This window comes from Equus asinus, chromosome 5 (genome assembly GCF_041296235.1).
Source record: "Equus asinus isolate D_3611 breed Donkey chromosome 5, EquAss-T2T_v2, whole genome shotgun sequence".
NCBI classification, from domain to species: Eukaryota; Metazoa; Chordata; class Mammalia; order Perissodactyla; family Equidae; genus Equus; species Equus asinus.
Genome location: NC_091794.1, coordinates 9,700,128 through 9,988,485, shown reverse-complemented (window position 1 = coordinate 9,988,485; position 288,358 = coordinate 9,700,128). Strand labels below are relative to the sequence as shown.

General features: G+C 38.0%; 2 long non-coding RNA genes across 5 annotated transcripts; one reads left to right on the top strand and one right to left on the bottom strand.

The window, feature by feature from the left end:
• Positions 1-55,414: 55,414 nt before the first annotated feature.
• On the bottom strand, positions 55,415-155,803 carry LOC139045222 (uncharacterized). Its single transcript, XR_011503148.1, has 3 exons — positions 155,669-155,803; positions 60,426-60,504; positions 55,415-55,652 (listed from the first exon to the last, which is right to left on the bottom strand). It is a non-coding gene; the product is annotated as an uncharacterized lncRNA (long non-coding RNA).
• Positions 155,804-156,267: 464 nt separating this feature from the next.
• Positions 156,268-192,043, top strand: LOC139045223 (uncharacterized). Of its 4 annotated transcripts, none has more exons than XR_011503152.1 (5): positions 156,268-156,406; positions 164,349-164,587; positions 165,859-167,390; positions 168,956-169,096; positions 188,952-192,043. It is a non-coding gene; the product is annotated as an uncharacterized lncRNA (long non-coding RNA). The 4 variants fall into 4 exon arrangements; XR_011503150.1 differs by lacking the exon at positions 188,952-192,043 and having other exon boundaries at positions 165,859-166,108; positions 167,336-167,390; positions 168,956-173,573; XR_011503149.1 differs by lacking the exon at positions 188,952-192,043 and having other exon boundaries at positions 168,956-173,574.
• The last annotated feature ends 96,315 nt before the right edge of the window (positions 192,044-288,358 follow it).

Here is a 288,358-nt window from a genome sequence, read left to right as displayed (position 1 = left end):
CCCAACACCACTTATTGAAGAGATTTTCCTTTCTCCATTGTATGTTTTTGGCTCCTTTGTCAAAAATCAGGTGTCCATAGATGTGTGAGTTTATTTCTGGGCTCCTGATTCTGTTCCATTGATCTGTGTATCAGTTTTTGTGCCAGTACCGTGCTGTTTTGATAACTATAGCTTTATAGTATATTTTGAAATCAGGGAATGTGATATCTCCAGCATTGTTCCTTTTTCTCAGGATTCCTTTGGCTATTCAGGATCTTTTGTTTTTCCATATAAATTTTAGGATTCTTTGTTCTATTTCTATGAAAAATAATGTCGGAACTTTGATAAGGATTGCATTGAATCTGTAGATTGGTTTAGGAAGTATGAACATTTTAACTATGCTAATTCTTCCATTCCAAGAGCATGGAATATCCTTCCATTTCTTTGTGTCTTCTTCAATTCCTTTCAACAATATTTTATAGTTTCCAGTGTACAGGTCTTTCACCTCTTTGGTTAAGTTTATTTCTAGATATTTTATTCTTTTTGGTGCAATTGTAAATGGTATTGTATTCTTAAATTCTCTGCTACTTTGTTGTTAGTGTATAGAAATGCTGTTGATTTTTCAATGTTAATTTTGTATCCTGCAAGTTTACCATATTCATTTACTATTTCTGAAGGTTTTTTGGTGGATTCTTTAGAGTTTTCTTTATATAAAATAATGTTATCTGAAAATAGTGACAGTTTCACTTCTTTCTTTCCAATTTGGATCCATTTTATTTCTTTTTCTTGTCTGATTGCTCTGGCTAGGACTTCCAATACTATGTTAAATAAGAGTGATGAAAGTGGGCATCCTTGTCTGCTTCTTGTTCTTAGAGAGATAGCTTTCAGTTTTTCTCCATTAAGAATTATATTAGCTGTGGGTTTGTCATACATGACTTTTACTACTTTGAGGTACTTTCCTTCTATACCCATTTTATTCAGAGTTTTTATCGTAAATGGATACTATATCTTCTCAAATGTTTTCTCTGCATCTATTGAGAGGATAACGTGATTTTTATTGTTTATTTTGTTAATGTGGTGTATCACGTTGATAGATTTTCAGATGTTGAACCATCCCTGCATCACCAGAATAAATATCATTTGATGGTGGTGTATGATCTTTTTAATTTATTGTATTCTATTTGCTAGTATTTTGTTGAGGATTTTTGCATTGATGTTCATCAGTGATATTGGCCTGTAATTTTCTCTTTTTGTATTGTCCTAGTGTAATTTTGCTATCAGGATAATATTGGCTTTGAAGAATAAATCACGAAGCTTCCCCCCCTCTTCAATTTTTTGGAAGAGTTTGAGAAGGACAGGTATTAAGTCTTCTTTGAATGTTCGGTAGAATTCACCAGGGGAGAAGTCTGGACCTGGACTTTTATTTTTTGGGAAGCTTTTGATTATCATTTCCATCTCTTTCCTGGTGATTGGTCTATTCAAATTCTCTATTTCTTATTTATTTGGTTTTGGAGGGTTGTATGAGTCTAAGAATTTATCCATTTCTTCTAGATTATCTGTTTGTTGGTGTATAGCTTTTTCTGGTATTCTCTTATAATCTTTTCTATTTCTGAGATGTCGGTTTTAATTTCTCCTCTTTAATTTCTGATTTTACTTATTTAAGCCTTCTCTCTTTTGTCTTGGTGAGTCTAGCTAAAGGTTTGTCAATTTTGTGTATCTTTTAAAAGAACCAGCTCTTAGTTTCATTGATTTTTTTCTATCTTTTTTTAGTCTCTATTTCATTTATCTCTACTCTGATTTTCATTATTTCCTTCCTTCTACTGATTTTAGGCTTTATTTGTTCTTCTTTTTCCAGTTACTTTAGGTGCACTGTTGGATTGTTTATTTGGAATTTTTCCTGAATTGCTATGAACTTCCCATTTAGAACCACTTTTGTTGTATCCCATAAATTTTGGCATGTTGTATTTTTATTTTCATTTGTCCCCGGGTATTTTTTTTTTATTTCTCCATTGACCCAGTTGTTGTTCAGTAGCATTTTGTTTAACCTCTGCATATTTGTGGCTTTTCTGATTTTCTTCCTGTAGTTGATTTCTAGTTTCATACCATTGTGGTCAGAAAAGATACTTGGTTGTTTCAATCTTCTTAAATTTATTGAGATTTGTTTTGTGGCTTAATATATGGTCCATCCTAGAGAATATTCCATGTGCATCTGAAAAGAATGTGTATTTTGTGGTTTTTGGATGGAATGTTCTGTATATATCTACTAAGTCCATCTGGTCTAATGTGTCATTTAAGGCCAATGTTTCCTTATTGATTTTTGTTTGGATGATCTAACAGTAAGTGGACTGTTATAGTCCCCTAATATTATTCTGTTGCTATTTCTCCTCTTATGTTTGTTAATAAATTGCTTTATATATTTAGGTGCTACTATGTTGGCTGGATAGATATTTACAAGTGTTATATTCTCTTGTTGGTTTGCTCCCTTTCTCATTATGTAGTGCCCTCCTTTGTCTCTTGTTGTAGTTTTTGTTTTGTAGTCTATTTTGTCTGATGTATGTATTATTGCCTCAGCTTTATTTTCTTTGCTATTTTCATGGAGTATCATTTTCCATCCCTTCACTTTCAGTTTGTGAGTGTCTTTGGTTCTGAAGTGTATCTCTCGTATGCAGCATATATATGGGTCTTATTGTTTTAATCCAATCAGCCATCCTATGCCTTTTGATTAGAGAATTTAGTCCATTGACATTTAAAGTAGCTATTGACAAAAATGTACTTATTGTCATTTTGTTACTTTTTTCTGGGTGTTTTAGTAGTTCTTCTCTGCTCCTTTCTTCTTCTCTTGCTCTCCTCCCTTGTGGTTTGATGGCTTTCTTTAGTATTATGTCTTGGTTCCTTTCTCTTAATTTTTTGTGTATTTATTATAGGTTTCTGGTTTGTGGTTGCCACGAGGTTCATATATAATAAACTATGTATATAGCAATCTGTATTAAGTTGATGGTCTCTTTAATTTGACCTCTTTCAAAAAGTTCTACTCTTTTACACCCCTGCCATATTTTATGTTTTTGATATCATATCTAACTTCTCTCTTTGTGTGTGTGTATCCATTACCCTCTATGGAAATAAACAATTTTAGTACTTTTGTCTTTTGACCTTCATACTATCTTTATAGGTGGTTGATCTGCTACCTTTACCATATATTCACCTTTACCAGTGATTTTTTTCTGATAATTTTCTTGTTCCTATTTGTGGTCTGCTCTTTTCCATCTAAATAAGTCCATTTCCCATTTCTTGTAAGGCTGGTTTCTTAGAGATAAACTCTTAGTTTTTGCTTGTCTGGAAAACTCTTTATCTCTCCTTCCATTCTGAATGATAACCTTGCTAGGTAGAGTATTCTTGGCTGCAGGCTTTTTCCTTTCAACACTTTAAATATATGATGCTACTCCCTTCTAGCCTGTCAGGTTTCTGCTGAGAGGACAGCTGATAGATTTATGGGGTTTCCTTTGTGTGCAACTTGTTGCCTTTCTCTTGCGGCTTTTAGGATTCTCTCTTTATCTTTAATTCTTGACATTTTAGTTATAACGTGTCTTGGTGTGGGCCTCTTTGGGTTTATCTTGTTTGGTACTCTCTGTGCTTCCTGTACTTGGATATCTGTTTCTTGCCTTAGTTTAGGAAAGTTTTCAGCTCTTATTTCTTCAAATAGATTGTTTACCACTTTGTTGCTCTCTTCTCCTTCTAGGACATCTATAATACAAATGTTAGTGTGCTTGATGTTGTCCCAGAGGGCCTTTGGACTGCCCACATTTTTTAAAATTCTTTTTTCATCTGTTAAGCTTGAGTGATTTCCTCTTGTCTTTTGTCTAGCTTGCTGATCTGTTCTTCTGTATCATATACTCTGCTATTGAGTCCTCTAGTGAATTTTTCATTTCCAGCATTGTATTCTTTTCTTATTGGTTCTTTTTTATATTTTCTAGTTCTTTGTTGAACTTCTCACTGTGTTTATCCATTCTTCTCCTAAGATCCGTGAGCATCCTTATGACTATTACTTTGTACTCTTTGTCAGGTAGTTTGTTTATCTCTCTTTCATTCAGTTCTCTTTCTGGGGTTTTGTCTTGTTCCCTTTACTTAGAGCATATTCTTTTGTCTCATCATCTTGCTTCTTTCTCTGTGGTTATATCTATGTATTAGGTAAGTTAGCTACATCTCCCAATCTTGGAGATGTGGCCTTATGTAAGAGATGCCTTATGAGGCTCAGCAGTGTCCTTCCCTCTCATCACCAGTTCCTATGTTCCAAAAGTGTCCCTTGTGTGGGCTATGTGTGTCTTCTGTTGTGGCAGGGTTGCTCTTGCTGGAGGTGTCCATGGAATCTAGGCCATCCGCTGGGCTGGCTGGTCATAATGCTCACCTCTGTGTGACTGCTATGGTCTCTTCAGTCACTTTAGTGGGCATGGGGAGCCCCAGCACAGTTGACTGCAAGGTCTAATAGCATATTCCTGTTGCAGTTTATCTGTTAAGTGAGTAGGCTCCCAGTGTGGCTCGTTGTTAGGCTCATGGGCTTACAATTGCCATAGGCCTCCAGCCTGAAAAGTTGTTGTCAGCTCTCTCAGGGTTAAAGCTGAGTGGGGCTGGCCCCAGGCATGGGAGCACCCAGTTTTTTCAGGCTTTGGAAGGTGGGGCCAATCCCCTATGTGGCTATTTGAGAAGCAAAAATCTGCTGCAGCTGACAAGCCCCACCACTCACATGGCCACACTGCCCATCAACACAGTCCTGTCCCCTGTGCACACCCTGATCCACTTAAATTGACCCAAGTGCCCCCACTGCAGAGGCCTCGCACACTCCGCAAATGCAGTCCTGCTCCTTGTGCATGCCCTGCCCCACAGAGATGGACCCACTTGCCTGGCTGCAGATGTTCCAGCTACCCCACTTATGTGGGCCCACAAGTTGCCCAAGGGCTTGCTTCAGGGTTGGGGCCAGTCCCTATGGTGGACTGACTGCCATGGCTGAGCTAGATTAAATTGGTGCTATAGTGGTTGGGGCAAACCCCTGCACTAATAGGCCAAGGGAAGAAATCCAATTGTGTCTTCCAGTGTCTGTGTCAGCACAGCTGTAGTAGGTCATGATAATGGCTGTGCCAATGTCTCAGTCCCTGGGAGGTAGTCCCAGCCTGAGGAGGCCTCACCTCTCACCAAGATGTGCCCAGAGCCTATCCAAAGGACTGTGCACCTTTCTTTCTGGTAACTTTAAGTAGCTTTCTGAAATGAGCCCTTTAAGAGCAGGCTTTTCCCCTTATGTTCAAAAGTTTTTCTGGGGGTATTCCCTATTGTTTTTAATAGCCAGCAAAGCCAGATATTATGACAGTTGTTTCAGTTGTGCTGAGTCCAAAAGCTGCTTATTGTGGTAACGCTCCCCTGCTCAGATCCCCTACTCCTCTAAGGAAGGCTTCGTACCTTAGGATTGCTCCCCACCAGCTGTGAAGTGCGGTGGCTCACAAAGGTGGCTTTTTTCTCTCCAGAAAGGAATTTCTGCGTCTTCTACCTCGGTCAGTACTGTTCCTTGTTGTAGGGGTTCTTTTTCTCCAGTTTTCGGTTCTCTCAGGTGTAACTGTTCCAAGAGTAGTGGAAATTTGTTGTTTCCATGGGAGGAGGTGAGTTCAGGGTCCACCTAGGCCATGATCTTTACACCTTCTCCTGAGTGTGCTTAAGTTATGTAAATCTGCTTAGCGCTGCTGAAGTCCTGGAGCCATGTGATTGCTTATCCTTCTAACATAATATTTTAAAGGATACCTGAAACTTTTCTCATTCAATTATCTTAGGATGTAGACACTCTGGCAGGGTGGCAGTTTTATTGTTGCTGCTGTTGTTACCATTTTTAGTTAAAAAAAATTCTTTCCCCACCAGAAGAGGCTTTGCTACATAGTGGACTTGGAATGTTGAAAATAAATCCCAGAGCTGTGAGATTTGTCAGAAATTCCAAGTATGATATCAGTGAGAATAATAAGATGTTTTCACATACTGAGGTATATGGGAAAGCCATTCTGGCTTAAATCCGATTTGGCCTAAAACTTATTTTTCCCAGAGCAGCCTGGCTTATGGCCTGCCAAACATTCATTGTACATCTGCTTCAAACATTTTCCCAAAACAAAGAATGCTCTCTTTAAAGATAGAGATGAATGTCTCTCTTTCTCTGATGCCAATACCAGTACATCTTTGAAGATAAGCTTTTCTTTCTAGAGAACCAAATTCAAGTTGACCTGCTTTGTATGTGTTAAACTGCAGCAAAACATCTCCTTGTGACTTTGGGGGAAAAAATTGTATTCCTGGCATGCTTGATGTATGTTCTTTGTTCTGAAATGGTATATAACCACGCTGTAAACCATGCTTCTCTGCAGTGCTTTCTTCTCTGGGGAAGATAACACTTCCAGGCTAGTCCTCAGCATTGGCTCAATAAATATCACTGTATCTTTCTTATCTATAGATTGGATATTGTTTATGTGTATCAACATCCTATTTCCCTCTTATATCCCAGAAAGCATTATTGCCTAAGACTTCTATCCTAAGACCTGTTCTTCAAACTATGAGTCAGGGAAGAATAACGAGACATAAAAATTATTTAGTGGGTCACCATCACAAGTTTTTCCAGTAAATATAGAAGAATAAAATAGAATGCACTGCACAAAATAAGATAATTATTATATGATGAATTATTATATGATGAAATGATATGTATATCATTATATATGTAGTTGGTCACAATGTAAAGTGTGTTTTTATTATTGTAGTAAAAATAGTTTAGAAGATTGTTTACATTGTACCACCAGTTCTTAAATGCCAGGCTTTATTCTAAGTGGCTCTGTTAGCTCATTTAGGTCCATACCTGGTCGTATAATTTTTCCACTTTACATACTGAAGCACAGGGAAGTTGAGTGATTTTCCTGACTTTATAGAACTCTTCAAACCTAAGCAATTCTGCTCCACAGGCATCTTAGCTCAGGCTGCCATCGCAACTTATCATAGATTGGGTTGCTTAAACAATCCCTATTTATTTCTCAGCATTCTGGAGGCTGGCAGTCCAAGCCCAGGGAGCCAGCATGGTTGGGTTCTTGGTGAGGGCCCTATTCCTGGTCTAAGGAGGGCTGTCTTGCTGTGTCCTCACATGGCAGAAAGAGAGCTAGCTTGTTCTCTCTTCTCTTCTTATAAGGGCACTAATCCCATTCATGAAGGCACCACCCTCATGACCTAATCACCTCCCGAGGCTGCACCTCCTAACACCCTCACAGTGAGAGTGAGTTTTTGACATATGAATTGGCAAGGGGGTGGGCCGGCCACAAACATTCAGTCCATTGCAACAGGCTACTCTCATAACCTGTTATCTGTACTGTTCTCTGAGGACATTTAAACATTTAAAATATTAATCTAGGGGCTCGCTCCGTGGCTGAGTGCTTAAGTTTGCACTCTCCGCTGCAGCGGCCCAGGGTTCAGATCCTGGGCGCAGACATGGCACTGCTCATCAGGCCACGTTGAGGCGGCATCCCACATCCCACAACTAGAAGGACCTGCAACTAAGATATACAACTGTGTACAGGGGGTTTGGGGGAGATAAAGCAGAAAAAAAATAAAATGAAACATTAATCTAGGTGGCCATTGGCATATGGCAGGAAGGAAAATGTCTGTGGGAAAAATAAGCTTAGAGAATGAATCATATGGACATGGACAGGGTATTCCAGGCTCAGGTGGAACATGTATGGAGAAAGAGGTGATGGAAAAGGAAAAACAGGAGGGAGAAATTCCAGTGCAGAGGGAAAGACTTATGTAAAAAGACATAAATGTGGATCGCCTGCTTAATTTAGCTGTTAGGAGAGGTCAGTCCATCCTAGACCATCCTGTGCTATACTCTAGAATTTCCAAAACACCTTTGAGTGTGATCATCCTTGCTTCTAGCTGACTTGGAATTTAGATCCTGAAATTTAAACTTCCCTTCTTCCTTGAAACACTTCCATAATTGCCTAAATTTCAGGTTGGGAAATATTTCCAGAAAGTGACTCTACCCTTATCAGTCCATTTTCTCCTTCATCCTTTATTTATACCCTTTAAAACAATTGCTCTGCAAGTCACATATTTGCTGACCGTTATCATCCTCTCTCGGGCCAAACTAAGCAAATTTCAGTGTTTTCATTTGAGTTTATGAGTCATCCTGCTCCTGACATTTAATCATTCTTATTGCTGTCTGTGGTACACAGCACCCCGAGGACCACTGCCCTCACCACAGTGGTCCACGTGTGATTCAGAATCACACATTGTGCACAGCCCCTCCTGGCATGGAGCCCCGGCAAGGGCAAGACAGAGAGAGCGGCCAGCGGCTGCATGGTCCAGAGCAGGGCCACTCGACGCTCCCAGTCTCTGGGGACCTCTGGGAAGATGTATCACCTTTAAAAAGACTCCACCCTCTTCCTGCCTCCTTTGAGACAAAGAATCACCAGCTTCTATAATCAGAGTGATGACAAACAGATGGCTTTGCCTATGGAGTCTCTTGAAAATGTCGCATTTATTTGCCCTCTAGGACAAGAAGGATAACTCAACTTTTCTTCTGTAGATTTTTAGAGACTGAATTAATTATCCTATTAGTAAAAACAGGTCACATTCACATTCACTTAGAGACAAATTTAAAGCACACACACATGCACACCCCCCCAAATAAAAACACATTAAATTCCAGACACAGAGAGTGAGTCTGTATTAATTTCTTGTCATTCCTTTTCCTTAAATATGGAAAAAAGCTTTGCTGAAATTTTCTTTTATTTTTTTACAAAAATATTTCTATTCTTGTCTCTTTAAGAATGATATAATTGCATTTCATTGCGCTTTTAGAGATAGCTATGAAATAAATATCTCCTGACCTGAAAGGTGCAGCATTTCTGATCTCAGAGAATTTATGGAAGAAGCTGAAACTCTTTGGTTACCAAATATGATGGAAACAGACCACATCTCTTCCTAACAAAAAAGACTCCAGCAGCTGCGTTAGCAAAGCCACTGCCGCTGTGGTTTTCAAGTTGTTGCTTATTCCGAACACTAGAGGGCAGTGGTGACTCACTTAACTCTTCTCCCTTCCGGGTCTTTAAAAATGCAGTGTGGTGCCAGCAACTTTTCAACTTTCAATGGGCAGGAATGGAGTGGAAAATAACTGTTCAAAAGTCTGTGTTTTGAGAGAGAGAGGTTAAAAATATTCTCTGCAGAACCTACCAAGAGAAAGAGGCAAAGCGGCTAATCTCTGTCTCAAGCCTGTTAACCGTCCTGCTCCAGAAGTTGTCATGAGTTCAAACTCCATCACTTGTTGAGATGCACGCCAGAAATGAAGTTTGTAAAATAGGAGGTGGCTGGTTCCAACCCTGTGTTTGAACACACTGTTTTCTTTTGACTCATTTTTGTTGTTATCTGATGAAACAGGTTTGTGGCTATCAGAAAGGCAATCTGGGCTGTAAACACTGATTAAACGGAATATGTTCATTTGGACATAATGAGGGAAGACCAAAAGGATTAAAAAAAAAAAAAAAACAAGGGCGGTGAGAATATAAGACCTTCTCAAACGGAGTTGAAAATAAAACAGCAGACTCTCTTCTTATCTGTATGATCCGTGCTCCCAGTGCTTTGAGGCACTGGGGAAAAATAAGCAACAGCGGCAAAAACAACTGAAAAAAATTTAAAGAGACACCAATATTTGATGTGGAGCATTGAAGTGAAGGGAGCTACCAATTAAAGGCTTTGCTGATGAATCAATTAGGTGTGACCAGGATAATCAAAGCAACAACAAACATGGGTCAGTGTACAATCTGCTTGGTCCATAATTATTTTTCCATCACAGGTATGAAAAAATTCCTGTCATATTTCCCTGAAGCTTATAGTTAGAGACGTTAGGGAGGGAAGACTATTTGCCTTTCAGAATCTCTTCTTGCCCAAATATGTCAGTCCCTACCGGTACAAGGAGAGAAGAGAGAGAGGGAGGGGCGCCTGTTCTCCACGTTCTTGGGGAAGCGCCTAACAGTGGCCAGGCTCAGACATATTCCCACTCTAAGGGGACCCCCTGAAGAACTGGGGTCCCTGCAGCCCTGGAAGGTTGCCTGATCCCCACCCCTTTCTCTCATGTGTCGCTGCTAAGAACAAGTTATCTCAATGTGATTGTCTTCTTGGATGCAACACAGCGTGTGCTGTGGCAGGACAGAATGGTGAAGTTTATTGGGCAAAGTCACGCAAGGAAGGGTGTTTGTTCATCCAGGATAATAACCACCAACTCAGCTCCACTTCCAGTTTGTCTCCTCCCAGCTCAGGTGTCACCTTCATCCCCTGTAGTAAATGAGTTTCTCCTAATCCTCATAAGCTCCCTTTGACCCAAAGACTTATTTATTTTTGCTAACTGGTTTCTACTTTCCATCCCAATGACTACATTGTTTGCTGACTTCAGTCCTTGATGTCAGCTTGAGGAGATAGTGGTTGTTTACTGACAGTGATCTTTAAAACTGTTTAACCACCCAGAACTTCTCATATTTTGTGGGAGGATGGAGTAACTCACTCTACACTATGTTATTAGCTGGAGAATTTACCTTTCTTCTCATTGCAAACAATTTATCCTCTGAAGAGTAGCTTGATAAAGAATCCAATATATTAAAATGCACAGGGAATTACATCCGAAATATATCATTGCTGTGTTTGTAGAACCCTTTTCTCTTGGTGGGTTTAGGTTTTGAAATGTGCACGCACATACGTCTCATTAAAACCACGGAGATAATCTTTCTCAGAGTGCAAAGGTCAACGTAGGAATGGAGGGGGTGACAGCTGTTTTTTAAGTTATAGCATTTTACATTCCTTTTGTAAAGTGTTTATACATTTCTCTTATAAAATGAAAATCTTCAGAACTATTTTACAAGTCTCTGCATATTCTTGTACATTTTTATGCTCAAAGACACACACACACACACACATATATATAAACATTTATGACCAGACCCAATTTTTAATTTAATTTTTGGGTAAGAGCCAATAAATTTTGAGCCATTTTTGTTTGTTTGTTTCTAAAGTGACCGAGTTTGGTTTGTTATGATAAAAGGTCGAATGGTACATATAAACAGTAGACTTCTTAAAATTCTTTCTTCTTTAAACATCATCAACTCTATTTTAACGTATGTATGTGTGTATTATAACTGTTACATACATTTATATGAACACATATATTTTTAAAGTTTTATAATTTATAGTTTAAATTACTTTACTCCCTCTTAAAAACTTCTTCACTATTTTATTTCAAGGTAAAATTTTTTATTAGGCCAATTGTTTTTCTGGTAGTGACTAGTTTAGGAATTGGGGACACGTTGACTTTAAATTATTTTGTTCACTGTCAAAGACTTATAGGACACATTTAGGACACAACTTCTTTGATGAAGGCCGCTCAAGCTTCCACATCCTACATACCTCAGGGTCAAAAGGTGGTTCATACTCGCTGCCCCCAAGAGCTATTTCAAGATGATTACTCTCTTGTAAAAATCAAACTCTATTCTCTTTACACGTACACTATTGGTGCCATCACTTTCTACCCTATCTTTCTCAAGGTCGTCCATTAATATTCTGGAACCTGATTTACAGTGTACCTCTCTATTCCAAGTCCTGCCATGAGGTAACTGAAATTTTCACTTGACTTCCATTTCCTGAATGCCTTCTAGCCAGTGATTCCTTCACCCTCAGTTCTGTCCATCCGCTCCATTATGCCTTGGACCTTGCCTCACCTTGAAATGGCTGACTTACACATCCTGTTTTTGTGTATGACTTCTTATCTTTCCAGTCACTCTAGCAAATATCCGCACTCCATCTTTCCTTTCACCTCCTCCTGAAATGTGCAACATTTTCTCTGTCCACCTTCTATTTTGACTTCGTCACAAATCAGTTTTGGTTTCGCTAACCAACAGGTAGTTACTTTCCTCATTGCTCTTCTAAACTCCTTTGGTGTGTTGTCCTTTGGAAACCCATCTTCAGTTCCTTCTCTCTGCTCTTCCCTCTGCCTGGCTTCCAACCCTCCCACGATCCTTCTCTGACACATTCTTCGCTTAGAAAACACGTGCTCCACCTTCTATGGCTTAGATATTTCTTCTTCAGGGAAGCCTTCTCAGAAGCCCCTGTACTGTAGGACCCTATTAGCTTCCCCTCACACAGTCCTTCAAACATCTCTTATTTCCCCTTGACCACTAGGCATTTTGGTAACCACAGGTTCATTGCCTTATCTTTTCCAGGGTTGTCTCTAAGCACCCCAACTGGAGGAACTGCAAAATCCCAGCACCTGCCACTGTATATATCAGGTCTACAGTAGCTACTGAAGAAAAGTTTGTTGAATGAATGATATACGACTTTGGGCATCAATAAGATGATTTTAATGTCTCTCAGGAAAACTTAAATCCTCAGACTCCTTCATATCTCTACCTATTATCTTCACAAATACTATTGTCTTTCTGGTTTTAATAAAATCATACTTAATATTTGCTGAGTGCTTATTAAGTAACAGTCATGTGACAAGTGGTATATATACAATGTCACCTAAAAATCTTTTAAGATAGGCTATGTTTTTCCCCACCTTTGAGATGAAGGATCTGGATGATTAAGTGACCTAAGATCAAGGACTAACATGGAAAACTGAAGACAGGAACAAAATGATTCTGACTACAAGCCATGATTACATTAATAGGACCTCCAAAAGTATGTTTAAGCTTTGATGAAAATAATTTTTAAGAAATGGGGTCTTTTTCATCTCTAGTAAAGGTAGATTAACTGAAAATCTACACAATATTTGTATTCCAGCCCTGGTAACGTTTAAGATCTTGGACTCTTGTATTTTGTGCTGGCTTCCTCTTCCCATTCCACACACTCTTGTCAGCCTTATATCTAAATTGTACAGAATAAAAAGATTCTACCACATGTGAGTAACAATTTCCTAGCAGGCAAGGCCTAAGGATGACTCTGTGCTCATCAATCTCTTCTTCTTCCAGCCACAAAAAGCCTTTTTCATCTTCATTTGCAGTTGGTTGAATCCGCATGACTGGACTTTGGTCACTGGGATTTGGGTTCAAAGGAATGCCGCTTTCAGGATCAGTCTCTGAAATCTCTGTATTTTGTTATCTATTGCTGCATAAAAATTACTCCAAAACTTAGTCGTTAAAAAAAATAAACACATATTATCTCACATTCGTTGTGAGTGAGGAATCTGGAAGTGGCTTAGTTGGGTGATTCTTGCTCAAGAAGATGCAATCAAGATGTCAGCGGGACTGTAGTTTTCTGAAGGCTTGACAAAGGCTGGAGGATGCAGTTCCCAGACAGTGCACTTGCATGGCTGTTAGTAGGAATCTGCAGTTCCTCACTGGTGGTTGGTGGGAAGCCGTAGTTCATTATCACACAGCCCTCTCCATAAAGCTGCTTGAGTACCTTGCATAAAGCTGACTACATAATTTGTGGGGTTCATTGCAACATGAAAATGTGGAGCCTTTCACTAAAAAATTATTAATAATTGTAATATGGCAACCATTGAGCCCTAAGCCATGTGTGGGGCCCTTCTAAGTGTGGGGCTCATGAGAATGTACAGGTCACATCCCTGAAGCCAGCCTTGTCCTCACAACCTGGCATCTGGATTTTCCCAGAGAATGTGATCCAAGAAGGAGAGAGAGAAAGAAAGCAAGGAGGAAACTGAAAGCCTTTTATGACCTAGTTCCAGAAGTCACTCAGCATCTCTTCCCCCTCATTCAATTTGTTAAAAGCAAGTCACCAATTCTGGCCTGCACTCAAGGGAAGGAGAATTAGCCTCTATCTCTTGAGGCGAGGATTATGAAAGAGTTTGTGGACCTATTATAAAATTACTACATTGCCTCAAAACCCAACATTCTTTTTTTCTACCTTGTCAGCTGCACAGGTGGAGGAAATCCAACGGATGGCCCTGAGGAGTCCCTAGGGAGTGACAGAAACTTAGGATAGAAAAGCCTAGAGCCCTGACTCACAACGTGGAACAAAAGCTTCCCTGGAGAGCACCCCAGTTCCCCTTGAGCTGTGATTTGAGGTGGGAATAAATCTTTGTGTTAAGTCACTGAGGTTTTAGGGTGGTTACAATGTAACTACACTGACAAATCCACAGGCCTACTTCAGAACTTGTTAGCACAACCTCAAAAAAAAGCAATCCCAGGATGTATTCTATTGGAAAAAGGCTCCATGTCCAAGTAAGTTAGAAAAAAGCCAGATGCCACATGTCTCTCTTAAGATTCACAACTTGTCCTACCAGATAAGGCTCTGAGAACTCCCACAGCAAAAATCTGTTTAACTCAACATTTACCAAACGTATATGAGTACACAAACAGGTAAACAGGACTGACACTCACAATGATTCAGTTATACTGACTATTCAAAATACTGAAATACTTTCATTTGGTTGGTAAATAACTATTGCTCGGCCCTTCCAAAGAGCCTGCGCCCACTGGCCCTGCCCTAAGGTAACCTAAGTGGATACTTTTGGTGAGCTATTCTGGTACCCTCTAGACAATGAGCTAGCCAGAGAACCCACCGTGGCTCCCATGAGATGGCTTCCATCACCATAAGTCACCCTTTGTCTAGAACAGCCTCCAGCTCTGTCAGGGGAAACAGGCAAATGTTCACAGCCCTTCTGGCCACCTGAGATTGACTTCCCGCTACAAATTAATATTTCCCCAGAATGTCCTCATGTGGTCTCTTGTTGGGAAACTGCATCCTCCAAAATACTGCTTACCAGTGGTTATTTTTAATCCCACTTCTTCACAGAACCACCAGTATTTTAATCAACTTATTTTGTAAGGAAGACACATAAAAACAAAATCCTGACTTACTGCTTTGCCAATGTAGAGTTTAGGTGAAATAAACCTATTGTTGACTTTTATTGTTCAGACTGATTAAAATTGTCATATAGTGACATTATCTTTATTGTATGCAGGAATTTTTATCCTACAACACAGGATTCATGCAAATTTACATTTAATAATTTTGATTGTATAGCGCCCAGATCACATTGCTCTTCCTCTTTCATTCATTCATATCTTCACCAAGGATTCAATGACCACTTACCACATACAAAGAACTCTAGTAGGTGCCATGGATGATAAAGTATATCAGCCATAGATTTTGCTCTTAAGGTGAACTTGTTTGCCCATGATTGCCAAGATCACTTACGTGGATTACTAGGTTCTCTGAGACCTATAGAACCTGTGTAGCCCAAGCATACGTCTTCAAAGGGCCTTGGCTCTGCTGAAAATGTTTAACCCCTTCAATTTTCCTATTTATGAGGAATTAAATAACAGAAGACTTTGTAAACTATGTTTTTATATATATTATTGTGTCTTTATTTTGTCTATCTTCATACTTTCTCCAACAACAACAAAAATACATCTCTTTGAAAGTATTCATTAATTGAACAAATTATTTGCATATCATGATATGATAGCCATCGTCACTTATGTTATATGATAGGAACTGTTATTACTACAGTTATAAAGGTGTAACTGAACCTAACCTAGAGGATAATTCACCATTTTCAAATAATTATAATAGCATATAAAACTTTTCCAATAAATATATTATGAAGGCTTAAAGTGAAAGTGGCTGTAATTTATAGAGGCACAGCTAGCCCTAAGCAAAGTGTTAAAGAGACATGGCTTTCTTCCACCACGTAATACTAATTTTTAAAAGGAGACAAAAATGTGAGACGAGAGAGCAAGAGAAAGAGCACACTTTGTTTTAATATCAGGCAAAATAGACATAAGAATAGGAATTTACCGAGAATAAAGTGATATTACATACTTCTAAAGGGGTCAATTCATCTAGAAGACAAAGCAATCCTAAATGGGTATGCACATAATACCACAGCTTCACAGTATGTAAAGCAAAATATGTCTACTAGAAAACTCTAAAATATTTTTAAATTAAATGATACAATAATAAATAATGTATGAGTCAAAAAAGCAAGCACAATGGAAATTTAAAAATGTTTTAGGCTGAATAAAAATTAAAACACAACATTTAACAATGTGTAGAAGGAATTTAAAGTAGTGCAGCAATAAGTCCTCATGTTAGAAAAGATGTCAAATCAGTGATCGAAGTTTCCATCTTATGAAACCAGAAAAAGAAGAGCGAATTAAACACTGAGAAAGCAGAAGGAAAGGAATAATGGAGATAAAAGCAGAAATCAATAAGAGAAATAAGAAAAACAATGGAAAAAAATCAGTGAAACTAAAACTTGGTTCTTTGGAGAGACCAATAGCCAGGAAGACAGAAAAAAAAAAAAAAAAAGAGGTCAAAAGAGTTACCAATATCAGTAATGAGAAAAGGTTACATTGTAATAAGTTCTACAGACAGTAAAATAATAATAAAGGAGTATTCTGAACAAATTTATGACAAGAAATTCACTAACATAGTTAAGCTGCAATACTTCCTTGAGTGACAAAAATTACCAAAGTCCATCTAAGAAGAAATGACTTTATAAAGCTTTGGCTATTAAAGATATTGATTATGCAGTTAAAAGCCTTGTTGCTCCCTGACCCCCACTCCCACACACAAATCTGTGCCCACGTGGCTTCAGAAATGAATACTATCAAACATTTAAACAAGAAATAATACCAATTCAATACACACTCTCCCAGAAAATTGAAGAGGAGGGAGTACTCCCTAACTCATTTCACCAGGTCAGCAATACTCTAACATCAAAACCAGAGAACACATTACAAGGAAAGGAAACAGCAGACCAATATCTCTCATTAGCATGGATGCAAAAATCATTAATGAAATATTAGCGTATGAAATCCAGCAATCTATAAAAAGGATAACAAATTACAACCAAATGAAATTCATCCCAGGAATGCAAGGTCAGATGAATATTCAAAGATCAATCAAATGAGTTTATATTAACAGACAAAATAAATAGAAGTCAAAAACGCATTTGAAAAAATTCAACATCCATTCATGATAACACTCCCAGAATATTGAGAATAGAATGAAATTTCTGCAACATGATAAAGGCCAATTATGAAAAATCTATAGCTAACATCATTCTTGATAGTGAAGGACTGAAGTCCGCTCCATATCCCCCAAGTTTTGGAACAGGAAAGGAGGCTGGTCCCTTAACACCATTTATATTTAAAAAATGAAAATTAAAATAATATATATTTGAAAGAAAAAGCTGGTTCTATTTGTAGATGATGATTGTCCAGCAGCTGCTAGAACTAATAATTAAGTTTAACAAGGTTGTAAGATACAAAGTAAATATACGAAAATCAGTTTTATATCTCTATACTGGCGATAAAGAATTGGAGAAGAAATTTTAAAATATCATTTATAATATTATCAATAAACATGAAGTACTTAGAAGTGGATGTCACAAAATACATGCATGACTAAAAGCTACAAAATATTGCTGATAGAAATTATGGAAGAGCTAAATAAATACTCATACTGTTATTATGGGTTGGAAGAGTCTATATTGTTAAGATGACAATTTTCCCTAAATTGATTTGTAGATTTACTATATTCCAAATCAAATTCTTAGCAAAATGTGTGTGTGTGTGTGTGTGTTTTGCATAAATTGACAAGTTGTCTAAAATTTATATGGAATTACAAAGGACTTAGAACAGCCAAAACAATGCAAAGTAAAATAAAGTTAGCATATTCACACTACCGATTATAAAACTTAATACAAAGTGATAGTAATCAAGAAAATGTGGTCGTGGCACAGGGAGAGACATAGACCACTCTAACAGAATAGAACCCCGTAAATAGACACACATGTGTGGTCAATTGATGTTTTACAGCAGTACCAAAATAATTAAATAGAGATAGGGACACTTTTAATAAAAGATGTGGGGCATTCATATGCAAAAATAAAAACAAAAAGAAACCCAAACAACTGTAGAATTTTCATGCAGCAGTGTGAATCTCAAAAAGCTTCATGCTAAGTGATAGAAGACATACACAAAAATGTACATACTGCGTGATTCCATTTTTACAACATTTCAGAAAGGCAAAACTATAATGGAATCAGATCAGTGCTTGTCAGGAGCTATGAGTGAGGGCAGAAAATTTAATGTAAAGAAGCATAAGGACATTTTTAGCTATATAACTTCATATCTTGTTCCAACTAGATAAAGAAATACAAAAACAAACAAATAAACAATTCCATTTTTAATTATTTTCTCTGTTTCAGTGATTATGTTTCAGTAATAGGGGAAATATTGAGACAAGTTGTAACATTTTGAATGGAGTCCAGTCCTTACGATGTCGATCACTTTGCTCCTGTCTAGGACCTCCCTCTAGAACAAGGGTTCTTATCAATAGTTGTGAGATGGGCTGAAAATCATTGCTACTTCTTCTTACTTGACAAGTCTTGAGTTCTTATCATACGCTAGGTACTTTTTAAAGGCTGGAGATATAAGTGATCAAAACAGAAAGATCTGACTTCCCCTCAGAGCTCAGTTTCTACTGTGAAGAGAGAGACATGTTGTTACATCAATATAAACAAGATAAATACAATGTATGAGTCATTAGATAGTAATGTGTTAAGAATAAAATGAAGGAGGGGTGGCTAGGGTGTATGGAGCATTACATTTTTCAATAGGGTGTCAGGGAAGGCTCCACTGAGCAGGTGACATTTGAGTAAAGACCTGGATGAAGTGATGGGGACTTGGCTGTGTAAATATCCAGAAGAAGAAAATTCCAGGCAGAGAGCTTGCAAAACCTCTGAGGAAGGAGAGACGTGGGGTGGTAGAGGAAAAAGAACAGGACTGTTGTAACTGGTGCTGATAGCACACTTGGCGAGAGTGGTAACAGAGGACCAGAGCCCATGGAGTTGATTTTTACCCTGAACGCTGTAGGAAGCCTTGAGAGATTTTTGAACAAAGGAGTGTCGTGATTTCACTTCATGACTTTCATTTTAGAGGGTTCACTCTGCCTGCTGTGTTTACAAATAGGAAGGGAGCATGAGTGAAAGTGGGGAGATTGATGAGGAGGCCATTGCAATCGTCCTGGAAAGAATGATGACGGCTCCGACAGTAGAACTGGACGAGGTGATAAGTGGTTAGATTCCGGATATATTTTGATGGTATAGATGACAGGATTTGCAATCACATGTAGTATGTAAAGAGAATGCAATTTGAGAAAGGAAAGAAAAAGATTCCAGCAGCTTGGACCTGAGCAACTGGGAGACCAGAGGAGCATGTCTGGCAGGTGGTATGTGTAGGGTGCTACCTGGAAGATCAGAGGCTCCGTTTCAGACATCTTAAGTGTGAGGTGGCTATTCGATATCCAGGTGGAGGTAGTGGTCAGGTAACTAAATATTCAAATCTGCGGTTCAAGAAAGCGGGCTGGGCTAGAGATTGAAATTCGAGTCTTTGGCATCTAGAAAGTATTTAAAGTCACGGGCCTGAATGAGAATGAGATAAGAATGAGGGATTAAGCATGGATAGATAAGAGAAGCTGTCCAAGGATTGTGTGTTTGACATGCCAATAATAAGAGATGTGGGGAGATGACGAAAATGCACAAAGGGAACTGAGAAAGAGCAGCCAAAGAGACAAAGGAAAACCGGAGAGAATGAGGTGTTTTGGTTAAAGAACTAAAGTTTGCAGAGTCTACAGTTTTATAAACAAAAGTGGATCCAAAGTTATTCCTGTAATAATGTCGCTTCCACTATATTTGCATCCCGATATGCTTTTTCTTTTGAGTAGGAAAGAAAATGACAGAACCTCAGCTAGCAGGCCAGACAGCGTAAAAAAGTAGCCTGGCTTGTCCACACCACCGTCTAGACCAGGTGATCATTACTGGTAAATGGGTAACTAATACAGTGATTAAAACAAAACAAAAGAAACAAGCAACCAAACTACAATGTCAGTTTCTTGTTACTTTTCCCCTTATTCTACCCTATACCCTAATCTTTTTCAAATATTGGAGGGAACATCAAAATCTGGATATATCCATGCAAAAAGTCACACTCAAGAACAATCTGTTCCGTATGCTAAATTACGAGAAACACTGAGAATCTCAGATGCAAATTATTGGAGGTAACTCACTATCCACATCTGGTGGAGCTTTTGGTCGGAATTACATGTGTAACTTCTCATAACTTCTCAACATGTGTTCTTAGAATACGTAGTGTAATAGTAATATCAGTCATAAACTCCGTGCTTTATTAGGTTTTTCAAACAGCAAAGGTCAAAGGGTCTGTAGATTAGATTTTATGGCTCTGTAATGAAAACCCTGGCTCTGTGTATTTCATAGCAAGCGCTTTTCTATGGCGACTGGCTTATAACTAAAGCCAATGTTAATTCACATATTAATCCACCACTGATGGGTAACTGGTGATATGCCCCCTCAGCAGTAGCACTCAATTTGTTGGTGTAAACCACAGGAGTCAAAAGAACTATTCCTCCCAATTACATTTTAGCTTAGCGACTTGTATTTTTTCGCGATATATTACTGAACGTGTTACTTACCATAATTAACTTATGCTTATTCAAAACACAGATTAATCTAATATATATTTGCCATAATGTTATGGACCTTATTAGCCAGGGATATTAGAATAATTTAACATTAGGCTAGAAATCCTTATCATATGACGTATATCTAAATTTCCTACTTCTCTCATTGTTCTAGAACATAATGAAACCCTTGCTTTTAAAAATATGCAATGTGTTAATGAAATTACCTCCAAAGTCAAAATAATTAGTTTTGCCTGATGTTGCTTAGTTTCTTCACTTAACTTAGACCTTTATTAGAGCTATCTACATAATTATTTATTTTGTTATTTAAATATAATTTTCAAGAACTAGTTTATAGGGGCTGGCCCCGTGGCATAGTGGTTAAGTTCAACTTGCTCCACTTCAGCAGCCCGGGATCATGGGTTTGGATCCTGGGCAGGGACCTGCTCCACTCATCAGCCATGCTGGGGTGGCGACCCACATGCAAAATAGAGGAAGACTGGCACAGATGTTAGCTCAGAGCTAATCTTCCTCAAGCAAAAAAAGAGGAAGATTGGCAACAGATGTTAGCTCAGGGCTAATCTTTACTGGCAAAAAAAAGAAAAGAACAGTTTATAGATTTTAACAGTATTTGCCGCTGTCTGGGTTTTGTTATTGTCACTGCTGTTGCCGTTGTTCTACTGTGAGATCTCCATCTGGGTTGTCTTGCAGTGTGGTTATGCCTGATGGAATCAGACCCACGTGGCTTTGGAGCTGGTCAGCCTTCAGTTCAGCATCCACTCTGCCACTTCTGATTGTGTAAATTATTATGAGTTAGTCTCATTGTATAAAGGATGTGAAAATGTAGACAACCACACTGTTTTCACTAAAATAAATAAATACATGCATACATACATACTGTTTTTAAATAGCCTAACACGTTGGCTGCTTTAAGCCCTTCTTCTTGCCTTCATTACCTCCTGCCTGCCTTCTACATCATACATTATTTCTCTACCTTTAGTACATTGGTCTCCGCCCATCAGGATATTGGTCTATCTATCTGAATTGCTGTCTGTCCATCTGTTCTTGCTACTGTCCTTCCGTTCGTCTAAGCATCCATTAGTGTGCCTATTGATTCATGTGTCTTTCTGTATTCTCCTTTGTTCTTCCACTTCTTCTCCCTGTAGCTCTTCAGCTCTGTGCTCTTGTGCCTTAGTTTTGTCTTTTAGATGTTTTTCCTTGTCAAATGACAAGGGCTGCCAGCTGCAACTGGGACAACATGCATTCTTGCTTACCTGTGTATTCAAACTACCAAACTCCACCAATTATGACATAGTCACCTTTCCTCCTCTCTCCTATTTCCGTCAGCTGAAGTCCTATACCTACTGGTGGGCCAGAAACACTCACCACAGTGATGCTCTGCAATAACTAGACTTGCACTTGCCTTGGGACATGGAATTTATAATTATTAGTTTTAGGCCATCAGAATCTACTCTTGAGCCCCAAACTGGTTCACTTTCCTTGAATCACTCAACATAGGCAGAGAGCTGTGCATACCTCAACAAAATTGTATAATATATTGGGAAGAATATATAACATAATACAGAATATGTAAGATGGGCAATTATATGCAGTATCCACTACAGGCAGTTACTATAAAGGTGTCTTTTGTTCTTATCTGCATTTTTTATTGTTTGTTTCTAGATCTTCTTTTTAACAAAATTCATTTTTTCTAGTAAATTTCAGTGGTGTAAAATCTCTTCTCCACTTACTCATCCTTTTGATTTTATCTTGTTTAAACCACTAAACCACTTATAAATTTCCTTTGCATTTACTTCTTTTCATGATTTCCTCTTACACTACATTTAGACTCCCACAAGCAAGAATCATTTCTTTTATCTTTGCTTTTCAGTGTATTTAGTTTATAACAGGTACTCAATAGATATTTGTTAGATCAATGAATGAATGAAACAGACTACTCAATCGAAACAACTCGGCTATACCACAACCTAGCTTTTATCATAGTTATTTGTACATGGAAATAGATACAGGGAATTTAGTAGTCGATGATGGGAAAATAGTTGGGTGGAGTATGGACTACCGATAGGCTTTGAAAATTTTATTGTTTTTAATAGTGTAAAGAAAACCTTACAATAGTAAATGAAAAATTAGCATACCAAATTGTATACATTTAATATAAAATATGTAATTTATAAATAGAGAAAATATTAATTGTGGTTATGAAAAATGTTTTCTTCTTTAGATTTCTCTGTGCATGCTCAAGTTTCTATAGTGAACTTGTGTTTCAGGATGGTTTGAGCAATAAGACAGTCAATTGGGTTATTAAGGAATACAAAAACTTATACATAACAAAAAATCCTGAGATAGAGAGTTCTAGGTTGCTTAATTCAGTGGCTCAGTGACATCAATAAGGACTAGGTTCTTTCTATCTTTCCACCTTGCCATCTTTAGCTTAGCTCCTCCAATGGTTGCAGAAGGATGCCACAATTTCTTGACCATGAAAGACATGACAACCTCCAGCAGGAGAGTGCCTTTTCTTCCTCAACATCTCTTCGTAAGAGCACAGAAAGTCATACTGGGAGATCTCCACCAGCACTTCCTTCATACCTCATTGAATAAACCTGAGTCACATGCCCACTTCTAAACTGCTTATTGGAAACAGACGGAAGCACCATGCCTGGCTGGAGCTCCTGATTCCCCTAGAGGAGGGAGACTTCCGAACCAAATCAGTAGGATTAATTCTGTTCTACAAGGAGGAAGGCACGTGAGGCTCCTCAGGAGCTCACCAACAGTGTCTGCAACAGAATGGCAGCAACATCAATTGCTGAGGCGAATGACTCCTTTCTGTATTTTATTCCAGTGGCAACATAAATCACATAACGTAGCTTTTGGTTGATTTGTAAATATTTTTTTCATCATCTCTGAATATTACTTAGAACAACCTTGGATTTGTACTGGACCATTTTTTAATTCTAAAAGAAAATACTTGATTTGTCACCTCAAGTACATTTCTTTCCTTCATCTTGTTATTCACACTAACGTAAGTTTTTAATATTTTCTCTACTTTGAGTGATGTTTTAATCAACTCCTCTTTAATTGCTATGTGCTTTATATTTCTCAAGAGTAGAAAGGCTAGATATAACTATCATTGATTCTATTACGTAGGATTCAGAGTATATGAATTTCTTCAGAGGAAAATCACGCATGAATGAAATTAGCGAAGATTAGGACTACAGATAATCACCTATAAAATCAAATGGAATATATGCGTTTTTAAAGATTACACAATTGCTTCTACCTACTTAGCTATTCTATCCTCGTCTTGGAACAAAAACACCAGTAAGAAGTTATTTTCGATTTTCCTATACTGTTAAAAATTACCTCAGATAATTCTGATATACATCCAGGGCTAAGAACAAGAGCTTCCAAACATATTTCCCTTTTAATAGTGGAGTATTTGAAACTCTTACTCAAAGGAAAGAAGGAAGAAGGAAGCAGGAGAGAAGGGAGGGAGGGAGGGAAAGGGAGGAACATGGTAGTAGAGAAGGACTGATTGGCTCATAGTAATGCCAGGTCCTATGTACTAATTTAGGATTAGGATTAGGATTATTTTAGATAGAGTGGTGAGGGAATAGCAGGCAAGCAGGCAGGAAGGGTTTTCTGTTTATTTTCAGCCATGCCAGTGGCTGTCTACTCAATCTACTCCAGACACTGGCCCTAATTGAACCTTTCAGGTGAAATATTTTTGTCTTCCAAGACTCATGAAGCCATATACCGTTATTATCTTATTAAAGCAAAGTATTTTTGGGATCCACTCCATGGCCAAGTGGTTAAGTTTGCACACTCTGCCTCTGCAGCCCAGTGTTGGCATGTTCAGATCTCAGGCATGGACCTAGCACTGCTCGTCAAGCCATGCTGTGGTGGCATCCCACGTAAAATAGACGAAGATTGGCACAGATGTTAGCTCAGGGCCAATCTTCCTCAAGCAAAAAGAGGAAGATTGGCAACAGATGTTAGCTCAGGGCCAATCTTCTTCTTAAAAAAAAAAAAGCAGCAATGTATTTGCTTTTTCTTTTATGGAAATCATTTACAAGTAAATTCCAGTAGTCTATGTATCTTAACAACACAAAACCTACTGAAACAGATTAGAAAAAAATATATAATAAAGAAGAGGACCTAGAATTGATTGAGTATCTACTACACTTCAGACACTCTATACTTAACACTTTCTAGTTCATGGTCAGACACTATACTTAGCACTTACTAATTCGTTTAAATCTGTACAGAAATTATCTAACCAATAAGGAAGCTGATTTTAGTAGATCACTCAAACAAGCTCACATGTGTAAAGCACTTAGCATAAGGTCTACTGATAAAATTCTCAGTATTTCATTATTATTAATGTCTCTTTGCCCAGAGTCACACTACTAGTGTGAGATGAAGCCTTATTTCAAATCCAGGGCCATTAGATTGTAACCTTTTTTGATTTCCATATTCCTCGATGCAACTGTTTTCCAAAATGTGCACCTCATTAGTGATTATTTCCTCTCCTTTTAGCAGTCTACTCACCATGCAGACTTACAATGAGTACACACTGAGGTCAAAGTGAAATATCAGCATCACAGCTCCTCAGCGCGGGTGCAACAAGGCCTGAAACACTGCTGTCTGAGTCCCACTGTGCTGAGACCAGCAGTTTCTCCAGAGCAATGGGATTCGGTGTTCTCTAAGGCGTGTACTCTTTCTTCCTGCGCTTTTGAGTATCAGAGACTCCCTGTAAAGGCCAAGCGAATATGACACATCCAAAAGTAATATTTAACTTACTATATTATTTCTGCTACCGTATGTAGCCAAAATCTTAGAAAATCATTGGAGGTTTATATAAGCTAGTTTTGGATCATTGTTTTGTTGAAGTGACTTTAGTGGAAATGCCCAAGGAATCTGTCTCGCTAATTTTCTAGGGCCCATCACTGTTGCAATATGCTTTCTTCAGAAGGAAAACTTAATAGTAACCAGAAAGATAATAAAAACCCATCCTAGTTTTTCTGTTTGTCAAATCTCTAGGACACAAAGTTGCACCATCAATCAGTATCCATGGGGGCTGTGGTGAATGGAAGTCTATGGTATGAGAGTTTAAAAAGAGCAGGTAGTAGGATCCATGCTCTCAAAGAGAATGCAGTTTATTGGGAGGGCAAATATCCATCCAGTAAGCAAATGCCACAGACGCAGTCGTTGCTAATCATTGCTAACGTAATCATCAAAACTTTGGAAGTTTTGGACTTTGGGAATTGCAGTATCCCATGTGTCATATTGAGGAGGAGGGACCAGATTGTATGGTTTCCCTAAGAGGAGACCCACCAGTCTGCTTGGGAAGGGCAGTCATGAATAAACGGAGAACAAAGATAGAATGCGGATGTGTCTGAAATTTAATTCCTATGAAAGGCGTTTCAGCTGTGTGTGCTTTTCTCTTGGATTCGGGGGACAGTCAAATGAAATGATTTCTCTCCTTCTGTGTTGTACTTACCATCAGTCACCACTAACTCTTTGGTAAAATCTAATAGAGCTGTGCAGCCTTTAGAGGAGGTAACGTTGAGAGTAATGGGACAAGACAGTACAGGGAAATGTGGTTTGGCTCACATTCAGCTCTGTTATTGCCTCTGTAGCATGCAGCAACCTGTCTATGGGACCATCTAGAAGTACAGTCGTGCATCACATAACGATGGGGATGTATTCTGAGAAATACGTTGTTAGGTGATTTCAACACTGTGCAAACATCATAGTGCACCTGCACAAACCTGGATGGTAGAGCCTACTACACACCTAGGCTATATGGTACTAATCTTATGGGACCACCATCATATATGTGCTCCACTCTTTACCAAAACATCATTATGGGCTCACGGTGGTAGTAGTTTTAACTATTGTCCAGAACTAAAGTGATTTAAGGCCCAGTTGGCAACTGGGAGACAAAGAAGAAGGATATGACCTTGAGGTGGCCCAGGGGGGCAGCCTAACAACAGAAAAAGACCCATCCTACCCTTGCCCAACATATGCTTGGGTGGCATTCCTCAAAATATGGTCACTAGGCTTCCCATATTGTGACAACCTGAGGATACATTTTAATGAAGAATCCTGACCTTCAGCACAGATTTGTTGAATCAGAAACTCCGGTGATGGCACCAGGAATATGCACTTAAAATAACCCCCCCCGCCCCGAAATTGATTTTTCTGCACACTCAAGTTAGAGGAGAACCAAGTTAGGAGTCTGTCACCTTTAAAGGGGAGAGAGCGTTGTCCCTGGCACTGTTGCTTTAATATGTGTAGCCATGGGAATGTGCAGTGCTTGGCTGGGTCACATTTCCACCTGATTAACACAGTGACAATTTTGGTTTGGTTTCTAGCTGCATTTTTTAATTTTTCAGATTATTATCATGCTTCTTTGCTCCCAGACTTAAGTTTAACGAAAGCAGACCATCTTTAACTTTAGTACCTGAGTTCAATCTGTACATGACTCTGTTTTTTAGAAGCACGTATATAATTTTTTAAAATATCTCTGCTCCATGGTATCCCTTAATCACATCTTTTGCCTACAGTGACTATGGCTCCATCTTTAAAATTTTTCTCATACTCAAAAATATATGTGCACGTGTGTAGGATGGTGCCTTTTGGCCTTCTATGCGGTGCAACTGAGTTGTTTAGCGATGACATTGCTCTAGGAATAGTGGACTGGTTATAACCTAGGACCTTAATGATCCTGTCCTGCCATGTGATGTCAAATGGGACTTGGGAGTAATGCCACTCAGGAGCTGGAAGTGATGTCTGTGACAGCACAGGATCAGGTATGACAAAGTCTATGGAAACGCTGCTGTCATACTTGATCATCCCTTTCTGACCTCACAGGTTCATAGAATTTTAGAACTGTAATAGAACCTAAGTGCCCATGTAGCACACAGAAATATTGTCACCTGAATAATTAGGGCTAGAGTCCAACTATGTGGGTTATTGGTTTGATTTCAGGGTTTTTTTTTTAACCAATCAGTGCATCTGAGGACGATGAGCTTCATAAGGAGAAGAGTTGTTGCAGAATTTAGGTTCAATTGCCTAGGAGAATCCAGAGCTAACAATATGATTTCCGGGTACAGGATGATCTAAAACCTTAATCTTCTACAATATTTGTCAAAACAGAAAGCTGTGATAATCTTGCAAAGCAGTTAAAAACCTGCGTGTGTGTCTGAAGAACGCAGTGTTAGGGATTTTGTCATTCCTAAATCAGCTTTGATGGTGCATTAGCCTTTTCATCGAAAAGCTTACCAGAGTAGCAGGAAGAATCCGCCTCTCAGAGGTGTAACCTCGGAAAGAGTCACTGAGATTTATCTCATGTGATCCCGTTTTATTCCACTGGTGATGAGAAGTAGGTTCAGACAATAAATCATTAGTTCATTTGAACAAACCTTGAATATCTACCATGTGTAAAAGGTGATACCAAACATTATGGTGGATTCAGTGATCAAAAAAGACATGATCCTGCTGAAGAAACTGACCTCTCCACCATGAACAGAACTCTTGTTCTAGATGCTAAAAATTCACCTAACAAAAATGAAGATGTCAACACTCTACGCCCTTGGACAAGCTCATGCCCGTTTATAAACCCTCAATGTTCGTATCCCTTGGCCCCCTTGAACAGAGTATCCCTGCACTTTAAACTTTAAACAAAACATACATTTGGTTTCTTTGCAAATGTATATCATTAGTCTTTTTTCTTTTCCAAAAATATTTTTACATTTGGTTACTTTATTTTTTTAAATTTGTTTACTTTATGAGGTCCCCCTTTCCCTGTGGATCACAAAAAATGCAGTTCCTGTGGGGGCATGGGAGTGGAGGAATCTTCCATTATACTCAAGTATCAAAGAGAACGTATCAAATCGAGCTGAGGTCACCACCAGCGTCTGGCAAATTGTCACTCCTCTTCTTTCTGAAATGTCAGAAACCGTTCTTCTACTGCAATCCTTAATCCTTACACTAGAGGAGTTTGTAACGTAGTTTGGGAGAAACGCACATGCATATACCCTCAAGTATGCATATATACATGTGTATACGTGTATGTACATATATACACACAAATATGTATGTATGTGTGTGCACATATATTTATAACTCTGACCATGTTAACTCTGGTATGTTAAATTTAATAGAAGGATAATGTGCTATCGATATAAGAAAAAAGATCAATGTTTACTAATAAGAGTATGAATATTCTAGACTTCTAGTGTAATTTTTAGGGCACTAACACTAGTTTCACACTGTAAGAATTCGGTTCTGTTAATGATGTTGACAAGGATTGGGTCGGGCGAAGGCTGTGAATTGTCTCACTATTGGTTCTCTCTCTACTTCAGCGACCCTGTGCCTTCATATCACTTCATCATTTCACTTGTAAAATCTTTTCTTGCACACATATTTTATGTAAGTCACTGTGCTGGGTAGTAGGGGGAGAGACAAGAAACTGAAGATGACAACGTGAAGGGAAGGCTTCGAATGGGACACCCACAGGGCAGAGCGGGAACAAGAGGAGAGGCTCCTAGAGAGAATTGGCCGACCAGGAGGACATGTCATCAAGAGGGGTTCTTCACTGTCTTTGTGCCATGGACTTCTTTGGTAGTCTGGTGAACTGACGAATCTATAGGCCCCTTCATAGCAGAAGATATTTAGATCTATATAATAAAATATATGGGAATTTAAGGGAATCAAGAGGAATAAAATACAGCTGTCAAAATATTTTTAAAACACATTTCTGACGCTTTATTAAAACATTAAATAACAAGATCTAGCAGCAGATATAACAGCTACTCTAATTTTGAAGTGGTAATGTGCATAAATAATATTTCAAAATACATGTGGCCACTGTAATGTGATGTAAAAACACCTGTGATTTCTTGGGTGGGAAAGTTACAGGGACCACTGATGTGACAGTGGTTATTGCTGACATCTCTAATGGAAGAAATGCTAAATTTTAGATTTTGATGAAGATAGAGAAGAAACTTTTTGCTCATCCAAGCTGATAGACTTCCTGTATTCTCTCTATTCAGTGACGCTTTGTGGGACCATGGGCCCCAGGCTAAGAACCCTGCACCAAAGCTCAGTGTTAGTGCAGTGTAGGCAGAAAAAGGAGAAAATGTGGTCTGCACGAGACCTCAGATCTTTAGCAGAGTGACTCACTATTCCTGAACATTCTAAAGGGCCTCGACTCCTTACTCCCACCCTCTCTATATTTAAAGATCCTGTTTTCTTTCACGTAGAGACTTGCTCTGTGTTAGACTAGGAGCAATAATCTCTCTTAGCTACTTTACATATAAGAACTGATACAAATATTTTCATTCTAAATATTCCTGTTCATTCTTATTGAAATACTGCTTCTATTTGGATATTTCTCCTGTAGCAAGCCTGAGGGTTAGGAATTCTTATCAGATGAACTAGGCAAAATTTTAGGCACCTGCTCTGTGATGATTAGTAAGTTCATCTTTGGTTATTTCATTCTGTATTTTTGACTTTCTCTATTGTTTTTCTTTTTAAAAAATATTTAACTAATCCATGCTTGTTTAAAAAACATTATTCATATATAACATGAAAAATGAGGCATAGTATGAAATTAATTATACTACCAAATGGAAAATTCTTCTTCACGATGCCCCACATTGTCGAACAGCTAATATTTGTTAGCCTTTGCTTTGTATGTTCTTTCAGAATAGATGTATAGTTTGTTTTGTATAAAATATATGATCATAATATAGAAACAGTTTGAAAATCTAATGGACTTATTGCATTGTTCATTCATTGCATCCTAAATTAGACATGTTTTGACATTTGCTTTCTTTATTTTTATTTTTCACAGTAAAGCACTCTAAAATTGTTGAATTGGGAAGATTCTTACGTAATCGTTGGTAGGCATCCTTGAACATTTTCATCAAGACAAGACTGGCCTGAGGCTGGGAAAAGGACTTTTGAGGAATTATGTGGATTTAGAGATGTGGCACTCATTGGAGGGGAAAGGAGTGATAAAATAGTTTGGAAGACAAAAGGTTAAATTCAGGAAGATGAAACTAAGGTGGGAGGGGAAGCAGTTGCTTCTCGGCTTCAGTCACTGCCCTGAAATTTGGCACAGCAAAGCACCTGAGGAGAAAGGCGAGGAGGTTGTCAGCGGCTAGACAGGTCAGATTTTTATGCCTCATCAGCCACAATATATTATCTTCTGGGTGTCTTCCTGATTTTCTTTTCTTATTTTTTTGGTTGGTACTCGACGTGTTGCAGTTGTTCTGCACCAGTGAAAAAGGAGCTAGAAAACAAATAGACATGCACACACGCTCACCTTTCCCCTGCTCACATTTAGGACACCTCTGTCACCAACATCCTTCAGTGAGCTGTGAAGGTTAGTGGACCGCCCTAACTCATTACTACTCAACCTTTATTTCAAGTGAAATTGAAAGGTCATTTTAGGAAGCAAGAAAGGATCTTTTCAAGAATAGGTAGATGACAGGGGTAAGGTAGAAAGGAGTGTGAGAAATGTTTACTGAGTAATATTATGCTCCCATTCTTTTGGAATTTAAAGCACACCTTACTTAACAGGTGACACATAGCCCAACTGATCATCAGAAGCATTGAAACCATTGTCCGAAAGCTGCAAACACGGGCGATGCTTCTGTAGATCCCACCGGCAGCTCTAGGCCTGGCAGTCTTGGGAGACTTGTTTATCTTTCTTGTCACTAAGTGATTCCAACAAACAAATGTTCTTTGGAAGGTAGAGAATGACCATCGACTGTGGGTAGGTACAGTTGTCTGTTGTGGCTTTTTTTTAACTTGCTGTTGCATTGGTTTGATTTTGCCCCAAAATTATTTATATTGAAAAAAAGCTACATTTTAACTTAGCTAATTATCTACTCAGCAGTTTAATATGCAAATATAGCCTAGAGGGAAAAAAAGATGAACTTTAAAATATAGGGTGAAAATTATGAAATTGAGTAAGGAGGAAAATTAGGGAAAGTTCTAGCTTTATTTTAGCATCAGTGTCATACTCAGTAGTAACTGACCTTTGCGGACTGCCCAGTGTTGGGGGAATTGGAGAAGACAGCACTACTGCTTTGGTCTCATGTCTCTTTCTGTATTCTCGTGTTCCCCATCTTTGTCCGTCCACCTGCCCGGTAACTAACATCACACTGCAACTTTCTGGAATGAGGCTGTTCTTCGCCTTACCATCAATCCTGCCCACACTGTGCCTGCTCTGTTATTTTTTTTTTTTTTTAAAGAAATGTGAAGATAAAGCTCCTAAAGTACTATGATTTTTCTCTGTGATTTCTACACTTAAAGAGGCCAAAATGACTACGTCTGAGAAAGAATGATTAACTACTCTTGCTATGTGTTCTGAATCACGGGCTTGTGGGGAGGATGAGTGTGTGACCCCCTTACCAGTAGAGACTAGATCCTCCAAGTCTACCTCTGGGCACCATGAGCCACTCCTTCAAAATGCCCTTGCTTTTGGATTAGTAATATTTGATAAAAAACAAACATGATTTCCATAAGTATGGTAAATATGTCTTAAATGAGAGATTCTATGTCATTTGCTTCTCATGACCAGAAAGCAATGACTCTCCGGTGCTCTTAGACCCTGTCCAGGATCTAATATCTTGTGTCAATCATGGGATAACAGAGGAAAGAAACAATATGGTACTGCTCTGTCTTCTCTTCCTTTCTCTCTCCCTCTCCTTCTTTCTCTTCTAAGGACAAAGGTAATCACGTTGCTGGAAACAAAATGTTACATTAACGATGATTAGAAATAGAATAGAAATAATGGAATTTAGACTCCAGTGCCGGGCTGGATTATTTTCTGTGGTATGACCTTAAGCAACTTATCTCATCTCTCTTAACCTTATGGTCCTCATGTGTAAAATGGTGACATGAGATAATTCTGGTCTGATAACTTATGAGATTGTTGTGAGCTTCAAACAGACGGGTTTTTTAAGGGCTCAATAAACTGGAAATCACTAAATAAATATTGGTTTAAAATAGTCTCGGAGTTACATTAGTTACTTTTGTAAGAAAGAGATTTTTGAAATGAATGAATATTATCAATGACGTCAGATTCCTATAGTGTGTGAGAATCATGGTGGAATATTAGGCAGTTTTAGTAACTTTTTCAGAAAGAGGACGTGTTCCTTCTAAGTGCCTAAGTTACTCCCGAGGAATAATTCATATAGAGGGAGAACTCAAACTAACAAAGCTTGGTGTCCATAATATGGAGCACGCTAGAAGACACTGTACGTATCTTATTATAGGATTCAGGGTAAGAAAATTCTTAAACTCAGGCATGGTTTGAATCACACAGGCAGAATACTGAAATTTAGTTTCTGAGTCCTTTAAAAGTGTGTACATTTATTTACAAAATGTTTTTGAAATACAGACAGTTAAATATATCAAAAATCTAAGAGTGTGGGATGGAATGACAATGCAACAGATGCATTGAAGATATTCCTGAATGTGGGAGACATGTTAAAATGATGGCAAGGGAACTTAAGCTTGGCAGGAAAGAAAAGGAAAGTAATAATAATGGCAAGTAAGCCCTACTACTAACTCTTACTCTATACCCAGCACTGAGTGCTTAACATACGTCAACTCATTTAACCCTCTCGTAACCCTGTGAGGTAGGTGTTTTTTATTACTCCCTTATATGGATGAAGAAACTGAGGCATGAAGAGGTGAAGTAAGTTGTCCAGTGTCACACAGGCAGAAGGTGATGGAGCCGGCATTCAAACCCCAGTAGCTTGGCTCCGAAGCCATTTGCTCCGCTGCCCCATGATGGGAAGGTAGGATACTTGTTCCCACGTTCACCCCCGGCACTAGCTTTTGACAAGTCCACTTTAATCTTTGTCAGACTGATAGGCAATAAATGCATTTATTCATATTTCTATTATTACTAGGGATTCTGGATACCTTTCATATATTCATTACCCTTTTGTATTTTATCTTTTGTGTGCAACATAATCATATTTCTGCACAATTTTTTTTGTTTTTTTGTTTTTTTGGTGAGGAAGATTGACCCTTAGCTAACACCTGTTGCCAATCTTCCTTGTTTTGCTTGAGGAAGATTGTCCCTGAGCTAACATCTGTGCCAATCTTCCTGTCTTTTGTATGTAGGATGCTGACACAGCATGGCTTGATGAGTGGTGTGTATGTCCACGCTCAGGATTCGAACCTGCAAACCCCAGGCCATGGATGTGGAGCATGCAAACTTAAACACTATGCCATGAGGGCAGCCCTTCTACACAATTTTTTACTGGGGCATTTAACTATTTCTTTTTTATTTTTTGAACCTTATGCACAGGAAGGATAGGAGTCCTTTTCCATATATATTGCAAGTTTTCCCTATAGTTTATCTACATTTTATGACTTTTTTTCTAGAGAAAAGCTTTAAGTTTGTATGTAGCTACATGTATCAATCTTTGCCTTTATAGTTTTTGGCCTCGTGTCCTACCTAGACTGACTTTCCCCATCCCAATACTGTTTTTTAAAAAACCATTTATGTCACTTTAAAGTACTTTTGTGACTTTATTTTGTAATCATTTACATTTATGGTGCACCTGGAAGTTTTATGGGCATAAACAAAGAAGAAAATTTCATTTCCTATTTATATGTTCCCATACAACTAGCTTCTTGGCCTAATATCACTTACTAAATAATCCATCTTCTCTGCCACCAATTTAAATGTTGCTGTTATCATGGAATACAATCTCACATATATTTAGGTACTTTTTTCTAGACTCACTGTAATTCCCATTGATCTAGCAATTCTTATGCCAGAACTAAACAATTTTAATCATTACATCCAAACAATTATTTCCTCCATGAAATGCTGTCTCCACTTGACTTTGACGGCGTTATGAACTCCTGGTTCCTTCTCCCCTCTGGCTTGTGCTTCACTGTCTTTGGTGTATCACTTATTCTGCCTGCGCCTTAAATCCCGATGATCCTCAAAATTCAGTCTGTCACTTTCTTTTCAGTCTGCACATCCTCCATGGGCACTCTTGTCTGTCCCCAAAGCCTCAACACCATCAAAAACGCTCTGACAACTGTGAAATGCAAGTCTCCAGTTCGGAATTCTTTACTGAGCCTCAGCCATACTCGCCAAGTGTCCATCTATATCAATGCCTCACAGTCACCTTAAACTCAAAATGTCAAATATTCATTATCTTCTTCATGCTATTCACCTTGAACTTTCTCTTCCTCTTCTGGCATCGCCTATGCTATCTGCTGACCAGCAACACTATCTGCCCACTAGGCCAAGCTGACCTCTGCGATTAACCCTGATCATACCCTCTTCCTCACTTGCTTTCCAGTTACTTATTAAGCTTGTCATGCCAATGTCAACTCCTTCCTCTTTTTACCCCGTGATGGCATCCTGATCTTTAATGTCAAGCCCAGTTTGGGGCCGCCACCATCTTTCCCATAGACCATGTCAGCAGCCTGTCCCCTTTTCAGTAAATCTTCGGCATGGTTATCGAGTAGATCCTCCTGAAATGCAAATCTGATCCCTTCGCTTCGTCTGCATACACTCCTCACTGTCCCTCTCTGTGAAGATTGTCTAACGTTTCAGTGGCCTGTAGAAGCCCCTTCATGGTCTCGCCTTTGCATGCTTCATCTCTTGCCAATGCTCCCCTTCTACTAATATTCTGGAAATACTGAACTTCTTTGTGTTCTTCAAACACATCGTGTTGCTGCGTCTTTGTACCAGGTTTCCCTCTGCTTAGAACACCCCTGCTCTTCTTCTCTTGGCTAACTGCTGCTTTTTATCCATCCGACCTCAGCTGAGACCTCACCTACTCCAGGAAGCCTTCCTCCACCTCTCCAATGTGCATTTGGTACCAGCGGACGTCCTCCCATGACACCCTGTGCTGCTCTGTTTTAACATGTTGTTTTGAAAAAGCCAGGCTAAGTATTTTGCATCATGAACCAAATTGCAAACCACATGAAAGGAAGAATTTTGCCTAATGTATTCCCCACTGTAGCCCTAGCCCCCAGGAGAGGGCCTGGCATTCAGAGCGCTCTCTAAATAAGTATGGAAGAAAGAACAAGAGGGGGTGAAGGGAAGGAAGGGGGAGGGTAGAGGGAGGGAGGAAAGTAATCTATTATTCACACAGTGTCTTTCTCTCATGCACACATAATGAATACATGGGTGAACTTACACATTCACGTGCAAGTATCCTGCATAAATTCCATACACGAAATATTGCGAGGAAACGTTGCAGAATATTAGTGGTTCTTTGCAGGTAGTGGGACTACAGGCAGTTCTTATTTTCTTCTTTAAGTGTTTCTATATTATTTAATACAAAAAAAATCAGAAAATCTATAACTAGAAAAAGTTATTCAGATTAGATCCACAATTCTCTTGATTACAACTCGTAAAGTGCCTTAGCATCCTTGAATAAAAATATTTTGGTTTGTGTTGCATTCATTTCCTAGGGTTGTTGTAAAAAGAGTACCACAAACTGGGTGATGTAGAACAACAGAAATTTATTCTTTTACAGTTTCGAAGTCTAGAAATCCAAAATCAAGGTGTCAGCAGAGTGATGCTCCCTCTGACTGTGTGGAATCCTCTCTTGCATCTTCCTGGCTTCTGATGATGGCCGCCCATCCTTGGCATCCCTTAGCTTTTGCAGGTGCAACATGCAGTCTCTGCCTCCGTTGTCACATGGTGTCCTCCTCCCTGTGTGCCTCTCTTGCCTCTTCTTACGAGGACACCAGTGGTATCAGATTAAGGACCCATTCTACCCAAGAATGACCTTATCTTAATTTTACTAATTGCTAATTAATATGCAATGACTATGATTCCAAATAGGGTTAGATTCTGAGGTAATGGGGGTTAGGACTTCAACATATCTTTTGGGGGGACACAGTTCAAATCGTAACACTTATTAAGCGTGCTTTTTGTCTATTACCATATATACCATACTTTTTGTCTATTACCATATATGTAACAACAAATAATGAGATTACCCAGATTCTACTTTGAAATTCCTAACAAAACAAACTAACATATTATGACATATATGTAATTATCCATCAGTCTTTAAGATGTCAAGTAATGCATTCTTCTTATTACCATTTTTTTTTCTGTTCTGCTACTGAGGAAAGTGTATTTCTTCCTTTTTCTATTTATTACATGTGTATGCATTAGGGATTGAGTTTGGCTGCCAGTAGGAGATCTGACCACAGTAGCATAAATAAAAAAGGACATATTTTCTTCACATTATGAGAAATCCTGGGGTAGGCAGTTACTAGTATTGGTTCAGCATCTCAAGCACGTCAGGGCCAAGGATTTGTGATTTGGGGGGGCTTTGACTCAGCATCTGCTGCACAGCCATAATTTTATTCCAGGCAAGGAGAAAGAGACAGACATGGACAAAAAGAAAAAGCAGCTGAGCATGTCCCTCTATTTCAGACTCTTTTCCTCAAGCCTCACCAACAATTTCCTCAATAGTTCATTGGTCAAAATGGTGTCACCTGGCCACCACTTTCTTCAAGGAAAGTTGATAAATGAAGGAGTTTTAGCTGCGTACATTGATGACCTCAACATTGTCAGGATTCTGTTCCTAACGAAGACTAGTAAAGAGATTGGCAAGCAACTAGCTGTCTCAGTCATCATGTCCTTCCCTCCCTTAACAAACTGGTTAGTGGCGGACATGTGGTGAAGGGACTTAGAAGTGAAGGCATTCAACTAGTCTCTTTCCTTCCCGCCAACCCATCTAACACAGAAACCTAGAGCCACTCAGTTAATCCCAGTGGAGGAGGATCCTGTGATAGTTTGAGTGACAGAGTGATCTAATCAGTCAGGTTTATTTTTCCAAATATAGATTAAATACTTGACTGTAAGAGTGAGGCACTGAAACAAGAACATTAAGTGTAATCTACACAAATGGTTCTCAAACACTGATAAACGCTCTGGTCTTAGGTTCTGACAACGTTTTTATAGTCCATCGAAAAATACTAATAATAAAAATAATCTGGTGTATTTTTCATTAGTTTAAATTGATTCAACATAAAGAGCTGTCTTTCACTGTGAAATTGTGTCCTTCTTACAATTTCTTGTTATCATTAGTGCTGTCTCTCAAGTGGACCCTGTGGAGAGCAGAGTGGACCCCTAAGCGGCCATTTTGCCGCATCCTCCCACCTTCTGGCACTCTATCAGATGATGCTCCATTGCTAGTCACGGGGTTTTCATGCCAGTTTTTTTAGAAGTAGGCAACCAGTTCCTTCTTCCTCGTCTGTCTAGTCAGGAAGCTCTGCTGAAACCTGTGCCCCCTGGATGACCCTGCTGGTATTTGAAATGCCGGTGGCATTGCTTTGAGCATCACAGCAACATGCAGCTGCCATAGGATGACAACCAACAAATGGATGGGTATTAAATGTCCTTTCTTACATAAAATGTTGGCAATAATAAACGTCAACCTTTTTGTTTTGCTGTGTGTTGATGTTCTTACTCTGGAAAAAAAAGTTCTATGTTTGATCTCTTTTTTATTTTATATTGTAAATTTTCCATCTCGTGAAATCCAGAAATCTGAGAACCACAATCATTCAACTTGGTATATATTTGATGCATGTTTTGTATAAATGTCTGTAAGTATTTATATTACCCTTTGTCTTTAGACAAAAAAGGTTAAATACCTAACTTTGACTTTCTTGAATTCCATCTTTGTCTCGCCATCAGCTTGGATACCTTCTAACTAGTATGACATTTAGGAAATGGCCATGTGATGAAAATTAAAATACACAGAGTGGACTATTTTGGCTGTATATAAGAAGCACTATATGTACATTAGCATTTCTTCCTTATTGTCCTTCCTGGACGTGCATACAAGTTGTATTGTCCTCCACACAAAAGACCTGGTATTCACAGAGCTTGAGTGACTTGCCAAGACCTCATAGAGGGGAAAGGGAAAGTCAGGATTCAAACCACTTTCTGTCTCCTTCAACAGACCAGGCTTTGAATCTATTGAGGGAAAACATACTACCCCTTCAACACCTATGGGTAAAGCTATGCCCTATTCAATATAGCCCTGAGTTTGTTATCCAGCAAAACTCTTCCTATGCCTGTTGTGAGAATACTTTCCCCTGCAAGGTGGTCCTCTGAGAGGCCAATCTATCCCACATCATTTTTTCTAAATTGCTTGTTAATGAAGAACACAACAAAAATACTACTAATATTTAGTGTTGAGTTGTGGTTGCCTTCTTCTTAAGGAAAATATGAGAGTATTTTAATTCACTGAATTTTTTTAGGCCATAAACAGAAATTTAGATCCTCCAGAGCTCAAGCAGTCACAATAACTGGGAGAATCTGGATGACCCATGAGAAAAGGAACTGATCCTGGGTTCAGGGTGGGAACAGCCACAGGGAGGGCTGAGAATTTGGGCAGCTAGAGGGTTCATGACCTCCCTGAAGAAGGAAGTTGTTGCTAGCCCAAGCAGATTATTAAAATGGGGGAACATATTTCTGTGTTTTCCCAGAATCTTAGATTTTCAAGAGAAGCTCACAAGGCTAAATGTCACATGCAAGTTCCCCATTTTCAAAGGCTGGCTAATAGCTGAAATCTGAAATACCTTGCAGGTCCACACTGGATGGACCAAAAACAAGTCTGGAGGAGAGTCAGTCTAGGAGCTGATAGCTTGCGAGGTCTGACTCAGGTTTTCTTTCACATGCATCAATGCCATGTTGGACATGATTAACCCAGTAACGTCCTAAGCTATTGCTCCAAAGGAAAAGGACGGCTTTGAAAGGGTTAAATTTCAGTTTGATATAAAACAAGAAAAGATTCTTTTCCAAGAGAAGATTTTAAAACTAGTCTCATTGGGCAAGCATGCAGACAAAGCAAAGTTCCTTTAGTGAGACAAACTGAGTAGTGACATAATTTCACTGTTCTCAGACTTAAAAGAGTTAATAAACACGATAAAAACATCGGGTGGGCAAAAGGAGTAAAGGGGCACATACATATGGTGATGGCTAAAAACTAGATTATTGGTGGTGAGCACAATACGGTCTATGCAGAAACTGATAAATAATAATGTACACCTGAAATTATACAATGTTATAAACCATTATGACTTCAATAAAATAATTAAAAAACAAACAAACAAAAAATCACTTTAGAATTAGTAGGGCCCTGGGGCAGGGAAAAGACATTAAAGTCCCCTGGAATATGTGGGGGCCATAGGAAGTGCTACGCACAGATGATTCCCGTGTAACAAACACGGGCTATTTCTTTGGCAAATTGGTCGAGGCTCGTGAACAGTTTCCTATTGAGGAGTTAGAGGAAAGGGTACCAGAGCCCACGAACGCCTCTCACATCAAATACCTGGTTAGCACTTCCAAAGGGCCAGAAATTGTTCTAATGCTCTGAGGATATAAGGAAAGAGAAAGCCCCAACTCTCAGAGAGCTCACATTCTCCAATAAACAAGGAAATCACACAGTCCATCAATGATATTGCTTCAGATAGTGATAAAGACTCTATAGAAGACAGAGGAAGTCAGAGAGTGACAAGGCAGGGGCGTAGCGACGTGGTAGATGGGGCAGAGGAAAGCCTCTGATCTCAGATCTTACTGGAGAGAGTAACAGCTCCCAGAAGTGGTGCCAGGAAGCCGTTCAGCAGGAAGGAAAAGCAACGCAGAGGCTCTGAAGCGGGGCTGAGCTTCTGGGAATGCCAGCGGAGGGCGGCTCGCTACACAGGACAGTCACAGTGGCTTCCGACAGCACATTTGTCCTTATTTAAAGATGCTGTGAAATATAAACACCTACAGTACAGAGTCATGGTTGAATTGCTCAGAGTTCAGAAGCGGTTAGGTACCCTCCCTCTACACACACACACACACACCCCACCCACACTACACTCCTCAGTACTTGCACTTAAAACGCTATTAATTTCAGTGAATGCTTTTTTTATTTATATCTATTAAATCTCTACTCATTTAAAAAAGAATTGTATAGGGTGCAAAATTTCCTTCTCTTTTTTTTCTTTAATAAAAAGTCAGTTAGAGGAAAATCAGTTTATCCATAATAAAAATAGAGTGGCTAAAAAAGGAGAAATAAAGACATAAAGAATCAATCCACTGTGTTCCGTACTTCCTCTAATAAATTCTTCGTGACTTTCCTTTTAATGATGGTTAGCCTGGAACAGACCCTGAAAGAGGATCCAGCTACCGCAGATGCCTTTACAAGAAAACCTAGGGGGCTCAGTGGAGGCTGAGTTTGGTGGGGAAGGCAGGAAACATCTGTGAGCACGGGAGAACCGTGAAGCTGTGGTTGGGTGGCTCTGCCAACTTTCCGTGCCGTCTCATCCACCCCAGTCTGAGGAAGATTCTTTAACACGCACCCCACCATAGCGGTGGACGAGATGAGGGCCTCCCCTCCCTGGCCTGCAGCCAGCCCTAACAGCTCGGCCCCACCTACAGTGAGCCTATATCCAACTCTCCCTGTCCAATGTAGTTGGCTATCATGTATTACTGGCATTTTCTCTAAATCCTTTTGGAAACAGGGTCCCTGTCACCTTTGCCGTTGCTACATAGGAATATTTTTGGTTGTATTTCAGACGATGGGATATTATGTGAAATACACAATTTGATTTCCCTGGTCTCTTAGCCTCCTAGTTCTGGCTAATTTTCTCTCCTTTTTTGGCCACCTATTCTTAGAGTCCCAGTATCCCCACAGTTGTTTCCTCCTCCTCGAAAAAAAAAAGTGTCCCTAGGAAAAGACCTGATAAATTCATTTACACTAGGGAATTAGGTACTGTTCCCTTAAAATATGCCTCTCGCTCTCTTCTCATGAGATTTTGCATTTTAGCTAGTTCAGGAAAGCTTTCAGTGGAAGGGAAAAAAAAAACCCAGAGCCTAGGAGATTCCAATCTATAGCTCTCAGGTACTTGTGCATATAGGGAAAGTAAGATTCATAGATTCATTTGCGTCACACTGTTAGGCAAATGCAAATTCAACCTACATGTTACTAGAATTTAAATACTTCCAATCTGAGAAAAGCTTGGATGACTTGAGTTACGGGAAATGTTGATATGCATTCACCCAAAATACTTTTTCTGTTTCACTTTTCTGCTCCTACGTAGCGTTCCCTCGATCCTTCCATCCTCCTTCCGTCCCTTCCTTCCTTCCCTCCCTTCCTTTCTTCCTCCCTCTCTCCCTCTGTTCCTTCCTTCCTTCCTCTAGCATTTCTAGAGCACCAGCTGTGTTCTGGACACTGCACCAGCTGCTGAGAGTATAGATATGAATAAGGTCTTATCTTTCAGCAGCTGGCAGCCTGCAGGAGGATGCTGAACAGTAGCCAGATAAAGGGAAACTAATAGGAAGAGGATTGTAATAGAAATATGAAGATAAATGCTCCAAGGAGAAAGTAAATAACTCTGTTTGGGAGATGCGGCAATATTCTACAAAGAAGGTACTATTAGGTACAGCTCTTGAAGGATGACAAGAAATTACTGGTTAGAAAATAGAGAAATACCATTTCAGATAACAGGGAAAGTGTGTAAAGGACTATTAGCTTTAATAACAATGGTGATGTCTGGGGAAAAGCATGTGGCCCAAGTGATCAAAGGTAGGTAGAGTTCAACATCAGAATAGGAGACAAAGATGGAAAATTAAATTTAGGCCATGTTCTTAACCTTGTGAGCAACAACCCCTGTATACCTCCAATATGGACATAACTCATTTTCTGAGCCCTTCCTTCCCTCTTGAGACAGACTGCATGGACTCCTGGTTTCTGCCCATTTCCCTGGTTGGTCTTCCGCATGGTCTGTTGGACGTTTAAGTGTTGGAGTCCCCAAGGCTCAATCCTTGGCCCTTCTCCTCTTCCGTTCTCTGTACTCTGTGAGGAGAGGCTCCTTTACAAAGCATCCAAGAGCTCCCATGCAAGAGCCAAACTGCCGAGTTTCAATTCCCAACCTCTTTCCTTATTAGCTGAGTGAGCTTTCTCCTCCTCTTTCCTTACCGGTAAAATAAAGATGGTGATAGGACCTACCTCAGAACGTTGTTGCAGTCTTAAATAATTTAGGACTTGTGCAGGAAAAAGTCAGCAGAGCAGGCCCGACTGCTCATCCTTAGAAAGGTTTGCTGACAAGGTTGGCCCTGGGTAAGCATCTGGGAACTTGGATTTCAGGAATGTTCCTCCCCACCTCACTGATAAGACGGGCTCCCTGCACCTGCACTATATATGAAAACAGCATGGTTTATGCTGAACACCTGCTCTCCTTCTGGGAGTCTGGAATTTTGGTGTGTGCCAGGCAGAGGCTGCTTATATGCTCAGCCCCCAGCAAAAACTCTGGGCACTTAGTCTCCAAAACCTTCCTGGGTGGCAACATGTCCCAGGTGTTGCCACAACTCATGTGTAACTGTGAGCCCTCCAGGACCAGTTCAACTGAGGCCATCTTATGAACAGGATAACTCAGAAATTGTCTTTCAGAAAATTTGCAAAGTCAGGTAGCCAGAGCATGCACAGAAGAAGAAATTTTGACCTGAAATGACCGAGAAATGACAGATTCTCCTCCTCATTGAACTAAAGGACCAGGACATGACAGGGAATGAAAAGTCCAACTCTTAGCAGAAACTCGGGGTCCATCATTCAGGAAGATCTGGTGTTCTTTCCCCAGCTTACTATAAATGTTTGGAACCTTACCATAACTGTTTAGAACCTTATCATAAATGCTTGAAGCCCACCCATCAAAACCTGTCTGGCCAGTGTTTCTGTTTGGGAGCCTATTCTCCTTAACTTCTTAAAACCTTTTAAATCTGAAATCAGAGAGGTAGACATGAGGGCAAACGCCCCTTGTCTCCTTGCAGATCGATCTTATAGAATAAAGCTGCTTTCCTTTCCCCAACAGCTGATGCTGTAATTAATTAGCTTTTTTTGCACGCATCAGGCAAGAGAACCCCGATTTTGTGTGGTAATGATGGCTGCAGAAATGAAGCATGTCCCGTGTGATTCCACTGGGAGAAGACTGTGCCTGGTCTCCCTCGACTGCATCCCATGTGCCTTCTCCCTTTGCTGATTTATTTGTATCCTTTGGATGTAATAAATCATAGTTGTGATTATGACCATATACTGAGCCCTGTGAGTCCTCCCAGCAAATCATCGAACCTAGGGGTGGCCTTGGGAATGCCCCAACATAGCACGTAAAAAGCATTTAGGTGAGTGTAGACATATAATAAGCAGGTAATAAACACTAGCTATTTTTATTACATACCCTATTTCCTAGGGCGAGCTCCTCTTCACATTAAGTATCACATCTATGCTGACGGTTACCAAATATACGTCAGCGGTTAAACTCTTTCCTGACCTCCAGATTCATCTCAAATTTCTTGCACAGAATCTCCATTTGAGTTTCTAACGGACATTTCAGACTGAACATGCACCAGAGACTCAGGGTTTCTGCTCCCAAAATGTCTCTGTGCCAGTCTTCCCCAGGACAGTTAAAATCACCACTATTCACCCCATTTCTTGGAGTCCCCAGTGTTTTTCCACTTTTCCTCACCTACTACATCTAATCCATGAGTCAGCCTTGTTCAATTTACTTCCAAAAATATATCTCAAAATTTGTTCAAAAAGAGGCAGCAGGCCCAAAATGGAGTCATTTGCCCCCTAGGACAGCAAACCAAGACTTAATTGCAGTTTCAACCCCTCTCAGAAATGTGACCTTTAAAACAGTCATTCTGAAACTTCCTGATCAGCACTCATGAGGTTATCTGCATGATAAAACCCCTGCCATTCCCTTCCCCCATTAAGATGATCTGGCCTAAAATAACCTATCTTCTTTTGTAATGACTCCCTTGCCCCACCCTTCTTCCTATAGAATGCTTCCATTTTGTACCACCCCTGGGGAGCGGCCTTGTAAGTGCTAGACCGGATGCTGCCAGACTCATGAATCGCCTAATAAAGCCAAGTAGATTTTCAAATTTACGCTGTTGAATTTTGTTTTTTAACACTTCAAACACTGTTCATCAAATCATTGCTTTCTCTTCCGATTCATGGCAGGAAGACCCTAACTAGACCCTCTGCCTTAGTTCTTACCTCCTGCAGTCTACCCCCAGCAGAGAGGCCAGTATTGTCTCTCTAAATCAAAAGCAGAACATATACCTCCACTACTTAAAACTGTTCTATGCAGAATATGATCCAAACTTCATGCCATAACCTACACGGGTCTACACCACCTGATGCTGGCAGCCCTCCCTGCTCTTTAGTGTGCTCTCCTTGGCCTCCTGTCTCTTCTTCCAATACTCCAAGCTGGCTTCCGCAGAGCACCTCTGGACAGGAGCTCTCTGCTTGGAGTACTTGTACTTCAGATTTTCTCTCAGCTGCCCTCCTCTGTAAGTCAGGTCCCCCTCTCCAACCACTTCATAAAGTGACCACCATGCGCTCATTTTCTAGCCCATGACTGCTTTATTTTAGTCAACTAACACTACCACATTTTTGCTTTCTTTACTTCTTATTTCTACTTTTTATTTTTATTTTTTTCCTGAGGAAGAATCACCCTGAGCTCCTATCTGTTGCTAATCTTCCTCTTTTTTTGCTTGAGGAAGACTAGTCCTGAGGTGCCATCTGTGCCAATCCTCCTCTACTTTTTTGTATGTGGTACACTGCCACAGCATGGCTGGTGAGTGGAGTAGGTCCGTGCCCAGGATCCAAACCCAGGAACCTGGGCTGGTGAAGTGGAGTGCATGAACTTAACCACTACTCCACTGAGGCAGCCTCTTTTCATTTTTTAAAATGGTTATCAAAGTCATTAAAATCAATCTCTGGCCTACCCCTTCTGTCCTCATCCTATTCCCCAGAAGCAAGCATTTGAAACTGTTTCTGCCTTTCTTTCTTCTCAAAGTTAGCGTTGTAACTCAAATGACATATTTCTTCCTTTATCAACTTGAGTCTTATCTGTTTACTTCCCACTTTGAAAGCCAGAGCTTTAGTCCACTTGAGTTGCTTTTCATTTGCCCTCATCCCTAACTCCCAAACTTGATAATTGTATTATCATTTACTTCTTCTACTATTTGCATGTAACTTTGAATAATATCCAAAATTTTCAGTGCCCTCTCCCATCAAGTTCAGACAATATCTCCAGAGTCGCCACCATGATGAAGGGTGATATCACGTCCCTGTCATTCTTTCCATAGCTACTAACCACCTCCAAATTTCTGTTATCTGAAAACTTTTCTTTTTATGTTACCTAAACTTATGACATTAACATTTTATTCTGAAGGCATATTTCATTTTTTTTTTTTGTGTTGACGTATTTGTATTTTAAAAACCAACTACGGTAGAACGGTAGAAGTAAAGAAAAGGACTTCAGATTCTTCTTTTTCTTCTTCTTCTTCTTATCAAAATGTGCTCCCAAGAGAGTATTTGATTACTCATTCAGACTAAAATGGAAATGAGTGATGAATCCTGTTATAGGTATGAGGAAGAACAATGTATTGGCTGAATTTCAGGCTCAAATCATACTTCAAGTTTACTTCACTTATCTGAAGTTCTTGTTTTCAGATTGTGTTAGAGGTAAGACTTTCTTAAACTTCAGAAAGTTTTCACAGCACATATATTCTGTATTACATAGCACTTGCAGCCTGGCTTGAAGCAGAACCATGTAATCAAAAACCTTTTTTTAATGAAATGTATGAATAACCACACTAAGCGGTATAAACAGAGACTATAAATAGCATCACATCAGTTCAGTCCAGATTTTCTTGCCCAATGAATATACACCCAACTTACTAAATTTTTTCAGTTTTCAGAGCATTGTGGTTGTTGAAACTGTGGATACAGGATTGTGTATCAATGTAGGTGACAGTTTACCAATTCATAAAAGTAGGTTGCATTCAGTTTCTCTTCTAGTCGTTTTTATTCTTCCCTCAACTAGATTTGCACCTTGACTTTCATATGATACCACTGTCAGCCCGTTAGCTTTGTAAGAGCAAGTTACTTGCATAATGAGTAATAGTCCTTGTTATGTCTGCTGACATTTTATCATTGCTTGAATTTACTTTTACTATGGTAACATAACATCAATGGGTTGAACTGGCGGGTTGTTAGCCTGGTGAGTTGATTGAGAACTGATAAATTTCTTGAGATTCAAATTTAGAAACATTAACGTTACCTGGTTTTTCACGTTAGATTTTCCCAGTTGAATTTGGATGGATGGTAAATACTTTGAAACCATATAAAAGATCACCCCTTCTTTACATTTCTCGATCACTGTAGGCAGCATACTTTATGGTTCTACTCTCAGGCTCTGGAGTCAGAGATTATTCATTTAATCTTATTCTACTTCATTGTAGGCTTTGGGAAAATCACTTAAATTCTTCAAAACTCAATTCTCTTATCTGCAAAAAAGTGGTGATATTAATTTTACTTTATGGGTTGCTATAAGGTAAAATTGAGACAAGACTTATAAAGTGTTTACCATAGTCTCTACCAGGGGCTACATTTTATTATCACCATTAAAACCACAACAGCCTCTTAGGCTATTTGATGTATGTGTCTCCATGGAAAGGCAAGCTGACAACATAGATATTTATGATCCCACCTGGGTATTTACAGATAGAGCTTCTTATGTTTGGTTCAAAATATTAATGTATTTTTGGTTTCCTAATGTCTCTTAGTCCACCAAATCAGAATGTGGCTTATAATGTGAATTAATTAAGGGAGAATCTGAATTCCAACAGATAAAATGATGAAAGTATAGGATAAATATATCAGTTAGCTTTTGCTGCATACCAAATGCTCCAAAACTTAGTGGATTAAAAGAAAAGCTGTTATGTGGCTTATATTCTGCGTGCCAGCAGTTTGAGCTGTGCTCAGCCTCGTGGGTCCCCTGATCTTAGTTGGGCTCACTCATGTGACTGCAGTCAGCTCTCAGGTTGGCTGGGAACCAGCTGGTCTGTGATGCCTTCAGCTGGCATGGCTCATCTTTGCTTCACTCTGTCTCCCATCAGAGAACAGGCAAATCTGGACTTGTTGAAATGGCAGTTGAAAATAAGTAAATGTGTGGCAAGACCTCATGAGGCTTTGGCTCCGAACTGGCATAACGATGTGGTACCGTCCAAAGTAAATCAGAGTTTCAGTGTAGACTCAAGGGTAGAGACTTCAGCTCTACCAGTCAATGAGAAATGCTGCGAAGTTGGCCTGTAAAGGATGTGGATACAGGGACAGGGAAGATCTGAGGCCATTTTTGTAATCAAGGTATCAGAGTGAATATGTATAATTTTGGTAACATCACTAAACCTTGAATATTAACATCAGGAAAATAAAAATGATTCATGTGCAATAATGAAGAAAAGTCATTGGCCTCAATGGTAAGAAAAATAATGACTCAGTATTTGCAAAATATGAGAATGAAAACCTAGGATGAATGAAAAATTGGAAATAAAAAAAGACTGCGTCTCATCTATACATCCCCTGTGTATTATTAAGAAGGAAGATGGAGCAAAGACAATGATTTGTCTGACCTGACTGAGCAGAAGTGCAGTCCTCTGCATATGTCTGGGTAAAATTTCTGAATGGGGAAAAGCTCTCCTCAACTTAGTGGAATACAGGAAAACCCTAATATGTTTACAAACAAAATGCTTGCAAAGTTTACACTTTCCTAATTATGTAGACTAATGCATCATAGCACAGACCCTAGAGGTTAACTAGTATTCGTTTTAAATGATGTAAATGTTTTCAAATCAGCACATTTTAATCTCTTATTTGGCATTGTAAAACTTCTAAATGACAGCACAGCCCACCTAGTGATTGCCTGAGAGTGAAATTAAAATATAGCCAAAGGAAGTGTCCTGTTTTATTGTTGATTTAGCTGCATCTCTGAGCTGCACTTCTGTTCCTATGAATAGCTTATTTTTGAGATCAGACATGTTGGCATTTCCTAAATAAACAAAATCAATCTCTGGTATGGGTTTAATGCTTCTTAGAGATTCAAAGGGGTAGATTCATTGGGGAAGGTGGTTTGCAAAGTTATTGAATGAATGCATAGTGTATTTTCTGGTATAGGTAAACCAAAGCGAATGCTGAACATTGATCTTGAATATTGCTCATGACTCTAGACCTGATATGTATATTTAAGACAGTACAAAGGTCCAGAGAAAAATGCTTATATACTGGCTGCATTTCCTTTCCTAATGCAGTTTCTGCCTTAGTTTTAGGAAGACAAAGTGGAGATATCTATCTAAAAAATATAAAAGTCGCAAAATAAATGTATCTAGGAAAATAACTAGGAATATATGCACCAAATGTCAATCCTGTTTATACAGATGGTGGAATTATGGGTAATTTTTGTTCCCTCTTGCTTGCAGTTATATGTATTTTCAAAATGTACTTGCTTCTACTTTTGTATGGGAAAAAGATGATAAAAGCTTGTGTTGCTATGTGTGACATATGTGCCATTATATTTTACGAATCTATCAAATATTAGGAAGTTTGACCCATATTAGGAGAATCTGCTCTAGTACTGACCACATGGTAAAAGGACCTTACTGAAATTGAGACTGCTTTGGAGGACTGCAAAGCAAAACAGTTAAACATGTAAAATTAAAGAACGGCACATGAGGGGCCGGCCCCGTGGCCAAGTGGTTAAGTCTCGCGCTCAGCTTCGGGGGTCCAGGGTTTCGCCGGCTCAGATCCTGGGTGCAGACATGGCACCGCTCATCAAGCCATGCTGAGGCGGTGTCCCACATGCCACAATTAGAAGGACCCACAACTAAAAATATACAACTACATACCGGGGGGCTTTGGGGAAGAAGAATAAAAATGTAAAAATCTTAAAAGAAAAAAAAAGAATGTCACATGAATACCTGATACCAAAAGCATATATTTAGATTAATTTGACCTGTATGTATATGAGGAGGACAATATTTTTAAATATTGCATTATTCCATGCATAAATGTGGATACTTTCCCCACTTATTTATGGCATTTTTATTCATCAATGAAGTTTTATGATATTCTCTAAAATTTTTCTGTTTCTAGCTTTTAGATTTATTCCAAGAATCTCCATAGTTTTAGTAGTCATTATAAATGAGATGTTTTTAAAAATACTATATTTTCAAATTAGTTGTTTCTGATACAACAGAATAGTAATCACTTTTGTTTATTGAGCTTGTATCATGCAATACAGAATTCTCTTATTATTTTCAATATTTAGCTATAAGTTCTCAGGTTTTCCTTGTAGGCAGCCAAGTATCTGAAGTATAATGATAACTTGGTTTCTTTCTTTCCAGTCTTTAGTTTTCTTATCTTTTCTTGTCTCATTGTGTTATTTAGTCCTTTATGTAAAATGTAGACATGGTACTGATTATGTTTCTCTAGTCTCTTATTTTCATGGGAATGCTTTTAGAGTTTGATCATTACAAAAATTTTATAAGGTCTTGGTCTATATTCTCTTTCAAGTTAAACAATTTACTTTCTATTCCTACTTTGCTAAGAGTTTTGAGCACGATCAAGTATTGTATTTCATGTGATTTTTTCTCTGCATTTTTGATACATTAATATGATTTTCCTCTTTTAATCTAGGCAACCCTGGGATGAAACTCGATTTGGTTGTGTTACGTTCTTTTTGATGTATATGGCTAGACTTGACTTACTAATTATTTATGACATTCATTTCTATGCGAAAATGGCTTAAAAACATCCAATCTCATATTATTTTATCTAGTTTGGGTGTCAATCTTATACTAAGATACAAGAGTTTTGTGTCTTACCCTCTTTTTCCTTCCTTGGGAACAGTTGCATCCGGGGGTGTCTAGTCTTTCAGGGTTTGGTAAATTCATTTATAAAGTAATCTGGAAATAGAGTTTATTTTGTAGGTATATTCTTGAGTACTGGTTTAATATTTATAACAGCTATTGTCTAATCAAGAGATTGGTAAATAAGGGCCTGGAAGCCAAATCTAACCCACTGGTTATTTTTGCAAGTAAAGTTTACTGGGAAAAGCCACACTCATTTTTCTACGTGTGGTCATTTGCTGCTTTCACACTTCCAACAGCAAAGTTGAGTCATCGTTCAGGGACTATACGGCCTGAAAGGCTAAAATATTTATTATCTAGCCATTTTTAAGAAACGTTTTCCAATATTTAGTCTAACCAATTCTTGAATTGATTTTGGAAATTATTTTGTTCTATAAAATTGTCCAATTAATTAGAATTTCAAATACATTAGCATAATGTTCATATCATTTTTATGATATATTATTTATAGTGTCTCCCTGCTAATCCTTTATATCATCCTAAATATTTCATATAATCAATTTTGCATATTCTTTTTCCCATGAATTGCTTAGAAGTTTAGTCAGTTTGTTTTTATAATTCAGAAACTTTGGGGCTACCTAAAACCTATCAAGAGTGAAAATTTCTTCCTGTAAAAGATAAGTTATTTTGATATTTTCTGTATCCATGACCAAAGCTAAGTGGTATTTTTTAAAAAAGGATATATAGACAGACCTAGACTTGAATTTCTAATAAATTATTTAATTTAGCTCTTATGAACCCTTGATTTCCTCTCTGTCTTATCAGAATTAGAACAGTTACCGAGTGGGGCTGTTTTAACAATAACATTATGTATTTTACCTCTAACTTGGATCAGGAGAAATATGAAACTGATTCAGTAAGTCAAGCCCAAGTACAAAAGTAAGAGTCTTCCCCTTCCTCACTTTCAACCATCCTCTAGAAGTCCAGAAGCCCATTCTCCATGGAAGAGCCTAAATGTAAAAGTATACTTCATGAAAAGTGGAAGGTAAATTAGGAAGTGATGTTTTGGGCAAAGTATAGGGAAACCAAAGGGCATCAACTCTTCAGGACAATCAGCTAGAACAACGTGGCTGCTATCAAAGGAAAGTCCTCACTGGAAGCCACTAAAAGGATAATTAATGTATTTCCTAGGTGCCAAGGGTACATGTACTCACACACATGGAGCCTGGACAGTTTGTGAACACTGATTCTGCTCCTACAGAACTCCTTGTCACTGACAATGAATGGTGTGCCTTGGAGCAGAGGTTGGTAGTCCTTGGATGGTGACTTATTTCCTTTCCACAAGCTTCTTCTATATCTGGACCCCTTATCCTAGTCTTGACCAATCTCCATTTCTCTATATCCCTTGAATCTCTTCCCATTTCCTTTCCTCCTTTATCGTCCCTGGATGTATAGATTCTCTCTTATTTATTAATTTTACGTAATCTATTTATATCGTATGAGTTCCTCACACTCTCTTGAGACCTAGATATTTGAAATCCAAAAAGCAAGAACAAGCCTTTGTTTATTTGTTTCTGTGATCTCACAGGTCATCCTTTCCATGCATAGGGAATATCAAGTGACTGACTCAATGAGAAAGTGGCCAGAAAGTAGAAGGAATTACTGAGAATAGAAACTGATATTTCAAAACTATGTAACCTCGTGAGGATTAAAAGAGGCAGTGAATGTACAATGCTTCGCACAATCCTTACCATACAGCAAGCCTCAATGTAACACCAGTTTCCTTCTGTAACAGATGATGTTTTGCAGAGTCTGTATTAGAGTCAAGACTTTTGACTACATCCTGCCTCATGTCTTCGACTCATACTTTGCACCTCCACTTAAGGATCTGCTTACTGTTCCTTGTCTAAACCATATGATGTTTACCTCAATTCCATTTGCCAACTCATCTTTGATTTTCAAGTCAAAGAAGATAAATAAATGCATATATACATGAGCAGGATATGGTGAGGCTAATATGGACACTAATTATTCTTACTAGAGTAGGTGGAAGATCATTCTGAGATTATTGTCTGTGATTATACTGATCAGTAAGGTCACAGCTCCTTGGGAAGCAGTGTGGGAAGCTTGGTTCTAGAAAATATTGGACTGCGCAGAATCTAGAATCTAGAATTAAAGATTTGGCAACACAATTTTAAAATTATCACAAATAAATAAACCAATGAAATTTTTGGTTTCCCATGGGCTGTGCATTTATTAGTATGAAGAAATATATACTGCGGATGTTGTAAAAATTATGACTTGATCATTGAAATTGACTATTCTGCTATTTAACATTCGTAAAGCATTATCTCCTGGAGGAGTGGGGTTATTCTGATTCCTAGGATCTGGATTTGCTGCTTTCCTCTAACAAAAGGAGAGGAAGATTATACAATTTCACTGAACTATCTGTAAAATGGGATAAGAGCAGCTACCTCCTCATAGGTTTCTTTTGAGGATTAAATGATATAATTCACCAAACAACTTGGGCACAGCAGTTGGCACATTAATTTGAGGTGTTTAGATAAATCATTTATTTTTAACGTGGTTATTGATATGGTTGTGTTCACATCTATCATCTTGCTGTTTGTTTTCTATTTGTTCCATATGTTATTTGTCCCATTATTTTCTTTTCCTGCCTTCCTTTGGATTAATTCAGAATTTTTATGATTTCATTTTCCTCCTTTGTAGGCTCATTAGCTGTAACTTTTTGTTTCACTATTTTAGTGATTGCTTTAAGGTTTATAGTTTACATCTTTAATTTACACAATCTACTTCAAGTGATATTTTACCACTTCACATATGGAATCAGCACCTTACAATGGTCTGCTTGCATGGCGCCCCTCTTAGGCTTTATTCTATTGTTGTCATATATTTCACTTTTACATGTGTTACAAACTCTACAATATATTGTATTTTTATTTTTAACAGTCAGTTACCCTTTAAAGTGGCTTAAATAATAAGGAAAAATGTTTTACGTTTACTCAGTTTTTCCAGTACTCTTCGTTCCGTTAGGTAAATCCAGATGTCCATCTATTACCATTTTCCTTCAGCCTGAAGGACTTCTTTTAACATTTCTCGTAGGGCCCATCTGCTTGTGATAAATACTTTCCACTTTTTATGCATGAAAATGTCTTTAGTTCTTCTTCAATTGTGAAGAATATTTTCCCTCAATGTAGAATTCTAGGTTGACAGATTTTGCTTTCCATGCTTTAAAAATGTTGTTCCACTGTCTTGTTTTTATTGTTTCTGATGAGAAATGTATAGTTATCGTTGTTTTTTCCTCTATACATAATGTTTCTTTTTGTCTGACTACTTTTAAGATTTGCCGTGATTTGTTTTGAGAAATTGGTTATGATGTACCTTGGTGTAATTTTCTTGATGTTTCTTTTACTTGGAGTTTATTGAGCTTCTTGGATCTATAAATTTGTAGTTTTCCTCAAATTTGGAAAATTTAGCTATTCTTCTTTAAGTAATTTCTCTGATCCCCTTCTGTCTCCTCTTCTCATGGACATATATTAGGCTGCTGTATTGTCCCACAGCTCACTGTTGCTCTGTTCATTTCTTCTGAGTCTTTTTTCTCTCTGTGTTTCCTTTTGGATAGTTTCCATCTCTTCTATTTTACTAATCTTTTCTTCTGCATAGATTAATGTCTAATCTTCCATTAATTCTATTCAAGGCATTTTTCACCTCAGACATTGCAGTTTTAATCTCTAAAATTTTGATTTTTATCTTTTTTTATAACTTACTTGTGTCTACTTTTTCAACATATGAAATATGGAATAAATAACTCTTTCAATGTGCTTATCCTTAATGCTAGCATCTTTATCAGTTCTGGGTCATTTTGATTACTTGATTTTTGTCCTTATTGTGGAGAAATTTCTTGCTTCTTTGTATGGCTTTAGGAGCATGCCAATTACTATGAATTTTATCTGGTTGGTTGTTGAATATTGTTGTATTCCTACCAATATGCTTCAGCTTTTTCTGGACAGCAGTTAAGTTACTTGCAAAGACTTTAGTTTTTTCGGTCTTGCTTTTAAGATTTGCTAGGCAGGACCAGTGATATGTAGTGTAAGTCTGATTCTTCCCTATGACTGAGACAAGGTCTTCTGAGTATTGTGCCCAACACCAGTGAATTATGAAGTTGTTGGGTCTGGCTGATGGGAACAGGTATTATTTCCAGCTCTCTGTTAGTGCTGGATATGGCTCCCTCAAAACTTTTCGGGTAATTATTTCCTGAGCCCCAGGTCATTTCCTCACATACAGGCACTGGTCAGTCCTCTGCCGAGCACTCAAGGGGGCCTTCTGCATGTCCCTGGAGTTCGCGCTGTGCAGTTCTCTCCTTTTCAATACTCTGTCCTGTGAACGCAGGACCCGTTGGCCACCCAAGATGTTCAGCCCTGACTCCTCAACTCATGTCATATGCTGGGCGCTGCTTCAGTTTTCCTGTCTAAGCTGCAGCCTGGAAACTCTCAAAATACAGTAAGGTGGGGCAATGGTAAAGCTTAACTCATTTCTGCGTCATCTCTCTAGGATCACTGTCCCATATTGCCTGCGGTCCAAAGTCTTGAAAACCATGGTTCTATAAATATTACCTGTATTTTTTTTATTGTTTCAGGTGGAAGTATTACTCTATGTTGGCCAAAGTAGAAATTTTCATGTGGCATTTCTTATTTTTTGATAGCAATATTTCATAGTGAAATTCATTTGTACCTATTTTTATTACTTTTACAACTTCCAACATCAATTTTTTTTTCATTCTCACTGAAATGAGATGATGGTATTCTAATGTATGTGAAAAATAATCGCATTTCTATAGGTATTTGGAGAAATGCTATTAACTTCTGTAGTAAAAGTTATAGCTATCTGTAGCACAAGTCTGTTAGGCAAAGAAACATTGGTTATCAACAATCAAACATTAAATATTTGAGCAATTTTATTAAATAATGTTAAAAGAATGAGAAGGAAGAAATTTAAAATAACATTTAAAATATTTTTTAGAGTCTATAAGCATAAACTTCTCATTCTCTTAAGCTGCATTTTAGTAACAACGATAAAACTTGTATGTAGGTATTCCCTGCTTTTGTAAAATCATCCAGTGTAATCTAACGTAAAGAATAACATAACCAGATTTTTTTCCCTTGGCTCTTCCTTTACTTTATTAAAACAATATTGATTTTACACTGTCTTAGTATCATTTTCAATACATAGAGGCAAAAATAAAGGAGAAAACTGTTATAAGTTGACGTTAGAGGAATAGATGTAGCTTCTACTTATTGCCCAGTCATACTTCGGTGAGGAGAACAGGTGTTAATTTGCATTTGAGGAATACGGTTGCTGTTGACCATGGCAGGCAGTCTCTGCAGGACCTGGGTACAAACTAAAGACAGAAGGGTCATCAGGGCAACTGGGAAGACGCTCTCATTGGAAACAGGTGTTAGTGAGCATGAAGCTTTGGTTATGCTCATATCACAGCTCCTGAAATTGTGGTCTGACCCAAGAAGAACCAGAATTATGATGCTCAAAGGGATTTGTAATAGATTTTACCGAATAGATAGTTCTAAGTTTATAAATGGGCTAAACACACAAAATAGTCAATTGGTAAAGAGTTGTTTTTCAGATTAGAAAGCAATTCTTACTAAGCAAATATTTTAAATAGTAATTTCTTCAATATTAACCTCAGAAAGCTAATTAAATCGTATATACATAGGGTCAATCTAAATATTTTAAACACATGTAGCCAGCATTTTCGATGCCATTTATATGAAAAAAATGAACTTCATCAAACACTTTAGGATACCACAATGTTATCTTTCTCCATAACTCCATTAGAATATTAAGGACCAGCCACTGTAGTTCTTGGGTTAGGGGGCACACCACACAGGAGATAGCTACTTTGGTGGAATTACTCACTTATTAAATGAGTGTATATTCTAAAGAGATATATATTTGCTTAAAATAAAAGATGTCTTTATTAGTTACCTACTGTCAAAAATTTCCAAATTGAGGAATAGAATAATACCATAAGTCGGGGATGCCAGGTAAGAAACATGCCCCTCCCCTTCATATTGTCTATTGTGTTAAGTGGACTCTTAGTTTATAAATTATTTAGTGTGAAAAGATGGATTAGAAAAGGATCTTTGATGTGGTACATATATACAATGGAATACTACTCAGCTGCAAAACAGAACAAAATCATTCCATTTGCAATAACATGGATGGACCTTGAGAGAATTATGTTAAGTGAAATAAGCCAGCGAGAGAAAGATAATCTGTGTATGACTCCACTCATATGAGGAATTTAAAACTATGGACCAAGAACAGTTTAGTGGATACCAGGGGAAAGGTGGGGTGGGGGGTGGGCACAAAGGGTGAAGTTGTGTGCCTACAACATGACTGACAAACATTAATGTACAATTGAAATTTCACAAGATTGTAACCTATCAATAACTCAATAAAAAAAAAAGAAAAGGATCTTTGATTAGCTCATGAGAAAGAATGGGGATTATTATCATTATTATTATCATTATTATTACTGGCTTATAAATTCAAATGCAGGTGGATCAATATTTTACTCTTTTTTCAAAAGTATTACAGTATTTGAAAAAGCTAATAAAGCCTAATATTTGTTGCAAATGTTACAATTTTTAAATCGTTTTCACACATCGTGTCTCATTTGATGGTCAAAGCCCAACGCTTGAGAAATGGAAAAGTTGATTCTCACACGTATTCTATTACTCATAAATAGCACAAAATATACCCACTGGAAATTCACTTAGCTATTAAGTGTTCAAGGTATCAGCAATATGAAATCGCGGCAATTCCGGTTTGTTTTGTCACAGACACTCAATTACTTAGTATATCAAGAAGCGCTGAGCCCTAAAGACCTATCTGGAGCTCGTACAATATCTTATTGTCTGTGATTTCTTTATTCTGCCATATTTATTTAACAAAATGCATAGCAGTGAAGCCTTTCTGGGCCTTCTTTGAAAGAAAAGTTTCACAAGTCCCAAGTATAAAATAAGATTACGGATTATAATGGCAATAATAGCTTCTGCTTCTTCCTCTTTCCTTTAGTAATGGAAAACTTGCACATTCAAGGCAGCTTAAGGATCTCTTTACTATTCTCTTTTTTAATATATTTTTCCATACAATGTTTCTTAGAACTCATTTTGCATTGTATTTCCTACATTTCTTTCTTTTTTACCCTTTTTTCTTTATACTTGCATCCAATTTCAACGGATATTATTTATCATCATTTCAGTACTCTTTGAAAAGGATTTGTTGCCTGGATGCTTTTTCTTGTCTATGGCAAAAAACCCCTGTAAACCTGCGCTCATGTCCTGACCAAGCAGCTGAAAAATTATGCTGGAATTAAAGCCATAGTTCTGGTTCTTTAACCAGATGTCTAGTTTATATATATAAATTCTGAATAAATAAAATCAGTCTGCAAACAGACAAGCTTAACGATATCAAGTCCAAGCCTTGTAACTGATGGATAAGCTGGAGAGAAATGCTACGGTGTGCGAGCTCCTCTCTTTTGTGTGAAAAGGCCAGGCAAGCCTCTTAGGCTAGATGTAATTAAAGCCAATGGAGGGAAAACCATCAGCATTTTAAAAACGCAAATTAAAAAATAGTAGTGAGGGGAAAATTTGACTGTACTTCTGTGGGTGAAGTGGGAGATTCTGCAGTTTCCACAAGCAAGAGAGAAAACTGCCCACCTTGGTTAGCTTTTACCCCCACCTGCCAGAGCGAGGCTTGCTAATTGCTCCACTGAGAACAGAGCGGGTGGGATCTGCTTGTGATGTGTTTTATTGTGATTTGCATTTTTCTGCATAGTAATTCACAGGCTTTAATAAAACTTTGATTTACACGCTGCTACAAAGTGCATCATCCTTCAGGCTTTAAATTAAACATTTCTGCAGTGTGTGTGTTGGTGGGGGCGGGGTGGGGCATAGATTAGCTTGATTCTCCACCCTGGGGAAAAGCCTTTCTCCCCCATCTGGCCTCTTTAAATGCAAAGCCTTAGTTGAGCATTTTTTATTTGTGAGTACTTTGCCACTCTCTAATTTCTGTTAAATTTCATGAGACCTGACACATTTGCATTTACAGGGCTGTTAGATAATGTTTAGCACTTTTCATCTTCAAAGCGCTCTATAAATATTAACTAACCAGAGCTGCCAGCACACCCACGCGGCAAAGAAGTGTTGGGTTGTTGTTTTTATCTTACCTGGTTTACCTTTCGGGGAATTAGTGAGATTGCTGAATGTTAATATTTTTTTACCCTGTGTTAGGTAGCTTTGCTCCGCTTACAGCAAGGAATTGCACCTTTTCTGGGATCTCAACATGGAGGCCTGTTGATTCGTTACTCACCATTTGTAGCCTTGAGCAGTTACTTGAATTTATGCACCTGTGTATCGTTTTCTTCCTTGGAGTGTAACCATTGCAATAAGGACCATGGTTTGTTTTTCTTTTTGCTTTTACATGGTAGCTAACCTGGTACTGTTTTCATTTATTCATTCATGCATTCCACTCTCTTCGAGGCTTTGTCTTCAGCACTGAGAACACGAGGGTAATGAACATCTAAATTCTACTCTTTGGGAGGATGCTGGCAGGCTTGAAGTAGGAAGTGGATTGCACACTGGGAAGAGTTTGAGAACAGTAGATGAAGGAACTATTTAGTGAATATGGACAGAGTTGAGAGAACTAACCAGCATTAGTGACAACCCAGGGACTACCAACAGTGGGAAGATATTACCCAGCCCGAGACTGGAGGGATAAGAGCTGAAGCCATGGAAGAGGATCCGTCCAACAAGCGATGTGATGTTTGGGAAGGAAATCATCCCCAGGATGGTGGACAAGCAAGGAGGAGTGGGGGAAAGAAGTACTCCTAACTCTTCATCTTTCCACCCTCCTGTGTCCTGCCAAAGCCTAATGAAAGTTACCTGGAAACAATAGGCAAAGGAGCCTGAGTACCATGGTTCACGGAGGTCACAGCATACATTGCAGGGCATTGAAGGGATGGGGGTTGTACAGAGCCTGACAGACAATATCCATACAAGAATCTTACAAGGCAAAGATTGGGCTAGGCAAACTTATATATGTATGCAAATTTGTATATGTGCATATATGTGGGGGAAAAAGCACAAATACATTTCTCTGTGCACGTCAGAGGTGGAGAACATTGTTCTGTCCGTAGGCATTGCGAAGGCACTAAAGAGAATGTGAGCTTTTATCTAAGCCTTGAAGGCTGATATTTTGCTTGAATTACTTGGATGGGAGGTCTTAGCATTGTTTTGCTGGTTTGAAAGGTACAAATGAAAGAACAACTGCCCTTTTCCTCTGGGGTATTCATTAGACTTTACCTGGCTAGTCTTTCAGATGTTGAACATCACTGGAGATCGACAGTGACCCAGGGAGCTCTATTCTGACCACTTACTATGCTGTTGGTTTAAAAAAAATCACTACTTAAAATTATTCCCCCAAATGTTCTCCTTTTTTAAACTATTTAATTTTTTTTATTTTCCTTAAATCTTCTAGCATAACTTGGAGGAAATCTAACTCACACAGAAATGAAAGTGCTGCAACTGCATCCCCAGGATTGCCATCTAAGGTCCACCATCTACCCTTGGTGTGTCCCTATCCCATTTCCATTTCTGTCAACTAAAAAATTCAGTGAATAGATAAAAGATAGCTAGTTTTATTTAAATAAGAAGTTTCTATTAAAAATCATTGATTTCTCTATATTTCTCATACAACCCCTTGATGTCCATCCAGATCTTGATTGTTATCACAAACATCTTTTTTCTCTAAGTAATTTGACAATTTTAATATCCTTATTTTTCTCCAAGAGTAGAAATAAGAAAGAAATTGATTTCTTTTACTTTCTCCCTTGTTATTATCCCTTAAATCATTTTCGTAGTACAGCAAGATGACTGAATCTTCTTCGCGAGTGTGCTATGGTGGATAAACACAAAGTGAAGCAGAGTCAGGCCCATCTGTGTCCCACGTGTTCCCTCTGCTATGTCTAGGAGTCTGCCTCACTCGTTATCCAAGTGTGTTTCCAAGAGTTTTACTTCATATTGGAACTGGATTTTCTGCTGGGTGGCATGAAAATGTTTCCCAAGTAGCGATTACAGTGTGAACTACTGACCTTCATACACACTCTTTTCCTTCAGTTCCGGTGACGTTCTTTTTCAGGGTTTCATGGAGCGAGTTCTATGTAATATTTCCTGTGCAAAGCATGAAAACAAAAACAAAGCACAAGTGGAGATGTAGTTGTAGATGGTAGTGGAGATGTGGAAATAGAAATTACCGATCTTGCATCCCCTCTAGACCGGAACATTGCCGGCTGTCATTGGGATTATTATTGGAGGCGATCACAGTTACAGTGTTTGTTTGAAGGTATATTTGAAGGCATATTTTGAATGACTCAGACATCTATTTCACTTCAGGGCTCAGCAGCTGTTTCTAACCATTTCATGCTTAGTAACGTTAAATGCAAAGATGAGCTTGCCAGTCAAAGGAGTGAAATTAGTCCCATCAGATTACATAGTCCACAAACTTTGAAGAATGCAAATATTCAAGATACAGTCTAGCATGGCATGAACTGTCTTATCACTGCTCAATAGTAGATCGTGGAATCTGTGACAAACTTAAAGATTCATTATGAAAAATATTGTTGTAAGTAAATGACACTAGCTAGGGAGTCATATACATATGTAGTTACCATTCATAGCTATACAGAAAGGTACCAAATGAGAAACCAGCATCTCCCACACTCCCCTGACACCTCTCCCCAAATGTAAGCATTATTCTCAGTTTCTTTCATAACGTTTATGAAAACAATATGCATATATCTACATAATTTTCTTTAGCAAAGCTTGTTTTATTAAATTTGCACTGATTTTTTTATTGTGCTTTTTCTCCTTAATTATTTATCTGGGGATACACCAATCTATGCATATATCATAATTCATTTATCCATTCATCAAATGATGGACATTTCCTTTTATTCCCAAAGTTATTGTTAATAAAACAATAAAGCAATGTTAACATAAATATACTTGTGTGTGTGTGTGTACATGTTTATGTATGTATGTATACATGCACACACACACATCAGTAAACTTTACCAGTATATACACACAAAGCAAATCATTACAGTGAAAATCCTGAGTCAAATGATATCTCCCTTTTATGTTTTGATGGCTATTGCTAAATTGCCCTACAAAAATATTGCCATTTATACTACCACAAACAATGCATACAAATGCTTGTTTCCTCCAGAAAGTCTTGTTATTGTCAAACTTGTAAATTGCCAATCAAGAAAGTGAAAATAGTATCTTGCATTTATTTTTATTTACGTTTGCTTATTTTTAGTGAATTGATCTCATTCATTCATCAGGAAATATGAATAATGTTTCTTATCATATATCTCACATAACAATAAGTACTTATCTCCTACATTTTTTTCTTCTTCTTCTTCTTCTTTTTCTTGTTGAGGAAGATTTGCCCTGAGCTAACATCTATTGTCAGTCTTCATTATTTTGTGTGTGAGCTGCTGTCACAGCGTGGCCACTGACAGACGAGTGGTGTAGGCCTGCACCCAGGCTGCTGAAGCAGAGCGCACCGAACTTAATCACTAGACCGCTGTGCCTGGCCCTCCCTCCCACATTTGAAATTCTGACTTGGTATTACTAAACCTTAGATGAGGGGAAAAAAAATATACTCTTTGGCTGGGTTTGGAAACTACAATAACAAAAAAATTTACTTTTCTAGGCCATTCTAGTGGACTTTTGTGCAATTGTGTAAAACACAGTGATAAAAGATAAAAATAATGCAGAATTGAGAATCTAGAGTTCAGATTCCACTTACCAGCTCTGTGACCTTAAGCAAGTCACTAAATTTTCCTTATTTGTAAATGAGGTGAAACTAAATTTAGTTTAAAGTCTTGTTGTGAGCAACAAATGAAATGATGGATAAGAAAGATATTGGTATAGTATAGTGCTTTTCATAAATACTGGTTGTTATCACAAAGAAATAAATGGGTACCCAATAGCTTAGGAAAAAATGCAGTTGGCAGGGTAGGGTCTGTACCTCTGCGTGGTGGCCGTAGGAGTAGTTCTTGACCTTGTTAAACTTAATGGGCACCCAGCCTGGTGGAGCTGGTTAGGTGCCTCACTCGATCTTCCCTGTTCTTGCACGTTTCTGCACACAGAAACTTACTGTACAGCACGGGCATGTCTGGACACTGAACAGTTAAGACAGCCCCCCACATGCAAAAGGAGGACTAATTCATTTTGTAGAGTGCTCTGTCCTTCTCAGGTTTTTCTTTTTAGAAACAGTTCTTTCTACTCCTGGAGAAAAGTAAGCATTTCTCTAGTCACATGATCAAGATTACATATATCCAATCCAACTTGTCTTTCCTAAATCTAATGTTTAGTGACTTTACCCTAACTCCTACTCCTCGGTCGTTACTCTTTTCTTTAACATATTAAAGTCAAAAAACAAAAGTTGAGAGCATTTTTATTGATTTGGGTTTTCTGAATCTTTTTAACTATTTAAATTTTGGAATCTGGACGGCTACTAGACTTTTCTACTGTCGATTATTACTCAGCAATTTTGTTGGTTAGGTTTGTCCCCAGTTCAGCTCCTGAAGGAAAGCTAGCACTGATGCATTTACCCACGGATAGTAAAGTTAGCTTCAAACCTTACGACCTGCGCTGAAGTGATTGCATTTCTGCAATTACATTAGGCTCCCCTGAAGCAGGTTAATTGAACTGCTGTGTACTGTTTTGTCGAGATTTATCCCCTTGTATAAATCCACTTGTGTCAGCTTCGTAGCACATTGTTCCAAAAGAAAACTACCTGCCTCTAGAAAACCCTAAATGAGGCTCAGTAATTCAATAGAGTGGCGAGACAGATTCACCCCAGCACTGGTTTGAGGGGCGAAGTGTCATCCCGTGGTTAGGAAGTTTGCAAGCTGCGTGACTGAAGTGTGGTTTTTGTTTGGGAGAGCCGTTGTTTGGTAGAGACAAAGGTCCCTAAGAAATCTCTTTCTCCTTCATCTCATGGAGGACAATGAGTTGGAGGGAGATGAGCTCTATAATTGTAATAAAAGATTTGTATTTGGAGGCTCAAAGTCTAGGCTGGTCTTTTTTGTGAGAGTGGTAGGTATTTTCTTTTGGGCCACTATTTGATCAGTTCCAAAAAGATGGTAATACACATATGTATAAATTTATTATTGTATAATTTATTATTTATAATTGTATATAGTTATAAAATTATACAGTTTATATATATTTTAGCAGCTGTAACCAAAGTTTGTCTTAAACAGTGATTTAAAATAATATCTTAATAAGTATTTTGGGATAAAAATAGAGTTCTTGGGCATGGTTTGATACAGGGTAAACTTTTTAAAAAAACTTAGTCCACAAACTGGATTTTGTTGAAAAGAGCAATGAGAAGGAGAGCAGAGGGGGGTGAACAGAATTGCAGGAGGCGAGACCCTGGGGAGGAGGGTGGCTCATAAGAAATTCCCACTCATTGAAAGTTATCCTCTGTTTTATGACTGCAAAGGACTTCATGATTTCGTTATTCCCACCACCAAATGGTACAGCCGATTGCAATTTAAAACTTCAGAGGAGAGAGGTCATTTTGAATTGGAGTAGACTGAAAAGATTTTGTGGAAGAAATTTGAGCTGGACATATGGGGAAATCAGGTGGGATTTGACTAGGTAGAAAGGTGAGATAAATTAATCATGGAAGCAACAAACAACAAAATTGGTGTCAGAGAGCGCAGGACAGGAGCACTGGGATGTGAAATTGAACTGATAGGTTGAAGATTGACTGAGGGGGCTTGGCTTTCAGGGTAAAGTAGTTTGGGCTTGATCCTGCGGACCATAGGGAGACCATGTCTCCCAAGCCTTGTTAGCAGGGGTCTGAAGTGATCAAAGGATGTTTTATAGACATTAATGTGATAGCATTTTACAGAATAGACAGGAATAGTTCATAGTTTTTGCAAAAAATCTGAAGCTCGTGACTTCTAAAGGGTAGATATAATGTCACAATAACATTCCAAATTCATTTTGAGTGAGAGTTCAACTCCATCTCTTTTAACCTCCTTAATTGTGCTAGATTAATAAGCCAAGGCCTGAGTATTTTGATGCAGGATGAAAATATGGGGAAGACAAAGAATTTCCTAATCATTTTATCCACATTTCAGCATTGAAGGGGTTAGGGACAAAATATGCCTGTGTGTGGCTGTGCAGCAACATTGGGAATTTACCTGTCATTGCAACTGCATTCAAAACTATCATCAAGAGCACAGTGTTTGATACTTCATCTCTGCATGCAGTTTTATCAATTTCCAATAAAAACTTGCTTCCTTGGTTTCAAATTAGCCCATGTGTGAAGGAATCACGAACTATATAAAGTCATTTTAGCAACCTATTGTCGTCTGTAGTCTCGGTTTTAGAGACTATCTACCACAGAGACTCACAGAGACTCGGCTGTGCTGTTCAACAGGTATGTACATTACATTTAAGAGAAAGAGCACAGTATGTGGGAGGTTAAGGCTGTGATGGGGTCAGAGAATTAGATTTAAGTACCAAAACTTTGCTTTTGATGAGGTTGTGAGATTTGGGGGAAGGACAGTGGAAGAGGAGGTGAAGGACAGAGGCAGTCCCGAGATGCTTGGAGCAAAGGGTTTTCTCTGTGGAAGGCTGGACCTTTCAAACATCTGGATTTCTTTTTTTTTTTTTTTTAAGATTCTTCAGCTACTGTTGCCTTTCCCGATCACTTTAATAAGGAAAGTTTAGAACATCTTATCCAAGAAGCCTTCACTTACCTTTCCAAACACAGAGTTGAGTCTTTTCCTTTGTGATCGTGGAACTCTGTTGGGGGCTCTCACACTTTGTAATTAATTGGTTATGAATATCTCCACTATCACTCTAGGTGACCTTGAGGGAGAAGGCCGAACAGTTTCCTCCTATAGCTGTTGTAGCTCCAGGGCCTAACAGAGTGAGGGTCATACTGTAGGTGCTTAATGAAGATCAGTTTAATGAATGGATAAATCGATAAATTCATGATGAGATGTTGATTACTTCTCATTTGCAAGGCATCAGGTCAAATTGGTGGGGAAACATATAACTATTGTTTTTGACATCTGCCTATAAGGAACTTGAACTTTAGTTTGGTAGCTAACACTTCAATACAAAAGTAGTCATATTTGGTAGTTTATACTCTCTGCTTCCCTTTTCTTTCATTTATTATTTAATCTTTATCTGCCTTCATCACTGTGACTTCTAAAGATGCTAAATGACCTCCTGATTTGTCAAATCCAGTGTTTTAAATTTATTTATTCTGCTTGACCTCTATGTAGCACCAGGCACTAGAGAATCCAATCTTCCTTTTGAACTTCTCCTTTACTTTTTGGTCTCAAGACACTGTACAGGATACTGACCTCTCCCTCCCTCACCATGCAGCCTCCTCATCAGCATCGTTCAATATTCTCACTCAACACATTATGCACTTCTGCTTCTCTTCCTTTTCTACACTGTGGATCCTTTAGAGAGTTTCCTAGGCTAATATCTCCATTCATGAGCTAACATGTGTATGTAAAACCTACTTCTCTGACTAAGTTTCATGCAGTTGCATACTTCAGTACCTCTCAAATTCAAAGTTCTTAAGACTAAAAATCATGTTTCCTTTTAAGCCTTTTTTTCCTTAAATTTTTGTCTTCTGTCATGGTCCCAGCAGTCTCCTGTCATTCAACCCTGAAACTTGGAACACATCATTTTTCTACTCTTCATTTTTCTCCTCAACCTTTGCCTCTTATGACAAAGACGTGTAGATTCCTTTTCATTGCCACAGGAACTACCATGGCATTGGTTTCCTCACATCCAGGTGTTGCCTTCTTGAGTCTATGTTCTAGACTACATTTGATTGAGCTTCAGAAACTGAGGATATTACCCCATCTTCGGAATCCTTCCATGTTGTCTGTTGCTTGCAGTCTGCCTTACTTAGCCTGGACTTCGTGGCCCTGTGCAGTATGACTGACAGTGTTCTTAGCTGTTTACCTTCCCATAATCCCAGTGATTGAACAGCAATGCACTAGTCAACATACCTGATTGGGTGCATTTGCTTGCACCGTTCCCTTTTCTATATTATTGAGTTGAAAATAATTATCTAAACTCTATCCTTATATCAAAGTCCAATTAGAGTCTAAGGATCTGACTAAAGCTTCCTGCATAGCAGTGTTTTCCCAAGTGTGGGAGATATAATTTTAAGTGGGGCACAGAAAGGCATTCAAAGAACATGAATTATTTAGTTAAAAAAGTTATTCCCTTTTCTATTTCCTTTCAATTTTCTAATTTTCTCATGCAGAAGACTTCAATTGTCTTCTAATTGTTTTTACTAACACTTGACAAGGTTTCTTTTAATCAGTGAGAAAGCTCAGTGCATTTGGCAGACAACATGATCTAGTTAGAAATAAATAACATTTTTTGTTTACATTTGTTTGTTATCTTCTGTTTATGGCAAGAATATTGGCTTTCCTTTATGGTGATGGCAGCTTCCATTTAAATCTTGTTTTATTTGCATATACCTACAGAAAAATATCAAATAAATAATAATACACATAATAATTATTAAGAGGAAAATTCAAGAAGGTGAATCCAAGGAGTACAGAGAAATCATAAAAGCCACTCATGAATGACTGCAATCTGGGGAACCCTCTACCATTTTAGCCTACAGTTCTTTTCTCCTTTTCAAACTGTGAAAGTTCAGGCCCTCGTCTAAGAGGTTTTCCTGTATTAACTGATGGAATCCTCTCAAAAGTCTTCATACCCATAAGATACTTCTTTTCTCTATTTTACAGATGAGGAAACAGAAGACACAATTTGCTCAGTTTCTGCCAAGTAGCAATGGAGACAGGTTTTGAACCCCGGTTTTCAGCCTGCGGAGCCTGTGCCCTTAACCACAATGCACCTCTGCCTCGGGAGAAACCATCAGTCTTTGATTTGATAATAACAAGTAAGATCTCTTGTGCTCACTATTGTTCATTTGTGCCTTTCCCCCAGAGGGGCGTGAAGTCAAACTGCAGAAACCTCCTATGAGTAACTGTATTTAGAATTGATTTCCATCTCTGCAGACAACTTGAAAAGTTTTCCCTCCAACAGTTTAGTTCTTAAAACTCAGGGAGCACTCAGTCCATTGCCAGTTAACTCCAGGTTCAATAACAAACAGGAAAACGCCAGTCTCTGCATGAATAACTTTTATAGTTTGCCCATTAGAAAATCAAGAGCGTGATGACCAAGCACAATTTGCATCTGCTTCCTCAGCAGACTGCTTGGTAGATGAACAGCCCTCGGCAATTCAAGTGAAATATTTAGTAACTAAACAGGGAGTTGTATGAAAGCAAATTATATACACTGGAGAAATACATCACAGAAAGCGTTATGGCTGGGCTTTAGATTAGGATGTATTACGCTTACATTTGATTTTCAATTCTCTAAAAAACTGAAGGGGCATTTTTCTGAGGAACCACAGTACCCTAATTTTATAATTGCTATAAATCACAATTTGACTTAAGGATTTTATAATAACCAGATATATTTTCAGTATGTATATAATTGAGATATAGGTCTCATATACAACTAAGAAATGTTGAAGATAGAAATTTGCTCATAAACACTCCACGTTTGCTTTTTAAACACAATATTGCCCTATTTCTTTCATAATTCTAGTATCTACTAATTATTGATCTAACACAGGGGTGGGCAAACTATGGTCCACAGGTCAAATCTGGATCATGGTCTCTTTTTATGTGGTCTAGAAGTTAAGAATGGTTATCACATTTTTAGGGATTACAAAAAGAAAAGAAAGAATATGGGACAATGACTGCATATGGCCTGTAAAGCCTAAAATATTTACTCTATGGTCTTTTACAGAAAAGTTTGCCAACTGTTGATCTGTCTTCTAAATTCTTCTACAACATGCTTCCAATTTTTACTTTGGTATGAAATTAGTTTATTTTTCTTAAACATCCCTAATTAAATTCTGGTGTTTTTCAATTTACAGTATGTGATTCAAGTGTGGTAATATAAGGTCAATCTGTGAAAGTCATTTCATATTTTACCTAAACTAGTGCTTGTTAGGCTGGAGACCTGCATTTTAGGAAACGCACCTAAGGAACCACCTCCAAGGACTTTTTCTGCACTAGAGTATCAAAGCTGAATCTGATATTGTCTCAAATGAGATTTGGCGGGGTGAATTATTGGGGTACACTAGTGTAGTTTGCCCATAGGAGTGATGTAAGTCACTGAAGCCAGAGGGCAGACTCTAGTATCTAGAATACAAAAACGGCCTGCCTACAAATCATGCTTCCTGGTGTATATACATTTGTGTAGCCCTCTTCCACCCTTGAATTTGGATTTGCTCTCGGTAACTAATGGAATACTGCAGTGACACCACATCACTTCCAAGCCAAGTCATAAGAAGTCTTACAGTTTCTGCCTTGTTCTCTTGGAATACTTGCTCTTAGAAAGGGTCCTCTCAAAATCCAGAAATCATTTGGTAAGACTCTCCAGCCACAGGGAAAAGACATGTAGCATTTAGCCTCAGCTGAGCTCCTACCCAACAGCCAGCATCAATTACCAGTCATCAGTGTGAGCTACCCTGGGCATCCAGTCTAGTCAGACTTTATGATTCCAGCACCGGCTGCCATTGTTTTCAATCTTGAGAGATTCCAAGCAACAATCACTCAGCAGAGCTTCTACCACCATGAGAGAGAATAACAAATTGCTTCAAACCATGAAATTTTGTAGTGGTTTGTCATGCAGCAATAGATAACTGGGGCAGCATGCTCCTGTCATTCTTTAAGCGCTTGCTCACTTATAGGCTTATTTTATACTTTACTGTGACAGCCCCAGAATCAACCATTTCTCTAAGAAACCCTAGTTTCTGTTTGTGGAGAATGATATTTAGAAACTAAGATCTGGGTGTTAGATGATTTCATTGTAACAATAGAGCTCTACTTTGAAGTCCTCTCAGGGGTCAGAAATAAAACATATAATATTGGTTATTTATTTATTTATTTGTTTGTTTGTTTCTATCTAACCATGAGTTCACACTGAAAAACTTCAATTTTAAAGCAAGCACACAAAGATTATTGTAGCCATTCCCCTTACTTACTTGTAACTCTCATCTCTGACAATATGTTTACTGATTTGATCAATGTCCCTTTCTTCACACCAACTTCATGCTCAAGTAGACTTTGCCTCCTTCAGTGTAGATACCTTCCTTACCCTGCTCAAGTTTTAACTCTATGCTCAGCAAAGACACTAATGCTACACCCGTCTCCTATATGAGCTCCCACCTTTATCACCCCATCTAATGACTTTTGGACAGAATGAAGAAGAAATGAAAGAAAGAAGGAAGAATGGAATGAAGGAAAGAGAAAGGATATTTTTAACAGTGGTTTGAGATAGAAAATATGGCGCATGTTGAATTATACTGGGATTGGAGTATGAGATTATTGCAAAAATCAGGCAGAGGCAATGTAAGGAGATGGAGAAGAATCAATTTGGAATTTTTCCGCCTTTTTTTATTAAGGTATAGTTGATTACAATATTATATTAGTTTCAGGTGTACAGCATAATGATTCAATATTTGTATATATTGCAAAATGATCACCACAATAAGTCTACTGAATGTTTGTCACCATACATAGTTACAGAATGTTTTTTTCTTGTGATGAGAACTTTTAAGTCTTACTCTCTTAGAGACTTTCAAGTAGGCAACACAGTATTACTAACCATAGTTGCCATGCTGTGCATTACATCTTCACGATTAGTTTATTTTTGACTAGAAGTTTATACCTTTTGACTCGGAGAAGAATCATTTTGAAGAGAAATTTGATTGAGCTTGAGAGCGGAATGGGAACAGGAATTTATCCAGAAAAATAAGTAAAAGACGATTTCAAAGTTCAAGACTTTTTTGTTAGGGTGTGGAGAGTAGGACAAAGAAAATATATTCATGTTAATGTTCTTAGAAATGAATAACCATTAGACACATTACTGGATAACTTTGCAATTGTCAATTTGTGATGCAAATATGGAAAATTAAATCAAATTTCCATGTTTCTATAGTCAATTAGAAGAACCAATGGAACAATGTCTAATTTGACAATACACTGCAACCCCAGACACAGTAACTGTGCTCAATACCTTAAATATAATACTGTGGCTTAGTGTTTTACATGTAAAACAGAGTCAAAAGAAGATAAATTCGGCATTGACTATGTCACAAGGTTATCCAGTAAATAAAAGCAGAGCATTTCTCAAATGACTTTTATAGCTTACAGATTGTACTGTCTTGTAACAAAATACTGAAGTCTGGGATATGAAGCTCTCATACATTATGTCATAGTGAATTTTTATTCTTCTCTCAATCAATGATAGAAAAAGAGGTCTGATTTGGAAAAAATTGAAATTGATTTATACTGAGAACAAAGTTCTCAATCCCTTTGAGCTAATTATTCCCTTTGAGCTATAATTTCTCTTTTCTCTCTCAGTAAACTATTGGTAAAAGGAAGACTTTCTCATCTAACACCTATGCACACTTTCTGGAAAACCAGTGTTTTAACCCCAACTCTGTACTGTCTTGGAAACTAGTCATTAACTTATTCAGCTGAGCACATATTCCACACTCTCATTGTTTGTAGAAGAGACACAGTTACTTTTCTCAATCTTATTGACCAATATCTTCTACATGTAGTCTGTCTCGATTTTTAAGAAACCAGTTAGCTACTCTGTTATTCAGAATATAGTTTTCAACATCCACTATTCTCACTAACCATGGACAAATAGTTTTCTTCACTTCCAGATTTTAGTAGGTAGATAATATTGTCATGAAGAAAAGAATCTATCTTTTAATCTGCTCTATAACTTATTGACATCATTACAGTATTTATAAAAAGTAAAACTGAAGAGTGATGTCAACACCATGGCAGAATGAGCTGTTAACTTTATTGCTCCTCATTCGAACTACAAGTAAATGGACATTCATTGATCAATGGAGGATACATACACAGCATAACAGGACTCCTGAGAGACTTGTGCAGCTGTATATCTGAAGGTGCATGGGCTACCCCAAGGGAGGTGGTGGAGATAGGTGAACACTCTCCAGTCCCCTGGCAGCCTTGTGCACATGTGCAACTGCTCTCCCAGCTGAAGCACTCATAGTACTGCTGCGGCCCCAAGGGTGGGAACACAGCTTGGCACGACTGAAGGAACAAGGGACAGCAGCCCTGAGCCTCTGTGTAATTGCCTTCCCATCCAGTGGGAGAGCCCACAGTGCTGCCACAGTCCCAGGGAGTGGCCCAGCTTGGACACAGTGGGGAGGCCCTGCCCACCAAGTGCAGTGACTGGTGCAACCTAGGAAGAGGTGGCAGAGGATCTGTGTGCTCCAGTGAATAAGTTATTGGCTGCTTTGAATGCCCATAGTACCACCGCAGCTCCAAAGGTAGGACTACACATCAGGAGGACTGTGGGAGTAGGTGGTGGCAGCCCTGAGTACCTCTGTGACTGCTTCCCCATTTGGTGGGTGAGCTCACAGTGCCACTGTGGTCTCAAGGAGTGGTCCAGGTTCAGACAGGCACAGTTGCCAGGGATCACAGCAGGTGTAGAATACACAGTTCCTGCCCCCCTGCCCAGTTTCAGCAGGTGCAATCTGTGACTAGACACTATCACTATGTGAAGGTACAAATCCACCCATCAAATAATATGAAGAGATATGACCATAAATCAATCCTAAAGGCACATAAATTTACAATCTAAATGACAGAGAATTCAAAATAGATATTGTAAAAAACTCAATGAGGAGCTGGCCTGGTGGTGCAGAGGTTAATTTTACATGTTCCACTTTGACGGCCCCAGGTTCACCGGTTCAGATCCCGGGTGCGGACATACACACCACTTGTCAAGCCATGCTGTGGCAGGCGTCCTACATATAAAGTAGAGGAAGATGAGCATGGATGCTGGCTCAGGGCTAGTCTTCCTCAAAAAACCACCCAAAACTCAATTAGTTACAAAAAAAACTCAGAAAGACAATTCAATGAAATCAGGAATAAAATTAGTGAACAGAGGGAATTCTTCACAAAAGATATTGAAACTATAAAGAAAAACCAATCAAAAATGTTGGAGATGGAAATCACAATAAATGAGATAAAGGAAAATCTGGAGTCCTTAAATAACAGAACTGATACTATGGAGGACAGAATTAGAAATTTAGAGGACAAAAATATAGAAATGCTTCAGAAGGAGGAGGAGAGAAAACTAAAATTAAAAAGAAATGAGGAAATTCTCTGAGAAATATCCAACTTAATTAGGAAATGCAACATAAGGATTATAGGTATTCAAGAAGAAGAAGAGAAGGAAAAAGGAGCAGAGAGCTTGTTTAAAGAAAGAATAGCTGAGAACGTCCCAAACCTGGGGAAGGAGATGGACTTACAAATAAAAGAAAATAATAGCACTCCTAATTACATCAATGTGAAAAGACTTTCTCCAAGGCATATATTAGTAAAACTGGCAAAAGTCAATGACAAACAAAAAATATTAAGGGCAACAAGGCAGAAGAAAATAATCTACTAAGGAACCCCTATCAGGCTTTCAGTGGATTTCTCCGCAGAAAGCTTACAGGCTAGGAGAGAGTGGAATGATGTTCAAAATTCTGACAGACAAAAACCTTCAGCCAAGAAAATTCTATCCAGTGAAAGAACCCTTCAGATATGATGGAGAAATAAAATCTTTCCCTGATAAACAAAAGCTGAGGGAGCTCATTGCCACAAGACCCCTCCCCCCACACAAGAAATGATCAAAAAGGCCCTTATACCCGAGGAAAGAAAAGAAAGGGTTTGCAAAGCTTGAGCAAATAGATAATTAGGCAGACAAAATCAGAAAATTTCAACTCTCTATCAGAACAGGTGAGCAAACAATTATAACATTAAAGATAAAAGGAAGGAGGCCATCAAGAATAAACATAATCACTTCATTTTATCCAGAAACTCACAACACAAAATGGAGTAAGTTGTGACAATAATAACTTACAAGGGGAAGAGGAAAGGGACGGAACCTGCTTAGACTAAGGAAATAAGAGGCTATCAGGAAATGGACTATTATATATATTAGATCTTTTATACAAACCTCACTATAACCACAAACAAAAAATAAGGACAAAGACACAAATGATAAATAAAGAGAAAACTATCATAGAGAGCCACCAAATTGAATTGGTAGTCTGAAATCTATGGGACAAGAAACAGGGGAAATACAGAACAACTGGAAAGCAAATGTAAAATGATAGCATTAAGCCCTCATATATCAATAATCACTCTAAATGTAAATGGATTGAATTCTCCAATCAAGACACACAGTGGCTGGATGGATTAAAAAACAAGACCTAACCATATGCTACCTCCAGGAAACACATCTCAGCTGGAAAGACAAACACAGGCTTATAGGGAAGGTATGGAAGATGATACTCTAAGCTAATGGCAAATAAAATAAAGCAGATGTTGTCCTACTTATATCAGACAAAGTAGACTTCAAGATAAAAAAGACAATGAGAGGGGCTGGCCCCGTGGCTGAGTGGTTACGTTCGCGCGCTCCGCTGCAGGCGGCCCAGTGTTTCGTCGGTTCGAATCCTGGGCGCGGACATGGCACTGCTCGTCAGACCACGCTGAGGCAGCGTCCCACATGCCACAACTAGAGGAACCCACAACGAAGAATACACAACTATGTACCGGGGGTCTTTGGGGAGAAAAAGGAAAAAATAAAATCTTTAAAAAAAAAAAAAGACAATGAGAGACAAAGAGGGGCAGTATATAATGATAAAAGAGACACTCCACCAAGAGGACATAACACATATAAATATATATGCACTCAATACAGGAGCACCAAAGTACATAAAGCAACTATTAGCTGACTTAAAAGGAGATATTAACAGCAACACAATAATAACCTTAACACTCCACTTACATCAATGGACAGATCATCCAGAGAGAAAGTCAACAAGGAAATAATGGAACTAAGTGATAAACTAGATCAGATGGACTTAATAGATATATATACAACACTCTATCCAAAAACAGCAGAATAAACATTCTTCTCAAGTGCACATGGAACATTCTCAAAGATAGACCATATGTTGGGAAACAAGACAAGCCTAAATACATTTAAGAAGATTAAAATCGTATCAAGTATCTTTTCTGACCATAATTCTACAAAACTTGAAATCAGCTACAAGAAAAAAGCTGGGAAGGTGACAAATACGTGGAGACTAAACAACGTGCTACCGCACAACCAGCGGATCATTGAACAAATTAAAGGAGAAATAAAAAAATATCTGGAGACAAATGAAAATGAAAATACACCATACCAACTCACATGGGATGAAGGAAAAGTGGTCCTAAGATGGAAATTCACAGTAATACATGCCAACTTTAACAAACAAGAAAAATCCCAAATAAGCAATCTTAAACTACACCCAACAGAACCAGGAAAAGAGCAAACAAAGCCCAAAGTCAGCAGAAGGAGGGAAATAATAAAAATTTGAGTAGAAATAACTGAAAATGAAACCAAAAAACCAGTAGAAAGGATCAATGAACTAAGAGCTAGTTCTTTGAGATGGCAAACAAAATTAACAAACCCTTAGCCAGACTCACTAAGAAAAAAAGAGAGAAGGCTCAAATAAGTAAATTAGAAATGAATGAGGAGAAACTGCAATGGATACCACAGAAATAGAAAGGATTATAAGAGAACACTGTGAAAAACTATATGCCAACTAATTGGACAATCTAGAAGAAATGGGTAAAGTCTTAGACTCATACAACCTCCCAAAACTGAATCAAGAAGAAACCAAGAATCTGAATAGGCCAATCACAAGTAAAGAGATTGAAACAGTAATCAAAAACCTCCCAAAAAATAAAAGTCCAGGACCAGATGGCTTCTCAGGAGAATTCTACCAAACATTCAAAGAAGATTTAATACTTATCCTTTTCAAACTATTCCAAAAGATTGAAGAAGACAAAACACTTAACACATTTTACAAAAGCCAACATCACCCGGATGCCAAAGCCAGACAAGAACAACACAAAGAAGGAAAATTCAATATCACTCATGAACATAGATGCAAAAATCCTCAACAAAATATTGGCAAACTGAATACAGCAATACATTCAAAAGATCATACACCATGATCAAGTGGGAGTTATACCAAGGACACAGGGATAGTTCAACATGTGCAAATCAATCAACATGATATCCCACTGAGGAGTAAAAATCACACGACTATCTCAATAGATGCAGAGAAAGCATTTGACAAGATCTAACACCCATTTATGATAAACACTCACTATAAAACGGGTATAGAAGGAAAGTACCTCAACATAATAAAGGCCATATATGACAAACCCACAGCCATCATCATACTCAATAGGGAAAAACTGAAACATATCCTTCTGAGAACAAGAGCAAGACAAAGCTGCCCACTCTTGACACTCTTATTCAACGTAGTACTCATAGTACTAGTGGTTTTGGTCAGAGCAATTAGGAAAGAAAAAGAAATAAAAGGTATTTAAATTGGCAAGGAAGAAGTGAAACTTCTGCTGTTTGCAGATGACATGATTTTATATATAGAAAACTAAAGAATCCATTGGAAAACTGTTAAAAATAATCAGCAACTATGGCAAAGTTGCAAAGTACAAAACCAACTTACAAAAATCAGTTGCATTTCTATACTCTAAAAACAAACTAACAGAAAGACAACTCAAGAATACAATATCGTTTACAATTGCAACAAAAAGCAAAAAATATCTAGGAATAAATTTATCCAAAAAGGTAAAATACTTATCCAAAGAAAACTATAAGACATTGTCGAAACAAATCAGTGATGATGTAAGGAAATGGGAAGATATGCCTATGCTCATGGATTGGAAGAATAAACATGGCAAACATGTCCATATAACCTAAAGCAGTCTACAGATTCAACGCATTCCCAATCAGAATTGTAATGTCATTCTTCATGGAAATAGAAAAAGAATCCTAAAATTCATATAGGGCAACAAAAGACCCCAACTATCTAAAGCAACCTTGAGAAAAAAGAACAAAGCTAGAAGAATAATAATCCCTGATCTCAAAATATACTACAAGCTGTAATAATCAAAACTGGATGGTACTGGCACAAAAATAGACACATGGATCAAGGGAACAGAATTGAAAGTGCAGAAATAAAACCATACATCTATGGGCAGCTAATTTTCAACAAGGGAGCCAAGAACTGGAACAGGACAGCCACATGCAAAAGAATGAAAGTAGACCATTTTTTTATATCATACAGAAAAATTAACTCACGGACTATAGACTTGAAGGTAAGACGTGAAACCATAAAAATCCTAGAAGAAAATATAGGCAGTATATTCTCTGACATTGGTCTTAAAAAGATCTTTTCGAATACCATGTCTACTCGAACAAGGGAAGCAAAAGAAAAAGTAAACAAATGGGACTTCATCAGACTAAAGAGATTCTGCAAGGCAAAGGAAACCAGGAACAAAACGGAAAGACAACACAACAAATTTGAGAAAATATTTGCAAATCATATATCCAACAAGGGGTTAATCTCCAAAACAGACAAAGAATTCACACAACTCAACAACAAAAAAACAAACAACCTGACTGAAAAATGGGCAGAGGATACAAACAAACATTTTTCCAAAGAAGATGCACAGATGTCCAACAGGCACCTGAAAAGATGTTCAACATCACTAACCATCAGGGAAATGCAAATCAAAATTGCAATGAGATATTACCTTACACCTGTCGGAATGGCTATAATTACCAAGATAAAAAGTAACAAATGTTGGTGAGGATGTTGAGAAAAGGGAACCATGATACACTGCTGGTCGGAATGCAAACTAGTCCAGCCACTATGGAAAATAGTATGGGGATTTCTCAAGAAAGTAAAAATAGAAATACTACATGATTCAGCTATCCTATTACTGGATATTTATCCAAAGAACTTGAAATTGACAATTCAAAGAGATTTATGCACCCGTATTTTCGTTGCAGTATTATTCACAATAGCCAAGACATGGAAGCAAACCAAGTGCCCATCAACTAAGGAATGGATAAAGAAGACCTGGTTTATATGTGTGATGGAAAGTACTCAGCCCTAAAGAGGACAAAATTGTCCCATTTGCAATAATATGAGTGGCCCTTAAGGGTATTATATGTTAAGTGAAATAAGCTAGGCAGAGAAAGACAAATCCCATGTGATTTTACTCATATGTGGAAGATAAACACATGGACAAAGAGAACAAATCGGTTGTTACCAGAGGGGAAAGGGATTTGAGGGTGGGCATAAAGGGTAAAGGGGCACATTTATATGGTGACTGACAAATAATAATGTACTACTGAAATTTCACAATGTTATAAACTATTATGACCTCGATAAAAAAAAGGAAAACTAAACAATCTAGATTCAGCAGGCTGAATACCCAAAAGCTGTTCAAATTCTCCAAAGGCATCCACTCGTACAATTCTTTAAAAATAAATACCAGCATTATTGGGAAAGTAATTATCTGTATTAGGTTGTAATAAGTAAAAGATGTTCATTGTAATGTTTAGGGTACCTAGAATGAATAATTACCAACTTAATAGATAGAAAATAGAAAAGTCAAAGCATACGATAATCATAATATGGTTTAATCTAAAAGATACCAAGAAGAGATAAAAGGGAACATAAAGTATGACAGATCAAACAGAAAATAAATAGTAAGCAGTATGTATAAATCAAATGTATCAGTAACCACATTAAAGGTAAATAAATTAAATACTTAAAAGTCTAACATTGATTTAATTAAATGATAAAAAAAATAATATTCTACTTAAAAGACACATTTTAACTATGGAATGTAGAGATTTAATAACTGTGTTGAGCAAGTACTAAGCCAAAGAAAGTCAACATGGCTATACTAATATTGGAAAAAATGAACTTTAAGATGAGAGATAAAGATGTACATTTCACAATGATGCAAAGGTCCTCATATATGAAGATACCTCAAGTCTAAATGTGAATGCCCCAGTAACACAGCCTCCAAATGTAGTAAACAAAACATGACAGATCTCAGTGAAGAAATACACAAATTACAATCAGACATTGTGGAGGAATTTAACATATGTCCTTCACTAACTGTTAAAATAAGTAGACAAAAAGTTAAGTAAGTATACAGAAGATCTAAACAAGACAATTAACAAATTTGAACTAATTGACGTATTTCAAATATTGTGAAAGAATGGGAGAATAGACATTCTTTTCATGTGAACATGGAACATTTCCCCAAATTGACCACATGCTGTTCAACAAATTTAAAAGTATTGAAATTATTCAGAGCATGTTCTCTGACACAGTGAAATTAAACTAGAAATAAATAAGCAAGAGACAAATCCTTAATTACTTAGAAATTAAGCATTATGATTCTAAATACTTCACTAGCTAAAAAAAATCAAAATGGAAATTAGGAAATATTTAAAATTGAAGTATAAAGAAGACACAAAAACTTGTGTGATTCACAAGTATTCCTTTGAAGGAAACTTACATCTTTAAATAATGCATATACTTTAAGAAGAGGAAAAACTGAGTCAATTGTCTAAGCTTCCATTTCAAGAATTATAAAATGAATATCCCCCAATGAAATTCAGAAGTAGGAGAAGGAAAATAATAGACTACAAAAGAAATTTACATAGATATAGTACAGATATATATCATACAATAGATAAATCAACAAAGCCAAATATTGGTTTTTTGAAAAGGTTAATAAAACTGATAACCCCTTAGAAACAGGATTAAGAAAAAAAGAGAGCAAACACAAATTACCAACATCGGGGGTGACAAAAGACATATTATGACAGATTCTATGAACGTTGAAATAAATAAGACATCTTTATGCCAATAAATTGACAATTTAGATTGTCCAATAGGGAAAAGTTCTAGAAAAAATATAATTTACCAATACTAGAAAAAGAGGAAACAGGAAATCTAAATACTCCTAAACATATTAAATACATTAAATAAATTATTCCATACCCTTTGAGGGTGGAAAGCTGAGATCCCAAGCCTAGGTAGCTTCCATGGGGAAGTCTTGCAAAGACTGGAGGGAGAACCTTTAGCAACCATAGTGAAAAATCTCTTCTTGAGAATAAAAAAGGAGGCAATAATTCCCAACTTATTTTATTAGATTAAGATGATAATCTATAGGAGAAATATTAGAATTAATAAATGACTTTTTTAAGATTGCTGGAGATAAAGTCAATATACAAAATTGTTTTCTTTTTATATATGATTTAAAAAATAGACAATTAAAAATATAATGCCATTTACTTTAGTATTAAAAAATAAATACATAGAAATTAATCCTACAAGAGATATTTAAGACATGTACACATAAAACTATAAAGCACTGAAAGATATCAAATATATATGTGTTCAAATATATGAACAAATTGGAGGAATATCTTATGTTCATAGCTTGTAAAAATCAATATACTAAAAATGTCAAATTTCCCAAAATTAATCTATAGATTCACCACAAATCTTCCCCAAATTCCAGAAAATGTTTACATTATCCAGTATGTAGAGTATTATAAACCTACAGAAATTAAGGAAGTGTGGTAAACACCCAGAGATAGACATACGTACCAATGGAGGAGAATTTAGAGTCAAGAAACAGAATAGATATGTTTACTATGTTAAAAGAAATTTGGTTGAAATTAAATTTAGTAGAAATTTAGTGAAATAATTTCAGAAAAAAAGTATAAAAATGAGAAATTCTAGAAGACCTAGCAAATGGAAAAAAGTGCAATATCAAAGATAAAAAATTCTTCAATGACCTCATAAGCAGACTGGATAGAATGTAAGAAATAATCAAATAGCTCTCTTAAAGATAGGTCAACACACATTATTCAAAGTACAACACAAGAGGGGAAAAGATTTAAAGAGAAGAATAATAGAACTGTGCGGCAATAGTATACACGTAATTGGTGTACCAAACAGAGAAGAAGGGAGAGACAATAGGGGAGAAATAATATTTGAAGAGATAAAGGGAAGATGTTTTTCAAAATTAATGAAAGACAACAAACCACAAATCCTAGAAGCCCAGAGAACAACCACCAGAATAAACAAAATACAACACTAAAGCACACTTAAGACATATCGTAATGAAACTGCCTGAAAACCAAAGCTAAAGAGAAAATCTTGAAGGCAGCCAGAGATCAATGTATCATATACAGAGAAATAAAGAATGACAGCAGACTTCTCCTCTGAAACAGTGCAAATCAGAGGCAAAGAAACATCTCCAAAACACTGAAAGAAAAACGAAGCTATTAACCTGGAACTGTACAGCCAATGAAAATATCTTTCACAATTGAAAGTGAAAAATGACTTTTTTAGAGGAAAAAAAAGATAAAAGAATTTATTTAAGATAGACTTTCATTACAACATTATAAGAAATCTTAAAGAAATTCCTTCAAGAAAAAGGAGTATAATGGGTGTAAATCTGGATCAACACAAAGAAATGAAATTCACCAGAAATAGTAAAAATTAGGATAAATATAAAGTATACTCATTTATAGCTCTTTAATTATGGTACACCGGCCTGGAAGCATTGCACTGAGACAGGGCTAGACTAGTATAGCCACTGCCTTGATCTTTCACAGTTTTGAAAGCGCTAACCAAAGAGACGAGGAGAAAGTGAGTCAACATAATTAATATTCTCGGATGATAAAATTATCCACAAATATAAGCAAAAATCACCACAAATATTTTTAAGAGAAAATGACATCTATAAATTGGCCAATTTCATTATTCGTACGTAAACAATAGTTCCCATGTTAAACAATAGGAAAAAATTGAAAATCAATATAAACAAAATTTCTACTTATAACAGCAACAATTATATAAAATATAAAAAATACAGAAAATACGTAGAAATAATTCACTTTAATAAATTTGTTAATTTTTCCTTAAAATTCGTATTAATTTAATAAAGTCAACACTATAAAAATCTTAAAAGTAGGCTTGATTAGGGGAAATGTATTTTCATACAAAATGTTAAAATATTTCATAAAGCTACAATAACAAAATAGTATACTGTTGATGAGAAAAAATGACAGACCACTAAAACAGAACAGGAAATAAAGAAAAAAAGCCAAGTATATATAGGTAGAGTATATGATAAAATTGTCATTACTTTCATTTCAAATCAGGAGTAATGGAAGTCTTTCAATCAGTGGTAGAGACAAACAACAATTTTGGAAAATGTAAATATAGATACAATATACACACATACAAATGTACAACTGAAGTAGAAGAGAATTCTATGAAAATTAAAATTCTCAATGGAGAAATGAACACCCAAAATATGAAGAAATTATGAGTGGATGTTTACTTCACATAAGAGACAGAAAATTTTTCTGAGTGATATTAATGCCAGAATCTCTAATCAGAAATTGTTAGAATTGGCCATGTGTTTAAAACATCTTTATGCAAAATTAAATAAATACATAAATAAATAAACATGTAACAGGAAAACAAATAGGAAAATGTCACAATATATACCAAAAGATCATATTTCTCAATATATATATATAATGCTCTTACACAGAAAAAAAAATCACACAAGAGTTTCCAGTAGAAAATGGGAAAACATATGAACAGACAATTCAAATGAATAACATGAGATATGTATAAAATATGTTACCTCGATATAGATCGAAGAAATATTCATTTAAAACATTTTAAAATTGCTATATTGGAAAATAGTAATGAACTGTGTGGGAGAATGGACATTTTCATATACAAGTATCACGTTGTAGTTTTGTGTAACTTTAGAGGGCATGATAGAAACAAAAGCCTAAATGCATTTCTTTATACCTCAAAATTCCATTTCAAGGAATGTTCTCTCCCAGCCAAGTAATTGGAGAAGTGCAAAAAAGGTAAGTATATGACAATGTGACTGTAACAACTCTGTAAGTAAGTAGTAAAAGACATAATTTTAAAAACTCCTTAGCTTTCTTTCATCTCATGCAATCATAGGTCCTTGAAGAACCTGGGAAAAGGAAATATTTGTGCATAAAATTTTGGTAATGGAAATTTATTTGGGCTTAAACATCTCAGATAATTTTCCCCCCAATTTTTATGTACTCCTCAAGTCTCCTGCTGGTGGTCTAGTGGTTAAGATTCGATGCTTGCACCTCCAGGACCTGGGTTTGTGTCCCGGTCAGGGAACCACGCCACCCGTCTATCAATTGTCATACTGTGGCAGCTGCGTGTAGCTGTGGTGCTGAAAGCTATGCCACCAATATTTCAAATACCAGCAGGGTCACCATGGTGGATAGGTTTCAGCGGAGCTTCCAGACTAAGACACACCTGGAAGAAGGACCTGGCCACCCGCTTCTGAAAAAATTGGCCACGAAAACCCTCTGAATAGCAGCAGAGCATTGTCTAATACAGTGCTGAAAGGTGGGAGGATGGGACAGAGAGACCAGACAGGGTTCCACTCTGCTGTCCACAGGGACACTAGGAGTCAGAATTGACTCCACAACACTTACAACAACAAAACTAGGCTCCTACATTCCTGTGTGTACCTGTTGTCAATATACATCTGTAGGTACGTGAGCACGGAAATGTGAAAAGCCCCTGACGTAATTTTAAGTACATAACCTCCATTAGATTGTATCGATTCTGTATTGAAATGTTGTTCCTTTCATTCAGCCTGAACGTCTGAGATTGATTTCAAGCAAATGCAGCAACAATCATGTTCTTCCTTGGGAAGAGGTGGATGTTTTCCGTGTTGTCAATCTCTGGCTAAATTCCATTGCCATTTCTTTCTCTTTGTATGGAGTTTTAATCGTCTATTTGTTTGTTTTTGACATTGTATATATATCTTTTACAGTTCAGTATCCTGAGTATTCTAGAATAACTTTAGTAGCAAAGATAGACTCAGAATTTGAGGATGCCAGTTTCCCCACAATCAATACACAGCATGCATGATTATAGGCAACATCGTATATCAAAATCCTGTGAGCTAGTCTGATCTGTTGTAAAGATTGGCTGAGGCTGCTGGTGTCAACAAAATTGGACAAGTCACTTGAACATTCTCCCTGACCCTCACTGTCTTATGTAAGATGATGAATTTGAAGACAGTAATTGGTTTTGTAAATAATCTCTCTCCATTCAAAATTAGTGCAGTGGTTAACACACAAACTTTGGACCTGATAGAACTTTATTTGTATCCAAGTTCCGTTATTTAGTGTCTACATGACCTTGGGAAAGTTACTTATCTTCAAATCCTTTATCTCTAAAGTGAGGATGATAAGAGACTACCTTAGAGGCAAATTTGATGTCAAGTATGTAGCCTAGCATGGGATGCCTGAATGTAGCGGTGAGCGCTCATCTTTGCTTTCCCAGTCCTGTTTTAAAGAAATGTCCTACTTTGTGATTTTTAGGACTCCTCCCACCCTAGGAGCCAGCTCTCAGTTTTTCTCATCTCCCTTGTAGCTATGCACAGGCATGTGGACTTGTTGTTGCTCATAGCATCACTGAAGCTAGCGGCATCTAAAATAAAGGTCTATATGGAATTTGTTTGGCAACATTACGGTAAAGGTAGAAGCTACACCTAATTTCCAGTGGCCATTAAGGAAGCCTCATTGTGATTTTGGGCAGTGTTGCTAAATGCTTTATCTCCAGGATTATTTGATCCTTCAATAGATTGTTTTAGTTTTAATAAATAACCCTCTTTTATGCTTAAATTAGCCAGCTTTTTTCTACTGCTTACATCCAAGAACCTTCACTGAAACACTAGTGCATAATACCAGTCTTCAAATGGTGGTGGTGGTAGTTAATAATAATTGTAACAGAAACTGTCATATTATATTAAACTACGCATGACTAAATGTTGATAATTGGCTGAAGTTGGAAGATGAGTATACAGAAGTTTATTACACTATTCTCTCTTTTATATATGTTTGAAATTTTCTATGGTAATTAAAAAACATTTACATAAATATATGCAAGACAGACACACGTGCTGACAGATGGAAAGTGATTCTTAACAGATGCTTTACAGTTTATTTTTGAAAGCAAGTGAAAGAGATATCTGCAAGAACTGACAAATTTCAAACACAAGGCTTTACCAGCTTGATTTTTTGTTTAATATTGTGCATACCTACTTGCCCCACCTAGACACTGTAATCATAAATGATTACAATCATTTCTAATTAAGGGGACAAGCAGAGACCTAAATTCTTCGTCCTATCTTGATGTGTTAACCAGCAATAAGTTTTGTGTTTCAAAATGTGATCATACAATTTCTCCAAGGAATCGTATTTTACATTAAAATGTGTGGTAAAGCAAAATAAACAAATTGTAAGTAACTTTAAAAAAATTGTATGAGGAGTAGCTCCTGCTAATAAAATTATGCTTTTGTCAAATGACCTGCTTTGAAGTGTATACTGTGGTAATCAGTGTCTTTGAAGTTTTAAAGGTTGAATTTAATTATTGTGAAAATATTAAGATAACCAATGGGAGGGATGTGCTTAGCAATTGATATTAGACATATACAAGCATCTGGAGATATTGCTAATGCAAATAAGATGTTTGACTCACTAAAATGCATAGCAAGAAAAAATAATGAGGATATTTCAAGGTACAATTTGTGTATTTATTCATGAAGTGGAAGAGAATAAATCTAAACCAGTAACTGAGGAGAAGAACAATTTTGTACTAAATTGCAAAGTATTATCACCATATTTCATGAATGGATTGTTTTACAGCAAGACTCTCTAAGCTATTTGTAGACAGGAGTGCGAGTAGAAGTTGCGGTCCAGCACCAGGGTTCAATTGATAGATGGAAATCGGTTGAGTGGAAGCTATTCTTTTTGCATACCCTAATGATACCAAGATATTGGCAACAGATTTCAAACAAATCTGTATAAATCTAAAAATTCATTCCGAACTGTGAAATCATAAAAAGTTCTTCAAATTTGTAATTATGAGCTTTGGTCTTTATATACATACCCATTCATAAATCTAGGTTGTTTGGTATAAAATAACCTCTAGTAACCTCCAGAATCTTTAACATAAATGTACCAAATATCTACTCTTTGGATTTTTTTAATTTCAGTATTCACACTAGTTTCACATTTTATTTATTTATTTACTTATTTATTTTTTGAGGAAGATTAGCCCTGAGCTAACATCTGCTGCCAATCCTCCTCTTTTTACTGAGGAAGACTGGTCCTGAGCTAACATCCATGCCCATCTTCCTCCACTTTAAATGTGGGACGCCTACCACAGCATGGCTTGCCAAGTGGTGCCACGTCCGCACCCAGGATCCAAATCAGCAAACCCAGGCCGCTGAAGTGGAATGTGCGAACTTAACCACTGTGCCACTGGGCTGGCCCCTAGTTTTGCCTTTTAAATGCAACTCAAACCCCTTGTCATCTCCACTGTTAATGTTCTAGTACAAGGCCTTGTCGTCTTCTGCCTGGATCAACACAAATGCCACGTAGCCAATTTTCCTAATTGTTATCTATCTACTTTCAATTCTTCTTCAGGTAGCATAGTTTATTGATTCTAAGTATACAATATTTCATATTTTAAGTTCTTTGAAATAGATATACTTCTTAAAATCACTGTCAGCCAGGTGACAGTCATGATGAGGTGATTAGTGTTCCTGCCCAAACATCAAGTGCCTCAGGATCGTAACTTGCATGGATGTCAGCGACTTGGGAAAACCCCCCAGGAATAATGGTAGAACAACATTCCTAAAGAGAAAGTTAGAAATAGTCTAACTTTGGGCCAGCCCCAGTGGCCTAGTGCTTAAGGTCAGTGCGCTCCACTTCAGCAGCCCTGGTTTGGTTCCTGGGCATGGACCTACACTGCTATGTTAGTGCCCACGCTGTGCTGGTGGCCCACATACTAATTAACAGAGGAAGATTGGCATAGATGTTAGCTCAGGGCCAATGTTCCTCAGCAAAAAAAAAAAAAAAAAAAAGTAGTTTAGCTTTACATGACTGCAAACCTAACTTTTAAGTACTAATGGCCTTTAGTTCTTATATCAGTTCCTTAAGAAATGTATTACCAACCTTCTTGATGGCACAGTGGAAGATTTAGTGTGTAAAATCCCAGATATTGACCACTTCGAGTTGAGAAATGATTCAATATTTGGATATTTCATATGAAGAAGTCTTGAAAATAAGCATTTGATTTTAATTATAATATCCTTTTTAAGGTATGCACAAAAGTGATAACTGATAAAATCAAAGTTTAATTAATTCTAAAAATAGCTCTTTCAACCAATAGAAAATAATAGTTTTAAGTGATCAGGAAGTATTGCTTTATAGTTTAATTGGCAGTACTTTTTTTTTTAGAGTACTTTAAAAGCTTTGGCATGTTGGCTCAGTAATTCAGTCATTCCCTCATGTTACCTTTCTAATTGGTTTACTTTCAATTAAAAAAAACAGCCATCAACATCTCCCTGATGCCTATCAAATGCAGTCACAATGCATTAACACAACGAGGGCTGCTTAGGGTTGGGTTATCCAGAAGCAGAGACCAAAGCAGAATCCTCATGCAAGTGATTTGCTGCTTCGATGCATTCAGGTGAAACCTGTGAATGTCTGGTAAACAGAAAGCGCAGAAGAAGAATCAAGGTAAAAAAAATGTGTGCTCAGCCAAAGTATGTAAATTCTAGGTAAAGATGTGTGCTGCTGAGCCTACAGCGAGCTTGTGGTGGCTCTGCACCGTACCAATATAGTTAACTTGAAACTATGTTTTCTAGAATCTCCTTCCCTCTAAGGTTTTGGGTTTATGGTTGGCCACAAGAGAAATATGAAATTCGAAAGGCAGAATTGAAGCAGCAGCACTTCCTCTCTGCAGCTCAGTGAAGGGCGGCAGGTGCCATTGCAGATGACTGCCATTGTTGCTCATCTGCTGGCTCTCGTGCGTGGCAGGAGGCAGCAGCTCCATCCGTGGTGACTCCAGCTCACACTTGATCTCATTCAGTTTCTCGAAGTCCTGCCTAGATGACTATGCAGCTCCATGCTGTGGGTCCCCAGCTTCACCCACAGGTCAGCTACCTCATTGCGGTTGGAGGCAGTGGGAGAAACATGGATTCCAGTTTGTGCTCGTTGGTTCTAGTCTGCCTCCATGGGCTCCAGTTTGCTCTTGTTCTCTCCCACTTTATGTCCACCTTTTCTTCCTAACTACCATGCTGCTGATTTTGGGCAACTTCAGGGCTACCATCAGATGCCGAGGCAACAGTCTTCCTTGGATTTCTGCACCATCACTCATAATTGCATAGGTCTATGCTCCTATATAAAACCACTTATTTCGTATCACTGAAATTGTTTACTGCTCTGACTAAACCCTGAATAATACTGTCCAGTAGATCAGGAATGTCACCATAGAATTGTCCCCATGAGAAAAGGAGGCTACGCTTTCTTTTCTACCCCATGTCAGACACTAGCAATGGGTCACCCTCCAGGAGGGGGAGAGTAACCTCCTAAGCATTTCTGGACAAAATGGCTCGTGTAGACCAGGGCAGTACTCCCGAGAAGGATGCAGCCATGAGTTGTTGGTGGCCCGCGCTAACCATAGCTGGAGGAGGAAAGCGCCAGGCAAGGAAAGGAGAGCTGAGCAGGAAACTGACAGCATCACCTACAGGGTCCTGCAGTTTACCCTCTCCGTAGCTGGGAGCATCACTTCTCGCTGCTTTATGTCGCCCTCACTTTGACTGCAGTTAGTCTTTTAACTCCTTTCTTAAGAACCATTCCTTTTATACTTCAGACATAGATTTTTTTCTTTTGCTGCCTGGAAAATGGCTATGCAACCTCCTAGATTATTCTCCAATGTGCCCTCCTCTGGGCTATCACATCACTCTCTGCGTGCCTCTATTATAGTAATTATTTTATTTGCATTACAACCCCAGTTCTGATTTTTAGGTTGAGTGTTTGGCAACTCCAGAATTGCTATTATTCATAGTACATGGGATTATCTCTGATAATTATTAAATTCCTTATGCCTTGGGTAATTGAAATTAGAATGCTAGCAGTATAGTGTTTTTAAACCTTAGTATTCATAATGCATGTGTACATTGAGAATATTCTAATTCAGCTTTGTGCAAGTTACCATATTCTTATGGAGAAATTTAGGGCAATGGAAATTAGGGGCATGTGGCGTAGAGCTCATTTGGTTTCTCTTTTGCTTTTACGTGTTTTTAAAATTACCCCTCCAAATGAAAAGCTCAACAGACAAATTGCTTGAATTTCTGTGTGCTCGCAAAGAATGCATGTGGGGTACATTTTCTCTCTTGCATTTTTCTGAGAAGCAGTTCTAGCGTCACTACTATATTCATATGATATTTCATATTAAAAGCTCTTAAAAGGAAGATAAGCAAGTGGAAGAAAAGGTAGAAATGTATTTTAAAACTAAAATTCTTCTGGTAATTGTAAAGAGTTTCCAAATTTCTAGAAATTATTACTGAGTTGTAAGACCAAGCTGGAATCACATGCACTATGATTTACAAAGTGAGATTCTGGAAGCGGACTTTAACTCAGCCGTTAACAGAGGCATGTGTGGGGCATGGAGACTTGGTGCAGGTAATTCAAACAGTACAGTGACTAAGGAACAAACAAATTGAAGCACATGTGTGGTAGAGCCTGAAGATTTTTTCCCAGGGGCTATTGTCAGGAGAAAAAAAATACCAATGAAAATCATGAACAAGGAAATGATTGGAAAAATGACCCAAGAAAAGAAAAAAAGTCAGAAAGCTAACACGCTGAAGATTAAAGAACTCAAATTTTAAATGGTTCTCATTTAGTATAAACAGCACATATTCTTCAAGTAATTAATGCTCACTGTTGTAACAAACAACTCAAAATTATCGGTGCTTAACACGATAAAGGGTTGTTTCGTGCTCTCCTCACAGACTAGTCAGATGTTTGGCAGATGGTCTTCCCCATAATTCAGGGATCATAGTTCCTTGTGCCTTGTATTGCTGGATCTTTTACGGCTTCTTCCAAGTCCTCCACTGGGTCCTCTCTCTTCATTTGGCCAGTTAAGAGAGCACTGAGTAAAGAGACTCTGCATGACACTTTATGACTTTTTCTTGCTTTTTTCCCAGAAGCAATCACTTGACCCCAACTGAACTAAAATGGGGCCTGGGGAATGCAATCTTCCTGGGTGTTCAACAGCAGGAAATTGGATGCTGTGCATGTAGCTGGTTTCTACCAGTGTTGTATTTATGAGCTGAGGTGGGTTCTATAGTCAGACTGCCTAAGTTCAGATTGTGACTACTGTTAATCAGCTCTGAAATCTAGAGCAAGATAACTTTCCCTCAATGCCTCAGTTTCTTCATCAGTAAAGTGGGGGCAAACAGTGGTATCTACCTCATAAGATTGTAATGAGGGTTAAATGATTTACTATATCAAAGTATTTATCTCAATACATCGGCATATTAGTCTTAATAAGCGTTTTTACCATTGCAACCTATAATTGGCTAAAGGAAAACTGAAAGTGATAATTGCCAATTGGCTTTATTTATAAGCATTTCATGCAAATACTACTGAAAATTATATGATCCTCCAATGTAAACTAGAATTCTTTTGGGAAAATAAAATCGCACTGGATACTAGTAAAAAGGCTTATAGATGCAGCTTAACCCTCACCTCTAAGCGAGAATAAGAAGAGGAGATCAAGGAAGATGACTAAAATTGGGATGGTTTTGGCTCTATTCTTTTAATCATCTTAATATTCTATCTTGAGAGCCTTTAATATTCACACAATTATTATGTACAAGTGTTTCTCTTGATCATGTTGGTTGAATTCAGCATTATAAGTCAAACTGGGAAAGGAAGGAGAGGATACAGAAATGCAAAAAGAAAACAGTCACAACTAGTCAAGGCTATTATTGAGACATCTGCACTCGATTATAGGTACTGCAGACATAAAGGGAAAATGGAAAGATACATTTACGACAGTAGCAGATAAAAGTGGGAAAAATATGTCTGAGTGTTCTGAGTGTTCTCAATTGGCCTAATCCATCTTTTTTAATCTTTTGACTTTTTCCCTACTCATGACCTGTACTCCATCCCAATGGGACTATTGGACCACCATGAGTAAAAGTCACATTTTTCTAGTGTTGTTACTTCAGACATATTATTTCCTATACCTCTAACGTCATCCACCCTCATGAATAACAACTTATTAGAATCTTACCAATCTGTATCAACTGTGATAAGGCAGCTATTATTACAAATAGACCTCAGAATGTATTACAGTTCAAACACAAATTAATTGCTTCCTTATGTGACGGTACTCAGTAGGCAATCCATTGGCTGGGTGGCCCTCTTTCACACAGTCATTCAAGACGTTGATGGCTCTGCCATCTTCTACAGCAAGTCACTCTGAGGAGATCTTCTTTATTCTAATTAGGCAGCAGAGGAAAGAACATTAAGGGGTAGCTGTTCTAATAGGCCAGGCCTAAAAGTGACACTTCTACTGTTCCCATTGAATTAGCTAGAACTAGTCATAGAACCAAATTGAAGGGGGCCTGAACTGTCGTCTAGATGTATGCCCTGGAAGATGAAATCCTTGGTTTAAGTAAGCAGCAAGCAATCTCTGCCATACCTACTTTCAAAGTCCATCTCAGAGGATATTCCTTTTATCAAGCCTTTCCTGATTCCCCTTAGTTCTCCTAAATTTCCTTAAATTGATCTGTTGTACCTCTCTCACTTGACTTGAAAACGTCTGGGCTTTTGTTTGTTTCACACTGGATTTGTCCTTCCTATTACAATGGATGTAAGCTCTTCTGAGGGCAAAACTGATTGTTCATTAGTTTTATGTATCCTCTAGTAATTAGTGTAGTGCCTTATGTACTGTAGAGACACAGTTAATATTTTAATTTTCTTTAGTTTAGAGGAAAGAAATGAATTCTCAAAAAAGTTAAACTCATTAAAATCACACTTGGCAGCTTTATATAGCTGTTTATTTAGCTTTATTTGGGAGATTGTTTTAAAGCTTAGCATATACTCTAATAAAGTCATATTTTAGGAAATGCATTCCAGGCGTGAACAAGTGGTGGCACATGTGTTACAGACGGAAAAGAACAAAAGCTGCCACTTGCACTTTCAACATACTGAAAATAATATAATGAAGGCTCTTATGAATGACTGTGCTTCTCTCTTATAATGAGGATAAAACAATTTACAAGAACAAAAGGACAGTTTTAGAATGAATCATAAATGTAATAGAGCTACTTAGTAAGGAAGGGAATCATCATTGAGAGATGAAAGAGAAAGAAACAAATTTAAACAATAAGACTATGTCCCATGATTGTTTTCACATTTTTCCTTTGAGAAGGTAGATGAGTTACAGAATTCATCTTGAATCTGTTAAGTATTTCAAGTAAAACTGCAGGAATAAAATTTTGAAAAAGGTCCTTTAAAAAAATAAATGCCAGTATTGACCACAGCTGGGCTAATTAAGGAATCACTTAATAATGATGAGAAAGCTGGCTCATTCTCAATTCAGATTGATTCTCACCAAGACCGAGAGGATAACTGATGGCCACACAAGGCTATTAAGACAAATTTCAAACAGTCTGTGAGGGAAACTTTGATATCTACAGTGATATAGTCAAGCCATGGAAAAATATAGTCAGATTAGATCAATTTTAAGTTTTTTTCTTTTGTAAAAAGATGTGCAGAATGAATGATCAATTGATGGTGTACTACAAACAAAAGGATGGTTCAATGACTTTATATACTCTGTTTAAAAATTAAAAACCATCTACCCGGAACATTGGTCATGCTAATCCTATATTTAATTCTTAAACTGTGGATGCAATACAGAAGTGTGAGAAGAAACTTGGACTCTTAAAGTACTGTGTTTTATTTTAAATCCAATCATTGTATTGGGGGCTTATTGGATTCGTTTATTGTACTAGAATTCAGTTGTATTTAATATCACTTGAAATAAGTATGTTTTCAAAAGTTTCATGTTATAGTAATTGGCTGTAATGAAATTTGCTGTTCTATTTTAAGAATAGAATAGAAGTTTTAAGAATAGAATACTCACATATGTTGTCAAGCATATTGTTACCTAGATTTGGATAAATTGCAGATCAGAATATGTCCCTGAAATGTTAGGAACCTTACCCAGTAATTCACTTGGCTTATAGATGGTTTAGTCAGGTCCCACAACAGTAGCACTGTAAATGTTCCACCTTATTTGGTGTGAACACAAGGTCCAAAGTCTGTTTGGGATTAAAGGTCAGTATCATTATTTCTGATGAAAAAATAGGTTTAATGTTTATGACAATAATTGAGATTCTGTATCTACCCAGAAAATATGTACTTTACTCACCAAGAGAACATTAAATTTGCAAATTAATCTAAGATTTAATTTAATAATATTTTAAGACATTACCTGAGCTTTATCTTTTCTTATAGAGACCAAAATTTTCTTATCATCCTGAGGCCATTTGCCCAGTGACTCAGTGGTATTTGTTCATCCTTGGAGAGAGTTGACACAGACTAAAACAAAGGAGTCAATTGACTTTCTGAACATATTTTTAAAACACTGAGTTCATTTGGGATAAGTTAGAGTCTCTAATGCAAATATTAGAATTTTTGTAGGCAAAAGGATTTAGTCTCCATAATGTTAAAAGACTGGTGAGCTCAAAACAGAAAGATTATACCTAAACCACATCAGAAATGAAATGTATGAATTATGTAAGTATTTTCCTGCTACAGTAAATACAGAAAACCGGTAGAACAAATCAGATGGAGAGAGACAAATTTGGAAGAGATACAGCTGAGCTTTAGATGCTTCTTGAGAACCTTAGAGAGGTCTCTAGGGCAGAATTACAAAAGGTGGATGTGGTGTCTGAGACAGATGGGACTCATGTCTCCCTTCCCAGCCTGTGGCATGGAGAGATATTAGACTCTCTTAGAGTCATTCTGTGTCCAGATTGAATCTGGAATGATTGTTCTAACAATGGATAAGGGTGGAGCCAAAGGGAATGGGACTAAAATTAGATTCAGAGGGTCCTTGCATCTCATCACTATGTGGGAGTGTTTATGAAAGTTCCAACGCCAGTTAGAGAGTATGGTATTGCCTGAGAACAAGTGAGCAGAGCCAAAGATATGTGGATGCACAGTGAGGCATAGACTTGGATACCAGAGGTCATGGGAGGATCATGGACATTAATAGTAGATGCTAGCCTACAATGATGGAGACCAGAATGAGTTACTCTTGGTGGAGGCCAGTGCAGATGTAAAACAACGGTAGAAAAGAACTTTCCAATGATACCAGGGCAATAAATAAGACACTCTAAGCCCTATTCATCAAACTTAGATCACTCTAGAGGGAAATAAAAAAGAGAGAAGACTATTGAGGAAGATCCATAAATGACTGAATAGTTATATAAGTATTCAACCTAAAAACTGAACCGATTACCTAAAAAAAATGACAAGAATAAATCTGAGGTATTGAGCAAAATGAATAGTTCTAAAATAAGTTGAGTTCAGTTATACAGAAATAAAGTCACCTAAGCAGAAGCCTGTCGTATGGCTAAAAGCTTACGTCTGCTATCTAGCTGTTATTCTTTTAAAAATTAGAATTTTCACATATTCAACTCTATTTCCCTAACAAATTCAACTATATTTCCCTAACAAAATACAAAACCAAATTTAAGTAAACTTTAACAAAGGCCATATTTTAATCAAAGCACTAGTTTCAAACTTTGGAAGATCAAACTCCAACTGACTAACAATTAAAGAAGGAACAGGAGAAGGTGGAATTGGGAAGAACACACTTGTCTATCTGCAACTCAAAACTGCAAGTTGTCTTGTCTTGCAAGTCTTCTCCAAGACACACTTGCATTTTGAAATTCCCTGTTGCAAAACTCAATCCAGTAAAAAATGCTTCTGATCTTCTCAATAGAAGAAAAGCAATCTTATATTTCTTCTATGATGGGTGAATTAAGCCTTAATTGGCTTCTAAAACATCCTTTGTACTTATTCAAGTTTGCCCTGAATTGCTAAACATATCCTTTCAATATCTTTCCTTTGCTCCTGTATAAATAATAGGAAAGATACAAATCACCCTATAAAGATGTTGTGAGAAATATTTAATAAGCCACAAACAGGAAATATATTTGATTATTAGGACTTTAAGAGCTAACTGGAAAATAATCTAATCTGTTTTCTCTTTCCTAATTAATTTCAGGTACAAACAATGCTAAGGCATTTGTACTAAGTAGCTGGATATAAAATGGTTAATTTTTATTGGCCACGAGTTTTAAGATAGTTGGAAGCCAGTGAGGAGCAGTAGAAAACTTCATGGATTATGGTACTAGATCACTGGGTCACCTTGGGCACACCACTCACTCATCTGGGCCTTTGTTTGTTTGTGAAATGGGAGTTTAGACAACATTGATAAAGCTTCTTTTAATTTTGTCATCATGTAGATCCTTGTATGTTCTGAAAGACGTGAGCTCGAGCTGAGCCTTTGAAGGATGAATTAGGAAGAACAAGGGTTTTGGAGAAGGGCATGTGGGACTGAAAAAACAAAATGTCCAATGCAAAGACGTGGGAAGAGCATCCATGGCAGTATGGGGTGCCGCAAACAGTTCTGTGTGCTTAGGATATCAAGTGATAAGGAAGAAAAGCCACAGCATCCCGGCTTGTGGGTGGCATTCTGAGTGGTAACTGAGGTTTAGAGGTCAAGACACTTGGGTTCTAGATCAGCCTGCACTCAAGAAGCATTGTGGAACTGGACAGGTGAATTAACTCCCTGTACCTTTTAGTATACCAAAAAGGGCAGACTTAGGATTGGTAAATTATGTAGATTCTTCATTACTTTAGAATTCTCCCATTCATTTTTCTCTCCACATTTTTATGATTATGAACCTTATCAATCAAAAATAATTACCCTCATGCTACCTATCTATACAATTTAGAGTTATTTTCATGTTTGTTAGAAATATGGGCAAAATATTAATCTTAAAAAAGAAGAGAGAAGAACAGTTAAATACTATTTCAAAAATATTTTTTAATTTTATTTGTTAAAGTAACAAAGACCTCTCTGTTTTCACTAAATAATACAATTAGCTGTGGAATCCTTTTCAATAGTTTTGAAAATTTTGATTTACCATTTTGGGATGCCGCAATATGTTCCTTTATCTTAAAGGGACAAATTAAGTGCATTTTCAATAGATTTTTATCCATAGCCACCTGTTATGGAAAATGGTAAAATATTTGAAACTCTTGTCTCTTTGTGAAAGAAAAAATTCAATACATCTCTAAATTCAACAACTCTTCTATGGTTTACGCTATGAGTTAGCTTAGGAAAATTCATGTACTACGAAGCATTTGCATGATCATATTTGATAACATTGCGAAGTTTTGTAAAGATTTTAATACTAGTAAAGATTTTATAGCTTAAAAGTCTCATCTTTATAAAACTAACCACATTAAAGCATTCCCATGCTTGCTGCAGAATTATGCATATATCATTTGTGAGAAATAAGCCAAGTGAAGAAACAAGTGCCAATTTGTACATCATGAATGAATTCACAATGCATTTATTTTTTTAAATAAAAGAGTAAACACAGAAGTTTACTGTTTTCATCCTATATCCCATTGTCGCACCTTGGAGCCCTTTTATGTTATTAATTTTTTAAAAAACCCTACCTGAATAGGTTTTTCACCATTAATCACTTTGGTATTATAAGTTCTCTGATTATTAAATGATTTATAGTTTAACATTAGAAGTATAATGTTTATTTGAAAAAAATTAAATTCTGAAAAAAATGATGCCAACACCCTTTTTCCTTTGGACACTTATGAAGATTTTTTTCTGTAAAACGTAATTTGAAGTTTTATATTTTAGGCTCTAGTAAATTAGCATAAGTTGCTTAGAAGATGTTTTGGGAAAGGAAAAGAAACAGGAAAGGCTGCCTACAGAGCACGATAATCAGAAGTTCTTACGTGGAGATTTTAGCGTTAATATTTTTACAAAGAAAAGGCACATACTGTAGTGATTATTGATTGCCTGTTGGGGAACGGAGGGTGGGGCGAGAAAGAGAGCAGGAACTTGAGAGAATTCAAGGGTTTGAACATCTGATTAAGAGGCACAATTAAAGGATCCAGTAAGGGAAATAAATTCGTGCAGATGGCTGTGAAAGGAAAACGATTGTCTTTGCTGTCATGGGTCATAAAGTCACTCTTTATCTCACAAAAGAGATAATTAATGCTTCAAACATTATGGACCAAAGGTACAGCAATGAATCCACAGTTAGCATTGCTTAATATTGTCTTTTCTTAAGTGTTATTTGGAGTGTTCCCTCTTAGGATGGCTTTTAGGACATAAAGAAAATCCATCCCGATGGATAAAAAAGATTTCCAAGAGAGGAATTCTGGGGCGAATGCTTCCCGCCTTATGAATTGATCTATTCTTTGCCTTCATGCCATCTTCAGTTTCATTGAACTTTGTAGTTTTTCAGAAAATAACAGGGATAAAATTAGAGAGAAAATGATATGCTTTAGTCATTTATTTTTTTAGATAAGAAAAAGGAAGAAGACAGGAGAAGAAATATTAGAACGGGACCCGTATGTGAGGGTGACATTGTGATTTCAGATTCTAGTTCTCAATTCATTTTTCCCAGTGGTCACTATTTCCTTCCTCATGCTCTCTTCACTCTCTTTCACCAACTTTCTTTGCTCAGGGAGATGCATTTTTCTTCTCTTGTTGAGGCAAAACCCTATCCTTCTACTTTCCAGGGAATTTCATAGGTGATTTTTTTTGTTATTATTATTTTTAGTTAAGATTGAGCAATATGATCTCCATGAATTTCAGTTGTTTTCTTTTTCCTGTAAAACAGGAGTTAATAATTCATCCTTTTCACTATAAATCCATGAGAGGTAGAACTAGGCAGCTTATCTCTTTCTACTTGCAGTGCATATCATGATACCTCACACATAGTAGTAGCTCAATAAATATTGTCTTTTTCTGAGGAACAGGCTGATAGTTGTACCCCCAAAAGGTCATTACTTCTTGACCTAATATATGTGAAATAACTTTGTCAAGTAAGGCAATATATAAATATATCTTTATAAATTAAGTCTCAAAGGAATTTAGTTATTCCTGTGATTATAAATCACCTTAACACACAAAGAATACTGAAGACAAAATTGTGTAATCATCATTGGAGCAGGAATGGCTCTTGCCATGAACCAGGCACTGTGCCTATTATGATTTTTAGCTCATTTATTCCTTTCCACAACCCTTTCACCTAATTTTGCCCACATTGGACAACAGAACTTTAATTCCAATAACCAGATATGTACAACCTTTCAGAACAACTACATACAACATATATAATATCAAGATTTTTTTTGTTATTTTTTAATGCAGATTTTAGTGAAGTTCACAAAAGTGTTTGTTGATTTTGATGTCTGAATCTACATTTGTAAGAAGGACTATAATTACCTCACTGTACAGATACAAAAACTCTGAGTTTCCACCAGATCTCCCATTATTCCCCAGATCTTTTTCACCAAGGAATTGATGGTGGCTCTTAGTGTAGCTAAGGGATGGAGCCCGTATAGATCCAGTTTTGTATGTTTTATATTATTTTTGTCTCATGCTAAGATGTCTGCTTTTTGCTTCTGATTTTTTTTTTAGTTAATTTTCTGATTAAACTGGGGAGTTGCCATCAAAATTTCACTCTGATCTCAGTTTTTACATCCAGTATTTCCTGTGAAATGGGAGAAGAAAAACAAAAGGTCCTTCAAGCACTTTTGTCAGTGAGACTTTCTTCTTGTTTGGATCCTCAACTCAAAAAGGCTTCCCCCATAAAACAGAGACAGCAATGACATAACACATTCTGCACTGTACAATAAATGACACCCTATCTTCAAGTCTTTTGGGACAAATAATCACTGAAATCATCCTACTATGGCTGCTGAAGGCCAGTTTCAGATGGCTGCCAATGCTGTGTGATCCTGTGTCTTGTGACTGAGTTATTCTGCAATGATCTTTCTAGAAATATCTTTCCCTCTTCTCTACCTTTCCTACCATACTTGCACACTTGCTCACTTAGATTATTAGATTTTATATACTTTTGGCAATATTAATTTAGCATTTAATTATATTTTGTACCATAATCTTTGGTTTCTGACATTCTAGAACATTTACTCAAGCGATTTCATCAAGAGAATTCTTGCCTAAAGACTGCTAGTTATCAAAGCTCCAAGAGAAGAGGTCATTTAGACAATGGTTGGCCATGTGTTTCTTTGTATCTCTGGCAAAATAAGTTCCTCTTGAAATATTATTATGAATAAGTCATCGTCTAGGCTGCAGGCCAGCTGCAATATTTCTGTTCTCTGGAATGCCCTAGTGTAATGTCAGGCAAGCCCAGCAGATAGCAGGTGGGGCTTTCGGGGGCAATGCCCCAAATAGCTTTTAGCGCTGCAGATTTCCACTTTGGTTCAAGGTGAACTGGCAGCCTGCCCAGGAAAAGCAGAGACTTCATGGTTTAGGGGAGCTGCCCTGACCCAGAATACTCCATATTTGACAACATCTTTGCTGAGACAGTAACATGAGCTCAAAATAGGCTTTTGACTTTGAGTATGCCACAATGCCTCTCTCTCTTTTTCTTTGCATCTGTAATATCTAGTAGACACAGGATGCCAATGATAAATGACAACGAAAAAGAATGACTAAACAATTGAGTGTATTAAACATTCATCTCCCAGAGGCCCCTAAGCTAATTATTTAGTCTCGGGTCATTCACGTTGTCTCTCCCTCACAGTGTATTTTCATCATCCAGATATATTACTTCCTAGTTGTCAAAATCAGTATAAGATACAGTAGCAGTAACTTCCCAAGAATAATATCCTCATTGTTTTTCATAAAAAAAAAAATGAATCCCACCTATCCTCCCAAACTAATATATTATTCACCCATCTCTATGTCTACCCACACATCCCTTCACTTACTCATTCACTCACTTGTTTAACAGAAAGGTTTTTAAAGCCAGATTAATTTCCAAGCACTCTATTGGGTACCAGGGATATGGAGGTGAACAAGCCAGAGCCCTTTCCTGAGGGAGGAATCACAGTCTTGTGGCTTAATCAGATAAAAAATCAAACAATTACAGGAGGCAGGCCTGTGATAGGATTCTGTCCGAGCTATTTCAGCATACCCTAAGAGCATCTGATTGAGTTAAGACAGTCAGGGAGAGTTTTCCTGAGGAGGTAACACTTGAATTATGTCTTGAAGGATAAAATGAATAATCCAAGTGGATAGAGGGAAGTAACTCTGCATATGCAACATCCCACGAGCTTGAGGTGAACACGACATGTCCTGGGGCTCCATGTGATTAATGAGGTGGTGGTAGGGTGTGTAGGCTGCAGAAGCCAACCCTTGTATAACATTTTAGGAAATTTCTCTTTGATTCGTTTATCATTGAAGTATTCTAAGCAGTAGAGTCACGATCAGGCTTGTGGCTTCAGTAAGTTCTGACATGAGACATTGATTAGAAGAGTTGAGACAACAGGCAGGGAAACAAGTCAGGAGGACTTTGCACTGACAACCTCTTTGCCTAATGAAGTCCTCTTTCGCATACTGATCTATTTACTGGCTCTTAATTATAAATGATCTTACCTTTTATCAATCTGCCTGAGATATTTTAGAATAAATTTAATTAAAATATTTATTAAGGGAGCCATCCCGGTGGTGTAGTGGTTAAGCTTGCGCACTTTGCTTGGGTGGCCTGGGGTTTGCAGATTCAGATTCCCAGTGTGGACCTAGCACTGCCTGTCAAGCCACGATGTGGCAGCATCCCACATAACATAGAGGAAGACTGGCAACAGATGTTAGGTCAGGGACAATCTTCCTCACAAAAAAACAAAAGTAAAATATTTGTTAAAGGTAAGATGTGCACAGCACTATGAGGAGCTGGAGGGATAAAAGATAAACATGGACATTTTCTCCTCTCCAAAAGCTTTTCAGGGGCCGGCCAGCGGCACAGCGGTTAAGTTCTCACGTTCCCCTTTGGCAGCCTGGGGTTTGCCCGTTCAGATCCCGGGTGCGGACATGGTACTGCCTGGCAAGCCATGCTGTGGCAGGCGTCCCACGTATAAAGTAGAGGAAGATGGGCACGGATGTTAGCTCACGGCTGGTCTTCCTCATCAAAAAGAGGAGGAGTGGCAGCAGATGTTAGCTCAGGACTAATCTTCCTCAAAAGAAAAAAAAGCTTTTCATTAAATTGAAAGTATTCAGGACCCAAATATCGTTAATCCAGACAGGATGGAAGAAGAATGTTCATGAGAGAGACTGAAAAGAAGGAGAGAGAATATCAGTTTCAGACAGCGTGAGTCTGTGAAAGGCTTCAAAAGGAAAATTATCAGAAGAGAATGAGTAGAATTTCAATCAGTGAAACTAAGAAAGGAGAAAAAGAAATTTGTAATAAAATGATCTTATGCAGATCTCCTGGTATGTACTATGTAACATTTTTTTCCTTCTTTAGGGAACAGAGGAAATTGATGGTTTATGACCACAGTTCTTAAGAGTCTAATCAAGGTGGCCGTGTCCTTCTGTATGTTATTTGTTTATTGTGTAGAGACAAAAATGAACAAAATATGCTAAGCCCCTGCTTTAATTCATTCAAGCAAGCATTTATTTTGCTCCTTTTATGTTCCAGTTACTGTTCAAGGTCCTAGAAATATAATGATGAAAAAGACACGCAAAATGCATGTCTTAAACATCTTACATTCCACCTAGGGAAGACATATAATAAACATGTAAACATTTAAATAGGTTAGGTTATTTCTGGAAGTGTTAAGTTCTGTAAAGGAAATAAACCTGAAAAATGAGATAAAGCGACTCAGGGAGGTAGGGCTTGGGCGTATTATTCAGATGGGTGATCATGGGAGACTTCTGAACAGTTTATTTTTTTAATGTCTAATAGGTATAAATATATACAAAAAATGTGTAAAAAATCACCAATCTCACAGGCATTGCTCCATCATTTTTTTGCATATTTTTGTATGTTCGCCATGTTGATCAAGATAGGGACCATGTCCAGACATCAGAATTTCCCCTTTGGCGCCTTCCCTATCAATACCCTGTTACTGAACTGCTTGTTGAGTAGTTTACATTTGCAATAAGATCTGAGTAATGAAAAGAGATCAACCCTGTGAAAATCTGCAAGCAGAGTATTCTAGGCAAGGGAATAGCAAGTGCAAAGACTCTGAGGCAAGAAAGCTTGCTTTTTTAAGACAAAAAATTAATGTCAAAGCAGCTATAACATAGTGAAACCCAGAAAAATGGTAGAAGATTGTGTCAGAGAGTTATGCAGCAGGCAGATTATGTGAGGCTTTGTTAGTTATACAAAAGAATATGGATTTTTCTGCTTCTGATGTGGAACCTACTGAAGGGATACAAACAGTGTGAGATATCACTGATTTTAGTAAATGTTCATTCCAAACAAAGTTTATCCAGAAGATATGTGGAGACTGAACTATGGTGGTTCAGGCATGGAAGCAAAGAGCCCGATAATGAGATTGTATTCAAGAAAATAAATGATGGAGACGAATTATGGTGGTAGCAGTGGTAAGAATTTATAGAGTTTGCTAGATTTAATCAAAATATAAGGAAATAAAGCAAGATAATGGGACACGTTAACTCGATGTGGCATATTCAAAATAAAAATAAATTGACGATGATTTACAGGCTCAGGCAACTGGGTGACTAAACATTCACGAAGATGGAGAATGCTTGGAGAAGAACAGCTTTGGCGAGAGTCAGGGGTGTGTGTAGAGACGGTTCTATCTTGGCTATTTAAGTTTGAGATGCCCTTTTTTACATGACCAATAAGCAAGATATATAAATTTGAGGTTCAAAGGAGAAGTTTGGACATATTTGGATTAGATTTAGGAGTTCTATGTTAGATATTTTAAAACATGAGACAGAATGAAATTGCCTTAAGAGAGAGTACAGATAGAGAAACAAAGAGAAGTGAAATCCAAACCTGGAGCCTTGGTGGCAGAGAAGTACAAACTAACAAGGGAGTCTCAGAAGGAGTGGACTGAGAGATAAGAGGAAAATAAGAACATGAGATATAGCAGAAGCCAAGTGAACCAATCTCTTTCAGACTCAATATCATAGTGGCTTTGATAAAACAAAAGGTTGAGAACAGGCCACAGGATTTGGCAAGATGCAGACCTTTGGGGTTCAAAAGAGTTTCTATTTCTTGTTAGTCCAAAATTCTGTCATCTATTGATTTAGCCATTATTCAGGAAGATTTTACGCATGATACAGGGGCTGCTTTTTAAGAGAGTATTTACAAACTTTAGGCTCTCCTGGTGCTTGAACCATACATGGTATCAATAAGACCACATCCTCATCCAGAAAAACAAAGAAAGAAAGATAATGCTAACGTGACTCTGACTAGTATATTGCTGCTTTCAGCTTTTCAGAATCTCAAAAAGCCCATTGCCGCAGTCCACCAGTGGTTCTGATTTAATTTCTTTTTACATCTGTTGTTCCGAATTTGGACACAAATCCATTTTTGCATAGCAGGTCACCTCTTCCTGTATCATAGTGGCTATTGCCATCTTTATATTGTAGAGAAATAGGATCTGCCTCTCCTTTTCACTAAATGTGGTTAAGATATAGTTATATAGCTCAACAAAGGTTTTTTTTATGGCTTTATATTTTTGGAGCATTTTAAGGTTCACAGCAAAATTGAGGGGAAGGTACAGAGATGTCCCATACATCCTCTGCCCCCACACATGCATAGCTTCTCCCTAATTCAACAAAATTTTAATGCAGATCTTAGATAACACAAGAGATAAAAATAAATATAGGGACAAAATATATGCACAGAGTCTCTCCTTTTCAAAAGAGACTATTTGCTGGAACCAAATACACACACAGAGACTTTTGTTTCCTTCCCCTAAAACAAAAAAACAGAGCTTCTCTCCATAGTAAATTAATTCCTTCTCACTTGAGAGACAAAAATTCTGTATGAGGGGACATCCCTTGTGGTAAAGTGACAAGGAAATGTGCACCAATCCTCCCACCATGAAGAAATAGAAAAACTAATCAAAGCATATTTTAAAACTATATGAAGTTATCAGAAAGCTAACAAGGCACTGAAATATTATGACCCCAAGGTCTTGAAGAAAAAAAATCCAGAGATAGAAGCCTGGTATTGGGAAAATGTCAAAAAGCAGGTCAGAAGCTATGAAGCTGAGCAGAGCTTTTCATAAGCCCATGAGGCTAGGAGTGACAAAATTGGAGTCTAGAGCTTGCCATAGAAGCAAAACCTGTAAACACCCATAATAAAGGCTACACTCTAGGAGTAAGAGTGGACTGAAAATGGTACAGCTCCCACGGGGTGATGAAGTCCAACTTCAAATAATCTCGCTTCCTATAATTAGATTAAATTACTAGAAGGTCATTAGCTCTCCCAGACATCATCCCGTCGGAGGAAGAGAAGACATACTACTAGTCGTAATTATATACGATGTATATTACTAACCTAACATCATCAGGCACATGGGAAAAAGGAAAGCATTATTTTTTTTAAAAAAGGAAAATATGGATAATAGAGCCAGACACACAAAGGACTCAGGTAATGAAGTTATATAACGACTTTAAAATAATATCCTGAATGTGTTTCAGAAAATGAAGTTACACAATGACTTTAGTATAACTATCTTGAATATTTTCAAAGAAATAGACATAGTTGAGAGTTTCCGAAAGAAAAAGTATTGAAGAAAATGGAAATCTAGGCACTGAAAAACAGGAATTGAAATTAAGAATGCAATGGATAGGTTTCACAACAGATTGCAAATACCTGAAGACACCATTAACAAAATGGAATATAAGTCAGAACAGTGTATAAAGAAAGAAGAACAGTGAATAAATATGATGGAAAAAACACAAAACAACATGATAACCTAAGAGATACAGTGAGAAGTTCTACCACATGTGTAATTGGAGTCTCAGAAAGAGAGGGAAGAATGCAATAGAAACAATGTGTGGAAAGATGTGGCTGCAATTTTCTAAATCTTTAGAGAGTTATGGAAACAATAATTCAAGAATAACTATGAGCTTCAGCAGGACAAATACAGAGAAAATTGTACCTGACACACCATAGTAGAGCTTCAGGTAAGAACAGAAAAAGATAAAAATCTTAAAAGCAGGGAGAAGAAAAGAGGAAATAACGAGAGAACAGGTCTGTCAACAGAAAAAAGAAACCGAGACGGAAGAGAATTGTATTAGTTATCTTTTGGTGCACAACAAATCTCCCCAAACTTAGCGGCTTAAAACAACAAATATTTATTATTTCATAGGTTCCGTGGATCAGTAACATGGAAGCAGCATTCTGGCTCAAGGGCTCTCAAGAGGTTGCATCCAAGCTGGGCACTGAGGCACAGTTGCCTCAAAGCGCCACTGGGGGAGGATCTATTTCTGAGCTCTCTCTGGTGACTGTTGGCAGACATCAGGGGATCTTCCAAGCTTACTCATGCAGTTGCCTGTAGGCCTCATTGCCCTGCTATATGGGCTACTTCATAGGCTGCCTGAGTGTCATCATGACATGACAGTTGGCTTCCACAAAGCTTGTATTTCTTAGAGCATGGTTATTTCAGGAGAATCACATTTCTCATATGGTGTCTGGCTTCCATGAGACAGGAAAAGGAAGCTACCTAGCCAGTCAAGGGCTACAGGCAGGACAAGGGCCGCATCACTTACACTGCATTCGTAGTATCATGGTAGTCACAGAGTCACCTCAGATTCCAGGGAGTGGAGAAACAAACGTCACCTCTTGATTAGGCATTAAGAAGGTCACATTGCAGTAGAAACTTGTGGTTTTAGAGATAGTATTGTTGCCATCTTGGGACAACGCAATCTTTGACAGTCACCTCTCTGGCCACAGCAAACCATATCCCATCTACATGCAAAATACACTTATCTTCTCCCTGCAAATTTCACCCCATTGTAGCACAGAGGTCACATTTTACTGGCAGGGTGCTGGATTTGATCCTTGTTTTGAGTCTGTTCCTTAAATTGAGACTCTTTTGCTATCTGAAGCTAGTCCTGGCTGTTTTATATATCTTCAAAATTCAGATTGAAAAGTGATCATTTCCTTCTCTATCTCTTCTCTCCACAGCCATATTTCAGTAGACACAACTAATAGAAACCAATCGGCAGTTTCGACATTCTGCCTTAACATCTGCTAAACCAGATCTTCTAGTTTATAGGCACGTTTTTACTTTATATTTCCTTCTATACTATTTATTGCTGTGCAAAAAATTACCCCAAAACTTAGCATCTTAAGATAAAATGAAACAAAATTTATTTTCCCACATAGTTTCTGAGGATCAGGAATGTGAAAGTGCCTTAGATAGATGTTTCTGGCTCAGGGTCTTTCAGGAGGCTGCAGTCAAGATGTCGGCAGAGGCACAGCTATCTGAAGACAGGACTGGAGGTGGAGGACCAGCATTCAAGATAGCTTGCTCACACAGCTATTGGCGGAATGCATCAGTTCAGCACTGGCTGCTGGCTGGAGGCATCAGTGTCACAGGACAGCCTGGGAGTCCTCCCAGCATTACAGCTGTCTTCCTCCCAAGGGACAAAAAGTGATCCAAACAGAGAACAAGAAAGAAGCTGCAGTTCCTTTTATGACCTAATCCCTGAAGTTGTACATTTCCATTTTATTGCATTAGAAGCATGTCACTAAGGTCAGCCCAAACTCAAGGGGGGAAATTAAACTCCACCTCTTAAAAGGGGAGTATCAAAGGATTTGTGGACACATCCTAAAACTACCATGTCTACATTACCTCAGTCAACAGTTTTGCTAAATTTTCCATCACCACAGAACACAGTTTATCTGTTTGCCAGCCTCCAATAACACTTTTGTCATTATCCTTCCACTGCTACAGACAGTCTACTTGAGGTGTTTCACACCACCACTCAACAAGTGATTTCAAATCCAAAGGCGTATGTTTTGCATTTCTGTTGTAGCAAAAAACCAACTTTCAATACCAAATTTTGGTTTTGGTATATATTCCTGAGTAAGAAAACATTCCAAACCATTAGTGGATTAAAACAGCAACCATTTACCATCTGTGGTCACCCTGTGGGTCAGGTATTTTGTTAGGGCATAGTGAGATGGCCCCTCCCTGCTCCCTGAAGTGAGGACCTCACCTGGAGTGGCTGGTATGGCTGGAGATGACTGGTATGGCTTGACTAGGGCTATATATCTAGGGCCATGTGTTTAGGGCCTCAGTTTTGGCTGTCAGCTGGGTTTTTCACTTCCCTCCATGGAGCTGGAAAAGCCAAGATAGGTTCTTTCCTCAAATCTGGTACCTGGATTGGAATGGCTAGAATAGTTGGGTCTGATCAAGCATCTCTTTTTCTCTTCAATTGGTTTCTCTGTAGAGCTTGGGAGTCTCACAGTGGCTGGAATTCTTTCACAGCACTGACTTCCTCCAGGAGTGTCTTAAGAAATTTAGGTAGAAGTTGCAAGGCTTGATATGACCTAATCTTGAAAGTCACTAAGCATCACTTACCCTGCATTCTCTTTGTTGTACAAAGCCAATCCAGATTCATTACGGAAGGGGACCACACAAGGGTGTGAAGACCAAGAACCTTGGTTCATTTAGGGATCACATTTGGAAACTAGCTGCCACATGGTCCCCCACTAGCTACATATGTATTCACTGACTTCTAGAATGCACTTTTTTATTCTCTGCCCAAAGTGTGCTTCCTGAAACACAATTTTCATCTGCATTAGTAGGGCAAATAAAGTTTATTGCAATGGATTTGCAGACGTAACTGAATTGGAATGGGTTTCATAAGGCATAATGATGCCTAATAAACTAGATAATATCATCTTCATTTCCCCAAACCAATAAGTTTGTTTTTTTTTTTTTTAGCATCAAAGGAGCAATTTTATGGGCATTGCTTATTCATTTAGGTATTTTATATACTCCTCCTTGTGCATTCTTCTGTGGTCCCAGGGCTTATATATTTATTCTCTAAGAATTGGTTTCACTTTTAATCATTACAGTTTCCCTTCAATCACAAAAATGAAGGGAAAAGCATTACACTGCATAGGTAGTCAAAATATTTGTTGGTACTACGACTTATATAGAAACTTATGTATTAAGATGCATACATTTATTCAATAAACATGTGCTAGGCACTTATGTCATGCTGGGCTCTGCATAATATTTTTATGGAAGTGCACCCCCATGAAACAGCTGCCTAACCCACCCCTTTTCCCTCCCGATATCCTCCTTCATGGCTGCATAGCTCTGAGTACCACTCACGCTAATTAAACTTTCAAGAGCACTGATAGCCATCTAAATATAGTAATTTTATATCTAGCAATTTCCTCCAAACTACCCTGAGACAGGTACAAGATTTTTAAATTTTCATGGCAGTAGAATTGAATACATTGTTAATTCCTTCAAAATAACAACAGCGTAAAAGGATGATCCCCAATATGCCATTCTTTAGTACATTTTTCTTCCTTCCCTTCTTTTCCTTCTTCCTTTCCTCCCTTCCCTCCTTTTCTCCTTCTTTTCTGTATCAAGAAATAGAGAATAATAATATAGGATTGCCAAGAATGTCACCTTCTAGTGAAGTCTTCTCTGATCACCATTTCTGAAGTGGTATCTTCCCTTAATACCCACCACATTACCTTCTTTGTTTCTTTCACCACACTCACCACAGTGATAAGCCTGTTTATTTGTTTGCTTATTTCCTCTTGAAAATGTAAGATCAAGGAGAGTAGATACATTGCGTGTCTAGTATACCATTGAATCCTTGGTGCCTGGTCTAAAGTTACCAATAAATAAAGATCTGTTGCATAAATTAGTGAAATAAATTATTCAAAACGGCCACAGAAACTAACCCATACAGTGTCCATCGTGGGGCATTGTGGATGCCTTGCCAGTACTTGCTTTCCTTTCTCTTGGCAACTACCCCTATTTCCATTCAAGTTTCCATACTTCCCCTGCACAATCCAAGTGTTTTAGGGGAAATTTACTCTGTCCCTAACTCTGAAACGTGGCATATGAGCCACGACAGAGGAAATCGGTGAATGATATTTTTGATCCAGTTTAGCCAATGAGGAAATCTGGGAAGCAGTTTCTTCATGGCTATATAAGAAGAAATACGCATTTTGTGTGACCTTCAATTTACACAATATGGTTGAGCATCCATCATTATGAAAAAGAGTACCCCACTGACTCCCACCAGGCCTAATTCCATGTCAATTCTCAGACCTCAGCTTCCTCTGCCTCTCAGCAGCACCTGACATATTCTGTGGTGGACACTGCTATGCATTGCCTAGAAGCCTCTTCAGAAATAAATCATTTGTTACACCAGCTGCCAGGATGCTGCAGACAGAGGGCTCAGCTGTCATCCCCTTCAGGGATTACCTCAACTGAAGAAAGCCACTTCGCCCAAGGTCATGCCTACTTCCTGAGGCAGCTCACATGCAATGACAGACAGATGTGTGAGTATAAAGACTTGCTCTCCTGCTCAAATCTGCAACATCCCTGAGGTCTTTCCTCCTCAGTGCTCCCCTCAGGGTCAGCCAGAGCCTCCACGGACACTGCACTGGGTTTGACTTCTTCCTCTATCAAATCCCATCATCTTCTTCTTCCAACAGGTGCTGATCCCAAGCAGACTCCTTAACAGACATTTTGCACACTAATGGCTAACTGATACCCCTGGAAGAAAGCCCGATGAAACAGAAATTCAACTTTCTCCCTGGTGCCCCAACCAGAATGAAATTTTTAAAGATTTACTACTCTTCACTTAGGTCTACGAGCTTCAGAGTTCTAGTAGAGCTGCAGCTGAGCCATGGTTGACTTTCAGGGGTAGTCACTATAGGCAAAATAAGCAGGTAAGTATACTTTTACTCAATATTGGGGGTAAGAAAAAAAGCAAATACATGACAGTAATTACATTTTATATTTTACCCACCTTTAAAATATACCTGAGATTTACCATTCTCCAAAATGTTTTGCAGAAGACAAACCCACTAAATTCTTGATTTATGTTTCAAAAAGCATAACTTAAACTGGAACCAACACTTTACTCCAACCTTACTTCGTGATGTTAGAAGTTTCTAGTCAGTTTACGAGCATTGTCTGAGAGTCCTTCTGACATTCAAAAGCTCTCTGATTGCCTCATAGCTTGAGTCTCTAAAAAGTTAAGGTGACCTCATTCTAGAACTCCTGAATGCTACATTTTGAATCCACCTTTATTCCACTGTTCTGATCCTTGATGAAAAGTTAAAGTGCAGAGAAAGAAAAGACAGTGTGCATTTATCTGTATACCATAAAAGCCAGCAAAAAAAGTAAAACAGTTTGTTAACCATCCATTGGTTGATCCAATTAGTATTGGTTTGAGTTGGACAAGATTTGGCAATTCAAGGATTTGTTTTTAATAAAATCAGCTGCAGCCTTTGCGTTTCTCGACAAGAAGCATAGTTTAACAAAACACTGGACTCTGTGCCAGGAGACCAGATTTAAACTCTATCACTATCCACCATCATGACCTTGCTAAATTGCTTAACCTCTTTGGGGCTCATTATTTTCATCTGACATTATGGAGCAAATATGATAATGCCCTAGAATAAGTGCCCAGAAGTGGGATTGCTGGATCATATAGTAGTTCTATTTTTAACATTTTGAGAATCTTTCATACTGTTTAACGTGGCAGCTGCACAATTCTACATCCCCACCAACAGTGTACAAGGTTTAAATTTCACCCAAATCTCACCAACACTTGCTATCTTTTGTTTTTTTGATAATAGCCCTCCTAACACATGTGAGATGTTGTCTCATTGTGGTTTGGATTTGCATTTCCCTGATGATTAGTGATGTTGAGCACTTTTTTACATACCTGTTGGCCATTTGTATGTCTTCTTTGGAGAAATGTCTATTCAAGTCCTTTGCTCATTTTTTAATCTGATTATTTGTTGTTTGGCTATTGAGTTGTAGGAGTTCTTTATATATTTTGGAAGTTAACTTCTTATCAAATATATGGTTTGCAAATATTTTCTCCAATTCTATAGGTTGCATTTTCACTTGTTATTTTCTTTGCTGTGAAAAGTTTTTGCAGCATTATTCACAATAGCCTAGATATGTAAACAATCTATATGTTCATCAATTGACAAAGGGGTAAAGAAAATGCGGTATACACAGAGTATTACTCAGGCATAAAAAAGAAGGAAATCTTACCATTTGCAATAACATGGTGGACTTCAAAGAAATTATGCTAGGTGAAATATCAGTCACAAGTACAAATACTGCATGATTTCACTTACATGAGGTATCTAAAATAGTTAAACACATAGAAGCAGAAAGTCGTTGCAGATTGCCACAGAATGGAGAGAGGGGGAAACAGGGAGCTGTTGTTCAATGAGTATAAAGTTATAGTTATACAAGATGAGTAAATTCTAGAGATCCTCTGTACAACAGAATGCCTATAGGTAACAATATGGCATTGTGCACTTAAAAATTTGTTAAGAAGGTAGATCTCATGTTAAGTGCTCTTATCACACACACACGCACACACACACAAAACAAAGAGGCACTTTCATTTGAAAGTGATGGATATCTTTATTATCTTGATTGTGGTGATAGTGTCATGGGTGTATGCAAGCGGCCAACAGGTGTATGAAAAGGTGCTCAACATCACTAATCATCAGGGAAATGCAAACTTATCAAATTGTATCCATTAAAGATGTGCCATTTGGGGCTGGCCCTGTGGTGTGGTGATTGAGTTTGGCAGTGCTCTGCTTCAGTGGCCCAAGGTTCGCAGGTTCAGTTCTTGGTCATGGACCTATACCACTCTTCAGCCATGTTGTGGCAGTGACTCCCATGCAAAACAGAGGAAGATTGGCAGTTGATGTTAGCTCAGGGTGAATCTTCCTCAGCAAAAAACGAGGAAAAATAAGTGCAGCTTTTGTATACCAACTATACCTTAATCAAGCTGAAAAAATATGATAATGCATGTGAAAGCATTTTGAAAACTATGACAAATTTTACACATTTAAGAAATCACCATCATTATTATTTTTTTCTCTGAGAAAGATTAGCCCTGAGCTAACTACTGCCAGTCCTCCTCTTTTTTGCTGAGGAAGCCTGGCCCTGAGCTAACATCCGTGCCCATCTTCCTCTACTTTATATGTTGGACGCCTACCACAGCATGGTGTGCCAAGCGGTGCCATGTCTGCACTCGGGATCCGAACTGGCAAATCCCAGGCCACCAAGAAGGGGAACGTGTGAACATAACTGCTGTGCCAAGGGGCCGGCCCCTCATTATTAATATTACAATAAAATATATGTCAGTTGGGGCACTAGTTTGTAAGCAACAATAAATGGTTAGAATAGATTTAAGTATAAAAGTAGATTATTGGAAGGATATTGGATAAATCATAGAAGCAATGGGAAGGCTTGAAAATTGAGGTCAAGAATTATAGGAGCTGAATAAGTAGGAAACCCAGCCAGGGCCACATTCCAGAATAGTCTGATGAACATTCCACCCTTGGTTCCACTAGCATACTTATTCCATCTATGTCAGTAGTCCGCCCCTGCTACAAGACAGAATTACTGCCGCTGGTCAATGTCACAGGAAATGATTTCCAAACTTCATCTTTAGAAGACTAATTCAAGTTTCAAAAGTATCTGACTCTCTGACCTTTAGTCATGTGTCTGCATCCTACCTGTTGTGGTCGGAGAAAGGTCTCTTAGTCCAAGTCAGATTTTGTAGTAGAGTCCACCATGATTCCATTGTATGGGAATGAATTACATCAATAGCACTTTCTTCATAAAGCTCCAGTGAAGGGCCATCCAAGGACAGGGGAAACGTCCTGTCAAGTTTTCAATAGCCATCACTCTACGTTAATTATCCCTATAGAAGAACAACCTTGGCTAACAAATAGTGATAGGAACTGTGCTGTAGCTATTAGTCTATAGCTGTAAAAATCACTTTCACAGAAAAGAAAGCCAAATAATGAAGCCGGCAAGGGTGAGGTGAAAAATACAAAAGGAAAGAAAAATGCCTTTATAATTATAGCGTGCTGAATTACTAGAGAACACGAAGGAAAATGCATAGCTCTACTCAGACAATGGTAATTATTTCAAATGCTCATTAGATGGGTAATTTGCGAAAATGAGCTAAATCACTTATTAATTACATATTCAATGGGCTAATTTTCCAATTTTCAGAAGAAAGTATATATTTATTCTTTATGAAACCCTGAAAATTATTTATAGTCTCTAGTAATAACTTGAAAGTGAATCTTAGTTTCATAGCCTTTTATTCTTGCTGATCTATATGAAGCCTTTCATTCAAAATTTCAACATTGTTGACTGATCATATTGGATGGCCATTGGAATTTTTCCTCTGCCCTAAATGGAGGAAAATTAGAATAATATTTCGGTTTTTACAAGGTGATGAAAGTTACCCTTGGAAGATATATTCAGAATATGAATATATTTATTCATATGCATATAAAACTTCATTTCTATATACACAAATATATATGTTTTACTTCATGACAACTTTCCAAGTCACAGAATTAGCTCTCACTGAACAAGGAATGCTAGTTCACCGTATGGGGGAGTTGAGGGCAGTGCGTTGAGAAGAGGTATTAGATTATAGATTGTGCTGAGGGAAAAGAAAGGCACAGATTATTTTGTGTTTTCTTTTGAGAGAGTTCAAGACGAATTTATGAAGTTTATCTCTGGCACAGTATATCTATGTTGATTCATGAGAAGGCAGGTGAAGTGCTAGGAATAACTCTCTGCTGCATCTCTTATTTGTGATGAGAACTTGGTATCGTATGAACCAGAGGCTTGATCCCACTGTGCATCCCTTTACAGAGATTCTGTAGACTTAAGAAAGGATAGAATTGTCTCTAGAGTCAATTGACTGGTCTATTTGTGTGACTCCCTGAGAAGCAGGGGTGACTGACCCTCCTGTTGGTAACAGATGGCGCTGGTGCCCTGCCATGGCCCCTCGGCACTCCCTGGAGCCCACCTGTGGCTTCAATGAGAAGTCCCCATACACACCTCTTGCTTCCCCTTGAGCACTTGTGACTCTGTGTCTGAGAGGCTGATCTGACCCCACGAGAGGAGTAGGACAAGAGTGCTGGGCAAGTAACGCCCCAGGAGCAACCTCAGCCAAGGAGGGTTTGAGCTCTGTGGGCAAAATTTCAGCTCTGGGTCCTTTGGGTCTGGAATCCTGAGGTGTGCTGCTCTGGTTTCTCAGAGGGCCCCCAGTGAGACAGCCTCAGTTGCTCCTTGTGGAAACTCTGTCATTAACACACACTTTCTGACTCTGCTCCCTCTCTTCCGACTTACTTCACTGCTCCCTCATTACGCTTTCTGGGATCACCCCTCAAATAAATTCCTAGCACCCAAATTCTTGGTTCTGGGTCTGCTTGTCTTTTCTGCCTAATATAAATGTCCACTTAATTGTATTTTTAAAAAAGCGTACAGTGTCACTATTCTGGAGACACAAGATTGAGCAAGGATGAACGAGTGTCTGCGACCTGACTGCATTTGTGAAGAGTTAAAACTCTCTGTTGGGGGGCTGGCCCCGTGGCCGAGTGGTTAAGTTCACGCGCTCCGCTGCAGGCGGCCCAGTGTTTCGTTGGTTCGAATCCTGGGCGTGGACATGGCACTGCTCATCAAACCACGCTGAGGAAGCCTCCCACAATCCACAACTAGAAGGACCCTCAATGAAGAATATACAACTATGTACCAGGGGGCTTTGGGGAGAAAAAGGAAAAAATAAAATCTTTAAAAAAAAAAAAACAAAACTCTCTGATGGTCTCTGTGTTCTGACTATGGGGGCCATGGTCTGCTCTGGTGACGGCTTCTTCCTTTCCCTCACTCGTCTGCTGTGAGTTGAGGCCCCCTCTCACAGCATGGGCATGAAGGAACATACGAATGAAATTTATTTGTTAAGCTACAGGAAGGAATGGCTTCCCCGAGATACTATTCCTGATGGATTGCAATACTTCCTTCCTGCTAATCATACTTTCCTTGGATGTTTTCTTTATGATTATTTTGAATAATTGCCTGTGGAAACGGGACTTAAAATATTGAAATTCTGTAGTCCACAAAACCCATTATCTCTGACCCTGTTTTCCCCTCTACCCAGTCTACCCCAACATCCCAGCTTCCATGAAAGCAAGGGCTCTGTGTTTTTACCACTTTATCAGTAATAATACAGCAACAACAGCAAGTGCCCGGCAAATAACAAATGCTTCATAAATTTTGTTGAATGAGTCAATTGAATCAATTCAATTACTTGACAGCCTTACAAACTTGGGCAAATTGATTAAGCTCTCTATGCCTCAATTTTCTCATATGTAAAACAGGCATAATAAAAGTCCCTCCCTTAGATAATTATTTTGAGATGCGAATGAGATTTTTATATGTAATATGCTCAGTGTATGCCTGACATAAAGTAAATGCACAAAAAAGCATAGCTTCTATCATTATTGTTGTTGTTACTCCTAATCTGAAATACATTTATTGAGGGAGGACCATGTGCCAGACCTCGTTAACTGTCAGGATTACAGAAGTGAAACATACATACAAGCTGGGGGTTACGATGAGAGGCTGAATGAGGACCCACCATCTGGCTGGAGGGAGGGCGACTTTTCAGAGAAGTGAAAAGAAAGATCAGAAATATTTTCTAAGTATCTTCAAAAAGTGGTGTAGCTCCTTATTTCAAGGTTGTTTTAGTCGTCACTTCTGTTTTCTGAGTGATTCAATTTCTGATTCTACCCAGAACACTGCTCCTCCCCAGCTCCCAAGAGGCAGCCAAGAATCTTGATGTCTCCATGAGTTATACCCGGGTCACCTCACTCTGGATAAGATATTCTTATTCCATCAGCTCAAAGAATGCTTCTTAACCTTTCTATTTTCTTTTTAATCTCTTTTTAGTTTTCTTTTTTAATCTCAAAAAGATAAGAATTCTTTCCTTTAACATAAGCATAATGCCATCATGACACTTAAAAATAGTAATTCTTTAATATTATCAAATATTTAGCCAGTTCAACCTTTCTTTTCTTCCATTCTTTTTTTTTTTTTTTTTGTATTTGTGACTCATGTATTCCTTATTTTGGCAATATATCAGCACTAAACTTTTATTATTTCCAGATTTAGTTTTTTTCCTCCTGCCAAGGTTAAAATACAAATAAAAATTTGAGTTTTCATAAAGGTTCTCTCATTCCTTTGGGGATTTTAACAAAATACCACTAACTAAAATCATCTGAAACAACCAGTTTCTATGATCCTGAAAACGTAAACATGTCAGCAAAATCCAGTATAGCTCATCCATATGTAGCCCCAAGGCAGTAAGCCCAGCAGGCCAGGCCCGAGTGTGCCTGCTTTGTAAGAGAGGAAAGGGCAGTGCAAGTTCATGACTAATGAAAGGCTGCAGTGATTTGAATCTATTTCCCAGGAGCCAGAGGGCTGGTGACTATGCAAGACTTGTACAAGCCTGTGGATTATGAAAATTCAACGTTTTAGAAGATAGAAGTCAACGTCCTTCCACCAAGATAAAATCCCCTATGAAAAGTATCTAATTTATGGCAATCACCATGTTAGAAATTTTACATGTGCAATATAATCTTCTCAATAACGACGTAAAGTAGGGATTATCAAGCCCACATTACAGATTTATAAAGCAAGGTTATCTAATCTGCCCAAGATCACTCAGCGAGTCAGTGGATTTGCTCCCAGGCTTGTTAGACTTTAAAATGTACAGTCTTTCCATGACTGTAGCAGGCTGCCTTGCTCCTCTGGGCTTCATCAAGGTGTGTTGTCACCTGCTTAAAGATGAGGAAAATCAAACGTGAGATACGCCTGTGTAAACACAATCTGAGCTGTCCTCGATGGAGAGGATCTGCCCTGGGTACCACAACGGCCAATGTAGGGCAGTGTGCAATCTGAGAGCCGCTGCCCGCTTGCTGGAGTTTGGTCATCAAAACTTTCTCGTGCATGTGCATGGAATTAAATTTTCCCTTTAAACTGAGCCCCCGTATCAATCAGAGTTCAGTCAGGAAAACATAGGACAATAAGAATTATGTGAGTAAGGAATTTATCCTAATATTAATTAGGATAATTAATAATATTAATTAGACCTTACATTAATAGGAAACAACCTGGGGAAATTACAGTCTAAAAGGAGGGGAGTTAGGCACCAATCACTCCATCAGACAAACAGGTCCAGGTATCCAGTCAGAACTTGCAGGATGAGGTTGCCAGACTTAGCAACTAAAAATACAGAACGCCAAGTTAAATTTGAGTTTCAGATAAATAACATATGATTTTTTGTATAAATGCAATATATGAAACATACTTACGCTAAAACTTTTTCCATTGTTTATCTTAAATGTAAGTTTAACTGGGCATCCTGTGTTTTATCTGGCAACATGACAGCGGGAACATCTCAGAAGACAAGTATGTTTACCTCTGAAGTGGGACTGTGAAGGGCAAGTTTGTGGACCGTCTATGGAAATAGCTACCAGCTCTGCGGCTGCACAACAAAGTGTTGGGGTGGGCCTGGGGCTGCTGTTGGTCAACAGGGTCAAGAAGAGGAGCTGGAGCTGGAGCAAAGGAGAGCAAGGACAAGTGGCACATGCTGGGCACCTCTGTGACGGACAGACATAGTGTCTACCCACAACCATCACTGGGGAATGACAATTCTGCTTCACATCTGCCTCTGAAGCCACAGGGACCTCTCAGGGAAGGGGGTTCTGGGACAGGCTGTTCCTAGTCTTAACCAAATCGGTGTAACTCAATGCAGTATATCTATTCTTTTTGCCTAAAACAACTCTCTCTCTCTTTTCTGAGTAAAATGTATCTAAAAATGCATAGATTTTAAGTAAATAGTTACATTTATTTTGACAAATTTATACACCTATCTAAGCAATGCTAAATCAAGATACGGTACATTTCCATCATCCTAGAAAGTTGGCTCATGCCCCTTTCTGGTCAATTCCCTCTCTCCCATAGATAAACACTGTTGTTTTCCATAATAAATTAGTTTTGCCATTTCTGGAGTTCTCCATAAATGGAATCAGACAGCAGTTTCCTTTTGTATCCAGTTTCTTTCACACAGTATAATGTGTTCATCGGCATTTTTGCATGTATCAGAAGTTTATTCCTTTTTCATTACTAGATAGTATTCCATTCTATGAATATATCCACATTTTAAATTAAAATAAATTTATTAAAATGGTAACTTTATATCAAAACTATGAATAGAAAAACAAAATTATAGTCATATGTAGAAAGTAAGCATGCAAAGAAAAAATACAATAAAAAATGTAATTTAATACTAATAAGATATACTTATTTATCAAAAGCCCTGAAACTCCTTTCATTTCCTAATGTTAATTAGAGTGGTATCAAATACATATGGGCACTAACCAGAGATTTTTCTTTTGAAGTGATCAAAAGTGTTGATGGATAAAAGAAAAAGAAAATAATTTATTTTGATGTCCTGACCTCAAACAATCTAAAATCACCTTGCTCACAATCAGTGGTAACTGCCACCACCTCAACTCCCCACACACATCCCAAGCACCGCTGAGAAACACTGCACTAGAACACGATGCAAGAGTCCTTGGAAACAAGGGAACTGGGATACTGTTGGGTTCCCTGTGCTCCAAACTCCGAACACAACCCTAGAAATCAAGTCTTCCCAATACTGTGTCTGTGGCAAGTCTGGAAAACCTTTCAGCAAAGCCTGGAATACTTCTTTTGGTGAGAAGCCAGAATCCATTTACTAAGCTGGAAAGGACCAGACTTGGATGTGACTTTGGAATAGCCAACGTGCATGAGGGTGGTGGCAATTTTTTTTCCAACAAAGGGTACTCTTGCTGGATGCTTAAAATCTTGCATCTCTTTCTCTTGTACTGCTTTTACTGCCTATTTTTCTGCTTCTGTGATCTGGATCCTTGAGGGTAGAAGCATGCCTTTTTAATCTATGCATCCCCATTGCCTAACAACGTACATAGCATTTACGGGGTACTTGAATGAATGGCCATAGCAGTGCCAGGACACACCACGGAATCAGAGCATCATCACGCAACCTGTGACGAAGTGGGTAAAGCAGAGTGATGGGATGAAGGTGACAGAAACTCAGGGTGTCACATTCCTATTGGCTTGTAGTGGGACTGCTGGACATCGGGATGCTCTGCTCTGCTCTGATTGTCTATGGAACAGATGTTTCTTAGGGTGGAATTCTTCAGACCCCGGTTGAATATTTCATCTATCAGTTAGCCATACTGAATGGAATCATCGCAGGAGACTCAGTGGTGACAGGTACACTAGGAGATATGTTTATGATGCCTGAAGAGGAAGATCCTCTTATTTGGGCGAATTCATGCAGAATAGGGTTTCGAAGCAGTGCTCTCAGCAAGAGGCCCAACCCATCACCTAGTTAAAAAGCAACTGAAGTTAACATGACCTAACCATGGCCTGAAGAGGACAACAGATCTTCTAATACCAGATGGAATTGTTTTATAAAATGGACAAGGACCCAAAAAGACAATAATGAGCATGGGGTTTTAGTTTCCTTGCTCCAACTGTGTAGATGGATAGCCAGGTAGATAGACGAGAGATGGATGGATAGATAGATAGACAGACAGACAAACCTCTCTCTCTCTAAAATATGATGGCCTCTTTGCATCTGTTTATATCTGTATCTATGTATAGAGTTTGCCTATGTTTTCTAACTTTTATACAATGATCATGGATTATTTTATAACTAAAATAATAAGGAAAACTTAGAAATACAACTTGAAGCACATTTCACAGACTGAAACATTGAGAAGAATTTCTTGAAAAGTATTACTTAATAGTGAGGTGCAAGAATAGTATCCCCTATGTTTTCTCTCCTGATTTCATGTTGAACAAGAAAAATGAGAACTAATGATAAATTCACAGGCTTTATCATATCTCGTTTATGCCAATACCAGAGTAATATTTTCAAAGATAGGGAAACATAAAGCATACTGTGAAATCTATAAAAGTCCCTCAGCATGAAGTCTGGCCCCCAGTAGGCAGTCAATAAGTATTAATGTCTCTTGATCTATTAAAATCTCAGGATTAGGAAGCCTTGTACAGGTTAGAAAATTGAATTGATAAGTCTCACTGATAAAATAGTTTTACTTTTTAAAAATGCTTAAGATTGATAGAGACTGTACTGAAACTTTTTTGAAGTTTAACCTAGATTAGATCTACAATAACGAATGAACAGAGGAAATCGTTTTGGCTTAAAATAAACAGCTGTGTGAATGAAGCTGAATTTTCTATAGCTTCGTTTATAAAGCCAGCATATTTTGACTTGCCTATAGCAGTGCCTAATAAATATTTACAGGATAAAGGAAAGGAAAATTACACAAGCTGGGAGGCTAAGTGAGTAGGGAGGGATCTCATTGCATGAAGCCAGAATCACGACATTGGGAGGAATTTGTGTTGAAAATTGCTCCTCAGTATATCAGAGGAAAGGAGTGCATATGCTTGGAAGGATCATTTTTCATTATGTAAGACCAGCTCTCAGCAAAACCGTGTCATCAGTGGGTTGCTTCGCCGTGCTTTAAGTGATCTTCCCTCCCTCTGGGGGCCCCTTATCCTGGCTGATCCCATTCCTTCTCATCTCAGTCCTGTGCCCTGGTCAGTGTCCTCTCAACAGCAGCTGATGTGGACTAATCTGTCTGCCAGACCAAGCCCCTTTGCCTCAGGCCCCCTGTCTCACCAGTCCCTATTCCCAGAGCCTAGCAAAGTGTCTGACGCACTTACCAGTCTTTGCTATACTAAATTGAACTGCGATGTCTCCCAAAAGATTTTGCATTTTATTTGAGGACTTAAAAGATTCAAAATAATGCATCATTACTGCAAAAATTCAGGGTTTAGGAGAGAGATTTTGATCAGATCTTCTTCCCAATACCTTTCACATAGTTTTCACGGATTTTGCTGCCTCTACTTAAGGATGTTATCAACTTCTTATTTCTCTTTAAACTTTAGGCCTCACTGCCCATTGGAAACCATTTGTACCAATCAATTGCACCCAGCCTGGCTCGGCCAACCTGTACTCATGGTCTTCGTAATAGCACAGTCTGGCAATGTTCAAACTGTTCTGGAGGCAGGGATAAGTACACCTTCTAAAGCACTTCCCATGCAGAAATCCAGCCTGCTAGACGGTAGAGAAATGTAGCTTGCTAGAGAACGAGCTGTGTAGACTCAGCAGGATGCAAGTTCTTCAGGATACATAAATCTTGATAAATTGGCTCCCTCTGAAGTCTTATTTCTCAAAGTGTGAAGAAAATTTACAAGATTTCCCTTAAATAAATGAATGATTGGTCAACAGGGCATAAATAGCAATTTTAGATTATCCTTAAAGAATCGTAACATTATTAATTCAATGTCTTACTGCCTATTCACAATCTGCAAAATGTTTGAGTTTTTCCCCCACGTGGCTTTTTAAAACTGGCATGTTTATATTTACATCAGACATTTTATGTGTCGCTTTCATGATGTTTGTTCAACTTGATGGTTTTGGAAATGCATGGCTAACCACAGTGCATTACTATCACTCTTGGTTTCCAGTGGTAAAAAAAAAACAACAGCCCAAACTGGCTTAAGCAGGAGAATGTATGATGGTTTCATGTAACTGAAAATTTCTGGAGAAGTTCAGGTATGACTTGATCTAGAAGCTCAAATGATGCCATGCAACATACCTTGTTTATTTCTGTTTTGTTTTGTTTCTTTGGGTTTTTTTCCTCTCCTTCCTCCGCGTTGGCTTCATGCTCAGAAATCTCCTATCCTTGCGGTGAAAGGATGGTGACAATAAGTTCAGCCTCACTTTTTCTCAGGTTCAAGATCAGTGAGAAAGACGTTTTTCCTTGTAAAAGAAGCTCCTGCAATCCCTTGTTGAAAATAACCTGAGTGTTCAGCGCATTCCTGAACCAATCACTCTCTACCTAGGTAGGTAGATTAGGAAGGGTGGAGAGACAGACAGACAAACGGAGTAAGAGCAAGGACAAGAGAGAGAGGAGGGAGATTGATTTCCCTGAAGGCAGGAACTGTGTCTTAGTTACCTTTTTTTCTTTTCAATTTGTTCCTAAAGTTTACTACAATGCTAGGCTTAGAGTACATATTCAATACATACAAATTAAATTGATTTTAACTTAATATCTCATTCAGTTCCCACATTATTAGCTGTTCTCTTTACTATCTCATCTGACTTTTAATTCTGCCAAGACAATTTTAAAGTTCCTTCAACTTTTACTTATCTAACTCTACCTTCACTGAACTTCTTTTCTTTGCATGTTATTCTGTTATCTTCGTATCATAGCTGCTTCTTTTCTCACAGATCCATGCTCCTCTCTTAGAGTGGCTAGATCCATTAGTATCATATAGGATATCGTAAGAAGTTTTCTAATTTTCTCATCTCATGAGACTAACAGGGTGAAGGAGAGGGACAACGGAGCAGGAGGAGAATGCATTGAGGGTCTATGACGGCCCTCCATCCTCCACGCATATTAGCACCTCCAATCCTAAGGGTAAATGCTCGAGGTAGAACAATTATGCCCATCTTACAGATGAGAAAACTGAAGCATAGAATGGTAAGCTGCTTACCCAAGTTTTCAAAGTTAGGAGTGGATGAGCCATTCCAGGAAATAATTTGTATCAGTAATTGGTTGGTTGGTTGGTTGGTTGGTTGGTTGGTTGGTTTTTGGGTTGAAAGCATAACATACCCTGTCTTTCACGGTGCAGCTTTTCTTCAGAGCTCCCATTTTGTTCATTGGTGGTGTTTTGAATATTGATTTTTTTTCCTCTAATAAGGGGAAGTATATTCAAACCTGTGTTTGTAAAGCAGACTTTGGGGCTGGGTATTTGAGTATAGACAGACCACTGAGAACAGGTTAGTCTGTATGTTTGCTGACTGAACTTTCATATTTAGCAGCTGTTTCATCTAGCAGGCCTCATGTCCTTAGTGGGATTTTTCCCTATTCTACTAGTTCTTCTTCTGACACGCTGTATGGGGAAGTATGTGAAACACTGCAATCACGGCCCTTGGCTCTCTCTGCGGGAGTCTGCCTTCGTGAGGAGCATGCCGTGGGGCACGTGCTTTCAGCTGGAGGACGTCATTGTGTTTCACTGAGCGAAATATGCAAGGAAATCATTTCCCACCCTTCATCGAGCTCCTCCTCATATATGTTTACGAAAATTCCTCTCACATACCAGTAATGTGTTGTGTGATAATCTTAATATTTAAGTCTTGTCAATTTACATCTTTTTCTGGATCTCATAGATAATTTTATGGGAATTTACAAGGCTATTAGCCAGAAACCATTTTAAACCAATTCATTTGTTAGGTTCATTAATTCTTCTAATTTAACTATCAAAGGGTAATCTTCTGTATTTCCCTTACATATAAGTTAGTGGTAGTGGAGAGGAAACTCGTTTTTATCCCTTGATCTCTAACATTATTATTTTACAAATAACTCAATAACAAAATAATAAAATAAATAGGAGAATAGCACAGGTTTTTTAAAAGAATAGAAGCATCTATGTTTTTATTTAAAATCAATCAATGCCACTCACTGCTTAATTTAAATTTAACATTCTTTCTACTTTAAACATTTATTTATTCTATTTATTTATTTAATAATTAACTTCACTTCCAGGAATTGAGAAATGCAAAGACCTCAAAGGATTCATTAAATTCATAAATTTAGCAAATGTAGGTACTGACTGAAAGACAGCTGTGGTGTTCTGGAAATCTGAAGTCAGAGTACTAGGGACTGAAGTCTGGGCACCTGAACCACGTTCCATCTTATAGCTGCTTCCTTCAAATAAATCACTTGCTTTTGTTGAGCCTCAATTTTCTCTTCTTTAAAATGGGAATAATAAAATCTATTTTATAAATAAGAACTCTAAGATTATATAGATACAGATAGATTATAAATAACAGATTATAGATAATAGATTACAGATATAGATAAGATGTGAGTATTGGTGAATAATATTTAAGCAAATAATTTGAAGTAACAAACACTATACAAATACAGGAATTATCTATATCAATAATTGTGAAAATGCTTATCTTTATTTTGGTTGTAAATGACTTCAAATGATATCATTTGGAGATACTCAGATGCTCATCATAACAGCTTTTCTAAAAGATAATGTCACCACTAGGGTTAAGGATGTCACTTCCCTCATCTTATTTTTTGAACATTCACATACAGATTAAAAATAGAAATAGTTCAAAATATGTCACTTTGCATTTCTTTTTCAATTTGAATAAAGTCAGAGTCTAAACTTATTATTTTTGTTTTCCAATAATGAAAGTATAGTTTCATGACCAAATTAGGAACTAGTTTGAGTAGTTTCATCTCTTCTTAATCAAAGACAAATCTGTACAAAGTTTTATGCATTTTTTCTCTGCTATTTACTAGCTTTTCTTTAAAAATGATGCTTTTAAAAAGATTTTAATGTATTTGAATGTAACCCAACACTCTATTGCATAAAATCTAAGATTTAAGATTCTCTCTGGAGAAATTTCTCCGTTTAACTCTCATCTCCCACTAATGTCATCCTCCATGTCGGCCAGGATGACCTGTTTATTGACAAACTTCATACTTCCAAACTTCCAAGTCAACCCACCTGTCATTTCTTATGTCCAAATGCCCTCCCTCCCTTTCCTCATCTAATCGTATCCCTCTGCTAAAGACTCCTCTACTCTGTAAGTCTCTCCAAAGCACAATGACATCTGACACCGGGTGCCCAATAGTGCCACCTCTATCAGCTTTCCCAGGACAGCGTATTTGAATTCTGCATTTTGTATTTCACTCCAATAATAGTCAGTGCTTTTACGTACGGACACATATCCGTAATTGGTCAAATCTCAACTATTTATTCTTTTCAAGAAAACTAGGAATAAAATCACCCATTTGTTATTTTATCGATTCATCTCTGGCTTTGATCACTGTGAGTCTATTATTTCATATGTAGAACAGGTGCTTAGTAAATATTTTTCTTTTCTTCAATTATTTCTCCCTCCTTTCATGAGTGAAGAGAGAGAGTTTGTTCTTCAGTCATTATAACAATTTTTTTAAATTTCTTATTTTCTTTACAGTATAGTTAAGCTCTAGTTTTACAAATGGCTGATATTGTATGTCTCCATCTAATCCCCATAAACAACTCTTGGGTGAAGATATTAGGCATCTTTTTAGAGAAGAGGAAATGAAGGCTTACTTATTCCATATGAGCTGACTGAAATCACACAACTAGTAAGTAGTAGAACCAGGTATTTGCCCTAGTTCTTGAATGGTTGAGAGGCAGACTAGATGAATGGTTTCAGAAGATGCTCTGAAATTTGGCTGCCTGGGTTAGAATTCTGGCTCTTGCACTTACCTTGAATGGACTCGAATGGACTGACTGACTTCTTTTTCAAGTGTGATCCTAATGGTACTCACCTCCTAGGACTGTTGTTCAGATTAAATCAGTTAGTACAGGTAGAGCACTTAGAACACAGTGGTGGCCCCCATGAAGTGCTCAGTAAATGTCAGCAGCTGATACTAATGAGAGAAAGGGAAGGATGAGTGGGGACTGAAGTAGTAAGTCCCTGACTCTTATTTGGCTCAGCATGCCTCACTTAACTCAATGAACTATCAAAACGGTGACAAAAAGGAAAATGCAAAATAGGGGGAATCTGGTAGGCAAGCAGAAAAACAATTTTATAGGAGTAAGTTAAATTAACAGTAGCTCTAAGATGCCCATTTTTATGACACAAGGCACTAAAAATTATATAATAAATTGTGGAGGCAAGAGATGCCAACACAGCACCCTCTGAGGACAATATAATTGCCCTGCTGAGAAGGTGAAATGGCACCTAATGATCTGATGGCTTCTCTAAGGATAAAACAGGAAAATCCAATTCAACCCCCTTTTTAAGTACATTTTCTGAGACTTTGTCAAGCTCAACTGCACAATGACACCTGCTAAGTATGAGAGTTGTTGACTCTTTCCTTGGGAGTAAATCAGCAACCAACATGATCTGTAAGATTCATTGACAGCTGGATCTTCATGTGCCATTAACCAGCCAAAGGGGTATGTCCTATTTGGTTGTGTCCTATTTTAAAGGACACAAGCAAAGAGAAGCAGAATCTCAGACTCTTCACAATGTGGCAAAACTTGTGCTATTTTGGTTGCCCACTTTAGTGAGACATTCTTATTGTTTGAGTATGAAGAATTTTATTTTAATCTGGAATCATCTGAGATACATAAAAAAAAAGCTTTGTAGTAGACACAATGTATATCACCACAGATTGGAGCTCCTAAAATAAATCTGAAGGATCAGCTTATGATAAAAAATCTTCCCCAAATATCTGAGAAAATATTCCCCTCACCACAGAAGACATCTTAGTTGACAAAATTTATATAGTGGCTTTATTTTCAAGAGCTCTTGGCATTACACAAAAAATTTTTAAAACATTTGACGGATTTAAATTTAATAGTTTTAGGTCACTGTTACAGGTAGATAATTCTGGATTTCTCTTGCAGGGTAGACTGTTGTAATCATACAGTGATAATGAATTTATCCATATGTGTCAAGGTGTTCATCGATGATATATAGGAAAGAATTTATGAGTTAAGTGTAAGATATTAGGTAAAAGCTATAAGGACTATTATTCATTCATTTTTCTTGTTTTATTTTCCAAATCCTATCCTCGTATCATTTTAGGTAACCAGAAAATATAGACTTTGAGCTCACAGTCCACTGAAGTATGTTCTTATACTTTTTCTTGGCTTTTAGTAAGACTTAGGAGGAAAGTGTGAAAAGATGGACAAGTTTTCATCTTCTGAAAAATATCTGTCAAATTTAGTATATTAAGAAAACATGTCATTCTGTAGAACATGGAATTTCTTTGTATCTCACAGTGAGAAATATATAAACCACCATGGTTCCATTCTTTCTTTGATTCCCACCATGTTCAAAATAAAATTGAGTGTCCAAATATAGTAATCATTGTATTCAAGTTCTTGGAAGAATTATCTCTCTTCCTGTCTTCCTTCTCCATTTAATTCTATAAGCACCATGGCCTGAGTGCCATGATATTCAATAAGCAGTTGTGTTAAAAAGCTATAGAAAAAGCCGTGATAATTATGAGATGCCATAGAGGTGCTGGCTAACGCTGTGGTGGTAATCGTATTGCAGTACACGAATGAACAAGTCAACACATCGTACACCTCAAAATTACACAACGTTATATGTTAATTATATCTTAATTAAAAAAATAAAAAGCAATAAATATGCATCACCTAAAATCATTTGTGCAGGAGGCATGTGAAGATTAAAATTAAACAAATAAATAAATAGTAATAAAATATAAATCTAGTTCTAAGATCACAGTTTACAAATACCAAGAAAACAAAAAATACACAGGATCTGGGCTAAATTTGATGAGGAAAACTAAATAAGAGTTGTCAAAAAAGGATATTTGGAGGGGCTGGCCCTGTGGCCGAACGGTTAAGTTCATGCTCTCTGCTGCAGGCAGCCCAGTGTTTCGTTGGTTTGAATCCTGGGCATGGACATGGCACTGCTCATCAAACCATGCTGAGGCAGAGTCCCACATGCCACAGCTAGAAGGACCCACAACAAAGAATATACAACTATGTACCGGGGGGCTTTGGGGAGAAAGAGGAAAAAAATAAAATCTTAAAAAAAAAATTAAAAAAAAAAAGTATATTTGGAGGTTGAATGCAAATATAAGTGAACTAATAAGACAACTTTTCTGAAATGGTAGTAATTATCACAGAAATGTATAAAAATTGATGCAATGAGATGATTGATTTTTACTTTCTCCAAATACATGTTTGTAGATTTTCATTACTTCCTGAGTGATTTTCCCCCTCTTAGTCTACACCAAAAACTTGCCAAGAGGAAGGACTAGGCAGTGAAACCAGTTCTTGCTGCAAAGATGCTTCTTAGCAAAATGGAAGGGGAGGCCTGTTGCTAGATGGATCCATCAATATAATGTCTTATGTGACCTATGTTATCACAGCTTTAAAATCAATATTAATTTAGAGCATCAAAAAAATATTGCTGCTCTCTCTTAGAGAACCAAATAATAGCTACAGGCAACTTTCCTGACTTTAATAACACATTCTCATGCACCTTCACACTTAGATTAAAGTCACATTGTGTTCAACTTCAAAATAATAAATCACATCAAAATATGAATATCATTTACTCCTTATAAATGAAAAGATGTGATTTATAATGTCATGCTTTGAATGTATGGGCAGGAGATCTATATCAACCACCTAAATAAGCTATATTATTTAAGAGCTTTTTGAAGGCAAGCAATCTGAAAACACTTTGCTATTTTGGTTTTCCTATACAGTGAAAACTTTGTACAATTTCTTGGCCACCAATAGAGTCATATTATGGTATAACAAACAGGCTTTGTATGTTGATTGCTTGATATTTGGAGATATATGCCTTATAATATCTCTTATTTCAATAGCATACTTAAAACTTCAGAAAAAAGAAAATAGAAGACTTGTGAACTTAGGAATAAATCTTCTAACACGTGAAGGTCTTTGTAAGCTTCCCAGTTTTTCATGTGCTTGGTCATTTAGATTAGGAAAGAGCAAACTATGGCCTGTGGGCCAAATCTGATCCATCACTTGTTTTTGTAAATGAAGTTTTGTTGGAACATAGCTATGCCTAGCTGGTGACACTTTCCTCTATGGCTGCTTTCTCACTACAATGGCAGACTTGAGTAGTTGTGACAGAGACGTATGGCTCTCAGAGTCTAAACTATTTACTATCCCCGCTTTTACAGAAAGTGTTCACTGACTCCTGAGGTAGAGGATCTTAGGAATGGAGGCTTCATTTTTGGCAATGATAATTGCTTTGGGAATTTTTTTCTTAAATGTCAGGAACAGAGGAAAGCAATCATTGCCCTTCTATTTAACGAACATATTTCAGACAAGAAGACAGCATATCCCAATCCTAGATATTAGGATGGTAATACTGGTTCCTCACCAATTTTTATTATGTACCTGACTCTATACCAAGAAGTTTATGTGGATTAATTCTCTGGAACTTCTTAGAGATTAGTATCATTCAGTAAAACTATTGTATCGATGGCTCCAAGTACTGGCCTCCCTTTTAGCTATAAGTCCTTACTTTCCATCCACCTTGACTCTGGGCTAGTCTTGTCAATTGCTTTAGCAGCAGTGACATTGGGCCAATTCTGATCCTTGTCCTCATACTCTTAGAGTCTGCTATAGGCATAAGGACAAACCCAGGCTGAGACACCATGTACAGCAGAGCTGAATAACCCAGCTAAAGCTAGCCTAGACCCAGCAGTCCCCAGCTAACCTGTCAGCTGAGAGTACATGCCTGAATAAGCCAAGCTGAGGTCAAAGTCCAGCCCAGCCCATCAGACCGGCCCAGACAACCCACAGAGCCATAAGAAATAATAAATAGTTATTATTTTATGCTGCTAAGTTTTTGAGTGATTGGATAGTTAGCAAGAACTAACTGGTGCAGTATTGTTTTATATCCCACTTTCCGGATGAGTAAATTGAGGCTGTCTTAGGTTAATTAATTTGATTAAGAACGCACAGATAGTTGGTGAAAGGGCAAAGTTAGTAACCAGTAATCAAATTCCAGAGCCTTTTATGAACCATTAAGATCTGTGTAGGCAGAGCTGTAGAAAACATGGCCAGGTCTGAGGACTCCTTTCTATTTCTCACTGGTGAGATGTGGTTGGAGGAGAATAGAGAGTGTGTTATTACTGCTTCATCTGTGAGATTCAGTAGTGCAGGTCCCAGACAAGTAACAGTGTTGTCTGGCTGAGAGGCTGACTGATAAAGCAATATGTTCCATCCTTGCAGTAGCAATAAAACTCCTGAAATGGTCCGTAAAGCTCAGTAGCCAAGGGGGAGAGTAAATGAGCCACGTGGAAGTGCAGCAGACATCCACAAGAGGAGTCGGAGCTAAACGAATCAGAGAGGGACATCCGGGGCTAGGAAACTAACATTCACGGAAGTTTTCTAAATGGAAATTTGCCAACAAATTTCACAAATATTTCAAGTAAAAGCACATACCTTAATATACTCAATATGAGATAATAAGCAGGAGACAGAGAATACAAAAAGACTTTCTTACTGTTTTCTTTATGATTGCCAAAGCACGTTTTCATTTCTTACATGAAATGAAGGGGTTTTTTTAGTAAGTCAGGAATTCTGAGGCAAGCATGTATGATAGCAGAGAGTAAGGAGCTAGGTCCAAAATGCAGAAAAGGGGAGTGAAAATAACAGGGCTTGCCTCACAAAGCCCCATGAAAATTTCCCATCGTAAACAAAGCTAAAGAGACGTCTGTGGCCTACCTTCTATGTAGACTCAAGCAGTGAATCTCGCATGCCGTATTTAAATCCTTTGTAGATTTAACAGTTAATTAAAACCTAGATTCTGTTTCACATGGAAAAATGTCTGATGAAAAGAATGAAGCAATTTTTAATAGCAAAAAACAAAACAAAACAAAACTAGAGGCACTTCAAATGTCCCCTGACTAAAAATTGGATAAAAAATGTGATGTTCGTACAATGGAATAGTATTCAGCAATGAAAATACAGTTTACTCTATTTATAAACTAAGTAAATGTCATGTTATATTATGTAAACAAAGTAAATGGCAAAATAGACGTGTAATTTCATTTATAAAAAAGTTAATGAACTCATAAAACTAAATATTGTGTTGTTTAGAGAGACAGAGATAGGTGGGTAAAACTATCAGAAAAATAATGGGCTACCTCTGGATGAAGAAGAACGAGTTGCTATTTGGGATGACTAGTTTCCATTGGAAGGAAAATGTACCAGTGTTCATCTCTAGATGTTACGCATACCTTACACATAAGTTACATATAGTGTAGAATCAACATGCATTAACAATAAGATCATGTCCTCTCAACAAGGTTAAGTACATTTGTTTCCATAATAAACTTAAATTTTCCCTGGCTCACATTGCTTTCATATAAAATGGTATCATTGACTTTTTTACGCAAGTGACAATGGAATTAGGATTTCATCCATTCTGAGAAATTATCTACAAAAACAATCTTTGGTCTCAAAATACTAAACTGAAGATATGTTAGGATATGAGTGTCCAATATCCATTTTGAATGTTACATGTCAAGCACATCATAATAATTTACTTTTATTTGAGAGTGATCTCAAAAATGACAGAGATAGAGTATTGAATTAAAAAGAGCAAAGAACACGAGGCAGTCTATAAGCAAATTCAGTCTGCATAAAGACTGGAAACACTTTTGGTACAATAGCCGGGCTTTACCTCCTAATAAACTAACCATAAGGGTTTCTTTGTTGCCTTCCAGAACTACAAACCCCTGTCTCCCTGGGCAGTGGCAGGTCCTCCTCTGAGGGCCACTGGGAGGTGACAGAAATAGCTGCATAAATAATGAAGTTCGTGCTTGCTCTCAAACTGCTAAGAACGCTGGATGTGGATTAGATTTTCGTATCTCCAAGATAGATTTTTCCCCTGGTTTTTTTCCCTGTGCATCTGTTTCGGTTGTTAGTGTTCCTGTTTCAAAAGCATCAAGAACAGATCACGTACACACACTCACACACGTAAGGAAACTCTGCAGAAGTGCTGGTGTGTTCAGAGACTGGAGCATAGGCCTTATCAGGCACTGTAGGTTGAACCAGACTGCTCAAGAAAATCTGAGAGAAAAGCATCCTGACTGCAATGCAATTTCTAATGAGTTTTTGATTGCTCTCTGGAACAGTCCTGCGTCTTGAGAGCAGAGGGGATCGCTCCAAGAAAAACTCAGCCCGAACAGGCTGAGGACCACAACACTGGGGCCGGGATTCTGAGACCCCCAAGCATTCCACACTATCTCAAAACTCCTTTCAACTTCGATTTTGAAATCAGAACGTAGAGAAAAAAAAAGGTACTTTGCAGGGCAGAAGGGTAGTTTATGATGTTTCTCTTTTGATGGATTACCTGCTCTCTGGTACAGCAACTGAGAGAGACCACAAGGTTACAGGGGACATAAACTGAAGGAGAGTGCTGGCGTTTCCTGAATTCTACACAGGTCCTGCAGCTTTGATACATGACTGCCCTGCACAGGGCCATCAATTCTCTGTGCCGCATCATGCTGTGCAGAATATGCAATTTGTATGATTATGGTTATCATTATTACATCGAGCTGAACAGCATTTTCAGCTCTGTGAACAAGAGGGAGGAGAGCACCAGAGGGGCTTGTGTTCAGACTGACAAAGGAGTGGAGAGGGGAAAGGAGAGACTTTGGGAAATTCCTTTCATCCCCTTTTCTGCTGGTTCCCGGTTCTCAACAACAGAGTGCGTATCTGAGTAGAAATGTGACAGACTCTTGTTCAGTGGCAGGTGGGCCAAGGAATCTGCATTTTGTAAGCACCTCCAGGTGCTGCGTAGGGAATTTTTAAGTGGCGCAAGTCTGGGTACATTATAGTTGGTTCCTTGTGAGATTAAGTCTCTTGAAAACATCTATGTCTTTACTCTGAGAAGCCTGATGTATATTGATTAAACCTTTGGATTTTGTGAGGTGATTGGATGTAAGCTCCTTGAGTGACGGGACTTGGTTTGGTTCCCCTGCCCCTGGAAGAGTGCCTAACACGAAGTAGGCAGCAGTCAGTAAATATAGAGACGCACGAGGGTGTGCCTACTCTGAGTCAGTGTTACCGCTAAGCTTTAGATGCTATTGAACAGTAGCTTCTCTATGTGGTCTCTATCTTGGGAGCTGGAGAGACAGTATATTCCTTTAATGTCACGATAAGTGTATGAGAGAGGATTAACCCTTACCCTAAATGTCTCATTCATTTGCCCTCCGGTCTTAGACTGTAATTTGAGAAAATGTAGTATAGGTTTATTTAATGATGTATGTCCTAGAAGTAAAATAAATCCCCTACCCTGTCTTGAGAGCAAGGCCTCCATTGATAGCTGCTTTATTGACCTAGCTTCTGCAGTAATCAGGGCCAGATTTTAGTTTTGGACATGAGCCTAAGACAGATCAACAGGATCTGTGCTCTGTGTGTTTTGGGGGTTTCTTGTTCTGTAAGAAGAATGAATATTAGTTAAATGGAGGTCGCAATTAAATTTTGGAAAATAAAAGTCTCTGAATTGACAAAAGTCAAAGAATATTCCAAATGTTTTAACTTTTATTGGACTGACTTAGTTTAAGCATACTATACCCAGTACAGGAAGAGTCTTTCCCAAGGTACCGACTCTGGCATGTCAGCGTGTCGTATCTTTTTTCTTTTGTTCTTCCCAGTAACATCTTAGGGAGTCTTACTGAGGACTCCATAGGGAGCATTAGGATATATATGTACACACATACATATACATATAATGGGGAACATCAACAAGAAAAAATTATGTTGCTTGAAAACATAAAATTCTTTGAAAATTCAAATGAAACAAACCTCTGAAAGCATTATAACATTAGGTAACTTGAAAATACATAATTTGAACTTACTTTGCTGGATAAATGAATGGAGATTAATTCTTTTCAAAGGGTCAATATTGACATTCTGGAAATGCTAGCTGTATGCACCAGCTGAAAGGAACATCCAAATGATCATAGAAGAGTCAATTACATCAGAATTGAAAGCTGTGGCCACAGTGCCAAAAGTGATATACCATAATTTTTTATAAAGTATTTTTTAAATTTTTAAATGTATCAATTTTATTTATGTAAATTTTAGTTTATTTTTTATATGTATTATATATAATAATCCAAATTGTAATTGATTCACAGATAACAGTAAGAAAGGGTGTGGGGCCTTGAGCTTCCTATAAAAGGGACATTTTGGTTGGTTCTAACATAGGCCCATTTGGGAGGGTAAATACTGTCTTGCTCCACTTTTAATTGTATTTGAATGAAATACTAGAGAAAATTCACTGGCATTTTTGTTTAATTAGCTTTGTTTTTGCCTCTTGATGTTTTGTTGGTTGGTCGGGTTGTTTTCCTAAAGTTTGCATCCTAGGCAAACGCTCTGGCTGGGACCAGTGCCGAGCTGGGGACAAGTCGGTCCTCTCCCAGCCAAGACCATGTGAAATGTGTGCTCTTCCTTGTGAGTGATCAAGCCTAATGTTGTGCTAAATAAAGAGTCTGCGATTCTTCGATGATGTTTTGCTCAGTCTGTTTCTCAGCCAAAAACCGAAATTGTTTCAATCCATGGAGGAAAATGTTAATTTGAGTTATTTCCCAGGAAACGTAAATAGCTTCTTCCTCCATAGTTCGTCACAGTGATTGTCTTTTGATGGGTAGAATCGTAGCTACATTTTGTTTTCCTTCCTTTACATTTTTACACACATGGGTGCACTACATATTTCTCTGTAATGAATATGTACTTCCCTTATAAAAAGAAATGGTAATTTTAAAAAGAGTAAATGAAAAAGAAATAATCTCATTATACAGAATTAAAGGATAAAATGACTTTCATTAAAACAGTATTCTATCTGGAAGTATTGTGCATATTCTTGGCAATTTTTACTGAAGTAAAAAATTGATTCCTGTATTTAAGAGAGAGTCATTTAGCTCCTACCAAGTGCCAGGCACTCATCTAAGTTCTAGGATATAGCAACAAAGGAAGTTCCTGATATCGTGGAGCTCATATTCTAGTTGAGGATGTTAGACAACAAATTAGGTAAGATGTCCAGTGATGACAAATACTGTGAAAAAAAAAACTAAGAAATCATGGTGAGGGAATGGAGAGTGATGCAAAAGGTGCTATATTGTATACGCTGGGCAGGGAGGACTGAATATATCTGAATAGATAAGAGGACATTCCAGTAGCAACCTGACTGAAGTGGGTGAGCCAAGCAAGTATCTCCTGGAAGAGTTGCCCAGGCAGAGGATATGCAAGGGCAGAGGCCTGCTTGGCATTTTCAACATCAGAGAGACCAAGGTGGATGGGGTGGGCTTTGAGAAGGGAAGTAGGGCAGAGTATAAAGTCAAACAGGTTCGCAGAAGGTCAGATTATCTGGAGTCTTGATGGCCGTAATGTTCTGAGTAAGATGAAAAATTGTTGGAGGTTTGGAGCAGAAATGACATGTTCTGTTTCACAATTAACAGGATCTTGCCAGCTGGTATGTGGACAATAGACTCTAGCAGGCAAGAAGCAGAAGCCAAGAAGCCTGTATGGAGCCAATCAACAGCTCAGATGATGAAGGATGACTCCCACTCTCTGGGTGTCAGGCTGAGCAGTTCTTGGGTATGTAGAAGTCCTCAGCTTCTCTGAATGTTTTGTGTCTTACGAGATTTCTTCTGTGACATAAATGAAAGTCTCATTTACTTACTATCCAAAGTATCTGTGAAAACCCCACCAGCCCTGGCTTGAAATTATCTCTAGTTTATTGCCTATGATGAAAAACAGCATTACAAAATTTGACAAAAATTATTCTTTCAATTTTATTTCCATCATTAGTATATAATTCAGCCCTATTGAAGAGATGTTCAGAGAGTAAGAATATTAGCATTTAAATGATTTACATTGAAGTCTATAATACCTAATTTGGTCCAAGATTGAAGAAGAGAACAATGGATCTTACATTATGAATTTAGAATTGTTGAATCCTTTCTCTGCAGGAGGTGGTGTTTCTTGTATGCGCGAGTCAAGTGTGTCCAGGAAACTAATGCAGAAAAGACTTAACCTCCAAGAAAATTTATATCTCATTTGGGATCTTTCATGGCAGCATTAAAAAAGAGAAATGAAAACAAAGAGTGGAAAAGGAGAGATTAGATAGCAGAATAGATTGTCTATTTGCCTTTGCCTCATGGATTTTCATTCTTTTCTTTTATCTCTGAAGCCTTGAGGATTTATTGGCACCCATTTCATTTGTCTTTCTCCGGATTTAAAACTGAGGTGATGAGAGGGAATATTACCTGTTTGCTTCAGAACATCCATGAGTGACATCTGATAGTTGCCTGGGAAACTAGAGATGAAATTCTACAGGCCTTTGAAATGCCTTACATTTGAGAATAAAGCTCAGGTGAGGTTTAAACAGCATACTGACAGTGAGCATTGATTCCTCATGTTATCTTTTAGGATATTTGAGCTGCAGATAACAGAAAACCCCCACCTCAAAGTGGGTTAATCACCAGAGAAATTTATCACCTAATATAACTGGAAGCCCAAAGGTAGGATGGGCTTCAAGCGTATTGTAATGAGAGGCCCAATGTAATCAAGGATCCAGGTCTTTTTCTTCTTTGTCCTCTGTTGTACTTAGCTACTTCCTAAAGCTGGTTGTCCTTGTGGTTTCAAGATGGTTTCCACTGACAGTCCAAAGGACATTGATTCTTATTTACTGTTAATGGGAGAGGAAAGAGGAAATTTCTCCCTTAAACGTAGAAAATGTTTCTTCTCTTCAATCCAACTGAGAAAATTTAATTCACATGTCCACCTCTAGACTAGGGCATGCCATTATCTGCCTGGCTCAAACAAACGAAAATTTCCCTTGAGGGCTAGATATACTGTGAATCTCTGTGCTAAAAGGGCTTCTATCAGGAAGAAAAAAGGAGGAATTGAGTGTTAGGTGTTATCTATGTCATGCAATGGAGAGGAAATGGTTAATAACCAGCTCTATACTGGAAAAAATTTGCAAAAGAATGGAATCTGCCTCTAGTTTAATAATTCTGTCCTTTGTCATCAACATAGAGGACATGTCTTTCCCCTGCTAAGGATAAAAATAGAAGAGAAGGGGAAGGAGTTCTGATAAGTCCAACTTTCCTCCCTTCTACAGTATTTTGAAACACTCCATTAAAGAACTTAGATGTAGAATTTTAAAATGTAAGTGATTCTAAGGTCTTTGTTGAGTATCCAGGAGTTAAGATAATGAACACTTGTGATGTTGTAATAGTAATCTATTGCTTACCGTTTCCTGTATCCTGGTTCCTTAAGAGGCTGATAATAATTTATTTCAGCATCTATATTAACTGTACCTATAGATATAAATGTTAGTAAGCAATTAAATAGGTATTTTGAGACTTTTTCCCTTTCTTTCTGGAATCATGCAAACTCTTTGTTAAAACTAATTTTAGCAAATGAAGGCCCAACCAAGCAACAGCAGATATACGATAAACACTTTCTTTTTTTGCATTCTGTTTATAAAGAATGTATTAATTTTCTATTGCTGTATAAAAATTACCATACACTTAGTGGCTTAAAGCAGTAGAAATTTATTATCTTACATGGCGTAGCTGGGTTCTCTGCTCAGGGTTTCACAGGGTGGCTGTCAAGGTTGCAACTAAGTGTCAGTCACACTGTCATTCTCATCTGAGGCTTGGTGTCCTCTTCCAAGCTCACTAAGGCAGAATTCAGTTCCTTGCGGTTGTAGGACTGTCTCTCATTTTCTTACTAAACGTGGACCACGGACCACTCTTGGCTCCCAGAGTCCGGCTGCAGTTCCTTACTAGTGTTCACTTTTTTTCCAGGCCAGCAGGAGCATGTCTCTCTGGTTTTGAATCTCTGACTTCCTATGTCACTGACCTTGAGCATGGCTCAGATCTAAGGGCACATAGGCTTAGGTCAGGCCCACTTGAAAATCTATCTTAAAGTTAATTGATTGGGGACTGTAATTCAATGTGCAAAATACCTTCACAGTAGCACCTAGAATTGAATAACTGGAGAAAGTGTGTATATACCAGGAAGCTTCCAACATGCAAAGGCTGAGCTGACAATGAACATGCTCCATCTTGCAATTGAAGATCCAAATGTTGTTGGCTCAACTCATATGTTGGAAGCTCCCTGGCGAACCACTTCCACCTCTATCTCTCTCTCTCCTCTCTTTTCCATCTAGCTAGACACAAATCTGTGTGTTTTCTCCCCTACACAAAAAAATCACAAAGAATTACCTCCATAGGCTGGAAGGGCAGAAAGAGAAGGAAGAGGAAGATATGAAGAAATTATAGTATGTCTGAAGAAAATGAAGAAGAACTCAATTGAGGAGAAGATCGGAGAAGGAAGAAAAACAAACAATAAAAGAAGCAAGCATCTGTGAGAGAGTAGAAAGTTGATGTCAGGGTTCTACAGTTTTGAGACAAATTTAGAACAAGAGAAAGCATAATAGGAAAAGGAAAGGATGGGAGATGCCAGGGAGAGACGACAGGGTTGAACGTACCAATAATGATGGCCTTTGTGGCCATGGATTTGCTTTGAACAAGGCACTCTGCTTCTTTTTCCTAAATAATTTCCTGTGGTAAAGGAAGGCTGATGGCAGCACATATTTGTGTATATATCTTGATGTTGTTAATGGTATTTCTCAACACTCACTTTGTTATGGTCTGGCTGCCGCTTCTAGGAGCCAGGCAAAGCAGGTAATATTACACTTAATAAAAACATATGAAGGCCCAAAACACAGCTACAAACAAAAGAGATTGAAAATAGCCCAAGGTAGTCTTATAGTCTCCTTGCAACAAACTGTTTGGACAAGAAAGTGAGATTGTATACAGCTCAGTGTGTTTTTTTCTCCTTTTTCTTTTACAATATACTCACAAGGATGAATATAATTTAAAAGCAGTTCCATAAGTTCATTTTCCCCAGAAAACAATAGAATAAAGAAATGCTGCATGTGCGTACCACTTGGTTCTTAGCTAATAAGTCAGAAATGATCAAATAAAGTTAATGACAAGAGAGTTGGCTAAGCTGAGAAATTTCAGTAGGATGCTAGTGTGTGTGTGTGTGTGTGTGTGTAAAATCCAGTATAGATGTATTCCAAATAGCTGTTCTTTAAGCAGGCTATATGCATCTTTTTAAAAATAAATTATGAACCATTGCAAAGTTGTTCTCGTTTTAAGAAGAAGGAACATGCATGATCACAAACACAGAAGACTTCAGTTTGGCTTCTGATTTTTTGATTTCCTGAAACTTTAGGTTCTTAATTCCCTAAAAGAAGGGCCAGGCAGAAGTGAGAATTCTTATGCCCCCATCAACGGTCGGAAACAAGGGGAGCACGTATGCTGGACTGCTCCTAATGTCCTCTCTAAAGATTCATTTTTCTCTTTAAGACACTCTTGACCATGAATTTATGCTGTTGACTCATTTTCATGTTCTTGAGGGTATTTGTGAGAGTTCTCCAAAGAAAGGAGAGGAATTGAGAAGAAATATCTCTCTCTCTCTCTGCCAGGAAGCTTTAGCGTAGGACAGAGGGATGACTCAGAATCCGACATTCTTGTGACTCTGATGCCCATGCTAATTACATGACTACTTGTTTGGACTTTGTAAGACCTTATCCATAAGAATGAAGAGGAGTTTTTCTGAGAATAGCGTCAGACATTTGCAGGAGTGTTGATAACAGCTGCTGAAGATGGCAATGATGCCACGATTATTAGTCTAAAATAAAAGGCGCAAGTTAAGCTAACATTTTATTGAGTTAATGTATTAATTAAATAAGTCACCAGCTTTGACCTCCTCAGGTATGTGCACCCCCTGGCCTCTAGGTGTGACCCCTTGTGTATGAGTTACCGTTCATGGATTACCAGGCTTCATTTCTGTCCTTAAGTCCTCAAATTAAAAGAAAAAAAGCTTGTGTTCCATTCCCCATGTCATTCCGATTTAAGTGTTTGTTACTAAGCCATCAGAAAGCAATGATATTTTGTGGCTTTGGGGATAGGTGTGGCTTTTCAAAATGCGGTTCACAAAAGCCCTCAATTTCTGAAGTAGATATTTTTCATCACAGGGCCGCTGGTCGTCCCGTGATTCTTTGGTTCAGGAAAATGTGCTGTATCATTTTGTAAATTATGACTACAGCAGTCCCCTCTTCTCTACAGTTCCCCTTTTCACAGTTTCAGTTACTCTCCATCAACATGGTCTGAAAATATTAAATGGAAAACTCCAGAAATAAACAATTCAGAAGTTTTAAGTTGCAGGCTGTTCTGTGTAATGTGATGAAATCTTGTACCATCCCAACCTGTCCCTTTGTCCAGCAGATCCACACTGTACATGCCACCCGCCCTGTAGTCACTTAGTAGCCATCTCGGTTATCAGATCGACTGTCACCGTATTACAGTGCTTGTGTTCAAGTCACCCTTATTTTACTTAATAATGGCCCCAAAGGCAAGAATAGTGATGCTGGCAGTTTGAATATGCCAGAGAGAAGTCATAAAGTGCTTCCTTTAAGTGAAAAGTGAAAAGGTGAAAGGTATCCATGTATAGAAAAAATTGGGGTTATATAGGGTTTGGTATTATCCTTAGTCTCAGGCATGAAATGGGGGTCTTGGAACATATCTCCTGCCAATAAAGGGGTTGTACGAATATGCCGAAGGCAATCTTGTCAAGCTGATGTGCTCCTTCTGTTTCCTGAGCTCTGTCTTGTCTGGGTATCAACTCTAATGAAGACTGACATAGATGATTCTGCTTTGAAAAAGTCACAGTTATACCAAAGTCTACAGAAATATTTTCATCTTATCACGTCTTTACCACACAGCTGCTATTGAATTTTCTTGAGAGCGTATACTAGGGGGGGCCAAGATCATGTACCAGTTTATTGACAGCAGTTCTTTATATACATAGCTTTTGGGGAAAATAAAATGATTTAATGCATAATAGTATTCACTAATGCATAAATAGGATCAAAATTAGCTATTTCTAAATTGTGAAAACATCAGAAGTTCACTTCAGAGTAAAAATTATTTTAAATATAAAATAATGATAATGACATCACTATAGGGGCCGGCCTGGTGGTGTGGTGGTTTGGTTCAGTGTGCTCCACTTTGGCGGCCCAGGGTTCGTGGGTTCAGATCCCAGGCGTGGACATACACCCCTCATCAAGTCATGCTGTGGCAGTGACCCACATACAAAATAGAGGAAAATTGCCACAGATGTTGGCTCAGAGCCAGTCTTCCCCAAGCAAAAAGAGGAAGATTGGCAACAGATATTTGCTCAGGGCCAGTCTTCCTCACCAAAAATAAACTAATAAATAATGACATCATTATTCATCCTTATTCTAAAATTGTGAATGTGAATTGCTTGATCATGTTTCTAGAGAAAGTTCTTATGAGTGACACAATTTTTGTGTTGTTATATCTTCATTTGACAAACCAAGCTGGTAAGTCCTTGTTAATGGGTTAAACTGGTTCTTTCATTACGTTTGGAATGCAAGAGTGAATGAAGAACTTATTAAATTAATTGGGTTATTTTATTCAGATGCTACCAGGATGGTTATCATGATACCTAAATAATCAGACACAATCTAAATAAATTAATTCAATAAAATATTAGCCTAATTTGGGCCTTAATGGGATCATTTCATTAATACTGTCAGGAGGGAGTAGAAAGGCTTCTAGGCATTTTAAAGAGAGTCAGCAGAGCAAATGCAGCCAATGCATTATGGCTGACAGTGGAACTTACCAAGTGAAGGAAACCTTGTTACTAAGGGGGCATGCTATTACTCCCTAATCTACTGAGAAATAGAAGGCACCCCACAAGCAAATACTCATCTTCCACCTTTTTCACTTCTAAAATCACTCCAAGAGCTTCCCCCTCTTTCCTATTTTGCCATCTCTTAGAAAGAATTATCTTTTTTAACCAAGGCTGATCCTCCTGCATGTGCTCTAATCCTACTCATCGTTCTGTCTTCTCTAGGGTTTGATTATCAAATATGGCCTATATATATGTGTATATATATATATATATATATATATAAATATACCTAATTACATATATTTCTTTAATTTGTCACTTCTGACTGCTTTCTTCCCCTCTGCCTAAAAATATGCTTGGGGGTTAAGAAATAACCACCCCAGAAAAATAAACAAAAGGAGGAGCAAACTTCTCTGAATGTTGCTGCCCGTCAACTCTTACTGTTCAATTGCTTTCTTTCCGTTTTCTTTCAGCAGTAGAAAATGAATGTGTCCTTGGTGCCTTATCTTCCACATAGCTCACTTATTTTCCATACTCAGAATTCTGTACCTAGTGAAACTGCTGTCTCCGAGATCGCTAAATAACTTTTAACCAACAAATTTATTTAATTCCTCTTCAATTCTAATATCAATGTGCAAGTTTTTCTTAGCATATTTTCCTGGCCAGTCTTCATCATTTCCCTCTTAAACTTTTGAATTTGTTATTTTTTTCCTCTTACTTTCCCTTTCCACTCGCTTTTACTAACTTCCAAATCCCTGCCTCTGCCCACCAGCTAAATGCAGGGATATGTGAAAGTCCTGATTTCGTTTTCTTGGGGACCACATACATCTCCTTAGTCAGAGCTCATTACCTTTTCTATGGCCCTGAGTCTATTTACTCTTGATCTAACATATTCCTGGGCTGCTGACCTTCATTTTTAGATGTGATTAACTTGCTAACATCACAATTTCAATAATCTAAAATTTAAATGGATTGAAAATATCTAAACTTAAAACTTATCCTTTTAAACTTTTTTTTACCCCTGATCAACATTCCCAATATATCATCTTGAAATCTTAGTGATAAAATTTGCTTCCTCCTTCCTCTAACCTTACGTATTACTCAGCTGTCCTGTCCATAGATAATTCCCCTCAGTGGTTCATTTATATTACCCTTTCTTCCCATGATTACAGCCAACACTTGAGCTCAGGCTTTTGGTTCTTCCTACTGCATTGCCTTATTTAATATGACAATTTTCTGGTAGGGTTCCCCTCATGCAATCTCTCCTTTCCAAGATTGACATACACTTACATACCACTACATTCGTTATCTCTAAATCCCATGAGCTATGCTCTTTCCCTTAGTGTTCATTTGACACTTTTCTCTTGATAATAACATTTTCATTCCTATAGTACAGTTTGATAATGTCATGATTTTGCCAGGAAGACTTTATGTATTCTTGATCTCTAAGTCAATTAAAGAAAATTTCTATCCTTGCATTTATTTACCGTTATCATCAGTCACCAACATCATATCTGAAATCACAAGAACTTCTATACTATAATTTTTATCCGTTTGATAGACATCTGCTTGTTTAAATGTCAACAACCTTATGAAATAAATATTCATATTTCCCTTTGGTAAACGGTGGAACTGCAACTCAGAAAGTTAATTGCTCAAGGCCACGTTGGAAGCCATAAAAATGTGCCTTTCAGAGTGGGGAGTGTAATTCACCAAGGCTCCAGCTGCTAGGCACTGAAATCCATCATGTGTGCGCTGAAGTCATGGTACTTATGGGTTGCTTCCAGTCAATGGCTGGCAGACACAGGACTCTTCTGTTGAACAACTTTGGCTGGAGGACTCCGACCAACTTTGTAGAAATTTTCTTGAGCTACACTGCAGTCTAAGACCTTTCTTTCTCTTTCTCTTTCACAGAGGTCAGACATACATCATGGTCTGAGAACTTTCTCAATGTTCTCTGGTCCCTCCCAATTTCCCTCATAGATATTTACCACAATCACGCTCTTGCATGGCTAATTCTGTCTGGTATTTGCTTCTCAGAGAACCCAGACTCATACACACATCACTACTTAGAGGCTGAGCTAAAATCACTCTAGAATAGCTTTCTCCAAAGACTGTATACTTAGCTACTAATACATGGGCTTCATCCACATTTCCAGACTATCTGCTCATCTTTAGTCCACCATTCTCCATCCAAAGTAGGCCACTATCCATTTGCACTCCATTGCCTTTCATTTTGAATGCCTTCCAATCTCCCTCTCAACATCTGAGTCACTCCTCAAGGTCTGTCCCAAATATTACCTATCCTTTGAAGCTTTTTTCAAAAAATCATTTACCCCAACTTGAATTCTTTCTTCACTGTATCTCTACTTGTGCTTCTTTTTTTGGCTTAAGGAATATTTTAGCAAATTTTGTAAAATAGTGCCAAAATATGTAAGTTAGTTACATTCTCATTTCTACTATTGACTTCCCGTGTGAATTTATCATGGGACCGTGCAATGTGGTGCCTTTGATACTTCACTGTATTTAGTCCTATAGTAAACAGATGCAAACAGAAATAATTTCCAAGCTGGAGAAACAATCTTCATAGTGCTGAGGTTTTATGAGACTTATAAATATACAAATATCTATTATAGCATTTGTATCAAGATAATGGCTTTTATTCATTAGAATTTCTATAGCCTCAATAAAATAGGTGGGCAGATATTAGAGGTGAATTACAAGATCTAAGAGTTGCTTTTTTGTTTTTGCTTTGTTTTTTGGTGAAGAAGATTGGCCCTGAGCCAACGTCTGTGCCCCTCTTCCTCTATCTTGCATGTGGGACGCCTCCAGAGCATGGCTCGATGAGCAACATGCAGGTTCGCACCTAGGATTGACACCTGTGAACCCCAGGCCACCAAAGCAGAGCTCACAAATCCAACCACTACACCACTGGGCCAGCCTCAATTTTTTCTTTTGTTTTGTTTTGCTTTTAATTGATGGTCTCTCTCTTTCTATCTCTTTCTTTCTGGAAGGAGAAGAAAGACCATACGCATTGATTTTATTCTATACTGAGTTGACAAGGGTATGAAGAACAATATTTCTTTCAAACATAGTTTAAAAAGATAAGTTGATTCATCTAGAAGTGATTTGGGTCTAGGCATTAAACATCTATAGCTGCTAACATCACAAAAAGAAAGATGACTAGACTAAGTGCCTCATGACAGAACTTCCAAACCAGGAGCTAATCTTGTTCAAAATTAAGTAAAATGAAGGAGAAATTTGGTTTTGAGCAAAACTTTAGATCCAAATGCTAATTTAATGGAAATATGGATGATTGATAAGGATGTCAAGTGACACTACAGGAATGCCATCAGCGCCTAGGTTTTTTCCCAACATTCAAATTGCAAGTGAGAAAAACAAAATTAAAGGGGCTCTTTATAGATTAAAACATATTTAAACCATGTATTGACCAATTGCAAGGCATAGCCCTTGTTTTGCTCCTAAGTCAAACGAGTGTTCAGAAAAATAACATGCCAGTTGGAAATTTGAACATGAAGTAGATATTCAATGATGTTAAGGAGCTATTCTAAGCTTTTTAGTGATAACTCACACTGAGGTTACGATTTTTTTTAACAGACATCATTTAGAGATACATGCTAACATATTTATCAATGGTGGACTCTGGATATGTGGGGTTTATTGTACCCTTCTGTCTATTTTATGTGTTTGGATGCCCAAAGTGAACTGTCTGGTGCAATTAATATAAAATAAAGAGAAAGACTGGATAAGCAACAAGAGTTAACTCCCCTTTATACTGACTCCCTCATATTCAGTGTTGGATCCTCAAATCGGCCTGTATCAGTTCCTCCGGCAGTGATGAGGCCTCAGAGGATAGTCATAAGCACTAAATCACAAGCTCCTGGTGGATCAGACATAATATAATATTATTAATTGGAAACAGGGGTTAGAACAGCTAAGAGATCCAGGATGTACCTGTTTTTCATTTGTTTTGTCAATATATTTTATTCCTGGATGGAATAGTAAAATTATTGTCAGAAAGCTTTTTAGTGAGCAAAAAGTCAAAATAAAGATACTGAATGCTTTTATGAAAAAGTCTTATCGAGGCAGACATATTCCCCCTTTACCACAGGGGTAAACCCGCTAAACAGACCAGGCCCCCCCATGAGAGCAGCCCGAGCAGCCCATTCCTACGAAGAAGACCCCAATTGTACCAAACAATTGCTGCTGCTTGTCTCTGGTGTTTCAGACTCAAGGCAGACCATTCTTCTTATTATATTGTCATGTGTGAGGATGCACAGAGCGTAGCTAGCTTATCACTGCATCTCTGCACCAGCACAATTTCCTAACATACCATCAGGACTCGATAAATACTTGTTGAATAAATGAAATAAATTATTATGGATTTTACCTTATATTACATGCATTACACTTTAAATTAGCATCTTTTTGAGGGATTTGGGATTCTGAATAGTGAGTCATTAACTAAATGCAATAGTTAGTTAATTTTCACTTAGTTTTACATTAATGATCATTAACTTCAGTGTCAGGGTGCATTTCCTGATTAGATCTGCACACTCCAAGACTGTAGCCTGTAAGGAGGGCCTGGCATCACACAGCGTAGAGGAAAGAGTGTGGGTTTAAGTCCCAGCTCAAGATAGTCGCCACCACACTGATTTATTTGCTCTTCCTTAAGGTGGCAGCTCACTTTGTCTTCCATGTCTTTGCCCATTCTTTTTCTTCTTGTTTGCTTGACTAAGCCTTTCTTTTCCATCAAGACTCAGCTCATACCATGCCTCCTCCAGGAAGCCTTCTCTAAGCGTTCCTGGGCCGGATGAGATTATGCTCTGCCATACACGAAGAGACACTCCACACATGCCACCACAGAGCTTATAGTGCTCCAGCATGGTCATCTATTGATTTGTCTCTCCCAAGCCGGGGTTTCTATTCCTACTCCATTTCCTCCAAGAACAAACACACACACACACACACACACACACACACTCAATCATAAAATATCTAAGAGTAAAGATTGTGCCTATATTCTTTGTATCCTCAGTGTGCAGAATAATGGCCGGTACACAACTGATACTCAATAAATCCCCACAGTTGTTGATGAGGCTTAAAACTAAATAATTAACAAAGCTGTGATGAAACTTTCATTGCCTATTTAAGTGAAAAACTTTTCTTTGTCATGAGCTAAGACAAACATATACTTCAAAATGATATGATTTCCATTGGTAATGAAAGGAGGGTCACCTCCCAACAGTTTGACATCACAATTACCTGGTATGATTTAGGGAGCATTGAAGGACCTGGCCTTCCTACTTAGAAATAACATTTTGGTTGTGACACAATGCCTGAAATAACCATAATTATTCACTCCTATGGTTTAAGTAATAAATGTTGCTGTTACAGTAAAAAGTTAACTTATAGAGGAAACCTGTTTGACAGTCTGCCAGGAAGCATGGCATTTAAGTAATGGACATAGGTCAGATAAGTTTGGAGAGCAGAAATGAATTCCAAATACATAGAGAATGGTTCCTTAGTAACCCATGAGTCTCATGAGGACAAGCTCTAATAAGCAGCTCTTGGAATGCGATAGGCACTGAAAACAAATGCACTCATCATCCTAGGACCAGCTCTGAATAGAATCTAATCAACAATGCTACTGACTAGTGATGCACAATAGGTTACGATAGGATTGCCCAAAAGTCAATCAACCACATGCCATTTTCCTGGTTTCATCATGTCTGGGTATCATCTGTACTATTATTTAACATTTATACTTAAGTTAATTAACTTCAAAAAATTAAATACCTATGCTAGTCTCAGTCTCATAGTCCTGTGTGTGAAACCCTGGCTTAAATGTGCTACTTTTCCCTAATACGTATTAAGATAATAACAAAACTACTGAAATAATTGAATTAATCTGGGCATCTGAAGTTGGGAAACACATAAGAAATTATCCTCTGAAATTAGATTGACCAGAGTTCAATTACTGAATCTCAAATTTACTTGCAATATCTTCAGACAATTTATTGAAACTAGCTCAGCTTCAATTTATTTATCAGTAAAATAGGGCCAACAATAATGCCTACATTTTAGAGTTCTGAGGGTTCAATACAAGGATGCCTGTAAAGAATTTAGCACACTGGGTCTTGAGAATATAGCAGATACTCAGTAAAGGTGAACACTTAGTTATAACTTAATCATCAATAATGATGTCTCAAGTGTTGCACAGCCTTATTCTCAAAGAACTCCGAGGACATTACTTTCACTGACACAGCCTCATTTAAACTTGAGACCTGAGCAGTGGGTAGTGTCATCTCCATTTTATTAAGCCACACTTTACTGAAACAGAAATGAACTAATTTATTGATTCCCAGTATCTCATGATTAGAAAGCTTCTCTGTTTGGTTTTTTGTGTAATTAGGGTTGATTTGAGTCATTATATAACCAAAAATTTGAGGAATTGTTGATTATAAATGGGTTTTACTATCCAAGGTAACAAAATAAATCATTAGAAAGATTTACATTCAAAAAAATTATAAAAGTAAGCAAAATCTGAACTTCATAGATGCTACTGAACAGATAGATACATAAAAACAGACATATATCCATTTATACATATAAATATGGAATTTGAGAGAGAAAGAGGCGGGAAGAAAAAGAAACTATTCTCTTCCTGTGAAGGGTCCTACAGGCACAGAGAGAGATAATAGTACTTAAGCAATATGGACAACACTTCCTTAGCACCAAGAAAGTGACACACTAAAGTGCAGAGTGACTTCACGGAAGCAAATGAACCAATTTACTCTAACAATTTAGAAAACTGGTTTTTTAAATTATAAATAATAAGTTTTGTTATTTGTATGAGTTTGTATCTGATATCATCACTGTCTCAAAAAAAACGTATTCAAGAGCATGATCTCGAGTTTGTTGGACAAAGCTTTGAGCTCTCTTAAGTCATAATATTTTAATAATATCGGTGCCCCCAAATTGAAAATTTCCATGGTTTGTTGAGTCTGGTCTACTGAGCGCAGTCTCAACAAGTAACATCTGAACATCTGTGGCCCTGTTGCTCACACATCACAGCTTCACTCAGCATCTCAATTTTGCAACATGTGGTTTGTGCTTGTTTTCACCTCTGTATAAAATGAGCTAGCCTGTCATTTTAACTGTTTATCCCTCAGGGTGCTTTTGTCACTCAGGAAATATTATTTAAAGATGAGGATGATGGTTTTCAAACATTTATCTGTAGACTATAACAGACATTGGCTATTTGGATAAATGTGTAAGCTGAAATTTTTATATTCTTTCTGAGTTTCCCTTAAGGTGAAAAGGAAAATTGAGTTCAGCCATTTTTTCCGTAGTCAACTCTTGTTCTTTCTCACCTTTCCCATATCTCTGGTAATAATCTTTCCTGTTTTGTCTTTAGGGTTTTTTTTCTTTTTCCCTCACCTTGAACTTTTGTGGATTTGTTCTGTTTGCATATTTTCTAAACTGAGTCCTTCACTGCTGCAGAAAGTAAATCCTTTTTAAATTACCAGAGTTCTACAAATAATTTTTGTTACAAATTTTCCATGTTAAACAACATGATATTTGTGGGAAAAATCTAATACAGGAAACCAGGTGGAGCGAGTCTACTGAATAAGGACAAATAAAACTTGAGGCTGCTTCTGTGTGGAAGCAGAGCTTAAACAATGACCGGTATTGATTCCGTAAATATTGATTGAGTACCTTTTATGTTTCCAATCCTGTATAGACTTTGGATACATAGCAGAGAACAAAAGAAAAACAATTCCTGCTCCCATGGAGCTTGCATTTGAGCATCAGTAAAAAGGTATGATGATATTTCTAGTCACAATCAGGTTTAGGGCATTGAAGTGTGTTTAATTGTGGACAAGGATATTTGAGGAAAAAAGAATACAAAATTAGAAATGCACATTGGATATGTAATTAAATATTTATTTATCACTGGAAAAAACTCGCAAATTAATTTTTTTAAAAGCTGATACATACCACAAGCATTACAAAATTCAGGAAAATAGCATTTTTTATTATTATGATATTATTAGATTATAATAGCATATTATATTACATTATGAGCTATCTGACACACCTGTATAATGCTTTATTCCCTAAGATTTTGGCTGTATACTTTTTTTATAGCCTCCTCATACATTAATGATTTTATATCATTTTCCGTAGAGAGTATAGAAAAAACTCAGGCTTTTTCCTAGGCTGATTGAAATAAATTTGTTTTAATTATTGACAGTTTAGAAAAGTTTCTCTGCTTCACAGCTCATTGAATAATGAAATGCTAAGGTGCAATTTATTATAAAAGGATGGAAAAGCATGATTCTTTACACACTGACATACTTTGTGTCTACCTTTTGGTTTATGCCCTAGAAATTCAGGAATTGTGATCATTTGTACTCATGAAAATCAAAAAAGCAGAAAGCTATTTATTGTGCATTTATAGTAGTAGGTACTGCATTGCTGAGTATATGCTCAAGAACAAAAAAGAGAACTTTTCCATTGAATAAGCATCAGGGAGAACTGAGTCTCCTACGTAAATGTTTGTGTGTCTGATGATCAGACTAGTTCCCACAGACTACTTTCCAAGCCTCCACAGTCCATGTATTTCCAGCGCCAGGTACCGTAGGACTCATCATCTCACAATGTGACCCCTGCCCATGCACATACCGTGAACACGTGTGCTTTGGCATTGTGGGAGGTTAACACTAACCTAACTCTTCATGGAAGGGATGAACCAAGTACATACATCTCATTAAACCCGAACTAGATGTACCTCCAGTGCAATTTCCACTCAGCTGGATTTCCCCTTAGTTGGATTACTGACCAGAAAGGAAGTGTGCTTGCAGGAAAGTCAGAGTGGAAATAGGCAGTTGTCTTAGCAATTATGGCTAAAATCTTACTCATGCAAATTTGACAAAAGCATACGAGCATTGCAAAAGCTCCTCCTATAGCTTTGGAAGAGGCTTGAGCGAGTGAGAGGCTCTGGGGTTTCAGCTGCGTTAGATTTACCATACATCTGTCTCTGTGGTCACAAATGAGTTGAACAAGGCTGGGTTTTTTTGTTTGTTTGTTCAGAGCTGATGCTTCCAAAGAGATACACATTAATCTTACCTATTCAAGGTAAACTCAGCCAAATCAAGTTTAACACTTAGTATCATTTGGGTAACTATTCAGGTAATTTAGCATTTTCCTAGGTCAAGCTGGAAGTGATTCTATATGATCCTGGCATTAGAGGAATATGGATCCAGAATTGTCTTCTATCCATGCTAGCCTCCCCTGAGGGTAACAGCCCTCTTGGTTCCCATTGTCACATGTTTGCACCATTGTTGCTGCCCATAGTCTCCAAGGTAGCACTACATCTACTGTCTGAACCTTGTGGCTCCTGTTCAGCCATTTCCAATGTTATAGAAACGATTCAGGTGTTTCCCTTCATTACAATGTGTGGTGCTGACCATAACATGCTGCTTGCGTGCCCATCCACCAACTTCATCTCAGCACTTGTAATTCTCCTACTTTACCACCTCGATAGAAGAGGAATGTGTCTAAGAAGTCTGTAGGCTTTGTGGTCTTTGCAGAGATGCTTCCTACACTCTCAGATTCCCTTAATCTCTCAGGGTTTCGAATACCTTTGCTTCTCTAGGTTTTGACCCAGACGTTTGGGCAACAGGTCCCCATCTCAGCTTAGCTTTGCCATTTGGATCAACTTTCTTTCAAAGGCAGGTAAAACTTTCATCTCCTTCTAGGACAGATCTTAGGAAGATGTAGGATAGATAAATCTCAGGGAGCACCCCACATTCTTTCCAATTGTTTATGTCTAACAGTCCAGATTTAAAAAATTAAAAATCTGTTTTCCTGTGAAGCATCTGCTTTTGCAATTGAAAGTACTGTTTTGAAAATATGTTTTTTTGCCATTAATTAAAAAATATCTGTGGGGCAATTCAGTGGATTTTTTTCTGGGTAGTAACTACTTTTCCTATAAAGCAATGGATGTCACTGGAGCAATTAGTGGATGTCTTGGGACCATACAACAGTGGGGTCATAAAAATGTCTCTATTTTAAATTTCTAACTCTTGTCCCACTATGACTAAAATTGATGAAATGAGCAATTTTACCAAATGCTAATATATAGAACATTGTACAAGAAGATATCTTTAAAAATATTGCAATAAGGAGAAACCACTGAGATACATTTAAAATGCATAAGATGAAATATTATTTCAGCTACCTAATAACATTAAAAAGTCTTATTTTTGTCAAAATTAAAACAACTTTGTTCTCATTATAAAAGCACTTCATATTTATTTTTTAAATATCACACAATACATTATAAAATAACCCATAATCCCACTACCTGTAGTTAATACCAATATTTTACCCACTAATTCAAAACTTGAAGAATTTCTTATTCTAAGAGCTAGTATTGGCAGAAAATGAAAAGAAATTTAAAAGTTCTTGCAACAGTTTACAAATGAAAGCAATAGATTTATAAATGGAAAACAGAATATTTTTCATGATAAGTAATAACTATGGTGACTTCCTATTACCATTCCTTCATCTTCAACTGACAGTGCATTCCTGGGCTAACCCACGGTCAGTAGAAAACAGTTAACAGCAAACCTCGAAGGAATATGGTCGAAGAGGTCCTTTGAAGGTATCAGAGACATGACTTGTTCACAGAACGGGGGGATTCTGTTTACAGCTTGAGCTGGAAGTCACCCCAAACTCCAGAGTAGTCTCTATAACTCTCCCACCATCTCAGGTGAAGATAAAATGAAAAGAGTGCAGTACAATAAGACAGGAAAGAAAAAATCTTAGGAAATCTGGCAGATATGTTGGGCACTTTGGAAAATACATCTTGGAGGACAAACGTTTTCAGTTTCAGCATCACACCAATCTCTGGAGAAGTAGGAAATTAGGAAAGGCAGTAAATTGAGCTCCAACAGTGGAGTTGATGACAACACTGAACGCAAGTCTGACTTTTGAACAGTTGCAAAGAGCAATATTGAAAAAAATTTCTCACACATTTTTATCAAAGCCCAGAAACTCAAATGTGCCTGCTCCAAAATAGTCTGGAATGACATGTGAAGTAACAAACCAAGCCTTGCCACAACGATAGTGAGAAGGTCTCAGCAGGGCAGGGCAGCCAGAATCCTTTTTGCTCAACCAGTTTAGGATGTTAACAGTTCCTTACGTAAAATTAAAATCGGTATCACACACTATGAAGCATTTATAAAGCAAACAAAGTACAATACAATTATAGGGTAAATGCATGAGGGAGGAAGTGAGCCTGAGAGAAAGTCAGGCGTGGAAGAGCAGGTATGACCTGAGGTTTTTGTGGAAAACGTTTTAGAGTAACTGTTATTTGAACAAGTTCTGCCAGTTGGATGGAATTGATAACTAAAAAGAGTTTAGAAGGCTTTCAAAGCAGAAACAGCAAAAATTAAATTGTACTAATGTGCATATTGCAACATGAAGCAAGATACACGATGACAGATAGTAGGAAAGAAGGCATGTACACAAGCTGAGTCGAGTAATTTTTGTATGGTACAAAAAGTGTCAGAATTGAGCTTAACAGGTCAGGGTCTTAGACCGCATTCTACCGTGCTGGTTGATTTTAGGCAAATCTCTTATCTACATCTCATTTCCTTTCTCTGTAAAATAAGGTTAGGCTTGGCCATTCTAGTTCTAAAATATGATGTAAATGATAATAACTAAAATCTGTTAAATGCTTACTTTTCAAGCATCCATTTCACATGCATTTTTTTATGAGATACAATGTGTTATTATTCACATTTTAGAGATGACAAAATTGAGCATTGAAAAAATTATTCAAATTTATTTTATAGCTAGTTGACTAGACAAAAAATTATAATGAAAGGAGAAAATTTTAAGAAAAATTAGTCAGGCTACAGTGTATAGGAAACAGTAGCTGGTACTGGAAATTCCCTAGGGAAGCAAATTGGTTAAGAGCATATTCTAGAAATCAACATATGGAAAGATGAGGGCATAGAATTAGGAGATGATAGTAAGCATACAGAAGAGAGAATTAGCCTAAGAGACATTTCAATGAGCCTTATTGAAAAATGGTTATGGATGTAAAAATGAAGACTGGCAGAATGTAGATTTGGAGTCAGGCATGCCTGAATTTTACAGCCAACTCTGACACTTTCTATCAGGGTCATGAGCATATGCTTAACCTTCTTGAACCTGAGGATCGTCACCTATAAAATAAGAGTCAGGGTACCTACCATGTCAGGTTGTTTGAAGGATAAAATTAGATAGCATACAAAGTTCCAATGTTATTCCTGGCATTCCTTAATTGCCAGCTATTACCCTCAGGCTGACAGCAGATTTGGAATTTTCACCAAAGCACATTTTAAGCTGAGATAGCAATGATACCTTTTATAATGTACAATATTCACAATAGATATTTATTGGGTATCTATTATAAGCAGTCCACCGCTAGCTATGGAAAAAGCCAAAGAACTGTGTAATGCTGGCCCCTTATATCAATATTTTACAGTCCCTTAGGAAATATAAGAAAAGTATCTAAAGAGAAAACAAAAATTCAAACCAGCATATGATAAATGCAATCAAAGAAGTACAAAGCACAATAAGAATTGAGAAAGGAAAGAGCTAATTTCTGGCTATAGGGTCAGAAACATAAAAGCCATAATATGGATCTTGGAAAATGTGTAGAATGTCAATATACAGAGATGGGATCATACAGGGCATTGGGACTAGAATGAACAGAGACGCATTAATAGAGTGATGACAAGAATTCTCTGGTTCAACTGGCGAGTGAACATTGGGGGAATGATAGAGGGACAGTTATACATAGTTTGCAGATGGTTTTGAGTGATGGGCTAGCTTTGAATTTTATCCTTCAAGAAGCAGAGAGGGAGGTGAAATTTTTTTAAACAGAATGATGTAATGGAATTGGTGATGTTAGACGATGAACAGAGTAAAATAATTCAGAATTATGGTGGGGGCGGCAAGGTGACACGATAACTGGAGAAGTCAAGATAAAAATTTTAAGCTCTTTTAGCCATATGCTTTCAAACAAGAATTTTTTATTGGGGGAAAATTCACCCCTTGTACTTGGATTCCCTCCAAATATTGCTTTATTTTCTCCTTTATGACCAATTATTTCTAAGGGTAAAGCCAGAGTCCCAGAGCTACAACTGATACCAAAACTCCAAGGAAGGGCTGAGAAGGCTAGGAGGAAAGTCAGGAGCCAGAGGAGGTAAGTACACAGACATTTGTGTGCATAGCACTTTGTTCTATTGGACTAAATATTGTTCTAAAAACACATTATTCTGACGAGAACAGACAAAGGAAAGTAGGGGCATTAGAGCCTAGCTGTTCCTTCCCAGCAATCCTTGGTTCAAGCTCCATCTTGCATTAGTTCTGTAATGTTAGGCAAGCTGAAAAACCTCTCTGCACCTCAGTATTCTCATCCGTAAAATGATACTTTACAGGGACACTGTGAAGACTGAATGGAAAATGCATTGACTCAACTGGAGGGATATCTACCACATAGTAAATATTCCTTGATATTTAACTTCTATTGTTTTTAGTATCGATTGTTTTTGGGTAGGATCCATTGCAGTAGTTCAAGAACGTGTTAATGAAAATTTGAATCAGAATATTTAACACTAGAACTGAAAAAGTTGAGGAAAAAAGAAGAATATTTTGGTAAAAAGAAAAAAAGAAGGGAGGAAGTTAAGATCATATGGAAGAAATGAAAAAGAGTAAGTCATTGAGCTCATAGAACTGAGAAAACTGTGGTGCAGTTCCTGAAATCTACCTAGTCCTAAAATCAGCTAACATAAAAACTTATGACTGAGATAAGTATTTGGAACTTCAGCCAGATAGAGACTCATCAGCAAGTCCCTGTGGGATGCAGCATAGCAAGTTTACCGCAGAAGATGAAATAGAAATAACTTCAGAGGGTGGAAGAGAGCCTTGAATAACACCTGAATGTACAGAATGCATTAAAAAAAAAGGGGGGGGGGAGATGAGACCAGAAGATCAAATGGAAAACAAAAATATGTTATTTCAAAAGCCCAAATAGAAAAATAAAAATCTCCATGACGATTTATATGACTTAAGTGTTCACTGCTTCAAGCTCAGGGAAATGGGAATTGAAGGGAAAAAATAACTAAGATTGGAAATTACAAGGCTAGTGATATCCCTTAAGTACAAAATAACTCTAGTGTCATGTGAAAGGAAGTCAGATAGAGAGGAATATGTGGCCAACGGATAACAGGAAATAGAGGTCCAGTCATCTTTGCAACAGTGAAGTAAGTAGACTCTGGACTTAATGGTAGTGTTTAAAAGTTTTCTTGTGGAATATTCTGGAAAAAATGAACGGAAAAAACAAAAAATCTAGACCAGAGTTTAGTTGACACTGCATATCATGAATTTGCCGTGGGCAAGCTCCACGTGATTTTCTGTTTCGTGGCCCTCACCAATAAAAGAGAAAGTAGACCAGGATGTAACCCACGTTCAGAATGGTTCCCCCTGAGTTCAAAACAGTATGACCATCGTAGGGAGTAGTAAATATGGCATGGAAATAGCTGATCACAGAGGAAAGTTAGCACCCAAATCATCTCTTAGTTCTTTCAAAATAGAACCCAGCAATATCTTGGCAGCACACATTACAACAGTGAATGCCTGATGTTTTGTAAACAAATTGATTGTTTCTTACCTTAAAGTTGGCTTTAAGCTTGAAGAGAATATACATTTGGATTCTAAGGGAGAGCCAATTACAGAACTATAGCTATTAAATCCAGGTTTAGCCCTGTGCTAACCCTTTTAGCTGTCTCAGCCTGACAGTCTGAATTTGGCAAGGGAGCCGCTCGGTCTGCTCCGCCCTCCTGGCAAGGCAGCCATCTGGCCAGTTGCACCTGTTTTCAACAGCCTTACCACTCCCCTGAGCCCTGTGTTAGTTTAAATGAAGTGGGAGCTAATGGGACTTGAATTACATGTGGAATGGGATGGAAATGTGTGAAAAGAGGGGCTGAGCAAAGCCAATTAGCTAACCTGAAATGGATAAACTAAACCAAGTAATTGGAAAGAATGGCAGAAGAAGGTTAAACAAAACAGCAACCAAGATGATGAATGTACTTCGAAAAAAGAAGCAGACAAGTTCGTGGTCTGGAGGGAAAAAAACAAAACTCCATCTGCCTGTTCAAGTGGCTCCGGCTTCTCATTCATTTTAAAGATAATTCTGAACTGTGCTCTAGCAGCATTGCCGAAACAAATTGCTTCGGGGAACAGACTTCCTCTCTCCTAACCTCCGCCTGATGACTCTCGGTACATAATGAGAGCTGTGCTGTTGTCAGAGGAGTAGAATCTCTGCCTACAAGAAATTAACTTGAAAGGAGGGGAAGTCTCCAAAATAGCGTATCTTTCCTTTCTGCAGAAACAATGATGACGTTGTAAGGTAAAAATTGCTGACATGGTCTAGATGTGAATTTTACTTCATTTTACACATCATTTTGGATTTTCTCTAACTCTTAGCACTGCTTACTGTTTTAGCCATATTTACTGCCCACCTCCTATTTGCGCAAGTTCACAGTAGCGAAATACGTGTCAGAGGATTAAAATTTCTCTTGTTTTCTATACTGAAATACTGAGGATTGTATGACGTGGTTATGCCGTATACATGATATATACATTACTGTGATAGATGTGAGATTCCACAATCTTATAATAGCTCCAACTGTAAAATGGTTAACCTTTGATCCCCATATATTAAGGCAGAAATCTTTTGGAATCATTTGCCCCAGAAGTTAATCAGTAAACAAATAGTATATTGAAATTCTCTGCACGTATGTTGATGTATATATTATTCAGTTTCTAACTCAGTGCCAATTCTTCCTCAGGACTAAAGTCGCCAAAAAAGTACCTGCATGTCTTAAATTTAGATTATTTTGGTTAATCAGCATATCTCTGAGCTAAACATTTCAGAAAAAAATGGGAAGCAACTATTTTCTATGCTTCCAAAGTTGCACAACAAATCCACATGCGCGCCTGCATTTACTGAGTTTTGCTTCTTCCTGCAAGACCGGAAAGAGAATAAATAGATTCCTTTAGAAGAGCTCAACTGTGGCAAAATATAGACATTTTCTATATTACCAAACAAATTGTCTGTCCCCACATGTTTGCTCTATAACTCATATAAACATTTGGGCAGTTATCAAAAGTAATCATTTTGATACAAGAGCAAAGTTTCAGAATTTGCAAAGGACAATGTCAATGTGTGTGTGGGGGTGGGTGTGTTTAATGCCGATTCTGCAGATAGTGGCTTATGAAGTTGATGAGTGTACACCCATTTTCACATCCTATCTCTGTACTTCAAGTGTCCAACCCTAAAGATTTTTACTTGGACAACATGATGACATATGATAAAGCTCAGGGAAATTAACAAAAAGTCACACAGTGGTTTTCTTGGGGATAGTTTGAGACATACAGCATTTAATCTGTTTTTGTACTTCATGTGAACTCTTGGGGTACATTTAACCCATCAGAAAGAAAAAGAACTATTAAAGTTTATGAAAACCACTATGGTAAAGAAAAACAAATTATTTTGACTTGAGGAATCTTCCACCTAGAGATTATCTTCCCTCTATCTTATCTGGCCCATCATAAACACACACACAAACACACATACACACAAATACACAATTTCTATAATGACATTGCTTTTCCTTTTTCAAATTAGCCTAATGTGTTTCTTTTATCAATGACTCATAAAAAGAAGGCTTTGATTTAGAAATGATTGCAGCCACTTAAGAAAAAATTCATTTATTTATGGTAAAGATCTCAAAATAATCTTACTCTCTCTGGGATGCTTGCAAAGTACATAAAATGAGACTAACTGGGATAAATGCCAGGAGAAAGCAGTCATGGGACAAGCCCAGAAGAGGTGGCAAACCTTCTACTCTATCAGAAAAAAAGAGAAGAGAGAGGCTGAGACGGCATCGTGAATACTGAATTCTAACTTCACACTTTTTTCAAAGTTCAAAGATTTCATTGTCATTAGGGAGAATTTAAGATAAGCTACATGATAAAATGCTTGTTTGAAGTTAAGAGGCTTAAATTCAGCTCTAAAAGAACTTATTGTAGATTTGTACACTCATCGGGCTACTGAAACTCAGAACTATATGAATTTTCTTTGTAAGTTTATGCTTATTTTCTACAACTAACCTCTTCTCTGAATTTGTATATTTGAAACTCTCTCCCTCCTTTTAGCTAATATGAGATGAGTTCTGTCACATTAATGAAAGAATTTGTAGAATTTGAACTTCGCAAAAGGAAGTTATGATTATAATCACCTTCATATTGCAAAAACTTCTTCCAGTTACAAGTGGGACCTCGAAATAAAAGCAAAATGGAACTTCAAAATGGAGATGAGGGGTTAGTTGACTTGCAAATGAATTAGGGAATTGTTTTAGGGAGATGCTGTACATTCGCCAGTAGATTATGTTATTCCAAGCTTGGGATTGACTTGCCGAATGTACTGAATGTGAAAAGTCACCATGGTACTGCCAACTCCACTTTTGCCTGTGGGGAAGAAGGGTGATGAGGATACAGGGGTGGATTTTTTTTCTCTTTTGAGGAAGATTAGCCCTGAGCTAACTACTGCCAATCCTCCTCTTTTTGCTGAGGAAGACTGGCCCTGAGCTAACATCCATGCTCATCTTCCTCTACTTTATATGTGGGATGCCTACCACAGCATGGCTTTTTGCCAAGCGGTGCCATGTCCACACCCGGGATCCGAACCAGTGAACCCCAGGCTGCCGAGAAGCAGAACATGGGAACTTAACCACTGTGCCACTGGGCCAGCCCCTGGGGGTGGATATATGTAACAGTGCTGCATAGACACCTTCATGGCTTCCAGCTCCCCTGATAATAGAACCTCTCCTTCCTTCTCATTCTCCAAGCAAATGGAGACTCTATAAGCATCTTCCTCTGTCATTCTATGAAAATAACAATAATAATAACAGTGATGAGGATGATGATGTTGACACCATGAAGAGAATAAAGCAGTAGACATGCACAGAGCACACAAGTTAATAGAGAGCTGCCGCATCACAGACGCAGGGCCAACATTTTACAAACACACCTGAAGGTAACCAAACCTATCGTTTGAAAAACTAGTCATACAAAAGCTTAATAACAAGGTGTGGGACAAGGCAGTGTTCTGACAAGATCTGTTCCATTAGGCGCACTGGGCAAGGATTGTTGTCAGTTCTTTAGAACAGAGAAATTTAAGACTGAAATCCAAATCCTCTGTATGAACTCTTCATTCTATATGAGTCTTTCTTAATCACCCTCAACAAAATTTTGTCATCTCCACAAGATATTAACAACCTCCTCTTTCTGTTACTGAATATGCTTGATCTAGTAAAACCAATGATAACTATCATAGTTAAGGTCCTAGTTTCTAATGTAGGAAAAAGCAACCAAAGAGTACCCCCTTTCAAATTGTCTTTCAGAGCTTATATTCATCAGATATTTGCCATTATAAATAACCAGAAGTCTCTTCTATACTGAAGATACAAAACCTCATAGTCAAGATTGTGGCGATGGAGTATATTTTAGAAGTCAAAGCTATTGGACAGCATCAGTTTCCACCTTTGGCATATCTAGGTGTATTTGGCAACCACAAAGATGTCAAGCTCAGGGGTGCCAATTTTTCACCCCAATTTTCCTTTAGGCAACTTCTTAGTAATGCTCTCTACCCAGAGATTTCTCTGATGCCGCAGGATAAAAAGTATGAATACCGATAAACCCATCATTGATAATACCATCAACTCATATTGCTTTTAGACACAGGAGACAATTTCTTCATTAAATCCCAATTCTCCTTTTGAACTAGGTCTTTTTCATAACCCATCAAGTGATAAATGAAGCCTCACATTGTTTGGAAAACTATGCTTGTCGTGGAACCTCCATTTGTCAGACCATGCCCCCAGAGGGTTCCATTCATCAGGACTTGTCAGCTTGCATTACTCAGCCTCATTAATGCCACCTCACAGGCTGCGACACTACATCCTGCTGGCAGCTGTCTGATGTGCTTCTCCCCCCCGCATGGACTCCTCGGGGACCCTTCGAGAAATGTTATACTGAGGGCCCTGGTAAAGGAAACAGCAACTTAATGAAAGACATGCACCAGAGCATAATTATCTACTACTACGGCTCATTGTTGTCGCCATCGGTTGTTTCAACGATTTGTCACCTATGAGGATGACAACTAACGGTTGCCTAACTGAAAAGGCAAGTGATGGAGAAACTATTTAAGTAAAATTAGAGGAAGGGATGCATTTCAAAAGCTATTTTAATAGAAATGTTTTCTATTTTCCTGGCTTTGAGTCCTTGATGTCTCGGTTGGTGTAGTTAGATTAAGGAAAACAGCCTCAGGAGAACAGAAAAGAAAGTCAGAACAAAGGCTAGAGATTGTCAAGAAAACCATTTAGCACAAGAGGTAAATGTTTCTTTGAATTGTGACAAACGTCATTAGTAGAAGATCAAGATGTGGTAAATCCAAACTCTTTGTCATTGCAAATACCCTAAGACAGAGCCTGAGTGAGGCTCTCTTAAGCTGTGAGATGCATCCTGGAATTAAAGGCGATGGGAATACAAAGCAGAGATTGATGACAACTGTGCTCTTTTCCAAGCTCTCTCCTGTTCTTGTCTTATTTGGCTAATGTCAGCTTCTTTGAAAGAATTAAAATAAATGAAAAGATTACTTATTTACACCTGCGTTAAAATGCTACACACACACACTCACACACACATGCACTCCCCATTCAGCACTAGTCTAGAATTATATGCAGCTGCTGCTCTGGTCTAATTGCCTTTGCAGAGCAACAAAAGTAAATGACTTTGTTTTACTTAAGCTGCAAATCAGATTCCCCTCAGCATGGTGGCATCTGTGAGCAAAGGGCTCCCTTTAGAAAGACAGTGCCCAATTACTAACAAACCTTGCTGTTACCCCAAAAAGAACAGAATTCAGAGGGTCTGTGAAGGCAGCACGTGGCCGAATAATCTGAAGGTTTGGTTACCTTTTGACCTTGAAATATTTGTTTAGTGCAAATCGTGGTGGGATATATTTCTGCTCAAGTGGAACTTAAAATTCAAAATAGCAGGTTTGAAAAACCAGGTACTAAGGCTGGACAACAGCAGTGTGTTTAGTCAAGATCTCTCAACAAATCTATAATTATCTGGAAAGCCCTGTTGTCAAGATTTTCTTTGTTATTGATGGTAGAATATTACTTCTTATCCTAATTTTCAGGGTCTCATTTTTCACCATTAAAAACACACTTCAGGGAGTGGTTACGTTCGCGCGCTCCGCTGCAGGCGGCCCAGTGTTTCGTTGGTTCGAATCCTGGGCGCGGACATGGCACTGCTCATCAGACCACACTGAGGCAGCGTCCCACATGCCACAACTAGAGGAACCCACAACGAAGAATACACAACTATGTACCGGGGGGCTTTGGGGAGAAAAAGGAAAAAATAAAATCTTTAAAAAAAAAAAAACACACTTCAGGGCCAGCCCCGTGGCCAGGTGATCAAGTTCATGTGCCCCACTTTGGCGGCCCAGGGTTTCACTGGTTCGGATCCTGGGTGTGGACCTAGCACCGCTCATCAGGCCATGCTGAGGTGGCATCCCACATGCCACAACTAGAAGGACCTACAACTAGAATATACAACTATGTACCGGGGAGCTTTGGGGAGAAGAATCAAAAGGACAAAACAAAAAAGATTGGCAACAGATGTTAGCTCAGGTGCCAATCTTTAAAAAAAATTTTTTTAAATAGGAAAAAATACCCAACAAAACAAACAAAAAACACACTTCATTGAATGCCTGCCCATAATCTCTTGTTCAAAATTCCAAAACCCAGGAGCACCAAAATCTTAGAATTTATTTTAATGTATTTGGTGGTAAACTCTGACCTAACTCGAACTTGTTTAGCAGCGAAACTTCACCTGAACTTTTGTGAAGCTTTCCACACTCTTTATCCACTTAGTGTGAATATTGATGCATTGCATTCCGATGTCTTTCCTTACAGGACACTGACCCAGGCCTAGAAGGGGTATTATGTATCTACAGTATGTGCCCTGTATTACTTTTATCAAATTGGAAAAGTGCAAAATTCTGAAAATCTGTCCTTCAGGAATTTAGTTAAGTGATGGTGAAACTGTATTCTCTTTCTACCACCTGATCTTGGTTTTTCTTATAGGAATAAATCTGTTGTTTAGATTGGAAGTTTTGAGATAGCAATTTATCCTTTTTTTTGCTACAAGACAGACTGCTTTTGACTTTCCTAGTTTTTCCAGATCCCCCGTACCCAAAAAAGCCCCAGACTAGCCTTTAAAAGTATTGGAGGAAGGAGATTTGTAAAAGATTAGTTGTAAAAATTCTAAAAGAGGGAAGTTTGTAATAAGCTTAATTTTGTTTAAAATATACTTATTCATAGGTGTGTATTCATAGATATGTATTTCTAGAAAAAGATTTTAGATTGAGTGCTTTGACCCACATAACAATATTTAAAAGAAAACATAACACTCAAATTGTCATTAAAATAATAATTAAGTGATTAGACGTGTATATCTACTATGTGTGTGCCAAAAGCTTCTATCTGCATTTGATGGATATGGAATAGTTTGGAAGATGTGCTATTTGCCTTACAATAGGATAGGGAAGAAACTAATTTTGAATAAATAAGGATTAAGAAAATTAAAATTTTTGACTCTTCTAAAATTATAAGGAATATATATTTTTTTAAAGATTGGCACCTGAGCTAACATCTGTTGCCAATGGTTTTTTGTTTTTCTTCTTCGCCCCAAAGCCCCCCAGTACATAGCTGTATATTCTATCCTGGCTTTGCTATGTGGGATGCCACCTCAGCATAGCTTGGTAAGCCGTGCCAGCTCTGCACCCAGACCCAAACCAGCGAAACCCCGGGCCGAAGAAGAACGCATGAACTTCACCCCTCAACCATGGGGCCAGCCCCAAGGAATATTCTCGTACATGAAGGTTTCCATTCTGCTTTCCGAGAGTGTTGAATCATAGATTGCTAGAGCGGGTAGAGTTTCTTAAGATCAACTTTCTATGACACGCAGCCTCTGGACAATATCCTGGCAAGTGATCATTCATTGTCTCTGATACAGGCTGAATTGTGTCCCACTAAATTCATATGTTGAAATTCTAACCTCCAGTACATCAAAACGTGACTTATTTGGAGATAGAGTCTTTAAAGAGGTAACTAAGTTAAAATGTAGCCATTAGGGTGAGCCCAAAGTCAATATGACTGGTGTCCTTATAAGAAGAAGAAATCTGGAAGCAGACATGTACACAGGAAGATGATGTGAAGACACAGGGAGAAGACAGCCACCAATGAGCCAAGGACAGAGGCTTCAGAAGAACCCAATAGGCCGACACCTTGATCTCAGACTTCTAGCCTCTAGAATTGCGAGAAAATAAATTTCTGTTGTTTAGCTCACCTAATCTGTAGTACTTTATGGCAGCACCAGCAAACTCAAACCGTCTCTTTGCACATGTCCTCAGAAATATGTAGCATCAAAATATACGTGTACATGCACATGCAAATCCTTGACCAGATGAGTTTTAATAAGGAAATTTTCATTTAGCAAACGCCTGCTGAATACCTTTTGTGCGCCAGGAGTTACAAAGGTGATTGACACGTGGATCCCACTATTGAAGTGGCCATAAGTTTGTTTAGTGTTGAGAGGAGGAGGGTGGAAATTAGAGACAAACATATAAACAGCTAAGTCCATATAATATTGTTGTAATTGGTGTACATTCAAAGTTCTGTAGAAACAGGGGTAAGAAAACAATTGTTTCTGTTGATTATTGCGAGGAAACGTTATTTATTTATTTATTTATCTAGCTATTTATTTATTTTGGTGAGGAAAATTGGCCCTGAGCTAAGATCTGTTGCAATCTTCCTCTATTTTGCATGTGTGAGGCCACCACGGCATGGTTGATGAGTGGTGTATAGGTCCTCACCCCAGCTCCAAACCTGCTAACACTGAGCCACCAAAGTGGAACATATGAACCGAACCACTGTGTCACCAGGCTGGCCTCAGGAAAGATTATTTTAAGTGATATGTGAACTCGGTCTTGAAAGATGAAAATGAATTCTCCAAGCAGAAAAGTAGTAAGAGCCAGCCCAGGCAGAGGACACCCAATTGTGAAACATGGTCTGTTTACAGAAGAAGGAGTAAGGTAGTTTACAAAGATACAGTAGATACACTTAACAAAACCAGAGTAGGCAGGGCCTTGTGTGATATGCTGAAGAAGTCCATATTTTACTTTGGGTTTTTTTTGTTTTTGTTTTTGTTTTTGTTTTGAGGAAGATGAGCCCTGAGCTAACTGCTGCCAATCCTCCCCTTTTTGCTGAGGAAGGCTGGCCCTGAGCTAACATCCGTGCCCATCTTCCTCTACCTTATGTGTGGGACCCCTACCACAGCATGGCGCGCCAAGTGGTGCCATGTCCGCACCCAGGATCCCAACCGGCGAACCCCGGGCCACTGAAGCTGAATGTGCAAACTTAACCGCTGGGCCACCGGGCCGGCCTCCATATTTTACTTTGTAAGTAATGGGCATTCAAAAGTGTTTCATCTCAGAACTTGACTAAATTTTCTTTAAAAATTCATTCCAGAGTACTATTATGGAAATATGGGGCTTGACCTAATACTGAGGGACCCCGATTCCAGCTACAAACCTGCATCAATGTAACTTAAGAAATTATTAGAATATTTCCAATCTCAAAAGATTAATGAAGAAATTCTCAGGTGCTAGAAACTACAAAAGAAGCTTGTCACTAGTTTGAGCTGACACCATAGGATCTGTGAGGATAATGAATTGGGTGGAGATTATAAGGGCCATGTGGGAACTTAATGATTAAATAGCAACAGGAAATGTGGTGTTGTACCTGCATGAAGTGTGGGCCTGAGGTCCTTCGTAAAGGCAAGAGCTGCTTGTTTCATAAAAACAGGATGTCATGTTTCATCCACCGACTTCAGAAACTACCAGAAAGAATGCTGCCTGTCAGAGGCTAAGGGTGGAAATAGTCACACACCAGAAACTTAAACCCAAGCCTGGGGCATTCATAAGCAGATGAAGTTCACACTATACTATCCATGGTTCTGGAATGCCAACCTAAGAAATCAATATGCACACTGGTCCAAACCACTTATAGTGTTTTTTTACTGTTCTTGTGTAACAAATTACCACGAACATAGTGTCTTAATACAATTCTCATTTTCTGACTCACAGTGCTATAGGTCAAAAGACTGGGCAGACCCATCCAGGTTCTTGGCTTAGGGTCATACAAGGCCAAAATCAAGGTGTTAGCTGGGCTGAGCTCTTATCTGAAGGTTCTGGAGAAGAATTTGCCTTGAGGCTCATTCAGATGATTGTCAGAATTGAGTTCCTTGTAGATGTAGGTTCGAATTACATGTTCCTTTTCTACCTTTAATTACAATGCAAAATCCGTTTTGCCAACATGTCACTCAGTGTTCAACCAGAGAAACAGAAGAGGAGTTGTATATTAAGGGATTTATTGCAAAGAATTGGCTTATGTGAGTGTGGGAATTGGCTAGGCAAGTCCAAAATCCGTAGGATAGGCCTGTAGGAAGGGTAGGCTGGAACTATAGTCCACAGGTGGGATTTCTTCTGAAACATTACTGTTTGATTTAATAGCTGGGGACTATAGCCTAACCAAGCTGGCATATAAAATTGACCATCACAGCCATGTTATATTACATATTTTATATTATATATAAAATATATATTATATTACATGTATAATTTTATGTGCAGCATAATCATATTTCTGTACAATTTTGTTTGTTTTTTAGTTTTTTTTGGTGTGGAAGATTGGCCCTGAGCTACCATCTGTTGCCATTCATCCTCTATTTTGTATGTGGGATGCTGCCACAGCATGGCTTGATGAGTGGTATGTAGGCCCATACCTGGGATCTGAACTGGCAAACCCTGGGCCACTGAAGTGGAGTGCACAAACTTAACCACTACACCACTGGGTCAGCTCCTATACATTATCTTTTCAGAAGATGAATAGCAGAGATACATACCAACTTCAGGGCACTGGTTAGTTTGGGAAGAGTGGGAAGGAAATGAAAATAGGAGGGGTGCAAAGGAGTCTTCATTTGTATCAGTAGCATTTTATTCCTTAAAAAATAAACCATATTTTTAAATATGCTTCTCTATTATATTATACTCTGTAATATCATGTGTATTTGAAAGATTTCTTTAAAAGAAAGAAAAATAGATTGAATATCAATAAATAAGATGAATTGGAATGACCTTGTGAAGTAAAATCAGAAAACAGTGACAATTCTATCGCACTAATCCATGCAAGCGATGATCTCTCACAGTGTCTCCAAAAAGGGAAAACAAATGAGAGCTTTCAAATGTAAAATCAATACGACTTGATCATCAGTTTTGTATGGGTGGCAAAGGAGAATGTTGAATCAAGAACGACTCTGAGTTTGCTGTTTTGAGAAATTGAATGCATGCTGATGATTTCAATTTACTGAGAGACAGAAAGATGTAAGGTCTTGATAGAGTTGTCCAAAGGGTAGCTGGAAATATGAATCTGGATTGTAGATGGAGTTTGGAATAAATTGGTGGATGGATGGATAGCTGACTACCTCTACATCTAAATATTCATTTTTCCTTTATTCCGTCAAGCTTTCTGTCCTTCTTTACTTCCTAATGACCAAAATTGTCCATCTTATTGCCTTCAAATTGTAGTGTCTTTTATATTACTTTATTTAATAGCTTTTTGTTTTTCTTTTGAATTTAATTTTTTTTTACTTCAACAATCTGCTTGCATTTTTCCTAAAGCTTTTAAAAGAGAAAGAAAGAGCTATGAAAGGAGCTGTAGATGATTATAAAGAGCATAAACATGGACTGTATAATGTAATCATAAAAGAAACCTCGTAACCACAGATAACTGAATATTTCACAATTTGACTCAATCAAGTTTCCTTAAAGCTAGAATTTCAACTTGAAGTTATTATTTTTCCCTCTCTACTGTCTTTAATTATAGAAAACTTCCACCAGCTTGTAATTTAGAGAAATTTTCTCTAAAAAGGAAAGTTTATTTACTATATGGGTATTCTCCAGATTATAATTTGTTTATAGAAATTGATATGAACGTTGGAGAGTCGAGTTTCTTGGAATTAGTTGACAGTGAAATTCATTACAAACGATGTTGAAATGCTTACATTCTCTAAAGTTGTAGGCAACTTTACAAAATCAAACTCTACTTCCCTTGCATGTAATTTTATTAATTGCCCTCCTTCTCTTTAGAGTGACGTTCTCCACCTCTTTGCCTATTTGACGTCTTTGGATCCTTCAGGTCCTTGTGAGTACTTAGACTTCCCTATAGTGCCTTCCCAACTTCCCAGGCAGAACTCCATCAAAATCTCCCACAACACGGAATAGTGAACTGTAGATAACCGCACACTCTTGGAAATTAACTTAATGCTTGTCATCACTAACTGTCTTTATTAGTTCTTTGCCTAGGAATCGGGCTGGTGAATTTCCTCTATAGCAACAGTGAGATGCTTAAATGACTCTTATAACCCAACCATGAAACTTCCTAAGTGACTAGAAATAGAGTTAAGACATCTATTTTATATCAATACAGTTTTTTTTGCAAGTAAAGAAAGAAGTCAATAGAATCAAATATATTTCTTTTTCTGATAGAGATTGATGAAGAGACAGTAGGAAAAAAAAAGACTGAAAAGGAAGAAGACATTAGGATAAAAAGTTATCCTACCTAGAAACTTAGGCAAAAGTGCTAAAGATAAGCATGGGGATTGTTTCTCATTGTAATCTATTGTTCACTCAACACATGGAGTACTTACCATAAGTTAGGAACTATGCCAGATCCAATAATGTGATGGCAGAAAACTCAGACCAGCAAAGTTGCAACAGGTGGCAGAATATGTTGAGTGGACTCATCTTCTCTGTGCCCTCAGAATGTGTTTTGAGCATCTTGAAGAATCTATGCCCTTCAAGGGGAAATGTAGTCATCCTTGCTTCCCTTTGAGATGACGCGAGACTCACTTGCTGACTGTATATGACTGCCTCTCCAATTTTTAACTACATTTGTGAGAGGTAATTTCATTTTTATCCACTGAATACTTTATTATTATTAGAAATTCCTCACCATCAGTTGGCCTGAAGCAGTTGTCTCAGGTATGACTCTGCTAACCACCCCCACTTCCCCCGTCCTAGGAGTATAAGGACCATTGCTGTTCCACTTTCCATTGACTTCCAGAGCATGTCCAAACGGCACCTCTGCACGAATCTCTTTTGCTCTTTTTCTTTGGGCTACCAGGGAGTGTCAGGATGAAGGATGGAGAAGGTAGTGGAGACTTAGAGAACTCTAGTCAAAGGCAGCATCTCTCTTCCAGTGCCAGCATCTTGTATGGCTGTTTAGGGCCCAGCAGCAGCATTAAGGGTTATAGGCTTTGCCTACTTCCAACATTAGCCTTCAAGTCTCACTATATTACCACTACCACACCTCACCACCAAATCTCAGATTCCTCTTTTATGTAAACATTCAAATATGTTGGATATGCCTCAAAATATTAATCACAAGAGCTGGCCCAGTGGCATAGTGATTAAGTTCGCGCACTCTGCTTCATCAGCCCGGGGTTTGTGGGTTCAGGTCCTGGGCATGGACCTACACACTGCTCATCAAGCCTTGCTCTGGTGGCATCCCATGTACAAGACAGAGGAAGACTGGCACAGAAGTTAGCTCAGGGACAATCTTCCTTAAGCAAAAAGAGGAGGATTGGCAATGGATGTTAGCTCTGGGAAAATCTTCCTCACATACACACAAAATATATATATGAATCACAGTTTATAACTAAATGTTTCTGTGGCTATTTGATTAATGTTTTTCTTTTCATAAACTAGAAAGCTCCACGAGTCTGGGAAGAATGTCTGTTCGATCACCTCTACATTACCAGAGCTATCAAGTAGCTGGAAAAAAAGATGCTCTCATTTAGGATCTGTCTAATAAATGCTGACTATTAACTAGACTGAAAACATAAAGAGGTAACATCGTGTTTACTTTTCAGTCTCTTACTGTCTCTAGCCTAGTATTTTGCATAAAATAGGCCCTCAATATATTCAAAATTGAAACAAAGAGAGAGCAGCCATGATTGAGATACCTGCTTGAGAAATATTTTAGGATCTCTTCTATGTGACAGAGTCGTGGTCACAGCAGTTCGGGATCACTATTTTTTTATAGCTCATGGTTTAAAGGGAAAGAGAAAGTTTTTCCTTTAGTATCCATTTAAAGTGCCAGAAAAGATTTTAATTTGCACAACTTGTGTCATAAGACTTTCCCTGAGCCAATTTCTGTGGGCAGGAGGATGAATTATTTTAATTGGTGGTTCAATGTACACTCAAAACAAGATGGCAGGTGTGTGATGATTGGCAGCCTGAAGAGAATCTCGTGAAATGAGGAACAGCTGATTCCCAATGAAGTGGAGTTGCTGTTTCTTACCCAATGAAAAAAGGAAAGAGACGCAAAACATCTACCACATATCCCACCACCAGAACCATCATCGTCAAGAGCAACAACCAATATTGACTGCAGTGTGTATGGATATACAGTAAATGGGGATGTTGAGCGTGTGGGGGCGAGAAGGTAGAAGGTTCCAATAATTATTTACAATCTGAAAGGTTGTCCTTCAGTGGTAAATGAATGACTGTTCTTAATTTACTGGGGAGAAATTCTTTAGGCAAAATTGATTTTCATCAAACTTCACAGTTAATGTTTTCAAAAAAAACTGAACAAACTGGAGTCAAGGCCTGGGCGGAGAGTCTCCCATCATGAATGGTGATACGAAACTTGTCTCTGCTTTGATTTCAAGTCATTTCTCTTTGGAGTCTCAAGAAATGTTGCGTTTCCCTAAAAACATCTCCCTCACATGAAACTATTGGGGTTTTTTTAAAGGCACTTAAATAAAAAGTAGTGTTTTGTTTTTTTCTCTGCTAAATGAAATCCTTACATTATGCATGAAAATGAATCTAGGTTCAAAGTGATTCTTTTTGGTAGGACTACTCAGGGAATCAGATAAAATAAAAACCAAAAGGTTAGTGTTTTGCAAAAACTAAACAGAAGACCAGGCGTTGAAGTTGGGAATTATATTTGAAATGATTTTTGAATTGATTCAATATTTGCTTAATTGAGGTTTTCCTTCAGTGAACAAGAAGCTTCTCATCTTTTCCCTATTTGCTTGACCTCGGTTTTAGACAATTTAGTTTTCTCCAATCCTCAAAAATCAAGATTTGCTAATCCTTCCAACCACCATCCTGTTCCCCACTACACATGAAGGCTTTCGCTGAAAAGAGAAACAGACTCTTGTCTCTGTTTAATTCATTCAACTCCCTTCGCAAAAGCGTGTTTCTTGTTTCTTTTGTTCATCTGATCTATCCATAGCTCCTTTGGACGGCTGTTACATCTTCCCATTTTTTCAATGATTCATTTTAGAACTGCTATGCTGGCTTAATATTTATCTCCGACTTACACATATCTCTAGCCACTCTGGACATTCCATTATGCCATCTTGCCTCAGTTCCCATAGAGATGTGTCCCCAAGTGGCCAGAATTTACTCCTTTTCTGCTCATTATTGACAACCTCCTTCAGAGAAGCTTCAGTGCCTGTGTCCCCACTTTCATTTTTGTTCAGAGTCTACCTGGCGTTGCATACACATCTAATTGCCTCCAGCTCAATGTTTGCATTTCTACACACTCGTTAATTCTCTTCTTGCCCCAGAATTGACATTGATCAAAGGTTTTAACTGTATGGCTGAGTTATGGTGTCAAATTCTGAAATAAAATGGAATGTATTTGTAGAATGTATTTTAAGTCTTTGCCATTTCTACTGGCTTTCTCAATCCAAGAACTAGAGGGTGAATTTTGGACTATAGCTCCAGTTATACTAATTAACTGCTCAGTAGCCTTGTGATTTGGAGCAAGTTCTCTGTCTCTGTCTCTCATTTTCTCTTTCATCATAAAATGAGCGTAGTAGGTAACTCAAGTAATATATAAATTCTCTTGAAGTCCCAAAAGTCAGGGTATTTCATCAGGGTAATTAACACTACATGTCATAACAAATACTCCCCAAATTTTAGCTTAATACAATAGAAGTTTATTTCTTGCTCACATCACAGCTCAGTGCAAATGAGGGCTCTCTCCTGGGCGGACCCATTCCCAGCAACAACTCAGGTGTACAGGGGCCTTCTTCTCTCTGTGTCTCTGCCATCCTCTAGGTTTGCCTTGGAAGCCCTCTGCTGTATATTACATTCAGTCAGCTAGTGACCAAAGAGATTGTGGGGAATCTTGTGGGACATTTGGCAGCTAGATCCCCAAATAGCATACGTTACTTTGTCCTCATTCCACATTCCGTTGGTCAGACTCAGTTATATGGTCTTAAACTTGTTTTACGGGAGGCCAGGAGAAGTCATCTTGCTATGTCTTCAAGACGGAGAGATGAGCGTGGCAAACTTCTTCTAATCTCCTCTACGCCTTCAATATGGTGAAACTGCTCATTTCCTTCTATTTCTCTATTGTCCGGTTTCTTATCCTTTCTATATCTATTTTGTTGATTAATTTTTTTCTCATCCTCATCTCTTTGTTTCCTAGGTTTCTCTTTTATTTAACATTTTGACCCTGGACTCTAATGTCATTTCAAGTTTTGCAGGAGAGCCCCTTCTGTCCCCTTTTTTGTAAGAGAGCACACAGGTTTAGAAGAGAGCTTTCAGACCAGTATGCAAGGACCCCACTGCTACCATTTGTTAGCAAGTTGCATGACTTTTCTGACCCTCAATTTCCTCATCTGTAACAGGCATCTGAGGGAAACTATGTAAATTGTCAGAGATGTAGTAGGTGTTCAAAACATTTTTCTTCTTTTGTTCTGTTTTCTATTGTCCCTGTGTATTAGAAATATTATCCCAGCCATTAAACCTCTTCCCTATTATCTCTGTAAGAAAAATAAAACTATCTTATGTTCTAAAACCTATCCTACATATATAAATCCACGTACTCTCCCTTTCTGACATTCCATTATATAAAAGCCTTCTTACTATGTGGTCTCTATGTCTGCAATAGTCTATTCAGCTAACTATACTTCAAAAAAATATATATTTTTGAAGAAGAAGATTAGCCCTGAGCTAACTGTTGCCAATCCTCCTCCTTTTTGCTGAGGAAGACTGGCCCCGAGCTAACATCCGTGCCCATCTTCCTGCACTTTATATGTGGGACGCCTACCACAGCATGGCTTGCCAAGTGGTGCCATAGCCGCACCCGGGATCTGAACTAGTGAACTGCAGGCCACCAAAGCAGAATGTGCACACTTAACCGCTGCGCCACCGGGCCGGCCCCTCAAAAATATTTTAACATGGAGCTTCTAGATATATATCCAGGGTTGTTTATCAGATTTGTTGGTGGCAGTAGTTAACATTCTTTATCCCTGAAGGTTTAATATTTCACAGCCCATTACCATCTCAACCAGTCAGTGAGGGGAGATATTTTCAACGGCTTTGACTAAGCCATTATTTGCATAACATCAAGTATTGGCAAACGTGAGCTTTGGGGATGATGTCTGAATAGGTAAAAATTCCCAGGCATGACCAGTAATGTTGCAGAGAGCACCAAATAATGAATAATTGCAAGCTCTTATTTCCAAAAAGATAATTATATCTAAAAGTCAGGATTTTCTATCTTGCACTGTATGAGATTGAACAAATAACCTCTTCTGTGCTCAGTTTTTCCAACTATCAAATATTCAGGTTATCTCCTGAGTCTCTTCTTTACCTAAAACAGATGCTTTATAGTGTTTGAGAGAGGCTCCTCATATTTTATAAATAGCTCCCCAATTATAGCAAAAGATTTTTTCTTCCTACAGATCATATATGCTCTTGTAGTTTAAATAGCGTCCTCCCTAAGCTTATGTCCATCCGGAAACTCAGAATTTGACCTTATATGAAAATAGGGTCTTTCCAGACGTAACTAAATTAAGATGAGGTCATACTGGACTCGAGTGGGCACTAAATCCAATGAATGGTGTCCTTATAAGAAAAGCAGGGGACCCACAGATATGCACGAGGAAGACGGCCATCTGAAGACAAAGGCAGAGATTGGAGAGATGCCGCTACAAGCCAAGGAACTTCAAGAATTCTTGGGAGTCACCAGAAGCTAGACAGAGGCAGGGAAGGATTGTTCTCTGGAAACTTCAGAGGGAGCATGGCCCTGCTGGTACCTTCATATCAGACTTCTAGCCTCTAAAACTGTAAGAGAATCAATTTCTGCCGTTTAAGCCATCAGTTTGTAGTACTTCGTTACTGTAGCCCTGGGAAATAAATACAACCCTTTCAATCATCATTAACTGTTATAATTATTCATTTAACATGTTCGTGTTCTCCATAACAGTAAATTCTCCAAGTGATGTCTTGTACACAAATCTATCCCTTGTATAACCCATAACCTGGTAAACAGAAGTCTATTAATAGTTATTAAAATAAATGAATGAGTGAGTACCTCAATTCGTACTATCCCAGTACTACTATGCTGTGTATAACTAAAGTTTTCCAGTACAACAAGGAAAAAGCCTATTAATATGCCCAGTGAACACTTCTCAAATTTCTTCCTTACAAATCATTTTTCCAAAGTCTTATTTATGCGTAAGACAAAAATGAGAGCTTATGGAGCATCACCATTTCTTGAACATGTATGTTTGCGTTGCTCTTTTGGCGTCTCTCTCTCTCTCTCTCTCTACGTCTGTGCTGGGTTAAGTGTACATGAAAATTCTACGGGAGGCATATGAAAAGGCATTTTGGGAGAGAGATTTTTATGAGCAACATGGACAGTGGCAGCAAAGAGCATCCTATGCCCATATTTGTTTTTATTTATTATTGTTTTTATTATTGCTATTATTATAATTGCTTTATCTCTGATGATAAAACTTATCCCATCCTGACATTTGTTCCATCCCAACAAAAATTGCCACATATTGCTGAAGAGGAAATTACCCAATATGAAGGTTCTGTAACCGCATCATTACTACTGCAGCTACAGAAAACATTCTGAAATAGATTCCAGACGCAATATTGTAGGAGAGATGGGAAGAATGAGGTCTATCTTATTTCCAACAGCTATGTGGGTACATTGATGAGCATTAAGAATCCAAGTTCTTTGCGGGCTAGGTTTTGGTTGGTTTTGTTCATTGCTGTATCCCCAGAACTTAGAAGAGAGCCTGGAACGTTTTACACAACCAATGAATATATTGAACAAAATGCCCCTCCCTTTATCCGCCTTGCTGCTGATAGCTCAGCGATCAGATGCTGCTCTATGTGCATTCTATTAGATCATCAGCGCAGCAATTTGCAAATTGTAGAAGAGCTTTACCACACTCCCTTCTCTGCCAGCAAACTAGGCAACCAACACTCCAAGTGGAGAATTTCCTTTCTCACTGATCCCGACATTTACCTGATCACTACCACTTCTGCTCAGAGTGCGCCTGTGACAGAGGTTTGGCCAAAGCAAAGCAACATTTTTCAGGAATAGTTGATTCGGAGATAAAGGTCATCTGTTAAGAGTATCATAACTGCAAAAACTAACTAGGTATAAACAAATACAACTTTAAGACGTTGTGCATATACAAATATTATTGTAAAGAGACAAAAGACAAATAAAGGTATAGAATAGATTAAGTGGAATTTCAATCTCTCTCTCTTCTCTCCCTTTCTTTCTCTCTGTTGCTTTTTGAACTATTATCTATGACCCACAAACTTAAAGATTTAGCACAAAACTATTGCCTAAGGGCTCCATGAAATAGAACCCTTCTTTCCTCAACTTGAGATTAAAAGGTTTAAGAATACAAATAGTTGGCAGTGTTAACACTGTTGTGATTTAGCTTCAAATCAAAGTCCAAATGTTGACTTCAGCTCTTTTCCTATTTGGCACTCATTTATCTTTATCTGGGCTGAGATATAAAGAGAAGTTTCCACTGACAGCCTGTATGTCAGAATAACTGCACATCGAGACACCTGAACAGAAACCATGGTTGGGAAGTTTTCCAGACCTGGGGAGCCAGCCAGCTTAAGGAATAAGCAGAGGAGCAAGAAAATTCTGAGCCAAGAGCAGTCAGCAGGCTCAGAGAAACAACTCATTTGTCAGGCTTAAGCCAGGAGGCTGCACTCCCACTACAGGACTCAACCAGCAAGCTCTGGTCTCCACTCTCCTTCCTACCCATGCCTGCCGCTGGCCCGTTATGTGAGTTTGAGCAAGTTTCGCGAACTCTACATGCCTCAGTTTCCTCATGTATAAGATAGAGAAAACAGTGGTACTCCCCTCATAAGCTTTTTGAGAGCAGTCAATGTGTGAATATAGGTAAGTGCTTGGTACCATGCCTGACAGTAAGCACTCAGTAAGTGGTAGCTACTATTGCAGAGAGGGATGGATTAGGTGGTCTTAGCCTGAACCATAAAATATTTATAACATAAATAACCACCCTTCTCTGAGTCTGTGTTCGCTAAGCCCCCTTCTGATAACTGGGCTTTCTTAGAGGATATAGCATCCATAGAGTAGAAAATGCTTTAGCTGGCCATTAATATCTATACGGCCTGTTGAGAGTTTTATTTACCTCTTGAAAAAATACATACCAGGCACTAACCTAATTTTACACGTTATTAAAATCCTATGAATTAACCTTCTTTTAATACATTAGAAGATTGAGGATAACATGGGTAACATAATTTGCTCAGTCACTTAACCATAAGTGGTGGAGACCTGTTTTGAACACAGAATTTTTCCTGTTCTCCACACACCAAGTGGTCCTTCTTACGCTGCAGCAAGAGGAAGTCTTGAGTGCTGGTAACCAACTTACAGAATTGCTCTTTTACTAGCGACTGGACTGTAAGTCTAGTTGAGGATGAGAATCTAGGTAAATTAATCCCTGGCATTTTAGTTAGGAGAAAGACCCTTCAGCAAAAGTGGATCTAGGTTGCATCTTCCTTCAGCAATGCAAAACAGACCCATATAAAAATATTCACTTTGAGTGCTCCCTACAAGGCAGCTTCCTCTGCTGTCCGTTTTGTTGTGTTGTTTTTTCCTGTACTGGTTCACAGCTTCAGCATGCAGCAGAATCACCCAAAGGCCTGTGATTCAGGAAATCCGGGCTGGGCCTGAGGCTTTGCGTTTCTAACAAGCTCCCTGGTGATGATGGCGTTGCTGGCCTTGGCACCACATTTTGACTCTGTCTTAAAATCAGCAGTCAATGCTCTTCAATTGCTCATGTGCAAACTCAGTAAAGCCTACCTGAGTTGATATTAATCTTTAACTCAAATCCTTTTTCCCTTGTGTTAAGTACTTCAGGTTTTATTCATTAACCAAAAAGTCCTGGTGCAAACCAAACAGACCCTGAGTCACACAAGGCAGAATTGAAGTTATCCTAGAGGCTCACTGGTCTCGGGTTGGAGCACATACAACATTTTTACCGTGTTGGTCTTTCAGTTTACATAATTATCAATTCAGTGAATGTGTAAATGTTTTTCCTTTTATTATCTTTAACAGGGAACTTTATACAACACCATATTATTGTGGCATGTCTGATCAAACTTGAAGAATGCAAGACAGAAACCTCATATAAGGATTGTTGGGTTCATCATTTTTTGGTATTTGATAGAGTTCACTTTAAGGGCTTATCCTGAGTGGCTAATTCTGAAGAGAGTGTGAAGAGCAGGGAAAACATTCACAGAGCAAAGTAAACGTTTTGATATAAGTGGTTGGAGATACTGTAAAACACTTATCAGTGAATTTGCCTTAATCTGTCACTATTCCTATAACATTTTACTTATATGCAGAATTTAGCACTCACCACATTGCTCTTTGCCACCTTATCCCTCTCCACAAGCAACTGCAAAGTATTGCCAGGAAATGTTGAATGGAAAAAATGAATGAGTTCAGGTAATTAATAACAATAATAATGAGAGCAGCAACCATGTGCACGCTTACTATAGGCCAGGCACTCTGTTGAATGTACTCATACAGTGTTCCATTTAATCTTCACAAAATCCCTCTGAAGCAGAGTTTCTCAACATCAGCATCAATTACATTTCAGGCTGGACACTTCTTTGTTGTGTGGCTGTCCTGTGCTTTAAATGATGTCTAGCAGGTTCCCTGGCCTCTATCCACTAGATGCCACTAGCACCCTGCCAGTTCTAGCAACCAAAATCGACCCCCACTGAGGACCACTGATATAAAGTAGGTAGCATTATAATCTATATTTTAAGATATGACATTGGAAATTTAATTTGTCCAACCTTCATAGCTAATTAGTATCAGAGCAGGGATTCAAGTTCAGGTCCTCCGATTTTTCCCTTCTTGATAAGTTTACTAACAATGGGAGCCACAAACTTCTGTAGCCCAGGATAGGACAAACAAGCTGATTAATTCCTCATAAATCAATCTTCTCTAAACAAGTTTTGCCATATTTAGGCTTTAAATTGTAGAGTCTATGTTTCGTCTCAGTTTTTATTAAACAAGTCATAAGTCCTTGAGTACAACCTAGCATTCGTTCTATTGTTATGGAAACAGATGCCTTTGGCTTGTGACTCAAAATAGCTACTTGTACAAAGCAGGTTTCTAAGTGGTGTGGCTGTCTGGTCGACAGTCTCTGATCACCAGCTAGTTTGGATGCGATTTAGGTCTTGGATGCGCATTTGCTTTGTTGTATATTTCCTTAGTCAGAGGTTAGAATTTTATTCATAACCCTTCCCTTCTTTTTTTAGTAACAAGGTACGAACTTGTGTTTACTTAAAAGACTCATTAGACAAATAATATATGCATAAACTTCAATTAAAATTGGGAAATTTTGTGTATTTTAGATCAACCACATATGTATAGATGGATTAGAGATGGATAGATAGACGGATGGACAGACAGGCAGACAGGTAGAAGTCTACTGTGCTAAGCATGAAATCGGCGTCATTCTGAGAGTCAATTAGCAGCTCATGTTCTGGTCCTGAACGAAAAGAACTGATGATTGTAGAACTCCTTTGGGAAAGAGGACTATTTACTAATAAAGCAATTGGGAGTAGATAGAGACGGATAATATAGAGTCATTTAGTCGAGAACAGAACAGGTCAAAGAGATACGGAGTTATAAACTATCTACATTAAGGTAATTACAGATAGGAGAGAGGAAAGATCTATAATTTATATTTAGACTATGATATAAAGGAAATAAATATGCCTTCTCAGCACAATACACATACACACACACACAATGACATATTTGACTTATTCCAAAAGAGCCAATAGATCCCATAAGATTTGCTGGGATTGAATAACTTTCATAAAGTGTACCTATATGCTTTTATATACTTAGGAAACTATTTTTAAAGGTTTAGGACCTACATGAAGAAAATATGAAATCTCATTAAAGGATGTAAAACAAATTTCTCAACAAATGGAGAGAGAAATCAGGTTTTTGGATGAGAAACAACATAAGAAAAATTACTTATGCTTTTAAAATTAATAATGTTGACAATTCAATTCAAGTCAGAATCCCACCTGCAGATTTTTGAAATTGTAGAAAGAAAATCTTAAAATTTATATGCCAGAATAGATTTCTCTCACACACGCACACGAATAATCGTAAGAGAGAACATAACCATAGAAAGTCCTATGAAACACTGATATCTAACTATCCTTTTATCAGCATGACATCGATAAATAAATCCATAGAAGAAAAAGAGAATCTAGAAATCAATCATAGTAAATAATACAAGATTTTATACTTGACAAAGGTAGTATTTCATTTCACAGGTAAAAGATGGATCATTAATAACTAGCCCTGGCACAATCAGCTACCCATTTGTGTCTTACAGGATGGACAAAAAGCAAATTTCAGTTGGATTAAATACTTATTTGTAAAAAGTAACATAACATTTTTGCAAAAATCTAGGAGACTACACGTATAACAGCTAGCAGAAAGTGTGACTTTCTTCACTAAGACTGCAAATCCAGAAGCTATAAGAGACAAAGCATAAAAATTTGTAGCGAAAGATAACACAGACAAAATCAAAAGATGTGTAATAGGTTTTGGAAAAAATATGTGCACTGAAGAATACAGACCAAGTGTTGGTTCTATAATATACACAGGACACTGAAAATTTGTCAAGATGAGAATAGAAGTTCAATAGAAAAAAAAGGATCAAGTGTCAGTTCACAGAGATCATCTTCAAATGATCAAGTGTATGAAAATGATGCTCAAATTAACTGTTATTCAGATGAATGCAAAACAAAGTAATGAAGAGATATCACATTACACCCATGAGGCCGACAATAATTTGAAAGGATGATAACTTGACTGACAAGTGTGAAATATAAAATATTAAAGACATTTTGGAATGCAATGTCTGTTAAAATTAAAAGTGCCTTTATCTTCTGACACAGAAATCCCTCTTCTTGTTAGTGCAGCTATCAAAAAAGCAGCAGTAAGAAGGATGTTTACTGCAGTGTGTTCATGGTAGCCAAAGAATAGACATGAAGCAATGGCTCTTCAACAGGGGAATGACTAAAGATGTGGTAAATTCGTATCACAGACTACTTTGCAGCCATTAAAGAGAATGAATTAAAGCTATACCAGAGGACAAGTAATTTCGAGTGATTTCTATGGTTTGTTGTTTAGTGAAAACGGAAAGATATAGAAAAGTGGATATTGAGCAATCTCTTTTGAGTAAAATAAAGGATGAACTGCTAACTGAAATTCTGTATTTATATACATGTGCGAGTCTTAGCATAGGTGCATACACATACATGTTTCCCTATTGTCATATGAGTATGAGAAAAAAATAGGAAGGGTACATTCAAGAGTGAAAATTTGCCTTAACAAGATGGGGGGGGAGGGGTAGGAAAGTGGGAATGCAGTGACCTGAGCATTAAAATCAAAGAAAAACTTAAAACATGGTAAAAATGCATGTATATTTGGTTCCTACTTACCAATTTATACAATATTTTAAATGTGAAGTAAAGTTAAGGTACATTGAAAGTATTTGGGATTACTCTAATTTGAGACTTACGGTTTTTTTCAGATTTTACCAGAGCCTCTTTCATAAGATTTCAAAAATATAAATGTAATATATGTTTCCTATAGAGAAAAAATTAAAATTGCAGATAGACAAGAAGAAAAAAATACCCTAGCCCTTCCAGCCTAAGGCTCTGACCATTGGTTTGTCTCCCATCCCTCACCTGAGGCTCTGTCCATTGGCTCTCGTCCCATCCTTCACCTGGGGCTCTTGCCACTGGCTTCTGTCTCCTCTCTCCATCCAGGTTAGTCACCACTTCAGAGTAACCGTGGCCTGTGTTGGGATGACTTTGGCGATTTTCACAGTTTTGTCCCCATCAACAATGTACATACCCAGCCTCAAACAGACATAGTCCAGTCCCAAACTTGGACACTTCGCAAAAACAGCATCTGACCCTGGGGAATTCCACAAATTCAAAATCCTGGCCTTTAACAATATATTGTCAGTGAGTGTTTACTAGATGTTCTGAAAGCTATAAAAGCGTAAGAGACATAAATCCTTCCTAAAAAGAAGTTTAAATATTCATGGATGAGCTAAACTTCGCATTTATTAAAATTAAATATAATAGTCTCCCCTTATCCACAGTTTCGCTTCTTGTGGTTTCAGTTACCACAATCAACTGCAGACATGTCTGCTCCTGGCCTCCAACCGTTGACATTGTCATGGCCGGGTGACCCTCCTTCTCAGAAGAGGCATAGTAGCCTAACACTCTGTCTCAACGCCTACGCCATTCCCCTCACTCCATGACCTCACTTCATTTTATCACGTAGGCATTATATCTTCTCACATCATCATCAGAAGAAGGGTGAGTGCAGTGCAATAAGACATTTTGAGAGAGAGACCACATTCACATAGCTTTTATTACAGTATATTGTTATAGGTGTTCTGCTTTATTATTCATTCTTGTTAATCTCTTACTATGCCTAATTTATAAATTAAACTTTATCATGGGTGTGTATGTGTAGGAAATAACTTAGTATCTGTAGGTTTGGTACCATCTGTGGTTTCAGGCGTCCACCGGAGTCTTGGAACAGTATCCCCCACAGATAAGGGGGCATCACTGTAGACGTGTTTCAGTCCTTTACTCAATATGATTGCTTAAATTGATTGTAGGTTGAGAGTTAAGGAGCCCATTACACCAGGTGGAGGGGAAGATGAAGATCTGAAGATGAATTGCACCGAGGATGGAACCTCATTTCTGGTGCTTGGGCCTGTCTCAGTTCTGTGTAATTTAACAGGAAAGAAAGGCAAAGTCTGAGTTGGCAAAGTAATAAAAATTGATGTTTCTGTGTAAAAGCTCTAAAATGAGACACAGTTGAGGCTTCATGGCTCAAGGCACAATTTACCTTTGGCTAATTAAAAGGAGACTCCCTTCTATAGAAGAAGCCAATGTACTGTCTCCAAATAGCCAGTTCTGGCTTCTAAATAAGAAATGATAGTTCCTATGTCTGCTCTTCTAAAATAAGCCACAGGTTTAGGTCTTCTCCTATTTTCTATTTCTATTTCCCCTACTTCTTCTCGGGGTCAGGAGTAGGTGGAAGACATTACATAGAAGTTAGATTTCCTTCCAGATTCCAAGGCCAACCCATGGTTGCTGGAGAGGCCAAACGAGGCCTGGGTCTTGGAGAGCCAACTGGAAAGTGGAGGCTACACTTGCAAAGAAGAGACAGGCTGAAGCCCAGCTGACAGGGTAAAAAGCTTAATGAGAAAAGGAAGTAGGAGCATGTGAGAATTATCCAAAAACTTTGGGGAGCTCTGGGCTTCCACCCTTTCTTCTCTGTGGCCTTAGTTAGCTGTCACCGCCAGTGTCACTACTCTAGCTGTTGAGTGGAAAGGATTGCTTCCAGAAGCACTATTGACACTCAAAGTTCAAGTCGGGGAGATACAAACAAGCCTGTGGATTGTCTGTCATTCGCTTATTTGTGTGTTTTCTGTTTTCCTACTATAGTATTTTTCTCAGGGTAAGTTGCTCTCGCAACGATTCTTTTGTCCTTAGCAGTCACCTGAAACTAGCATTTTTTAGTCTTTCTATCTTTCTATATCTTAACCTGTCTTTTATCCAAGCCTGCCCTAAAGAATAGGCCACAAGGTTACCACTGGATAAGCCACAGTGATTTTTAGCTTCAGGAGTTTTACTGTTAATCAGACCAGAAAGATAGATAGAGGATAATAAAAATGACAAGCTTAGAGAAATTGCAAAGGTCCCCGAATCTTACTATGTTCTTAAGGTCACCCATGTTTTGCAGGTCTTGACTTCCTTATACAGTGATAGCTGGAAATCCCTTGAACTCGGAGTTTTTGATTTTTTTCTTGAATCTGAATCACAAACAGACCTCTTTTCATCTTCCTAATCCCCGTCCTCCCCGTCCCATGAGGCTGGATGGCCGTGGGACTCCCTTTCTTCAGAAAGGCCCCTCCTCCCAGCAAGGACGTTCAAGTCAATCTTAGCAGAGCAGACATAGGAACTATCATTTCCCTTCCCCTCCAGGTGACCTCACCCCCATTCAAAACCATTTGCCATAAATGAGACATCTGCATTTCTGAGGACTTCCAGTCAGTATATAAACACCCACCTGCTTCTAAACAGATCTTTGTGTTTGTGGTTGGTAGTAATTCTTTCTATTTTAATCAATTAGGAACGCTTACAGGCTAGACAGTATGTTTAAGAATACAATCTCTCTCGTTGTAGAATTTAAGCCTCGGAAGACCAGAATAACGGTTACGAAATCACTGCAAACAGCAAACTCATTCATTTATTCATTCATTCATTCACCTAGTTTGAGACTATCAAGTAGACTGTACTATATGATTAAGGCTTTGAAACTATTTAAGACAAAGTAAGTACTATAGGCAATGAGACTTAAGCTGCTCAGAGGAGTTGATGTGTTAGTATTAAATCAGGAATCATTTTATTAATTATATATATACCAAGTTGTGTTTAACTAAAATGGGAAGGGGTCACAGATGAACTAATTTTAAGGAATCTTGAGAATAACATCTAAGGTTTCTGTTTGAAGTAACCCGTTATAATTTAGTACAGAGCTCTACCAAGCCTGTAGCTTTATCCTAGTCTTCTTACTTATGTACACAGACATAATTTTTGGAGTTTTGAACTATTGTGCTGCCTACACCAGACTGTACAGCCTGCATTTCTATAGCATGATACAATAAAGCCCTTGATCAAGTGGGCATTTGCTCAGTAATAGCCCAACTTCCAGAACTGGGCTGTGCAGTTTCCTTAATTTGGAGGTATTAGTTCTTATTCTACATGAGAAAGGTGCACAGTGATGGGCAGGCTGTGTTGTCTTAGAGAAGGCGGAGTAATACCATGGAGCCTAATGGTTTTAAGAACATTCAGTTGAGATAGAAAGTAATAGGTTGAAAGATTAGTTAAAACCTGTGGTGGCTTAAAACGTGTCTGCAAATTATGTGATGCTCTTCCCATTGAGAAGGGGGATCCATGTCCCCTTTCCTCCAATCTGGCAGGATATGTCTCTGTTTAGACCTCTAGGGTATGGCAGAATTGATGCCATGTGACTTCCACAGTTGGTAAGAAAAGGCCACACAGCTTCCATCTGGTCTTCTTCACATAGTCCATGTTGGAACTCTGAGATGCTATGTAAGAAATCCTGCTCCCCTGAGGCTGCCATGCTGGGAGGAAAGGAAACTCAGGCCACATGAAGATGCTACATGTGGGCATGTCAGTCAACAGCCCCCACTGAGGTCCCAACTGACAACTGGCATCAACCACTGTGAAATCATCTCTGGTGAGTCCAGCTGCCACCTGCCAAGTCATCTCCATGAAGCCATGGAGTCCTCCCAACCAAGGTCCCAGATCCCATAGAGCATAGACAAGACAAATTCCCTACCTATGGAGGCTGTGGACAAAATAAAATGGTTGCTTTGAACCTTAAATTTGGGGTAGTTTGTTATGCAGCAGCGGTCACTGGAGTAATCCCCTAAGGCCCTCTCTTCCTAGATATTTCTTCCAGTGATGGCTGGTGAAAACAGAGATTTCACGGAAACATGACTCTAGGAAAAATGTTCTGGGTAGTAGTAGTTATAGGTAATGGTTCTTAGGAAGAAAACGAGCTGGAAGATGGAAACCCATGCTTTTTCTCCTTTAGCACCATCTCTCTTCTTTTATGCTTCTCCTCACATTACAACCAAAGTCTGTTTCTCTGTCTTCTTTCTTTCTTTCTGCCTCACGTCTGTGTCTCTCTTTCTCTCTCTGTTGCTTCTGTCTTCCTTCCACATGTTTCAGCCACTTTGTGCCTCTAGTTACACTATTGCTGCATTTCACTTTACCTTTTCAATGTGTTAACATTATTTTAGTAGAGTCTTTATGTTATAAAGCAACTTAAGATAGCAAAGCTTTGCTCTATCCAGTGAAAATCCAAAACAAAGGGAATGCATCTACTTGACAGGCCTGGAGCAGTTAATGTCTACTTCTAAGGTTTCCAGCCCATGGATGCTAAAACAGTGCCTTCTCATGCTTTCTGTCCGTCTGATTGTGGCAGCCAAGATTGAAAGAGGGAAAACAGGAATTACTAAAAACGTGAGGTGGGGGATAATTTTTGAAATTCACAAATAACCTCGTAAAGAGTAAAGAGCCTATTTTACACCAAAAAGAAATTTAAAATTTAAGTTTACATTTTAAAAAATGCAAAGGAAGATCAGGTGGCAGAATAAGTTGATGCCAGCAGGATAGGGTGGCATGGACCCAGAGGCGGGGACATCTTATCCATTAGATACAGTGGATGGACTGCTGAGGGTTCCCAACACTTTTAGGAGCCCATGAAATATTTCAACTTCCTTTAAAATCAGAAGGAAATGGTAGACTTTTAGATAGAAGAAAACATTATAATATATAATGTTCAAATCAACTTTATATCAACTTGGTCCATTTTTTTTTTATGGAGTAAGAGTTTCATGATACCTAGATCCTATAAATGTCATAATGCAACCTTGCCCAGAGACCCACATGGGACAGGACCTGGAGGAAATGGGACTGCTGCCATGCACTGTCATTATATTGGGAGCGTCTGTGCCCACCCGCAGCAGCAGATTTTGTATGTCTACAGCTTAGGCCCTGGGTTTGGAGTTTTAGCACAGCCCTAATGATGCTTTGGACAGCCAATGAGTACAATGCCATAGCATATAGGCTTTATTGCCATACTCCTTCAGACCAATTATTTAAAGTTATAATAAGGTCAGGAGTTAGGAAGAAGGAAAAATAGAAAACTGTGACCCTTCTGAAGTTGCTGTTATCCCTTGGCAGCAGTGGATGCCTGGGTTGTCATTGGGCTCATGGGGGAATGGGGCGCTCCCACTGCCTGTGGAAAGTATACCCTTGCATGATCCTTGTCAAAGACAAGCCTTTTTAACTCATTCTTTCCAGATCTGTTCAAAGCGATAGCCTCATTCGGCCGGGTTTTTTGAGAGGATATTCAAGGAGGAGTCTGGGCTTTTGATGAGTCATGGTCAGCTGCCCATTACCAAGATGGAAAGCAGTGGGAGCTGTACAATTCAAAACAGACTTTTGAAACTAATACAATTTGAAAATGTCAAATGTTAATATTGGCCATACCTGTGCAAATATAAACTCAAACAGAGTAAACACGAAAGTTTACACATTACTCACAAAAAATTTAAAAACCCACCCAAGGGAGCTGACCTTCCCAAAACTACCAGAAGGGGAGGTACTGCTGCAACCTTAGAGACATTTCCACTGCAGTTCTCTGTGACAATACATGGTGCACAATAGAGAAGGAAAGCTGTTTAGAAGGTCCATGTTGTTGACCTGTACTTTATCCAACATACTTCAACCCATCATCCAACATAGTGCCTAGTATATACTAAGCATGTAATAAATATTTGTTGAATAAAGAATGAAGGAATGAATAAATATAGTGCTCACTCTAATATAGTCATTGTCCAATTCTGCCTACCTAGTGATTCTGCCCAGAGGCACACTAGCTTCCTAAAGAGGGGCACCTCAGAATAGCCCTGGGTCTCCCTTACTCATTCTTGCCTCCTTCCTATAGCTTCACCATCTTATTACTGATCCTCTCTTTTCTCTTTCTTCTGACTACCACCTCTCTCTTGTTCCAATGCTCCCAATTTCTCATTCTGATTGCTCAGTTTCCTGATTTCAGTTCTGCCATTCTGGCTTGATTTACTCATAGATCTACTTGTAATGACCTCTTTCTGACTGATGACTCTTGCTCCATCATCTTTTTTTTCTAATCTGAAGATTGGTCCTGAGCTAACATCTGTTGCCAATCTTCCTCCTTTTGTTTTCTCCCCAAAGCCCCAGTACATAGTTGTAAATCCTAGTTATGAGTCATTCTAGTTCTTATATGTGGGATGCCACCACAGCATGGCTTGATGAGCAGTGCTAGGTCCGTGCCTAGGATCCAAATCAGCTAACCCTGGGCCCCCAAAGCAGAACTTGTGAACTTAACCACTCAGCCACAGGGCTGGCCCCACTCTATCATCTCTTGCTGTCCTGCCTCTTAGGTAACCTTTAATCCACCAGGACTATAGAAACCATTCAGCTGTAACTTCATAATGAGCTCAGGGCTTAAATAGGTAATTTCTCCGATGTTTCTTACCTTCATCAATATGCTGCCTCAAGAAGCTTCCTCCAAAAGGTTTTATTAGAGTTCACTTGACTCTCAGTTACTGGCCCTTCATCTAAAATTGCAATTCTTACCCAATCAAGCTTTGAAACTGCATACTAACTCTGTATAATCTTATCATTTTATATTAAGGAAATAATTCCTGTTATCTCCCAAACTTAAAAGATCTTGGAAAGTCACCCATGGTAATAATATGGAATATAAAACTTCAGAGAGAGAGAGATAATGCTTTTTTACTTTCTGCAATACTTTTTGAGTATTTTCTGATAGTGGAGAAAGGGGGAAATTAGAATCAGGTCAAATTTTTGTATGTCAATTCTTTACAAAGGAACACTGCATAATCAAGTTTGCAATGTTATAGGGTAAATAGTATGAAACAAAGCAGATAACTGTGCTGTTTGTACATTTCTGTACACATACAAACAATCCAGTAAATAAATCTGGGGAGTAGTAGATTTAATAAAATCCCAGTTGTTTTCATTTCCCTGAACTCATTCTGGTTACATCTATTTGTCTTTACTCTCAAAAACTTAAGTATCAAAGTAAAATAGATGGGGTTGATTCTTGGTATGATTCTTGTCTGTTTCAGCCGGTCACAAAGAGAAAGAGCCAGACCTTCAGCTAGGTCTTTAGAACGTTGTTCAATCCCCTAGCTTCACATTTGAAAAACCTGAATGAGCTTAAAAAGCAATACTAACACCCAACTCTACCCCAGACCAATTAAAACAAAATCTTTGGGGTTAGGAGGGGGACAAAGAATATATTTGTAAACCCCTCCGTGGTGATTCTAATGTGTAGCTGAAGTTAAGAACTATTGATTCAGAAGATGCAGTTGCTCTATTATTTTCTGCTCTTTACTTGGAGAAAGGCAGTTTAGCTTATTTTTATTTGATTGTGGAAAAATAAAACAAAAGTATGCAAAGCAAGAAAATACTTCCATAGGACCAAGTAAGTGAAGCAAAAGATTTCTGTTTATAACTTGATAAGCCATCGTCAAAATATAAACAGGTCTAGGTTGGAACCCACTTTGAGATCCATAAAATTTCCAGCAAGCTCCCACAGCTGGCAAATAAACGCAGAGGGTTTCTCCTGGCAACATATTTTTCACAGACTCTCAACTATATTCTGCACGTGCTGTTTCCTGAAGATAATACTGTTTTTATTACCCACTGTTTAATGTTAATTACTTTTGTTCTTCAGAATTACTCACAATACATTTTGACTCCGGTGAATATATTAGTGTCTTAGAGTATCAATGTCTTCCAATGTGTCCTTCATTATTACAAAGCTGAAAACCAGCTATAAAACAAACACTATGAAATGATGTATTTCTCGTCCATTGAAATATACTTTTTGATGAACAGGAGAAAATTATTCCAAGAATTTAATGCAGTCAAGCAAGGGATTGCAAAATCTATACATAGAATTTCACGTCCTTGTAAATAGGTCAATGACATTTGCTGGGTACGCACAGATGCTCAGCACTATAATAAGGACATAAAGTATAGAGCTGAGATTAGACCTGACTTGTGCCCTGAGAATTTTGTGATCTTTCAAAAGAGATGAGCTAGGTTGGCTTCAATGAATATGAATACATACAAAGAAATATTCTGACAGAAAGCGATAAGGAAGGGATTGCGCAGATCAAAGACTGAACCGTAGTTAACTGGAGGAAATTTCCCTTGAGAAGCTTTCCTGAAATGGGCTCTGAACTTCAATTTAGAGTGAGGGATACGGTTTGGAGGACAGGAACGTTGAGACTATTCCTAGTATATGTGATAAATTAAATGAAAACTCTAAGAAGTGGATAAAATGGAGTGAAATGGCAGGAAAAAAAAAAAAAAAAGAAAACTCCTAGATGTCTTTAAGGAGTGTGAAAAGGACAGATTAGATCATGCTCAGCATTTTTTCTTTAAAATTAGCAATTTACTAAAAAATTTCTGAATTAAATGCTTTATATTAACATTGATAGATGGAAAAACGTGTTTCTCTGATGATAAAATGTTTTCCTCCTATTTTAAAAGTTAATAGCCTTTAGATATGAAATATTCTTATTACACCTCTCTTGTTAAAAACTTGTTACTCCTTGTTAGATTATTCTAAAACTGGCTTTCTGTGGCAGACGCATTTACTCTCACCAAATCTCCATGTGCTTTCCTTATTTTTCAGCCCTCTTGAAGACAAGTGGGACCATTTAACAGTTTTTGGCAAGGAGGCTGTGAGCAGAATTGATGTATGTAACTTTCCTGCCAAGGCATTTAAGAGGCAGGGTGTTCCCTCAAGTTCTGTCTCCCACCACTCATCACCTGGAAGCTGATGCCGACAAAAGATTCAAGCAGAATGAATCTCCGGGTCCCTATTTGGATGGGAGCTGCTGGAAGAGTCATCACATTGTAGTAAACGGTATTAGTTTACGCTACTGAGATTTTGGTTTCTTACCCTGGTACAGTCCGGGCTAATCTCACTAACGCACCCTCCAAGTTTTTTGTGTGAGTAATCTTTTTTGAGGAAAGATGAATTTCAGGAAAGTGGTGGCAACAGGGGAGGTAGGAAGAATACAGAATCATTACAATTAAAGACCCATGTTCCACCTGCCTATATTTTCTCCCTTGAAATAAACTTCTAAACACCTTGTCAGGGTTATGTCTCTCTTTTTACAGAGTTTAGTTAGAATAAGACAGGTCCTTTCTTTTGGGTTTCTAAAGAAGATTTTATTTATTCATAGTATTGTACTTTAGCAACAGAGTCAACTTATCTCACTTGCATGTTAGCTGAATTGCTCTCACTTCTCCTAGTCATTTGTATTCATCTTCTCATAAATTAAGACTAAGACCATGCCTAGTTGTTGAAATTCAGTTAAGGATTATCTCTAGCCAGAGAACTCATATATATTTTGGGACTTGTCCTACTCACCCTTATAGTTGTTAAGATCTTTTTGAGGAAAATGAGAATTTTACCAGGAATGAGAGAAGGATACACTTTCCTAGGAGCTAATCGGAGCCTAATGTAACTGAGACAAATAAATTATTCTTAAGTGAAATCAATTTCATCTGCCTCTGTCCTTTCAATCCTTCACCTTGTATGGCCATCCTTAGCTCCCATTAGAAACGTGAATCTGGCACTGTCATTGTGACTGAAATGGCTCAGCACCAGGTTCCAAGAGCTTCTTGTTCAGTAGATAGTGGCCGACAGTCTTCTCTGCATTAATGACATTTTGTTTTCTAGTTAGGAAGAAAGTAAGGCCCTTCTTAACTTTCAACCCATACTTTAATGATAGTAATAGGAGATGCAAAATAGAGCCAGGCAAAATTCCACAGCAATAGTCTTTATTTAAAAAAACAAACTCCAGACAGCATTGAAAGAGCTTTTGCTCGTTTAAGAAATGGAAATGCAGCACACTTGGCTGCCATTTTTCTATTTTTGTAATTTATCAACTTTATCACCAAAAAAGTTTCAGAAATAAAAATATAATATTTGTATATTTATAATAAGCAACATTGTTTTTAAAGTTCATTACTATGAGCAAGATGATTGATACTTTGCGTGTGCAGAAACGTGCATTGGAAAATATTGAGTACAAGTCAAACTTTATAAACCAAAACAAATGTAAAGGGGAATGGCAAACAATAATCCAATATTTTCATTTTAAGAGAGATTTTGAGTTTTCCTAAAACAGCCACTTTTGTACTTTTGCAATCTTCAAATTTGTAATCTCATACATTTGTACTTCGAATACTATGTATGTGTTAGCCATAGTATGAATTTTATCAGTGTTTTTTATAGTTTGGGCTATACTTGAAGAATGGTAAAATATATATTTATAAATTCCTACTATCTGGAATATAGTTGACTACTAGAAAATAAACAAAGTATAAAATGATATACTCATGTTTACACAAGTTGTTTGGTTTCTCAGACATAGCAGATGAGGTGAATTCAAATGGAAGCAAGGACAAGATTGTAAGACTGTGGAACCAGCCAACACATGGCATTGACCTTGGATCCAGATAAATCCAAGTTCAAATCTCAACATTACCTCTTACTAACTGGGTGAATGTAGTGAAGTCACTTAATCTCCATGAGATTCAATTTCCTACTTTATAAAGTGAAAATAACCACATCTACCTTGTAGGATGTTGTGGAAATTAAGTGCAGTAAGGTGTGCGATATGTCATACATAACTTCAGACTCATACTGTACTCTAAAAATGGTAGGGTCATCTTTTATATATTTACTCTGCAAGTGTTTAGACAGAGCCTATTATATTCCAAAAACCATGCTCATTCACACACATATGACAGACAATTCTCACTGAAAGCCTAGTAGAGGATCATTGTGGGAGACATCACAACTGCTCACTGATATGCAGTCCTCCCTACTTCTGGGAACACTGGAAGAAGGACTGCCTGACCCCCTTGAAGCATCACCCAGCCAATCCTGACTTCTATAGGCAGAGAATTCAAAACCAACAAAAAGGGACAGTAGAGAGACAGAAAAAAAATTAGACAAGTTCAAAAGCAAAGAAAACCAAGCAATATAGTGTCATTCAGTGAAGGAAAAAGTATCTGAATGTATCTCAGCTAAATTTGGGGACCAACATAATGATCCTGAGTCATCAAGAATGGTTAATAAATAGCACAGAGATATTAACAAAGTATTTAATCATTCTTTTTAAAACTGCTTCCTAGAATTTTACAGTATAAAATGTCTAATAAAGGGTTAAATTTCAGTTATGAGTAATCTTATTTTCTGTGGAATATCCCATCCACTCTTGATAACACAGCATGTATTTATGTATCCAGCAACATTAAAGATGGCTCTATGTAGATAAGGTACAGTGTTAGGTACTACAGGGAAGAGAGAAGTAATGGAGATGCTATTGTACTTTCAGCAAGTTTTCTCTCTGAGCATGTCATGTAGCACTTGAAGAGTCTTTGCATCTTCCTGCAATACCACCCACCCCCACCCACTTGTTATCTGGCATGTTAACAAAAAAGTCCTGATAAAGAAAGGCTACCTGTTTTTCCTTCCCTTATCAGTACTTCAGGTTCCTTTTAGTCAATAAGGATAATACTGCTGAGTCTTAAAAAGGTGTAAATTCAGACTTGTCTATCACCAAGGAGACACAGACAGGACAATATCTTGATTCGGTCACAAACATGGCTTTGTTCTTCTGTTTTTGGAAAAATGCATCAGGTCTAAGTTTATACTGTCATTTCTCCCTTAGAAGTTGATGATATCTTGAATTAGAACATTGCCAGAGGAGCATATTATCAACCAAAAATAAAAATGATTCTAAATGACCTGCTTCTGGTGTGTCAATAGTTTTCCTGTACCTGAGAGGGTGGGGCACAACCTGAGTACATTTTTAAACTTTTTTCAATTTCACATAGTGCTTATGGTCCTGTTAAAGTTTGCCACATGCAGATACAAAATACAATAGATGAAAAATCAAGAGAAAATGTGTAGCTCTAATTTATTTTGTTGTCTCAGTAATTCCAAGTTGTAGGGCAGACAGACTAACAATTTTCTTCTTTGGAAGGGTTTCTCTTCAAGTCTCTTTCATTTTGTAAATCATGGCTAAGTTCAGAGGCTTGAAGCGGGGTATTTCTTTAAATATTCACTGAGGACAAAAAGCTATGTCAGATTCCTTTCTTGTCACTCAAGTCCCCCAAGGACTTCCTATATGACAAGCTTTATTACAGAAAGAATTTTATCCCACCATTAGCTTTTGTAGATGTATACATTTCATGGAAATTTCTGAATGAGAAAGAAAATTGCATCACAGAAAGATTTATTAGCCATAATAGCTAGTCCTAATTCCAAGCATATCATGATATATTATGTGAAAATGATTTGACTTGAATTTATAGCAGGTTGTGTATTATATATTCCACTTCTTTTAAAGCAATAAACAATTTCTGTGTTCCAAGTAAGAGGGCAAAAATCAACCAGAGTTTCTAGAATATCAATATTCACAAATAGACTTCTTTAGAGTTTCTCTGCACTGGAAAGGAATTTACATAATTGTTTAACATTGGTCTATTAAAAGAGCACGTGTAAACTACATGGGACACACTACATCTATACCAAAGCTTATGACTGCTCAAGCAATGTCATTATTTTTATCATTCAAAACTTGGTCAAACTCCTGTTCAAATAAATGAATGTTGCTAATTAATTTCTTTTAACTAGATGGCTACTAATGAGCCGTTATGAAATACACAATAGCCAAGACATGGAAGCAACGTAAGTGCCCATCAATGGATGTCTAGATAAAGAAAATGTAGTATATATACACAATGGAATGTTACTCAGCCATAAAAAAGAATGAAGTCTTGCCATTTCTGATAACGTGGATGAAATTTGAGGACACTAAGTTAAGCGAAAAATGTCAGATAAAGAAAGACAAATACTGTATGACCTCACTTATATGTGGAATCAAAAAAAAAATGAACTCATAGATACAGAAAACAGATTGATTGTGGCAGAGGCGGGAAGCGGGAGGTGGGCAAAATGGATGAAAGTGATCATAAGGTACAAACTTCCACTCATAAAATAAATAAGTCCTGGGGATCTAATGTACAGCGTGGTGACTATAGTTAACAATACTGTGTTGTATGTTTGAAAGTTGCTAAGAGAGTAGATATTAAAACTTCTCACCATAAGAAAAAAAATTTGTAACGATGTGTACTGACAGCAGTTAACTAGACTTATTGTGGTGACAATTTTGCAATATATACAAACATCAAATCATTATGTGTACACCTGAAACTAATACACTAGTTTGTGTCAATTATATCTCAATAAAAATAAGTAAAGAAATAAAGAAAGGAAGAATCCATACACGTTGGTTTGAGGATGTTTTGAGTAGAGGATTAATAAAGAAACTACCAGGCTTCTTGTCTTATCTTTTCAACCCAAGACTGCACTATCAAATGTATGAGGAGAAGCCAACCGAAAATAAAGCTCACACACCCACACCCATAGACCTACACAAACAGGCACACACACACACTCCGAATGGAATATCCATAAGATGTGTCTCTCTTTTGTTTTCTCTTATCCTCAATTGCATTTAAATTAAAGGAAAATTAATCTACTTCTGTTGTCGTGCTACTTTTCTTGCTTGAGAGAAAGCTCACATTACTAGATTAATTGCTACATTAGCAATGTGTGCTGCACATCTGCTCTGGGTAGTCAGATCTCTGGGGATGGAAGCCACTTACCGCCTGGCATCTTCTACTCATAGTTCTAAACATTCTTATCCTCATTCTTTGGTTGTAATAAAGATTGTTTACAGTTTTTCAAGTCAAGAGTGTAGGTGATAGTGCTGCATTTGTTGATATATGAAAATCGTCTATGTCCCAGCACTTAGCAGAGTTCCTAGTGTGTTATCAGATGCTCAAAGTGCACTTGCTGAAAAAAAATGAAGAAATGGATAACAGAGCATTTAGCTATTTTGCAAAGGATACAGTTAAGTTTTGAAATAAATATGTAACTGAGCCTTCATGAATATTGTACAGAGCTGAATGTTTTCTCATTCCAGGACCCGTTACAGGAGCAGAACTAGGCAATACTAGAAACTAAGTGGTACCTGCTGCCCCCCTCTTCCCTATTGCCCTATTCTGCTTCATCCCACTTTGTCTCCAGAGCTCCCAATGTCCCTATGATTCAGATCCCCTCCTGGGAAGAGTGAGAATATACCAAAATTGTCAAAGCCAAGATGACTCCCACTGAGGAGTGATTGCACTGATTTAAAAATAAATTTTAAAGTGTTGTAGATGAGCTAGGTCACGTACGAAAAGAAAACTTTCTAATTTTTTATTGAAACTTCTATGACATTAATACCAAAGCTTGACAAAGAGAGCCAAAAAAAAAAAAAAAAAACCAAAAGAAAATGACTAAACTCATCTGCAACTACCAAGCAAAAATTTCCAACTGAAACCAGCAGCAGAATCTAGAAGCAAAGTGAAGAATAATACACTGTGATGGCCAAGTATCTGTGTGTGGCTCTACATTAAAATCTACTACTACAATTCAAAATATTAACAGAATCAGGAAAATTCACCCTCTCAACAGCTGATGAGAAGTTATCTGATAAAATTCAACATCCATCCTTTATTTAAAAGACGTCAAACCTTCCAAATATGATTAGTAACAAAGTACCTTGGATTTTATCACTACTACCGTTTAACTTTGTTTCCTAATTACTAGTGGATAAAATTAAGCAAAAAGGGAAAAAACAGTTATGAAAATAGGAAAAGTGGAGATAAAATTACTTATTTTAGATGATAGTTTAATGAGAAGAAAAAAAAGAATCAACCAAATAATTGTTATTAATAGTAAAAGAATTAACTAAAGTGTTGGGAAGAATATTAGTACAGGATCAAATAGTTGTCACATTTACTGCAACAATCACTCAAATTATATATTGAAAGGAAAGATTCATATACAATAGGAACAAAAAAGATAAAATATCTATAAATAAACTTAGGAAGAAATGCACAGGATGTATGAAAACAACATTAAAACACAAGTGAGGGGCCGGCCCTGTGGCGTAGTGGTTAAGTTCATGTGCTCTGCTTTGGTGACCTAGGGTTCGCCAGTTTGGATCCTGGGCATATGGACCTATACACCACTTATCAAGCCATGCTGTGGCAAGAGTCCCCTATATAAAATAGAGGAAGATGGGCACAGATGTTAGCTCAGGGCCACTCTTCCTCAGCAAAAAGAGGGGGATTCGTGGCAGATATTAGCTCAAGGCTAATCTTCCTCAAAAAAAAAAAAAAGACCACAAGTGAAGGGAATGTAATGTTTTAACATGTGGAAACTCTACCACATTCTAGGATAGGAATCTTAAACGGCATTAAAATGTTACTATCCCGAGAGTTAATTTGCATGTGTCATGCCAGTCTTCTTCCGATCAAGACCTTCCATTTAAAAGTTTGGAAGGGCCCACTTCCTCTAACACAAACAAAAACAAAATTGTTTTAAGCTACATAAGTTGATTCTATAGTTTACTTAATACATAATAGGAATAGCCAATTAAATTATGAAAAGAGGAAAAGTCAATCATACTATAAAGCAGTTAGAATTAAAGTAGTACAGAACTTGGTATGCAAAGAAACATATGGTGGAATAAAATAAAAAATACAGAATATAGATTTCAATATGCATGAGACTTCAGTAGATAATAAATAAATAATTCAATATATGTTGTTGAGACAACTAGGTAGCCACCTAGAAAAAGAAACGTAAAATAAATTCCAGATATATCAAAAATTTAAACTTTCCAAAATTGAAACATAAAGGTAATGGAATAAATACGGCAAGATTTTAGATTAAATAAGGCCTGCTTTAGTATAAAACAAAACCCAGACATCATTTAAAAAGTAATAAATTTAATTACATACTTAAACTTTTTTCTGAAAAGAAAACCCACAAAACTAAAAACAAATAAAACCAAGAAAAACTATTTGTAACTTATGTCAGAGAAAAAAATAGCTAAATTCTTTTATACATAACAAGTCCCTACAAATAAGTAAAACTACATCAACAATTCAGTAAAAGGGGCAAAAGATGATTAAAGTCCACAGAAAAGTAAGCATAGCTTCTAAACGCAGGAAAGAACCTCCAAGGCCGCTCCTAAGAGAAACGCAAAATAAAAGCTACACAGAGACATCACTTTTCAGTAGGAGATGGGTAAAGATAAAAAGGTTTAATAACACTCTGTTTTATTAAGAACTTGGGGAAAGACGTTCTCTTACATGACTGGTGGGAGTGTAATTTTTATACCTCTATGGAAATAAACTTAGCACAATCTATAAAAATTTAACATGTACATACTCTTTGCCCCAATAATTCCACTTTTAGAAATTCATCCTACTGATAAACTCATGAAAATGACAGACATAGAGGTAAATCCTTTGCAGCATAATTTGTAATAACAAAAGATTGGTAGTTATCTAAGTGTAATAGGGAATTGGTTAAATAAGTAATCGTGATCCATACAATGAAAGCCCATACGGCCTTTCAAAAAAAAGCTGAGATAGAACTGTATATACTCATGAGAACTATCTCCAAGATATATGGTTTAATATATTTTTAAAAAGCCAAGTTCAAGACAAGGCATCGTGTGTGTACATATATATTTATTTACTTGTATACACACACATATATATGCATAAATGTGGGTATAAATGTAATGCTTATATCCATAAACTGTCCTCTGAAATTTGAGGGAACTGGATGGCTGAGGGATTCAAAAGGGAAGGAGAGTGGTTTCCGTTGTATATTCTCTTGCACATTTTGAATTTTCACCAGGTGCATATAATATCTACTCCAAAAAATAAATAGAGGAAAATAAATATGTTATGAAAAATAGTAGTACAAGGACAAGTGACAGAGGAGTAAAGGAAAACTTTACTCTGCTTTGCTAGCCTTCCGTTGGGACAAAAGCTTTGCAACTGTTTTTCTGATTACATGTGAGTTTCTTGAAAGCTGGGACAATCTTACATACTTCTTCTCTTCTTACCATGGCAGCACCACAGATGGGACCCAAGGGTAAGGAGTCCATAAATAGGACTGGTTGATTGACTGGTCCTGCAACATCTGCTGAAGAGGACTCTTCACACGTTCCCACCTCTCACTTTTTGGTGCCTATACTAAAGTAGTGTCAAGGGGCCTAAGTTTAAGACTATACATTCATTTATATCTCAGAAATTGGAAAGACTTTTAGCAAAAGATACACCACAATAGGGGAAAACAAAGAAATCTAGCATGACACTGACAAAATGACCGTATTTCTTGGCGACACATTCCAGAGAGAAGTTTGCACCATAAATGGATTGAAGAATATTAAGTCAGTAGGGAAAAAACCTCACCTCTCCTTAGCACTGCCTAGTATCATTCTACTCCTTAAGCCCTTGGTCTTCAACCCACCACTCCCCACTCCTCAAAAGGAATAGTTGTTTTCCTCATCATGAGTCACGTCTCCATCCCATGTTGCCAAGCCTGGATGCTGTTCACACTGTTCAGACCTCCCTGGGTATTTAGCTAATGGAAGAGAGAAGGCTGGCTGAGGAAAGAATGATAAGAATGCACAGATTAGTCTACCATGTCAGCCTGGAACTGCTAATACTCGGACTTCCCTACACCAACAGCTCCTCTTTCGACACTTGAAAGTGGACCAACTGTGTTTAGAAAAGCAGAACACATGCCCAAACTGTAGTGCCTGGTGAGGAAGGCAAAAGAGTGGCCAATGGTTCTTCAATAAGCAAATCAACACAAGTCAAGAGGAAACATTTTAGAAAGTCCAGGTAAATTCTATGCCCTAAAAAAAGGACAGAATGTGTAGTTTAGTGTTATTACGTAGTCCACAGAGGAAGAAACAAAGCTTTTTTATTGATTTCCAAATAACAAAGTGAATTCTGATTTGTCTAATGAAAGACATGAAAAGAAAGCACAATCTCTAAAGAAAATGATCAAGTTAAGGTTGTAATCCATCAGGAGGAAACGTCGGATTTCTCATCTTCTATTTGACAAATACCACAGTTACTTTTGGCTATGGCATGGCTAATGGAGCTTAATATTTAATGGCTTGTGAGCATTTACAGTCAAAATCAGTGTTTCTCTTTCTTTTCCACTTTATTGCCTGGTCCTTAAGTCCTTATGCTGAGCTCAGCTCCATAGCTGTGTTTGAAGAAGCTCTGGCCAGGGGCCTGGCCCTTCCAGACCTTTTAAATAGAAGAGGTTGACTGGAAAGGAGACTGGCAGCAATTCAGCTTTACCACCTTTTATTTTCTGAGTTAGTGCAGATAAGGGAGCTATCAGCTTGGGCACCAGGCTGCAGCAGCAGATCCGATTGAAGCAGAGATTACAGTAAATTAAGAATTTGTTATCACTCACAACAGTCTGGCCTCCTTTCTGGGCTTGTGGGCAAAGTCACAAGCTGATTGAAGGGACTTCTTGTTCCAATAATACTGAATATTTATATTTCTGAGGCTAAAAGGACAACTTAAAGATAAGATATGTTAGTTTGCAAACTCAGGAGCTTCCTGGGTGAAATGTGAAACTGGCTCCCACACATGGAGGGCAAGGAGAGACCGAAGAGAGAGGCAGCTTCTCTAAATTGGTAGGTGGCAGGTTTAATAAGAAAGGGAACTTACTTACGAGGCTTGTCATGGGCACCACAAGGTGGTACATCTCCACATCCACCCGCCAGAATCCTGAAGTTTATCTAGAGGCCTTACTTGGGCTCAGTCACATATATGGGTCCAGATGATCTCAGCAACACATTGCTCTCTCAAGGCTGCGTCCTTGAAAGTGACTCCCCCTGTGGAAACGGTGGGCAGAAGGTACACTCCAAGGACAGGGGAGGAAAAGAGGGGCCTTTCACTGCCAAGATCAGCTCGAGGGTCAAGCTGCAGTCATGTCCTCTCATGACTCCTCCAACACTCCACCCTTCGAGACCTGTTATTACAGTCTTACACACCCCTCTCTTCCACAATGTGCCCGGAGCCATCAGCAAGGGATTTTATTGGCATGGAGGTGGCTCATCTGGCAGTTATCTGGCTGCATTGGAGGCAGACACCACAGCAACAGCGTAGTCACAAGCAACAGAAAACCCAGATTAAGACAGATTCCCAAAATAAGTAACAACTTTTTCCAGCAAGAGCCCTATGATCCGAACCACTGATTTGGAGTCCGATCACTCAGGGCATTCACTTGTGTTTCTATGTGATTTAATGAAGATGATGCATTAGCAGACATCAGGTGTGAACACGCAACCTTCTGTTTGAATGATGGCACAGATGTCTCTTCGTGAGGCAGTAATAATGTCCAAGCCCATCCCACTTTGGAGGACAGCTTATCTCATTAGAGACATTTCCCAGTGTTCAGTAAAGATAGGTTTTGTTGACCATCATTTAAGTTTTCTTGGGTGAATTTAGTAGCAGTTTCTGCATGTGCTATGAAGTCCTCCAGGCTAACGTAGGGGTCAAAGACAGTGGCCAAATGATCATACCATGGAAAATAGAAGGTACCCACCTGGCCTTGAGGAGAGAGAGGCTGGCAATTTTTGTTACCATGAGGCGGATTCTCCCCTGTGCTAGGAGAAAACCCAGAGTACAGTGGCCCAGGCACCCAGGTGGAAGCTGTGGCCAAAGATTCATGCCATACGGCCACTGGTCCCATTCGGGGTAGCCAATAAATACCTTGGCTGCAAGACAAGTCAGTGCCACACCAGTCTCTATCCTTCAATATGATAGAATGACTACGCAACTCCGGTGATATCCATCCCATGTCCCTGGTACAGTTAGGTTGGCTCTGTTTAGAGTGATTTTGTTGTTCCCAACATAGGGATGCCCAGGTGATCAAATGTCCATAACCTGGGGTAAACTGCATGAATTCATTCCAAATCTGAGCATCACCATCCATGGCTCTGATGGCACTATTTTTAGGACCCTTCTAGTCAGCAGTTTCATAGGCTGCCTATGTAGTTTGATTCACAGGGAAAAGGATATCCATGCCCGGTGTTATTGATAGTGTGTGTCACAGGTCAGGTCCATGGATCAGTATTGGTAATATACAATGAATTAACAGTATAAGTCATAGCTTGTTCTTCCATGATGCACTGCTTTGGGGCCTTCCAATGCCCTCCCTGGAGTGGTGATACCACCACGGGAATCCTCATGAGCTGGAGAGAGGCAGCTGCCCACACACCCAACAAGTGGATTGATTTCTTTGTTGGCCATACGAGTAAGCCCACTGTAGAAAGGTATTTCCATCAGGTGCTGTTCTCATGATTGGACACCACAGGAGCAGCAGAATTCTAAGGCTGAAATGACAGATATTTAGTAGGAACTTATATGGGGAGGTCTTCTTCTGGAAGAATTACCTTTGTGGCCTGATCTTTAGATGTTAATGTGGCTGCAGCTTTAGGAACTTGACCTGGTTGTGCACACCGCACATGTTGGCTAGGGGAGGCAGACTGCGAGCATGAGGAGAGATCTGGGGGCTGGATATGCCAGACCAGGACCCACACCTTCTCCTCTCTTTCAATAGCTGGGGTGGAATGTGTTCCATTCCAAGCAGAGTGCATTTCCACCAGTCTGGCTTATAGCGGGGCAATAGGATCCCCGTGGAGATTGAGTAGTTTCCCTTCACCCCAGGATGTGAAGTGACTCACCCATCCCAGCGGGATGCCCTATTGCAAATTCTCGGAGATGACACTTTTCCCAGGTGTGAGGAGCTTGGTGTTCTCAGCAGCATAGTATGGTGATCCACAGTGAGAGTTGGGCCATATCTGTCTCCTGCAATTTCCATACCTTTGTGGTGTTGAGTGTCTCAGTATGGGTCCTCAGTCTGTCATGAGGGGTGACAGGCCCCACTGACTGACCATGCAGATGTGTTAAAACCTGGAACACTTCTTTAAACTATGTGACCAATGTGGTTTTACCTGTTAGTAATTTGATCTGCTACTTTAATACCCATTCTTTCTTTCTATTAACCCTACTGCTTGCAGTTTATGGGGGGATGGAAATTCCATTCAATGTCATTTTATTTAGCCCAGGCTTGCACATCATGACCTTTGAAATATGACCCCCAATCACTGGCTATTTGACAAGCGTATTTGTACATGGTACTCTGTTTCTCCAATCCCCTAATGGTAGCGGTCTGGTTTGCACAATGACAGGGGAAAGCTTGAGTTAAGCCAGACGTGTTTCCACAAAAACCAAGCCATATTTAGAACCCTCATTTGAAAAGAGATTGCCAATATAATCCATTTGTCAGTCCCTCACCAGTTGGGAACTTGGGTGGATGGCGCCAGACTCCTTTGGCAGTTGCCTGGGGAACTGTTTAAAATATACAGGACATGCTGTTCCCGCATTAACCAAGTCACTGTATTTCAAGGGCAATCAGGCATCCTTGGCTATACGCCATCCCACCAGGGTGCTCTGGTGGCCACTTTTCCCACGCACACAATCTGCTGGATCTCCTGAAGGGTTGGTTGCTAGAGCTCTTACTGGAGCTAGGGCATCAGCTTCCTAATTGCCAGGGGGCATCAGTGCCTTATAAACCAGGACATGTAAAACCGTGAGGACTGCCTCGGGCTCTTGCAGGTGAACCCAAATGCCTTCTCACATATCCTGACCCGGCAAGGGCTTATTTATGATCATCCACTGCTTGGCTTCTCATTGTCCAAGTCACAGGGTTAATCTCTTCAGAAGAGCACAAGCATCAGTGCAAAGGGTTGACAACCAGGGCTCATGAGTGATCACCAGCCAGACTTCTCTGATTTCAACTTGCTGGCTGCAGTGGTTCTTTCCTGTTCTCATTCAGATGGTGTCAGTGTTGGGCTGAATAGTGACTGCAATCCATGCAAGTTTCCTTGTATACAGGAATCATCGTAGACCCATCTGTATACCATCTTAGATACCTTGGCCACAGGCCTAGGAGTGTACCATGCTGTGCTGGACTTAGCAAATGCTTTTTTCAGCATACCCCTGGCAGCTGAGTCACAAGATCAATTTGCTTTCATGTGGGAATGTCAGCAGGAATTTCCCCCATTCCCACTTTAGAGGCCACAGGGACCGCCATAGGAATAGGGGCAGGGGCAGTTTGAGGATCTACAAATTCCACAGGGCCTAATGGCACCTACATTTCTAGAGACGGTGGGCTGGTCGGCAGGGTGCGCCTCTGCTGCAAGTTTGAGCCATGGCAGAGGTGGGTCAATGGAACATATTCTCAACCCACTCCTCAATAGGAAGGGAAGTTCTTACCACGACATGCCGTTCCTTCATAAGAGGCTCTACCTGGAGGAGTGCTGTGTACTCTGCTAGAAGCTGTTGCTTTATGGGGGTACATTGGGCTTCTGCTCCCTTCCTGAACTGTGACTAAAATCCTCGGGATACTCTCTCCTTTTGTTGTCTCTCTCACACTGCCCAACCCACATCTTCCATGTGAGTCACAGACACACCTAACTCAAAGGGTAACCCTGCTTAGGAGATGCCCAGAGCTTTAATCTGCTTCCCTAGTATCTTTACCTTCTCAAAGGTGGCTTGCTGCTCTGATCCCCAGTCCCACATGTGCCCTTTCTTTTCCAGGATGTATAAGAGATGGAGGCACTGTGTCAGGCGGGGAATAAAAGTCCATCAAAACCCCCAAATTCCCACAGAGGCTTGCTTCTCTTTCATGTACTTAGGGGTTGGATAGACTTGCACAGTATCAATCACAGCTTCAGAGACAATGTGTGTCTTACCCAACAAAGCAACTCCCCAAAACATCACGGCAGTGCCTGGACCTTGAATTTTCTGTGGATTCACCGCCCATCCTCTCCCTCACAGATGTTCCAACAAAGTCTGCAGAGTGTCCTGCAGCAGATCAAGTCTTCTCACGTTAACATCATATCATCAATGTAATTGGGCCCATTTTACTGATGAGGGGAAGGACAACAGGGACAGATCTTGGGCTACCATCCCATGACAAATTGTGGGCCTGTGCAGGTTGCCTTGGATAGCAATTGAAAGGTCCATTGTTGCCCCTCCCATGTGAAAGCAAATTGATTTTGTGACTCAGCTGCCAGGGGTATGCTGAAAAAAGCATTTGCTAAGTCCAGCACAGCATGGTACACTCCTAGGACTATGGCCAAGGTATCTAAGATGGTGGCAATGGAGGGCACAGTGCTTGGATGGAGGCACCACCTTGTCCAATTCTTGGTAGTCCATAGTCATCTGCCATGAGCTGTCTGGCTTTTTCACTGGCTATACTGGGCTGTTGGAAGCATAGTGGGCAGGGTGTACAATACTCACTTGGTGCAGTTCTTAGACAGTTTCTTCTATCTCCTTATCCCCCCAGGCAATTTATATTGTCTGACAGTTGCCAGTCTTCTCAGGGATGGTAGACTTACTGGTTCCCATTTGGTGTTTCCCCTCAGCACTGATTTGATTACTTTAACCTCTAGGTGGAATTCACAAATAGAGGTTGGCAGAGTTTGACCTTGTAGGATATCAACGCCCAATATATTCTCTGGTATTGAAGATATCAAAGACTTCATGTTTTCACGTGAGAGAAAGCCCAATTTGCAATGTCAAAGGGATCTTCCTGAACATAACTCTTTGCCCCCCATACCCATTGAGGACCCTGAGGGTGCCAGAAAACTTCAGAGGGTTACCACGTATTAGAGTACATTCAGCTCCAGTGTCAACAAGAGCTGTCATCTTTTGTTTATTTCTGGGGGACCAGTGAACAGTTCGGTCAACATGGGCCTCCAATTGCCCCCAGTGGCTCTCTCCTGGAGATGATCTAGGCCTGCATCCTATACCCAGAGCGTGGGAGGCATCCATCCTAATAAGACTGTATCATTGAGGCCTTTGCTGGAACAGGCAGGGCATCAGGGATAGTAGGGGCGGGTGGCGCAGGTCTGAACTGTTGTCCAGGTTTTAAGGCTTTCCATATGCTGACCGATATAGGGTTGGGTTGTCAATCTGTCTGTTCAGGTGGGGTCCTGACAGCAATGAGGTCAAACCACATTTGCTTCCCACCTAATTTTACTGGATGCTTCACAGCAGATTGGGACAGCCTTTTAGCTTTTTGAGTTCCCCCCACCTCTCAAGTCTTTCCCACTGCCTGTACCTGTTCCTCGGATTTGTCAGTTTCCCCCAGACAGCAATGGATTGCCCAACATCATAAATGTCTTGTCCCATGACTGGGCTCAGCATGGATGTCAAGGCTCCATACCAGGTACTGGGGGTGGATTGGAGTATCTTAACTTTAATTTCTGCAGTGAATATGGCCTGATTAGGGCCTTCAAAGACAGGGTGTAGATGGCCTGTCCTAATCCCAACTCTCTTAGGATTTGTACTTCCTCTATAGATTTCCAGGGTCCCCCTCATTGGGACAAGCTTCCCTACAGGATAGAATAATCCAATCTATAAGGAGGGAGTACCTTGAATCCTGAGCACCATGTAGGCGCTGCCGAGGGCAGGGTATGTGGTGACATTGTCAGAGAAATGCTATCGTCCCCATATCCCATTGCCACACTCACCATGCCTGGATGCTTTCCCTGGCCTTTGCTGGAACTTGACAGCTATACCAATAAGCTCAGTGGGAGTATATTCTCTCATTGTGAGAGTTTCTGGAACCGGGGTCTCTCCCACTGGCTGTGGTTGCTGTTGCTGTGCTTTTGTTTTCCTTTGCATTTGGGGTCAGCTGGCAAGGGGTACTTGTCCCTTAATTGTCAATCACCATAACATCCTCCTCTTCCTTCTCCTCACTTTCCCAGGGATTCCGCCTCTTAGTGTCCCAATCAGGCTTTGTCACAAGCACTCAGACCTTTCTCCTCGGCAGCTTGTACCCTCCTAGCTTTGCAAATTGGCATGCTAAAGTCACCAACTTGTTATCCTGCTCTCCTACGTTGTCTGCCAGCGAGCAGAGTAGTGGACAACTGCACATCCTTCTCTAACCTCAGCTATTCTTTCAACTTTCTAACTCAAGCTTCAGCCTCTTGTTGGGCATCAGTGGCCACTGTAGAGGCCAGCCCACTGTGGCCCGTTTAGCTGACTCTTTCCAATAGATTACAGCTTTAACCTGTAAAGTATACATTCTTTTCCCCCCATTGGGACAAGCTTTAATTATTCATAGGCACTTTTTTATTAGTGTGTTTCAGATTTTTCCAGAGAACAGGCTTTTAAAAGTTTGGGGCTCATTCTTAAGTATTTGCAATTATTCCTCCTTAGCTACCAGAGCCCTTACTATACTTCATTGCAAAGTGCATGTCCAATTATTTGTTTCTCCTATTAGACTGTAAACTCTGTGAAGGCAGGGACCTTATTTATCTTCTAAGAGACTTTATCTTAGTGCCCAGCACAGTGTCTGGCACTCAATAAAATCTCAGTATTTGTTGCATTGAACTGAATTTCATTAGATAGAATTGAACAGGAGATTATTCTTTGAAAAGAATAAATTCCTTTCTTCTTTTAATAAAGAAAAAAGACATAGCATCAAGAGCTAACATTATTGAATGTTAAATTAGTAACATGGAAAATTACTTAAAAGCTTGACTGACCTTGAGCCTTATTTAATCATCTATCTATTTCACAGACAAGGTGACATTCATTGACTTGTTCAAAGGGATACACCAGATACTAATTGGTAGAACCGGAATGAGAGCCCAGGTCTCCAGACCAATAGGCAGGAATTTATTCCACCACAATGTGTCCTTCTTCTCGTGTAACGTCCTGTTGTTTGGGAGAATATGGGGGCACCTGCAGCACGGCCATGGAGGGAACTCAGCAGCAGCTTTGGCGTGCACATCCAGTCTGGTAAACCTCAGCTTGTTTGTCATCTACTTTTATGAATGTCTTACTGGTAAAGGGCCTCTAAACTGTAGATGTTCTCTCTTTGCTTGACCAGTGGCTCCACTGGCCAAGAGGAAGGAGGCTATACTCTCCTATCTGGAGAACGGGCGTCTGAAATAATGAGAAAACTTTCTTGGGGAATCTCCTTGAAGATGGTGGGATTCTTATTTCCTGACTTTCTTCTCCACCTTTCTGCCTACATTTTGTCGCTGACATCTACCTGGCACGGTAGGTAGACATCTGTTGATGATCCGGGCAACATGGTAAATTTGCTTAATTAACTACCTTTAATTTGATTACAATGTATTTATTAGTGCCATGCCTCCCTTCCTATAAACAACAATGTTGTGTTCATCAGCAAATAAATTGGCAGGAGAGCTTGTGCAAAGTTTAAATTCTAGAAAACAAGTAATGTACTATCAACCCATGGCAATCTGTCACTAAGGAAGGTCAGATAAGAGTAACTGAAAAATATTAATTATGTTTTAAAAATCCTGTTTATTAAAAGCAATCATATCTGCAAATCTAAAGGCAAAACTGCGCACAGCACTAAAGTCTAGCTGATACAGTTGGTTCCCATAGGCGTAAAGGTTAACAATTCCGCTACTGCTATACATATATACTGGAACTGAACATTTAAGTAAGTGGATGGCAGATCATGGGTGCTGCATTTCTCACTGTTGGAGTGGTAGTTTGCATATGGGCAGGGACAGGAGGCTGGAATGATCCATGTGGTGGTGGATTAGAGTTGGAGACATCAGTAAGAACTCATGTTTAGCTTAGTATAGACACATACAGATATATATATAAATGTTTATAGATATATGTATATACATGGGGTAGTATGTACACATATATTTTCTTGCTCTATTGCTGAGTCCGCTTATAATAAACGATATCCCAGTAGAAACAAGCACACCTAGCACTCAAAGAGTAATTTCCAATACCATTCTCCAAGGTAAAATAAAAATCAGAAAATAAAAAGCAGGGCTTTATGGAGAAATGTCTGATTTTAGGACTGGGGGATTAAATATACAAGATAGGCCTGGAGCATTTTATAGTCCATAAAAGTAAGAGGGTGCTAAAAGACAAACAATAACAATAACCCATAAACAAACCTACATTGATGAGGAACTTAAAAGGGACATAAGAGCCAACTAAAAGTGTTTACAGCGGTCAAAACCAGAACAATTTGAGCAAGAAAATGAATAAAGTAGTATTGAATTATAACCCAAAATATAAAATACATATTCATGATCCATACTGATATATTTGATTGAATAAATGAATAAATGGTGGGGAAGAGAGAAATCTCTCATTCAAAAGAATTATAAATAAATTATGCAGACAGTCCATCCTAAAGGAGGGGAATCATAACTCCCTACTCCTTAATGGTGGACTGCAAATAGTGGCTTCCTTCCAAAGAGTTAAGCATGGAAAGAAGGAAAATGAGTAACTTTACAGTGGAGAAACCCAAGAAACACTACCTTGGCCAGATGATCGAGGTCAACGTCAACAGTGATTTCATGTTGACAGTATGCACCTTTGATATGATGTGGTGAAAATGGTACTTCTGTGACCTTTCTCCCAAAAATTCATGACCTTAATCTAACCATGAGAAAAGCATTAGACAAATCCCAATAGAGGGACATTCTACAAAATATCTCACCAGTACTCCTCAAAACTATCCAGGACATGGAAATCAAGGAAATTCAAAAACTCTCCAGTCAAGAGAACCCTAAGGAGACATGGCAGTTCAATGTAATGTGGTATCCTGGATGGGATTCTGGAAGAGAAAAAGGATATTAACTAAAAAATAAGAAAATATGAATAAAGCACAGACTTTAGTTATAATAATGTATTAATATTGGTACATTAATTGTAACAAATAAACCATACTAATATAAGATGTTAATAATAGGGGAAATGTGTGTGTAATATATGGGCGTATATAGGAATACTCTGTACTATCTTCTCAATTATTCCATAAACCTAAAAGTGTTCTACAACTTCAAGTTTGTTTTTCAACAAAAAAAAAATATAGTCTTTGCTTACACTTAATGTAGACATGTTTGTGCCAGCATTTACTCTGTTTCTTAGGACTTCTTATTTGTTGTTTGTTAATTAAGATTTAACCATGATGTTGTTGCCTTCAAGTATTTGAAGGTCCATCAAATGAGAGGGGAAGTAAACATTCTCCACTTTAGGTGGCAGTCTTAGGACCATGCGAAAACCAACAGCAAGGCAGATACCAGCTCCCTAGTGGGGAATCCTTTTCTAATTCCGACGATGGAAAATACCGACTCATGGAGTAGTCCATTCTAGCAGAGGCTGACCGATACCACTGAGGATGCCTTAGTGGAGGTTTCTTCATTGGGTGGTCATTGGATTAGAAAACCTCAAGGATTTGTCCAACTCTATTCCAAATATCTGTGGACAGTTGCCCAATTCTCTGTGTAGTTAAAGCTTAGACAATTTATTCCAATGTGAATCTGGACTCACAGCCAAGATTCTAAGCAGAGTATGTTTGTGTATTGACCACAATTCTAAGTTTAGCTTATTGCTCAAACCCTACCAGCTGCACTAGTCATCCAACCGGAAGAATAAATTAGCAGAGTAAGCTATGCCCTTTTTGAACTGTCATCTGGTACGTTCCCTCCTTGAAGGCTTGAAGAGTCATACGGTCCAGTTCAGCGCTTTAGCAGTGTTATGATTACCTTATGACACCAATCCTAGAGTTTTGTAAATCTAAATGCCACCATCCCACAGCTTGGTTCAAACACTCCATAGTCAGGATTTCAGTGATTGCTAGTGAAGTGAGAGACCTTGCAAATGACCCTGAGGTTAGATGGGTGGGTGGATGTGTGGAGAGAGAGTTTATGTTTCAACCTCATTTTATGAGCCCGGCCCTCCCTTTTAATGATAGGAGCTAGAAAATTCTTTTGAGGACAGGGTAAACCAATCCCTTGTTGATGTCACAGATTCCTTGAGAAAAGGGATTCCTAAATTTGAGCCACTTTCCAGAGACAATACTAAAGTCTCCTGCTCTTTTCCAAACCATCCAAAAAAAAAAGTATGAAGCTATTTCCTTGATCTATGAGTGTTTACCAAACTTTTTTAGGTTATAGCCTACTTAGAAAATGATCATTTTCTGCATCTACACTAGAGTAAACAAAGAAGGTTCTGGAAAACAAAAGCACAGGCCTTGTTTCTAGCTATTACAACCAACACAAGTGTTGGGAAATCAGTGTTTCAGCCTGTGTTTTGGGGAGATCTTTTTTTTTTTTTTTTGAGGAAGATTAGCCCTGAGCTAACATCTGCCACCAATCCTCCTCTTTTTGCTGAGGAAGACTGGCCTTGAGCTAACATCCATACCCATCTTCCTCTACTTCGTATGTGGGATGCCTACCACAGCATGGTCTAACAAACAGTGTGTAGGTCTGCACCCGAGATCAGAACCAGCAAACCCCGGTCCGCTGAAGTGGAACATGTGAACTTAACCACTGTGCCACCTGGCCAGCCCGAGATCATTTCTTTAACAAGCAAACCAACATAACTTTGACTACAAACATAACTCGTATTAATTACATGACTTATGAGCTCAAACATTACAAAATGGACATTTGCAGATCATAAACAGTTAAAGGCAACTTCTTATGGTTCATCCCAGTAGAAAATATGGAATCTCTAGAAGAGCAAAGAGAAGAAAGTAAAAAAATTATGCTCTAATCCCTGTACCTAAGGAATCAGATATTACATTTTGATGTATATATTGATGAGTTTTTTCTGTTTACATATATATATATATATATTTTACACAATTTAAATCATATCACAGTACATAATTTTTGCAACTGGCTTTTTTCCCTTAATACTAGTGATTATTTTCCCATGTCATTAAGTATTCTGCAGCATGATTTTCAATGACTTCCGGTATATGGATAAACAAATTAATTTAATTTAAGCAATCTTCTATGGTCAAAGATTTAATTGTCTCAATATTTTGCTATTGTAACTTATGCTGTTATATATATGCTTATATGGGGAATTTTTACATGCATCCCCAGTCATACTCCAGATATTGCTGAGTCAGAGCACGTGCACACTTTCAGACTTTTGATACTTGCCAAATCACTCCCCAGAACGCTCCCACCAGAAGCAGGTAAACAGGCATCTTCTCATTAACATTCCTTATTATCATGGTTTTAAATCTCAACTGCCCATTTATTTCTTATCTGGATTTCTCAAGGGAATTTCAGGGTCATTAAAGTCCTGTTATGTTTGGCATTTACAGTGAACTTTCCACTGGAATTTTAGAGATAAAAACATTTCAGCAGCCTACTAGTGCTTTGCCCTTCCTTTCAGTGATCCCAGCCCACTGCAGAGAGAGATTGCTGTGGGCTGTGAGCAGAGGCAAATGCCACGGACAATGACCTGGTCCTTATCCTAAAAGGAGCTCTGTGCTTAAACTTATGCATCTCCAGCTCCTCCGTTCGTTATTAGAGGCACATTCATTGCCTCTTACCACTGCTGCCATGTTGGATAGATCCTTGCTAAATTACAGCAGGTGCTACGAGGTCCACGGCTTCTGATGGGAAGGGGCAGTAGTTAAAAACAGACAAGGGAATAACCCGTGTAAATGTTGAGGAAATAAACAATCTCCAAAGAAAGAATAAAAACCCACTCACCTAAAACATCAAAGAATTGTGAGGGTTTTTTTTACTCTTGGGGCCAATACTTGACTAATGTGTAAAACACATGGAAGCAGTCTTTAGCTCAACAAGAAGATAAACTTTTAAAATTATTAATGCTATCTAACAATGAAAAAGACTAGTCTGATTCAGTGAGAGATAACGATTTTTCCAGAAAGCCGCGGCAAACTGATCACTCTCCTTTTAAATGGTCACGTTACACATACTCACATGGTTAGTACTGATCACAGAAATTTACAAGTGGTTTTACACATTTCCTTCTACTGCTAGACCATAAGCTCTTTGTTGCTAAGTATTCGTTAGTATTATAAGGCAAGAATAATAGGATTTCAGAGTTCAAAATGCTCTCACCCAATTAGAAGTGGATTCCTTTGATTTAAGTTGTTAGTAACATGGGATAGTAAGCGATAAAGTTTCATTTGTCATTCAGAGTAAATGAGTTATGAGATCCTTTCCTGAGGAGGAGGGTCAGTAAAGAAATGAGTGCCTTTGGGCAAGGAAACAGGGAAGGAGGAAACGAGGAAAAGTTGAGGCAATGCGTGCTGAAGACAACATTTGCTGACTATCTGGGCTGTTCTTGTTTTCGCTGTTGTTGCTGGGCTTTTTAAGGGCCCCTTTTGAATGCAGCTGACTTCCCGAGTGATTAAAGGTGCTCTTTATTTTTACAAATCCTGCCTTAGGGTAGTGATATTGTGGGGAAGAGTGTTTTCTTGCCTTGGAGTCAATATAGTATGAAAGGTCATTCATTAGCTCTGCCAAACTTTCCCACTTGTAAAAAGTTCAAATAAAACCTTTCTATTAAAATAGAAGCTGTAAGAGTGAGAAGGAGGAAGGGCTGGAACACAGGGTGTGGTTGAGATCCAAATGTCCTTGGCACTGGAAGGGTGAGGCTCTTCGAAACCAAGTATTTAGGCTTGCCAGCTGATCTCAACACAGTGGCATCCTCACTTCACTTGAGACTAAGTCTCCTTCATTCATTCAATCATTCATTTGCTTAATAAGTATACGGTGAGTGCCTAGTTATGTGGCAGACCCTGCAGTGGGTTCTGGGGATACAGCAGTGAAGCAGACAGACAACACTTCCTGACTTCACGGAGTTCATGTCTATGGAGTTATGTTCATGGGAGGGATCTCCCATGGTAAAACAGCATTAAACCCCAAATGAGTATAATCGCGGCAACAAAAGGAGAGGTTTTTAGTTTAATCTTAAAACAATCCAAATTTAATAAATCTGATAAAATCCTAATTAGCGGTACAATTGCCAGTCTCCTCCAGAATTATTTTTCAGTTTTGAGAACAGTGGTGAGAGAAAGATACTCCTACTAAATCTTCCTCCACAAAAAAGTCTTCCAGCGTCCGAGCGGAAAAACGTGAACTATCCTAAATTTAGCCAAAATTAGCATCGTGTAGTCTGAGAAATTTTTCAGCCAAGCGAATTGCATAATCTGAAGGCAGCCATCTTTCTTGCACCCCTTCCCGAGAACCTTTCCAACATCCATGCTGCCAGGACTATGCCGCCAACAATGTCAGTGCACTTTGCTCTAAGAGATTAAATGTTGGCTATAAATAATTTTCAATGAATAACTCTAACTGGCCACGAAAGTTGGCATTTTCCTGCTATCTGAAATTAGATCACAGAGTTGGGTTGAGACAAAAAAAAGGCTTATTAACTCTCTAGACTGCCAATTCTTATTTGCTGGGAGAAATTACTGTTTTGAACTTTATCTGTTGCTATCTGCAGAAGTCTGGAGTCAGCCGTAAGAGGAAGATATGCGGAAGTCTGCGCGTCAGTTTGCTTCCACTCTGCTACTGGGACTGTCCGAAATAAACTAAGAGCAACAGCCCTGGGAGATATTTCAGTGGATCTGTAAGAATAAAAGAAGGAAACTATTTTAAAAAGACGTTAAAACACCATGTTTTGGAGTTGTCCATATAAACATGATCCTCTCTAATAAATAAATGGATTTTTAATCTAATGCTATTGTAACGTAGCAGGCCGTTTATCTCGTAGTGTACCTCTACCCTCTACCCTGCAGTCAGGGGAATAGTGCACATGCCTCTGTTAGGAATTCAGGGAGAGCCGCTTTACAGCATATCGTGCCATTTCAGGGTAGGCCAAAGCTGAGCCTTTTCAAAGCAGTATGTGTCCCTTGGGTCTTGCATTTTAAATAAGCACCTGAGGTGAACGCCGTTGTTCTGGAGTCCTGTCTTCCGTCATCAGCTGCAGTGTGGCTGATCTGCTGATAGTTAATACACCAGCTGTCTGGTGCAGCCGCAGACACTGCTGGAGCTTCTTTTGGATACGATTCATCATTTGGCTGCACTGACTCCAATGGAACAATCAGGGAGCCAGAACAAAGGGGATGGGCATGGGAAATTAGTGCAGGAGTTTTTAAATACATTGCACTGGAGTAATAAAGTAGCTTCTTTTTAACTGTTGGCATTAATCTGTATTTTCCCAAAAGTTAAATATTCCCTTCACAGAAGTACTTTCAATAATGCACAAGTAGCTTTCCCTCCCTCCTTGGAATGTGTCTGATAATAAGTCTTTCTAGAGGGAACACAATGACCTCAAAATGTACACACCAAGGCTGGTGTCTGACCACCAGCGGCTGGCTTTCTTTTCTTCTTTTTGGGAAAGATTCTCTCTGAGCTAACATCTGTTGCCAAACTTGCTCACCTTTTTTTTTCTTCCAAAGCCCCAGCACATAGTTGTATATTCCAGTTGTAAGTCCTTCTAGTTCTTCTATGTGAGCCACCACCACAGCACGGCAACTGACTTGCCTTTTAAAGTAAATAAAGAAAAAGTATTGTTTTTGTAATTAATTTTTCATGAAATTTTCTTGAAAATATGAAACCTAAAGCACAATAAAAATTTACTTTATAAATAATGGAAGTTTGTGGTTATAATTATTTAACAAATTATTAATTACAGCAATAATAGAATAATTGGCTATATTTGCTTTCACTTTTTGTGTGTACCAGACTCTTAAAAGGATTAGTAAATATTTGAACCAGAATCATGCTGTTTTCTGTCTACATGCAACTTCACTTTAAATATTTTGAATATTTAAAATACATCTTCACCTGAGATGGAAAGTTGATAAGTTTTATTCCTATTGCACAGAGGAGAAAATTGAGGTACCAAATTAAGAGAAGATAGTCCTACTTTATAAATTAGTGATACACACATATTGGTTCTATTTATTTTCTACACGAAAATTTTAATGAACAGATTGAATATTTCAAAACTGTCAGATCAGATTGAAATGCAGAATTGAGGGTCAAGCTTATGATATATCTTATTTTATTTTCTGTACTTTGCAAGAGGGTTTTGTCATTAAAAATAAAAAGTAAAAAAGTAAAACAAATAAATAAAATAAAAAATCTTAAATGCATATATAAAATAGGTGAATTTTCTAACAAATATACACGGAAGACTTCCTAATAGATATCTTAAGAGTGTTTAAGGAAAATTAAATAATTTGGATTATAACCAGATGGGAGGGTATATCAGTCAAGGTTCTCCAGAAAAACAGAACCAATAATACAGACACACACACAGACAGGTATAAATCAATATATGTAAATTAGAACATTTCTTTCGAGGAAGTAGCTTATGCGAGGTTGAGGGCTGGCACGTCCAAAATCTGGAGGGCAGGCTGGCAGGCAGGACGCTCCGGGGTAGGAGCTGCTGCTGCCATCCTGAGACAAATTTATCTTCTACTTTAGGGAACCTCAGTTTTACTGTCAAGGGCTTCAACTCATTGGAGGAGTTGCACCCACATTATGGAGAGTAATCTTCTTTGCTTAAAGTCAATTGATTTTACATGTTAGCCACATCTACAAAACACCTTCACAGCAACACCTGGATTCTGTTTGATTAAATAACCAGGTACTGTAGCCTAGCCAAGTGGACACACAAAACTGTCACAGAGGACGAGAATGTGCCTCTTCTCCAGTATTTGGGTGGGCATTGCACTCCCACAGCATGCATCATGCCTAGAGGAGACTGACTGCATCTGGTTTTAGTGACTTTATCTCATCAACAGAATTTAAGAGTAAATCTTTTATTTTAGAAAACGATTCACCATTGTCATGTCACTCCTTTTCACTGAACGAGCACATTCCTCACATTTTCCTGGGAATCAATGTAGTATTCTGCGGAAACCAGACAAAGAATGTCAGGCTTTTCATTTGAAGAAAAGCAACCCACCTCAAAAATGGCGGGGCCACGGCCTCACCCTGTGGCCCGGTTCAGTGGTCAGAACTCGACTTTCCGGGTTTGTAGCCCACTTCAGACACATCCTAGCTGTGGGATCCAAATTTCTTTGTCTGTGAAATGGGAACAGGAGCATTCCTACCCCAGAGTTTGTATATAGAGAGCCTGTCTTGCAGCAAGAGCTACCGAATTGTTAGATAATATTATTTCAGGGGGTGAAGCATACAGCTCTGGGAATTCTTCAGTTTGTCATCAGGTGCCACTGAAATAAGACCCAGTATTGCAATGTACTTTCCTGAGCCTGGTAAACTGAGTCAGCGGTACTCAAATTTGGATCTTCAGGCTAGTGCAGTCAGGAAGCTGTTGGTTACAGATCCTGATGAAGTAAGTACATAAACTGTCATACCAATTTGATATTGTTTTGACATTTTTACTGTATTTTACCAAAATGGCCATACACAAAGGATTTGGATAAACAAAACAAAATAGACAGACAAACAAAAAGATTAGTCCTTCACTACATCATAAATATTTGGGAAGAACTGGTCGTAGAAACCCCTATATGTAGGAATTTACTTCCAGATAAAAAATTTAATTGCTGAGGTCAATCTGGTGGCACAGTGCTTGGGTTCACATGTTCTGCTTTGGAGGCCTGGGATTCAGGGATTCCGATCCAGGGTGCAGACCTACACACTGCTCATCCAGCCACACTGCGGTCGCATCCCACATACAAAATAGAAGAAGACTGGCACAGATGTTAGCTCAGGGCCAATCTTCCTCACTAAAAGAAAAGTCTAAGTGTTAATTTCAACAAAATTCAGTATGTTATCTTCTTCAGAAAAACTATAGTTGTGGTGGCTGTCTGAGGTCTGTGGTGTGCCTTCAAATTGCTTTGTAATCATCCGTTTGTGTATCTGTTTCCCTAACTGGAGTGTGAAGCCCTGGCATACAAGGCTCCATCTTGTTTGAGCTCCCAGGGACAGTGACTGGCACATATCCGGTGTCTGGTAATTATGTTTCAGTTGAAGGAAAGCATGAATAAGTGACAGAAATAAAACCAGTCAAGAATGGAAAATGAAATGAGCTTGTTATTTTTCTGTTTTATAATAGAGTGAATGAGAAAGTGATAGAGATATTAATAGATCTTGATAGATATTGGATATTAATAGATATTAATAGATTATGTAAAAAATTACATTATCCTGACCCCTCCAAAGATTATGTATACTATAAAGAGCATACTGCTTTTGAATCTCGGGATAGATAATATTGACAGTTTTAGTGAGTGAGCCATGATATGAGTAGAGCCTGGGGGAGAAGCAAAGAACAAATAGATGGGCTTCAAGAGAAACATACTCCAAGCAAACTCCACGGTTGGAAGGTGCTCTTTGTGAAGGAGTGGTCGTTTCTTCAGAACGCACCAGGACTCACATTCCTTGACATTCTCACTAAAGCATTAGAACTGGAGACTCTGTGTGAATACACAATTGCATCAGCACTGTAATTTGGGGGCTTATTTAGGTCCTCTTCCTCAAAAGGAAAAGGACAAGCAACATTGTATTAGATCTAAGTGTGAGACTTTGAGCTGACAGCTATGGCTCAATAATGCTCTGTTAGGGTGACTTCCTTTCAAGTGAGCATGATGTTTTCTTCTGACATGTAGGTGGCATCTCTTTTCTTGACTTCTCAAAAAAAGAAGTCTTTCCATAATTGTCTAGTTACCTGGCCATCACTCATGAGTCCTTAATGCCATGTCACATCATTTTCATTGTGCTGTGTTAACACATCGAATCTGTTCATCATAAAACATAGACCTAAGGGATGCAAAAAAAGCCAATAATTATCGATCTTTCAGGATGAGAAGTTTGTATTAATCCTGGAAGGGTCAAAAGAAGTGTGTTCGATCAAAACTTACTTAGACTCCCAGAGCAACCAAGAATTCTTTGAGGTTTTTGGAGTAGAAAGAATATTATTTCCAGTAGGCACAAGAAAACTTAAACAAAAACATCCTTACTGGTTATCTTACAAAAACAACAGTAAATTGCCATCGATGATTCTGTAGCTTTAAAGGAGCTCCTACGTATTTATTGGGGTCTCCTGGTATGCTGCTCTGGCACAACGTCATGATACACTGAAGGTCACCAGCTTTGCAGCCATACAGACGTGGACCTGAATTCCGGCTCCACGGTTGACTAGCTATGTGAACTCGAGTAAATCATTTACAATCTCTGTGTCTCTATTTCCTCATCTCAAATAAAATTATAAAACATATCTTGTGAAATTATGGCGACTACTAACTGTCATTTGATTATAAAGTGGCTAGCACTGATTCTCGCATATGGTAGGTCCTGTACAAATATTGCTTTTCCTGCATTGTGCTCTCCTGCTGGATCCTCCTTTGAAGTAACCTCAGTGTGCTTTCAGATCTCCAGCTTGTACGTTTGTTTGCAGCCCAATAGTTGAAGTGAATTCAAACAAACATGGTAGAATGTAATTTTCAGTTTGAGCTAGTCCTTTTTCTTTGTCAAGAGATCCAATTCTTATTTTTGAAGCTATCAAAAGAAGACACCAGCCGCTTATTAAATCCACAGCTCAAGAAGGATTGCCAGGCCATATTAATAATCCTACTTCTTGCCCACTCTAGGTTGGCATACCCAAATTTAATCCCACTTAAAAAAAAATAAGAATTTTTTTGTTTGTTTTACTTTTCCAAATATGTTCTTAAGAAACAGTAAAGGGAAAGTTTGTTCTGTCAATTTTGCTTAATTTCCCTCTACCCACACAAAAAAAGAAAAGGTGAAGTCTACATGAAATGCTGTGTCTAATAACAGTGTATTAGGAAATTGAATTCCACGTCTCCCTGCTCAATTTCCACGTGTATTGTTTCACAACACATTTATCGGCTTGCTTTTCATCTATACTGTTCTCTTGTTTCCTAAAGGACTGTGAGTTCATTTGGCCAGTCTCGTGTGGATGTAGAGGGTTGAAAAATGTATCCTAAGATCATACGGATTCTTCCTATTCCATTCTACATGAGCAGAATCAGTCTAGAGTTTCTTTTGCATGAACTGGAAGAAGCCTTTCACAGTGGGTAAAATTAGAATTTTGCTGTAGGGCTCAATCCTTTGTATGAAGGTGACAGCAGTGACAGGAAGCTCCGAACCATCCACACTTCCTGCTTTGCAAACAATGAGTCCTTTTCATGTGAAGGGGAAGGAGGCTAAAGTATAATCTTTTGGGACACAAAGTTATTACACATGCAAAACTATTAAAGTTATATATAAATGTATGTATATTTATATATACATACATATATATACACACACACACATATATATACACATATTTTCTCTCTCTATATCTATCTCAATGGCTCAACTGCCTTGGTCTCATGCTCCAAACAGCTAAACAAACTCTCTTGAAAAATCCTTAAAATTGTGTGGAGATAGTAATAACTTAGACATTAAGAATTATTTCCTACCAAGCACATTAGGTGTAGCTGAGTATTCACAAGTAACATTTGTTAAAAATGTGTCTTTTCGTGTGCCCATGCAGTCCTCCTTGGAAATCCTACCTACGATACGTAGGAGACAAGCAATAGATATCCTTGGAACCTATCAACGGGGTTTAATTTCAAAAACTCATCGTTTGTCATCCTCAGGAATATGCCCTTTTCCAGGCTTTTTCATTCAAACATACCTTTCACATGAGACTTTTTCCCACCCAGTTCCAAAATTCCCAAACAAAACAAGTACTTTCCAAAAATAGATAGTATTTATCCTGAGCTTGAGTGACTTTACAGTTCGTGAATACAGAATGATTTGATTAGTAGAATTCCGACTATAACATGAATCATTTGTTTATAAATAAGGGTGAGGGCCTGCTTAGTGACGAGAAGAATCAGTAAAATACAGCAGTGGCTTGCAAAATCCTTAGATCACCCCACAGCTATCAATGAGAAAATTTATTTGTGGTGTAGATGTCTCAGGACCACGTCCAACATCTGATACACCTGAGGCATAAGCCTTGTGCGAGTCAAAGAGCAGATGAGGAAGGCAAGTGATCAATGTCCAATTTACTGAAACAAATACCTTGAAATTTCTGGAAAAGAGGAGATTGTTCTTTTTCAAAACTTATGAAATATTTAATACACTACAGTTAAGTAAGACCTACCTTAGAATTCTATTTTCTTTAAAAAATTCTTTGTGACCTGGGGCCTCTCCTGTATCTTTTTTTTTTTTTTTGCATTGATATCTAATAGAAATGTTATTCTTTTAAAAAATTTCATGTCTCAAAGCTTTCTTTAAAAATCTCACATAAGTAATAGTACTGCGTGGTTATCTCTTATTTTGAAACATATGTAGATTTTAAAGTTATGAATTTATAATGGGATTAAATGAGGGGAAAGAAGATTTTTATTCTAAAGAGTATGGATTGATGAAAGCAAACAAGTAATCATCTAATAATTACTAAGCATGGTGGACAATTATACTTTTTTGCTGTCCCAAGCAGTTTACAATCTTTTTGAGAAGACAAGTCATAAATTAAAATTTAATAATTTGTAGCAAGGATCAGCAAAGTTTCTCCTGTAAAAGGTCAGATAATAAGTATTTTGTGGACCTAGAGGAAAAGGAGAAGATATAAAATAAGCAGTTATTTAAGAAGTGAGAAGACTCTTGCTCCACCCTGCCCTGCCCTGGCCCATTCGCTAGGGGTGGACCATCTATGGTGGTGGGCCAGCTTGGGGTCAGCTGCAGTCAGCTGGATATGTTCTCCAGACCAAGAGGACCAGCCTGAGGCAGAGGGGCCTATATGGAGGAGTGAGGGGACAGCAGCCTTGGTCAGATTCACCTTTTGCGCTAGTGACATTCAGATCCCAGTAAATACACTCTTCTCTCTTCCAGAGAGCTCAGCCATCCCAATTTAGGTGGATGTCCAGAGGTAAGGTGGTTCATTTAATTGCTAATTTCCCAACTGAGATTCTCCCACTTGGTAGATTTTACCACTGGCAGTTGCCAATAACAGAGGTCCTGAAATGTAGGTGGTGACCCTGGACAGTGGTGAGGCTAGGGACTCCCATAGGCTAGGGAGACAAGCTTGAGAGCAGAGGGGGGACGGGAGCAGAGAGAGAGTTGTAGGCTTGCTCTCTGCAGCTCACAGCGCTACCTTGTTCACTATGGGTGCACACAGGCCACTGTGATCTGTAGGTAAGGACCATGTACCAAGTACCCTGATAGATCAGGAAAAATTTCACTAAGAGGATGTGCACTGAGCCCAGTGCTAAAGGATAAATGGAAATTAAAGAAATAGAGAGAGGAGAGAAGAGACCACTCCAGATGTGTGAAGAGAAATTGTTAAAGCATAAATTTTTAAAAGGTCAAATCATGACTCTTATAAAATATAAAATAGATATATGTCAAAGATTTTGCTTACCTAATTTTATTTCATTGATTACTTAGCAAATCCAGAAGATGTAAAATCAACTCAAAGAAGTATCAAGGAATAGGTGCATATATAGACCTTGAGGAATGTTGAGATAAATTTGCTAACGGATACAAGACTTTTCATCTCTATCATCCAAAATTCATTTGCATGTCTGTGAACAGGAGCCATTTGCATCACAGTTGTCTCTCCACAAATTACCTCCAGAGTATTGCAAAGTAGTCAAAGACAATGAAAGTCACTAATCTTTATAGAATTGTCACCAAACCAAAGTGGGTTCTCATCTGGGTGAGTTGAAATCAAAGCCTTCGCCAGAAGTAGGTGTCATACAAAGGACAATTTATTTGAAGCAAATAAGGAGACCATGGGGAATCCCTTCGAAAGCCGTGGCTGCCTGAGCAAGGGAAAACAGGTAACTTTTATTTCAGATGGGGAATTAATATTCAAAAGAGAGGTTTCTCATCGCATGTAGAGGTGGGTATTCTATTGTGCAGGCTCAGTTTGAAAACATGCTTCCACATATGTCACATGTTATGGCAATAAGGCCTAAGCTCCTCCTGGGGTGGAGATCTTAACATTAAAATGAAGCAAAGGTAACCCTTAGACACTTCTCGACCTGTCTACGCAGGCGTCGCTCTTGCGGTGGGGTTTGCACCAGTTCAGGCGTTTGGCGATTGCATCTCTTAACATAACTAAAAATCACCTTTGAGAAATAATTACATGCTTTTGAAACCTCCTTTCAGATACTCAGGGCAGTTAGTCGATGACAGAATCAGATAACTACAGAAGGGTCTTCTAGATAACATTAAACATTCCATTATAAAGGTACCTGGTCACCAATTTCCCATTTCAAATTCTTTTACGTGACAACATGAACAAAAAGAAGAGAAAGTGTAGTATGTTTGGTTCAGAGATGCCCATCTGATTGCCCAGCTGTTCGTCATTTGAATTTTTTAAAATTGTTAGGTGTGATATATTATTTTTGCCATATTAAACCTAAAAGTGCTAAACAATATTCTAATGTTATAATTTCTAGTCCTTTGGTAGGTGTGTGAGGAAACTATTGAAGAATCAAAATTGGGGGAGAATAGGAGGCTTTTCTATGCTCTTTAAATTACATAGTGCACACAGTAACCCTCCAAAGTCTATGCAGGATAGCCCTGCTCACTGCTTTAGCTCAAAGAAGTACAAAGAGGAAAAAACAAAACAAAAACACAATGCCACATGGGTAACCAAGAAAATGTCCATCACAAAGCCCAGGCACTCTACTCTAAAGAGACACATGGGGTCTGGCATGTAATAAATTAGGAAAGTCAGATTCTCTGTCAAATATCATATCTTCCCTAAGTTAAAATGGGCCTAAGACTAAAAACGGAGAATACGCTCATAGTGTGAGAGCAAAGAAGTAGACAGAAAAAATACTGATTTGAACTCGAACAATTTGATGTAATGGCTCTAGTGCTATTAGGACTCTCCGGGGGTCTGGAGGAATAAAGCAGCACCTTGTTAAAACACAGCACAACAGATGATGCTCATGGCTATGACCCGGCATTCCAGCTAAAGGCTCAAACCATGTTCAGGACATTTTCATTATGAAGACAAATATGGTATGTATTTTTGGAAGACTTCCGCCAAAATTTTGTTACTATGCTTTTAAAATGTAAGCTCTCAGAGAAAGTATCAGACTCTTAAAATACCAAAAAGGTAAGTTTTTTTAATAATTAGAAGAATGCAAGTATGGCTAGAGACAGTAATTATAGGTCAGAATGGAATGAGAGTAATTTGGGAAAATACTATTAGACTAAGAAAACCTTTGCAAGTTCTAAACATTCCACTAAGGAGTAAGGTGGAAAGTCAATGCTTATGCTCCAACGGTTAAGAACAGCCTTCAGGAAGAGAGCTCTAAGTGGTCTGACTAACCAGTTTTTGATGCTCAACTTTCACATTAGGTAATAACAGCACCTAACATTTATCATATTTCATGGCATATAAGTCACTGTATTAAATGATATTTGTATATAGTCATCTCATTTAATCTTCAAAATAAGCATATGAGAAAGACATTATTATCTCTATTTGATAGAAGAGGAGGTAAAAGCTTAGAGAGGTTAAATTAAGGTTATAAAACTAGTATGTGACAGCGGCAATTTTGAATCTAGGTTGTATGAGTCTGTTACTTGGTCTCTCAAGCACTTTGCTTTTTTTTTCTGTTTAATCTCCAAAAAGCTATTTGGAGTGAGAGGTATTATCCTCATTTTGTATATAAGGAAACAGGCACAGGAAAGTGAAGCAGCTAACCCAAGCACGCACAGCTAAGTGTCGCTGTGCATCCAACAGATGCTCTTTGCACTGTGACACGGCACAGTGGGCCTGGCTATGGTGTCTGCTCTGCTTAACCCCTCAGAAAGGAGACTCCCCACCCCTCAGCTGGAGGGGCAGCTGTGGACAGCTGATGGCAAATTAGAAAATGCAAATACTGCCTTGAAAGCATTCAAAGTCAGTTTTTAAAAAAATAAACAAAAACCAATCCAGTGCTGTTTTAACAAAGAATTGTCTCCAGGGCTTATTCTGCTCCAGTCTGTCAATTTGCAACCCTGAGAGTCGAGGGTAAAAAACGAGTTGGAAGGGAATTTAAGAAACAGACAAGCTGAGGCACAGAGCATGGCCAGGTTGCTCTAATGGCAGGCAATTAGAATAAATACCCATTAATTCCCATGACTCTGGTCCCTGGAGCTGCCTTGAATTCTAAAGAACCTTCTGGTTCCAGTCTCCATTAAAAAGGTACGGCCTATTCAGTTTTTTCAAGATTGATTATATAGACAGCCCATAATAAACCCTCATTACACGAGGGAGCATGCAGTCCCATCCCCAGCTACCCAATGAGCCGAACACAAACCATCGCACTGTCATTTCCCTTGAATTTTCCACATGTGTGTTTCCAACTTTTCATTGCAGATTGTGCTTTGCTACTCTGGGCTATACTCTGGCCAGGAAGGAGACGTGAAAGCTTCAATGTAGAAGTACAAAGACAATGAAAGTAAAATCACAGTTCTTCTTTCTGCTAATTAATATAAGACATTCAGTATGAAAATAAATTTTAAAATACCAAATTGATTCAATTTATTAAACTACTGTTTTCACAGAGAATTCTGACAGACCAGTGTTTCAGAGAGCTGTATATCCTTTGGATGTTAGCAATGACAATGGTACAAATGAATGATATTGATTTTTTGAAAAGTAAAAATCCATGGTGTGACATTTTTACCCTTGTGAATAGTAGATTGGTGTCACTCCAGAGGTAAAGATAGTCACCCTTAGGATCCTAGAACTAAGAATGGAAATAAGGGAGAAGATCGTTTATATTTTTTTTAGCCTGGCTCTGACTGGGAAGTTAAAAGACCTACAGTAATGATTCTGCCTTAAACATGCCGAGTAACAAGTCCAGGAGCCTGGCCAGCCTGGGCAGGGCCTGAGCGGCCCCAGCACCAGGGACTAGCTATAGGCGAGTGCTCAGTGTCATGGAGAAACTAGAAGGCCCAGAATACACCTGACTCCTGAATTCAGTCTGCGTCTGCAGCCCAATATCATGGTATTCCCAGGAGATTTCTAGGATTTGTGTTTATACCTAACACGGAGGGGGAAATACATCTTTTCAATGTTTCAGATTAATCTCTCAAATTCCCATCTGTTCTTTTTTTTTTTTTTAGATTTTATTTTTTTTAATTTTTTCCTTTTTCTCCCCAAAGCCCCCTGGTACATAGTTGTATATTCTTCGTTGTGGGTCCTTCTAGTTGTGGCATGTGGGACGCTGCCTCAACGTGGTTTGATGAGCAGTGCCATGTCCGTGCCCAGGATTCGAACCAACGAAACACTGGGCCACCTGCAGCGGAGCGTGAGAACTTAACCATTCGGCCACGGGGCCATCTGTTCTTTAGTAGGAACAGCTTCTTCTGAGGCTTCTTGTCATTGCCATCACCACCACTACCAAATTTTCCAAAGACATTGAGAACTGAGACAGTCCAAGCATGAGTCCTTTTCCAATTCTCTGCGACGTTGGACGTGGCTATCAAAGACCTGTCTTTCTCTGCAGGGCCAGACTGGGGAGAGGCAGGCGAAGCGCCCAGGGTACAGAACTTCAGGAGGCCTTGCTCTCAGCTTGCTGCAAGTGTAGGTTGAGCTCTTGCACAAAGTTGAGAGGGAGCAGCTCTTAAACTTTGTGGCCTACATGCTTCACTCTTAAGAGGCTTTCAGTCTCGAGCAGGACCTGCTACATAATTTGTAGGGCTCAGCACAAGATGAAAGTGTGGGGCACTTGTTAAGAAATTATTAAGAATTCCAAGGCAGTGATAGCAGAGCACTGAGCCATGGATGGTCCCTCCCGAGGTCATTCCCAGCTCCCAGGGCCCTGCAGAGGCAGGACTGACTCTTTGTCTAACCTGAGATTGAGCACCTCTTCAAACTGTCTTGCCTCTCTCTCGCTTCCGCCTAGGGCCAGCCCTGCTCCACACTTCCATTTATTCATTGTGATGGTTAATTTGGTGTGTCAACTTGACTGGGCTAAGGGATGAGGACTAGATAGCTGGTAAAATAGTTCTGGGTGTGTCTGTGAGGTTACATCTGGAAGAGATTAGCATCTGAATGGGTAGAATGAATAAAAAAGATAACCCTCACTAATGTGGGTGGACATCATCCAACCTGCTGAGGGCCCGAATAGAATAAAAAGGCAGAAGAAGGGCCAATACACGCTTTGTTTGAGCTGGGACATCCATCGTCTGCCCTCAGACATTGGCACTCCTGTTCTCTGTCCTTTGGACTCAGACAGGGATTTCACCAGTGGCTTTCCTGGTTCTCAGGCCTTCAGGTTGGGACTGGAAATACACTATTGGCTTTCCTGGGCCTCCAGTTTTCAGAAAGAAGATTGTGGGACTTCTCAGCCTCTGTAATCACGTGAGCCAATCCCTCATAATAGTCTTTCTATATATCCTACTGGTTCAATTTATCTGGAGAAGCCCGACTGACTAATATATTCCTCAGATTCTATTAGAGTGTAACAATATGCCAGACACTGCTCCACATGCTGGAGATAAAGCAATGGCCAGCTTCAAGTGCAGTTGCACAGGGCCCCATGGCTCAGAAGGCTCTGAGATTGGTTTACTCCTCTGTTGTCACCATTTTGAAAGTCTTAATAATATTTTAACAAGGGAGTCCATATTTTCCCTTTGCACTGGGTCCGACAAAGTAGGTGTCTGTTCCTGAACAGAGAAGGAAGCAAAGCAATCTCTGTCCTCGTTGAGCTCCTGCGTGGTTGTCTACCGCTCTTATGAGATATCCTATTCAGATCTTGGTTCCTGCTCCATACAGTCTGAAGCTTGAGGCCCAAAACTCAACATGTGCATAGTCAGGCATGGTTTTCAATAGCACAATCTTTGGGGCAGCATGGCCATGTCCAGGGGGCTTTTAAGCCTCAGGCATAGGCTGACAGCTTTTGGCCCCTTCGCAAGCCAGGGTCACCATTTAGTCAGCTTTTTCTCAACGTAATTTTATGTCAGGGGCCTCATTGCCCTCTGAGTCTTGTTAAGACTAACCTAGTTCACTAAGAAAAACTGCAGGAAGAACCACTTGGGACTCCATGCATTTTCAATGGGTTTCATATTTTTTCCGAGGGACAATATAAAACTGGTTCTTGAGGGGTGAAAACGTTCTTCTCTTTTTGTATAATGCACAGATATACATAAAGTGCCTAAGCAGATATATGGTAGAGCTGAGGTATTAAAACTTCATGGGAGTGGGAGAAGCCAATAGGAAAAAAATGTCTAAAAGGGCTCATAGCGGAGCAACAACAAATAAAAGGGTGAAAAACACTGGATTAGGTTATTTATACCTTCCCTCACAGAAGGCCATGGATTCTTGGGCACATGTTTCATCTTCTCCCCACTGACCAATTTTGCATAACAAGTAGTAAATCAGCATTCATTAAACTTAAGGAAACCAGGAAAAAGTTCTTGTTAACTCTACTTTCAAGGCAAAGCTTACCTATCTGGGCTGCTCAAATAAACCTTTCATAGAACAATAAACATCAGTTTCTCTTGGTTAAATAAATTGTTAAAAGCATATAAATTGTCAGGCTTTGAAGCCATTGCTGATGAGGAAGGAAATGAGAAATATCATCCTAGAACAGAAGTAGAGGTAAAAGCTTGAGAGAAAGTAACTGAGGTAAGAGGTGAAAGTATAAAGAGAAAAAGAATAGTTTTTTCTGAGTCTGAAAAAAATAAAATGTAAAAGTCGATGAAGATTATAAATTTGAAAATGGATTTGTATTTATAAAAATAATCAAGATAATATTTCCTTAAGTTGGCCACACATGGACATACACAGAACCTAGATGTCAACTCAGTTGAATATTTTATAATATTCATTCATTCACTTATTCTCTCAAAATATATTGTTGAATGGTTATTATGTGCCAGGCATTATTATAGGTATTGATATTGGGCAAAATTCCTGCTGTCAACGTTTACATATAAAGTGGAATAAGCTTAACAAATAAATGAAATAAAAAGAAGAGAAAATATTGTAAATATTGTGATGAGTGATGAGTGGCATGCGAAAAATTAAGACGGATTGGTGATATGTGGTTAAAGAGGATGGTATATGGGCAAAGAGGATATCTTTGAGTAGATGGTATTTAAGGCGATGTCTAAAGTCAGGACGGAGCCATCCAGGGACACAACACTACGGATTGTCATATCATAGTCTAGGATGCCTTAGAACTCCCCTATGATAACTAAGGAATGAGCATTCCAGATGGAGTCTACACCAGTTGCAAAGACACACACCAGTTGGAATGACTGAGAGACTGAATGTACAAACAGACAATAGCCAGGTCATTTATGACAATATAACTATAACCCAGAATTTCTGAAGCAACAACCCCAGAAACCAAACCAGCTTCCCTATTTTTTGCCTGTTTCCAACTAAAGGCCAACCAGAGATAGCCAAATATGTTCCTCAGCCACATAAGATGCTCCACTTCTGGTTGGCCTATGTCCAGCTTCCCCATGCCAACAACCTCCAGTAAGATCACGCCCTAAGCCATCCCTTTGATCGCTATAAAGCTTTCTCACTGTCCTGACTGCCTCTTGATCTTATAGAGTCTATGGATTTTGACAAATGTATAATGGCATGTATCCACCATTATAGTATACAGAATAGTTTCACTGCTCTAAAACATTGTCTGTGCTCCACAAATTCATCCCTTTTTCTCCTCTAACCTTTGACAATCAATGATCCTTTACTGATCCGTAATTTTGCCTTTTTCGGAATGTCATATAGTTAGCATTATACAGTATGTAGCCTTTTCAAATTGGCTTCTTTCACTTAGTAACATGTATTTAAATTTCTTCTATGCCTTCTCATGATAGCTCATTTCTTTTTAGCACCGAATAATATTCCATCGTCTGGATGTAACCACAGTTTATTTATCCACTCATCTACTGAAGGACATCTCAGTTGCTTCCAAGTTTTGGCAATTATGAATAAAGCTGTTATAAACATTTGTGTGCAGGCTTTTGTGTGAACATATGTTTTAAACTCATTTTTGGAAATATCAAGGAGCATAGTTGCTAGATTGTATGGTAAGAGTACGTTTAGTTTTGTAAGAAACTGCCAAACTGTCTTTCAAAGTTTGTACCATTTTACATTCCCACCAGCGATGACAGTTCCTTTGCTTTACATCCTCACAAGAATTTGGTTGTCAGTGTTTTGAATTTTGGCCATTCAAACAGATGTGTAGTGACATCTCATTGTTGTTTCAATTTGCAATTCCCTAACGGCGTATTGTTTAGCATCTTTTCCTTTGTTTATTTTCCATTTACATACCTTCTTTGGTGAGATGTCTGTTCAGATCTTTGCTCATTTTTTAATTGAGTTTTTCATGTTCTTATTGTTGAGTTTTAACAATTGTTGATGTTAAGACAGTGTCTTTTGCAGAGCAGAAGTTTTTAACTTTAATAAAGTTCAGCTTATCAGTGATTTCTTTCTTGGATCATGCCTTTGGTGTTGTATCCAAAAAGTCATCACCATGCCCAACGTCATCTAGATTTTTCTCCTATGTTATTTCATGGGAGTTTTATAGGTCTATATTTGATTACTTTTTTAAAGGCTCAATCTGGATGCTACATAAAGAATGGATTTTAAAAAGGCAAAATGGAAGGAAAGTAACCAGTAAGAGGCTATTTCAGTAATCCACATGAGGAATGATGATGATTTTTCACAAGGAAAGTAAAAGTGGAAATGGAGAGAAGTAGATAGACTCAGGATCTCAATATATTTCAGAAGTAGATTGTTGATAGAGAGCTTGTAGTTGGTGAGGGGGGAAGTAAAGTGAAGAGTAACCCCTCGCTGGTCCCATCTGATCTTCATGGCAGGCTGCTTCAGAGGCAGTGGCCACCCAGCTCCTGGGGGTCTTGGATTTGCATCAGTCACCAGGAACTTAGTGGGAGGGGCATTGCTGCTGCATCTGGGAGTGAAGAGAGGCGTAGATGTGAGGATCCGAAAGTGATCCAAAATCATACTGCTGATTCGTAAAGCTTTGAAAAATAACTGATTCTCTGAAAGACCTATTGATAATCCCCACTCCACAGATCATATTTCCAGCACCCAATATAACTCAGGAGTTTCGGTAGCAATAAAATAAATTTTACTGGAAATGAAATTGATGTTCTCAAACCCATATGTTGCCGACATGTAAATGTTTATTCATAAAATGTGGTAGTTACACTCTATTTTTGGATGTGTGGGAACATCTATTTAACCTTGAACTCCTTGCTTTGGGTTTGTTAAAGTTTTTTCCCTGTAGAGTTTTGAGGAATTAGGAGCCTAATGGACTTTATTTTTATTTCAATACACATTGTTGTATCTTCACATAAATGTACTTATAATATAAATTATTATAGAAAAAATATTTATAAAACTGATATTACTAATAAAGCATTTAATAAAAAATGTCTGTTAATATTTAAAAACAAACATTTTTGAGTCTCCCTGATTTTAATAGAGAATTCACCAAAGTGTGAATTTTCTGATTTTCCTTCTTTCTTCAGATATAAAATTTTTTGGTGGATTTTCTTGGGCAGGGCAGGGGGGCTTTGTTATAGTTTTAATTAAAGTATGCGTGGTAGATAGAATAATGGCTCCTCAAATATATCCACGTCCTTATCCTCAGAGCCTGTGAATATGTTACCTTACGTGACAAAAGAGATTTTGCAGGTATCATTAAGTTAAGGATCTTGATATGGGGAAGTTATGCTGGATTATCTAGGTGGGCCCAATGTAATCACAAGGGTTCTTATAAGAGGGAGACAAGAGGGTAAAGAGGGAGAAGATGATGTGACAACCAAAGTAGAGTCAGAGAGAGAGTTGAAGATGCTACACTGATGACTTTGCAAAGGAAGAAGGGACACTAAGCCAAGGAATGCAAGCAGCTCCCAGAAGTTGGAAAAAGTGAAAAAATAGAGTCTCCTCTAGAGCCTCTAGAAAAAATACAGGCCTGTCAATTCCTTGCCTTTAGGCTAACATAGCCCATTTTGGACTTTTGACACGAGAACTGTAGGATATTGAATTTGTGTTGCCTTAAGATACTAAGTTTGTGGTAATTTGTTGCAGCAGCAATAGGAAACTGATACCGTGTGTTATTCTGAAAATAAGACTTTCTTTGATTGCTGGAACTACTGTCTTTATGGGAAAGATGGCTCATTAATCCTCTGTTCTTTAAGGTCTCCCCCAAAGGCCTGCTGCTTCTTGTAATTTTTGCTTTAGAAAGAAGAAAAAAGAATAACATCTATAATTTTGGTGTTAACACTTTTAAACTAGGTAGATGATGATATTACTTAATGAATGGGGAAGATGGGGATAAAAACTATTATGGCTTTGGAAAAACCAAGAGTTCCTTTTTGGCTATATTAAGTTTGAGATGTGTATACATCACAACTGGCCCACGAACTGTTTACTGGTCGTGACAGGACAAGTACATAAATTGGGCGTAAGAATTTAGAAATGTTTATAGTAACTTGCTAGAGCTGTGATATCCAACACGGGGTAAGTAAACTTGACACATTTCACTGTGTGTCAATGAGTTTGCTGTCAAAGTCACATGGTGAGTTTCATAGGACACGAGCTACATAGTGGTTAAATGCTATGGGAGCGTATTACAACATGTAATCATTCAAACTGGGTCAAGTGTGACTCAGAAATGTATAAATTTGAAAAACATTTTTTTGCCAAAGAAATTTAAATATTGTTAAATTATTGAAATTGGTTACTGATGAAGGATTGAAGATGAATTTTGAAATTATAAATCACTAGCATTATTTTGGATAAAAGTTACAAGTAAATATCCTTAACTTTCTGAAATTGCTTTAAATTCTCTTCTTCCATATTCCATCAGTCTAGATCTGTGAGACTGGTTTTCTCTGTCGAATGTTATAGAAGCAAAACATAGAAACACTTTATATACATATATATGTATATAAAAGTATACATATTTATGTATATATACGTGTATATATACCATTCCCTGAAATGGAATTATCAGTCTAACATAGACTACCTAAGAAGCAAGCTTATTTGCCACGTTAAAAACTTTACATATTGACATACTTGCTGTTTGTTCAAAGTCTACTAGTAGAAAATTTAATATGGAGAATCACTTAATCTCTTAATTTTTGTTTAGTGATGAGTTCAGAATAAAGAAAAATTATGAGTGGTGAACAGTTGTCTATTAATACCTATATGCAGACATTTCATTAATACCAAGCACAGTTTTTGTAATTCTTTTTCGGTTTTTCCTATGTTTTTCCTGTTCTAATTCCACTTATTAAAATATAACTTTGTCTGTTGAATCTAGTGAAAAAAGGGAGAACTTGGATTTTTTGTCTTTTTCTCTTCTATTTTTCTAATAATTTATTTTTATTGACTTTTATAAAGCTATTAGTCTACGACAGATTGTAAATTTTAAATAGCATATTCATTAGCACGGAAGTTTGAGATGCACTGAACTGGATAACAAATTGAAGATTTGTAAGTAGGCAGCCAGATATTTTAATCTGTGTTCTCAGGAGAGATTAGTGTTAGAAATAATATATTGACCTTATCAAAAATATAAATTGTATTTAAGGTCATAGGACTTGATAAGATCATATAGAAATACATGTGGCTGAAAAAGAGAAGGGGTTCATCACAGAACTTTTGGGCACTCTGCAAATAGAGAAAAACAATTAGGCGGAGGTTCCAGCAAGGGAGCCTGGGAAGAAGGGCTTAGAAATTAGGGAAGGAAAAGCAGGAATAAGGTGTCACTAAAGCCAAATACTGAAAGAATTTAAAGTAGAAACAATAGGGTCAACTGTAAAATTTTCATGTGAAATTGATCAAGATGAAGACAGAAATGTCACCATTGGATTTATCAACATGGAAGTCTTTGGGGGTTTTCTTAGGTGGTGGAAACACAAGCTTTAATGTAGCGAATTGCAGAGAGATATAAAACTGGCAGGTGAAATAAGGTTTGCTGAAACAGTGTATAGATATTAAAACAATGATTGGATGAGGATACAGAGCCAAGGGATACAGAAAAACCGGGATATATCTGTATGTTCATGGGAATAATCCCCATAGAGAGAGATAAACTGATAACAGGAAAAGAGATCGATAGTTCTTGGAGAAGGAAAGAGCCAATGGAGTCTAACACACAACCGGTTGTCTCCTTTGATAGGAGAAATGACACTGTATTAGCAATAGAAATGAAGACAGAGAGTACAAAATAGGTACTAATAACCAGCAATTACTGATAAACATAAACAGTGTGACAGGGAATTTGTTCAGGTGAAAAAGTAAGAAAGCAAAATAGTTCAAGAAGTATTGTAGATAATTCAGCTGGAAACACGAAATGCTCTCCATTTCCCTGATATTAAGCAGGATAATATTTTGCTTCTACCACACACTCCCAAATACAATATTGCCAACAAAAGCATTTCCCATAATACTTCTTTCTGTTTCTATAATTAATCTATGAGAAAGATTCAATGTTCAAATAAAAATGGAAGAATAGTATTATCAACGCTGCTTTTGCCTGAATCAACACATTTGAGAGTTACTACCAGGTCACATTTCCAAGAAAACCAAACCCAAATCAAAAGAGACTCCGCTGATGTCATGTTACTGTCTATGGTAGAACTGCTCTAATGTTTCCTTCTACTCATTTTCCACCTCCAAAAGCATAAGACAATGTGCCTCCGCCTCTACCTATTGCTTCCAGTGAGAGGTTTTCTCCCTCTTGAACATCTGCAGACGGAGCTCAATTTCATAAGCCTTTTCCTGACTGTTCTGTCACGAATAGAAAGCGAACACTCTAAAAGAAAGAGAGAGAGAATGCTTTTTAAAGGTTTTCTTAGCTTTGCTGTTTTATTTCGTTTATTTTACTGCTAGGAAAAAAATGCAAAACATACCAACAGTAAAAGACCTCCTGCATGACTCTTAAGTCTTCGCATTTTTCATTGAGATCTCATACCGGCAGTACACAAAGAAACACACCAAAGTTCTTCTATTCAGAGAAAAACCAAATTACACCCTGAGCATAGTTCTTTAAAAAAAAAAACAAGTCAGAGTGAAGGTGGTGAGGAGAGGGGATGAGGAGATGGGTGAGCTCCGGGCGCTGCCTGGGAGTCCTGTGCGGCGAAGCAACGTGATGGAGAGATCGAGGCTGGACACGGACTTCAATACTGACCTCCCCTCTTCTCTCCTTTCCCTCTTGCCACCAGACCTCACCGCGGACATAACCTGGGGTGATAATAAGACCCCCGGGGTGAGGTAGAAGTAGCAAGATCACAGCCAGCTCTGAAGGAGGTCGGGAGGAGATTTTGGCCATGGCTAGATTAAGGGACTATCTTTAGCCTGAACGTGCTTGACCATCCTCAAAAAGCATATCATATTTGAGAAATAAGGAGAGTATAATAAAAGCCATATATTCTTGAACATTAATTTTTATGGTTCCTTCAAATATAAATAAATCAATTCTTTTGCCGTTGTTAACATATTTGCAATGAACATTTTTCAAGTAAACTTCTCATATTCTCAAATCACCTTCAAGTTATTAGGAGATACAAGAAAATACAGGGACAGACCCCAAACCAAGTACACAGACGCCAACAATATATTTGTCTGATAGTTAGGGCATTTAGAGTGAAATGAAATACACTTTGGTCACAATATGGAATAAAAGTGAGTATGCAGAGATCGGTCACTCTCCCCTCTCCATGTGGCAATTATCCATGGGAAAATAAATTATCTTTTTCTTTTACAAAAATGAAATGAGGTGGTTAACTGGTGTAATCTTTAGCTTAATAATAACTTTTGAAATGTAATAGAGCAATCTCCCCTCCTTGCATTTTTCAGAATCGTATTAGTTATTTTTAGACATTTATTCTTCAGCTTGAATTCCCATGGAGTTTGTCAGATCCTGTGAAAAATTTAGTTGTAATATTGGTTGTAAGCATATTGACCTTGTAGTTTACTTTTCAGAGAATTGCCTTTTTTTCTCTTATCAGTCCTCCCATTTACTTGCTCCATTTATTAAGGTCATTTTTATGTCTTTTTTGACCTTTTGTCATTTTCCCCTTTTCAAAAAATGAGTGCTTGGTGTTTATATCACTAAGTAAAATATTCAGTTATGACCTGGTGTTTTTGATTAATACAAACTAATGATAGGTATTTAATACATTCTTCAGTTGATTTTCATGATATTTATAATTTTAAGAAGTTTTCCTACAGTATATTAACATTTCTTTTTAAGCTAGAATGTCTTTGTTCAAATGAGTGCTTTGGAACTAAAATAGTTTAATGATGGAAATATCATTTCTCTGACCTAGTCAATTGCTAGATGTTTCAGGCATGCATTTATATATTCTGTATTTAAAGAAAAGCTGGAGGCTATCATACTGTAGATATTCTTTTAAACTTTCATTTTTCCCTTAGTAATACAGTATGGACCTTTTTCATTGTCATTGCATATCTATAACATCATCGTAAAGGCTGCATAGTACTCTACTATGAGGCCTTTGATATTTGAAAGATTTTGGGTCTTTAAAAGTCCTGTATTAAAATATAAAGGCCCTCAGGAGCAGAAATGTCTTAAATCATTATCAATACACGTCTTAGCTGGAATTAAGTTTTCAGGTTTTTTACAACCGTGTCAGCTGGCTGAGAATAATTCCTAGGGAACACTGTTTAAGGCAGGTGTCTGGACAAAGACAGGATTTGGACAGTGGCTACATCACAGGAGAGAGCACAAAGAGAGGGGGCGAGAGGAGGGTGCCAAACAAGAAAAGGATCTACCTCCTGATGTCAACAAGGACCAGCGTCAGATGGATACATAGGAAGGAGTGTGGAGTAACCTAGAAGCTCAGCAATGGAGCTGAGTGATATTTAGGGCAGAGAGAAACTCCTGTTTTTCAATCTCTATTCCCACGATTTGTGAAAACTTAGATGCTATTGAATGTCTAAAGTGTTCTGAAACTCTCCTTTGGTTTCTCAGCTGAATAATGTGGGCTGGCTTTCAGAGACAAATTCATCCGTTCTTTGCTCTCCTGTCTGTGTGCCATATATTTCTGGGAGGAGGATGTGGAGAAAGTCATAGAAGGCATTGCATAGGTCATGATTGTTGACTCTTAATGAGCACTAATATGTGCACTTATATATATTAACTCAATTTTGTGACACTTATGACAACACCATGAGGTGGGTACAATTAGCCCTGCTGTACTCTTGAGTCCCGAAACACAAAGCGGTCAAATAATGGACCTAAAGTCAAATGCTGGTAAGTGGCAGAGCCAGATTGACATCTACAAACATTAATTAAATTATTCAACAAATAACTGTGCATCATCTATGTTCCAGGCACTTCTGGGGCATTGAGATCAGAGCAGTGAACAAATTAAAGCTTCTGCCTTCATAGATCAAAAATCTATGGGATTTTTGGGAAAGGTAAACAAGAAACAAGTAAAATTACAAATGTGTCATATAGTGTCTTGAAGTGACAAATACCAAGGGAAAAATAAAGTGTGGTGTCCTGAAAGGCAAGGAAACGTTTGAAGAAACCAACTGTGTAGAATGCTGTGGAGTCTCAAAGAGAGAATAAAATTTAGCCTCTAAAGGGAGCAATGCGAGAAACAGTGCAGAAGTCTGATAAAAGATGTCTTTTCCAAGCTACTATAAGCAGGACAAGAATATTCCTGAGGGAAGGCCTAGCGAGGGATGAGACTGGCTCACAACCATGGACCAGATCAAGGTGGAATGCAGATGCTGGCTACAAATTTAGGGTTTACCCGGAAGGCCAGTGAAGAAACACTGAGCATTTTTAAGGAAATAAGTGAGATGGGAAGACTTGCATTTTAGAAACAACCTTTTAGGGCTGAGAGGAGACTTGATTGGAGAGTCCTGGGGATGAGACCATGATGACGAGTTACAGTAATCAGTGCCGGAAATAAAGATCCAGATCAATTCAGGGGCAGTGCACACAAAGAAGAGAAGACGAATCTGACGCTGTTTCAGGGTAAGAATCAACAGGACTTGACGGGTGTGATCCAGTTTGACGAGGCAAAGAGAAGCCAAAAAATCTTCCAAGCTTTGTAGCTTGGGGAACTCCACAGACAGGAATGGCACTCACCAAGAGAGAGACCACAGGATCCAAAGGAGATAACATTCAACTTCAAGGCTGTATAATTTGGAGTTGTGTATGAGATATTTGTATGAATGCGCTCAGTGTGAATATGAATTAGAGGAATTTTGAACTCAAAAGAGAGGGAATGAAGGAAGGAAGAGAAAGAAGATGCCCAAACTTTTAATTTGGAAGAGGTAACAATCCAAGTGGAGTACCATCTTCAGTAAGTCTCTTCCAGATACAGACAAATACAAATTTGCTATGGTAGTTTTAAAACATGTTCATAAATTATTTGATATTCCCCTGTTGAAAAAGTGGGAACACAAACCTGTTCACTTGAGCATAGAATAAACAGGGTTCGGATCCTGGGAGCAGACATGGCACCGCTCGTCAGGCCATGTTGAGGCGGCGTCCCACATCCCACAACTAGAAGGACAAGCAACTAAGATATACAACTGTGTACAGGAGGGGTTGGGGGAGATAAAGCAGGGAAAAAAAAAGATTGGCAACAGTTGTTAGCCCAGGTGCCAATCTTTAAAAAAAATCTTTCAAATTCAAATTTTCATTTTACCTCCTAACATTGTTACCAAAAAACTAACTAAATAATAATAATAATGATAACAACACACAACTGAATACTATCCTAATGTCTAGTGGTTTGTACTACACAACTTGGCATTTAATTTGTCTTCTAATTACATTGTAAATTCTTTTATTCCAAGGGATAAAAGAAACAAACTTCTCTTGAATTTCCACATCATCTACGCTAGGTATTTATAAATCAAGCAATTACTGAACTATTATTCTGTTGGGTATTTCAGAAACTGCTCATCAATATCTATTTTTTTTCCTCTCATTTTTAGGGCCTGGGCACAGAGCTAAACTACATTTTCCAAGTTCCTTGCTTTAGGTGGGGCTCTGTGACTAAGTTTTGGCCATGCAAGAGCTATATGTCACTTTCAGATACTGTTCATAGCAATCTCCCCTCTGCCATGGACAACTCTTCATTCTCTCTCCCCTTTTTGCAGCAATCTGGGAGGTCACTTAAAGGTGACAGCATCAAGAATTGTATCTCTGAGTGACTACTTCGAGGCGACCCACCCCGCAATGTCACCCAAGCATCTGCCAACCCAACAACATCTGCATTGGATCTTTTGAGGCCAAGAAGGGAGCTTTTATTGTGTTAAGCCCCTGAGATCTTGGTGGTGTTTGGTTACAGCTGCTCGTATCAGTTCTTTTATTCAGAAAAATTACGCAGAAGTTAAATGTCTCTCCACTTGAGGAGCTCAAAGTCTAGGTGTATAGTTGGTTTTGTAAAAAGCATATATTTTAAGGTTTCATGCTTTTAAATTCTAATATACCATTCTAATAACCTGAGTAATTCTCAAAACTGAAAAGGCCATAATAAATAATTTCATATTTGTTTTATAGCAAAAACTCTGTGTTCTACATATCAATCAAAACTGCACATGTATTCCAAAAATGTAAGACAGGTAGTAATTAAGCCCTATTAAAATTTAGCAATGGAAATGCTTGGTTTTATTTGATAAATATGTATCAATTTCACTATAAGAAAACCAAATAGTCTTTCCATTGCTACTAACATTTACATAAATGCCTATGTGTGCATGCATAGTATGTTGTGAAAATAGAATAGATGATATTGCAGAGCACACATTTTAATGATGATTTTCCTATTCTGTTAACTGTCTGTTTATATCGAGGGAGAAACAGAAAATAATCTGACATTTGAAAATATTGTTCCTATGAAGCACTGTTCTAAAGTCAAACTTTTTGGATTATATCCTGTATGCTTTCGTTTTTTGAAAGCTTAAAATCCATTTGAAATTGGCCCTTTTATTCCCGTCAGCTTAGTGGTGAAGAGGGCAGGACCTGCGAATTAAATGTGTCCTTGAGAACCGGGAAGAAAGTGAAGGAGGGGCAGTTGAGACACAGCACACGCCTCCTCTACACTCGCCCACAGCTGTCCTGGATCTTTCTCTCGGGAACGAAGACCAAGATTCTGATCGTAACCTTGGATTACTATCATCTGGGGTATTGGGGCTTGTATACTTCAAGAACAGTTTTGAATTCCAGGTAGAAATAGTTCTGACTTTTATCTAGAGTCAGGAAAGCACAATTTTACTTCTTTCTATCAGAGAAGGATAACATATCCTTTTATACATGTTCTTCAAGCATGCGGTGTGTTGTCTTTATATTGTGGTGATATTTCCATTTCACGGGTTTAACTGTAACAGTGTAATTTAATAATCTGTGAGTTTATCATTTTATTTTGTATAAATAGTAGGCTATATGATCAATGTAAGAGTATTTTGTATAATGATTCTGGACTTGATTGCTATTTTTTTCTTTTTATTGAATTCTCCTTCCCTGGGTTTTCTGCCTGCCCTTTCTGAAAGACCTATTGACCTTTTAGAGTCTTGTGCTTCATTTTTGTGTTCTAATAACCTTCAAAGTGTTCTACAAGTTCTGTGTGTGTGTGTATAGCATTGCTATGATTTTATTTCTCCTATCTATGCTTTCATTTCACAAATATTTAATGAGTGTTCTCTGTTTGCTTGTCAATGTTCTGGGTGATTGAGTATCAAAAGATGAGAGATACTGGCTCTCCCTGATTTCATAGAGAGGGAGACAGTCATTAAAAAATAATTACGCAAATAAATGTAAATATGTTATATGATGATGTTTTAATTGCATCTCAAGGAAGTATTTGATTTGATCTAACCAGGGAGATCAGAGAAGAGCTTCCATGAGGATAAGTGTGAGCTAAATTATCTGAAGAAATGGGGAGAGCATTTCAGAAAGCTGGAGCAATAAGTGCATAGGTCCTGGGGCAGAACCCAGCAAGGAACACAGGAGTTGCTGAAAGGAGGCCACTCTGACTGGAGGACAGAGAATAGAAAGGGAAATCTCAAAGGAGTTGATAGTGGAGAGGTCAGCCAGGACCAGACCAGGCAGGAGACTATAGACCACATTAAGAAACTTAGTTTTTATCTTAAGAGAAATAGCAAGCCATTGATTAATATTAAGAGAGGGAGTGGTATGATCAAGATTTCATCAGAAAGAAAATACCTCTGAGAAGGTCTAGTAGGGGAGAGGATAGAAAGTTACCTCCTCTCCCTCCACCTGCTCATCTCCTTTTGAAGCAGACTATCATCACCTCACAGGAATGAATAAAAATCTCTATGTGGCTCTGGCCTTTATCATCTTCCAGGCTTCTCATAAATGAAAACCTAAGTGTTATCAGGCACCCAGCTGGGATCTGAGTAATAGGGAGCCATCTTAAGTCCATAGGGAGCAGCACATCCCAATGAACTGAAGAATGGTGAGTTTCCCCCAAGAGCTACACATCATTGACTGAAAGTTAATGCTGAGCTGCCCTCAAGCTTGGGAGCAGCTGTATTAGTGGGACCTCTTTCCTGCTGCCTTTGGATGTTTCAGACTCTGCTGAGCTCATGGATATGAAGTCCATCATTTCAGCTATGGTCATTAGCCCCCTGCTTTGTGTTTTTATTAATCATTAACACATCATTTGTATTTCACTGTAAAGATAGGCTTTGGGCTCAGGGAGCTAGGACTTCAGTGCACTGGGTACCAAGTATTCAAAGGGGAAAATGCATGATAAATCCCAGTGACAAAACTGTATTGGTCACCAGTACAAAGGAAAATACAGTCTCTTTCTGAACAATAAAGATGGTGCTGGGGTTTGCAACCCCTTGTATTGTGGAGAAGAACAGCAAGAACATGTGATGTTCACTAGAAGGAAAGCTGGTTGTGATGGCTGAGAACTGTCAGCATTTCCTGTAGCCATTGAAGAACTCAGCCCCACTAAGGAGGAAGAACATGAAAAATGCTTAGGAGGTCTCCAGCTTCATTTCCTACTTGAGTACAAAATGCAGGTTTAAGGTCAAATTGTAGACATCAGTTCAATTCATCAAGCATTTAATGATCTGGCCCTGTATAGTCCATCTCATTCCTGCCCAAATGATCTTTGTAACCATATCCCCATCCTTGTTTTCCAACTACTGTCATCACTTGGCTGGAATCAAAGCCACTTCACAGTTTGCGCTCTCTGCACTCTCCTAACGTTTCTTCCTATTCCAGCCTTTCCGTCCTTCAAGGCCCTGGTTAAGGCCCCTACAAAGACTCCCCAGATGGAGGCTGCCCAAAGACAATAGCCACTCCTATGAACCCAATAACCTGCATTTAGTAGTTATTCCTGCACTTGTTGCAACATTGTTATTATTACTTAACTCCTGCATATGATTTAGCAGTAAATCTCAACTCCCCAACTCAATGTAATCTCCTCGGCGTCAAAGACTTGATGGAATATTATATGCAATGTGGTATAATGAACAAAATTTAAGCTCTCTGAGTCAGATAGTGATCAAAATAAACTTTTTGGTCTCATTGATTTCAGGAGGAGCAAGAATTTTACATTGAAGTCTTTGAATGTTCATTTTTACCTTTTTTCCTTCTGTTGTATATTTGGGCAATAAATTCAATTTCCTTAAATTAATGCTACTAATAGCTTAAATCTACCATGCCTATATTCTGGTATTTGTGCAACTTAAGTATGCTCCTAGTTTATATATGCCTTCACGTATTTTTAAAATTTTATAATATTTGTATTATTTTATTTTAATAATTATACAAGAAGATGTAGAAAAATAATCTTTGGTTGATAAAGAAACTCATATATCCTGTTAATTAGGCTTTACTGGGTATAAAATAATTTTGAGACTTATAAAAAAATATAGGTATTAATTGTGTATCATATAAACCATCTAAAATGAATAGGCATAAATACATACCTGCAAGAGTTGAGGAATGAAGAAAAAAATTAAAAAATATGTAGCCTGACACCTCAATAGTTATACTAAAAGCTATTTTTATCTTGACCATGTATGTCACTTTTCTCATAACACACACAATAAGCTCGATTATCTCAAAAGCTTTCATATGAAGAGTTTATTATAAATATTATTTAAGTTCATTTTTTAAAAATTTAACAATACAACAAATCAAATGTCATTCAATCCTGATTTAGAAAAATGAGCTTTCCTTAGGCACAAAGTAAAATCCAGACCATTATGTTTTTCCTCCACAACAAAAAAGCTCTTGTGTACACATTTATACCAGAAAATACATCTGATGGATGATCAACCTCATTTTTGAAATATCTTTATTTTTCTACAGTGTGCTAAAAATAGCTTTAAAGCTAAAAACCATGACAAATCACATCTATTTCTTATTTGGAAAAAGGCTCTTGCATTATTGCATTTTTACGCAATTGCCAACATTCAAAACTACTTTTCCTGTTAGTGAAAAACACTTGTCTTTATCCACGTGTTGGCTACAGGCAGAGCTGACATTTTATTTGTTGGCTGATTTCCCAGAGGCAGTACCTTTGGGCATTGCTCCTTCTTTGATTGTTTAATAATCCCCTGTATATTTTATCTGTGACCTTACTAAGAGCAAGTCTTTGTAGCATGCATTGTGATACAGAAAATTCCACTGAAAGCAATATAAAATAATACCCTGGAAAACCTATTTTCATCCATGGAGTTTAAGTCACCTGATATAATAATCTTGTCGTTCTGAAATACAGAAGATGGTAAAGTATGAACTTTCTTTTTATTTTTTAATATGAAAAAATGTGCGGTATATATAAAATAGACTCTAAAATTAGCATAATCCTGAAGATGTGGATTTAAAAGAATTTGACTGGTTTTCTGAGGAATAGGTTGAGGGGTAACGATACTTAAAATGAAAAACTCCACCTCAGAAGACTCGCATATTGGATGATGCTCAGCCCCCTCAGACGTTTGATCAGTCTGATAATACACGTCAGGGGACAGAAAATTTAGCAGCCTGTTTACTCTTCCTGCAAAGCTGAAATTGGATACAAGAGTGCACTGTGCAAGGAAGGCCTGTCGTCTTTAAAATTAGCAGCCTGTGAAGCAAAAACTGCTGTGCTTTATGCGTTTATAGAGCAGAGTGACATTTTACCATAATTTCAAACTTCTTTGGGGAAAAATAATATCTCTTGGCCTCAGTTTGCATTTCTGTAAAATGAAAGACTTAGTTTATATTATTCTAAGATCTTAGTAAATCTTAGGTCTTTCCTTTGATTTTATGGTCGATTATATTTAGATATAGTGATAAATACCATCTGTGATTACATATTTCCAATCAAAATTTTCTGTCGATGTTGAGCAAATTTCTTGACTTGTACTTGGCTCTTTTTGTTGAGGTCTAGGATGTTTGTAGAAAGTACAAAGATTAGGGATATCTCAAACAAATGCAAGCTATCTGGGGCTTTGGTATTATGCTCTAAAATCCCACCTAGATAGCAGACCCCCCTATTGCTCCTGGAGCATCTCACCCAGGATTTGATCGCCCAGGGAGCAGTCAATGGGTCAGTTCTAGGACTTGGGCCCAGGCCCTCTGTTAACCTATTTTTGACATGTTTGTCCACAAGTGGAAAAGAAAGAACAAACAGAGTTTACCACCAACATACTCTTGAATGCATATCTGATATGTGATAAACTTCTTTTAAAAAATCAAAACTATCACCCTTGATGTTCTAACGTGAAAAGGACTTGACAAAGGAGCTGCAAATCTCTAGGCCCCAGTATCACCACTTGTAAAACATGAAATTAGACATGTCAAAAAGACACACCAAAATCCCTTCCAGCATTAATATTTTCACTGACTGAAGCACAGACTTCTAAATCTTACAAAGATTAATGGCTATTGGACCTGGGTTCCCACAGGGTATGTATTACACCCAGTAGAAGAAGAAAAACAGTCTGAGGAAGGAATCAAAGTAAGATGGTAACAAAGATTACAACAAAATGGACGTGTATTTGTCCGAAACTTCTACATTTGAAAGTGTTCTCATATCTGATATCTCATTTGGTCATCTTCTAAACTCTTGACATAGTTACTGCAGATAATACTTTCCTTATTTGCAAAATAGATTGAAATTCGGATAAGTTAAGTAATTTACTCAGAAAATAAGGGCATGTTAAAAGCAACATGCTCACCTGATTTCTACAGTGATCTTCCCATTTAAAGTTCACAAGAAACATCTGAATAACATGTTACGTTTGTAGATTTCTGGTCTCCGCCTCCAGATAATCTCATTTAATAAGACTGGGTAAGGCCCAATATTCTCCACCTTTACCCAACATCTCGTATGATTCTGATGCATACGATGAGGAATACTGCCCAATACCTTCTGTATGTGCCAAATACTATTTTCTTTTTCTTCTCTCAGCCTTGAAAAATAGGTTATATATCATGTGCTGTCATTTTATATATGTAAATACTGTCTCTGAAAGACAGCTTATCAGGAGTATGGTATTTCTATCTCTTATTATAATTCTTTTTCTGTTTTTACTGTTATAATACCAAACAAACTGTTCTTCACCTGGCTGATAATCTCGTAGAAATATATCATATTTTAGGGCATGGCAAAAAAAATAAATTTCTCAGTTTAGCCCTCAAGGTGTTTCATCAGTGCTTTTTCTGACTCTTGTTTCAGTACTAGAGGCTCTGATACCGTCCTGTCTATTTCAGTGCTCCTCCACTTCTTGCTAGTGATGGCCTTATGAAACACTTGTTCAAACTGGGATTTTGCAAAACATGATTTTTAAGACAAGTGGATCATAGAATCAGATAGGCCTCATTGGATTCTCCAAAGCCATTTAAATTCTCTAAACTGAATCGTAAGACTGACCATTTCACCTTAACCTTGAGTCTTGATCTTTCATAGGAAAGGAATTGGACATTGTAAATGAGTAGATCATTATGTTCTTCATCAGTATTGAAAAAAGACTGCTTGTTATTCAGAGAGGATTCAAATCCCTAAAGAATGAACTGGGTTTCCTTCTCAGTATCAGTTAGAGGGTAAATAACATTCACATTTGACCCAATGCAAATTGAAAACAGGCAGCAGAAGGTAAGTGAGAGAAAGAACTAAAACAAAAACACACATGTGTATAATAACTTAAAATTGTCCACACATATACTCTTATTTTTACATTACTCATGTTCACATCATTTACACATAAACATTTTAGTATGGGTTTGGATATAGAAAAGAATGCATACTGTACTTCACTAGAAATTAAATGGACTTGCAAGGATAATTTTAACCATATTTGATCTCTGGTATATGCATCATCAGAAATTAACCCAAGCTGAAATATGGATTGTCCCTGGATGCTGAGTCTCCCTGCTTTACACTCTTCTTCTCAGCTGTTTGTGCCAGATGTGCTTCTGGAAATTCCAAGAAATGGAGGACTTCTCACTCCTAAAAAAATCTGCCTTGCTATTTCCTCAAAAAAGTTTTGTAAAGAAAAGCCAAAACTGTTTAAAGGCAACATTTCATGATTTTTCTTCTCTAGCCCTGAGAGCCTGAGGAAGTCAAGATGGCAGAGGGAGAGGCAAGACCACACTCTGCACGGCAGCATTCGAGCAAGGTTGCAAGACACCGCCGGGGAGGCTCTTCATTGTGCAGCTACGCAGGCTGAAGTCCGGGCCCCAGGGTTTCAAAACACCTCAGAGTGACTGTACCCCCAACAGGGCAGCAGAAGCAAAGCTCGTAGATGTTACCAGACTAATTAGAAGGCTCAGAAGATCAGCTCCTCAGAAGAACCAGCGAGAGGAGAAGACTAGAGAGGCCTCCTCAATTGTTGTGCTCTGTGGAAAACCTGGAACCTGTGCCTACGAGTGGTGGAGATGAGCACGACAGCCCAGTCATGAGTAAGATTAAATTCCCCTCCGACCCAGCAAGACCGAGTCATGGAATCCATTCAAATGAACTACACAAACAGAAATGGAGAATGCGATGTTTCTTGCTCATCAGAGTCCACTTGTTGATTAAGATTCACTTGCTTTTCAACGTAATGTTCCTTGTGCTTTCTCTTTAATTTATCATCCATTATAAATGTGTATTATACATTTATGACCAAGTTTAAACCAATTTTAGGCTTTATAACAGTCAGGATCATCAGAGTGGCCAGTGTTCAGCTGAAGGACGGACCATTGAGTGAAGGAGTGATGATCATGCTTGTCTGATCTCTATAACCGCTGTGCATGCTCATCCAGTATGAACTAGAAGGCTTGCAAAAGGACTTGTTTTAAAATAAAAACTATTTAAATAGTTATTTGTATTTAATAGTAGAGATTAAAATTGCAGCCATATCTGAGACCTCCTGAACTTTCCACAGTCTATGCTGAATTCTTAATTTTAGAGTTCATGTCATTTAATGTGACACTGGACCTTGTACTTTATTCTTTTACACTATTTCTATATAGGTATTTCTTTTCTCTGCAGTAAATGTGCTAGTGTCTTGAGGGCAAATATGCTATCTTCTACTACTGAATCCTTCACAGCACCCCACCCAATAACATTTATTAAATATTTTATGACTTCAGCTTTAGACTACAACTATGTTTGAAATGAAAACCTCCAAAACTTAATTAACAGAGATCATTAACATATCACTTTATCTTCTTGGAAAGACCATTTCAGGTCAACAGAATGATTTCTAAAATTAAGATAAGTTAATATAATGGAGAATATGTCTCTGTGGACTGAAATGTCTCACTCACTTGCACTCCATCTTTCTCAGATATAAGCAGTGTTGAAGTTCCAAGCTACTAAATATTTGTTGAATTTGTTCATTGGTTTGGTCATTCTCTACAAGGTTACCATACTCTAAAGAAAAAGTGACCCCATCTTGAAAAATTATGTTGTATAAATGTTCTAACCGTTATGCATTCTCTTTCATTTTCCTTTAATTAATACACAACTAAATGTCCATTCTCTTTGTATTTTTTCTAGTTCTCCGGGAAATCTACCTCCAATGATAACTCACAGAATAAGAAGTCTGCCTTCCCATAGCATTAAGCGGTAAAAACAGCCATTGATGTAGAGGGGTAGCAAGATCTTTTTGATGTTTTGACTTCCTCTTGGGGCTATTCAGGCCGGAACAACTCTAAGTGGTAGCAAGTTTTATTTTGTGTCACTTTCTTATTATCACTAATGGACACCTTGGATGTTTGACCTGACTTAGATACTTACAGAGAGCACTGATAGAAAGCTTGTTATATGTTGCTACTCTCTTGCCTTTGATGTTCTGTACACCTTGTGTACGATTGCTTTTAGAGGAAAAATTCAAACTCTGCACTTTAGACGTAAGTGAATTCTCTCTGGGACTCAGATTTTGGTCCTGAATCATGAAGTGCATAAAGAGTATATCACAACTAAAAATTATTTCTAGAGGTTGAAAATGTAGGCTAAGTTTATAACTCATAGTTAGCAGCACATTTTGAGAGTTGATGCTCTTAGGATTTCAGTAAGAGTGAGTCATCCCTCTACACTAGTTTGTTTTTTCTCTCTCTTTAAATCCTTTTCAATACAGAGAGGGAATAAGTTTTATTGGTAAATACCGTAAACCCATGATGTCATCCATTTCAGTATTTGCAGTCCTCAGATTGCAGCAGAATTTCTGCTGGGTTACTGAAAGTCCAAGTCAACTCTCTTAAAAAAGGAATTATAGGGACTGGCCCCATGGCTGAGTGGTTAAGTTTGTGTGCTCCATTTCAGGGGCCCAGGGTTTCACCGGTTCGGATCCTGGGCAGAGACATGGCACCACTCATCAAGCCATGCTGAGGCCGTGTCCCACATAGCACAACTAGAGGAACTCACAACTAGAATATACAACTATGTACTGGGGGACTTTGGGAAGAAGAAAAACAAGAAGAAGAAAAAATATTGGCAACAGATGTTAGCTCAGGTGCCAATCTTTAAAAAACAAAAAAGGAATTATAAGCAATAAGATCATGTCCTTAATAATGAATTTTTTTTCGGGGGGGGAAGATTAGCCTTGAGCTAACTGCTGCCGATCCTCCTCTTTTTGCTGAGGAAGACTGGCCCTGAGCTAACATCCCTGCCCATCTTCCTCTACTTTATACGTGGGACGCCTACCACAGCATGGTGTGCCAAGTGGTGTCATGTCCACAACTGTGATCCGAACCGGGGAACCCCGGGCTGTTGAGAAGCGGAATGTGCACACTTAACTGCTGTGCCACTGGGCTGGCCTCCAATTTTTTTTTAAGGTATACATTTTAGTGAGGAAGATTGGCCCTGAGCTAACATCTGTTGCCAATCTTCCTCTTTTTTTTTTCCCCAAAGCCCCAGCACATAATTGTATATCCTAGCTGTGGGTCACTCTAGTTCTTCTGTGGTGGATGCCGCCACAGCGTGGCTTGATGAGCAGTGTGTAGGTCTGTATGTATGATATGAACAGGAGAACCCCAAGCTGCCAAAGCTGAGCAAGGGAACTTAACCACTCGGCCATGGGGCCGGCCCCGAAAATGCATTTTTAAGTCAGTAGTTTGGAGCAAACAAGGCATTTTTCTATAGAAACAATGCTCTGTGTGAGCGAGGTTCTCAATCTAGTCTACAAAAGTTGGCTTCAATCACGTATAGCATATCAAAAAGAAGCTTATATAACAAATTTATCATATGAAATAGATCTTCCTGGGGATAGTGAAGAAGAAAAATAATAGAATATGTACCTTTTTACTGGGTACCAGGCCAACCTTACGACCCATTTTTAAAGATGCAAAGATTGATTTTTCTACAACCATCTCTTACCTGGATGACAGCTACCTAGCATGCAGTCACTACTGCCCCTCTTGTACAAGTGGCAGACGGTATTAATTAATCCCAAAGCTTTTTCATGATGAATTCATACTTGCCTTCAGAATCCTCAATACAGTGATCCAAGCTTTGATAATACATTCGCTTGACAGACTATTAAACTGAATCCCAAAAAGGGGTAATATGGCCTAAGAGTAATATTTGTATTGAAAATACATCACAAGGAATAAGAAGGTGAGAACCTAGTGAGGGATGACTGAAATCAATGACAGTAATGGATAAACAGCTCCAAATGGGTTAACCCTCCGGAGGTGGATCAGTACTCTCATAATTATATACGAGGTATGCCACTATGCAATTCATTAGTTGTTCTCTTAAGGCAAATTTACATCCATCAATAACAACATCACCTAGGCATTTTTTGACAGTATCTCTGGAGTTATGGGCTATATCCAAGAGAAATCATCTACTTGAATTAGTATGACTAAAAATGTAATGGAACAATAGAATGTTGCTGCTGAAATAGTAAGATTTTTCTTGCTACAAAATGTGAAGTCCCGGCGTGGTGCCCAACACAAAATAGGTGTTTAATACATGTTTGTTTCTTTTTTACTTGCCTTTCATTCAAAACTCTAATTCAAGTTCACTGTGACTTTTTTCTTAAAAGCTTGATTAAAGATATTAATTAGGATGTTTCTGTTAATATAATAAAAAATGCATGGCAGATAAAAGTAATAGTAAAATATCTGTATATTTATTAAGTATCCACTTATGGACGACACAGCCTTCCTGTCCATCTGGCATTCAGAACAACAGCCAAACCAATAGTGTTGTTACTTGAGAGGGTCACGGAGAGTTCAGGTATTCAGAGAGGCAATGTCCAACTATATGCACAGGGTGGGTTATTTGCAGTAAAGCTTTTCATCGAAGATCTTAGCTTATGGCCACAGAGAAGAAGGCACTTTATTTTAAGAGGATTAAGGCTAGAGTTATTTGTTCACGATGATTGCCAGGATAGCAAAAACTTTCTCCCAGAGCCTGGTAGATGAATCAAGAAACTCAGATCAAAAGAGCTGACTGCCAGGCTGGAGACCTCAGGGAGATGCTATCACAGACTCAGTGCTTGTTGGAAAAAAAAGTTCAAAAGATTAGGGGGAGTCATTTGAAAAGGCAGTCAGTGCAGCACTGGTTACTGATAAGCAACTGTTAATGCATGGATCTCTTATGTGTATAGTTGCATATTTCATTACTGTGCTGTGAAGAGCCCCAGATCACTCAGGCAATCCCCTAGGGATCCTTTTAGGGCCCAGGATTGACCCTCAAAGATCTGGATCAGATAACAGAAGGCTCTGGAGACTTAAGTGTGCCCCAGTAATGGGGGCAGGCAGGTGTTTGGGACCCAGGCCAACTCTTCTAAGTCCAGGGTCTTTCTCTCTACAGAGGGAAGGAGGTCTGCTTCAATCATTCACTTGTTGATTCATTCATTTTATAGAAATACTTTCAAGGTACCTGCTACGTGCCAGCATGGTGCTATATGCCATGGATGAATAATAGACACGTTATTTGCCCTTATGACTGCTACAAAGCAGTGAAATGGACAGATGCTAATTAAATAATCACAAAATATACAGTTGCTAACTGTGATAACTGATGTGAAGGAAAAACACAACGAACTCTGGTTTCACCACTGTTAGAAAAATCTTTAGACGAAGGAAGCTTAAAATACTCAGGGTGCATGCTATAAACATAAAATATAGACTGTTAGAGCTGAAGGAGGTCTTAGAGCTCATCTAACCCAACCTTGTTATTTTATCAATCTTAAATCTTAGGCTAAGGAAAGTAAAATGAACGGTCAAGACTTCATTTTTAATTTTAGTTGGAATGATGGAACAAATTTGGCAATTATAATATGCAGCTCTAGAAAGCAAATATTCCAAACGTTGGTGATCAGCTTCTACACACTTTTTAAACCACAGACCAGAGTTTGTAGTTTATACAAGTTTATGAATCATTTCTATGCAATATTCAAGTAAAAGACTATATAGGAAATTTTATCTCAGAATCTCTGAATGTATTGAATATGTGAGTTAAAACTGAACAAACAGAATTTCAAGATTTTCTATGATTTTTTTCTATTTATGGAAATATTTTGAAAGCTGTTAAAATCTGCTTATACTGCTCTAATACCATAAATACCCATTTGCTCTTATCTGAAATGTCCTTCTAGGATAACTGCTAAATAGAGATGTCTTAGAATAAGTTTGCTCAATTAGAGTAGAAAAAAAGAGAGAGAGCGAAGTGTGAAAACATATTGTCACACTGTTTATAAATACATCCGTAGCATTAAGCTATTGTTAGCAAATGGTATTTTTAAATTAAATGAAACCAATAAATGTGATTAGAAAATTCTTTTTGGATAGTGTACTTTATCCCTAATCTGGTAATGTTTTAATCCTTCCTAAATGACTCAAAAATCTTTAAATTTAAAGAAGATGGATTTGGTCCAAATACCCATAGTTAGTTCGTCTGAACGAGGGAAGATATACATATGCAAATGTCCCTGGGAACTGCAGGCTGATTGGTGAAAACAAGACAGCTCCATGTTCACCTCCCGCCCCAAGTTGCTTGAGGCTCATCTATTTGCTTTCCAAGCAGGGGATGCTTTCTGTAACTACTGGATGCTTAACAACAACAGCAAACTCCAGACAAAGAGCTACTCTAAAGAGGAAAACTTTGGCTTTTCTCTTTCCTTAAGGCTTTAGTGGCCTTAGTTCCATAATATTTTTTTGTTTGTTTGTTTGTTTATAAAGAAGAGAGGAACTTGGATTGAGAAACCTGAAAAATAAAATTGAAATGAAGGTAACTCTGCTTTCTTTTTACTACAATAGTGCGCAGATACATAAGCACGTTAGAAATATTGAAAATTGCCCTGGCTCTGCGCTAAACTCCTACACAGACTTCTCAGATAACCAACCTGCTCAGGTTATCCTTCTGATGAGTGATCCTGTCCTATGAAATGGTTACCCCACTTCTACTCTCCTCCTGGAGACCTAACAGGGAGCCTGCCTTGCTCCTTCCCAGTCAGGATGACTTGCCGGGGTGAAGGGTACTGGTTTCCACACCCAGAGGGCTCCCTCCCTTAGCCAGTCAGAGAATTCATCTAGTGATGTCCCGAATATTAGTTGAACAAAGCTCTTCTTGATCTCCTGACCACCCAATGTTCCTGGCACTTACGGTAAAGTCTTTTCAAACTCCACAGCATACAACAGGCTGTGACACACACATTCCCAGTTTCTGACCAGCTCCTGAACTACTGGATCCTCACAGCCTTTGCAACTGCTCCAGTTTTGCCTGAATTTCCTGCCCCTGCCTTGGATGTTGTTTGTATTATACTGCCCTCGCTTTACTCCTCAGGTTGACCTTCATTCTCTTTTCCTCAGGAACTAATTTGGCTAGTCTCTTGATGAAAGCCTTGCATCTTTGTTTTGGCAATGAGACCATAGATGGCCTTAGGTAGTGACAGGACTAGCATCCACTGTTCCTTGCCAGTGTGTTTCTGTGATGGTTTTTCTTCTCCCCGTCCGCCTCTATCCATTTCTACCCATCTCTGCCCTGCTGGTGTCTTTGGCATTATCCCAGCTCTCTTGACCTCTGGGTCTGATCAGAGTTGAGCAATAGGAGGCACTAGTGAAAGACTGGAGAGTTCAAAAGTGAGAGGTTGAGGATTGTCACTCCCTGATTCCTCTGCCTCAGCTCTGTGGTTTGGGCAGTGGCCATATCCCTCTAACACATCCCCTTTTATGATGCGGTCCTCCTGTGGCTCCACCTCCCACTGGGTCCTGGTAATTTCTTTTCCTCCCCGTCCTCCTTCAGGTAGCTAGTTTGCCTTTGTTTTGCCAGATCCTGGGTACTTCACATCACTTTTTGGTTACCTTAACCCTGTCTACCCTTCTGTAAAGAGTCCCTTCATTAAATTATCTTCAAGAGAACCTTCTGTTTCCTGCTGGCATTCTAACTGGAACTCATCTCTAGATCCTCTTTTGCCATGATCCTCTTGATTATTCCAAGAAAAGAAGGGCCTTAGTTTCTCGTAGTTAATAGACAGATCAAATATTAAGGTACTGCTCTAACTTGCTCCTTGAAAGTGAAAGAATGACATAATTATCTACATTTTAGTGATAGGAAAACTCCAAAGGAATTTATACAAAAGTGGCTGTGAAAGCAGGCAAGTATCCAAATGGAAAAGTATGAAGCAAGGAAGCTAAAAACAATCTCTTCTCTATTCTATCGCTCCCTGAAGGATATCATTCATCTTCCTTTTATTTATTTATTTATTTATTTGAGGAAGATTAGCCCTGAGCTAACTGCTGCTGATCCTCCTCTTTTTGCTGAGGAAGACTGGCCCTGAGCTAACATCCATGCCCATCTTCCTCTACTTTATATGTGGGACGCCTACCACAGCATGGCTTTTGCCAAGCAGTGCCATGTCCATGTCTGGGATCCAAACCAGCGAACCCCGGGTCACCACAGTAGAACTTGCGCACTTGACCACTGCACCACCGGGCCGGCCCTCATCTTCCTTTTATAGAGATAACAAATCGTGTTGAAATTTGCCAACTTTTATGTCCATCCTCACTACTAGACAGTGAGTTCCTTCAAGGCAGGCACCAGGTGTTATTCATCATTTTGTATCTGGGGTCTAACACAGAATTCGGCACATAATTGGAGTATTATAAGTGTGAATTGTATGAATGAATGAATGAGAAATGGTGATAAATCTAAGAAATACATGTACATGCAAGTTCATAGCAGCATACTTCACAATACCAAAAGGTGAAAACAGCCCAAGTGTCCATTAACAGATGAATGGATGAACAAATTGTGGTATATACATACAATGGGATAGTATTCAGGAATAGAGAGGAATGAAATACTGATACATGCTACAAACTGCATGGACCTTGAAAACATTACATTAAGTGAAAGAAAACAGACACAAAAAAACACATATTGTATGAGTCCATTTATAAGAAATATCCAGAATAGGAAAATCCATAGAAATAGACCATAAATCTGTGGATACCATGGGTTGAGGGAAGGGAAAAATGCGGGAACTGCCTAATGGTATGAGGCTTCCTTTAAGGGTGATGAAAATGTTTTGAAACTAGATAAAGGTTGTGGAACATTATGAATGTACTAAATGCCACTGAATTGTCTACTTTAAAATTGTTAATTTTATGTTTTGTGAATTTTACCTTAATTGAGGAAAAAAAGACCCTAAGAAAGACAGAATTCCCATTATGGGTAGAATATAGAACCTCTTTCAGACCATGAAAAAAAGTGGAAGAGAATGCTTGCTTCAATTCTAACTCTCTGAGCACCCATGGGCCCCTCCGTGGACGCAGAGGTCATACCCATAAGATCTTTTAATGCTAACACTACTGTTATGCATTTGTCTTCACCTCCCTTCACCCTATTCACTAAGGAGTTTTATTTTGACTTGCACATTCTGAAACATCTCTACTTAAATCTCTTTTCTAATCTATCTTGCTTCTATTTGTATTCAACAGATATTCTGGGGGAAAATTGATGTGCTTATTTTTCCCTTTGAAAATCCATTGAAACCTAATCCTTCCTAGGTAGTTATTACTGGATTGTTAAGAGTAAATCCATAACTACTTGTGGGAAATTTATTATGCAGAGTAGCCTGCCAAAACTAGACCTCTCAACAAAAGCATGCAAATGTATTTAAAAACAAACCACATCCATTAGGTTTCTAATTATTTAAGAATAAACAAGAATGCTTTGACTTTATGGAAAATGAGGTTGAAAGCTTATAGGCATTATTCTCCAGGGGCATTCTATAATTTGATTCAAACATTAGCAAAAAGTTGAGGTCTATAATTTCCTTTTTTCAGAACTATTTATTCTTTGTTAGATTTTTCTCTTTTCTTATTAAGACTCATCAGTAAGCATTGTACTCTTTTTCTCGTGCTGGGCACTCACCTTTCTTGAATTAAAACCATTGTCCTCTTTGGCATAATCATATGATAGAAGGAATAATTTATTCAACACATTTTTTAAGCAACTTTTAAGTACCAGGAACATTTTGGGTACCAAGACGAATATTTTGATCTTGCATTGAAGGAACTCATACCCTAGTAAAGGAAGCAGACAAGTAAGCGAATGGACATTATAGAGGGCTCTGTATAAAGGCTCTAATAGGCACAGGGGCAAGGCTCAATAGAAATTCCTAACTCTATGAAGTGAGCAAGGGGCTGGGGAGGGTCGTCATAAGATTCACAGATAAGAAAGAGAGTAAAAAATGCTTCAAATAGGTGATAATGTTTAATTGTGTCTTGAATTTCAAATAATTTTCCAGGAACATAAGAAGGAGAAAGATATCCCAAATTAAGGAACAAAAATGCAATGGCTTGACAGAAAAAGTCATGTTCCAGGAGCTGGACATCATGCAGATATGCTGAAGCATAATGTGGAGGAGGGGTAAATAATGAAGCAGAAAAAATTCATAATGGTTTGGTTATAAGGATTAAAGGTTGAATAAATACGCTAATAGTTTCAGTAATTACTAGTATAGGAATAAAAAAAATAGGTGTCCCTATTTTCCCATAACAATGGGATTGGACCATGTCATTAGGGAAAGGAAAGCCATCAAAAAATTTTACAAGCAGGAGTAAAAATTTTAGATTTGTATTTTTGAAAAAATATATCAGTCTTGCAGAAACGTGGACAACAGACGTAGGGAAAAAAATACAGTCCTTCTGAGAAACAATGAGACTCTCACAATGGAAGAGATGAGTAACAATGAAGGCTGGATCTAAGGCATTGGTTGGGACAGATAAGAGAAAACTAAATAATAAATGAAGATAGTTGACAGAAATGGTGACTGATTGGTAATGAGAAACAAGCTTGTAGAGGAGTCAAAGAAACTCCTACATTTCTGACGTGGTTAATGGCATCACTCTCCAGGAGGGGGAATCACTCTCAAGACAGTAATTTGAGAAGTGAAGCATATTTGTGTCAAAGGCAACGATAAGTTCATCTTTAGAGCTGGAGAGTTTGGTCCAGTGGAATATTTAGGTAGAACAATCCAACAGCTTATTAGATATACAGGTCTTTAATTCAGGACAGAGTCTGGAGTTTGCTTTCCCCTTCCCATCGACACTGTTCCGGACATGAATACTCCTGAGCTCATGATCTTGACTGGAGTCTTAGAGATTCAGGGTGTGTGGGAGGTGGGAGAAACTGGACCACTGACTCTGGAGGATGGAACTCAGGCTCTCAAATGGACTGTGTCTAGAACTGAAAAAAAGGGAATGAAAAATTCAATATGTAAGTATGCAGTTCAACCAAGACATCAATCCAAAGAGGTCCAATAGAAATGTTGAATCCAGGTACAACCAAAGCAACAGGATTCAGAATGGAGACACAAGTCAGAGCACTTTCCTGAGCCTCTGAAGTATCGCCCCAGGTTCTTTTTTCTTTTAGCATTTTTCTGGGGGTGGGGGCTGAGGAAGAGTGGCCCTGAGCTAACTCCTGTTGCCAATATTCCTCTATTTCTTTGTCTCCCCAAAGCCCCAGTACACAGTTGTATATCGTTGTTGTAAGTCATTCTAGTTCTTCTATGTGGGATGCTGCCACAGTATGGCCTGAGAAACAGTGTATAGGTCTGTGCCCGCAATCCGAACCAGCGAACCCCAGGCCGCCAAAGTGGAGCACGTGAACTTAACCACTTGGCCACCAGGCTGGCCCCACCCCAGGTTCTTTCTAAGCCTAGTTAACAAATGGAATCAGAAACAGAACCAGAATTAACTCCTAAGGATCTTAAGCAGTAGATTTGGGATTCATTGGTATAAAATGATGGTAAAATAATAAAAAAATAGAATGAGAAATGTAGAGCACTAGTGATAAAATACTAGAGAATATGAATATATAAGTAAACGTATTATTTTGCATCCTCTGAGAAGCAGACATCAATATGGGATTACATATGCAAGAAATGTTTTGGGGGAAATGCCCTTGGAGAGTAAACCGGGCAAAGTAGGATTGGGTAGGACTAGAACTCTGTTCTAAGAAACTTTTGGCCATGCCAATGGGGAGTCCCTGAGACAAAGCATCCTACTGAGAATAATGGGTCATGTTCAGTGCAGGGTGAGAGTGAGGGTGGGAGTGAACACAACTGGGGCTGTCAGGCAACCATCCACCCCACAGCAGGAGATCTGAGAAGTGCATTTGTGTGGCTGCCACAATGACAGACCAGGGAATCAAAGATTCTGAGAAGACAAAGTCAGAGAAGTAAGAGTTGAGAGAAAGTGATGCATTTGAAAATTTGGGGAGAAAAAGAGTTTTAGGGAGGAAGAAGTAGTCATCTCATGCAGAATCCCGAAATTCTGAAGTACATTTGATGTCTTTTTGCCCTTCCACCACATATTACATCAGATAGTATTGCTAATCCATGATATAAATTTTACTTTGGTGACAGAACCCATTTTTATTTTGTTCTTTTGCCAGTAAAAACCTGACTAATAAATTTCTTATATGTTATTCTGAATAGAAATAACACAGTTTTCTCTTCTCTGCAACAGATGCTCAAGTCACAGAATACTGGCTTTGTAAGGGCTATGTTGCCAAAAAAAACGTTGGGAAAGAGTTTTCCATATCCTTCTCTTTTAAATTTATAGTATATTAATGTAGTGGCACATGTGGCAATCATGGAAGTGTGGCCACTCAGATCTCCTTGCAAGAGAACCTGTGGTGCAAGGACTGGCAACTCCAGCTACCACACCTTCAGAATCATCAGCGTTCACTCCCAGGTCATACTTCTCCAATGCCAATGGAGAAGTCAATAGCTGAGCACAGTGAGAGTACTAGAGACAGCCATTGCAACTCACTGTGGGACCTCTGAAGGACAATGGTGTTCTGAGACCTCCTCATTGTCTGGTCAAGACTTTCTCTTAACTGTACTACACTCAGGAGCTCTTTTTATGCAATCCTCCTTCCTTCTCTCTCCTGTCATGGGTGACGGACTTCCATCACGCTATGAAGTCTCTTCTCACTTTCATCCTACTCCCTCTCTCTTTAGCCTTTATAATTTTCTTTACCAAAATTATCTTTTTTGTACATTTAATCCATCTTGGTGCCTGCTTCTTAAAAGCCTCAAACTAACACAGTACATTAAAATCTTCGCGTCTGAGAAATCTTTGCAGTTCAGAAAATCACTTTAGTTTTATTTAAATCAGTTTAATTTTAAATTCTCCTGACCACAGAGCTCTTTTCTTACAGCACAACGACTGTCGTATCACAGAACTAGTAGAACACATTAAGTTTATTATCCTAATTTACTTAACCCTCTCATAGGGTCAATTTACTGGGCTGTAATCAATTTTCTCTTCCTGGTTTGTGTCTTCTTAATCTCTTGATAGAGCTCTTCAATTATATTTTAGGACTATACTCCACACCCTGCTGTTTGTTGAACTCAGTGCTAATAGAATTATTAAGTAGTTTCTAGGTATCATTAAAAACTCAAATTCAGGGGCCGGCCCGGGGCTGAGTGGTTAAGTTTGCACGCTCTGCTTCGGCGGCCCAGGGTTTTGCTGGTTTGGATCCTGGGTGCTGACATGGCACCACTCATCAGGCTATGCTGAGGCAGCATCCCACATAGCACAACTAGAGGGACTCACAACTAGAATATACAACTATGTACCGGGGGGCTTTGGGGAGAAGAAGAAGAAAACAAAAGAAATCGGCAACAGATGTTAGCGCAGGTGCCAATAAAAAAAAAATTCAATTTTAGCTGATTCTTGTTTCCTAAGAATGCTATCCCTTATTCCCATAAAATATATACTAATTCTATAGTTTAAGCTTTTAGTTAGTATCGAATCTCTCTCAAGTCTCAGGAATTTGCGTTGCATTTTACTTTGGCCAAACTGAATATTGATCATGTTTCCATACTTACTGTTCTCAAACTATGCACTAGTTGCAAATTATCATTTATACACAGAATGGACTGATCTATCTGGAACCAGCACACCGAATGGGTATAGGCAAGCATTGAATTGCTAAAGCATATATATCAGTTATTCACATATTCAACAGCAAGGCATTGAGAAAATGCAATATACCAGACATAGTGTGCAGTATTGTTTGGACAATATCTATAAATCCTCACAGAAACTGAAGTAGGAGATACTGTAGTGGACACTGAAATATGCCACACGGATCCCTCTTCAAGACCACAGGATTCATTCCTCCAGTTGTTCAGAGTGAAGTCAGCAAACAGCTCCCAAACATCAGTCTTCTTCTCAATTGCCTTGGCTGGAGTCACCGAAAGTCTTGTCCCCTTCCTGGGGCAGTCCACATCCCGTGACTGGCTGACATAGGGACGTAAAGCCTTGGCTCCTTCATCCCAGATTGTGATACTCACAGTGCTATTCCAGATTCAAAACTCTTGACTAAGAGTTGACTAAGACCTTCTTTGAGGCTGCATGCAGCCTAACTTTCCCCTCAGTCCAAGCCTGCTGCCCTCTCTTCCCTTTTACAGATGGCAATTCCAAGAGCAATCCCTAGTAATGCTCCTGCATGCTCCTTTTCATCTCAGCTTCTTCTAAGGGACTCTTCCCAACCCCTACCCATGGTCCAAGAAAACATGGTAGAATTTTGGAGCCAAATCATCTACCACCCTACTGGCAATGAGGATCCCATCACTGGTAGGTGGAGCTCAGATAGCCCTTGGCACAGGTAGCAGTATGATTATTTAATTTTTTGTTACAGGTAAAATGAGATGATAGGCCAGTGGACACAAATTCATTGACTAGCATAATATGTCAGATATTTCAAAATATGAAGAAAATAGAAACTATAAGGGCTGTCAAATTGAGTGGCTCTTTCTAAGCTCAATTAACCTTTGGAAAAGATAATAAAAGACTGTAAGTGTGGAAACTACAATGCCTCCTTGGTGGCATATAGAGGCTCCCACCTGCTGTAACTGGTGGGCAGAGAAAGTAGGATGAGACCAAGAACTTAAACGTAAAAATACCAGCACTCCAAGGAAAGTCCAACTTGTAACATAGGCAGGTCTACTATAAATGGTTGAGAAAGATGAGAACTCGATATATGGGATAGATATACCTGGGTGGATGCACCTGAAAATATGGAAACCTCAGGTTCCTCACAAGACAACAAATCTGCCTCAACCCCCTGCCATCTACACCAATATCACCTGACTGGGGAAGTGTTGGTCTACCTAACGGTTAATTTTATATGTCAACTTGCCTGGATCACATGGTGCCCAGATATTTGGCTAAACATTACGTCTGGATGAGATTAGCATCTGCATCAGTGGACCGAGTAAAGCAGATAGCCCTTCCCAATGTACATGGGCACCATGCAATCTGTCAAAGACCTGAATAGAACAAAAAGGCAAAGAAAGGAAGAATTCGTTCTCTCTCTCTCTCCGCCTGATTGATTGAGCTGGAGCGTCAGTCTTCTGTCCTCAGTTCTCCTGGTTCTCAGGCCTTTGGACTTGGACTAGAACTATACCACCAACTTTCCTGGGTCTCCAGCTTGCAGATGGCAGATCGTGGTATTTCTCAGCTTCCATAGCTACATGAGCCAATTCCTTAGAATGAATCTGTTTAGGTATATACTATTGATGCTATTGATTCTGTTTCTCTGAAGAAGCCTGACTAATGCAGTCTGATATGAGAGGAAGGGAACTATAACTCCAAATGAGCTGCAAGAGCTAGCCCACATGAACCAACAAGGCAAGAAGAGTAAGCAAGAACTTGCATTCTGATGAAGGGAGGTAGACACAAGAAAATAAAAATAATAACTAGGTAAATTATATAGTAAGTTAGATGATAACAAGTATTATGGAGCAGAAAATAAAGGAGGGTGAGCAGATTGAGAATGCAGCACAAGGGATTGCGATTTTTAAGTGGCTAGTCAGCTGAGACTTCATTGAGGTAAGATCGAGATTACAAGTCCAAGAGTTGAGGGTATTAGCACCATGTGAATATGTGGGGCAAGAACAAGCCTTTCAGGTGGAAAAGATACTGAAAAAGTCCTAAGGTCAGACAACACCCAGCATGTTAAAGAAAAGCAGAGAGGACTGAGAAAGATTGGCAATGAGATAGGAAGAGAGACAGAGAAGGTGGTGTCCTGGAAGCCAAGGGAAACAGCGTTTGAAAGAGGGGGAGTCATCAGCTGTGTCTAATCCTGCTGACTGTGAAATAAAGAGAAATAAAGACTGGGAAATGGCCAACAGATTCAGCATCACCTAAGTTCTTGGTGATCTTGCAAGGGCAAAGAATTATGAGGACAAAAATTAAATAGGAGGAGTTTAAGAGAGAGTGAGAGAAAAACAATTAAAAACAGCAGTAAACAAATTCAAGGAATTTTGCTGCAAGTGGGAACTGAGAATTAATACAGTACTGGGTGGTGGGGAAGCGGCTCAAGAGAACTTTTTGTTTGGCTTTGTTTTTTTGTTTGTTTGGTGATTTTTTTTTTTTGAGATGAGAAATACCAGCTGGTTTCTTAATTCAAGGAATAATCCAATGGAGAAGGGAGAAAATTAACGATGTAAGAGAGAAAAGGAGAATGTCAGAGCAATGTTTTTGTAGGTGAGAGGAGATTGGACCTAACTCCCAAATGGTGGGATTAGCCTTAGATAAGAACATGGAATATGATACAACTGAATAGAAGTAACCTTATTTATAAAAGAATTTTGTAGAGATGATTACTTAATAGTAGTAATAATAATTAGAATCACTAAATCTATACCACAAAGTAGAAACTTATTATTTACATTAATTTCTATATAATAAAGTATGAAATTTATTTCCAAGTCAACCTTGCTAAGAAATCATTAAGGAATTCCTTAAATAGACATGGTAAGAGAAATTCCTCATACAGTATGACGTGATCTAAAACATCTTTATTCTTGAAATGTCAGGTTCAGCTGATCTTTGCGTGTGGTTCATGTTATTATTAATGTTATGCTGTTAGTAAAGTGATGGACAAATTTTTTTGAAAGAGTCCTTAGTATGGTAATAGAAATTCCTCACTCTGTGCTAATTAATAAATCCTCACCTGATTAATAAATTTCACTGTAAGCACTGGATCTATAAAAATGATATTTTAAAAGTTTGCTTTCATCCAGTGGTTTCTGGAATCTTTCTCTCCTTTCATGGCACCACTCTCTCTCACTCTCTTTTGCACCATGTGATCTGCCCCACTGTAACTAGCTCAATAAATTAATATTAAAATTAAGGTTAATCTCAGTTCTCAAATCCAGTCATGCAAAAAATATAAAAAATATTACTTCCTTTATTTGCATTACATTTGCTTAAATTCAACTCTAAGCTTCCATCTCATTGAATTAGGAAAGCATTCAATTTCACTCCTAAAAGGAACTTTTTCTTCCTGGAGGCTCACAAGACATGCTTTTCTCTTCCCATCTCTCCCTTCCCCCTCCGAAACAAACAAACAGAATACAGACTCTAATTTTCATCTACTGATACTGATAGTGCTATGCTCACTGTCCAATTACACAGGGGTTTTTCCAGTCCGAGATCTCCTTGCGCAGGATCTCTGCTTATGTGGGAATCCCTCAGGCCTGAGGCACGCCTATGTACACCACGCAGCAGTTTTCTCTGAGATCTTATTACCTCCTGGGGGTGTTGCCACAGAGTATCAAGAACCAAAGGCTGATGAATCCAACTGTTTTCCAGTGTCCAGGAATCTCCCGTCCTCCAGCACCTACTTCCCCAGGCCTCCAATTCTGCATCCTTCTCTCCCCCTAGTCCTTTTAGGCTTCCACTTCATAAAATTTGGCAATAATCCCATTTTCGTCTTCAGGTAGCTTCCACTACCTGCAAACAACCCCTGAGGAGAGGCAGAATAGGCCCCAGTTAGCTTCTTTAATAATATATGGGAGAAAAATAAAGAAACCATAACACAAATAGTATTTCAAAAAAGTATCCTGCCACAAATTTTGTTTTTCTCCATGGAAATATAAACTTTTATATTGAATTTTAACTAAAAATAAATTCACTCTCTTTAGACAGAAATGTGGACAGTATTGTACTCCCTAAATAACATTACCACATGTTCCCTGTTCCTAAGGTCTTTACTGCACAAGCCCTTTCATGGCTGCTTCCCTCTCTGGCAAAGGAGACAGGGTTTACGAGGATTATCTTTTATGCACCTGTATGTCTACATCCACTCTTCTTAAGAGTTTTTCTTAAACATGCTTTCCCTCAATTAACAGATTATAATCAATATTACTCCATTTATTTATTTTTTTTAATTTGTCAAATTATTAATTAATCTATGGCCAGGTCACCATCCATAAAACTTTTAGTGATCTAGACATTCTGTTCCACCTGACTTGATCATTACTTCAATGAGAATATTCTTTTGATCCCCTCATCCATGTTGACAATTTTATTGCTGACTGCAAAAAATGCAACGCACGTGGAGCTACTGATGATTACTATCTGGGGACAGCCTTCCATCCAATCAAAAATTCATGGATTTAGTCTCAATTATATCTGTGTAGCAAAAAGTGAAGTGTGCACACATAACATGATGCCTTTTGCTTCTTATTTTCCCAACCAGTTCTCAGCTCGATCTGGAAAGGAAATATACTTGTCAAAAAAGGTTTGACTCAATAAAACCACGCTGATATTTAGAATAATTTGGAATGTAAAGAATAAATTTTTAAAAATATTAAAATTAAATAAACACTAAAATAATTTACCTTGTTATTGGGAAATATTTGAGTATGTGCTAATTAGTCTTTCTTTTTACAAACTTAAGTAACCAACAATGTTAAACCTAAAAATATAGCATTCTCATTCAGTTCTCTCAGTTCAATCAAATTTTGAATATACGTTATTTAAGCAATTTAAGAACCTAAACATACATCTCTATTTTCTTTACACCTTAATTCTCACGTAGTGATCCTTTATAGTTAAAAAATTAAATAATCTGATTCTGTGACTGGTTTTCTAGATTGAAAAGTGAATAAACAAAATCATTATCTGCATAATTAGAAAATGTGTGCCTTAAATATATTTTATTTAAGCATTTTTAATTCAAAAATTTTAAACAGGTTTTTAGCAAAAGATTCCACGTAGAATACAAACCAAAAGGACAAAAAGAAGCATCAGTTCTTGAGCAATTGTTATTTTTTCAAGTATATTTTTTGTGTATCACTCTTTTTTAGTTTTAGCATATCTTTACTTTTTTAAAGTACCCTTCAGTTTGTAGGCAAATTGTGGGCCATTCGTGTAATATTAACATGCTTATAAATGATATCTATTATCAAAGATCCACAGTGGTTTTTGAATTCCAATTGGAATTAAGCAAACTGTCTGATAAAAGGAATGGTGAAAAGTTGAGTATTTTAAAGCTGATTTGTTTTAACAAGGAAAAAAACCCCACTCTTATAGGGAGTTTTTGTATTGTATCAAGTTTGTGTAAATGTAAGTTGATGTCTTTCAACTAAATTAGAGCCTATTGTCTTGCACATAAAACCAAGTGCATCAGAGTTTCCAGCATAATACAGTCAGCCATCCACTCACTGTATTCTGTCTCAATTTAGAGCACGTTGGGTGGTGTCTCTTTCTTCTCCATCCTGGCAATTCCCTTGAGGCAGGCATAAGAACCTATTCTTCTTCTGTCTTCCAAGTATCTGGCACAGGGACTTTCACACATAGGCTTCAATAAATAGTATTGAGTGAGTGACCGAAGGAGCCTAAAGGGCAGAGCTGACTCTCTAACACTCAATTTCTCCATCTCAGTAGCAGTAGTAGTATATTTAAGGTCTGGGAAGGGAGGTGGGGAGGTACAAGAGTCAGACCACCCACTTCACCCAGACTCTTGTAGAATAAGAATACAGAACATTAGACCCATAATGAAAGGCTTTGTTTAGAGCTAAGAAGATAGATGACAGATATATTGCACATAAATAATGACTGGTGATGTTCAGAAAGAGTTTTGTATGTGCACGTGACCCCTTACAAATTTGAGGGATCCAAGCTCTACAGTCTAGACTGATGTTTATTATTAATGAATGATGGTGTGCAGAGAAATAGAAGACCCCATCTGTACACATGCAAGCCTGTGACAAGTCTCTATTGTGTTTGTTTTGGTATATATTGCAATAAAGAAGACAGAGGGACAGAGACAGAGTGTGTCTGAGATAAAGTGATGTAAGCAATTGGATACTATAGATCAAAGGAAATACTTTCCAAAGCAAGGGAGGGAAAATCACGGTAGTTTTATAAGTATGTAAACGTACAGAAGTCAAATCTTATGCAAATATTTTAAAGTGTATTGGATTGTTAATCGTAGTGTGCCAATAAAATATGACACAACAGATGTGCTTCTGGCAGATGCTAAAAAAATCTGCTACTTTGTAGAACCACATCCTCCATGGTTATTGGTTAATTATATTCGTGCCTATTGATGGAAATCACAGACTCCAGCTTCCCCAGAGCTTCAATTATGGTAATTAGTTCAATCTATAGACAAGCTGAGTTCACTGCACATGTGTGTACCCTCAACACACACGAGTAGACACATATTTTATGATTTGAGAGCTTTTCTCTGTGTATTGGATTAAAAATTTACCCATTTTATAGCAAATTATGAAAATATACTGTTACCCTCCCATTAATTTTCTTACTTGTTTTATTTTACTATTTGCTCTTCTTTTTCTTTATGCCCTTCCAAATGTACTTTTAAATTATTCTCATAACCTTTGTAACATAAGGTTTGGGAGAAGGGTAAGAATAAGGCATAGAGATCTGAATAATATTACCTTTCAGATTTGTAAGGATCCCACCAGATTCTAACAACAATCCTTTTGTACAGATCCACATGTGTTCTTAAAAATAAAAAGAACTATCTTATCTTGATTCTTCGTTTTTTATTTGATGTGCCAATACATGTGCATATATTCTGAAAATTTTCCATGTCCTTTTATGCTTCATTTTTACATATTGTCTTTTTTAGGTGTAAAGTTAAAAATGATGCTTGTACATTTTATAGCACAGGTACACAAAATCTCCTCGATCTGGAATTGAAGTCAGTTGGGATAGAAATCATTGGACAGGCAGCTATACGTGGGGAATGTGCTCGCTGCCTGAAGTGTTTCATAACTGTCTCTGGCATCTGCACTAAAGATGATGCCATTTAAAACATCTTTATGATGCTTTAATGCTACTTCCTTCCACAAACCTTTACTATTCAGTTTCATGTCACTGTATATTCATAACAGACTTATTATTACAAACAGTCTGAGGCCACATGAGTACCAATCATGGTTAGGATGTTTTACTAAGCCATTTCTTTTTTAATTCTAAGTTTAACTAAAACCTAGTTTTCTACTTAGGATGACAGCATCTTTATCTGCAGTAGAAGACATGTTTGTCCCCCTAAGAAGCAAATTTTATATTCATCACGATGTTTGATACTACGGAGTTGTGGCAAGTCTGCTCATGATTTCATAGCCTTTATGTATGTCTATTTTATGTATAGATACATGAGAAGGAGCTGGGGAGTTAGCAGGTTAAAATTCTTATGTTTTCATATTGATACCCTTTGGGCTGTCCCATAGTCAGACTTTTCAACATGAAGAATTTAATATATTGATTAAATGTTTGCTGAGAAGTATTTAAATGCTAGAGTATCTCATAGAACACATGAAAGTGAGAGACCCAGAAAGCAAAGGTGGTCTCAATCAACTAGAATAATTAATATAAACACTGATGACTACAGAAAATGATCCTAAAGGGAGGCAGAGCATATGGTATCCAATGTATTGGATTCTAAACATTCTCATCTCCAGAAATGCAGCGCTCCTATCATGCTATCACTTTAAATTCCAATATTTGATTCACTGCTTTTAGTTAGGGTAGCTATGTGATGTGAACGCTAACATATAAAACACATCAAATGGAGGGGGGTAAGTCCAGAACCCATCCTTTCTCACACTCACTTGCAGATGGTCCACATCATCTCCTATTTCCACTCCAAATGCCAGATGGACATTTCTGCAAAACCACAGGATTCTAAAGAACTGCATTAGGGTATTGTTTCCAAACGACCATGCCATTATAACTATGTGTTTGATGGCAAGACTGATGGTCCAAACCAAACCTACTGTTTATTAGATGGCTACAGATGTGATAGCTGTACTGAGAGAGCGCTTGGAAATGGAGCACAAGGAAGAAGAAAACTTTGATCAGTACTTATAGAGATGTGAAGAGAGAAAAAAGTAGAAAATTCGAAGATCTACAGACATGAGAACATCTGCCTAACATGAGGCTTTGACTGAAGACTGGACAGTCTAAAGAGCGGCTTGTTTTAAGCAAGGACTGGGTAAGGCGCAAATACCACCATTTTCTCCAAGGTCGGTTCTTTTTATAAAAGGCTCATTAAGTTGTGCCTTTTTATAAGACAAAAAGAAGGTAAACAACAATTAACATTGATCAAGTGCTTACTGTGTACCTGGAATTGTACCAAATGCTTTCCTTGAATTACATCATTTAGAGCTTGTAACAGTCCATGTGGTAAGAGACTGTTACTGTTTCCTTCTTTGGAGAAGAGAAAACTGAGAAAGAAATAATAAAGGATTCTATTCAGACTTTCTTTAAAAATTTTGACCCATTCCTCATGACTTGGAGATCGAAGACAGTTTTTCGTCTTGTTTTTTATTTTTTTGCTGAGGAAGGTTCATCCTGAGCTAACATTGGTGCCAATCTTCCTCTGTTTTGTATGTGGGTCGCCACCACAGCATAGCCACTGACAAGTGGTGTAGGTCCATGCCCAGGAACCAAACCTGGGCCGCTGAAGCAGAGCATGTGAAACTGAACCACTAGGCCATAGGGCTGGCCCCAAGACAATCATTTTGCTTCTAGTATTTCTTCTCCTGTTGTACACTTTCAATTGCTGTAGGGACTTCTTTGTTGATACGTTTCTGATTCACTTCTATTTAATCTATGAGAATTTTTTAAAAGTACACATCAATTACACTCTCTTAGACATAACTATCAACCTCATTTTTAAGAAAGGGAATTTTTTTGATGGTTTGTATATTTTTGTCTCTGTTTTCTGCACTCCATCTTAAGAGAAAACTGGATTTAAACACCAATATATTGATTTTAGGTTTAAATCTCCTATACATAAAGTACACCCAGTTAGCAAAATCTCTCATTTCTTCCTTCCAAAACTTTCTCAAAGTCTAAATTAAAGTATTAACAAAAGATATCTTAAAATCTATCTAAATGTAAGACTATATTTTTGTAGTTTAGTCAAAAGATACAAGGTCTTTTATATTGTAGCACATTTTGAAATAAAATACCTGAGATTCTGGTCGCCATTTAATTATTTACTAGGGGTGAGGTCATTTAAATTCTTTGAGCTTTGTTTTTTTTAAAATTGGGTAATTGGTGATAATAGCCCCTATTTTCCTGAAGGAATGAGGCTTGGCTTAAAAATGTCTTAAAGTTACTTCCAGCATTAAGGTCTATAATTTTACAGTTTCATAGAGTCAACTTTAAAAAACGGACATAATATAACCCAGTTCTAGTGAAAAACAATCTGACTACAACACGACCCTCACCTTTCACCCCCCGTTTTCTCTTGCACTCCTCTTGTGATACTTCTAATTGTCTGTGATCTCAGGAAAAGGATAAGAAAGCTGGAGTTCAAATTTGGGGTCTTATACTTGTTTACAGTGAAACATGAGACATAACCTCTCTGAATGCAGACTTCTCTATTGATAACACGTGAACAGTAACATCTACTCTTCGGGTGATTTTGAAAGGGAAATGAAGGGAGTGTGAGAAAATGTAACGGCAATGCAAATGTAAGGTATTATTATCCCACTTGAAATTATAACTTGACCCACCAAGTTATTGAACTTCAATCAAGATTTAATTTCCACCTTCCCTAGTATAGATAATATTCAAATGCAGACTCTGTTAAGCAGCAGATTGGCAGCAGGGAGCTAATTTGAGCTTAGATCACTGAACTGGTAGTTGCACAGGCGTTGACTCTGTGCAAGGCAGTGGGAAGACCACCAAACACCATAGATATATTATGTTGTTCTTCAGATTTCTTTAAAATTGGTGAAGTTTAAACTTAGGTGATGGGAGAACTAATGCTCTCAAGCCTGTCTATTCCTTGCATTGAATATTGGTCTTAACATTGAATGTATGGATTCTCTTTCTTAAGAGGGAGTTATCTATATAAAGTTCTAGAGTGTGATGATCTAGTATTTATCCAGGGCTTTTTCCACTGCTTAGCACTAAGGACTCAGAGTAGGCTGACTCTAAAGAGGACGGTATCCTAATTTTGCTGTAATTACATTCTTCATTCTTCATCTCATCCTACTCTTCTATAAATAGATGGTATGGAACAAACAATCCTTCAATGGTGAGTACTATACAAAAATAAGAAAGAAAGAAATCAGCAAAGAATCAAGACAAAAATAATACAAACAAAAAGAAGTAAAGAAAAAAAAGAAAAGTGAACACCAGAAATCCGTTGTTTCAGAGCAGAAGAAAACGATAAGTGTTCAGCTACAAATTTTTTAAACATAGGGAAAGAATATCCTATATAGAGCAAGAACAAAGATAAAGATACAAAAGGTAAAACCATTGACTTGGGATTATGCAGTCCTCAGAACTTTGGGTACCATGCACTCTAGTTTCTATAATATTTTTAACCTTAGTCCCAAGTAGGCAGATCTTGGGCAAGGGGAGGAAGAAGAACATTAAATGAATCAGAAACATCAACAAAGATGTCCCTATCTCAGTTGGATGTGTTCAATAGGAGAAGAAATAGTAGAAGCAGAATAATTGTCTCGGATCTTCAACTCATGGAGGATGGGTCTAAAATTTTTAAAGAAAGTCGAAATGGAATCCTTTATTATTTCTATCTCAATTTTCTCTTTTGTTAATAAAAGAGTTATAAGGAAAATGAATAAAATGGGAGACAAGCAAAAAGATTCAGTATATGAAAGATTTATATCCCCAAAGAAGCAAATTAAAATAATGAGACAGAAAAAATTAGTTAAGGTGTAATTCAAGGAAACTTTCCCAAAATCAAAGAAGACTTAGGCAACACATAGAAGGGTTACTTTACAGCCCAGAAAACACTGACCAGAAATAGCAACACGAAGACGTATCACAAGAAAATTACATTAATGAAGACCAATGAAATATTTTGGTAGCAGCCAAAAACTCAAATCACTTATTATTGAGGAAAAAAATAGTCTTGTTTCTGCCTTCTCCTCAGAAACGTCCAACTCATAAATGCAGTGGAATGAGACCTACAAAATTTTCAAGGACAGAAACAGGGACCTAAGGATTTTATATTCAGCCCATCTGTCAATACGTATATAGGCACAGATAAATAGTTTTGAAAAAGCTGAACTCATACTGTATTTTTCCCATGAGCCCTTTGCAATATTCTACCAAAAGACAAACTTCAACCAACCAAGAGAAAATTGAATAAACTATAATAAGATAACTGGTGGTGACTTGGGACTAAGATAAAAAATTATCTAGGGGTTCAAGTGCACAATATACAGAACAATATGATATACTCTGATAGTGTAACTGACAGAAATTGGGAGGAAAGGGGAAGTGGGAAATGGAGGTAAACTAAATATGCTATTTTCTCAATTTTAAGAGCTGGAGGAATGATCAAACATATTATTTAGAGATAAAAATAAATTACTAGAGATATAAGTATATTCAGGTGTACAAGGGTAAACAAACATTAAGAAAAATAATTCACTAACACCAAACAGGGGAGGGAAGAGTGGGAGAAGGGAAGAGAAATATACTAATTTTGCTTGTGTTGGTAGAAGGGAATTAATAAAGTCTCAAGAGGGAGGAGCTTAAAATTATTTTTTAAAAGATAACCACTGTAACAAAAAATGCAAGTCTCTATTAGAAATGGCCATGAATGTATGTTCTTACATGTGCATGCAAAGTGAAACAAGTAGACCACAGGTGAAAGAGCTGTGTGGGCTTAGAAAGAGGAGGCACAGAAAACAATAGAGCAGAATGAAGACCAAACATTTCTCCCATATCACAATCAGTAGATGAGCTAAACTGTTATACTAAAATAAATACTGTCATATTTGATCTCAAAGCAAAATCCAACTCCATATACTATACAAGAGACTCTTCCAAATAAACTGATTCGGGGTGGCCAAAACAAAGACAGTCACAATTTTATCAGACAAAACAGAAAGCAGAAGTCATAATTAATTTGAATTTCTGACAAGGTTGAATTTAAGCAAAGAGGCATTAAATGAAAAATAATAATAATAAGGATACTGTACAATGCTAAAGGATGCAACTCACAGTGAAGCCATGCACCAAATAATGTACAAAAGGTTTAATCACACAAGTATATGATGAGGTGGTAAAATTACCAACTAAAGTTTGAATGAAAATATCAAATGCTGACAAGGTATAATTAAAAGCACACATTTTTACATTCCTGGATAAATTAAGAGCCGTTTATATTGCATTCATCAGCAACTTTTTTGGTTGCAAGTAACAGAAATTCTACTTAAACAAACTTAGGCTAAAAGCAGCATTTGTTGGAAGACACACCTAACGGTGGCTAGGCTTCAGTGAAAATAAGAACACTGATCTGCTGCCAGCACGAGTTTGGCCTCACTCCGCTTTTTCTTCTCTTTCTACAGAGTAGATCCTTCCATGAAGGAGGGAACATCAGTAAGGGCAATCTGACAGCCTCACGTTTCCTCTATCAGAGGGGAATTGGGTTGCTGTCTTTGACACACTTTAAAAAATTCTAAAAGATCCTCAAGAACACTTCTCAAAGGCCCAGCTTTACTCAGGTGCCCATCTTTGGGCCAATCTACTGTGCCCACCTTGCCACAGGTTTCCCACCTAAGATTACCTCTATGAACAGAGAAGGAGGAGTACCAAGAGATGGCTGTCTCCTCTTATCCATTTGACTCTAGTGGTTAGAAGAGTAAGACAACATGCTAAAGAAGGTAAGCACTATTGGGGGCAGACTGCAGAACAGGGGAATTGTGAATCTTTAGTGTTTATCTCCAACAATGTTTACCACGGCTAAAGACTAAAATAATTGAAATATTTAACAAAAAATATATAGTACATCCATTCAATGTCAGAGACTCAAATAATGCTTATAGAGAGCTCATCATAAAAGGAGAAAGTTTTATAAAGTTAGTGAAAAAATGGTCACCATAACTTTAAAAATTACTGACTGATACATAGGAAAAAGGCAAAGAAAATGCATTAAGGATCAGTGGTATACTTTACGTGATTTGTTTTTATATAACTCAGTATTTTCTGTACTAAATATGTAATACTTTTACGACAGAATAAATAATCAGCTTTTTTAACAAAAAGAATCTTTAGCTTTGCCGGTTCTTCCTTCCCTCACATATTTGGGAGGGGCCTTGGTGGGGTGGTAAATAAACCTTAGGCAAAAGTTTTCTCATAGAGTAATCTAATTTAATTTCTGTTATCACAGCACCTATGGAAGATATGGAGATTACGGGACATCCTCTTTCCCAATTGATATTTCTGTGATGTTCTTTATGCAGGACCATGATTATGTATTACGGTTAAGATTGCAAACCACTGTTGAAAAATCTGACACGTCATCCTGGTGAGAAGGGCACACAGACCCTGAAAGGTGTGAGATGAGTGGACATTCCTTGAGTCCTGAAAAGGAAAGATCCTAGATAATGTGAATAGTTTAAATAAGGAGGAGGTAAGAAAGAGAAATCGTGACAAGTTTGGAAAATGGGGATTCATTGCAGCATGAAGAGTGTGCGAGTGCCGTCCATGTAAGTACCTTTCCTGGTGTGAAGACTCCTTGTTACGTCATCCCCTACTGTGACTTGTTTCTTTCACCTTTCTTGCTGCTTATTTAATGAGGGGGTCTTGGAAGGTAGTGTGACACCTTTCTAGAGTGAATGGCTAAAGGCAAAAGCATCTTGTCTGGGTATTTGGTGTATTTGTTTTAGAACTATTGCTGATTCTTGTAACTTTCTGGCATTATCAGGCATGTAACTCTGCAGCTGGCAGTCTGCCCTTTAATTCCACACTTTTTTATTTTCTGCCTTCTGAGACAGCCTTGACTTGGCACCAGCCACAAGACATCTTAGACCCCAGGACAGTGATAACTTGGAAGAAACTCATGAAGCTGTGGGCTTGTTGGGTAAAGATGGGAAGCAAGAATTTCTCAAACTATTCTAATCTATTCTAGCTAGAACTCCAGCAACCAAAGGCGAATAACTAAGGGAGGAGGGGAGGGGAGAATAGTACTAAAAAGGAAAGAAAAATAGAATGATGTCTGATCCAGAAGGACAACTAAAAAATATTCCATCATCCTCTTCTGTATTTTCTCCTAGTAAAATACACGCACGTAAACAGTGTCTCTATTTATACCCACACATTTGCTTACACGTGATCATGTCTGTACATAGGTGTGTGTATGCATGTTGTATGTGTATATTTAAAAGTCCTTAGTAATGAAAAACTGGCTTTCTCAGTGCAAGGATACGTCGTTTTATATAGAAAGAAAAATGGGAATATTTCTCTAGTCTCTTAATCCCAAATACATGAGCAAAGACCCAGAACATGGAAAGAAGCCTTCCCTACTCCTAATTCTCTGTGTTTGTAAACAATAAAAATTAGTCTTCTATCTGTCTCTTTGATGAGTGTCTTGGGCCCTACCCAGTAAGCAGGGATCGATACCCATTTCCAGAGGTATTTATTTAAAGATTTGAGCAGAAGCAATTGAAAAAGGCATGCAAGGCACCTTTCCATCCGCTTTATTCACCCACTGCCCACATCCTCACTGTAAAAATCTATCTTCATTTTTCTGTAAAATTACCCTGCATATTAACTCTCTTGTGAATTGAAGCCCTTACGTTTCCACTTACTTCATTTCACGAAGATTTATGCCACCACTATACTTACACCAAATGTTTCACAGGCTACTGAACTATTGACACCCTGTATTACAGACTGGAGAAACTTGGAATCCAAAGACGTGTAATTTAGCCTTAGGGTTATCTAAGTTCCTTTGGCATTTTACTTTGTGATCCTCGATATTATGTGGGTCACACACATACACACACACACAAACACACAACTTAATTATTCAAAAAACAACATGTTTGTTTTCTTTCTGGACCACCTGGCAGAGGAGCAAACATTCTCCTTCTTCTAGATCCCTGCCATCATGAGACATACAAACTTTACAGAAAAGTTAAATATGCATATAGACAATAGGCATTGTGATTCTACTGGTCTAGGTCAATCTAAAGAGTATATTCTCATGGCCTCAGGATCTTCGAGTCAGAATGAGTTCTTCCCAGGATCCTAGGAATCCTGGCTATTTCAGGGGCAAGGATGGGAGTGGAAAGCTGAGAGTTTCCATCTTATTTTTGAACTCCTAATGAATTTCATGTATTACTAGATGCTATTCAATAGATAATATTTCATTTAACCTTTGCAATACCCATAAAGGTAGACATTATTATACCTATTTTTCAGATACAGTAATAAAGAATAAGTAACAAGCCCAAAGTCACAGAGTCAATTATGGCCAGGGGCAGTGGCATATTTGGGTTTTGTGACCATTTATTTTTTGTGATTCTAAATATAGCGAAAAATACAGATAGGTTAGCATCCTCAGGCAATGTTTTCATGTCATCTCTTGCCTTCCATTTGAATATTCCCTTTCTACATTTTAGGAATATATTTAAGTTATCAATTAGTCAATTTATTAATCAAAATCAATAATGCTGAAAGAAATTAGATATCATTCTTGATCTCAAAATATTTAGAATTAAGATGAGATAAAACATAATTACTTGAACAGTTGAATCATGGTGTAGAAATAATTCAAAACATTTTAAACTGCCAAAAAACATTGAGCTTATCCAAATTACCAAATCAATTACACAGGCAGCCAATGTTATAAGAATTCAGTATCAAAACCAAAAGACAGAGCTAACATTAAATAATTCTCCTATTTTTATGCAAATTCAATTCGTCTTTCAATAAATATCTTTGAGCACCCACTATGTGCCAGGCACATAATAGGCAATTTGGAGACAACTATTAATACAGGACAGATTCTGCCTACAAGGAATTTACAACATATGAATTTATCTCTGTGATTTTACAATATAATTTGAAAACTACTATAATTGCAGTAAGTAAACAATCAAGTCATGGGAAATTGTGACAACAGGGTAACTATAAATTTTTGCACATGAATCCAGACTCAATCACCAGTTAAAGTCCTTATCGTGTATCAGATAGCTTGCCTTTCACTTAATAGTCCTACACTATCACATGTCAGTGTCTTTGCTTGTGCTACTTATTCAGCATAAAATACTTCTTCCATTTCTAATGGTCAAATGCTACCCGTCTTAAGATGAACACTGTCAAACATCTCATATAAATGTAAATTGTTATAATCTTTCTGGAAAGCTGTTGATCAACATACTATTCAAGATCCTAAAGAATATTTATAAATTTTGATCCACTTTTAGGAATGGTAAAGAAATAAACAGAAATGTGTAAAAGATGTAAGTCACATTATTACATACAACAGTGAAAAATTAAAAATAACTTAAAAACTCATAACACAAAAATAAATCATCCTACTTTTTGATATCGTATGTACATTTATTTTGACTTAAGTCAACTTTTATTTTAAGCCACACGGGAGGAAATAAAGACAGAAAGAGAAGTAATTTAAGTAGTGATGTTGCTGTAGCCAACACATAGCCCAGCCTCAGTAAGTCTATGTCCCAAAGGAAATATTACTAGGGAGAGAGTTTTCTCTTGCCCTCCCCTCAGCCACTTGGTGGGATCATCTTGCTTGGTGAATGTGGCTTTCTGAGCGTTCTAAACCGGAGCCAACCAGCTCATCTGGTCGTCATTCAAAGAACCAGTGATCAGAAGTAAATTTGACCTTAGGTGATTTTTGTCTTACTTTCTAATTTTTGATTTTACAAATTAAATCCTACCTATGATGCATATAAACATGATGAAATAGAATGCAGCCATTAAAATAATATCTGGATAGAAAAAGAATGAATAAAAATATTTCTAATTGTTTATATATTGTTGAGTAAGAAAAAGATTTTCTGTACAAGAAATGCAAGCAAAAAATTACAAGAGGAAATATTTATTTGACTACCTAAAAACAAAAAGAAATTGTTACATCAAATAAAATTTAAAAGTATGCAACTAATTGTGGAAAAATTAAAAGGACTATAAAATTTAAATGGTTAACACTTTTAAAATATAAATAATTTGACAAGTTAATTTTTAAAAAATCATATACGTTGTTCTAAAAACGTGTAAAGGACAGGAACAAATCTTTCACAAAAACATACTCATACACACAAATGATTGGGAAACATGGAAAAGTTTACTCATTAATACTAGTAAGATAAATATTTAAAAATGAGAAAAATAAAAAGATTCTTCTTTTCTTAAATGATGTTACAGTGCTCTTGTGGCCTAAGGATCATGAGCAGCCTTGCTGGTAGAAATATAGTTTTTTACATCGATTTCTCCAGGACTAGGAAAAGCTTTAAATTGTGCATAGCCATTGACCCAATAATTTTATTACTATGAGGACTCGTTGTAAGGAAATAACACAGATCTACACAAAGATTTAGCTATTTATATTTCTATCCTATTGCTGTAATATCAAAAAATTGATAATGTCCAAGAATATCAACTTGCTTGAGTAAATGATTTATCCAAAAAATGAATGACTATATGAACTTTAAAATAAAGTTAGAAAAGAATATTTAATGTTCTTAAAATATTGTTAAATGAAAATAAAAGATGACAGTCAGAGTAGGACAGATTAGAGTAACAGTGGGGGTGCGGGCGTTGGGAGGGCGTTTTTTTTTTTAATGGAGAGTGGAACAAAGCATAGTGTGCTCCAGGAACAGCAAGCTTGTGCACCGAGGGCAGGATGAGAGAGCAGATCCTGTCAGGACTTCTAGGCCCTGCTAACTTTGAATTTTACTCTGAAGCCAAAGGGGGAATTTTGAGAAGAAAAGTGAAATGATTAGATTTGCTTTTCAAAGGATCTGGTCTTCAATTTAAAAGAATTTTAAATCACCATACTGGTGACAAAGTGAAGATTAGACTAAACGCCATAGATGATGCAGAAAGCCAAAAGACCAGGAGGGACTCAGAGATGATTTATCCATCCTTTCTTTCCTCAAATATTTACTGAGCACCTAATTTTCATCCAGCACTGGGGTTATAGCAGTAAACAAAAGATAAAAATTAGAGCTCTCGTAAATGCAAAAGGCGATGTTGAACCAGAATCTTTTTTTCTTTTCCTATAAAGGACAATTGATGAAATTTGAATAAGGTCTCTAGATTAGATCATCATAATTTTATCAACGTCATCCTCATGATTCTAATAATTGCACTGTGGTATGGAGAAGAAGATCTTCATTTTAAAGAAACACATGCTGAAGTACTTATGATTCAACGGGCATCAGATCAGTACATTACTCTAAACGGTTCAGAGAGGGCGAGAGGGAAAGTTAATGCCATAAGATATTGATATTCAAGGAATATGAGTAATCGGTATGCGAGAACTCTTTGTCTTATTTTTGAAGCTTTTCTGTAAGTCTGAAATTATTTCAAAATAAAAATGAAATAAACAGTTAAAATATTAAAAAGTAAAAGAGAAAAAGGGAAAGGAAGAGCGGAAGATAGAGGAAAAATCAATTGACTCTCAGAGACATCCCCTTTCCCTTTCATAACTGTCTCACTAGGCTTTTCTCTAATATGTTAAGCATTTTCTTACAGGCATTTCTTTCTCCAGCAAAGATCCTCCTCAGCGGATCTTTGTTTCTTTTTAAAATTTCCCCTTTCTTCTAATTTGAAAGTAATACTAAAGTGTATATTAAAAAAAATCAAAATCTCCTTCATTTTTTGAGCAAGACTGATTCCTAAATAATGTGTTTTAATTTTAGACCTTTTAAATTGTTTTCTTAATCTTTGAGTTTACAATAAATTTATCGAATTTTTGTCTTCTTCAATCTAAGAGGATTGTGTGTTCTCTATCTAATTAAGTCCTTCATTGCTTTGCACTTGTTCATTAATAAATTTCCCCATCATTCTGTTAGTGAAGCCATTCTTAGTGTTTCTGAAATCTAAAGTCGTGGTCATAGCCCATGAAATTAACAAATCCAGAGCCAACTTGATAATATTCTGTGGGGAGATGATTCCTAAGTCTGTAGAAAAGCCACTTGAATCTAAGAGTTTATGGTTGTCACAGATGTCACCCCCCACCCCCCACTGCACACCCTGAAAATATAGGTATGGTGTTGGGGGAAGGCAGGGATTTGTAATGAGAAAAAAGAATAAGAAGAAAGTCAAGAGGTATCTAAAGGAGGCTGGGTATCATTCTAGAAGATTAGGATCAGTCTACTAATAAATAGTGAGACAATGACTGTTTCCAAGCTGGAGTTGGTATCAAATCTGAGTCATAAGAAGATAATTCTGTGACGTTGTGAAGAATGGATTGGAGGAAAAATTTAGGACAGGGACACCCACTGGAATTTTTATGGAGATAACCAAATGTAGTTCACGTGAGAGGAAATGAGATCTTGTTTGGAGACAGAAGCGAGGGACTTTGATCCATGAGACTAAACAACAAATGATTATTCTTCACAATAAAATAAAGACTAAGCTCCATTTCATTAATTTGCTAATGTCTTTCCCTTGCTGCATATATTAGCCTTGCTACCATATTTATTCATGACAATGTGTGCACATGGCACGCAGATGCCCCATTCCTGCCTCATTACAGGTGATGTCTCATCTTGTCTTTCCTGTTACTGGGTAACATCCCACAGGACTGAGTCCTACAGCATGAAACCCCTCTACACTTCAGCCCTGGTAAAGATTTTCCTTCTCTGTATAACTCCCTAGCTTGCTAGATGGTGTGGGGACTGGAATTGGCCACCCCAAGATATCTCTTTGGCATGAGGATTATTTGAGGCTGATTGCTTTTGATAAACTGGGACAGGGAAGGAGGCTCTGAGGAGTGGAACTTGCTTGCCCTTTGTTAGGAGACATTTACATTGTAAAGGAACTCCATCTGTAAAGATATCTCCCTCTCTGCCAGGAAGAAAGGAGATGACCTTGTCTTTAGAAACTCTTAATCAATGGGGAGGGCAAGGACTTAAATCTGCATTTGTTTATTGTGCTTGTCTGGTAACCTCCTGTAACTGACTTCCCTCCCCCTCCCAATGTTGGCATTTCTTTTAAGGATTAAGCATCTTTCCTTAGGCTAGAAACTGATTGCTGCACAACCAGTGACCACCCAGCTCAAGACAATAGACTTGCCTCCTGCTATGCCCTCCAAGATAGCAGACCACTACCTGCTGTGTTCATCAAGCGCTGTGCCAACAGCACAATCTTGTGACTATTGTGGGAGGGACATTTCAATCATGTGTGAAATATCCTCTTTGGGGGTATATAACCACTCTGTGCACCCCACTTATTCGGTGCCCTTTCTTCCTTCGGGAAGAAAGGCCCCGGGCCATGGTTCCTCATAAAGCTTTGTTTAATTTTCTCTTGCTATTCTGTCTCATGTGAATTTAATTTGTTCTCCGGCCAGACGAACCCACATTTAGGTAGAGGAAAAGTCTTCCTCCCCTACAATGGCATAAATCTGGAATGAAAGTTAGAAAGAGCCCATATCTCCTGGTATAGAAGTAGGAAGAACACAATCAAAACTGGGTCAAAATCTCGGCTCTGCCATGTACTCATTGAAGTTATGCCACCTCCAATAACTTCAGTCTCCTTTCTGTAAAGTGGTGCAGGTGATGCGTACCAGAGAGGTTTGTTGAGAGTATTAAATGAGATGATTTGTACAATGATCATAACTAATCATAAATAGCACAAAAACTCAATAAATGTTAGCCAGAAGTAGTAATAGCAAGAGCAGTGGTTGTACTTATAACACAGTACCCATTAATCCATTTCAGGATTTGTAATTATTAGACTTATGATATGTATAGCATATATATTTGTGAAATAAAGTTCTATCTGAGATCTCATTATTAGGCAACAGAAAATTTGCTTAAAAAAATAATGATTGGAGCAGCCCTGTGGTGTAGTGTTTGGGTTCAGCACATTCCAATTCAGTGGCCCAGGTTCACAGCTTCGGATCCCAGGCATGGACCTACACCACTTGTCAGCCATGCTGTGGCAGCAACCCACATATAAAGTGGAAGAGGATTGGCACAGGGCTAACCTTCCTCAAGCAAAAAAGAAGGAAGATTGGCAACAGATATTTGCTCAGGGCTAGTCTTCTTCAGCAAAAAAATAAAAATAAAAAATTATGGTTAATAATTTTATAGGGACTAGGTCTTCTCTCTTTAGTGAGAATATGGATGGTTTAACCCATTAGCAAAAGAGCACATTCTTAGACTCAACTAGAGAGAATCAGATGAAGAAAACTAATGTGTGAGATGCTTAAAATTTACAGCTGGATAGGATCAACTGTTTGCTACTCATACAGTTAACCATTTACTGATACCAACCCCACTTTGTATTTGTGGACTCTAGGGGAACAAGATAACTCAGTAGCATAGAGACGTATTGACTGGCGGTACCCTAGGCCAAGCCTGACTCAGAAAGAGGCTTTCTCAGACATGATTCAAGATCCTGAGCTGCAAAAAATACCTGAAATCCCTTCCCACCAGTTCCATTCCTCTCCCGCTATGATACCATAACTTTCAACCACAACCCATTTTATATACATGAACCTGTACCCTGTTCCTCTTCATGACCTTCAACATCTGACCTTCAGTGTAGGTGAATACACATTTTTACATCTTGGCACTTCATTCCAAATCTCAAACCTCCTAAATTTATATTTCCTTTAAAATTCTTCTATGCCTTGTATATGAAAGAGATCCAGAAACTCAGTGTGCATGTACCTGTGTGTGTGTGTTTTTTAAGTAGGCTTTCTAACTCAACTAGCTAGGAAGACAGGAAGCAAAGGAAGGTAATGCACAGCCCATCAAAGGCATTCTGTCTTAGGAAGCTTTTTCCCAGCGAGTGGGCCAGGGAATACAATTTGCAAGTTATCTTCCCCTCTCTGAGTTCATTGCTATTTTATTTTAATTTTAGACTTCTTTAAAATGACTAAGTCAACAAACAGGCACAGCCATGTCCAAAAAAAGTTTGAAGAAATGATGATTCTCTTCTTAAAGCAAAGTTGCTAGATGTTCTACAGTGATCTGACTTTGACCCTGGTCTGAACAAGAGCCAGGCACAAATCATGTGGTCCCAGCAGCAGCATGGTCCAGAGAAGAGGGATAAATCTAGAAACAAGATGAGACTCACTGAGCTGAGAGGGGTTAGGCTCTGAGGAAAACTGAGCTGAGGTTACTCAGAATAGAGCAGTTTTTCCCACCTTGAAAATTATTTGTACTGGGTCATCTATCCTGTGAGAATGTGATGAAAGAAAAGAATCAATCTGTGGCCCCCTAAATGCCAGCGGATTTGCAGATTATCATCATTCTAGGAGAATACCTGTGAGGTGATCTATGATATAGTTCTAATTGTAAAGAAAGGGAATGGATGGAGTATGATATGCAGTCTTTTAGGAAGAAGTGGTTAGAATTCTGGAACTTCAACAAAATCAGCCTATGAACATAATTTTTATTTTTTTTTTGAAGAAGAAGATTAGCCTTGAACTAACATCTGCTGCCAATCCTCCTCCTTTTCCAGAGGAAGATTGGCCTTGAGCTAACATCTGTGCCCAGCTTCCTCCCCTTCATATGTGGGACGCCTGCCACAGTATGGCTTCATAAGTGGTGGGTAGGTCCGTGCCTGAGATCCCAAACAGCGAACCCTGGGCCCCCGAAGTGGAGTGCGTGAACTTAAATGCTGCGCCACCGGGCCGGACCCAACATAATTTTTTTAAATCAATATTCAAAATTGTGAAGACTACAAAACAGCAAAAAACACAATTATTAAAAGAAACATAGTGTGTTTCATGGCTCAGTTGTGAGTTGTATTTCATAATTTGTCTTACATAAACACTAAATACTAAGCTATTCCCAAATTGTCAGACAACTATATTCAAAGGATAGGAGGATTAGAGGTGTGTATGTGTGGTAGTGAGAGCAAACACTGGTGGATGGAAGAATGAAGGATGAAAGATAGCTCTTCCCTAACGGGAAGTAAGTAGATACATTTATTTTCTGTTGCTATGTATGAAATTAACACAAACATCATTTCAGCATAGCTCACCCAATTTCTGCACCCAAAAAATTTACCATAACACTAATTTATTATCATACAGTTTTTGTGGGGCGGAAGTCAGGGCACCCCTTGGCTGGATCCTCTGCTCAGGGCTCCCAAAGCTGAAATCAAGTTGTTGGAGGTTGCATTCTCCTCTGCAGGCTTGACTATTGAAGGATCCACGTTTAAGCTTCCTCAAGCTGTCTGCACAATTCCTTTTCTTGCCTCTGCGGAATTCGCGACAGCTTGGTTCTTCAAATCCAGCAACGCCTACACACACAGAGAGAAGGAGGGGGGCCGATGCTTCTAGTCGCGTACCTCTAGATATCCTTTTAAAAGGCTTTCCTGGTGAGGTCAATCCCACACAAGATAATTTCCCTTTCGAATAACTGAAAGCCACCTGAATAGGGGACTTAGTTACAAAGCACCCCTGTACTTCTGCCGTACAATGTACCATAATCACAGGAGTGATACTCTCTCAACGGTGCCATATTCTATTAATTAGAAGCAAGTCGCACATACCTCCTAACCTCAAACTCAAGAGGAAGGGGGCCCCCAAAGGCATGGACACTAGAAGACAGGAATCATGGGTGCCACATTCAAGTTTTACCTTTCACAGTAAATAATCCCTAAAACTAAAAATAAATCAAGAAATACAGTGTGTGTGTGCGCGTTTTAATATGGAGGCAAAAATCTAAAGAATCAGCGAAAATATATGAAAGTGGTTGCCACCACAGAGAAGTACATGGAGCAGGGATAGTTTATTTTCTAATTATTTAGCTCTTTAAACTACTTCCATGGATATGTTGTTTTATTCTAATTAGATTTTATTTGTATCAAATAATTATAATACAGGTCTTGTATAGAAGATGCTTAACCTTTTCTAAAATAAGAAAAAGCAATGGAAGCAGAAAATTTGGGCTGAAAAGCAATTTCTGAGAAAAGATCTGGGAGTGTTTTTGACTGTAAACTCAAAATAAGTCAATAACGAGATATTGTTGCTATAAAAAAACAAACGCAATCTCAGCCTTCTATTCATAAGAATATGATGAATAAACAGGAAAAATAATGGTCCTACATTATTCTGCATTGAAAATCCCATATTTGAAGTTGTGTTCATCTCTAGGCCTCTAATTTAATTCTATTTTTCTACTGTTGTAACATCTATAGTTTATTTTTATTATAGAATCAATATATGGTCTCTATGGAAAACTTTAGGAAATAAAAAGGAAAAATCTGCAATATCAATACTTGAAAATGTGTATTATAAATATTTTCGTGCTGATCTTTTTAGCTTTTTTCTCTGCTTGTATACATATTGCATACATGTCCTGCTATACAGGTACTTTGGATGCTACTTTTTTTAACTTGATAGTATATTATAGAATACTTCTGTTTTCAGCCAAAATGAAAAAACAAGGATTAAATAAACCTTCATTTCTGAAACATCTAAACCCCAGACAATTCACGTGAAACAACAGTTCTCATGATATTGACAGCAGGCAAGAAGGGTCAGTGATCCATGAGAGAAAGGAAATGAATGATGCAAGCCCGTGGTGGCCTACCTTACTCGGTGGAGAAAAATTCAAAGCCACAGAGTAGGAAAGAGGAGCCCACGCAAAACCTGGCAGCTGCCTGAGTTGAAGTGATGGTGCTGGGCAGCCAGGGCAGCCGCTGCAGCTGGAGTCTGCAGGGCAATGCTCTAGAGAAGAGTTCTGGAGAAGAGAGACGCACAGAAAGAGAACTCTGGGGACCTTCTGTGAGGGTTCCTCTAGAATATTCAGCAGAGTATTGACTAGTGCGTGTGTGTGAAAAATCTATCTAAGGCCAGGGAAAGAACAACTTAGGCCTGTAAGCTCTACAACTTAAATGAAACAGATAAGTTCCCTAAAAGACACCCAACAATCAAAGCTCATTATATAAAAAATGGATACCTGAGTAGATATATTAATTATTATATATTATATTATATTATATATAATAAAATATAAATATAATATAATATACAAATGTAATATAAAATATATATAAATATATAAAATATAAATTTATAAAAATGAATATAAAATATAAATAATATATAAATATAAAATGATATATTATATATAAAATATAAAATAAAATAATAATTATATTATATATAGATATATATTAATATATCTTAGATATATTAAATTTTTAGTTAAAAACTTTATGGGCCACATAAAGCTCTGGGCCTAGCTGGCTTTACTCATGTTGTGAAACATTTAAGGAAGAAATAATACAAAGTCTGCAAAATTTCTTCTATTAGCTGAAAAAATAGGGAAAAATGAATATATCCCAATTCATTTTATAAGCCAGCATTGCCTTAATAAGAAATGAAAACTGCAGAAACAATATCCTCCATGAACACAGATGCAAAAATACCTTCCAAACTATTAGGAAATCATATCAAAAAAATTAAAAAGAATAACACATCTTGATCAAAGGAATTAACTCAGAAATGCAAAAGTGATTTAACATTCAAAAATAAATCAATGTGATGCACCCTATTAACAAATTTTTACAAAGAAAGAAAAAGTGGGGCTGGCTGGATGGCATGGTGGTTAGGTTTCAGTGCTCCTCTTTGATAGCCTGGGGCTCATGCGCTCAGATCCTGGACACGGACCTACACATAACTCATCAGCCATGATGTGGCAGCATCCCACATACAAAATAGAGGAAGACTGGCACAGATGTTAGCTCAGGGACAATCTTCCTCACCAAAAAAATAACAAAGAAAGAAAAAGAAAAGTTATATGATCAACTTAAGAGATATAGGGGAGAAAAATCTATTAACCCTATCCAGCATGCATTCCTGATAAAAGTTCTCAGCAAACTAGAATTCAAAGGGACTTCCTCAACCTCATAAATGCATCAATGAAAAATCTACAGCTAAGATTACAATTAATGGTAAATGACTAATTCTTCTCCCCTGAGGATCAGGGACAAGACAAGGCTTTCCATTTTCACAGTTTCTATTCAATAAGTACTGGTGATTATAGCTAGAGCAATAAAACAGAAAAAAAAAAAACAAAGTAAAAGGTCCAGATTGGAAAGGAAAAGGTAAAATATTTTTCATTTTCTGATGATACGATTTCCAATGTAGAAAGTTCTATTGAATTTACAAAAAAAATTTTAATAACCTACTAGAACAAATAAGTGAGTTCATCCAGGTTGTGGAGCACAAGGTCAATATATTAAAATCAATTGCATTTCTAGTTACTAGTAACAAATATTGGGAAATTAAAAGAAAAACACATGAGACCTGTACACTGTATATGCTAATTAAGAAGACCTTAACTCATGGATCAGATAAAAGAATATTGTTAAGCTGTCAATTTTTCCCCAATTAATAAATAGAGTTGATGCAATCTCAATCAGAATCCTAGCAGGTTTTTTGGTTTTTATTTTTTTTAGAAGTTGAATGATTCTAAAATTCACATGAAAATTCGAAAGACCTAGAATTGCTAAAGCAACTTTAAAAGAGTAAAACCACGTTTGAGGACTTCACCCTACTTCACTTCAAGACTTATTATGACTCTCTAGAAATGGGGCTGCAGCCAGGATGAAGGGAGGCAAGAAGGTGCCTATGACGCAGAGTGCGACATCATACACATCGAGGGCTGACACGCGCACAAACCTGAGAGTGAGTGCCTCCTTAAATTTTATGCCTTAAATTTAAGCACCTTACTTGCTTCACCCAGATCTTGTCACTGATCAAGATAGTGTGGTATTAACATCAAGATCAACAAATTGAGAAAGGCAGTGCAGTCATTGTGTTAAATACACAAATATATTAATAGAACAAAGGACAGAGTTCAGAATTAACCTCACATACATGTGGTTGGTTAATTTTCAATAGAGATGAAAAGGCAATTTAATGTACAATAGACATTTCTCCAATGATAATATCTAAATGGCCAATAAGCGCATGAAGAGATAGTCAACATTATTAGCCAACAGGGAAATGCAAATCACAATGAGATATTACTTCACACCCACTAGGATAACCATAATCAAAGAGACAGATAATAACAAGTGTTGGTGAAGATGGAGAGAATTGGAGCCCTCTATACTGCTGGTAGGAATGTAATAGATGCAATCAGTGTGGGAAAACGTTAGCCAGTTCCTCAACAAATTAGATACAGAAATATTCTGAATTGATGCATCTGTAGAGTCAGAAAGTGGTTGCCTATGCCCGGGGGCAAGGAGTTTTGTGGGAAATCTGGAGTGACTGCTAGTGAGTACGTGGTTTCTTTTGGGGGTAGTAAAATTGATTGCAGCTGTATTCGTTTGCTAGAACTGCTGTAATAAAGTATCACATACTGGGTGGCATAAACAAGAAATTTATTCTCTGTCTGGAGGCTAGAAGTACGAGATCAGGGTGTCAGCAAAGTTGGTTCCTTCTGAGGGCTGCAAGGGAAGGATCTAGTCCAGGCCTCTCTCCTTGGTTTGTAGATGGCCATCTTCTCTTTTGGTCTCTTCCCATCACCTTCCCTCTACACACAATTCTGTGTCCCAAATTCCCCTGTTTATAAGGACTTAAGTCATATTGGATTAGGGCCCACCCTAATGACCTCACTTCAATTTGATTATTTCTATAAAGACCTTATCTCTAAATAAGGTCACATTCTGAGGTACTGGGGGTTAGGACTTCATCATATGAACGTTGAGGGGGACACAATTCAACCCCTAATAGTAGTGATGGTTGCATAACATTGAATATTCTAAAACCATTCAATTATACACTTCAAATGGGTGAATTGTATGGTATGTGAATTATACCTCAATAAGTCTGTTATATAAAAAATAAAAATATAGAATGAACCTATTAAAAGATCTACCAAACAGATAACCATTTTTTTAAAAAAGGCGAAATTTTAACAGACATCTCTCCAAAGACCTAATAATTACAAGAAAGCACACAAAAAGTTCTCAACATCATTAATCACTAGGGAAACACACATCAAATACATTATGTGATACCACTGTACACAAGGAAAATGACTAAATTTTAAAGACTGACTGTCCCAAGTTACAGCCAAGATGAAGAACAAGTGGAGATCCTCTCTATGGACAGCTTATCAGAAGTCAAAATTTTACAGCCACTTCAGAAAAGATTTTGTCAATTTCATATAAAGTAGAACATACAATTTCATTCCTAGATATTATTCAATGTTGTATAATAAAGAATATGGCTGGCCTTTGTCCCAGGTTTCAGGAAAAGAGTCTCTTTATCTCAGAATTCCCTGGTAATAGGAATGTCTTTGCTGTTCATGATGGGGCCTTGGGACCACATCTTCTGAGATTATGCTAACAAGGTGACTCATTGTGGATCCCTAGATGGTTATGACTTGTATTCTTTTGCTATATAAAACTGTAATTATAAGTATAACACTTTCCTGAACTCTGTGAGTCATTCTAAAGAATTGCCCTGCGGGGGTAGTAGGAACCCTGAATTTGTCATCAGTTTGCCAAAAGTGTGGGTGACCTGAGAACCCTCAATTTAATACTGGTTTTTGTGTGAAGTGATGGCAGTCTTGTGGAAGACTACGCCCTTAACCTGTGAAGTTTGAACTGAGTCTAGGTAGTTAGTGTCAAAATTGCATGATACCTAAAAAACTGAAAACATATCCAAATAAAACTCTACATGAGTGTTCATAGCAGCTTCATACAAAACATCCAAAAACGAAACAATCCAAATATCCATCTGCAACGAAAGAATAAGTAAGTAGTGGTATATCCATTCAATGTAATATTACCAATTAGCAAAAAAGAATTAATTATTGATACATAGAACAAATTAACAAATCTCAACGGCTTTATGCTAAATTGAGCCCAACATGAAGGATTAATGTTGTATGATTCCATTTGTATGAATTCTAGTGACAGACAGTAGATCATTAGTTGCCAGGAGCTAGGAATGGAGGAAAGGTATTTGACTGTAAAGCGGATTGAGGGAACTTATTGGAGTGATGGAAATATTTTATATGATGACTGTGGTGGTGGTTACAAGACTTCATACAGTATCTTGGTCCCAATGTCTCACAGCATATAATAATCAATTCTAGTCAACTGTAGATATAACTCTAAAGGGCAATATTCAGTTACTTTATTTCTTTGGAAGTTATGTGGAGGTGTTCACTGTAGGAAAATTCATCAAACTCTACCCTTATGATTTGTCCAATTTTTGGTATATATATATATTTTTTACTTCATTAAAGTAGTTTATGATTTTAAAATGCTATTGTTTATAACTCAATAGTGTTTCAAAGTTTCTGTTTTATATTTCTTATACATTTCTTCTTAAGTTTATTCCTAACCATTTACTTTACGGTTTTTGCTGATATTTTAATAGAATGTTCCTCATTATATTTTTCTAATTTACATTTGGCACATGAAAAAAGACTAGATTTTTAAAAAATAATTTTGTAAATTAGCAAGTTTCCTGAATTTTCTAACTATTTCTAATCTTTTCCACTAGATTTTTTTAAGATTTCCAAGTAGGCTATGAAATCAGTGGTAAGTAGTGATAATTTTGCTGCTTTTTTATAACATTTGCAGCTCTTACCTTCCTTTTCTTGTCAATTGCACTATCTCAAAGTTTTAAGAATACAATAAATGATAGTAGTGATATACATTCTATCCATTCTTTACATTTTAATAAGAATTCTTTCAATATTCAACTCTGAAATATGATGTTGGTTAGTTTAAAACATATATTTGTCAGGTTAAGGAATGTTCTTTTTTCCCTTTTTTACTAAGATTATAAAATCAGAAATACAAACTGAATTTTATCCAATGTTTTATGGCATTTATTGCAAAATCTTTTGGTTTTTTTCTTTTGGTGAAGTACTGTTATATTATTTTAATTGATTTTTCAGTTATCCACCCCTATATTCCTAAATAAATCTCATTTGCTATTATTCTTTCATTATTCTCTAAGGTTAAATTTCACAATTTATTGTTTAGTATTTAAGCATCCTTGTTTTGTAGTTTGCTTTTTCTGTGATTTCTTAATCAGGTTT